The 243,793-nt window shown below is 39.4% G+C and overlaps 4 protein-coding genes across 11 annotated transcripts; all 4 read left to right on the top strand.

Moving 5' to 3' along the window:
• The first annotated feature begins 19,757 nt into the window (after positions 1–19,757).
• Positions 19,758–31,294, top strand: SELE (selectin E). Its single transcript, XM_019026450.4, has 14 exons — positions 19,758–19,910; positions 20,217–20,301; positions 20,880–21,263; positions 21,946–22,053; positions 23,274–23,459; positions 24,252–24,437; positions 24,551–24,739; positions 25,685–25,873; positions 26,004–26,192; positions 26,405–26,581; positions 27,124–27,231; positions 28,002–28,023; positions 28,129–28,201; positions 29,423–31,294. The coding sequence occupies exons 2-13, from the start codon at positions 20,265–20,267 to the stop codon at positions 28,184–28,186; spliced, it is 1,833 nt and encodes a 610-aa protein (XP_018881995.3). The 5' UTR covers positions 19,758–19,910; positions 20,217–20,264; the 3' UTR covers positions 28,187–28,201; positions 29,423–31,294.
• A 10,456-nt stretch (positions 31,295–41,750) lies between these two features.
• SELL (selectin L) lies at positions 41,751–63,446 on the top strand. 3 transcript variants are annotated; one of them, XM_063710975.1, is made up of 9 exons: positions 41,751–42,072; positions 43,437–43,518; positions 45,154–45,540; positions 46,508–46,615; positions 49,203–49,388; positions 50,521–50,706; positions 52,271–52,399; positions 57,406–57,424; positions 62,162–63,278. In XM_063710975.1, exons 2-9 carry the CDS (start codon positions 43,506–43,508, stop codon positions 62,178–62,180), a joined length of 1,047 nt encoding a protein of 348 aa, XP_063567045.1. In that variant the 5' UTR covers positions 41,751–42,072; positions 43,437–43,505; the 3' UTR covers positions 62,181–63,278. The 3 variants fall into 3 exon arrangements, with proteins under 3 accessions (XP_063567045.1, XP_004027917.1, XP_055221729.1); XM_004027868.5 differs by lacking the exon at positions 41,751–42,072 and adding an exon at positions 42,235–42,440 and having other exon boundaries at positions 62,162–63,446; XM_055365754.2 differs by lacking the exons at positions 41,751–42,072; positions 52,271–52,399 and adding an exon at positions 42,250–42,440 and having other exon boundaries at positions 62,162–63,294.
• A 58,874-nt stretch (positions 63,447–122,320) lies between these two features.
• Positions 122,321–164,687, top strand: SELP (selectin P). 6 transcript variants are annotated; one of them, XM_055365690.2, is made up of 17 exons: positions 122,321–122,549; positions 134,020–134,110; positions 135,823–136,209; positions 139,538–139,645; positions 140,119–140,304; positions 140,831–141,016; positions 141,558–141,743; positions 143,542–143,727; positions 146,093–146,278; positions 150,003–150,188; positions 156,036–156,221; positions 156,992–157,201; positions 158,250–158,435; positions 159,403–159,522; positions 161,651–161,681; positions 162,793–162,961; positions 163,543–164,687. In XM_055365690.2, the coding sequence occupies exons 1-16, from the start codon at positions 122,547–122,549 to the stop codon at positions 162,911–162,913; spliced, it is 2,559 nt and encodes an 852-aa protein (XP_055221665.2). In that variant the 5' UTR covers positions 122,321–122,546; the 3' UTR covers positions 162,914–162,961; positions 163,543–164,687. The 6 variants fall into 6 exon arrangements, with proteins under 6 accessions (XP_055221665.2, XP_055221676.2, XP_055221682.2 ...); XM_055365701.2 differs by having other exon boundaries at positions 162,796–162,961; XM_055365707.2 differs by having other exon boundaries at positions 162,796–162,961; positions 163,647–164,687.
• A 1,964-nt stretch (positions 164,688–166,651) lies between these two features.
• Positions 166,652–240,087, top strand: F5 (coagulation factor V). The gene is made up of 25 exons (XM_004027865.5): positions 166,652–166,904; positions 170,612–170,703; positions 180,737–180,859; positions 192,147–192,359; positions 193,615–193,758; positions 196,038–196,259; positions 197,577–197,742; positions 200,290–200,467; positions 202,316–202,415; positions 203,025–203,239; positions 206,426–206,576; positions 208,526–208,738; positions 209,920–212,551; positions 216,162–216,336; positions 221,836–222,072; positions 223,039–223,249; positions 224,751–224,930; positions 226,827–226,943; positions 227,945–228,016; positions 228,949–229,052; positions 229,500–229,655; positions 232,181–232,325; positions 234,278–234,429; positions 237,217–237,399; positions 238,404–240,087. The coding sequence occupies exons 1-25, from the start codon at positions 166,747–166,749 to the stop codon at positions 238,548–238,550; spliced, it is 6,486 nt and encodes a 2,161-aa protein (XP_004027914.5). The 5' UTR covers positions 166,652–166,746; the 3' UTR covers positions 238,551–240,087.
• Positions 240,088–243,793: the final 3,706 nt, after the last annotated feature.

Raw genomic sequence — 243,793 nt, forward strand, 5'->3', positions numbered from 1 at the left:
AAAGGTGTTAGCAAGAAGTTGTTTCTTTCTTACTTTTCTGCTCTTGAATTCTCAGCTAACTGTCTGCTCAGGAATTATCATCCCCAAGATCTTCTCCCCTAGGGATTGGTGCTGCCACCTCTACACTGGGCCTCTAGGGGAGCACTGATTCCTCCCTACTTGGGTATGAGAAAAAAAGTCCATAATGATTTATTAATTACATTCCATGTACCAGTTACTGGGCTAGATTCTTTAATTTTATATTGTCTCATAGATACTGAAATTATTAATAGTATTCTCTTTTTACATGTGAGGAAATTGCCAAAACTATACTAAGAACAGAATAATCGAACACATTTCTTTTTTCCTTGAAGTGGCAAAGATGAGTGGCAAATTCTTTTGAATTTTAAAATTAAAATTAAAATAATGTATCAAAATGTAAAAGGAAAAATTAAAACAGCAAAAGGAGCCATAATTCTACCAATCTAACGCAACTATTTTTTTGTTTGTACTGTTCTATCCTTATATGCACATATTTTTTATAAGTTACAATTGGAGTATATGTAAGTTCTGTGTTCAGGTTTTCAAATTTACTCTCATAACTGTCTTCTATGTTCTCATAATCTTCACAATAAATATTTTAGTGTTTGCTTCATAAATGATTCCTGTAATGGACATTTAGGTTGTTTCCAGTGTTTGGGTTGCCCAAATCAAATTGCTATGCTTTGTGTTAATAGTGTTTTGTTACTATTCAATTATTTCCTTAGAATAAACTCTCAAGAGTCATATTAAATAAAAGATTGTAAACATTTTTATAGCCTTGCCACATGATAACACATTACTAGGCAAAAAAGCTATGTGAATCTGAGTGACACACACAAGTAACTTTAAAGTTAGACATTTTCAAAAGAAACCATGCTGTTTTCTATTTCTGGCAATACAATGAGTTAGAAACTCTGAATGGTTCTCCAAGCTAAAATATTGAATAAAAGATAAAAACCATCTTAAATAAATACTGAGCTGACAAGAAAGTAAGAAATCTTAAAATCCAAAATGAATTAAAACCAACAATTCTGATTAGTAAGTGAGAAAGCTGCCTTTACCCTGGGTGGTCTGTTGAATACAAAAGAATACAACGTTCATGACGTTGCATCCTTCCTGGTGCATCATATTAGGAGACACATGACTCAGTATGATCCATTATTGGTGATACTAAGTTTGATCACTAGATTAAGATGGTTTCTGCTAGATTTCTTCATTGTAAAGGCACCATTTTCCACTTGTAATAAGTTATCTTTAGGGTGACACCTTCAGACTGTATGAATATCCTGTTCCCCAACTGGTTTTACGCAATAGTAATACATCCATTAATAATACTTGCCTGAATTGATTATTACAGTGTTGTTTTGCAAAATGAAGTTTCTCTAATTCTGTCATTTCTTCTGTCTTTGCTATTTGATATTCATCTGTAAATAAGAGCTCCCCCTCTCTTCCCCTTCTGTGGGCTATGGATTATTTTTTGTTTTAAGTGTTAGAATCCATTATTCTCAACATTTTTTTTTTTTGATGCTCGATTGTCCTAAATACGGCCAGTGAGGATTCAAGTTGCCTCACGTATGTTTGTGACATGTTCCCATGTTTTTGAGCACTTTCTTACTTCTGATTCAGCAAGAAATTCCAGTCTAACGTTGTACTTTACCTAATCCAGACCTAGAATCAGTCTTTTCTCCAAGAAGACCTTGTTCCTTTTAATGGAGAATGGCATTTGGAAACCATGTTCTGAGAAAGGGGTGCCCTCCTGTCTATTAAGATAAGATTGAATGTAGGCCTTTTCAGTAACAGAGCTAGGTCACTTATAATTTTTAAAATAATGAGTTTATATGGTTATCTCTCTGCAGGTCTTTCTTTCATTTGCCAAGTCCATATTTATATTTCTCTACTCCCAGAATGATAATTTTAGTTCCCAATAACATCAACATATTTATTCATTTACTCAATTCTATAATACACGAAAATTAATTTCAGAATTAGTACATTAGTATTGCTACCAATAAAAATCCTACAAGCTAAAGTTCAAGATATTTTTGCAATTTTTCTTGTCCTTAGACTATAACCACTGAATGTATACAGTTAGAATATTGTGTTCCACTGGTATGTTGGATTATGCTTTTTTTTCTGAGTTTACGTTATCACTTTGACATACTGTTAGATTCAATTATTTCTGTTTGAATTTAATTTTAAAGCTTGTGATTTCTTCTTTTTTTGTTATTTCTGTTGATTAATTTATATTTTTGACTATGTAAACATAAACATAATTCAAAAGTCAAAACTATATATAAACATATACTCAAAGAAGCCTAATTCACTTTCATTCTATTTCTACTAACACCAGGAGATAACTAGTTTTACTAGTTTCTTACTTATCCTTTCTGTACTTATTTTCACAAAAATAAACAGATGCACACATATCTTATTTCCCCTTTCTTATACTAAAGACAGCATAACAAATACTCTTTGGCTCTGGATTTTTGGAACAAATTAACAACATAAGTGAATTGCACTTTATTGTACAGATATACCATAGTTTATTCAGTAAGTCTCCTATTTGTTCATGTAGGTTGTTTTAAATATTTTGCTGTTAAAAATTAAACCGTAACTAATAACCTAATGTATATATATATTTTTATTGTTGAGGTGTATCTTCACCACTAATCCTAGAAGCGGGATTACTAGGTCAAAGAATAAATGCATAAGCACTTTTGCTAGATATTGCCAAATTCCTCTCTATAGGGATGTCACTACTTTACATCCGTACCAGCAGTCTATGAAACTGAGTGTTTTCCCTCAGCCTCGCCAAAAGAGTCAAGTGTCAAGCTTTCAAGGATACCCTCCCTTTTGAACAGTTTGTCCTTATATAGTCTTTATTCTTCTTTCAACCCCCTGCTTCCACAATTTGTATAATTTTTTTTTTTTTTGCCTTGTCAGGACTTTCTTTGGGGCTGTTAAGTTTCTAGACATAGCACAGACAAGGAGTTTATTATATTTGCCTTGGAATTTTTGTAATTACAACATTTTGAGAGAAGCTTCTTATTTGTGAATCAGTGTGTTCTAAGACAAGAAGGCTTTCCTTCATATTCTTTCATTTTATAACAACCAACTTAAACCACTGAATGTTTCATATTCTTAAAACAGCTAAACACATCACAACTGTTCTAAAAATCATTAGCCATGAAAAATTCACACAATATCATGCTGAACTTTGCAAAAGCAAAGCCAAATTTCTTTTAGGGACCCATCACTCAGCAAAACAAATGTCAAAACAAGTTTTTCTTAACTTGAACTTTTACATGGTCACGTACAAAAAGGAAAATGAGTGTCTAAGTCAGCACCAAAGATTATAAGATAGATGGAAAAATGATAAGAGAACATCTCATATTTTTGCTTATGTAGGTAAGAGACTGAACCTTCTTGTAAAAAATGTTTTTTCTTTCTTTTTTTTTTTTCTTTGTTTGTTTCTACCAACTGGACTATTTTCTTTGGAGAAGAACAAATGCTTATAGCAACACTTGTATATACAGTGGCCTCTGGGCTTACAAGACTTAACATTTGCAGTTTTGAGTATTAGATGGACATGACATTTGATACTTTGCAATTTTGCTGAGACAGGGATTTGAATTCTGTACACAGCACAAAGAAAGGTAAGCGTATGTTGGTTAGAATGTCTCCGAGCTAGGGAGTGAGCTATTTTCTCTAGGGTTCTGTTGGTCTTGATTATATAAACAGGTATACCTTGTTTTTATAGTACTATGTAGATAACTGAATTTTTTACAGATTGAGTATTTGTGGCAACCCTGCATGAAGTAAGTCTATCAGCGCCACTTTTCCAATGACATGTGCTCACTTTGTGTCTGTGTGTCACATTTTGGTAATTCTCACAATACTTCAAATTTTTCATTATCATTATATCTGTTATGGTGATCTGCAATCAATGATTTTTTATTTTATTATTGTAATTGTTTTGAAGCATCATGACCTATGCCCTGCAAGGTGATAAACTTAATTGATAAATGTTGTGTGTGCTCTGATGACTGGCTGTTTCCCCATCTCCCTCCCTCTACTCAGGCCTCCTTATTCCCTGAGACACCATAATATTAAAATTAGGCAAATTAATTAACCCTACAATGGCCTCTAATGGCAAATTGAGCATTGGCTTCAACTTAAAAGTCGCCAGCTGTGTTAGCCCCTAATAAGAGAGTCTGCCTGTCCTTTCAAGCTTTGAAGCCAGGCATCATCATGTAAGTGTTCAAATGAAAGGAAGGGTCACACATCTTACTTTAAATAAAAAGCTAAAATGATGAAGCTTAGTGAAAAAGGCATGGTGTAAACTGAGATCGGCTAAAATCTAGGCCTCTTGTATCAAACAGTCAAATTGTGAATAGAAAGGAAAAATTCTTGAAGGAAAGGAAAAGTGCTATCACAAAAAATAGTAAGAAAGTGAAACAGTCTTATTGCTGATATGAAGAAAGTTTTAGTGGTCTGGATAGAAAATCAAACCAGCCACAGCATTCCCTTAAACCAAAGTGTAATCCAAGGCCCAACATTCTTCAATTCTGTGAACTCTGAGAGAGGCGAGGAAGCTGTAAAAGAAGAATGTGAGGCTAGTGGAGGTTAGTTTATGAGGTTAGAGGAAAGGAGCCATCCCCATAACATAAAAGTGCAAGGTGAAGCAGAAGTACTGATGTAGACACTGTGGTAAGTTATCCCGCGGATCTAGGTAAGATCAATGATGAAGGTGGCTACACTAAACGACAGATTTTTAGGGTATAAAAAATGACTTCCTATTGGGAGAAGATGCTATCTAAGATTTTCATAGCTAGAGAAGAGAATGATGCCTGGCTTCAAAGCTTGAAAGGACAGGCAGACTCTCTTATTAGAGGCTAACACAGCTGGCGACTTTAAGTTGAAGACAGGCTGGGCGCTGTGGCTCATGCCTGTAATCCCAGCACTTTGGGAGGCCGAGGCGGGTGGATCACGAGGTCAGGAGATCGAGACCATCCTGGCTAACATGGCGAAACCCCGTCTCTACTAAAATACAAAAAATTAGCCGGGCATGGTGGTGGGTGCCTGTAGTCCCAGCTACTCAGGAGGCAGAGGCAGGAGAATGGTGTGAACCTGGGAGGCAGAGCTTGCAGTGAGCCGAGATTGCACGACTGCACTCCAGCCTGGGTGACAGACCAAGACTCTGTCTCAAAAAAAAAAAAATGTTGAAGCCAATGCTCAATTTGCCGTTCCAAAAATCCTAAGGCCCTAGAGAATTATGCCAAATCTACTCTGCTTTTGCCCTATCAGTGGAAAAACAGAGCTTGGATGACAGCACTTCTGTTTACAGCATAGTTTACTGAGTATTTTAAGTCCACTGTGGAGATCTACTGCTCAGAAAAAAAATTTCTTTCAAGATACTACTGTTCATTTGACAATGCGCCTGCTCACCCAGGAGCTCTGAAGGAGATGTATGAGGAGATGAGTATTGTTTTCATGTCTGGTAACCCAGCGTCCGTTCTGTAGCCCATGGATCAAGGAGTCACTTTGACTTTCAAGTCTCATTAGTTATGATATACATTTTGGGCTAGACACAGTGGCTCAAGCTTGTAATCCAGTGTTTTGGGAGGCCAAGGTGGAAGAATCACTTGAGCCCAGGAGTTTGAGTCTTCAGTGAGTTATGATTGTGCCACTGCATTCCAGGTTGGGTGACAGGGTGAGACCCTATGCCCCCACAAAAAAAGAAATACATTTTATAAATCTATAGCTTCCATAGATAGCGATTCATCTGATGGATCCAGGCAAAGCCAATTGAAAACCTTCTGAAAACGTTCACCATTCTAGATGCCATTAAGAATACCCATGAATCATGGGAGCAGGTCAAAATATCAGCATTAACAGGAGTTTGTAAGAAGTTGATTCCAACCCTCATGAGTGACTTCAAGACTTCAGCGGAGAAAGTAAGCACAAATGAGATAGAAACAGCAAGAGAACTAGAATTAGAAGTAGAGCCTGAAGATGTAACTGAATTGTTGCAATCTCAGGATAAAACTTTAGTGGATGAGGAGCTGCTTCTTATAGATGAGCAAAGAAAGTGGTTTCTTGAGGTAGAATATACTCCTGGGGAAGATGGTGTGAACATTGTTGAAATGACAACAAGGGATTTCTAATATTCCATAAACTTAGTTGATAAAACAGCACCAGAGTTTGAAAGGATTGACTCCAATTTTGAAAATTCTACTGTGGGTAAAATACTATCAAAGAGCATTGCAGGCTACAGAGAAAAAAAACATCATTTATGACAGGAAGGGTCAATTGATATGTCAAACTTGATTGTTGTCGTACTTTAAGAAATTGCCAAAGCCACCCAGTCAGCAGAAATCAACACTGAGGCAAGACCTTCCACCAGCAAAAGATTATGACTTGCTGAAGTCTCAGATGATCATTAGCATTTTTAGCTAACAATGTAAACACCTTAAATTGAGATAAGCTAAAATCTAGTCATCTTGTATCAAACAGTCAAATTGTGAATAGAAAGGAAAAATTCTTGAAGGAAAGGAAAAGTGCTATCACAAAAAATAGTAAGAAAGTGAAACAGCTTTATTGCTGATATGAAGAAAGTTTTAGTGGTCTGGATAGAAAATCAAACCAGCCACAGCCTTAAATTAAGGTGTTTACATTGTTTTTTTTAGATATAATGCTATTGTATATACAATAGACTATGGTATAGTAAAAATGTAACTTTGATATACATTGGGAAACCAAAAAATTCATGTGGCTGGTTTTATGGCAGTGGTCATAAAACCGAATGTGGTTTTGGAGATATTGTGGGAACCAAACCCATAGTATCTCCAAGGTATGCCTGTATATAGTTTATGCAGAAAAGGTAAATGCTGTGCATTTATATTTAGATTATTCTCAATATTTTCTATTAAAAAGTATGCCCTAATGAAGAACCTCATGCATATATATTTATTTCATGTCATTGGAAGCATATCAGAGAATGGTGTTGTAGGGAAAAAAGTATCCGTAATCAAGTATATTGGGAAACTGCCGGCTTAGCAGATGTGAAGCACATTTCTGCTCTGCAGGACTTCTCAGACTGTTTAACATGCTAATGTGCATTAGAGTCTTCAAGGAGGTGGCCGCATGATGGAGTGTTTCCAAACTTATTTGACCGTGGCATTCTTTTTTCACTGAGCATCTCTGGGAAGCAGTGTTCCATGGAACATACAGCTATGGTGCCATTTATACAATTGGAGATTCCCGAAGGTCTTTGAATCCATTTCACAAGAAGGTAAAGTGTCTTCCCTACTTCATCTTCTAGAATTCAATTCATCCTCTCCAGAGCCTCTAGAGAGCCTTGCTGCTTTACCATGGGTTTTACTGTTTCTTTTCCTTCACTCAGTCCAGGACCTATTTCTCAAGAAATGGGCTTCTCAATACTAGCCCAGAAATTTCCCACCCATCCAGATGGATGGGTTTTTCTAGGCTTGAGACATCATTGACAGTTATTTATTCATATTCTGAAGGACAGGCAAATTCTCAGTTGCCTCTACACTAGCAGCTTTGGCGGATCATCTCCAAATGGTTAACTGTAAAATTAGCATTTCTAACAGGATCTTTACATGCTGCTATATATTGAGTAACTATATATCCCAGGCTCTTTATTCTGATTATCTCATCCATTTTATTTTTTTTAAAGCTACAGCATTATGATATGAAAATAATTCCCATTTTACAGATATGCTATTTAACTGATGAAGAACCTGAAATTCAGAGAGAGTTAATACCTTGCTTAAGGTCACATAGCTAGTTAGCAGCAATACTCAGACTTTTTTGTTTGTTTTGCAGATTTGCATGACTACAGTGACCAGTTTTTTCTCCCATTCTAGGCTGTTTCCCAGAAATTTAACAAAATAGAGACCCTTAGTCTATTAGACTAAGAAAACCCAGAAGAATGTACTTTTGATTCAGTTTTCTGAATATTCCAGGGAGGCAAGTGACTCATTCCTGACTGCTCCACAACCGCCTTATTTCTTCTGAGTTTTTAGTAGCAGGGGTTACAGCCCACTCATATCGGAGAAAGTGTTTCATTTCCCCAAGCCAGACAAGGCTCTCTTAATGAAGGGAAACATTCCACTTGTTAGAATCACAGATAAAGACTTTCCCATGCCAATTACCTTTAGCCAGACAGACTGGAGGCATCTTTCTATGAGATAAGGCGATAAAGCTGAGCTTCTTAAAAAAGTATTGTTCCTCTCTTCCTTTCTTCCTATCTATTAGAAGCAGAGATGAGGCCTTGCTGGCTTGCTGAAATTATCCTCTGTATTCCGGTAATACTCCCCAGGGAATGACCTGTGGGTTTTTCAACTCTGTTTTCACTCCAAAATCAACATTGTTCAACAACACAAAGGCACCACCTCTGAACATCAAAGGCCAAGTAAGCCAACATCCAGAGAGTGAGGAAATTCTGTTTTGAAATTCAGCCCAAAATCTTCCACAGTTCCCTTTCTGGACAATGCAGCCATAGTACTCATTGTCAGGTTGATCATTTCATCATCTTTGATGCTTTGCTTTACATAAACCTTAGCTTTTCAACCTGCGTAACATTGGCAAACAGGTGAAAGAGATGCAGCTGACTACCTTGACTCCTTTATCACAGCTAGATGGCTATTGTCTGTGGACAAGACACTCTCATCCACTCATACAGGCCGTGCCGGGGTGGCTGGCACAGATGAAGTTTCCAGGACTCACTGGGCCCAATGCCCAGTCTTCCTTCTAGGTGGCCTCATTGGCTTCCTTCTTTTGTGCAAGCATTGTCCAGTTTTGGTATGAAGGTTATAACCTCCTAGAATTAGTTGGGAAGGCTCAATTTACTCTTCTCTTAGAATTTTTAAATATTCTAAGAAGGGTTTGTAAATGCTATGAGTAGAAGTGCTTGGCGAGTGCAGTGGCTCATGCCTGTAATCCCAGCACATTGGGAGGCAGAGGCGGGCAGAACACCTGAGGTCAGGAGTTCGAGACCAGCCTGACCAACATGGTGAAACCGCATCTCTGCTAAAAATACAAAAATTAGCCAGGTGTAATGGCACACACCTGATATCCCAGCTACTCGGGAGGCTGAGGCAGGAGAATCACTTGAATCCAGGAGGCAGAGATTGCAGTGAGCCGAGATAGCACCACTGTACTCCAGGCTGGGAGACAGAGCGAGACTCTGTCTCAAACAAAAAAAAAAAAAAAAAAAAAGAAGTGCTTCCTTATTGTGAAAACCTACTACCTTTACACATAAAAACAGTTGAACTGTGTATATAATATTTATTTAAGTCTCATTATTTCCACTGTGGAAATGTATCCCTCAAAAGACACTTCCTGCTCTCCTCGGGTCTGACCCCCAGGACTTTTGCCATGATGAGGTTAGAGGCATGGCCCATCATCCCTCTCCCTTAGCTTCTCCATATCTGTGCTAAGTTTGATATTAGGAGACACAGCAGCTGGCAGCTTTTTTCAGATGCTTTTCTTTTTTTATACTGTGAGAAATTAATGTAGCAAGAACAGTGTGCATGCTTTCCTTTTAGGATGCTTACTATCCTGAAATCCACGATTAGGACACATGAACAAATGTTTAACATGTTTCAGGTGACTCCATTTATTCATTCAACAGGTATTTTTGATCATTTACTAAAAGCCAGGCTGTGTTGGGGCCTGGAGATACAACAACAAATAAAATACCCTATGAGAAGAAGGCATCACTATGACTTCCAAAATTATCCCCATTTCTCAGTAAAAACTTGGGCATCAGCAACTAATTAATAGTAAAACTGGATTAGAGCAAACATCAGGTATTAGAATGGCTCTGTGTAGTAAGTAGGCCCTTCCTTATTTTGCATTCATGTGTTTTCTGTGCTGTGTGTGCCCTCCTCTAGACAGACTCATGGGAGATGGTAAAGTTAGTAGAGTGTGAATATAGCAGTAAAACCACAGGTCACTTGTAGGAGAGGCAGTGTGGTAGCCAAGAACATAGACTTTGGAGTCAGATGGACCTGTATTTGAGTCCTAGTTTTGTCACTTATAGGCTATGACATCTTAAGCAAGTTATTTAAACTCTAACCCTCAGTGCCTTCTTTGTAAAATTTGGATAGCAATACTTAATTCCTGACCATATTATGATGATCAAATGACATGGTATTCTTAAGTCCTAAGTGCTGTGTCTAATTTGAAGTGGCCAATTAATGATAACTGCTAGATTAATAATCGTAATTATTGTTCAAGAAGACTGGCAAAATGAAATGTCTATTTATGGGACATCAGTTCACAGAGTATAGGAACAAGTGAGATATAAAAACTAATAGAGTTGGGTTATCCAAGAAAGACAAATGCCAAGGGGACATGGATGAGGCGCCCATAATATCTCCTGTACTTTGGATATTTAACTCCCACTTAAAACTCTAGACAAACCCTTGCATTCATGGATTAGTTCCACATCTAAGCTGAGGAGCTATAAGGACCAAGTCAGAAAACACATCACAGTGCTAATTTAGGTTAGCCATTCACCTAATTCCTGGGTTATGTCTCTGTAGGACAGCCTACTATGATGGGCAGAATTCTTTTTTTTGAGACAGTCTTGCTCTGTCTCCCAGGCTGGAGTGCAGCGGCACAATCTTGGCTCACTGCAACCTCCACTTCCCGGGTTCAAGTGATTCTCCTACCTCAGCCTCCTGAGTAGGTGGGACTACAGGTGCTCACCACCACGCCTGGCTAATTTTTCTATTTTTAGTAGAAATGGGGTTTCACCATGGCCAGGGTGGTCTCGATCTCTTGAACTCATGATCCACCCACCTCGGCCTCCCAAAGTGCTGGGATTACAGGTGTGAGCCACCACGCCCAGCCTTGGTGGGCAGAATTCTAAAGATGCCCCCCACTCCTGAAGATTTCTGCTCCCTGGTTGTTTAATCAAACATGAATCTAGGTACTTGATATGGTTTGGCTGTGTCCCCACACAAATCTCATCTTGAATTCCTGCATGTTGTGGGAGGGACCTGGTGGGAGTAATTGAATCATGGGGGCAAGACTTTCCCATGCTGTTCTTGTGATAGTGAATAAGTATTATGAGGTCTGATGGTTTTAAAAAGAGGAGTTCCCTGCACAAGCTCTCTCTCTTTGCCTGCTGCCATCTATGTAAGACATGACTTGCTCTTCCTTGACTTCCGCCATGATTGTGAGGCTTCCCCAGCCATGTGGAACTGTAAATCTAATTAAACCTCTTTCTTTTGTGAATTGCCCAGTCTTGGGTATGTCTTTATCAGTAGCATGAAAATGGACTAATACAGTACTATTGGAAGGGACTTTGTAGATGGAATTAAGATCACTAGTCAGCTAGCCTTAAAATATGGAGATTATCCTGGATTGAATAAATCCAATGTAATCCCATGAGCCCTTACAAGCAGTAGAGGCAGATATGGTACACAGAGGAGAAATGAGGTGAAGGCACAGTTGGAGACATTTGAAGAGAGGGACTTGACTAGCCACTGCTGGTTTGAAAGGTGAAGTGGAGACACGAGTCAGAGAGTACAGGTAGTCTCTAGAAGCTAAGAATGACTCCTGGCCAACAGCCAGCAAGGGAACAGGGACCTTGGTCCTGCAACCACAAGGAACTGGATTCTGCCAACAATCTGAATGAGCTTGAAAGTGGATTCATCCCCAAGCCTCCCAAGAAGAGCCCAACTGGATGACACCTTGATATTGGCAATGTGAAACCTAGAGCAGAGAAACTAGTTGAGCTAACCTGTACTTCTGACCCACACAAACTATGATATAATAAATATGTGTTGTTTGCAGCCATCAGGTTTGTAGTAATCTGTTACAGTAGTGACAGAAAACTAATAACGCCCACCCTGTCCCAACACAGCATTCAGATCATGTCAGATTTAAATACAAGCATCTGGAATTCATTGTAGAGGGCTTTTTCTGACCACAGGAATCCACTTGAAAGTGCAGAGGAATTAACCATGCCCTCCCAGGATCAGCTCTCAGCCAGTGATTGAGTTGGCGGATATATACCCTAGGCAGACTTCTTGCCCCTCCTTGGGGAGACCCTGAGGTTTTCTGTACTAGACAGAGTTTGTTAGTGCAACTGAGCCCCATGGCTGCCCACAGCGGTAACCTGCTTATTAACACACTTTTTGTTGAGTTTCTTCCTTTCCCCATCTCACTTCCTCACTCTCCTACTAGGCTTTCTTGGGATCACCTTTTCAATAAATGACTGGCACCCACATCTTTATTTCAGGGTCTGCTTCTAAAGGAACCCGATCTAAGACACTAAGCTTGCGAAACTGGGGTGGGGGTAAAGGAAGCCAAGAAGGTTGCTATAACATTTTCTCATGTAAAAACTAAGGTTTACTTCCCTGCTGAGATTTAAATCTGAGTAGGCATGGAGTCAATAAAAAGGACACGGACTTTAGAGTAACACAGATTGAATCTCCACTCTACCACTGATTAACTGAAAAAACACTAGCAAGTTATGTAACCTCTCCAGATCTCTGTTTTGTCCTCCGTAAAATGAGATTAATATCTACCTTTCACTTTGTAAAATTTGTAAGAAGCAATGTATGTGAAGTGCTAGGCCCATACATAGTAAACACTCTAAATATGGTATATTCTTATGAGATATTAGCTAAAAACTTCACAGCAAGGAAAAACAAAGAATGCTTTGATATAAATTAGTGCCTTTTCCCATATTTATACCTTTTGTCATATTATGTCACAGCTAGCAGAGACGGTAGTAGAACACTCTTGGTATAAATAAATAAGCTCTCGGGAAATCTGAGACTTAATGAGGCAAAGAAGCTTGCCCCAGTGACAGAGCTCATTAGTGTGAAATAGAAATCTCTTGTGTTAAATCACTGTATTTATTTATTTATTTATTGAGATGGAATTTCGCTCTTGTTGCCCAGGCTGGAGTGCAATGGCGTGATCTTGGCTCACTGCAACCTCTGCCTCCCGGGTTCAAGCAATTCTTCTGCCTCCCGGGTTCAAGCAATTCTCCTGCCTCAGCCTCCCGAGTTGCTGGGATTACAGTCATGCACCACCACGCCTGGCTAATTTTGTATTTTTAGTAGAGATGGGGTTTCACCACGTTGGCCAGGCTGGTCTCGAACTCCCGGCCTTAGGTGATCCACCCGCCTCAGCCTCCCCAAATGCTGGGATTATAGGCATGAGCCACTGCTCCTGGCCAAATCGCTGTATTTAAATATTCATTGTTATCCGGTTAATCCAATCATTTCCAAATATCAAAGACTTACATAATTAACTATATCAGTTGTTGAGCTCTAAAGAGATATAGAAAATGCAGGTTTTTCTCCTACTTCTCCAAAATCACCTATTTTAGATTTGGGGAAGAAAAAAAAGTTACCCATTTTCTTTGCCCTTTGGTGTCCTTTTAGTGCTGCCTGTAATTGTTACATTTTCTAATACAGTAAAATCCAAGTTATATGTTTAAAAGTGGCCAGAGCAGAATTTTTCTGACGTGAGAACAAAGCTAATAATAGTCCTTCAGGAAATTTCTGACTTACAAAACAAGCAGCATAAATGGCCAAGGAAAACAAACAAGGGGCTCTTCTAAAATCCAGGGGTATTTCTTCCCTCATGTTAACAACAGTCGGCAAACAGTCTGGCTACATTCAGGAAAAGTTCTCTTAATTAACCAGCCCGATCCTCACTTGTTTCTTCCGCTTTGGGAATTCACCAGAGTTTGCTCATTTTGAAGAAATTCCCATTAGTTAGTTTTTAGGTCCCCAAGCAGAAAGCGGAAACTTCAAGATAAGATGCTGCCAAATAGGAAGCAAAAAGCACATGAAAAATTCAAGTCTCAGATCATCCTGGAAGCTCAAGAAGAATTAGTGGAATTACAAAGTCCTCTAGAATCAGAGGAGAAAAGAGAATAACTAATATATACATATTTGTGTTAATTCTTTAGCAGCTATTCTCTCTTGCTTTTTTTTTTATTGGTAAGAATTCTTATACATTCACTTTCCATGTGTAAGAATTCAAAATGCTACTCACCCTAAATTTTCCTTGTATTTTCCCAGCACTTTACAAGTGGGGTTCTAGCCTTCCAGTTCCAAAGAGAAGTGTCACAATGATAGTAAATTTTGATCAAAATTCTGGTACCTATAGCTGAGCACCAACCACGGGGTCTTACTAACATTTTCTCCAAGTTAGGTGGCCCTAGGCCAATATATCTAAGTGTGATAGGATCTGGTCATCTTACACATTCTGTATTAGAATCACCTGAGATACTCGTTTAAAGCCCAAATTCCTGGGCTCCACCCAGACCTGTTGAGTCAGAACCTCTGAGTATGAGACCTGAAGATGTGCATTTCAGGTGAGTTGTCCAGGTGATTCCTCTTTATTCTAAAGTCTGAGAACCCTACACTTCCCCCTGGGTGTGGGAGAAAAGAGTGAGGTAGAGCCCGGAGCTCCTACTCGACTCAGATATTATAAGATGTCTATAAATTCCAAGTGAGTAAACATGGATTTCTGGGAAATAAACTTAGAACCAGACACATTTTCATCAAATATATTTAGGTTTTGATCAAACAAAAAATGCCATCCTCTACTGTGGTGATACACATTTTCTTTCACAATTTTGGGAATGCAAGAAATACCATGTTTGTATTTTGCAAATAGAGTGGAATCTTTATTGGGATTTCCTCCGTCTACCTAAGACTCTGCAAAGGTAACTTAGATGTTAGCAGAGTAGAGCTTTTTTATGGGAGAGAGGGAACTAAGGCTTTCAAAACTAAGCACTCAAGGGTAAAATAAGCCTTCGCAGAGGTAAGGGAACAGAGAGCCTCAGGAAGGCAGGAAGACACCACTGCCCCTGCTTTCCGGTCACATTCACCAAATATAACTTCACTCCTCGATAGATGTTTTGCCACGTGTGGTTGTGGCCAGTGCTGCTTTCCACTAAACCCAATAATCTCCTGTCCACAGGGTGGCCTTGGTTAAAATTCTAACATTTGTCTTGGGGTCCCCAATCTCTTCTTTCTGGCTGTCTCTCTGTCTCCCACTCCCTTTGCCATAAAAGTGAGAATGAGTGGGCCTGGGCACACAGCAAAACTGGTTAAAGTCTTTGATGCCTGATTAAAGGGTGTGGAGGAGAGGACAAGAGACTTCCAGGAAGAGACAATAAAGCCAGGAAGGGTGACACCTCAGAGATTAAATAGCACTGGTGGCAGACACTGGGGTGTGCCTGTGTTTGCACCGTCTTCTTTCCTCTTTTCATTCTCATCCATGTAGCGGATGCTTCCCCCATGTGAGAAATTGCCAAGAGGGTCCATGTGAGGCGAGGCTTGAAAACCGGCAATCCGGTAACAGCTAGCTACATCTTCAGAGCTTGGGAGATTCAGTGGAGCCTTGAAGCACCTCTAATCAGCCTGTTTCTTCGGGGTATATTTTGGATTATTTGAAGAGGGAGATAATATTCATAATATTCAACATGCCCAACTATTCAAATCTTACCCAATTTCCTCTTCAACTCCCCCTGATTTGCCCCCACCCTCAAAAAACAAGCAATTGCCTCTTATGAAATCCTGATAGGAAAAAGCAGGTGAAGAAGCTATAGTCTGGTTGTAATCCCACTCCCACCCAGCGCTGGCCCAGGGCCTCTCCATGAGAGGAAAGCTGGGTCTGTCTATGGCCCCTTCAGCAGCCCAGGTAGCCAGAGGAGAGCCCATCAGCTCCCAGTATCCATGTACCTGATTTGCAGTGACAACCTCAGGGGCAGGGACACAGAAAATACTGTGAGAGAATGCAGGTAATTGTAAGGATGAGCAGATTTTGAATAACATACCTCTGGTTAAAACAAGTATATATATTATACACGTATAAATTATATACATACATGTACATATTGTAAACCAAAAAGTAACTGAAGCATATCTCAATAGATTAGAGGTTTATTTTGTCCCAGGTAAAAGAAACACAAATCACTGTAGGATCTGTGACCTGTGCTTTTTCCAAAGAGAGTTTTGGGAACTTCCATCTTTAGAGGGGAAAGAGCAAGCAGGAGGGGAAGAAAATAAACGAAAGATGGGTTGGCAATGAGACAAGTGTTTACATTGTGGCAAGGCTCTGTAACACTCAGTGAGTCTACACTTTACATGTAAAAAGAAGGGACTAGAGGGAAATTATGCATTGATCTCATGCTCAGTACCTCTACATTTTATATAAGATAAAGTAAGCATGTGAAATTACAGGTATTTGGGAACAAAAGGAAGGCAGTTTTTGCATGACTCATTTCCCAAGCTTAACTTTCCCTTTGGCATAGTGAATTTGAGGTCTCAAGATTCTATTCTTCTTTCACAGTATTTTATATATATTTATATATAATATATATATAATATCTATATTTATATATAAAATATATAAATAATATATATATTCTACATATATAATATATTGTAATTATATATATACTCTACATATATTATATATTATATATATTCTACATTTAAGTAGAATATATATAATTACTGTTATATATATGTTCTGTTACTCACCTATTTCTTCCACTGTTACTCACCTATCTCTTCCACTCCTCATTTCTCTTATCCTTCGAATATTGGGTTCTCTCCCTAAAGCTTTCTCAATTTAGAAATAATCAGTTTAGAATTTAGAATAATCAGTTTGCCCTTTGACCTTAGAGAAAATTTGCTTTTGAATCAGGAACTTCTTGGAACTGTGGCTTAGGGATCAACTTTACCTAGGCATGGCTCCACCTGCCTTGCTTGTTTTTTCCTTTGTCCACTTTCTCCCTGCCTATGCACCGGGGATCCAGGGTCTGTTCTCACTGCATCCTCTCTCTACTGCTCACTGTCCCTGGGGTCCCTTCCAGCCCCCATGTCTCAGAACCCAGGACACAGCCATCTCAGTGGAGAGCTGTGATGGTCAAGGAGGTCTCAGGAAGAAGAGGGCAAGGAGAGTACAGGAAACTTGGGTAGAACAAGGAATCTCGGGGCATAACAACAAAAGAAATCATGGTTTGGAGTAGCAGGTAAGGGAGTGGGCTCTGGATATCAACTGCCTGGTTTCAACCCTTAGCTCTGTGCTTTTGAATGAGATAAAATCCCCAGATTCTCAATTTCCTCATCTGTAAAATGGGGATAATAGGAGTACCTATTTCATAGGCTGTTGTACAGATTGAATAATCAATAGGTGAACATACAAAATGCTCAGAATATGGCCTGGCACATAGTAAGCACTCAATAAATGTTAGAGATTATAATTGGGGGTCCAGGACATACATATGTAAGTAAAATAGAAATTTCATCACCACTGGGGCTATTTTTAGATATCTTTGAACTAATTTTAAAAAGGGGAAGAGATAAACTATAAACTTAGTTATGAAAAATTCGCAATAATAAAGTTAGTTATCTAGGGATGTTAATGACTAATTTCTATTAGCAAAATAATTATTAGGTACTTTATTGATATCGAAGATAAATTGTTTTTTAAGATTTGGCTACACTATACATTTGCCCATGCTTTTTAAAAATAGCAGATTATGTATTCATACTTTATTAAAAATAAAATACATATAGATAATGTATTAACCCAGCTTGACATTCTGCCCTAAAATCTAAATAAACATTATATGAGTGATTACTTTTCTGAATTTACTGAAGCAACAACCACATTGAGCTAAGCAAAGTGGGATAAAGAATTGGAATAATGTCAGCATCTGGATCATGTAAGAGAGTGGTAAGGTGGAAGGAATAAATTCTATGCTTTTTGATAGGGGTTGAATTAAATTCGTTAATTAAGTTATTTTTTTCTAATCAGTTGTCTTTTTTGGAATTTTTCTTCCCTTTTCTTGTTTTTTTTTTTTGGGTCTTGACATCTTTATGAACACAGAAAGACCAGTGCTAACAAGTAAAGAGAAAAACGAGGCTTTTGCCACTACTCATTCAGGTCTGCTGACAGTACATTTTTAGATAGACCTCCTATTTTGAAAAGCTGTAGATATAGAATATTAGCTTGACTTAAGCTCTGAAAACCTACAGAATATGGAAATTAAAATGATCCCCATTTACTGTTACCATCATTTAGATAGGGTAAGATGCAGAGATGGGGAATATATACAATCACCCATAAGAAATGTCAAAATGAAGAGCAGGAATATAGGATACCACATACATCTCCTTCTGTTGCATTTGGAAACAAATTTCTTTTCTTTTCTTTTTCTTTTTTTCTTTTTTTTTGAGATGGAGTCTTGCTCTGTCGCCCAGGCTGGAGTGCAATGGTGCGATTTCAGCTCACTGCAACCTCTGCCTCCTGGGTTCAAGCGATTCTCTTGCATCAGGCTCCCCAGTAGCTGGGATTACAGGCATGTGCCACTACACCCCGGCTAATTTTTGTATTTTTAGTAGAGATGGGGTTTCACCATATTGGCAAGGCTGGTCTGGAACTCCTGACCTCAGGTGATCCACCCACCTCAGCCTCCCAAAGTGCTGGGATTACAGGCATGAGCCATCATGCCTGGCCTAGAGACAAGTTTCTTTAAACTGTATTCTTGTTACTATAAAGGTGAAAAAAAGGGAAATTGAAAAAAATTTGAAAATCCTGAAAATAATAATGAAGGATATAAAAATTACCCCAAATCCTGCCATCCAGAGTTAGTCACTGTTAACATTGTGGAAGAATTTTTATTCTTTGCACATTAACATTTCAAAAATTTTAAACAAAATTTTGACCAATTAAATATAGATATACAGTTTTCCGTTTTATTTTTTTCCTTTTTTTTTTTTTTTTTTTAAGACAGAGTTTCACTCATTTCCCAGGCTGGAGTGCACTGGCATGATCTTGGCTCACTGCAACCTCCACTTCCCGGGTTCAAGCGATTCTCCTGCCTCAGCCTCCCAAGTAGCTGGGATTACAGGCATGCGCCACCATACCCAGCTAATTTTGTATTTTTAGTAGAGATGGCGTTTCTCCATGTTGGTCAGGCTGGTCTTGAACTCCCGGCCTCAGGTGATCCGCCTGCCTCGGCCTCCCAAAGTGGTGGGATTACAGGCGTGAGCCACTGTGCCTGGCCTCCTTTTTATTTTTTTCACGAACAAACCATGAAACTTTCCCAGATGTAAATATCTATTTCCCATTTTTCTTATTTTTTTTTAAATAAGGCATTATTTTAACCATTTGAGTGTTAGATATTATTTTTAGATAATATTTTAATTTAGGCATAACTGCTGTGCAAAATCTGAAGATTAATATCTACCTTGTGAGTCATTCCTCTGTGAGACAGTGCATGTTAAATATGTTGAATTGGCAGGTGAAAAAGGAAGAAAAAATGAGTAGTGATTGGTTATCCACAGCTATGAATGAGAAATTGAAGGTAGTAGACTATGGATGACAAACCTATTCTTGGTTTCCTTCTGTTTCTGAAATTCTAATTACTACCACAACTACATGAGAGACACTACTAACAAGCAAAGTTTTACAACTTTTTAAAGACATAGACTTTATGTTATTAGAATTAAAAATCATGCATTTTTGTCATATTAATAAAATTGCATATACGATATAAAGGCATGGACAAAGGTGAAGTAGCTTCAAGAGACAGAGTTTCTGACATCATTGTAATTTTAAGCATTGTGGATATTCCCGGGAAAGTTTTTGGATGCCATTGGGGATTTCCTCTTTACTGGATGTGGACAATATCCTCCTATTATTCACAGGAAGCAATCCCTCCTATAAAAGGGCCTCAGCCGAAGTAGTGTTCAGCTGTTCTTGGCTGACTTCACATCAAAACTCCTATACTGACCTGAGACAGAGGCAGCAGTGATACCCACCTGAGAGATCCTGTGTTTGAACAACTGCTTCCCAAAACGGTAAGTGCAGAATGCTTTATAAGGGCAGCCTCGGGCCATGAAACACAGATATGCAAAAGGCCTTCTAATAAAAACCGCATCTGTACAAGCTCTTATTGTATTGTAGCTAAAACCTGTCTTTTCTCTTTGACCTAAATGATGAAAGTCTTAAAATTTATTTATTTGATTAAACTCTGAAATAAAGATTATTGCACTAGCGTCCTTTACCCAAAATCTTAGGATGCTGCCTTAAACATCATGGTAAAATAATGTAACTAGCTACCCACGATTTCCTTCTTTAATTCATTTTGTGTTTTATCTCCCCAGGAAAGTATTTCAAGCCTAAACCTTTGGGTGAAAAGAACTCTTGAAGTCATGATTGCTTCACAGTTTTTCTCAGCTCTCACTTTGGGTAAGTCAGTGTCATTAGACCAAGATTTCTCATTCTCGCACTATAGATATTTCAGACTGAAATATCCTTGCTTGTCTGGGGCTGTCCTGCACAGGATATCTGGCAGCATGCTTGACCTCTACCTGCAAAGTGTTCTTCCCTGGGCTTGGGGTCATTTCCTTTACCTCTTGGTGTCTCCCTTTCCTTAAGTGTAAAGTGTGGATCATAAATGACCTATTTCCCAGATGCATTGTGAGGATTCAATAGCATGGTTCATGGAAAGTACCTCATATAGTGCTTCTTGGTGCATACTAAGTGCTCGATAAAGCTTAGTTATTCTGATTATTATTCTACTACAAAATGGGTATACTATAGTGTTGTGAGTGAGTGTGGATAAAGCACCTAGTGGGTGGCAGTCACAAAAGAGATAAACAATAAGTCGCTGTTTCTTCATACGTACCTCTTACTTTTGAAAAGATGAGAAAAGTCTGGGCCATGTCACAAACATTGCCAAAAATATGACAATAAAAAGCACAGTTGTCAGAGTTAAACCACAACAGTACCAAACTCTACCATTTCTTTTCTTTTTCTCCCACTAGTGCTTCTCATTAAAGAGAGTGGAGCCTGGTCTTACAACACCTCCACGGAAGCTATGACTTATGATGAGGCCAGTGCTTATTGTCAGCAAAGGTACACGCATCTGGTTGCAATTCAAAACAAAGAAGAGATTGAGTACCTAAACTCCATATTGAGCTATTCACCAAATTATTACTGGATTGGAATCAGAAAAGTCAACAATGTGTGGGTCTGGGTAGGAACCCAGAAACCTCTGACGGAAGAAGCCAAGAACTGGGCTCCAGGTGAACCCAACAATAGGCAAAAAGATGAGGACTGCGTGGAGATCTACATCAAGAGAGAAAAAGATGTGGGCATGTGGAATGATGAGAGGTGCAGCAAGAAGAAGCTTGCCCTATGCTACACAGGTAGGGAGTTTGCGGCAGCAGTGGGAGGTAGTTTCAGTGTGTGGGCATCTTGGCAAATTTACAGCATGCAAAAACTGCTCTCTATTGTGGTCATTTTATGTTCCAAAAGATTCTGTTTAACTGCTAAAGTTTCTGTCTTTTGCTGTTTTGTGTGAATGTGGGCAAGAATATGTGGATATGTATATATATACACACACACACATATATACACACAGACATATATGTGTGTATATATATATATAGCCTATAGTATTTATATACATTTTATATATATACACACACATATATATACACATATATACACATATATGTGTGTGTGTATATATATATAAAATGTATATAAATACTGTAGGCAAATATGTAGTTCTTTACACATAAAAATGCACACACACAATACATATTTTAATTACTTGTTTATTTGTGGTAGGGGAACTGTCTTCAGAGTTTGTGAAGAAGTAAATTTTCTACGGTAGGTGCCAGCCACAGCTATACATTAGCAACAAGGTTTAGTATAGGTGGGCCTGAAACTCAGATTTGGAACTTTGTAAAACACTTCACTTAAAGTCTATGGCACTCTGTAGCACTGCTGATGTCTCTGTTGCACCCTGTTGATTCTAAAATCAAAGGCACTCAGTATAAGCACAGTAATAGTCCTCCTCATCATGCTTTGTATTTTCCGTAGCTGCCTGTACCAATACATCCTGCAGTGGCCACGGTGAATGTGTGGAGACCATCAATAATTACACTTGCAAGTGTGACCCTGGCTTCAGTGGACTCAAGTGTGAGCAAAGTAAGTCTGGTTCTCACCTCTTTCTTCACTTGAGATGGTAGCACCATCTCACGTCCTAGCTGGCATTAGAGTCAGGTCTGCATGCCTTCCCTTCCCTGGTGCAGATGGTGTCATATGGTGATCGTGAGCTGAGACTATGAAGTCAGACCCTGCTGGGTTTGAGTCCTAGATTCACCAGTTATTTATTTTGGCACCTTGACAAGATAGTTTAACTCTCTATGTCAGTTTTCTCATTGTAAAATGAGGATAATAATAGTGTGAACTTCATAGGCTCATGGTTACATGGTGCCTGGCACACAGGACACATTCAATAAACTGTAATTCTGTGTCCCTGCAAGGAACATGTACTCACCTCATCTAGGTGGTAACAAGACGTTGCAGTAGAAATGAGTGAGTTACAGAGTCCAGGGTATCTTGGTTCATGCTCTGGCCTCTGGCTCTGTAATGACTAGCTGTGTAGCATGGAGCAAGCTGCTTGAATGAAATGAGGTCTCAGTTCCTAAATTTGTACATTAAGAGAGTTAGATGAGCTTCTCTCCAAGATTCCTTAGCACAGCGTTGTGCAGTACAGCTTTTGTGATAATGGAAATGTTCCATAGCTGTGTTTTCCAGTGTGTACCTATGAGCCACATGTGGTTATTGAGTACTTGAAATGTGGCTGGTGACACTGAGGAACTGAATTTTAAATGTCATTTGATTTCAATGAATTCAAGTTTAAATTTGAGTAGCCACACAGATAGTGGCTACTACAGTAGACAGTGCAGCATTAGGGTTTTAAAATTTGTAATGTATTCTAGTACTTAAATTTGAAATATAGCTTTGTGAATGGTTCTCACCCTGGTTGGAAGCTTACTGTAGTATTTTTAGCAGTTGTGAGAAAAGTAACAAGAAATTTGTTGTGGTACCTAAGTTTGCTGTGTTTGTTCATATAATTTGAACAGTTTTGAGATAAACACAATTACACTACTCTCCCCATATCACTCAATATTTCTTTTTTATGGTTGTCATCACTGCTTTTTTGTTGTTGTTGTTGTTATGGATCAGTGTTTTCTTGAATAAAAGAAAAGGGGTAGAATTACAGTCAATTTTACATATTCCATTAGAAATTTTATAAATTTTTAAACTAAAAAAAAAAAAGAACAAACTGTAGTTCTAGTTTCCAGTGTTCTTATCTGTTAAAGGTGAGAGATGAGTAGAACTGATTTGGGTTTCTTTTTCAGTTGTGAACTGTACAGCCCTGGAATCCCCTGAGCATGGAAGCCTGGTTTGCAGTCACCCACTGGGAAACTTCAGCTACAATTCTTCCTGCTCTGTCAGCTGTGATAGGGGCTACCTGCCAAGCAGCATGGAGACCATGCAGTGTATGTCCTCTGGAGAATGGAGTGCTCCTATTTCAGCCTGCAATGGTAAATCCCTCTGAGAATGCACAGAACATTCTGTAACTCATCCCTCATTGCTTCTGTTTTTTAACTCAACTTACATTTTCAAAACTTCAGGGAAAGTTTTTTTTTGTTTTTGTTTTTAATACAACTTGTTCTCTCAGCCAATGTATATTGCCAACCCAGTACCTGCTTGGGTTGAGAGAGGTTTTTTTATTCTATGCTTGAAATGGGTGTTTCTGAGGCTCTGGTGATTTGTAAGGGAGACCATAAAACAGTAAAGCTCTAGAAATCTCAATGGATTTCTCATCTTGTTTCCCTGTTTAACTTTTCCAAGCCATGGGACTAACTTAAGACCATGATAGTCAAGCAGTCTTAGTATCTCTTTTTCTCTCTTAATTTTATCTTTCTGAACCAGAGGCCAAAAGAAAAAAAAAAAGAAAAATCAGTTCTTCAGGCTCTGATGGGCTAAAATAAATGAATAGCCTACATATGTCAGTACTAGTCATAACTCCTAATCTGGAATCTATTTTTTTTTAATTTTTACCTCACGTAAATGATAACATAGATTAGAGACCACTCAGCATAGGCAAAGTGAAAATCAGAAAAGATAGAATATCCATGAAAAAGAATAAAAGCTTTTATTCGAGAAAAAGAATAAAAGCTTTTATTCTGGCTGTGCATGTCCCTAAGAATTGACATAGGACTTTGGGATCTACCCTTTGAAGGCAGCTTCCTCACTCTGTTAGGCACCCAGCTCAATAGGAAGTGAAAAGATCGTTCTTCTGTAAAATTCATGGTGCTCTTTCAAATCCCCAGTGGTTGAGTGTGATGCTGTGACAAATCCAGCCAATGGGTTCGTGGAATGTTTCCAAAACCCTGGAAGCTTCCCATGGAACACAACCTGTACATTTGACTGTGAAGAAGGATTTGAACTAATGGGAGCCCAGAGCCTTCAGTGTACCTCATCTGGGAATTGGGACAACGAGAAGCCAACGTGTAAAGGTAGAGTTGTTCCACATGGAGACTTACTGTGAACATTCTTTCTCTCAACCCATACTGGAAATGGGCAAGCTAATTCTAGGCCGTGCTAATATCAATGGGTATATTTGTTACAGCTGTGACATGCAGGGCCATCCGCCAGCCTCAGAATGGCTCTGTGAGTTGCAGCCATTCCCCTGCTGGAGAGTTCAGCTTCAAATCATCCTGCAACTTCACCTGTGAGGAAGGCTTCATGTTGCAGGGACCAGCCCAGGTTGAATGCACCACTCAAGGGCAGTGGACACAGCAAATCCCAGTTTGTGAAGGTAAGCTTGAGATCCTTCGATTTATACTTTCTTAAAGAACAACCATCTTCAAACTTGGAGAGTGAAAAAAAAAAAACCAATACCCACTTTAACTATAGAAATCAGATTTGATGAGCAACCCTCGTATCTTTGAGATTCATTTAAAAGAACTAATGTTTGGCCAGGGAAAGGATCATATGTGTTAAGAATGAATTCTTTGCTGTTTTTTTTTTAACTGTGATGTGCTGATAAAACTGTATAGACATTAGCATGGAATAGACAGAATTCTTAATCTAAAGGAATCATATTAGACAATTTGGAAAGCAGAATAATGAGAACACGATTTGAATGTAAAACTCTCATCACATCTGTCTTCCGAAACAGCTCATAATTAGCAGTGATGAGACTGTTTCAAGCATGGTGTCAGCTACAGAGATAGTATTGATGCGTATATAAGCAGTAAATTTTAATTCACTTTAAAGTGAGAGCAAGGATATTGAAAACAAGCAGTTTTTACTATCAGGCACTGGCCTTCTCCTAGCCAAAGCCAGCACAGAATGATTTCCAGTAGCAAAACATTATAACACAAAAACCAAACGGCAAAACAGACGAATTTTATAGGGGTGCTTTCTTTTCTTTCTTTTTGGCACCATCTATAAACGTCCATGACCCATATGTTGTCCTCAGACTGTGTGAAATCTTTCCTTTGACCATAATTTATTTTGTGTGTTAGAAGAACAGTGCTCAGGAACTAATGTTCTGATTAATTAGTCTTTTAATTAGTGCCATGATCAGTGAGGGGGCTGAAATTCAAAGAAAACACAGCCATCTTCCCATTTGTCCAGGGAATTATAAAGAATCTTCAGTTCTCCAAGTGTTGCTTGAATGAACTGGGTTCACTCAACAAATGCCAAGTACTCTCTAGTTCCACTGCAATATTTTCTGACCATCATTTTGATGTCTCAGCTTTCCAGTGCACAGCCTTGTCCAACCCCGAGCGAGGCTACATGAATTGTCTTCCTAGTGCTTCTGGCAGTTTCCGTTATGGGTCCAGCTGTGAGTTCTCCTGTGAGCAGGGTTTTGTGTTGAAGGGATCCAAAAGGCTCCAATGTGGCCCCACAGGGGAGTGGGACAACGAGAAGCCCACATGTGAAGGTACAGTCTTTGTTTTTATTTTATTTTAAGATAAAAAAAACTATTGAAGAGCTTGGGAACTTGGTTACCTTGGGAAACGTATTGCTGGAGATGCAAACAAACTTCTAAAGTGCTCTCTCGTGTGTTCCAGCTGTGAGATGCGATGCTGTCCACCAGCCCCCGAAGGGTTTGGTGAGGTGTGCTCATTCCCCTATTGGAGAATTCACCTACAAGTCCTCTTGTGCCTTCAGCTGTGAGGAGGGATTTGAATTACATGGATCAACTCAACTTGAGTGCACATCTCAGGGACAATGGACAGAAGAGGTTCCTTCCTGCCAAGGTAGAATTGAGTGCAGACTTTTTTAGGGTACAGGTCAAATACTTCATAAAGTTTCTGAACCTAGATTGCCCCAAGGGGGTTTGGTCCTAATTTCCTACATGCTGAAAACTAAGTAGCGCTTACACATTACATTTATTGTTGACTTTTAAGCAAGTTTTGGAAGTTTTCCAGTAGATTTTCTGAAACTCTGCCTGTGTACCTAACATTTGCAGTGGTAAAATGTTCAAGCCTGGCAGTTCCGGGAAAGATCAACATGAGCTGCAGTGGGGAGCCCGTGTTTGGCACTGAGTGCAAGTTCGCCTGTCCTGAAGGATGGACGCTCAATGGCTCTGCAGCTCTGACATGTGGAGCCACAGGACACTGGTCTGGCCTGCTACCTACCTGTGAAGGTGATGCATTGATTGATGGTGGTTGTCTGGCAATTAAAAAGAAAAAGGGGGAGCTATCTTGTTACAGTAATCAACTATTCATTATATCCAAACCAGAAAGTTTGCCCAGGTTGACAAGTTGTGAATATTAAGTTGTATGGGGATAGAGAAAAAACAGAAGTTGCATGTTGATGGAATGGGTAGAATTCTGACAACTGGAAAAAGGAGACAGAGAGAGGAGAGGAGAAAGGGGAAATGGAAAATAAGAGGGAGTGAGAGCAAGAGAGCAAGCAAGTGCAGTGTTTATTAACCAAGGTGTGGTGTGGTATTGTGAACGAGCTTGGCAAGTTAGAGTTCTGCCTGCCAATGGTGGAAATAGCTTCAAAGGTGTCTTGGAGCAGATCTCAAAGGCCTGTAATGCCACATCTCTGCTTCTTGTATTAAACTAGATAGCTCTTCTGCTCCTAGTAATGAATGTACAGAAAAAAGGCCAAAGGGACAGGACGGAGAGACTTTAACATCAATTCCTCCTCATGACATTTCTTCGTCTCTTATTTCCTTAGCTCCCACTGAGTCCAACATTCCCTTGGTAGCTGGACTTTCTGCTGCTGGACTCTCCCTCCTGACATTAGCACCATTTCTCCTCTGGCTTCGGAAATGCTTACGGAAAGGTGAGGAAGTTTATGAATGTACTTCAAAAATGTTTTTGAAAATACATTTCTTTCTCATTGATAAGCCATGGTCTTGCTTACTGATTTAAACAATAATTAGAATCTGGATAAAATGCAGTATAATTAAGCAGAAGTCTTAAGAAAAGAGTTAGTAGTACAACTCAGTGTGGGAAGTGTTTCAGGAAATAAAAATGTTAGTCGTGCCTAATATTGTACAACTCCAGGGGGTGCTATTAATGTTGAATTATATGATGCCTCCCGGAATTGTGCAATGGAGCTGCCATGATGAACGCTCTAAGGAAAATGGATAAAATTCTTCCTAAGGAGATTTATTTGGAGTACAGGCTTAAATTTGGGAGTCTCTCATAAGGAATATGGAAGCACATCTGACTACACTCATGGTTTGTTTGGCTTACATGTTTAAGAGTACTTAAAACATTTTTGAGTTAAGTTCTGACGTTTACAAAATAGGAAATCTCACATTTAAATTAAGACTTTGGACTTCTCATGAAAAATTGGGAGCTGAATTGGGCAAGATGACCCCGTAGCTATTTGCTGGCATTAGGAAGCTGCTATGCCCTTTGGATGGCTGTGCACTTTGCATTTTACCCTAGATGCCACAGAGCCATGCTTGTGCTCTGATTATTACAGAGGCCCTGAAGCATCGAGTTTGCAACACTTGATGAATTAAGTCATATTGTATCTGGATTTAATATATCCTTAAAAGTCATTTAGTCTGAATTAATGGTTGTTTGTCTTTTCTTTTGCAGCAAAGAAATTTGTTCCTGCCAGGTAAGTTGCATTCTTATACAAAGCATGCCATTGAACATTCCACATATTTTTCTCTCTTCATGTTGGAAGACAGTGCTTTACCTAGTGTTCTCATGTATTCCGCAGCAGCTGCCAAAGCCTTGAATCAGATGGAAGCTACCAAAAGCCTTCTTACATCCTTTAAGTTCAAAAGAATCAGGTAAGACTTGTAAATCACAAATGGTTATGAGAGAGGTATCTTCTCTACATGCTCTGTTTCTCCTTGAACCCTCCAAACTTGCCAATATCTTAGGGAGGGAGCAGCGGAGAAATCATCACCTGGGTATTGTTCTGGAAAGTTGTTTTATTTTTTGGTAGAAGGAGAGGAAAGAAACAGATCTAGCTTTATTGTGTAATTTCATTTATGATAGATAATAATAATGAAGATAGCTGACCCTTACATTGCACTTACTATATTCTGGGAATTTTTCTAAGCTAGGAACTCTGAGATAGGGGCTGTTACTATATTTCTTATCTTTTCTTTTTACTTTTTTTTTTTTTAAATTTTGAGATGGAGTCTCATTCTGTTGCCTAGACTGGAGTGCAGTGGCATGATCTTGGCTCACTGCAACCTCCGCCTCCTGGGTTCAAGCAATTCTCCTGCCTCAGCCTCCTGAGTAGCTGGGATTACAGGTGCCTGCCACCACACCCAGCTAATTTTTGTATTTTTAGTAGAGATTTTGTATATTTTCGTCATGTTGGCCAGGCTGGTCTTGAACTCCTGATCCACCCACCTTGGCCTCTCAAAGTGCTGGGATTACAGGCGTGAGCCACTGGGCCTGGCCTGTTACTTTATTTCTCATCACACAGATGAAGAAAATGAGACAGAGAGAAGTTAAGTAAATTGTCTGAAATCTCAAAGCTAGTAAGTGGTGTAGCCAGGATTCAAACTCTGGCAGTCTGGTTCTAAAATTTGAGTTCTTAACTACTCCAACCTGCTTTGAGAGAATTTGGAAAGGTCAAGTCCCTCTGAATACTTTTTAAAAAATTAAAATAACTTTTTTTGTGTGTGCGGTTTTAAGTTTACAGAAAAATTGAGCAGAAAGCACAAAGAGTTCCAACATATCTCCTCACCACCCCTTCAATTCCCCCTGTTATTAACATCTTATATTAGTGTTACAACTGATGGGCCAATATTGATACATTATTATTCATTAATGTCCACAGGCTACATTAGAATTCACTCTGTGTTGTATATTCTGTAGGTTTTGACAGAGGTATAATATGTAGTAGACATCATCACTGTCCTAACTGAATAGAATTCGATGTTCCTACATGGTCTATCCTAGTGAGAGTGTCTGTGTTAGAAGGTACATTTTGTTGTCGTGATCAGTATGCAGAATATTAAGTGTTCTGATGACATGCATGTTTATATTTACAGAAACAGGTGCATCTGGGGAACTAGAGGGATACACTGAAGTTAACAGAGACAGATAACTCTCCTCGGGTCTCTGGCCCTTCTTGCCTACTATGCCAGATGCCTTTATGGCTGAAACAGCAACACCCATCACCACTTCAATAGATCAAAGTCCAGCAGGCAAGGACGGCCTTCAACTGAAAAGACTCAGTGTTCCCTTTCCTACTCTCAGGATCAAGAGAGTGTTGGCTGATGAAGGGAAAGGATATTTTCTTCCAAGCAAAGGTGAAGAGACCAAGACTCTGAAATCTCAGAATTCCTTTTCTAACTCTCCCTTGCTCGCTGTAAAATCTTGGCACAGAAACACAATATTTTGTGGCTTTCTTTCTTTTGCCCTTCACAGTGTTTCGACAGCTGATTACACAGTTGCTGTCATAAGAATGAATAATAATTATCCAGAGTTTAGAGGAAAAAAATGACTAAAAACATTATAACTTAAAAAAATGACAGATGTTGAATGCCCACAGGCAAATGCATGGAGGGTTGTTAATGGTGCAAATCCTACTGAATGCTCTGTGCGAGGGTTACTATGCACAATTTAATCACTTTCATCCCTATGGGATTCCGTGCTTCTTAAAGAGTTCTTAAGGATTGTGATATTTTTACTTGCATTGAATACATTATAATCTTCCATAATTCTTCATTCAATACAAGTGTGGTAGGGACTTAAAAAACTTGTAAATGCTGTCAACTATGATATGGTAAAAGTTACTTATTCTAGATTACCCCCTCATAGTTTATTAACAAATTATGTTACATCTGTTTTAAATTTATTTCAAAAAGGGAAACTATTGTCCCCTAGCAAGGCATGATGTTAACCAGAATAAAGTTCTGAGTGTTTTTACCACAGTTGTTTTTTGAAAACATGGTAGAATTGGAGAGTAAAAACTGAATGGAAGGTTTGTATATTGTCAGATATTTTTTCAGAAATATGTGGTTTCCACGATGAAAAACTTCCATGAGGCCAAATGTTTTGAACTAATAAAAGCATAAATGCAAACACACGAAGGTATAATTTTATGAATGTCTTTGTTGGAAAAGAATACAGAAAGATGGATGTGCTTTGCATTCCTACAAAGATGTTTGTCAGATGTGATATGTAAACATAATTCTTGTATATTATGGAAGATTTTAAATTCACAATAGAAACTCACCATGTAAAAGAGTCATCTGGTAGATTTTTAATGAATGAAGATGTCTAATAGTTATTCCCTATTTGTTTTCTTCTGTATGTTAGGGTGCTCTGGAAGAGAGGAATGTCTGTGTGAGCAAGCATTTATGTTTATTTATAAGCAGATTTAACAATTCCAAAGGAATCTCCAGTTTTCAGTTGATCACTGGCAATGAGAAATTCTCAGTCAGTAATTGCCAAAGCTGCTCTAGCCTTGAGGAGTGTGAGAATCAAAACTTTCCTACACTTCCATTAACTTAGCATGTGTTGAAAAAAAAAAGTTTCAGAGAAGTTCTGCCTGAACACTGGCAATGACAAAGCCAACAGTCAAAACAGAGATGTGATAAGGATCAGAACAGCAGAGGTTCTTTTAAAGGGGCAGAAAAACTCTGGGAAATAAGAGAGAACAACTACTGTGATCAGGCTATGTATGGAATACAGTGTTATTTTCTTTGAAATTGTTTAAGTGTTGTAAATATTTATGTAAACTGCATTAGAAATTAGCTGTGTGAAATACCAATGTGGTTTGTGTTTGAGTTTTATTGAGAATTTTAAATTATAACTTAAAATATTTTATAATTTTTAAAGTATATATTTATTTAAGCTTATGTCAGACCTATTTGACGTAACACTATAAAGGTTGACAATAAACGTGCTTATGTTTATCTCTGTGTTAAGGTTCTTTCTTAGAAATTTTATTTAGATAAAACTCACTTTCCATAAAATGCACCCTTTAAAAATGTATGTGATTGTACAGCTATCACCATTGTTTAACTCCAGAAGATTTCTATCACCCTGATAAAACATTATTTCTCAGTGTGTCTGTGAGAGTATTTCCAAAGAGATTAGTATTTAATTGGTAGACTAAGAGGATTGCCTTCACCAATGTGGGTGGCCATGATCCAACCCATTGAGGCCCTATGTAGAGCTAAAAGAGTGAATTCACTCTCTTTTTAAGCTGGGATACCCATCTTCTCCTGCCTTCCAACACTGGCACTCTTGGTTCTAGGGCCTTTGGACTTTGAAGTATTCCACTGGCTTTCCTGGTTCTCAGCTCGTAGACAGCAGGCCATGGGACTTCTCAGCTTCCATAATTGTGTGAGACAATTTCTATAAAAAATACCACACCCCCACACGCCAACACACACACACACACATGCACACACACACACACACACACCATTGGTTCTGTTTCTCTGGAGAACTCCAACTAATACATGTCCCTTCATGAGAACTGGCTACTTACACTAGGTCTCCTCTTTGATACCCTCATAATCCATATGTCTCTTCCTTCCTTTAATTGTAATAAATAATTATAGATTATTACTTGCACAATTGTTTGTTTAATGTTTGTCTTCCCCACTAAATTCTAAGTTCCTTAGGGGTAGGGAAAAATTACCTTGTTCATTGCTGTATTCCCAGAACCTAGCACATTCCTGATGCAGAGTGGACATCCAACAAATATTTATTGAATGAATAAATCAATGCATGGGTGAATGAATGCATATTTTGGCTCAAAATAAGAAGTAGAATCACTTTTCACAAATGGAATGAGTGGTCTCAGAAGGCTAGACTTTAAAACCTAGTTATGTATCAACTGCCCCCACTACTGCCAGTTTGCAATTTAATATATCTATCTCTCAAAAGTCCAGCAATTATTTCAATCCCCATTTACAGAAATGGGGCTTGTAGGAATCATTGTGAGGGCTAAAGGTCAATAGAAATAAAAGGGAAAAAAATTTTTAAAAAAGAAGGTGTAAAAATAGCACAAGAGGAAGTAATAAGAGAGAAAAAGGAAAGATACTAAAAGAAAAAATATTGAGGTGCATAGAGTAAACAGTACAGATGCTACAGAAGGGAAAGATCTAGTTTTGTATTCACTCACCTAGGAGCTTAAAACACCCACACAAGTGCTGGGCGTGGTGACTCACGCCTGTAATCCCAGCACTTTGGGAGGTGGAGGCGGGTGGATCACGAGGTCAAGAGATCAAGACCATCCTGGCCAACATGGCGAAACCCCGACTCTACTAAAAATACAAAAATTAGCTGGGCATAGTGGTGCGTGCCTGCAGTCCCAGCTACTCAAGAGGCTGAGGCAGAAGAATCGCTTGAGCCTGGGAGGCGGAGTTCGCAGTGAGCAGAGATCATGCCACTGCACTCCAGCCTGGTGACAGAGCGAGACTCTGTCTCAGAAAAAAAAAAAAAAAATCCACACAAAGGTACATGCTCATGTGCACACACATACACAGAGAGATATATTCCTAAATCCTAACCCACAGGTAATTTGCCCTGAAGATAATGAAAATTTAGCTTCAGGGCCCATTACTTAGATAAACCTTTAAATTACAAGGGCCTGGGTCCTAGGAATGTGTTTACATGGTAATACATCTTTGTAAGATCTATAAAAGCAAGAAGATTTTACGTTCCTTTTCTCAAAGAGAGACCTCAAATTATATAAACCTTGGACCCTGAAAAACTCCTGAATCTGTTCCTGAACCAACCCAAAATATTCTGATTCAGTAGGATTGGGAGCGAATGTTGTGTGTATATTTTTTTGTTTTTTTAATGTTACCAAGTGATTTGGATGCACAACCAGGTTTGGAAATTACTGAAAAAGGACTACAGGCTGATTAGTTTAAAGAGTCCCTGATGTCTATGTGGTATTTCTGGAGCTTTGCCACCGTTGATTGGGTCATATACCATATAACACTATGTAGTTTGGGAAAAGTGGACAATGGGTAACATTCACTTGCACAGTGCAGTGATGGTCACATCCCCCCCATGTTGAGTAATTAGCTATCCATCTGTATGTACTGGCTGTAGCAATATAGTTCTTTTCAACAAGAAATAAAGAGAATTCAGACACAACATTCACAGTTGTAAATATCAAGAAAACAGAATAAATTCATTTAACAAAAATCCAATTTTGGAAGCAAGATATATCTGCCAACAGTGTAACTGTCCAATGGGTTTATTTTGTTTGCTGCACAGATAAAGGTGATTTATCAACATGGGAATTGCAATAGAGAAAGAATTTAATTCATGCAGAGCCGGCCAAATGGGAGACTGGAGTTTTGTTTTTACTGAAATCAGCCTCCCCCAAAATTCTAAGGCTAAGATTTTTCAAGGATAATTTGGCAGGCAGAGGAATGGGTGCTGCTGATTGGTGGGATGCAATCACAGCGGTGTGGAAAATGGTCCTTGTGCATGTTAAGTCTGCTTCTGGGTGGAGCCACAGGACTTGTTGATGGGTCCAGGTAGAGCCACCAGTTGAAATGTAAGAATCTGAAAAGACATCTCAAAAGACCAATCAGATTCTATGATAGCGCTGTTATCTGCAGGAGTAATTGGCGATGTTGCAAATCTTGTGACCTCCGGAATAACAGTTGGTAATTGTTTACATCTACACCTTAGCAGAATTCAGGCTCCTCTCATCCTCCTAACCTTTCATTGGTGGTCTTTTATTAGTTTTACAAAGGCAGTTTAGTTTTGGAGAAGGGCTATTATCATTTAAACTATAAACTAAATTTCTGCCAAAGATAGCTTGGCCCAAGCTCAGGAATTATTAAGGGCAGTCTGGAAGGTAAAGGCAAGATGGGGTTTGATTATATCAGATCTCTTTCACTGTCATAATTTTCTCAGTATTATAATTTTTGTCAAGGCAGTTTTAATAGTGCAGCATAGACTTGAAATAAATAAGGAGAAACCAGGTGGGGCATAGTGGCTCATGCCTATAATCTCAGCACTTTGGGAGGCTGAGGCAGGTGGATCACCTGAGGTTAGGAGTTCGAGACCAGCTTGGCCAACATGGCAAAACCCCTTCTCTAATAAAAATACAAAATCTTAGCCGGACGTAGTGGCATGCACCTGTAGTCCCAGCTACTCAGGAGGCTGAGACATGAGAATCACTTGAACCAGGGAGATGGAGGCTGCAGTGAGCCGAGATCATACCACTGCACTCCAGCCTGGGCAACAGAGTGAGACCCTGTCTCAAAAAAAAAAAAAAAAAAAACAAAGAAACAAATAAACAAACAAACAAGTAAGGAGAAACCTGATGGTTAGAAATAAGGAAATGTTTAATGGCCTGGAGGTTCAATGAGGTAGAAGTAAAAAGCATTGCAATGAGATACTTGAGCAATACCCTTGCAAGAATAGGAGACAGTGGTTAAAGAGTGAAGTGTTTGAACATGTGACTTTAGAGATGGTACAGTCTTAGGTTCTGTCGAGGTTGAGGCTGTGCCTAGGGAAGGAAGTAGCTCAAGTCTAGTGGAGGAAAATGTCATTGGAGAGCTGAGGATCTGGGCTGTGGTATGGGTTGTGCCATGGATGGTGAAGTCCCGTAAGACTATGAGAAGTGCTTACAGGGAAAGGAAGATGAGGAACTAGGTGCCAAAGCCAATCTTGCATGAGGAGTTGGGAGGTCACTACAATGAGGATAGTGAGATGGTTTATCTCAGTGTCACAAGCTTCAAAGAAGCAGAGTTATTTTATTTCTTCTTTGTGTGTGTGTGTGTTTTTTTTTTACAAGAGGGCAGATGAACAAAGATATATAAGAGGCACTCATTATAAAGGAGAAGATTGCCCCTGCCTTCCAACCCTGAAGTACGTGCTGTGTGGAGAATAAATATTGTCATCTTGAGAGATCTGCAGGGGAAGTGATGTCCTAGGGAGGCAGTCAGGCTAATGACAAAGCAAGGAGGTAGGAGAAAAGTTTGAACAGGAAACTGGAAGATTGAGGGGAGTTTGGTGATGGTGAAGACAGGAATCCCAGAGATGGCAAGGAAGCATTTGGGATGAAAATCAAGGTTGGGTCGGGAGAGAACAGTTTAGGTTAACTGTCTAGGAGATAGAGGACAGACAGTAAGAGGGGCTTACATGCCAAATGTAAGGAAATGTGAGCCATGGTGATTTGTCCTGATAGGATTGTGGAGGTAGGTGGGCAGTTAGTTAGTTCTCTACTGCACATTCCTTCTACCCATGATAAACTGATAGCAACTGCAGTGAGTGCAGCCTTGGTTGGCAGCAATGAGCAAATAAATCTTGCGGTCATCTGTAATAGAGGTGTAGGCTAGGGAAGGGTTGGGTAGTGGTCCTTTGACCATCCCTTGGACCCAGGGATGCTGCTTTCAATGGCATTCACTGGTACTTCCCTCATGTCTCATGGCAGGCAAATGGTTCTTCAGCACTGGGTCCTCTCTCCAGGGTTTTGTGATGGTTTTATAATGCTCACCAACTCGATCTAGTTCTACCTTTTGAGGGCCACAAAACAGTCTAATAACCACTCTTTTCCTTACCACCCGTCAAATGGCTGTTAATATATCTCCATGACCTTTCCTATTCCAAATCTTCTTTTGGCTGAATGTACATTAAATATTTTTTTTATTGAGGTGAAGTTCACACAACATAAAACAACCATCTTAAAGTGTACAATCCAGTGACGTTTATCGCATTGTATAACCACCATCTCTGATATGGTTTGGATCCGTGTTCTCACTCAAATCTCATGTCAAATTGTAATCCCCAGTGTTGGAGGTGGGGCCTGGTGGGAGGTGATTTGATCATGAGGGTGGGGTTTCTCATGAATGATTTAGTACCATCCTCTTGGTGCTGTCTTCATGATAGTGAATGAGTTCTCACAAGATCTGGCTGTTTAAAAGTGACTGTCACTTCCCCACATCCCTCTCTTGCTCCTGCTTTTGCTATGTGATATGCCTGCTCCCCTTTCACCTTCTGCCATGATTGTAAGCTTCCTGAGGCCTTACCAGAAGCTGAGCAGATATTGGCACCATGCTTCCTGTAAAGCTTGCAGAAGTGTAAGCCAATTAAACATCTTTTCTTTATAAATTACCAAGTCTCAGGTAATTCTTTATAACAATGCAAGAATGGCCTAACAAAATGTCTATCTAGTTCCAAAATATTTTTATCAGAAGAAAACTCTGTACCCTATAAGCAGTTAGTCCCCATTTCTTCCTCAGCCCCTGGGAACCTCTAATCTACTTTCTGTCTCTATGGATTTACCTCTTCTATATGTTTCATATAAATGGAATCAGACAACATGTAACCTTTTGTATCTGGCTTCTTTTGGAACAGGAATTAAAAGAAATTAAATAATGTGTAAGCGGAAACTCAGTTGTATGTAACAAAACCCAACTCCCCCTGAGAAAGAGAAAGAGCTGGAGCCCTTTAAAAATTAACTGCCTGTTTTTCTGTGGCTAGTGAGACTTACCTCTCCTCCTTTCCCAGGCATTGTGAAGACCCTGTTTCTCTAGCTGTGCAGCTGCAAGGTCACTAGACAGATAAACTCAAGTTGCAAAACATGTTTCTTCTTGAAAAGTAAGAAATGATGTAATGCATGTCTCAATTAATTGAATAACTGTCTTTATTTCTCACTTCTGTAGTATGCTTCCCCCTGCACAGATCCCCCTCTCTCCCACCCCACAAAATGCTTAAAAGGTAACTTAACTCTTTGTTCAGGGCTCAGTCCTTTGGATGTTAATCTGACTTGGCCAGTGCACCTAAATAATAAATATCCTCCTGAACCCCATCGGTCTCTCTGATTTCTTAAAAAATCCCGCAATATTTCCACTACCAAAATTTGTTGACACATTGGATATGACTTGTGAAAAAAAAGAGAAGTGTCTCAGTTAACTCCAAAAGTTTTGGTCTGAGTAACTGGAAGGATGGAGTTATAATCCACTGAGATGGAAAGGCTGTGGGAAGAGCCCTACAGATTGGAGGAGAAATTCAGAAGTTCAGTTTGGGATATGTAAAATATGAGAGGCTTATTGAACAACTAAATTTGTTTGGGGATGGAGATGTTGAGTAGGCATTTGGCTACAGGAGAATGGTTCTGGTTGTACAGAATTTAGAATTCGTTCGCATTTAAATGGTATTCAAAGTCAAGAGTGTGAATTGGACCACCAAGTTAGTGAGGTTAGACACAGAAGAGCAAAGCGGTGATCTCTGGAGTACTCCAAGGGTTTGGAGGTTGGGGAGATGAGGGAGAATCAACACATGATACAGAAGAAATAGCCAGTGAAGTAGGAGGAAAACCAGGAGCTCCCTGGTGAAGTAAGATGAGGATGGAGAATAGGCTGTTTGTGTTAGTGAAGTGTAGGACCTTGGTGAGAGCAGTCTCAGGGAATTGGTGTGGCTGAAAGCCTGATTGGACAAGCTTCAAGACAGAATTACAGCCTGAGCAACATAGTGAGATCCTGTCTCTACAAAAATAAAAAATAAAAAAATTAGTTGAGGGTTGGGGCATGTGCCTGTAGTCCTAGCTACATGGGAGGCTGAGGGAGAAGGGGCACTAGACCCTAGGATTCCTTGAGTGCAATGAGCTATGATTGCACCACTGCACTCTAGCCTGAGTGACAGAGCAGCATTCCCATCTCTTAGAGAAAGAGAGAGAGAGATTGAGAGCATTAGAGGAGAGGACTTAGAAAAAAGTAAGTCTAGATACTTCTTTCAGGATATAGTGGGAGCACTGGCACTTTCACAAGTCTCCCTGGCTCCACGTTTTTCCCCATTTTACCATGTCTTCCAAGTTCCTGCCATAAGTTCAGCTTAATGATCAAGAGCATGGATTTGGAACCGATTGGCCTCTGTTCAAATTCCCAACCATGTCTCTTACTAGTTATGTGACTAAGGCAACTTTCTTTTTTTAAAATTTTTTAAAATTATACTTTAATTTCTGGGATACATGTGCAGAACGTGCAGGTTTGTTACATAGGTATACATGTGCCATGGTGGTTTGCTGCACTCATCAACCTGTCATCTACGTTAGGTATTTCTCCTAATGCTGTTCCTCCCCTAGCCCCACATCCCCTGACAAGCCCCAGTGTGTGATGTTCCCCTCCCTGTGTCCATGTGTTCTCATTGTTCAACTCCCACTTATGAGTGAGAATTGGTAATGTTTGGTTTTCTGTTCCAGTGTTAGTTTGCTGAGAATGACGGTTTCCAGCTTCATCCATGTCCCTGCAAAGGACATGAACTCATCCTTTTTTATGGCTGTATAGTATTCCATGATGTATATGTGCCACATCATCTTTATCCAGTTTATCATTGGTGGGCATTTGGGTTGGTTCCAACTCTTTGCTGTTGTGAATAGTGCCTCAATAAACATAAGTGTGCATGTGTCTTTATCGTAGAATGATTTATAATCCTTTGGGAATATACCCAGTAATGGGATTGCTGGGTCAAATGGTTTTTCTAGTTATAGATCCTTGAGAAATCGCCACATTGTCTTACACAATGATTGAACTAATTTACACTTCCACCAACACTGTAAAAAGCATTCCTATTTCTCCACATCCTCTCCAGCATCTGTTGTTTCCTGACTTTTTAATAATCGCCATTCTAACTGGCATGAGATGGCATCTCATTGTGGTTTTGATTTGCATTTCTCTAATGACCAGTGATGATGAGCTTTTTTTCATATGTTTGTTGACTGCATAAACTTCTTCTTTTGAGAAGCATCTGTTCATATCCTTCACTCACTTTTTGATAGTGTTGTTTGTTTTTTCTTGTAAATTTGTTCAAGTTTCTTGTAGATTTTGGATATTAGCCCTTTGTCAGATGAATAGATTGCAAAAATTTTCTCCCATTCTGTAGGTTGCCTGTTCACTTTGATGATAGTTTTTTTTCTTTCTACTGTGCAGAAGCTCTTTAGTTTAATTAGATCCCATTTGTCAATTTTGGCTTTTGTTGCCGTTGCTTTTGGTGTTTTAGTCATGAAGTCTTTGCCCATACCTACGTCCTGAATGGTATTGCCTAGGTTTTCTCCTAGAATTTTTATGGTTTTAGGTCTTTCGTTTAAGTCTTTAATCCATCTTGAGTTAATTTTTGTATAAGGTGTAAGGAAGGGATCCAGTTTCAGTTTTCTGCATATGGCTAGCCAGTTTTCCCAACATCATTTATTAAATGGGGAATCCTTTCCCAATTGCTTCTTTTTGTCAGCTTTGTCAAAGATCAGATGGTTGTAGATGTGTGGTGTTATTTCTGATGCCTCTGTTCTGTTCCGTTGGTCCATATATCTGTTTTCGTACCAGCACCATGCTGTTTTGGTTACTATAGCCTTGTAGTATAGTTTGAAGTCAGGTAGCATGATGCCTCCAGCTTTGTTCTTTTTGCTTAGGATTGTCTTGGCTATACAAGCTCTTTTTTGGTTCCATATGAAATTTAAAGTAGTTTTTTTCTAATTCTGTGAAAAAAGTCAGTAGTAGCTTGATGGGGATAGCACTGGATCTATAAATTACCTTGGGCAGTATGGTCATTTTCATGATATTGATTCTTCCTACCCATGAGCATGGAATGTTTTTCCATTCATTTGTGTCCTCTCTTATTTCCTTGAGCAGTGGTTTGTAGTTCTCCTTGAAGAGGTCCTTCACATTCCTTGTAAGTTGGATTCCTAGGTATTTTATTCTCTTTGTAGCAATCGTGAATGGGAGTTCACTCATGATTTGGCTCTCTGTTTGTCTATTATTGCTGTATAGGAATTCTTGTGATTTTTTCACATTGATTTTGTAACCTGAGACTTTGCTGAAGTTGCTGATCAGTTTAAGGAGATTTTGGGCTGAGACAACGGGATTTTCTAAACATACAATCATGTCATCTGCAAACAGACACAATTTGACTTCCTCTCTTCTATTTGAATACACTTTATTTCTTTCTCTTGCCTGATTGCCCTGGCCAGAACTTCCAATACTATGTTGAACAGGAGTGGTGAGAGAGGCATACTTGTCTTGTGCCAGTTTTTAAAGGGAACGCTTTCAGTTTTTGCCCATTCAGTATGCTATCGGCTGTGGGTTTGTCATAAATAGCTCTTATTATTTTGAGATACGTTCCATCAATACCTAGTTTATTGAGAGTTTTTAGCATGAAGGGTTGTTGAATTTTATCCAAGGCCTTTTCTGCATCTATTGAGATAATCACGTGGTTTTTGTGATTGGTTCTGTTTACGTAATGGATTCTGTTTATTGATTTGTGTATGTTGAACCAGCCTTGCATTCCAGGGATGAAGCCAACTTGATTGTGGTTGATAAGCTTTTTGATGTGCTGCTGGATTCAGTTTGCCGTATTTTATTGAGTATTTTTGCAATGATGTTCATCAGGGATATTGGCCTGAAATTTTCTTTTTTTGTTGTGTCTCTGCCAGGTTTTAGTATCAGGATGATGCTGGCCTCATAAAATGAGTGAGGGAGGAGTTCCTCTTTTTCTATTCTCTGGAATAGTTTCGGAAGGAATGGTACCAGCTCCTCTTTGTACCTCTGGTAGAATTTGGCTGTGAATCCATCTGGTCCTGGGCTTTTTTTAGTTGGTAGGCTATTAATTGCTGCCTTAATTTCAGAACTTGTTATTAGTCTATTCAGGGATTTGACTTCTTCCTGGTTTAGTCTTGGGAGGGTGTATGTGTCCAGTAATTTATCCATTTCTTCTAGATTTTCTAGTTTATTTGCGTAAAGATGTTTATAGTAATCTCTGATGGTAGTTTGTATTTCTACGGGATCAGTGGTAATATCCCCTTTACCATTTTTTATTGTGTCTATTGATTCTTCTTTCTTATTAGTCTAGCTAGTGGTCCATCTATTTTGTTAATCTTTTCAAAATGCAGCTCCTGGATTTATTGATTTTTTGAAGGCTTTTTCGTGTCTCTACCTCCTATGGTTCTGCTCTGATCTTAGTTATTTCTTGTCTTCCGCTAGTTTTTGAATTTGTTTCTTAACCTCTTTGAGACTCTTTAGAATGGGGATAATAATCATATCTACAGCAGAGAGCTGTTATAAAGATTAAACAATATAATAAATATGGGGCGCTGAGCTTCAGAGTTTTTGTTGTCACTATTATTATTTTCCTAAAAATGCAAATCTGATTTGCATTTGACTCATTGACTCACATCAGTGGGTCTTCCTTTTTATTGTCCTTCATCATATGGGTCCTAATTTCACATGCAGTCTTATAAAACCGTCTCATTTTATAGTCCAAGAATATTAAAGGTACTTGTAGGCTCCCAAACCTACACGGTGAAAAGCTAGAGAGCATGGGCTCTCTTCAGGGGTTAACTTCAGGAAGTGCCACTAACAAGGACGTCCACTAGGTGGTGAGCAAGGAAAGACGGAGGTGAAGGAACCGAAACGAGTCAAGTCCACTGCTTAGCTCTACTGAAGTTTTGCAAACATCATAAATTTGTCTGAAATGCAGTTTCGATTTGTAGTATTTGCAATTTCCAAGGGCCATTTACCACAGGTAGCCAACAGTTAGTTTAGCATTTATGAAAAAGATAGGGGAGGGTGGTGGAAAAGAAGGAGGAGGAGGAGAGAGAGAAGGAGGAAGAGGAGAACAAGAACCAAACAAAAACAAGAACAAGAACAAGTAGAAGAAGAGGAGGAGGAGGAAAAAGAAGAGGAAGAAGAACAGCAACAACAATGAGTGAAGGAGGAGAAGGGTAAGGAAAGATGCATAGGAGAATGGAAGGAAGGATAGAAAGGAGGGAAGGAAGAGAGAATCTAGTCACATTACTTTCTGATCAGCAGTTCATTTTTGTCTCAGTGGGAGGCAATAGAGGCCAGTCTAGGAAAGGGGTGGGGAAAGAGGAAAGAGAAGTGCAGGAGGAAGGGGAGGGAAAAGGGGAGGAGGAGGAGGATGTGAGACTGGGTTAGAGAAATGAAAGAAAGCAAGGCTTTCTGTTGACGTTCAGTGCAGTCTACCTGCAGCACAGCACACTCCCCTTGGGCAAGGACCTGAGACCCTTGTGCTAAGTCAAGAGGCTCAATGGGCTGCAGAAGAACTAGAGAAGGACCAAGCAAAGCCATGGTGAGCCTTTCAGCCTAAAAGACGTTTAGATGCTCAGATAGAAACTCTTGGGGTTGTAGAGGCAGGTGGTAAGGATAGGAATCACCCCATTTCAATTCTGGTTTTAAATAATATAGAAACTAAAAATTTTCTCAGACCCTCAAAAAAAGTGATCCTGAAATCTTTCTTCTCAGATATGCTGATTTCCTCTTCTTGACTTTGTCTCTGGGGAGACTCTTGAATACTATTGAAATCAGATCTTTTGCAATAAACACTGTGTCTACCTGAGAAGTGATACGCTTTGGAAGATAGAATTTTTTTAAAATTATACTTTAAGTTCTAGGGTACATGTGCACAACATGCAGGTTTGTCACACATGTATACATGTGCCATGTTGGTGTGCTGCACCCATTAACTCGTCATTTACATTAAGTATATTTTAAGGTGTGCAGGAAATTTGTGACTTTGTCATTTCAGTTGCTCAAAAAGGTATTTCTTTTTATTAAAAAAAGAAATACTTTTCTTTCCATTAAAAAAAGAAATACTTTTCTTTCCTGGTGTCTGGCTATCTAATTTTTTTTTTAGGTACTTGAGGCATTGACCCATTATGATCAAGAGTGAGGCTATAACATTTAATATAAGCATCAATAGTTAATTAAGCACCAACAATACTTTAAAAATATACATACTAAATATTAAATAGTTTTATCTAATAGCTCAGCAGAAAAGCAGGTATAAAAATTACCAAACCATAGAAAAAATTCAGGGCAGTACCGATTAGCAACTTGAGACTAAAGCGTAAAAATAAAATAGAACAAAACAAAACTGTGCATCAGTTCTGATGTAAATTTGAAGTAATTTTTCATCTATGTCTGAGAAACCTGTTACCTCAGACAGGGTTAGTAGACATGTGTGTTTTATTCTGAATATTAAGAAAGTTGTAAGCACCACCTCAAAAGCTATAAATGTGTGGTTTAAGAGTATAAATCTAAATATAATTTTGTATTTCATTTGCAGATATTTCCATGGAAATGTCAGAGCACCCAGAGGGACTTATGGAACATCTTCAAGTTGTGGGGGTGGACAATGCTCTGTTGTGGTATGTTATGATATTTATATATCGCTAAGTCTATTTTACTTATATTCATTTTTCTTAAATATCCACTAGTTATACATAGTCTAAGGGAAAATTATTTCACAGAGAGCTGTTAATTCTATCCTTTCTTTAAACATCTCTTTTCTTCTTACCTTTATTTCTTCCCCAGAAACTCCTGAACACTATTTTTAACCTATAATAGCCCACGCTGTAGAGTTCAAATCCCAATAACCCCACAAAATCCTTCAATTATAAAGGAATAATGTTAATTAAGAAATCTCTGTTAAGGCACTTACAATCTGTACCAAATATTTAGCACCTCATTTTCTATTTTTTATTCATAGTTCAGTGTACATTAATGTCATTTCTACAATTACAATATGAGCTCATTAAGGGACGGGGCTTTATCATTTTTTGGTCCTTCTCCCGTTGTTGTGACAAATTTTATATCTGATTCTTGAAGACTCTCCAGCAATAGCTTTGAACTTGGTTTTTCATTTCCTGAGTAAACTAATGTCTTCTTACTCCCTAGCCTGGATTTTCAGCTCTAGCCAAGCAAACATGCTAACTCTCCCATTCACACATTCCTTAAGCCATGTCTGCACTGTGTCACATAGAAACTTAGTGCTCTTTTCATACAACAGGTATTTTCTGAGTCCCTACAATGTGTGACATTCATGCTAGGCACTAAGGATACAGCAGTGGACACAACAGTTTTTTCCCTCTTAGAACTTGCATTCTAGTGGAATGCTCATTCAAAACTCTGTTCAAAATGTTTATTTTATGATGCTCTTTACCATCAATTATATCTGTTTCTTTACTGTATTAAATAGTGATTCATGTAGATCATACCATGCTTAGAATGCCATATATTATTATGAAGTCATTGTGTAATTATGTGTTTAATTAGATATCTTCAAAGCCCTCATATTTGATGGGTCCATATGTTTATTAAACATCATCAGTTGAGTCTCTTTATGTATAGAACATGATCTAATGAATTTCATAATCCTATACCATTTGGCTTTGTAAATTGTTCTTTTTAAAAATTATACAGTTAGATATATAAGAGTTGAGTGGTATATTGGGCTTTTCCAGAAGCAGTTCTTCCTATGGTAAAATAAAACGTTTTTTATGTAAAAGAGGTTACTTAAAAGTATGTCACTGTTCTTCCTGTCCTTATTATGCTTCTCCCATAGGTACATATGTGTTGGCCTTCAAGAAATGATTCCAGGATTAAAAAGTATACGTAAATTGTATAGTTATATGATATTACACTGTAATTAGTTGTAAATCATTAACAGCTACAAAGAAAAAGAAATATGAATGTCTAAAATATGTTGGTTAAATTTCACCTGAAATAATTTTGAGAAAAAAAATTAATAAGAAAATAAACCTAGAAAACCACTAAATTTGTTTCAAATAGAACCTTAGATAAAAGCATCTTATATTCAAGCCAGAAGGTCTAGGTTCTACTTCAAATCTGCAAACAACTATTCTGTGATCCTGATATGGTCACATACACTCTTAGGCTCTGTTTCCTCATCTCTAAGTGTCTGGCTCAGCCTGGAGTAGTGCTAGGTTCTTTTTAGCCGTAACATTATGTAAGTCTTCATAGGTCACACTGATGTCTTGCAGATTTCCTGGCACATCATGGAACCGACTGCTGGACTTACCATTATTCTGAAAAACCCTTGAACTGGCAAAGGGCTAGAAGATTCTGCCGAGACAATTACACAGATTTAGTTGCCATACAAAACAAGGCGGAAATTGAGTATCTGGAGAAGACTCTGCCTTTCAGTCGTTCTTACTACTGGATAGGAATCCGGAAGATAGGAGGAATATGGACGTGGGTGGGAACCAACAAATCTCTCACTGAAGAAGCAGAGAACTGGGGAGATGGTGAGCCCAACAACAAGAAGAACAAGGAGGACTGCGTGGAGATCTATATCAAGAGAAACAAAGATGCAGGCAAATGGAACGATGACGCCTGCCACAAACAAAAGGCAGCCCTCTGTTACACAGGTAGGGAGTGACAAGACGGCTATGCTGCCTCAGACTCAGGAAGGGCCACGGTTAAGAGAATACTCAGATTTACCCCATGGAAAGGTGGGGGGATGAGAACAGCTGCTGGTTCATTCTAAAATACATCTAGCCCTCTATATAATCTTGCATCGTGTCACTTCTAAGAATTTTTGGTGTGTAAGATTTGTCCCTGTGCACAAAAGCTATACCCCTAAATCAAGTTACATCAAAATGATAGGTGTACGTAGGAAGTACAGAGGAAGAACTAGACAATCAGTGCCTTTGATAATAAGGCAGGGGAGGAGAAGCTGACAGCTGGGGCCAGTTGGAAACTTAGGCTCACATCACCTCAGTTTTCACACTGTGAAGTAGAGAGTGTGGTGCTGCGTGCTTCCTTCTTGGTCTAACCTTATATAATTTTATATAAAAATTGCACTATCTTTGGTGTATGAATATTTCTGTAAAATCTTTTACAATTCCAAAACAGCCAGCATTTTCCAAGTGATGTTTTAATAGTGAACCATAGTTAATTTGGTCTCTTATAAATTGGACTCTACTGTTTTAGCAAATTTGGACTTTTTAATCTTTGATTTCTATAAAGAAAGGGATTGCCAAGAAATAATTGCATGCAGAAATGATTGAGGTCAGGTCATCATTTAACCTTCTCACTCATTAAAAACAAGTAATTTCAAGAGTTTCAAGGTATGCCACTAAGTTTCCTATAAGTGTCACAGAATATTAGTATTGGTAATTTCATTCCAAAAGCAAATAAATGCCTATGACTATATGCTTAGTGTATTTTATACATAAAAATTTTAGCATATGATTTTTATGCTATGAATTTACAAATAAACCTTTCCTGATTATTTAAATCATCTTAGACAAAAGGTTATCTATGTCTAAAGAAATGACTTTGAGTACTAAAATGTAATCACATTAAAATATTTTTTTTCTGACCTCCTTAAAGCTTCTTGCCAGCCCTGGTCATGCAGTGGCCATGGAGAATGTGTAGAAATCATCAATAATTACACCTGCAACTGTGATGTGGGGTACTATGGGCCCCAGTGTCAGTTTGGTAAGTCTCTTTCCTTTCTTTGCTTCTTCTTAGGTAAAGTCACAGGAATCATCATAGCTTTTCATGAAGCTGGTTGGAACAAAATGATACTAGCCACTATGAGAAATGGGAAGTTTTGATCAGAAAGCTCTGCTTTCACAATATTGTTACCTTTCCGTAAAGATTTCATAAGTCAGCATGAAGTTTCGATTCACCTCTCAACAAGTCTTTTTGAGTACCACAAGAAGCACAGTGTTGGGATAAAAGCTATCAGGGTTATAATAAGGAATTAGCATGGTAGATTCCCACTCTCAAGAAGCTCACAATCTAATGAGCTTGTTAGATTAATTAGAACTCTAAGGTCTGGAAGAAACTATGCCATTTATCATTAGGAGGCTGAGTTACCCAGAAAGTATCTTGCTTTTTCCTTCTAGTCGTTCCTTTCCTTCTTGCAGTTCTCCACACTTAACACATGTGCTCTGTAGCACACTGACTTTGCTGGTGGCCTTCTCTCTCATTTTGCACATGGCCAAAAAACATGTCATCTTTAAGACATTGTTCAAAGACAGTTTCTTCTAGGAAGCTTTCTTAGTTCTGATATCTCCACATATTTCTTCCTCATTTCTCCCACTTATGTTGAAGTCATCTGTTCACTTGTCCGTCTCGTCTGGTACTGAAAACTTCTTGAGATCAGTAAGTGTCCTATTTATCATTGCATCTTTGGGATCCACAAAATGCCTGTATATATGAGGCACTTGCTTGTGAGCCTGAATTGAATTGGACAATTTAATTTTTTTAAAAAGCAATGTTTGTAAAGAATAAAGAATTAAAACCAAAATACATTTAAATGTCAACCAACTGAAATAGATCTATAGATCTAACTCATTTCACTTGATCCCTGGGCCATGACTCCTTCCTAATACTTTACCCTCACCCCATTTTTGAACTCTATTTTTTAACCTTTATGTTATTGGTATGCCTATTTTACTCATTTTTAATTATTGGTATGCCTATTTCACTCATTTTTAACATTTTACTTTTTTTGTCTTGGTTTCTCTCATATCACTCTTTTCTCATTCTTTCTGCCTGTGATCATTTCTCCTGAGATCCTTCATGAGCACTTATCCAGGACCATAAACTACTATAATTTCTCAGCTTTTGTCTTTTGTATATTGCTCTTCTGACTCTAATCTACATGTATCCTTTGGTCAAACTTACTGACTTTTGCGGACTCACAAATCTATGTGATCTTTGGACTGATAAGCCTATCTCCAGCTCTGAACTCAAATATGCTAAGGATGTCCTTTGGGATGTTTAAAAGACTATAAAACCAATTGTTCCCAGTCAGCTTTTCTCTTCATATTTCTTATCTCAGTATGTGGAGTCACCATTTACATGGGCACCCTGGTATGAGACTCTCTTAACTCCCCCAACATTTATGCAGGGTAACATTCTACCAATTTTTACAACTTAGTGTTTTTCTAATTTGTCTTCCACTTGCCAACTCTACTACCATTGCCATCATTATCTTTCTTCTAGATTCTTGCAATAGTTTATTAGATGAGTTCCACAATTTTAAATTAGCTCCCCTCAAATATATTATTCATACTACAGGGAGACTGATCAATTAAAAGCAATTAAAACACATCACACATACATGACAATCCACCCATTAATTTCTACCTACCATTTTGTCCTACAGGGTGAAATCTAAGCTCTTCAAGCCCCAGAGTAATGCTTGATATATAATAGATACTCTTTAAATCAATGAAAAAAGGTAACATTTTCTCTTAGTTCCCATGTTTCTCCCTAATCTCATCTCATATAGTTTCCAAATACAAAAATTCTTCTGATTCCTTGAGTCCATTCTTCCTTGAAGTCTCTAGAGCAAGGTAGCAATAATGGCTTAAATTTGACAGATGAGGAATAAGACATGAAAGTTGTACTGTTTACCAAATGGCATGGCAGGGTCTAAAATGTGAAAACTTTAATTTCCAAGTCTTAAATTTACCTATTGTACCACCAATCAGAACAGGGAAATAGATACAGTTTCTGGAGAGGGTTGTCAAAATCAAAAGAGGTAAAATTCTGGAACTGAGCTAGAATAGAAGACAGAATTGAGGTCAAAATGCTTCCTAGACTTTTATATTCTCTCCTTGCAAAGAAGGCTTATTATGGAGACCCACTCTTTCTCTGAACGTCTTGCTCCCAATACTCTAGTAGACTCAGGGGCTCTGATGTGATAGTTATTTCCCGACTAAGCTGGTCATTCCCAGTTACACCTATTTGGGTTTAAGGATTCTCACTACAGATAATGCTAAAGATAATAATATGAAGACTAGCTAATGTTTAATTAGAATTTCTGATGAGTCAGGCTTTGTTCTAAGGTCCTTGACTTATGCTAATTGAATTACATTTAGTTTCCATATCAATTTGATAAAGATAACACAATTTCATTATTCCTCTTATATAGATGAAGAAACTGAAGTTGGAGGGTTCAAGTAACCTTGTTTAAAGGCACATGGTTATCAAGTGGCAGGGCTAGGATTCAAATCCAGGCATCAGTTCCTCTTAACTCTTCCCCATACTGTTTCTTTCCCTATTGAAGTGATTCAGTGTGAGCCTTTGGAGGCCCCGGAGCTGGGTACCATGGACTGTACTCACCCTTTGGGAAACTTCAGCTTCAGCTCACAGTGTGCCTTCAGCTGCTCTGAGGGAACAAACTTAACTGGGATTGAAGAAACCACTTGTGGACCATTTGGAAACTGGTCATCTCCAGAACCAACCTGTCAAGGTGAGTAACTTCAGACTAGAGGCTTTGTCATGCAATCCTGGGCTTACAGTCAGAACATTCAGTAGAAGTTTGCTGAGAAGTCAAACTTAGGAGCCTAATTTAACCTAACTTTGTTTAACCTACTGTGATGTTTTTCAAAGGACTTATTCTAACTAAATTTTTTTGAAAAACCTCCCAAACAAAAAGTAAAAACCAAATACCCCTGAAGCCATTTCCCAGTGTGTAACATGATTTATAGCAATACAGCATGGTTATACTGTGTTTTTTATTTTTCTCATTGCCATTGCATAAATAATGTCTTGTTGAACCTCAGTTACATTTTGGTTCTTCTCCTCTCAATAACACCTGTTTTATGTGGTGTCCTACTTAACACCAACCAGTTTCCTTCCCAGGGTAGTGGAGGTCTTTCTTGGTTGTTTTATTTGGCTTATTCTTAAAATCACTTTTACTTTTCCTCATGCATAAACTTTTAGGAGAATAACAACCGAAAAACAAAAACACAATCTCTTGATCTTTTCAAGTTTGAAATAAGGTAGTTTTTTTTTTTTTTTTTCGTTTTTAACTGCCAACCTTATCTCCATATGGGAGAAAACCAATGTCATCTGAACTTATGAAGTTTTGGTTAACTTTTCTACAAGTATGCTCCTGATGCATTAGTTTAAGTAGTTTAATTCTTAGAAGTGCTATCAAAATCCCTTATTGAAATTATAAAACTGTCAACCCACCTACTGGAATTTACGGAAGTTGGACTTGCTTCAGTGAATTGGGATGTTTTTCAAAATGCTTGGGTAGATATCAGAACAGATGAAACGGCAGAGATTCTCTGAGAATATCCCATAAGAGCCCTTGATGCAGAGGCCATATGGCATGGTACTTCCAGCAGAAGGGGAGGGTCACCTTAGCTAGGGCAGCAGCCTGGAGTAGCCACTCCTCTCCCCACAGCTTTCAATGCTTCCTTGCCTTCATCGCTCATTCACCACCCACCATCATTCTCAAGAAAATAAAGCCTGGAAGCAATATCACAAGTAATGTAGTCAGGCAGCTTTGGCTAAAAATCCTTTGCTCAAGGGAGGGTCTCTACTCAGAAATACTGTTTTGTCTTTTTTTTTTTTTTTTTTCTTTTTCATTGAAGTGATTCAGTGTGAGCCTCTATCAGCACCAGATTTGGGGATCATGAACTGTAGCCATCCCCTGGCCAGCTTCAGCTTTACCTCTGCATGTACCTTCATCTGCTCAGAAGGAACTGAGTTAATTGGGAAGAAGAAAACCATTTGTGAATCATCTGGAATCTGGTCAAATCCTAGTCCAATATGTCAAAGTGAGTAAGTTTGTCCTGGAAAACTGAAGTCTTAACGATGGAGCTGATGGATGAGCAGATATGAGGAAAGACATACATAAACATTTACATGTTGTTTTGCTAAGAATATGTGGCCTAGAAATAAATTTGTATGCTTAACTCACTGTAAAATCTTTGGCTGGTCTTTCCTCCTCCTTTAATGACAATCATTTCCTTTTTTTGTTCTCACCTCTTGCCATCTTAACTCTTAAAATCTGAACTCACTGATTTACTTTTTACCCATTCTTCTATTCCACTACAATCTAACATCTCTGTTAGCCCATTGAAATGCCTGTAAAAGGTCACTAATGACCACCTACTTTCCCAAATAATGGATACTCCTGAATCATCACTAAGCTAATGCCTCCAAAATCTATCTGTATATGAGAAGAATCATGTCTTGTTCATCTTTGTATACCCTCCACCTGACACAGTGCCTGGCAATAGGTGCTAAAGCAAATGCATGTTAAGCTAGCATGTGAAAGAATAGCTACCTGTGTCTGCTCCTGAGACTATCTGCATGGATGACAAAAGTCTTTAAATGGTAGGATCTACAGAAGCTGTCAGAAATGCTGATCTCTGTATGCTGCGTGCCCAGGGCCAGGGAGTAGAGTGGATGAGCAGAGAGAGGCAGGGAGGCCTTTAGCAGAGGACTGTATATTAGGCCTATCTGAGACATTTCCCTTTAAGGCCTAGCTAGTGTTCATTTCCTCCTCATCTTCATCAAGCCAACAGGTACCTTCTGTCTGGAGCTCCTGGGAACTTGAGCCTTCTCTCCATCATATATTTGGGTGTGGGGATCAAATAACCTTGAAAAGGTTCATCAAAGTAATGGGAAGAACTAAGGATAGAATCAGACCCTCTGCCAATATGTAAAAAAGTAGATTCCTTCAAATGTTCGTATCAGGAGACAGATATTTTTATACCAGTATTTTCAAATAGAGGCTCCCAAATGAACTTAGTTTACACTTACAAGAGTATCTCTAAACATGCCCTTTTACTTATTCGTGAAGGAAGTAGAGGGAAGTGGTAACTACTGCATTGGAAAGAAATTAATGCAGGTCCTTGGCATGTAAAAATCAAGTGCTTATTTTTGCACAACTGCTTTAAAGTAAAAGCATTAATGATTTCCTTTGACTGGTGAATTATCCAGTTCAGATCATTGGCTTTTATTTTTCCTGAAGTTGTATTAGGCTTTTAGCTCTTCCCTGTGTTTCAGAGTTCCAGTCATTGAACAAGTTCATGGAGCTAAATACAATGATGACCATTCTTGCCAACATTTTTAGGTGCATTTTCAGGAACTCCATGAACCACAAATCTGGGCATTGAGATTCTGTAGGCATTAGACTAGCAAGGCTGGTCCAGTCTTTGCCTATGCTGTCGACTCATCAGGGGCCTTCCCATGCCAGTTTCCTCATCTGTCAAATGGCATCAAATGGGCTACTACTGGGAGATGTAAGGAGGAAAAAAGTCAAATATCATGAGATGGACTAAGGAAATAATGCTGGTGGTCTCATGCTATGTGCCTTACTGATTTCTCTTTCAGAATTGGACAAAAGTTTCTCAATGATTAAGGAGGGTGATTATAACCCCCTCTTCATTCCAGTGGCAGTCATGGTTACTGCATTCTCTGGGTTGGCATTTATCATTTGGCTGGCAAGGAGATTAAAAAAAGGTATGTGAGTTTAACTTCACATGAAAAGAACACAACTTTAAAGTGAAAAAGAAAAAAAAAAAGAAACCCACAGGAAATTAAATGTGATAGATTCAACACAAGCAGGATGCCAAGCTTTACATTCTAGAGCCATCAGTCCCTGGAGACATGTAAATCAGCCCAGGACACACCTTCATTAAAACAGGTTGGCTGATTTTCGCTTTTCATCTGATAAACTTTTAAAAATGTCTATTACCTTCAAGGCAGCTTGCTAGGCTGATAACAACTAAGTGAGATATTCTAATGGTTCTTTGCTCTTATGTAATTCTTTAATACTTTTTTTTTTTTTTTGAGACAGAGCCTCACTCTGTCACCAGGCTAGAGTGCAGTGGTGCAATTTCAGCTCACTGCAACCTCCGCCTTCTGGGTTCAAGCTATTCTCCCACCTCAGCCTCCCAAGTAGCTGGGACTACAGGAGCGTGCCACCATGCCCAGCTAATTTTTTGTATTTTTAGTAGACACAGGGTTTCACTGTGTTAGCCAGAGTGGTCTCGATCTCCTGACCTCGTGATCTGCCTGCCTTGGCCTCCCAAAGGGCTTGGATTACAGGTGTGAGCCACCACGCCTGGCCTGCTCTTAATTAATTCTGAAAAAATGACACACAATCTCTGTCCTCTAAAAGCCTACATGCCTTGGATTTCAAATGCTACAATTCCACTAGGAAGTGGGTCTAATGTCCACTAAGGTTTCAAGGCACTGCTCCCAAATACCTGACCTCTTCAAGAGTCACCTGGTTCCCAACACATGGGCATTGCATTAACCCTGGGAGAAATTCCCATGTATTCTCCCAAGTAACTATTCACCAAGGCCACAGCTCTAACCAAATGCACCACATATGCTTTCCAACCATCCGTCACTAGAGAGGAAAAGAGAAGGAGGACTGCCTTGAGAAGTTAACATCTGCTGCCCAGATTATCACTCCCTTTACCTTAAGGCATGAGTGTGTCTCAGCTTTAAAGTGTGAGCAACCCACTAGCCTGCAGCAGGCCTTGGGTGTATGGTGCCACATTTGGCCAAACTCACCTGGAAGAACCATTCAAGGCTGTAACATTCATGGACATTGGGCAGCTTTTAAGATATACCTGTTTTGGCCAGGTGTGGTGGCTCATGCCTGTAATCCTAGCACTTTGGGAGGCCGAGGCGGGCGGATCATGAGGTCAGCAGTTCAAGACCAGCCTGGCCAGCATGGTGAAACCCTGTCTCTACTAAAAATACAAAAATTAGCCAGGTGTGGTGGCGGGCACCTGTAATCCCAGCTACTCGGGAGGCTGAGACAGAAGAATCACTTGAACCCGGGAGGCGGAGGTTGCAGTGAGCTGAGACCGCGCCATTGCACTCCAGCCTGGTGACAGAGTGAGACTCTGTCTCAACAACAACAAAAGAAAGATATACCTGTTTCAAGTTCAGGGATGATCTCAAAACAATTGCTAACCAACTGCTCTGTGTTGCCTTTCTGTGGGCTCAGTTGATTGTCATTTTAATTTTCCTTCCATCAAATTAGTTAGTACGTATTCTGTTCACTGAATATGGTATGTAAAGGTTGCCCCCTGTCCATTTACACTGGCAATTACAAAAATATTATTTATCAGTCCATAATTGCGTGCCACTCTGATCTTATCTTTCATTTAAATTTGAGAATAGTGGGTGCTAGGTAAGTTTTCTAACCAATCCAGAAAGACAAAGTGTGTGTGGGGGGGTGGGGATTGTTGATATGCAAGAACTTCATTAGCTATGTATAACCCGAGAGCACTGAGCAGTTAAAATGTCTCTGCCCTTGCTATTAGAAATTCTGTGCTGATTGAATCTCGCTATCTTATAGTATTATACAGTACTAAGTACTATACAGTACTAAGTATAAGTATCAAGTACTGCATTAAGGCAAAAGAAGAATGACAGTTTTCTCCAACCACCGATTATTTTTTCCATTGAGACTTCAAATCTTGACCCCAGTCATCCTGTCTTTCTTCCTACCTTGGGCGATGATGGCAGAACTGACGGATAGAGAACAGGGTGGGTTATTACACACTGCCCCCCTGGGATAAGGTGGCTATTGTCTAAATAATTTTAAGGACTTTGGGGCTGTAAGTCACCTTAATAAGGAAGCTATTTATTTCCGAATTCTAAAATCTTTTAATAAGTGTTTGTAGAATCAAAAGAATAGAATCAAACTCATTTGTATGTAGTGAGGGGTTAGCTGGCTAAGGCTGTTTTATAAGCAAGGGTAAAAAAATTAGAGGGGTTGTTTTTAAATTTTTTACCTTGGAGTCATTTCTGTACAAGATCTCAAACCGATAACTTGAAAACTGCTGTGGGAATCAGTGTGGGGCAAACAGGAAACAGATAACGGGCAGTTAGGCTAGTTACAGTTATGCCAACAAAGAAAACAGAAGCCCCAAAAGATCACTGGCTTGGTAGGAAGCTTAGGGTATCTTTAAGATAACATTAAATAGTCTTCATTTGTGGGCCAGGCACCATGGCTGTCACCTGTAATCCCAGCACTTTTGGAGGCTGAGGCAGGAGGATTACTTGAGCCCACGAGTTCAAGACCAGCCTGGGCAACATGGCGAAACCACATCTCTACAAAAATACAAAAAATTAGTCAGGCATGGTAGCATGCACATGTAGTCCCAGCTACCCAGGAGACTGAGGTGGGAGGATCACTTGAACCCAGGAGGTCAAGGCTGCAGTAAGCCATGACAGCACCACTGCACTCCACAACAGAGTGAGGCCCTGTCTCAAAAAAAAAAAAAAAAAAAGTCTTCATTTATAAAACATCTTCCATTTTCACCAACTTACAAATGATTCTGCTTTCCAAAGATTTTAGTTGTAGGTTGGTCCTTTAAAACATGAAGAGTATTTTTCCTATAGAGGCAATGGTAGAAATAATGGCTACATTCCCAGGCTAAATCTAAGACAAAATATAGTTCATGGCATTTACAAGGATAAAAGTAAAAAGTCATAAATCTCTATGTGTGTGTTTAGGTGTGTGTGTGTGTGTCTATGTGTGTGTGTATATGTATATATATACACAGAGAGAGAGAGAGAGAGAGAATTTATAGGCTTTTTGGGTTCTAATAGCTAGAAAAAGGGCACAGGTAACTATTTAGAGCATGGTAGCCAATGAAGTGACTAGAGCCTTCACCCCTATTCTTCTGTCCTCAGATGAATCTTCTGACTCTAGCACTTTGTCCCCTGCCCTAGTAGTCTTAGTATGGAGACTTTCGCTCCTTTCTTTTAGGAAAGGAATAAGGAACAGTTCCAGAAACATGTGTCCTTGTGCATGGGCTCATCTAGACACATTCTGTGCTCCAGGCATTATCATTTTCTGATTAGTCACTACCATTGGCCCTGTTTGGTAAATAAGGAAACCAGGGCAATGATGTTTTAGGCCAAATCTCGAAAATCCCATATCAGCAGGACCCAGAGTCAGAGATTAGACTCCAGTCCAGATACATCTTCTAAAATCACTGGTCTTCAGATTTGTGAACTGTTTTTTTCCTCGGTTGGAAGAATTTCCCACCAGAACCAACACACAGGGTTAGACCAGGGCATGAAACTGAACACATGCCCCCTTAGTTCCTTTTTCTTCAAAATGAAACTCTCTCAGTAGGAACAGATTCTTACTCATCTATTGCTGTTAGGTTCATCATCCCTAAAAAAAATATTTATGTGAAGTTAACCAGAATCTGAAATTAATTCAGATTTGATTCTCCCTGCTCAAGTTCACTTGGTCATCAGCAGGCTGAATTTTAGAAGAAAAGATTTCAAATAGTAGTCTTTAATACTTTAAAGGATTAAAACAGTAATGCAACACTGTCTACGTGCTAGGACTGAACTAAATACTTGGAAATATTTTATTTTATCAACCCAATGAGGATGATACAATTATTATGCCTCTTTAACAGATGAAGAAATTGTAGTTTAGAAAAGAAAGTAGCTGTTCAAATGCACACTACACTACAGGTGGCAAAATAGGGCTTTCACCTGGGTGGGATGATTCTAGAATGCCACTTTACAGACACTGAAATATATTGCCTCCCAAATGATTCTTTCCGCTCAAAGAGTTTTTTTTTAAGTTATCTACTTATTTATATTCTGCTTTTTTCAAAAAGAATGTGAGAACAGTACAAAATGTGTTCAGTATAGCAAATTAAAATTAATTAAAAAGTAAGAAAAAGAAGCCAAATTTGGGCAACCCACTCGGGTCCCCTTCCACGCTGTGGAAGCTTTGTTCTTTCGCTCTTCACAATAATAAATGAGCTTGATGTTTTATTGAGTCCAAAAAAAACAAAGAAAGCCAAATTTAAACTTAGGGTACAAAAATCATTTGGAACCAAGGTTGAAGTTATGGCACAAAAATGTATGTCACAAAGTTCTATATACTTGGTAGGAGAGGGTCTCAGATCTAGCTCTGAGTTTCCTTACAGCCAGTCAAAGGAGAACCATGTGATATTCCTTGTGTTTGTAAGATAAAAACACATTAGTTACTCAGATGAGGCTGCACAATTCCTACCAACAACACCAAAGTGAAATTCTCCTGTGGATTCTCATAGAGATGATGCTGTGAGCTGTAATAGCACATAGTTTTACAGTATTAGCAGCTGTCCCTCAAGGGAAGAATCTGCAGGTAGGATGAGATGGCAGATTGGGAAGGGATAAACACTTGAATGGACATATTGGGTCTTGCCACCAGGCAATTTAGCAATTCTGTCTTCTTGAGTAGCACGGAGAATGGAATGGAACCTCAGGAGGCATCTGCATCAACATGTCTGTTATGTATTAGTGTCTACCACTGTTTATTAAGCCAGTTCCTCAAATCTCCTTTGACACAGATAGGGTCCACCTAACAAATACCTAATATACTTCAAAAGACAGTTTTGAGAGTGGGAGTCTTCCTTCTCCCTTACTTGAAAAACTTTAAATTGTCTAATTTTTGCTAATGCCATTTCTCTATTTTCTATTTTCAGGCAAGAAATCCAAGAAAAGGTAAGTTTTATTAGTGGCGAGGAGTTTCCACATCTGCTGATTCGTTCTCTACTTCCTTAAGTTACTTCCTGCTCTAGCTAGACACATTAACCCCATAGTAGTTTATTTACCTGGGATCCTCATCCAAATGACCAGATAAGGTGATAAATCTACTAGCTTCCTTTCAGAGCTGTGCTTTTTTGGTGCTAGTGGAGCTGAATGAATGAATGAATGAACAAGTAATCCCTATTAGAAAAAGGCAGTTTATGTAAAGGGAGATTTTTCTGATTACCTCAGAATTTTTTCTGAGGGTTAAAAACATTGTGGTGTGTTATTCTTCTTCTTAAATATATTATTTAAGAAATATTCAATTGAACAAGCACTTATTGAGAAATGAATAAATGCTTATTCAATTGACTATTTGCATTCAATTGCTCTAACAGGCATTGTCCTTCAGAAATGTGGGAAAGATAGGGAGCATGAATTCTACCTACAGCTTCCCCAAGGAGGCAAGTATTTTTCAGTTTGGTCTTGAAGCTCAAATTTCTTCTACTGGAGAAATAGCACAGTGGGAGGAGATGCAGACATGTGAAAGTTGATGGCCCACCTGGCAGAAATGAAGATGGAAAAATATTTCTCAGTATCTAGGGTTTAGTGACTTGCTCTGGAATTTTAGGAAGGAGAGTTTAAGTAAAATAAACTATGAAAGGAGGACTTTGGTGACGTATTCAGTACCCAGCTGGACAACTGAGCTTCCTTTAAAATGCTAGAAATGAAGTGAGATGATTTCTGAAGGGATTGGATGCTGGTTTGGGCAACCATCCTACCAACCACAAACTTAGTATGGGCCATTGCTTAGAATGCAAAGGAAAAAGTGTGGAAAGATGACGCCCCAGAAGCCAGATCATAAACTAATGTATAAGCCATGTGATATGGGCTTTATCTTGAGGTCTTTTGGGATACCACTAAAGGGGTTTAAACAGTGAGTAGCCTTGCCTCTGGCATCTTATAAGGTCACCCTGCAGAGCAGTATGGCAAGTGTGGGAGACAGGTGAGCCTGGATTCAAAGAGACTTGTTTTGGAGGCATTTGCAGTTATTAGGTTAAAACCGATGGCGCCTGTCTAGGGAACTAGTAGTAAGAATGGGTTCATGAAATAAGAGGAGGTGATGTTAACTGAATGTGTCTGTTAATTGGCTAAAAGTGAGAGAGAAGAATCAAATTATCATCTTTCTCACCTGGAAACTGGCGGATGGTAGTCCTGTTTACTTCTGAGAAGGGAACATAAAAGAATGAGAGGTTTTGGAGGCAAAGATCGTGGGTTCAGTTTTGTACTGAGCTTTGGGTGTATGCACATCATTCACTGTGGCTCACCGGACCTATCCAAAGCACAGAGGCTATGTTGGGGCAGGAGAGGTGGATTTGGGTCCCTCACATTTCAGGAGGTAACTGCCATCTCAGGAGTAGGTACGATCATCCAGGGAGGGTGTGAGTGCTCTAAGAATGGAAGAGGGCCTGGCAGAGAGGATGGGAGCCAGAGGAACATCATTATCTAATAAGTCACCTAAGGGAAAGAGAAATGAAAAGAGGTTGCCAGGCAGGGAGAAGGAAGAGGAGAAAGAGTGTGGGGTAATGAATGCCAAGGAAACAGAAAGGGGAACGGTTTCAAACATTGCCAAGAGAACCAGTAAGTATCCCCTGGATGCAACAAGGGTGTCAGTGGGGAGACTATTTTCAGTGCAGACATCAAGACAGAGGTCAGACGGCCAAGCACTGAGCATCACTGAGGATGAGAAAGTAGAGACAGAACAAGCAGTCATCTCTTTTAAAATGTTTGGCTGTGAAGGAGAAGTAGGGCAGGGGTAACTGGATGAGGATGTACGATCAGTGGAGGTTCTTTTTATTCTTTTTAATTACTCTGTCTTCTCTTTACTAGTGCAAATGGAGTCTAGTGAGGAAAGGCTTCTTTCTCTGGGCTGGTCTCCCTATGTCTGTGGCAGGAAACCCACAGATGTGAAGATTTCTTTCAAACTCGCACCTATTGAGTGAAAGTATTTTCTGGCACAATCTACCCAGAGCTGTTTTCTGGCTACCGGAACCACCTGTTTTAATTGCCACTAGATGGAAGCAGATCAACTAGATTTTTTTTTTTTTTTTTAAGATGTCCTTGAGGCACAGGAAGAGAGACTGGCTGGAAGAATATTAGCAAAAAGCTAATTACCATGCTAAGCAAATTGCAATATTAAGTTTAATGGTTCACTGATTTTTTTATAATCAGTCAATTAATAGTTGTTTATTGAACATTTTTGTGTTGGAAACTGCTAAGCTTTCTTGAGACAGCAAGAGGAGTCAGCCTGGTCCCTGATTTCAGGAAAATTATTACCTAGCTGGGGAGTTAAGACAGGAATATAGAAAAAAAAAAATCAGAAAAATACAAGGCAGAGCATGGTAATGGCCAATGGGTGCTATATTTAAGAAGGAAAAGGTCATTTGGCTTGGTGATTATAGAAAATGTTATAAAGAAGGTTGCTTATGAAGAATAGATAGGATTTAGGTATATGGAGAAAAGCAGGAAAGGAAGGCAGTCTGTAGGAAGGAAACTGTGTAAGCAGTGGTATGGTAGTGAGACTATGAAAGCATTTTTCAGGGGCCACTGAGCAGAACTTTCTTGAGCCCATGGCTTATTGAGGAGTTGTGGAGTTGAAGTTGGAAAGGAAGGCTGGCCCCAGCAACATAAGTCTTGAATGCTTCACCAGATGGTCTAGAAAGGCCTAGCAAAGAAGAATTATTTGCCCAGCTCTCATTTATTGACCAAGGCTGTATTCATTCATAAGAATCACAGAATTCTAGGTCTGGATATGATCTTGGTGGATATCACATTCAAACTCTTTTTGTAGTTGAACTAATTAAGTAAGTTTTCTATAGGCCTTGAGCAAGTGACAGAGTTAGTTACAATAATCATAAACCTTTATCAAATATTAATTCCATGTTGTACACTATTATGAATGGTTTACATGTCTTAAATCATGAAATATGCCTTTAAGTCTGTGGGAGAAGGGTCTATGAACATCTTCATTACTGATAAAGAAACAGGCACAGAGAAATAAAATAGCCTGAGGTCACAATAAATGGCAATGCCGAGATCCATACTCATTTGGATCCAGGAATTATGCTCTTAACGCGTATGCTTTTAAAACTCAAGACCCTTGACTACCAGCTTAGAGTGGCAAGTCCCAGGCACCCTCCTTTTCCAGTAACGTGTTTTTTTTTTCACACTGAAACCATTGTGTGATGGCACTGAGGAAGGGTGGGGTAGAAGTACGGTGTGTTTTTAGAACAAGTCAAAGGTAAAATGAATACTATCACACTAAACACTGTGAGCCTTTTTTTTTTTTTAAGTTCTTGGGCGAATTTTCATAGTAGTTTGTGTTCATTTCTATTAGCTTTTGAATGGTGAATGAATGACTCCTTGGGCATTTGTGGTTTCATTTCTTGCTGGGTTATTTTGACTCTTCTGCAAAATGACTCTGTTTATCACCTCATTTGGTTTCTACTGTCTAAATTCTGGCAGGATAGAAGCTACACCCAAGATACACAGGAAGATATGATGCCAACCTCAGAGGAGGGCATATGTGAAATTTTGTTTTCAGAAACATTTTTTTGTCTCTATTTTGGCAAGCACATTTGCAGCTGCTGAACTGTGGTTTACCCTGACACTTCATCATGAGACCAGCTCCTCAGAATCTGGTTCTCCCTTTGAAAGGTGCTATGAAGACATACCATATTTCATTCTCTCCTTGTCCTTTCCAAGAATAAGACAGTTGTGTCACACAAAAAAAGTGTCACTTATTTCTTTAAACTAAATGTGTTACCATCTCATTAAATTATATCCGAGGATATAATTTATCACGAGTTTATAACTACCACTATCTCATGAGTTTAAATTTTCTCCAATTTCACTTTCCATTTAAGCATGCCTTCTAATTTCTTGACTTTCCACTGCTCAAAATCAATCTACAGCTGGGTGCGGTGGCTCACGCCTGTAATCCCAGCACTTTGGGAGGCCGTGGCGGGAGGATCATGAGGTCAGGAGTTTGAGATTAGCCTGGCCAATATGGTGAAACCCCATCTCTACTAAAAATACAAAAATTAGCTGGGTGTGGTGGCACGTGCCTGTATTCCCAGCTACTCAGGAAGTTGAGGCGGAAGAATCGCTTGAACCCAGGAGGCTGTGGTTGCATGAGCTGCCTCCGTGCCACTGCACTCCAGACTGGGCAACAGAGTGAGACTCCATCTCAAAAAAATAAATAAATAAATAAAATAAAATAAAATAAAAATAAACGTAAATTTAAAAAATCAATCTACACTGTCCTTCAAACTCATTAGATCTGGAGACAAAGACTGTATGCACCACAAAAATTTCTCCAAGTGGGGTCTGTGTGCCAGTGGCATAAGCATCACTAAAGAGCTTGTTAGGGGCGCAGAATCTCAGGCTCCACTCAGACCTACTGAATCAGAGTTTGCATTTTAACATCATCTTTGAGTGGTAAGCACATGAAAGTCTGAGAAGTGCTGCTACTAGGGTTTGCTTACATTTGTTCATCTTCAAAAGTTCCTAAAGCCCGGCCTCTTGTCTGAGATTTCCAGCTGAAAGCATTTCCTTGCTCTTCTTCTCATCTCTAATGAATATTTACCTTTACTACTAACACTCCAAGTTTTGCAATTTTTAAACTCTTATTATCTTTTGTTTTTCTTTCAGTATGGATGACCCATATTAAATCGCCCTCGGTGAAAGAAAATTCTTGGAATACTAAAAATCATGGGATCCTTTAAATCCTTCCATGAAACGTTTTGTGTGGTGGCACCTCCTACGTCAAACATGAAGTGTGTTTCCTTCAGCGCATCTGGAAAGATTTCTACCTGACCAACAGCTCCTTCAGCTTCCATTTCGCCCCTCATTTATCCCTCAACCCCCAGCCCACAGGTGTTTATACAGCTCAGCTTTTTGTCTTTTCTGAGGAGAAACAAATAAGACCATAAAGGGAAAGGATTCATGTGGAATATAAAGATGGCTGACTTTGCTCTTTCTTGACTCTTGTTTTCAGTTTCAATTCAGTGCTGTACTTGATGACAGACACTTCTAAATGAAGTGCAAATTTGATACATATGTGAATATGGACTCAGTTTTCTTGCAGATCAAATTTCACGTCGTCTTCTGTATACTGTGGAGGTACACTCTTATAGAAAGTTCAAAAAGTCTACGCTCTCCTTTCTTTCTAACTCCAGTGAAGTAATGGGGTCCTGCTCAAGTTGAAAGAGTCCTATTTGCACTGTAGCCTCACCATCTGTGAATTGGACCATCCTATTTAACTGGCTTCAGCCTCCCCACCTTCTTCAGCCACCTCTCTTTTTCAGTTGGCTGACTTCCACACCTAGCATCTCATGAGTGCCAAGCAAAAGGAGAGAAGAGAGAAATGGCTGCACTGTTTTTTAGTTTGGGGGTTTTGCTGTTTCTTTTTATAAGACCCATTCCTATTTCTTATAGTCAATGTTTCTTTTATCACGATATTATTAGTAAGAAAACATCACTGAAATGCTAGCTGCAAGTGACATCTCTTTGATGTCATATGGAAGAGTTAAAACAGGTGGAGAAATTCCTTGATTCACGATGAAATGCTCTCCTTTCCCCTGCCCCCAGACCTTTTATCCACTTACCTAGATTCTACATATTCTTTAAATTTCATCTCAGGCCTCCCTCAACCCCACCACTTCTTTTATAACTAGTCCTTAACTAATCCAACCCATGATGAGCTCCTCTTCCTGGCTTCTTACTGAAAGGTTACCCTGTAACATGCAATTTTGCATTTGAATAAAGCCTGCTTTTTAAGTGTTAACTAGTTTGCCTAGTTTGTTATTTTGAAAATTATCATATGTTTTGTTTTCTCCCCAGTGAGATTACATGCTCCTTCAGGGCAGAGTTTGTGTCAGATCCCTGGAGTATCTAGTGCATTACTTGACACTCAATAAATGAATGTTCAAATAAATCAGAAAGAGCATACAGTTTACTGCTGATATAAGTTTCAGCAAACCCTCTTTCTCTATGGCATCTGATGACCTGGGCAGATATCACCTAATGTCAACAGCTGAATTCTTATGAGAGAATAGAGCCCTATCAGAAGCTAGCTGGAAATACCTCCTTGTCCCATGGCCAATATAGATTTCATACAAATTTGCACACATTATGAGAATAATTTTTTGGTAATGATTACACTTTTCTTTCTCAAAGACATCTCAGATTCTGTATTATAGCAAGAGCTGTTGCAAAAGATTCTCACTATAGTACACTGTAAATCTTGGATGTGCAAATCACATTCATGTGGTTTAGGGTACATCCCCTGGAGGTGTACAGTGCACACGTGCACAGACACACATGGCAACCCTGATAAAAATGTTTATTCCACTAACACATCAGGGCCAAGGAACCCAAATGGACACTACTCCTTGTAATCATGATGTATATAGATTTAAAAATAAAGTTCTATATTCAAGCTCTAGGATTCCTATATGATCTTAGGAATTACATAATAGTAATCCCATAAATAAAGATTCATAATATAAATTTCTCCAGAAACCTTGGTCTTAACCTCCCTGAGACTCACTTCCTATGCCCATAAAACAAGAATGAAATTTGCCTTGCTTACCCCACGGGGTTATTGTGATGGTACCTTAAGTATGAAACTGCTTTGTGAACTGAATCTGAAACACAGACTTTTTTTTTTTTTTTCTCACTCAAATCTTACCTTTCATGCTTTCATGGTGTAAGATTCTGGTTCTTATCCTAAGGCTGGAACAGATGGAGCTCTGAGTCCTTACCCTGAGATTAGAAGCCAGGAAGTCTTTCACTTGTGTTCCAATAGGAACTCAGCCCTCAGATTTTCACTGCACAGGGTCAGCTCTGCCCCTGCACTTCTGCTTGGGGGAGGAGGAAGGGCCTGGGACAGGGAGTCAGAGGCATCAGTGGGAGCCCTGCCTCTGTCTCTGTGATGTGACCCTGGCCAGTTGTTACTCTCTCTGAACTTCAGATTTATTTATGAAATGAGGATCCCATTATCTTCATCACATGATTGTGCTCCACATTTCATGAAATAACTCCTCCTATGCTTTACTCAGAGTACCAAGTTCATGAAATTGACAGAGTCCCAGGAACACAGAATTATTCATTCCTTCTGATTTGTTCATCCAAGATCAATGTGCCTGGGCTGTATTGTAGTTTCCTACAGAAATAGTTCACCAAATTAAAATCAAATTTTTAAAAAATTAGCTGGGCATGGTAGCACATACCTGTAGTCCTAGCTAGTCGGGAAGCTGAGGCAGAAGGATTGCTTGAGCTCTAATGATTTAATGAGAATAGAAAGAAGCAAGAAAGAGGCTTCTTGTCCAAATTGCACTGTGGAAAATGAATAAATGTATTCTTTAGACATCTATATTTTTCCCCTTAAACTTCCTCCTATCTGCCAGTTGACTTCTCTCTACAGTTCTTTCTCCAAAGTTCTTTGCATTGCCCTCTTTCGACTTCAGCAATTTGATTTTTCCCTTCTGTTCAAATGTCCTATTATGGACATTTTATGGAAAGAAAATCTGCCATCACCATAACAGCCTACCCACCATTTATGACAAAGGACAGGTAAATTATTAGGAGAAATAATGAGATCTTTACTTCCCTTTGGCCTTTGTGGCCTTGTCTGATCCAGTGGGCCCCAACATTTTGTGAGATATATACAGCCTTCCCTGCGAGACTCTGAAAGGGTTTTAGTTAAAAGTAATATAATAATTCTCACGCATGTCGGTGTGAAGAGACCACCAAACAGGCTTTGTGTGAGCAATAAAGCTTTTTAATCACCTGGGTGCAGGTCGGCTGAGTCCAAAAAGAGAGTCAGCAAAGGGAGATGGGGTGGGGCTGTTTTATAGGATTTGGGTGGGTAGTGGAAAATTACAGTCGAAGGGGGTTTTTCACTTGTGGGCAGGGGTGGGGGTCACAAGGTGCTCAGTGGGGGAGCTTCTGAGCCAGGGGAAGGAATTTCACAAGGTTAATCCCTCAGTCAAGGTGGTGCAGGAACAAATCACAATGGTGGAATGTCATCAGTTAAGGCAGGAACCAGCCATTTTCACTTCTTTTGTGATTCTTCATTTGCTTCAGGCCATGTGGATGTATACGTGCAGGCTTGGGCTCAGAGGCCTGACATTCCTGTCTTCTTATTTTTTTTTTTTTCAAGAATCATTGTTTTGTTTATTGATATTCCAAAGACTATCTGGTTGGTACTCAATAGGTATTTCTTGAATAAATAAATGAACTTATCTTTCCATGGGGTTATTTTTACTTTCAACAGTTTGAAAATGCTAATTAGAATAAAGATTCTTAATTGACGATGAGCAAGATGGATAAATACCAAAGAATTGCTTTCTTAATATTTTCCCATGGCTGTGGTCAATAGCATCTGACTAGCTTAGTTCTTATTAACGAAGACTCACAGCAATGTATTTAATTATTGTTTTTATGAAAATAAGAATGCTTCATTTTTAGACTATTATCCAGGTATACGAGCAAAACACCTTGAGTTGTTGAGTTAATCTTGTCTCAAATGTATAGAAAAATAAACTAAAATAGTCATAAATACTTTTTTTAATGTACAAAAATCACAAGCATTCTTATACACCAACAACAGACAAACAGAGAGCCAAATCATGAGTGAACTCCCATTCACAATTGCTTCAAAGAGAATAAAATACCTAGGAATCCACCTTACAAGGGATGTGAAGGACCTCTTCAAGGAGAACTACAAACCACTGCTCAAGGAAATAAAAGAGGATACAAACAAATGGAAGAATATTCCATGCTCATGGGTAGGAAGAATCAATGTCATGAAAATGGCCATACTGCCCAAGGTAATTTACAGATTCAATGCCATCCCCATCAAGCTACCAATGACTTCCTTCACAGAATTGGAAAAAACTACTTTAAAGTTCATATGGAACCAAAAAAGAGCCCGCATCGCCAAGTCAATCCTAAGCCAAAAGAACAAAGCTGGAGGCATCACACTACCTGACTTCAAACTATACTACAAGGCTACAGTAACCAAAACAGCATGGTACTGGTACCAAAACAGAGATATAGATCAATGGAACAGAACAGAGCCCTCAGAAATAATGCCACATATCTACAACTATCTGATCTTTGACAAACCTGAGAAAAACAAGCAATGGGGAAAGGATTCCCTATTTAATAAATGGTGCTGGGAAAACTGGTTAGCCATATGTAGAAAGCTGAAACTGGATCCCTTCCTTACACCTTATACAAAAATCAATTCAAGATGGATTAAAGACTTAAACGTTAGACCTGTCTTCTAACAGTGTTGGGGCAGTGAAAATTTTTGGGGGTGGTGTGGAGAGATAATGGGCGATGTTTCTCAGGGCTGCTTCGAGCAGGATTAGGGGTGGCGTGAGAACCTAGAGTGGGAGAGATTAAGCTGAAGGAAGATTTTGTGGTAAGGGGTGATATTGTGGGGTTGTTAGATGAAACTGTAGCAGGACAAGCCACAGACAAAACCCCTCAGACACCGAGTTAAAGAAGGAAGGGCTTTATTCGGCTGGGAGCATTGGCAAGACTCATGTCTCAAAAACCGAGCTCTCCAAGTGAACAATTCCTTTTCCTCTTAAGGGCTTACAACTCTAAGGGGGTCTGCGTGAGAGGGTCATGACTGATTGAGCAAGCAGGGGGAGCAAGCAGGGGGTAGGTGATTAGGGGCTGCGTGTACTGGTAATTAGAGGAACAGAACAGGACAGGGATTTTCACAGTCTTTTCCATACAATGTCTGTAATCTATAGATAACATAACTGATTAGGTCAGGGGTTGATCTTAACCACCAGGCCCAGGGTGTGGCACCAGGCTGTCTGCCTGTGGATTTCATTTCTGCCTTTTCATTTTTACTTCTTTCTTTGGAGGCAGAAATTGGGCATAAGACAATATGAGGGGTGGTCTCCTCCCTTAAAACATTTGTCGTATAGAATGATTGGTGATGGCCTGGATACGGTTTTGTATGAATTGAGAAACTAAATGGAAGACACAAGGTCTGCATAAGAGAAGGAGAAAAACAGGTATTAAAGGATTAAGAATTGGGAGAACCCAGGACATCTAATTAGAGTGCCCAAGGGGGTTCAGCATAATTACTTGCTTGGTTGGCAAGGTTTTTGGCTCTATCCTTGAGTTTTTTTTATGTTGTCATATACCAGGCCAGATTGATTTAGGTAAAAACAACACTCATCATTTAAAAATATACAGAGTCCCCTTTTTTAGCAGTGAGTAAATTGAGGCCTCCGTGATTTTGGAGGAAAGAGAAATTGTAAAGCCAGCAATTGTTTGTTAAAGAAGGATTAGAAACGGCTAGGAGAGAGTGAGTGAGATTGATAGTGTGGTGGAGATAGCTGGGGAGAGGTAGAGGGTGGCATAAGAATGGGAACAAGAATAAGAGTGAATGTAAAAGTAAAGAATAGGGCTTCATTAGGGTGAAAGTATTGGAGTGTACCTTGTCACTGAAGATCTTCTATCCACTTTAAGAGAGACTTAAGGGTGGTGGTTTGAGGTAAAACCAGCAGATATCACTTATGATGGTTTGGAGGAAAAGTATAAATCAGCACTGTAAAAAAGGGCAGGACATTTACAAGTAGTTGAGAATGGTGAATAGGAGTATGACTAGACAGAAGATTGTAGGGATGACAAGTTTTTGGGGCACAGTTCAAGTTGGGCTGGTGTCTGAAATGAGACTGGGGCCTAATAAAAAGGAGCGTTCATACAGAAGCTTAAATGGGCTGTACCTTGTAGCATTTCGAGGACAGGCCCGAATTCTGAGAACGGCAAGTGGTAAAAGTACTGTCCATTCCTTTTTAAGTTGGAGGCTGAGCTTGGTGAGGTGTGTTTTTAAAAGACCATTAGTCCGTTCTACCTTTCCTAAAGATTGAGGACGGTAAGGGGTATGAAGGTTTCACTGAATACCAAGAGCCTGAGAAACTGCTTGCATGCTTTGACTAGTAAAGGCTTGTCCATTATCAGACTGTATAGAGGTGGGAAGGCCAAACCAAGGAATTATGTCTGACAGAAGGGAAGAAATGACCGCGGTGGCCTTCTCAGGCCCTGTGGGAAAGGCCTCTGCCTATCCAGTGAAAGTGTCTACCCAGACCAAGAAGTACTTTAGTGTCCTGATTTGGGGCATGTGAGTAAAGTCAATTTGCCAGTCCTGGGGTTTGGGAGATTAGCTGGACATGATCAGCAGGGAGAGCATGTGTAGTTTTCATGAAGAACTATGCCTAGATAGATAATGGATGAGGAAGAAATTTGGGTTGACTGAGGTAATGGGGGCTGTCCATGAAGCCTTGCGGCAGTACAGCCCAGGTAAGTTGCTGAGGCTGATGGGTGTCAGGGTCAGTCCAAGTGAAAGTGAAGAGAGGCTGGAATGAAGGGTGAAAATGAATAGTAAAGAAAGCATGTTTTGAGATCCAGAACAGAATAAGGGTTAAGGAGGGGTTTTGGAGGGAGGTATTGAGGATAGGAGAGTATATGGGTTTGGCACCATGGCGTGGATAGGCAAGACAATTTGGTTGATAAGGCACAGATCCTGAACTAACCTGTAAGGCTTGTCCAGTTTTTGGACAGGTAAAATGGGGGAATTGTAAGGAGAGTTTATAGGCTTTAAAAGGACATGCTGTAACAGGCAAGTGATAACAGGCTGTAATCCCTTTAAAGCCTGTTGTGGGATGGGATACTGGCGTTGAGCCAGGTAAGGGTGATTAGGTTTTAATGGGATAGTAATGAGGGTGTGATTGGTTGCCAGGGAGGGAGTAGAGGTGTCCCATACCTGTGGGTTAAGGTAGGGGGATATGAGAGGAAGTGGCAAAGGAGTTGCCACTTTTGGGTTGGGAAGAAGGGCAGCAATGAGATGTGGCTGTAGTCCAGGAATAGTCAGGGAAGCAAATAATTTGGTTAAAATGTCTCAGCCTAATAAAGGAACTGGGCAGGTGGGGATAACTAAAAAGAAGTGTATTAAAGAATATTGTTTAAATTGGCACCAGAGTTGGGGAGTTTTAAGGGGTTTAGAAGCCTGGCCGTCAATACCCACAACATTTATGGAGACAAGGGAAACAGGCCCTTGAAGAGAAGGTAATGTGGAGTGGGTAGCCTCTGCATTGATTAAGAAGGGGACGGACTTACCCTCCACTGTAAGAGTTACCAAAAGCATCTGTGATGGTCCAGGAGACTTCCGAGGCGATCAGGCAGCATCAGTCTTCAGCCACTAAGCCGAGAAGATCTGGGAAGGAGTCAGTCAGAGAGCCTTGGGCCAGAGTTCCAGGGGCTCTGGGAGTGGCTGCTGGGCAAGTTGGACAGTCTGATTTCCAGTGGGGTCCCACACAGATGGAACATGGCTTAGGAGGAATCCCAGGCTGAGGGCATTCCTTGGCCCAGTGGCCAGATTTCTGGCACTTGAAGCAAGATCCTGATGGAGGAGGTCCTGTAGGAATGCTTGACCACTGCGGCTTAGGCATTTTGAAGTTCTTGTGTACTGGAGATGTGACTGGGGTTTCTCTCACAGTGGAGGCAAGGAATTGCAACTCAGAAATATGTTGCTACTTGGCAGCCTCTACTCTATTATTGTACACCTTGAAGGCAAGGTTAATTAAGTCCTGTTGTGGGGTTTGAGGGCCGGAGTCTAACTTTTGGAGCTTTTTCTAATGTTGGGAGTGGATTGGGTAATAAAATGCATATTGAGAATAAGACGGCCTTCTGGCCTCTCTGGGTCCAAGGCTGTAAAATGTCTAGGAGTTGCTGCCAAATGAACCATGGAGTGGGCTAGGTTTTCATATTTGATGAAAAAAAGCCTAAATACTAACTGAGATGGGAGAGGTTGGATAAAGAAAAAGGAGCATGAACCTTGACTGTGCCTTTAGCTCCAGCCACCTCTTCAAGAGGAAATTGTTGGGCAGGTGGGGGAGGGCTAGTCACAGAATGAAACTGTAAGCTGGACCAGGTGTGAGGAGGGGAGGTGATAGAAGGATTATAGGGTGGAGGAGCGGACGCCGAGGAAGAATTGGAGCCTGATTCAGCCTGGTGGGGAGTGACCTGAGGAGGAGCAGTCTGGGGAGGAGGGGAGAGGTCAGATGGGTCAGTAGAAAAGGAAGATTGGAAAGACTCAGCGACACTTGGGGTTGGGACTGAGGGGACAGGCAGGAGGGAAAGAAGGAGGATTTGGGATGAGTTGCATTGGGAACAGAGACTAGGGAGGGACCGACGTGTAAAAGAATGCCTGGATGTCAGGCCTCTCAGACCATTTGCCCATTTTACGACAAGAATTATTTAGATCTTGTGGGATGGAGAAATTGAAAGTGCCGTTTTCAGGCTATTTGGAACCATTGTTGAGTGTGTATTGGGGTCAAGCGGTATTGCAGAAGAAAATAAGGCATTTAGGTTTTAGGTCAGATGTGAGTTGAAGAGGTTTTAAGTTCTTGAGAACACAGGCTAAGGGAGAAAAGGGAGGAATGGAGGGTGGAAGGTGGCCCATAGTGAAGGAGGCAAGCCCAGAGAAGAGAGGGTGGAGACATGGAGAGAAGGGGTGGGGGGGTACTTGCCCCCGAGGAGAGGTGGTGCTTGCCACCCAGGCAAAGTGGTACTTGCCACTAAGGTGAAGGATCCAGGCAGGCGTCCCCGCGGTGATCAGACACCTCTGAAATGTGGGTGATTAATCAGGCAGGCATCCCTGCAGTGATTAAACATCAAGGGAAGACTGTCTTCCAGAGTCCATGACCAGTGCTGGAGTTTTGGGTTCACAGACAGAACACGTTTCCTCTGTCTCTACCAGAAAAGGAAAGGAACTGAAATTAAGGGAAGGGAGAGATTGAAGGGTGGTGCCAAGATTGAAAGGAGAAAGATGTTGAGGCATAGTGAGAGAGGCTGGAGAAGAGAGTAAAAAGAGGCCGCTTACCCAATTTAAAATTGGTGAGATGTTCCTTGGGCTGGTTGGTCTGAGGACCAGAGGTCATAAGTGGATCCTTCTCATGGAGCAAAGAGCAGGAGGACAGGGGATTGATTTCCCAAGGGAGGTTCCCTGATCCGAGTTACGGCACCAAATGTCACATGGTCTGTGTGAAGAGACCACCAAACAGGCTTTGTGTGAGCAATAAAGCTTTTTAATCACCTAGGTGCAGGTGGGCTGAGTCTGAAAAGAGAGTCAGCAAAGGGAGATGGGGTGAGGCTGTTTTATAGGATTTGGGTGGGTAGTGGAAAATTACAGTCAAAGGGGGTTTTTCACTTGTGGGCAGGGGTGGGGGTCATAAGGTGCTCAGTGGGGGAGCTTCTGAGCCAGGGGAAGGAATTTCACAAGGTTAATCCCTCAGTCAAGGTGGGACAGGAGCAAATCACAATGGTGGAATGTCATCAGTTAAGGCAGGAACCAGCCATTTTCACTTCTTTTGTGATTCTTCACTTGCTTCAGGCCATCTGGGTGTATACATGCAGGCTTGGGCTCAGAGGCCTGACAATAATATTTACTTGACATCTTGGTTTGAAGCTTGATCTGGTAGTGGTGTTTTCAATACCAATTGTTTTAACACTGGTGGTAACCATAATGATGATAACAGTAAGTAATGTGATTTCTTTTAAAAGTTTTTAAATCTTGGTTGAGTGCTGTGGCTCATGCCTGTAACTCCAACAATTAGGAAGGTAAAAGGCAGGAGGATTGCTTGAAATCAGAAGTTTGAGACCAGCCTGGGCAATACAACAAGACCCCATCCCTAATTATTTTTTTAAAATTAGCTGGGCAGAGTAGCATATGCCTGTAGTCCTAGCTACTCAGGGAGCTGAAGCAGGAGGATTGCATGAACTCAGGACTTTGAGGCTGCAGTGAGCTGTGATTGCACCCCTGCACTGCAGTCTGGGTGACAGAATAAGTACCTATCTCTAATAATAATAATAATAATAATAATAAAGTTTGTTAGGTTAAACTTATCTTGGCATCCAGTTATCCTAGTAGGCATCCAAATCCCTTTTTAGGAGAAAGCTATCTTTTTTTGATAAGCCTCTAATATAGCAGGTGTGACCCTACAGACGTAGTGTTGGCAGGAACTCAAACAATAGTAATATGTAATTAAGGCACTCTGTGTTAAGAAAACTTAAAGGGTTAATTTTCTTTGCTCCCATGAGCACATGAAAAGGAAAAAAAAAAAGAGAGAGAAGGTAATGAAAGTAGAGAGAGAAGAACTAGAAATGTGAGAAGCTGAAGAACTCTGTGGCGGGAGGGGTAGGGGTGGCGGGGGCAGCCTGGCCTCTGGGGACTAGTATGGATTTAAACAGCATGACTCCTCCTCTGCATCACACTAACCTCTGTAACATCCCACTAGGAATACAAACCCAGACCTGTATTTAGGTTGCTTTGAAGGAGGAGTTTAAGGTGAAGGGGCTGCTTCTTTAGTCTGGGAAAGTGGATATGAAGAAATAGCCATAAAAGGCAAAATTGGGACAAAATATTTTGGTAGAAACAAAATATTTAGAAGAAAATCAGTGCTATGGTGAGCATGAAAATTAAGCTCTCTGAGAATTTTGAGAACTCTTAGAGAGGGTTTGCGGCCAGTATTTTTAATTCATTTTATCTGGATTTTAGAGAGATGGTACCTGACATCTGGTTTACATTCCTCATAGCATTTAATCCCTGGCCATAGATGGTATTGTCCTTATTTTAAATTTTAAGAAGCTGAAGCTCAGAGATATTAGTTTGTCTAAGTTTATATAGCTAGACAGTGTCTATCGAGTTACTGAATGTCTGTTTAATAGATAACGAAAGGTAGTTTAAAAGAGCTGTGTGTCTAATGCCATAGAGAAAAGGGAATAAAAAATTACTTAGAATAGATTTGGTTTCAAACACTCTTGCTGAAGTGGGTAGCCCAAAAGTATGCAGCCAGTTCTCAATTCACAACAAAATCACTCTTGAAAGCAATTTTGAGAGAATAGGCTATGTCTCTTGATTTCAGCATCCTCAGAACTGACCCCTATGTCAGGAAGAAAATAGATCAAAATAGTTGTTCAATGACAAAGGACACAGGCATGTTTAGCAAAAAGAGAGGCTTAAGGCATGGGACAGTTGTCTTCAATTAACCAATTAAACATTTGCTAAAAATGTACGACTGCAAGACATACTACCAGGGGCTATGGACACATAAGGGCAGAGTTCCTATCCCTGGGGATCCAGCATCTGGAAGGGGAGGGAAGGTAAACACCCTGAACTGCAAGCTAAGGCTGTGTGTGCTATGGCTATGCTAAGTGTGCAAGCTCAGAGATGCTGCGGCTCAGAGGAGGAAGAGATCACTTGGCAAAGGGCAACAGAATTCAGAGGCAAAATTAGATCCTAGATCAGGTTTAATAAGAAACCAGGAGGAGAGTCTAGTATCTAAGACAAAGGTATTGAAGTTAGAGATGTCGGACAGGTTATACTGCCTTGCCAGAGACCTGGGGATGAAAAAGAGATAGAGTGGCTTTCAACTCTAGAGTAAAGCTTATAAAGTTTGTACTCTAGTTTCTGGGAAAACTTGAGCAAGAGTGGAACAGGATCACAATGGTATTCTGGGAAGATTAAGGTGTCAGAGGGTTTAGGAGTGGAGATAAACGGAAGCAGGGGAGACCAGTCAGTGAATGCAATTATTCAGGCGTGATGATGAGGGTGGGGGCAGGAAGGTTCAAGTGTAAACCATTGTGAAGGCTTTGGTCTCTGACTAGTTGGGGTCAGGGAGAGGGGGGCTGGCTGGGAGGAGGTGTAACAAAGTATTCAGAAAGGAAAATATAAAACAACAGTTCTGGCTAAATATGACTTATGCAAATGTTCCATTTTTCAAAGATCTTGTAGGAAAGTCCCTCCTTTGTTATATTTCCTCTGCATGAACTTAGCTGTTTAATTCTTAATATAAGAGAGAGTCAAGGATGTGGCCAATTGCCTGTGGATTCACAAAGACCAATAGCAGAGACTGGGAATAGGAAAAGCCCCACATCTAAGGCTTTTAAAAATGTGGATTTGAATCAGTTCTGACCCCTTAAAAGAAAGCAATCTGAGTTTAGTTTCAGAAATGCAGTTTTGACCAAGACCCTAACGCAGACTGGCCGACCCTGTCTCAATGTACCAGGAAGTCTCCAAAAATGCCTCTCCACTGGGCTCGCCTTTGACTGTATAATCAGTTTCATGTGGATTTGGAGTAAACAGGCAGAATGTATAGTTGATGATGCACAGACTTGCACAATTGTGCTAATTACTTCTGGAGCATCATATGAATATTCTAGAGAAATTACTATCCCTTTAGAAAGTATATACCCATAGCAATGATTTCCCAACTTTTCTATTATGAGGAACACTCATTAAAGTTAAAAAATATTACAGAAGAAAAGTTATATTTTACTACCCAATAATTGAGAAAAATACAGATGTGCATATAGATTAAAACCAAAAAGGATTCCTTGTTCTGAGAAAAGTTAAAGCCTAGAGATTTAAAACCACTCTTCCTATATCCAGCGATATCTTTAAATATCTTTTATCTTCAGTAGAATGTATATTCACCTGCAATTCACATGCAAAAATAGCTACAAGTAACTCAGGGCCATCTTCTCTTGGACTGTAATGGGAGGAGGCTGACTAGATAACATCTAAGATTCCTTCTAGCTCTGATTCTTAAAGACTCTATGACTTAGGTGTCCTTCCCATCCCTTTGAAGTTTGAGAGCAAATTGAGCAACATTGTGGCTTCACTAAGCTCTGTAACTTGGACAAGTTACTTAAACGTTTTATGCCAGTTTTCTCATCGGTAAAATGGTGACAATGAGGGTACATCCCTCATATGGCAGTTATGTGGCAGTTGTATAATACATGTAAAGAATTTAGAACAGTGACTGGCAAATAGTAAGCACTAAATAAATGACAGCTGCTGGTATAATAATGGTAATAGTTATTATTATTATTAATTTCAGAAGACCTGTGCTTGTATCTGGGTTCTGGTACCTAGTAGTAGTGTGCTATTCTAGTACCCTTCTTAGACTTGGGCAAGAGTGGCCCCTACTCAGGACCCATGCTTTAGAAGTCCTCACTCTGACCCTCCTCCAGCACCCTTTCTACAGTGGGAGAAGTTCACAGAATTAAGAAAACCTGTCTTCTGAGGCCTCCCTTATAGACCACACTACCGAAACCGTCCCAAGCTTGCTTCCAGAACTTGTATGGACTTTTCCAGGTTTTCCTGAGGATGGGCTGTGTCTCCGTGTATGCACAAGGGTGTCCCATTTTGTTTAGGGTTTGGACTTGGAGGCTGGGGTGTTCATACATGTATGTGAAAGGTGATTTAGTAAAGAGAAGGTGGGTGGACTGAAGGCTTGGGACCAACTCACCATGTGCCTCCACATTTCAGTGCGGACTCTGAAGCATCAAAGATTTCTAAATTCGAACCCCAGCTCATTAGGAAGGTATGTCTGTCAATATAGAAATTGGAGCACATTTTATTTAGCAGTTTTAAAGCTTGAATTAAAATGCTTAAATATCTAGTTATAGGATATGTGGGCCTTCATTTGTATCTTTGCTTCATTCTTTACAAATAGTAGAGCTAGCTTTTTTTTTTAACCCTCAGGCTCCTCATGTGTAAAGTGGAATTCATTATGGCTGCCTCATACAATTGTGGTGAGGATTAAACATGACAACATATAATAGCACCTAGAACAATATGTTCAGTAAATTTCTCTTTTTCTCTGGATTACACTTGATTTCATAGACATATGTGTACTTTACTCAACTATTAGCCAATTCTACTACAGATGTAACATGAACAAAAGTAGACCGTATAATAGACTATGAAGCAAATGTCAATAAATTTCAATGATGCAGAATCATACAGGTTAATATCTGTTCTACTTGTTATAAGTTAATAATAAAAAGGTAAATTACTTAAAATTCCAATATGCTTAATAATTTAAAAATATTTAAATAACTCATAAGTTCAAAAGTCACATAGCTCTCACCACAAAAAATGATAAGTATGTGAGATAATGCATACCTTAATAAGCTAAATTTAGCCATTCCACAATGTACACATATTTCAAAGCCATATGCTGTGCACAATAAATATACACAATTTTTATTTGTCAATTTAAAAAGTTAGTTTTTAAAAACCAAAAAGAAACTTTAAAGTATTCTAATTGAATAGAAATTAGACAATAGAAATATCAACAATTTGGGATGCAGCAAAAGAATAACAAGGAAAATTTGTAGTTTTAATGCTTATACTAAAAAAGCAAAGCAAGCTAAAAATTAAACACCCAACTTAAGTTAGAGAAAAATTGAAAGAATAAACCATAAGGAAGTGGAAAAAAGAAAATAATAAACTTCAGAAGTTAATAGAAACAAGGAATAAGAGAAGATCAAAGAAGATAAAAAAATAGATGAACATCTATGAGACTCATCGAGGAAAAAAGAAAAGTGGTATAAATAGACAAAATCTGGAGTACATAAAGAATATCTCTAAAGATACAGTAGGTAATTTTTTAAATTAAGAAAACATTAAGAATAACTTAATTTAAATATATTGGGTAATACTCAAAATAGCCAAAACAAATTCCCCAAAAAATTACTTGCCAAGGATTGTTTGCCAAATATTTCATAAGTCTAAAATATCCTTAATTTAAAAACCAGATAAAAATTGGCAAGAAAGAAAAATAGTCCAATTCCATTCACAAATATATGTGAACAAATCTTAAACATAATACTGTATAGCAACCAAATATAGAAGCAAATAAAAAATATAGCCTCATGCTCAGTTTAGGTTTATTTCTGCAATGTAAGAGTGGAATTTACATTAGAAAATTTCTAACCATTAAATCACCATATTAACAGATTAGAGAAGAGAAACCATATAACCACCTCAATATTGCAAAAAGGAATTCACGATTTTTAAAATGGAAAGAAAAAACTTTCAGCAAGCCAGAAGAGGGGATTTCCCTTACTAAAAAGGAGTACCTTCCAAACATTGCAAGAAACATCATATTTAATGGGGAATTGTTTGCAGCTGTGTCTCTATAATCAGGAGTAATTCAATGATGCTGACTGACAATGTTGGCCATGAAAATGCATCACTGGCATCTCCTGTGGGGGAGCAGAGTTGACTGAGTTGACTGACAGGCCAGCCCCAGTTGCTACCCCTCTGGATCTAACATGACTTTTTTTTTTTTTTTTTTTGAGACTGAGTCTCCCTCTGTCGCCCAGGCTGGAATGCAGTGACGCGATCTCGGCTCACTGCAAGCTCCGCCTCCCGGGTTCACACCATTCTCCTGCCTCAGCCTCCCAAGTAGCTGGGACTACAGGCGCCCACCACCACGCCCAGCTTTTTTTTTTTTTAGTACAGACGGGGTTTCACCGTGTTAGCCAGGATGGTCTCCATCTCCTGACCTCGTGATCCACCTGCCTTGGCCTCCTAAAGTGCTGGGATTACAGGCGTGAGCCACCCTGCCAGCCTAAAATTCTGCAGCTCTCTGTGTGATTATAGTAATGATCACAACCTGTCACACAGATCTTACTATTGTGTATGACCCTTCTACCAGATGATTAACTCCTGAAAAATCAGTCATGGCCAGATACCTAACTCCTGAAAACTGCTCACAGCTTGTGCACAATACATGTTAGAATTAAATTAAGATCAAAACCTAACCTATTTATGCCTTGCAAATAAGTGTAAAAACATACTAATACAAAACATTTTTACTTATTCCATCAGCCTTCATTACAGTGATAATAGAACGAGTATCAGTGTGGATCTAAACCCTGCAGTTTCAGTGAGCTGCAAGATCATTTCAGCTCTATATTTTCTTCAGAATTCTTCCCTGAAACCCTACACAATTCTTCCCTGAAAAAATAGTTCCAATATGTAATTAGCCTAGCATTACAGGCTAAAGGAAGTTATTTACATCTAGCTTAAATTTGTCTTGCTGCAACATCAGAGTATTTTTCTTCTTCAGGGGAACTGATGTAAACAAATGTGATTGGCTGATTCTTCCACAGAGGAAGAGTCAATATTCTAGTTATAGTTAATCCAAGATTATTTCTTTCTGCCAATACTTGAGTGTTATTAAAAATTTTAATAAAAGCTGGTGGTGGTCCTGAACTATTACCACTGGCAAAGAGTCTGCTTCTCTGGTTAGGGTTTGCATTTCTCTCACATGTGGTGCTGTTCTAGGCTGTGCCACTTCCTCAGAGCAGGAGAGAGAGAGTGGGGTGGACCATCTGGCAAAATGCCCTGAGGTTACAGGCCACCATTTCCCCTTCCTGCTCTATTGAAATGTAACGACTGAGTCAAGCCCTAGCCATCCCCCAGGTTGGCCCTTTTGTGTACCAAACTATGACTGTTCACCAGACACTTAAAGATGATGGCCATAAGAAAGTTCTGGGAAAACTTGTGGGCTGGAGACCTGATTCATGCACCAGGCATCAACAATAGCAGATGCAAACACAGAGAGCATTTGCACAACAGGGTATGCTAGTATAAGTGATGATAAGTGTAGCTTTTAGCTTTGTAATGCTGATAAAGAACTTGCCAAGAAACTCATTTTTCCTCAAAGGCAACTTGTTATTGCCAAATATCCTGCTCCTCTGATTGGACATTGGTTCCTCTATTGTTCATCAATATGCATACAGTACAACTACTGACATTAACTTGCTTATTCAGAGGCGTTTACTTCCCTTCTCCCTCTCTCACTGGGTATTTGTTGTGTTTTAGAAAATGGTGAACTTGGCATTTAAAATGCTTAAACCCAGGTCCCAAGTTTATAGCTGTCTTCTTTCCCACGGATTTAAAATGAGAATATCACTGCAGATGGTTTCTGCAGCTACTGTTAATCCTAAATTGCTCTTATGGACCTCAAATACATCCAACCTTGAGAGACTCTGATAAAGGGATAATTTGTAATCTATGAACTATAAAGTATACTGTAGGTCCCGTCAGGGTTCCTATACTGCACTGCTCCAGGGACACCGTTTATGTTGTATTCTGCATGAATGGTGCCCCTTTTGGGTTATGCAAAGCAGTGGCCTGGATATTATATGTAGTACTTATACAAAAATAGCTACTATTTATTGATAAACTTACACAATTGTCTCAAATCCATACATTGCAAGAATGAATCACTATCTCTATTTTATAGATGCGAAGCTGGAAATTCAGAAAAGTTCAATAAGTTGTCCCACACACACACCTGCCAAAAAAAAAGTCAATAACTGAGGATGAGGGAATAAGGTTTTAAAACCTGTTTGACTCCAGAGTTTGAGTTTTCCCCATTATGCCATCAATATTAAACACACTTGCAGTAAATGGGTATTTCTTCATTCATTTAACAGATATTTGTTAAATGCCACTAGTAATAATAGTCAACAACTATTGAACGCACACTGTATACTAGGTTGGGGATGCAATGTGGAACAAAACCAACATGGTCCTTGCATGCATGCACCTTAGTGGTACGAAAAACATGAGCCCAATAAGACAACAGCTCATATATTTGTGTTCAGTATGTGAAGGCATTGTTGTTAAGTGGCCTACATACGTATGCTCATTTAATGCTCACACTAATCCTATGAGGTGGATATTATTTTTATCTCTATTTTACAGATGAAGAAACTAAGGAACAAGAGCAATTTACCTAGTATTGCTCAGCTGGTCAATGACAGATCTGGGATTAAAATCCAGGGAGGCTAGCTCCAGAGTTCATGCACTTAGCTATTAGCTTACTAACAATGATCATGTAAATCATTATCTCATGACTGCTGTGATAAATGTTATAAAGTAAAGGCAAGATGTTAAAGCATACACATTGTATTTATTTTCATTCAAAGGGCATTAATCTCCTAGTTTTTATTAAAAACTTTATATACATTTATACAAAGAAGTTTAGGATGATATATATGTATATATGTGTGTGTGTCTATATATCAAATATTTAAGCACTATTATCTCTGGATGGTAGAATTTCAAGTAATATCTGAAAATTTATTTTTAATGATTTTTATATCAAAATTTTAAAAATAATAACATTGATTTTATCATATAAAATGAATACACTGTTTTCATTTGGGAAAAATGTCCCCACTTGATATAAAAACAAGGTTTTTATTTTAAAAATTATCTTTCAGTGGGTCTGAGGAAAAGAAAAAGCTGATGTCCAAATGAGGAAAAAAAATTACAGTGAATCTTTCCATAAGACTTACCTTTGCAGTGGAACTACATAAAAATTGAGAACTACTCCATAAAATTTCTCAACTAAGCATTGAATAAGAGTTATTTGGCTTCAGAAGATCCATACTATACTCAAATTTTTGAGTAAAAATTTAACAGCATATCTTGAATATTTAAATAAATATTTTCTTCACTTAAACCAAACAAGACAAACACCAGAAAGGACCTGTTCTTCATGGCAGGCCATGCTATAATGTGGAAAAAACAAAGCCTACAAAACCATTCAGAACTGAGTTTAAATCCTGATGCTTCCAGTTTCTAGTCAAATGGCATGCCCCATGTATTTAATCTCTCCAAGGCTCAATTTCCACATATGTACATACAATGGACAGTTGTTATGAGATTAAAGATCATTGTGAGATTAAACATCACGTGTGTAAGGTACTTGGCTCTTTGCTTAATAAATGTTAATTACTCTAATGAGGTAAATATTCTATTTTAATATGAATGCTCAGATTTATACCACAAAGTAGCTTAACCCCACCCCCCCACCATTAACTTTTAGGTTCAGGGGTACATGCACAGGTTTTCTATATAGGTAAATTGTGTGTCACAGGGGATTGGTGTGCAAATTATTTCATCACCCAGGTAATAAGCACAGTGTCCTATGGGTACTTTTTGATCCTCACCCTCCTCCCACACTCTATTCTCAAGTAGGTCCCATGTCTATTGTTCCCTTCTTTGTGTCCATGTGTACTCAATATTTAGCTTTCACTTATAAATGAGAACATGTGGTATTTGGCTTTCTGTTCCTGCATTAATTTGCTTAGGATAATGGCCTCCAACTACATCCATGTTGCTGCAAAGGACATGATGATCTTGTTCATTTTTATGGCTGCATACTATTCTGTGGTGTATATGTACCACATTTTTTTTTTTAGCCAGTCTACCACTGATGGGCATTTAGATTGATTCCATGTCTTTGCTATCGTAAATAGTGCTGTAATGAACATATGCATGCATGCGCCTTTACAGTAAAACAATTTCTATTCCTTTGGGTATATATCCAATAATGGGATTGCTGGATTGAAAGGCAGTTTGGTTTTACATTCTTTGAGGAATCACCACACTCTCTTCCACAATGGCTGAACTAGTTTACATTCCCACCAGCAATGCATAAGCATTCCCTTTTCTCCACAACCTTCACCAGCATCTGTTATTGTCTGACTTTTTAATAGTAGTCATTCCTACTGGTATTAGATGGTATCTCATTATGCTTTTGATTTGTATTCCTCTAATGATTAGTGATGTTAAACATTTTTTCATATGGTTGTTGGATGTGTGAATGTCTTATTTTGAAAAGCATCTATTCATGTCCTTTGCCCACTTTTTAATGAGGTCATTTTTTGCTTGTAAATTTGTTTAAATTCCTTATAGATTCTGGATATTAGACCTTTGTCAGATGCATAGTTTGCAAAAATTTTTTCCATTCTGTAGGTTGTTTACTCTGTTGATAGTTTATTTTGTTGTACAGATAAACTGTTGTACAACTAAAGAGTTTCATTAGTTTCATTAGTCAATTTGGTTTTTGTTGCTATTGCTTTTGGTGTCTTGTCATGAAGTCTTTGCCAGGTCCTATGTCCAGAATGGTTCCCAGGCTATCTTCCAGGGTTTTTATAGTGTTTGGTTTTAGATTTAAGTCTTTACTCCACCTTGAGTTATTTTTTGCATATGATGTAAGGAAGGGGCCCAGGTTCAATCTTCTGCATATAGCTAGACAGTTATCCCAGCACCATTATGGAATAGGGAGTCCTTTCTCCATTGCTTGTTTTTGTGGATTTTGTCAAAGATCAGGTGGTTGTCAGTGTTCAGCATTATTTCTGGCCTCTGTATTCTGTTCCATTGTTTAACCCCTCTTTTGAGTGAAATGTATTATACGCAGCAGTCAGTGGTTATTAAGGTGACTTCCATTTATACATCTTTGCAGAGCCTTCTCTGGCTTTGGTCTGCACTTCTCAGGGCTGGCTCTGCAGATGAGGAATGAAGAAACAGTAACAGACAGAAAAGTCTCTAGGGGCTCAAGGAGCAGATCTTGGGGGAAAAAGGAAAGAAGCCTGTAACTTCCATTCTATAGCACCAATTTACTTATTTTCAGACTATTGTCCCCTGGCAAGTTTTAAATACTTTCTACTGTATCTTTAATCCCACCTATTGGTCCCACTTATTGGTGCCTGGTAGGAAATAGGCACCAAATTTCTCCTACAAGAAAAATGTGGTTCTTTTCTGTTTACCAAGTGCTGGTAGATACAATGTATCAGGTGTTAGAAGCACATGCTGTCATCTTGTAAGATACATGAAAAAGACACAATGCTGAGACTTCTTAAGAACTGGAATCAAGAAATAAATGGGCTTTGGAAAATGGAGAGACTCTTACCCAGTAAACCTTCATTCTGGATTTTATACTCTAACTTTCCCTGTGAATTTTCCTACTTGTAAATGACTGATGGCTTAAGGTAAAACAAGATTAAGCCAGAGGCTTGCTGGGGCTAACTGAGCTACTCTACAGCGACATGAAAAATTATTAACTGAACTTCTTTGAAGTATAATATACACATGGAAAAAGGTAGATATAAAATATGCATTTTTACAACCAACACATCCTGTAGCCAGCATCCAGATCATTACCACTCCCCAGAGGATTCCTTATTTACCGCTTCTGGGCATTAAACTGTCCCCTCCCCACAAAGGTAGCCTCTCTTCTGATTTCTAACACCACCATGAATTGGTCCCACCTATTTTTGAACTTTGTATATAGAGAGAATCTTTCAGTATGTGTTCTTTGGTCTGATTTCTTTCACTCAGCATTTTATGAGATTCATCCATATAATTGTATGAAGACTGTTCACCATCATTGCTGTGTCTGTGTGTGCATTTATATACTTATTTATATATCAAATGCATAATAGGTAAAAGTTTTGATCAGATATGCTTTTTCAACACATAGAAGTTAAAAACAGCTATGCACTGATGTGAAGCTTTTCTTTTTCCAACTTTCTAACTTCCCAAAAAGTCTCCTAAATGAGTTAGGCAAGGAAACTTTTCGCTATAGAAAAGAAGATGTTAGATTCCTGTTAATTCTAGTTTGTTTAGATTTTTCCACAGTGGGAGGTGTTAACAGGGGAAGAAGTACAATGCTGCCTGGGAAAGCCTGCCACTGTTTATCATCCAAGTATGTCAGGTCAATCTAACTGATTTCCTGTGCTTGAAGACAGGAAAAGACGTTGCTGCCTGGCTGCTCCTGCCCTCCGTTTCAAACCAAAGCTGGGGTCAGGCCCAGTTGTGAAGTGGTTTAAATTGGTCTCTAGTGCCACCCCATTCTCCTTTCTATACCATCAGATACCCTCCCCTTATTGCTCACTAAGGAGCTTGTGATTATAGCCCTCCTCTTCATCAGTAGATACATACCACCTAAAAGTGATGTTTTTTAAAAAAATTATACTTTAAGTTCTGTGATACATGTGCAGAACGTGTAGGTTTGTTAAATAGGTATACACGTGCCATGGTGGTTTGCTGCACCCATCAACCTATCATCTACATTAGGTGTTTCTCCTAATGCTATCCCTCCCCTAGCTCTCCACCCCGCAACAGGCCCTGGTGTGTGATGTTCCCCTCCCTGTGTCCATGTGTTCTCATTGTTCAACTCCCACTTATGAGTGAGAACATGCGGTGTTTGGTTTTCCATTCCTGTGTTAGTTTGCTGAGAATGATGGTTTCCAGCTTCATCCATGTCCCTGAAAAGGACATGAACTCATCATTTTTTATGGCTGCATAGTATTCCATGGTGTATATGTGCCACATTTTCTTTATCCAGTCTATCATTGATGGGTATTTGGGTTGGTTCCAAGTCCTTGCTATTGTGAACAGTGCTGCAATAAACATATGTGTGCATGTGTCTGTAGTAGAATGATTTATAATCCTTTGGGTACATACTAGTAATGGGATTGCTGGGTCAAATGGTATTTCTGGTTCTAGATCCTTGAGGAATTGCCACATTGTCTTCCACAGTGGTTGAACTAATTTACACTCCCACCAACAGTGTAAAAGCATTCCTCTTTCTCCACATCCTCTCCAGCATCTGTTGCTTCCTGACTTTTTAATGATCACCATTCTAACTGGCATGAGATGGTATCTCATTGTGGTTTTGATTTGCATTTCTCTAATGACCAGTGATGATGAGCTTCTTTTCATACATTTGTTGTCCACATAAATGTCTTCTTTTGAGAATTGTCTGTTCATATCCTTTGTCCACTTTTTGATGGGGTTGATTTTTTCTTGTAAATTTTTTGAAGTTCCTTGTAGATTCTGGATATTAGCCCTATGTCAGATGGATAGATTGCAAAACCTTCTCCCACTCTGTAGGTTTCCTGTTCACTCTGATGATAGTTCCTTTTGCTCTGCAGAAGCTCTTTAGTTTAATTATATCAAATTTGTCAATTTTGGCTTTTGTTGCCACTGAATTTGGTGTTTTAGTCATGAAGTCTGCCCATGCCTATGTCCTGAATGATATTGCCTAGGTTTTCTTCTAGGGTTTTTATAGTTTTAGGTCTCACATTTAAGTCTTTAATCCATCTTGAGTTAATTTTGGATAAGGGGTAAGGAAGGGATCCAGTTTCAGTTTTCTGCATATGGCTAGCCAGTTTTCCCAACACCATTTATTAAACAGGGAATCCTTTCTGCATTTCTTGTTTTTGTCAGGTTTGTCAAAGATCAGATGGTTGTAGATGTGTGGTATTATTTCTGAGGGCTCTGTTCTGTTCCATTAGTCTATATATCTGTCTTGGTACTGTGTCCGGAATTGGTGGGTTCTTGGTCTCACTGACTTCAAGAATGAAGCCGCGGACCCTCGTGGTGAGTGTTACAGTTCTTAAAGGTGGTGTGTCCGGAGTTCGTTCCTTCTGATGTTCGGATGTGTTCGGCCTTCTGGTGGGTTCGTGGTCTCGCTGGCTCAGGAGTGAAGCTGCAGACCTTCTCGGTGAGTGTTACAGCTCTTAAGGTGGCACGTCTGGAGTTGTTCGTTCCTCCCAGTGGGTTCGTGGTCTCGCTGGCTTCAAGAGTGAAGCTGCAGACCTTCGCGGTGAGTGTTACAGATCATAAAAGCAGTGCGGACCCAAAGAGTGAGCAGCAGCAAGATTTATTGCAAACAGTGAAAGAACAAAGCTTCCACAGTGTGGAAGGGGACCCGAGCGGGTTGCCACTGCTGGCTTGGGCAGCCTGCTTTTATTCTCTTATCTGGCCCCACCCACATCCTGCTGATTGGTAGAGCCAAGTGGTCTGTTTTGACAGGGCGCTGATTGGTGCGTTTACAATCCCTGAGCTAGACACAAAAGTTCTCCACGTCCCCACCAGATTAGCTAGATACAGAATGTCGACACAAAGGTTCTCCAAGTCACCACCAGAGTAGCTAGACACAGAGTGTCGATTGGTGCATTCACAAACCCTGAGCTAGACACAGGGTGCTGATTGGTGTGTTTACAAACCTTGAGCTAGATACAGAGTGCCGATTGGTGTATTTACAATCCCTTAGCTAGACATAAATGTTCTCCACATCCCCACCAGACTCAGGAGCCTAGCTGGCTTCACCCAGTGGATCCCACACCGGGGCTGCAGGTGGAGCTGCCTGCCAGTTCCATGCCATGTGCCCGCACTCCTCAGCCCTTGGGTGGTTGATGGGACTGTGTGCCGTGGAGCAGGGGGCAGCGCTTGTCGGGGAGGCTCGGGCTGCACAGGAGCCCATGGAGTTGGGGGAGGTTCAGGCACGGTGGGCTGCAGGTCCCGAGCCCTGCCCCATGGGAAGGCAGCTAAGGCCTGGTGAGAAATTGAGCACAGCAGCTGCTGGCCCAGGTGCTAAGCCCCTCACTGCCCAGGGTCGGTGGGGCTGGCCAGCCGCTCCGAGTGTGGGGTCCACCAAGCCCATGCCACCTGGAACTCGCGCTGGCCCGCAAGCACTGCATGCAGCCCCGGTTCCTGCCTGCACCTCTCCCTCCACCACTCCCCTAGAAAGGGGAAAAGCCATGTTGCCCAACTCCAGAGGCTGGTATAAGAGTTCGAAAGATGTTGTCTGATTTCAGAAGCCTTTTCCTGTAAACACCGGGCAGCATCTCGTACTATCCCTGACTGGTTAGTGTAAAAACAACACTCTTCCCCTAAGAAGGTGCAGAGTCATCCTTTTTCAGCAGTGAGGAGGTCTAGGCCTTGGTGGTTTTGGAGAGTCACTGCTACCAAAGAGTCTATTTGGGATTGTAAAGTAAGGATAGATTTCATTATTTCTTGCAAACTGTCTGAGAGGCAGATATGGGTTGAAGATCCACGTAAGTAGAATATGCCTTGGCTGGGTAGATAGACATTTACCCTGGGTCTTCAAGGAATAGGGTACACTGTTTTTTTTTCTTTACTACTTCCATCTCTCTTTCTCTTTCTCTTTGACTTCTCCTTTGTCTCTCTTTCTCTTTCTCTTTGACTTCTTCCTCTCTGTCTCCTTCTCTGTCTCTTTGACTTCCTGTCTCTTTCTTTCTCTCTGTTTCTTCCTCTCTCTCTTTCTCTTTCTCTTTCTCTCTTTCCTTCTTGCTGATCTTTCCCTGCCTCTGCCAGCCGCTTATGCTGCTGTTCTCCCCTCTTCTTCCCATTTTGATGGCTTTGGCAGTGTAAGAGTGCCACCCCCTTGTGTTTTTGCATTGTGTGCAATAACTCTATAATTTCCTTGTGGTATTTGATGGGGGTTCCCCCAGAGGTTAGGAACTCCCTCTCTTTCCATATTGCAGCATGGGCATGTAGGATTAGATAAGCATACTTGCTATCTGTATACACGTTTATTCTTTTTCCCTTTCCCAGTTCTAAGGCTTGGGTAAGTGCCACTAGTTCTGCTAACTGGGCACTGGTCCCTGGGGGAGGAGGCTTACTCTCAAGTATGGTTACATCACTAACTATCGTGTAACCTGCCCTTCGTATCCCATTCTCCACAGATGAACTTCCATTGGTATATAGGTAAAGGTCAGGATTAGTTAAGGGGACTTCTAAGAGATCATCTCAGGCGGCATAAGTCTGGACTATAATTTGTTGGCAGTCATGCTCTATTGTTTCCCCATCCTCTGGGAGAAAAGTGGCAGGGTTGAGGGCCACACACGTGCGTATTTGAAACACTGGTCCCTCAAGGAGGAGTGCCTGGTATCTAAGTAGGTGGTTGTCTGATAGCCATAAACTTCCTTTGGCACCTCGTATGCCATTTACATCATGAGTAGTCCAGACAGTGAGACCCTTTCCTTGTATTATTTTGATAGCCTCTGACACTAAGACGGCCACTGCTGCAACTATGCTTAAACAGTGAGGATAGCCTTTTGCTACTACATCAATTTCCTTACTTAGGTATGCCACTGGTTGTGGGGTTGTCCCACGAGTCTGAGTAAGGACTCCAAGAGCTATCCCGGCTCTCTCTGTGACATATAAAGAGAAGTTTTGTCCTGTGGGAAGGCTTAAAGCTGGAGCTTGTACTAGGGCCTGCTTTAAGGTTTTGAAGGCTCTTTCTGCCTCTGGTTCCCATTCGACTAGATGAGTATTTGCCCTCTGGGTTTCCTTGATTAGAGTATAGAGGGGCCTGGCTATCTCACTGTATCTGGGGATCCATAGTCGGCAAAAGCTAGTAATTCCAAGGAACCCCCTCAACTGTTTTAATGTCTTAGGGTGAGGATAAGCCAGTATAGGCTGTATTCGTTCCTTGCTGAGGGCCCTGGTCCCTTTGGCTAAGATTAGGCCTAGATATTTAACCTGCTGTAGGCAAAGCTGGGCCTTCGACCTAGACACCTCGTACCCTTGATTAGCTAGAAAGTTCAAGAGATCTAGAGTAGCCTGCTGGCACGAGGCTTCCGAACTGGTAGCCAAAAGTAAATCATCCACATATTGAAGGATCAGAGTGCCTGGACTTGAGAAGTGGCCTAGATCTTGGGCCAGTGCCTGACCAAACAGATGAGGGCTATCCCTAAACCCTTGGGGCAAGACCGTCCACATAAGTTGGGACGTGTGGTCTGTGGGATCCTCAAAAGCAAAGAGGAACTGGGAATCACAGTGCAGGGGAATACAGAAGAAGGCATCCTTGAGGTCCAGAACCATGAACCATTCTGCCTTCTCTGGTATTTCAGAGAGCAGGGTATAGGGGTTGGGTACAACTGGATATAGTGGAATTACTGCCTCATTGATGAGTCTAAGATCTTGCACTAGTCTCCACTGACCATTCAGTTTTTGTACTCCTAGAATTGGGGTGTTGCATGGACTGCTGCATTTCCTTACTAAGCCTTGAGCTTTCAAATGTTTAACAATATTCTGTAATCCGTTATGAGCTTCAGGCCTTAAGGGATATTGCCTTTGATAAGGAAAAGTGGTGGGATCTTTTAACCTGATTTGGACTGGGCGGGCATTTTTTGCCCTTCCAAATTGTCCTTCCAATGCCCAGACTTCAGGGTTGATTCCCTCCTCAAGTAGGGGACAACAAATGGGTAACTTGTTCCCCATATTCATGTAGATAATAGCTCCAGCCTTGGCTAATATATCCCTCACTAATAAGGGTGTGGGACTTTCAGGCATAACAAGAAAGCCATGTGAAAAGAGCAAAGTCTCCCAATTACAACTGAGAAGGTGGGAGAAGTACCTGGTTACAGGCTATCCCAGGATTCCTCGGATGGTAACGGACCTTGAGGACAGTCGTCCAGGACATGAGATTAACACTGAGAAGGCCATGCCAGTGTCCAGGAGGAAGTCAATTTCATGGCCCTCAATGGTGAAACATACCCGGGGCTCAGTGAGGGTGATGACATGAGCTGGCGCTTGCCCTGGGCACCCTCAGTCCTGTTGTTGGATCATCTGGTTGGGGGCTTCTGACCCAGGGAACCTTCATCCTCTGGCACAGTGCACCTTCCAGTGATTGCCTCAGCATAGTGGACATGGACGAGGGGGCAGCTTGTTTCTCATTGGACAATCTTTTTAAGTGTCCTAGTAAATCACGCTGATAGCAAGCCCTACCGGGTGATTGGCCTGCTCCATTTTCTATCCTCTCTGAACCACCAAGGTTTGTTTATCTGAGGGCCATGACTAAGGCTGCAGCCTTTCTCTCATCTCACTTTTCCTTTTGGGCCTCTTTCTCTTGGTCCCTATTACAGAATACCGAGGTTGCCAGGTTTAATAATGCCTCCAGATTTTGTTCAGGGCCCAGGGCTTGCTTTTGGAGCTTTCTCCTGATATCTGCAGCTGATTGGGTAATAAACTTATCTTTTAGAATCAATTGACCCTTGAGTGATTCGGGTGACAGGGGAGTATATTTTCTTAAGGCCTCTCGTAGCCGCTCGAGGAAGGAAGAGGGATTTTTCTTCCTTTCCCTGAGTTATGGTGGACATCATTGAATAATTCATCAGTTTTTTTCTAATTCTCCTTAGTCCTTCTAGAACACAGGTCAACAAATGTTTATGACTCCAGTCCCCATGATCTGAGTCAAGGTCCCAGTGGGGATCGATACTGGGGATGGCTTGCTGACCAGTAGGGAATTTGTCCCTTTCTTCGGTTGTTATTCTATCATTTACTTGACTAAGATACCAGGTATCTCCAAACTCTCGGGCTGCAGCTAAAGCTGCATTCTTTTCATTAGAGGACAGGGTTTGATCTAACAGTAGCATGACATCTCTCCAAGCAAGGTCAAAGTTTTGCCCTAGACCCTGTAGGACATCTACGTACCTATCAGGATCATCTGAAAACTTCCCCAGGTCTACCTTGATCTGCTTTAAATCAGAGAGGGAGAAGGGGACATGTACCCGGGTTGGGCCAAATTCCCCTCCCCCTACAGCTTGAAGGGGACATAACCGATAGCCCAGGGGTTTTTGTGGTCCTTTGGAGATTTCTTTGCTTATTTCCTTCCGGCAGGGGAGATTAGAGGAGGATTATCATTAATAGGAAGGGGAGCTATAGGGAGGCTAGGATATGAGGGTAAGCTGAGAGGTCCTCCTGTGGGATGTAAATTGCAAGCTTTGCATAGTTGTGTATTCTCCCTCAGTGAAAAGAAAGCTTGGACATAAGGTATTTCACTCCATTTGCTTTCCCTCTCACAGAAAAGGTCAAGCTGCAGGATAGTATTGTAATTTGTACTTCCCTCAGGTGGCCATTTTTCCCCATCAGAAAGATAATATTGGGGTCAAGCCATAGTGCAGAAAAAAATGAGCCACCTCTTTTTCAGGGTTTGTGGGTCAAATTGGTCCCAATGGCTTAGGATGCATTTCAAGGGTGAGCCTGTTGATGCCTGAGTGTTTCCCATCTGAAAGACAAAACCGCCACGGTTTTGGTTTATTTTGTTTCTCCCCTGCCCAAGAACCTGCAACAGTCCCTGGACCCTGCTGATCAGAATAGTTGTGCTCACTGACGCAGCAGCAGAAAAAACCCCTGTCCAAGAACCCGCAACAGTCCCTGGACCCTGCTGATCAGAATAGTTGTGCTCACCGACGCAGCAGCATAAACACTAGTTTTCCTCCCAGACCACATGGAGAACTGAGGAAGGTCGGATTTAGTGGCCCTTACCAACGCATTCTTGAAAACCTGCACCCTTACCTGTCCTCCTAGACCACAAGGAGGACCAACCGAGAAAAATCGGATTTAGTGGCCCTTACTGACGCATTCTCAAAAACCTGTTAGAGTCCTAAGCATTCTTCTGTTAGTATTGGGACTTTACCCCTTTCCTATAAAGATGTTATGCCTCAAAAATGAAGTGGAGGGCCATACCCTGAGGGAGGGAAGGGATCTCCAGGGTTGGAAGAGTGACACCTTTTGTCCTCACTTATATGAATAGGAAGGATACAATTTCTGAGGCTCCCCATATCCTAGCTTCAGGAATAGCTTTTGTTATGCCTATTAGTCTGAGGAGGGATCCTAAAATTCCAGGTAGTCCCCACTATGATGGGGCTTTGGGCAAAAATTATGTCTTTCTGATTGGTGAGCCCAGGTGCCTAAAGAAGGTAACAGAGTCCTGGAGTTTATACTAGAAATCATTCTTATAGGAGAAACTAGAAAAGCACCAGAGATAGGTAGCAATTTTTAGAAGCGGGACTAACCTCGGAGAAGAGAGGCAAGAGGAAGTTTGTCTGGCAGACATTAGGACCCAGGGGGCAAGCGTCAGGATAGATAGGATAGATGGGTGAGTCTCGCTTGGGCGACGTGCCTTTGAGAGTTCTGCTCATGGCCGCAGGGTCAACCAACTTGTTGTCAGGACCCCGGAGCTGCATGGCTTTCCTCTCTGTCAACCCTCGGCTCAGCCCAAAAGTACAGGAAGAGTGGAAGCTGGTTCCAGGCAAACCAACGGTCCCAACTTCAAAGAGTCGGGGGTTGTTAGAGAGCCCTTTCCCAGAAAGCCTGACACCCGTGTCTTTAGTCTGGCGGCTGTGCTAGTCGCTTTTAACTGGCCAACAGGTACCCAGTATTTAGCCCCCAAATTTTAAGGAAAAATAAGACAGAATAGCAAGTGAAAAGCGTCCGATGGTACTCACTGCTTGGCGACAAGCAATTGTCTCGCCGCTCAGTGACAGGCAATGGTCTCACCGCTTGGCGATAGCCTCACCGCTTGGCAATAGGTGATAGTCCCTTCGTGGTCACCAAAATGTGTCCAGAATTGGTGGGTTCTTGGTCTCATTGACTTCAGGAATGAAGCCGCGGACCCTCGCGGTGAGTGTTACAGTTCTTAAAGGCGGCGTGTCCGGAGTTTACTCCTTCTGATGTTTGGATGTGTTCGGCCTTCTGGTGGGTTCGTGGTCTCGCTGGCTCAGGAGTGAAGCTGCACAGCTTCTCGGTGAGTGTTACAGCTCTTAACGTGGCACGTCTGGAGTTGTTCGTTCCTCCCAGTGGGTTCATGGTCTCGCTGGCTTCAAGAGTGAAGCTGCAGACCTTCGCGGTGAGTGTTACAGATCATAAAGGCAGTTTGGACCCAAAGAGTGAGCAGCAGCAAGATTTACTGCAAAGAGTGAAAGAACAAAGCTTCCACAGTGTGGAAGGGGACCCGAGCGGGTTGCCACTGCTGGCTTGGGCAGCCTGCTTTTATTCTCTTATCTGGCCCCACCCACATCCTGCTGATTGGTAGAGCCAAGTGGTCTGTTTTGACAGGGCGCTGATTGGTGCATTTACAATCCCTGAGCTAGACACAAAAGTTCTCCACGTCCCCACCAGATTAGCTAGATACAGAATGTCGACACAAAGGTTCTTCAAGTCACCACCAGAGTAGCTAGATACAGAGTGTCTATTGGTGCATTCACAAACCCTGAGCTAGACACAGGGTGCTGATTGGTGTGTTTACAAACCTTGAGCGAGATACAGAGTGCCGATTGGTGTATTTACAATCCGTTAGCTAGACATAAAGGTTCTCCACATCCCCACCAGACTCAGGAGCCCAGCTGGCTTCACCCAGTGGATCCCACACCGGGGCTGCAGGTGGAGCTGCCTGCCAGTACCACGCTGTGTGCCCACACTCCTCAGCCCTTGGGTGGTTGATGGGACTGGGTGCTGTGGAGCAGGGGGCGGTGCTCATTGGGGAGGCTCAGGCTGCACAGGAGCCCATGGAATTGGGGGAGGCTCAGGCATGGCGGGCTGCAGGTCCCAAGCCCTGCCCCGTGGGGAGGCAGCTAACGCCTGGCGAGAAATTGAGCACAGCAGCTGCTGGCCCAGGTGCTAAGCCCCTCACTGCCCGGGGCTGGTGGGGCCGGCTGGCCGCTCCAAGTGTGGGGTCCACCAAGCCCACGCCTACCCGGAACTCGCGCTGGCCCACAAGCACCACGTGCAGCCCCGGTTCCCGCCTATGCCTCTCCCTCCACACCTCTCTGAAGCTGAGGGAGCCAGCTCCAGCCTTGGCCAGCCCAGAAAGTGGCTCCCACAGTGCAGCGGCAGGCTGAAGGGCTCCTCAAGTGCCGCCAAAGTGGGAGCCCAGGTACAGGAGGCGCCAAGAGTAAGCGAGGGCTGTGAGCACTGCCAGCACATTGTCACCTCTCAGTACCAGTACCATGCTGTTTTGGTTACTGTATCCTTGCAGTATAGTTTGAAGTCAGGCAGTGTGATGCCTCCAGCTTTGTTCTTTTTGCTTGGGATTGTCTTGGCTATGTGGGCTCTTTTTTGGTTCCGTATGAATATCCTTGTTAATTTTCTGTCTTGTTGATCTGCCTAATATTGACAGTGGGGTGTTAAAGTCTCACACCATTATTGTGTGGGAGTCTAAGTCTCTTTGTAGGTCTCTAAGTACTTGCCTTATGAATCTGGGTGCTCCTGTTTTGGGTGCATATATTTTTAGGATAATTAGCTCTTGTTGCATTGATCCCCTTGCGTTCATTTAATGCCCTTTTTGTCTTTTGTGATCTTTGTTGGTTTAAAGTCCGTTTTATCAGGGACTAGGATTCCAACCCCTGCTTTTTTTTGCTTTCCATTTGCTTAGTAAATATTCCTTCATCCCTTTATTTTGAGCCTGTGTGTGTCTTTGCATGTGAGATGGGTCTCCTGAATACAGCACACTGATGGGTCTTGACTCTTTATCCAATTTGCCAGTCTGTGTCTTTTAATTGGGGCATTTAGCCCATTTACATTTAAGGTTAATATTATTATGTGCAAATTTAATCCTGTCATTATGATGGTAGCTGGTTATTTTGCCCGTTAGTTGATGCAGTTTCTTCATAGTGTCGATGGTCTTTACAATTTAGTGTGTTTTTGCAGTGGCTGGTATGGGTTTTTCTTTTCCATGTTTAGTGCTTCCTTCAGGAGCTCTTGTAAGGAAAGCCTGGTGGCGACAAAATCTCTCAGCATTTGCTTATCTATAAAGGATTTTATTTCTCCTTTGCTTATGAAGCTTAGTTTGTCTGGATATGAAATTCTGGGTTGAAAATTCTTTTCTTTAAGAATGTTGAATATTGGCACCCACTGTCTTCCGGCTTGTAGGGTTTCTGCAGATAGATCTGCTGTTAGTCTGATGAGCTTCCCTTTGTGGGTAACCCAACCTTTCTCTCTGGCTGCCCTTAACATTTTTTCCTTCTTTTCAACCTTGGTGAATCTGACAATTACGTATATTGGGGTTGCTCTTCTTGAGGAGTATCTTTGTGGTGTCCTCTGTATTTCCTGAATTTTAATGTTGGCTTCTCTCGCAAGGTTGGGGAAGTTCTCCTGGTAATATCCTGAAGAGTGTTTTTCAACTTGGTTCCATTCTTCCTGTCAGTTTCAGTTACACTAATCAAACGTAGGTTTGGTCTTTTCACATAGTACCATGGAGGCTTTGTTTGTTCCTTTACATTCTTTTTTCTCTAATCTTGTCTTCACACTTTATTTTATTAAGTTGATCTTCAATCTCTGATATTCTTTCTTCCACTTGGTCAATTCGGCTATTGATACTTGTGTATGCTTCACAAAATTCTTGTGCTGTGTTTCTCATCTGCATCAGGTCACTTACATTCTTCTCTAAACTGGTTATTCTAGTTAGCAATTCCTCTAACCTTTTTTTCAAGATTCTTAGCTTCCTTGCATTGGATTAGAACATGCTCCTTTAGCTCAGAGGAGTTTGTTATTATGCACCTTCTGAAACCTACTTCTGTCAATTCTTCAAACTCATTCTCTGTTCAGTTTTGTTCCCTTACTGGTGAGGAGTTGTGATCATTTGGAGGAGAAGAGGCATTCTGGTTTTTGTAATTATCAGCCTTTTTGTGCTGGTTTTTCCTCATCTTCATGGATTTATCTACATTTTGTCTTTGATGTTGGTAACCTTCGGATGGCGTTTTTGTGTGGACGTCCTTTTTGTTGATGCTGATGCTATTCCTTTCTGTTTGTTAGTTTTCCATCGAACAGGTCCCTACGCTGCAGGTCTGCTGAGTTTCCTGGAGGTCCACTCCAGACCCTGTTTGCCTGGGCATCATGAGCGGAGGCTTCAGAACAGCAAAGATTACTGCCTGTTCCTCCTCTGGAAGCTTCATCCCAGAGGGGCACCTGCCACATGCCAGCTGGAGCACTCCTGTATGAGGTGTCTGTTGACCCTGCTGGGAAGTGTCTCCCAGTAAGGAGGCACAGGGGTAAGGGACCCACTTGAGGAGGCAGTCTGTCCCTTAGCAGTGCTTGAGCACTGTGCTGGGAGGTCCACTGCTCTCTTCAGAGCTGGCAGGCAGAACATTTAAGTCTGCTGAAGCTACACCCACAGCCATCCCTTCTCCCAGGTGCTCTGTCCCAGGGAGTTGAGAGTTTTATCTACAGGCCCCCGACTGGGGCTGCGGCCTTTCTTTCAGAGATGCCCTGCCCAGAGAGGAGGAATCTAGAGGGCAGTCTGGCTACAGCGGCTTTGTCGTGCTGCGGTGGGCTCTGCCCACTTCGAACTTCTTGGCAACTTTGTTTACACTGTGAGGGGAAAACCACCTACTCAAGCCTCAGTAATTGTGGACACCCCTCCCCCCACCAAGCTTGAGCATCCCAGGCCAACTTCAGACTGCTGTGCTGGCAGTGAGAATTTCAAGCCAGTGGATCTTAGTTTGCTGGGCTCCATGGGGGTGGGATCCACTGAGCTAGACCACTTGGCTCCCTGGCTTCAGCCTCCTTTCCAGGGGAGTGAACACCTCTGTCTCACTGGTGTTTCAGGCGCCACTGGGGTATGAAAAAAAAAACTCCTGTAGCTAGCTCGGTGTCTGTCCAAACAGCCGCCCAGTTTTGTGCTTGAAACTCAGGGCCCTGTTGGCATACGAACTTGAGGGAATCGCCTAGTCTGTGGGTTGTGAAGATCATGGGAAAAGCATAGTATGTAGGCTGAAGTGTACCATTCCCCACAGCACAGTCCCTCACTGCTTCCCTTGGCTAGGGGAGGTAGTTCCCTGACCCCTTGCACTTCCTGGGTGAGGCAATGCCCCACCCTGATTTGGCTCACCCTCCATGAGCTGCACCCACCATCTAATGAGTCCCAATGAGATAAGCCAGGTACCTCAGTTGGAAATGCAGAAATCACCCACCTTCTGCATTGATCTTGCTGGGAGCTGCAGACTGGAGCTGTTCCTATTCAGCCATCTTGTCAGCCACTGGCCCTAAAAGTGGTTTTAACTGTGTGATTTTGATTGCTTCTCCATCACTTATTACCCCTGCTGGCACCATTACAGATGGCGTAAATAAAGTGACTTTCCTAGACACTTGCCATGATGCTTTGTATTTAACTGTGTCTTTATATTACAGACACTTGTAGATTAAGTATCTTCAAAGGAGAGGAATAAGAGTTGGCCAGCCTCTTAAGATATATAGAACCCTAGTGAGAATATTAATCTTCTGTAGGTAATGAAAGCAATTCATAATTTCATACCAAAGACTAGAGTCTGTTAGTATCATCACCATTCTTGGGAATTGTGAAGTGAGTCATGTGCATGGAAGTGGGAGGAGTCAAAAATCTGGAGCTTTCCTCTGGGTCTCTCTCTCTCTTTTTTTTTTTTTCTGAGACAGGGTCTCACTATGTTGCCCCGGCTGGTTTCAAACTCTTGAGCTCAAGCAATGCGCTTGCCTCAGCCTGCCAAGTGCTGGGATTATAGGCATGCACCACACCTGGCATGGTCTCTCTTGATCTCGTGTTTTCATGGTCACATTTGGGAAACTCAGCTCACCTCACTCTTCAAAATACTGGTCATATTTTCCATTTTCTTAGTTTCTTGGTGTCCTATGTTAGGTGGTTGTTTGATAAATTTGCCTCATACAAAGCAGATGCTCAACAATATTGATAATATGGAACGTCTACCACTCTCAGGGACGTTGACATTGGAGCAGAGGATCCTGAGAGCCTCAATCCAAAGAATAATTATTAAGTTTATTGGTTAGAATAAAAATAATAATAGGCATAACTTTATACAGCATTGACTATGTTTCAGGCACTATTTTAACACTATAAATGCATTCTTGTTTCATCTTCTTATCCTCACTTTATGGATGATGCATTTGCTGAAGATCATACAGCTGATAAGTGGCAGAATTGTAATTCACTTGATCTTAGCCAAAAGGCTGAGAAGCAATGCAGAATTGTAATTCAATTCCAGCCAAATCTGTCTGATGCAGGAGCCAGGTTCTCAACCATTATAATATAGGGACTCTGTTTTGTATTGTGGATTTATTTTTCTGCAGTAGTAATTCTGCTTTTTACTGCATATAGCCACTATTTTCTTGCTCTATCATTTATTTCATTGAACCTGTGTTTTCTCCTACTTGTTCCTATTCTGATGCCATATCCTCTTTAATCTCACTGGGCATAGGAAATAGCCAGTTGTGTAGAATATTCTTCTGATTCATAAAGTGAACCTCAGAGGAAAGGCGTTTCTCAGCTCTTGACTTTTTGTTTCTTTCCATTATAAAGCATTTGTTTTCTGCACTATTTAGTCTCCATGATTTTGACTTGTTGATCCTCCTTGCTATTCACAAATCTAAAAAGATGGTTTTAACTACTTGTCTTAAATGTTGGTATTTGAAGCTTCCTAGGACAAGGCTGAAGTAGCAGGCCATATGGGGTGACAGCCCTGACCCATGCCAGGTGGGCTGCCAGGGTTTCATTAACTAGGACTGGGGGTACAGGTCTTGGATCCCATTTCTGAGGTATGGTTGTGCATAGATTTTCCCACCACACACATCTGGCCACTGAGGTTAGGCACGTTAGAGGAGAAAGCCAGACTGTGACAAAGTCTTACTTGGTTGTGAGGCAGGGTAGAGGCTTTATGTTATTATTGTTGTAGTTACTGAAAAATATTTACAGTAATAACATTGGAGACAAGCAGGTTGCTGACATTGCTACTTATTCCACAATATTCCTGAAATCCTACAGTCTGAAACTCCAACTGCGGAATTTTTCACAAACTGTGACAAACTGAGATCTTTTAGAGCAGAAGCATCCCTGAAATCACACCACAGTTGCTGCCAACTTTGCCTAAACACAGAGCCCAGTGGTGCTGGCATCTGTGAACACCCATCATGCATTTCACTGTGACTGTAGCACTTGACTTTTGCAGCTTTATACCCACGTCATATGTATTTTGTGAGGGTTTGAGACATAGTTGTGGCCCTATAGAGGTACACAGAGGAATGCATGCTGGCTGAGCTTTTGGACAAAGAGGGTCTTGGAAATCTGCATGATGATGTGGAAAGAACGTAGGCTTTGAAGTCAGACTTGTCACTCTTGGCTTTAAAAACTGGCTCTAATATTACTAGTTCTGTGATCTTGGGTTTGGCAAATGACATGTTTAGTTTCAATTTTATCATCTGTAATATGCCAATCACACAGCATATAATCAACATGTCAAACTAATAATTACATATTTTAAGTCAGTTTCTCTCACTAGTCCAAGGTTCATGAGAATTGAGAGTTCATGTCTTGCTCATTGCTATATTCTTACTATACCTAGTACAGTGTCTAGCAAGGACTAAGTGTTCAATAAGCATTTATTAAGTTAATAAGGAGCTCTACAATAAAACTGCTTGGGTTTTAATTGGAATTGCATTACATGCATAGGTCAATTTTAGGAATATTTACATTTTTATGAGTACACACTTTAGGATTCATGAACATATCTTTGTATTTAGGTTTTCTATGTTTTCAATAAAATTTTGTATTTTTGCTCTAAAGATATTATACATCTTTTGTTAGATTTATTCCTAGGTATCTGAAATTTTTACTGTACTGTAAAAGTCTTTTTATAAAAAAGCACATTTTCAAATTTTTGTGTTGATACTTAGAACTGCAACTCGAATGTACATATTATTTTTTAAGGAGCCACGTTTTTAATTTTTCTTACTATTCTAGTAATTTTTCTGTAGATTCGTTGAAGTTTTCTACCCAATGATATCATTTGCAAATAAAGACAATTTTATTTCTTACCCCCCAATCCTTATATCTTTTCTTTTTTCTTTTTTTTCCTTATTGCCTTATCTAGGACATCCAGTACAATATTGCATAGAGACAGAAATAGTGAGATCCTGTCTTGTTATTCGTCTTACAGGGAATAGTTATAGTGTTTCACCATTAAGTATAATGCCCGTTACGGGTTTTCTTTGTAGATACCATTTACATATTATAGCAGTTCCCTGTCATTATAATTTTTTAAATAAATAAATGTTAGTTTATTGAACTTCTTTGTATGTTGAAAAGATTACATTTTGAATTATCTTCAATCTGTTAAAATGTAGATAATTGGATAACTGATCATGTTAAATGCATTTTGCATTCCTGGGGTAAATCCAAATTGTTTACGGTGCACTATGCAATCTCTTTATTGTTTACATAGGTCACATAGGGAAAATTAAACTCAGAGAAGTTGAGCTACTTGCACAAGGCCACACAGCCCAAGTATTTGTAAAAAGCAGATGACTGAGGGCCAGACACGGCAACTTATGCCTGTAATCCCAGCAATTTGGGAGGCCGAGGCAGGGGGATAGCTTGAGTCCAGGAGTTTGAGACCAGCCTGGGCAATATGGCAAAACCCCATCTCTACAAAAAATACAAAAATTAGCCAGGCATGGTTGCGCATGCCTGTAGTCCCAGCTAATTGGGAGGCTCAGGCAGGAGGATTGTTTGAGCCCGGGATGCGGAGTTTGCAGTCAGGTGAGATTGTGCCATTGCACTCTAGCCTGGGTGAGAGAGCAAGACCGTGTCTCAAACAAACAAACAAAAAACAAAACAAAAAAAAACCACACACACACACACAAACAAACAAAAAAACTGAAACCTTGAAGTTCTGAGTAATATAGCCTGGATGAAATGGATTAATCATAAAAGGTGTTTAGGTATTGCCAGCAGACCACTTCATTTAGAAAGAACGAACCACTCTGCCCCTTGGATAACATCACTTAAAACTAAACTGTCATGCATTACTGCCCTCTGGGATCCCAAAGTTTCATTTAGGGTCATTGCAGGATCCCCATTATCTCTTAAGTAAATCCTCGGGGAAGCTATTAAACCTCTGGGTAAGACAATTCTCTTTTATTAGAAACCAGGATCATATAATTATTTGAGGATTAAAAAATTGGACTTGATTTGATTTTTCCAGCTAACTGACTTTAGACAGTTGCTATTTTCCATTTATTTATTATATTATAATCTATCGTTTAATATCACAGTTGGAGTATGCATATATTTCAATCAGTGACTCATTTTGGTAACCAAGATATTCGGTTGTCAAAGTATTACTCCAAAATACATATTAAGTTTTTTAAGAATTATATTCAAATTCACGTTTACCAGACCAGAATTCCTTTCTTTGAATTTAGTGTGCTTCTAGCAATGCAGTCTCTGGCACACAGGGTTATGAAAAGACCCTAATTTGCTAAACAAGCCAACTGACCAGTCCTGCAGATAGAAGGTGAGCAAGTACAAAAGCAGCAGCCATGAAACCCAGGGAACAGTCAGTGTTTGTATCTTAGACACCTATATTTTCATTTAATTATTTTTAATAGGCTTTATTTTTAGAGCAGTTTTGGGTTCACAACAAAATTGAGCAGAAGGTACAGAAGTTTTCTGTGTATCCCCTGCCCCCACTCATCCATAGCCTCCCCCATTATCAACATCCGCTACCAGAGTGGTACATTTGTTACAATTGATGAACCTACATTGACACATCATTATCACTCAAAGTCCATAGTTGACATTAGGGTTCACTCTCGGTGTTGTGTATTTTATGTGTTTGGACAAATGTACAATGATGTGTGTCCACCATTATGTTATCATACTGCCCAAGAAATCCTCTGTGCTACACCTGTTCATTCCTCCACTTACCATAACTTGGCAACCATTAGTATATTTACTGTCTCCATAGTTTTGCCTTTCCCAGAATGCCATATAGTTGGAATTGTCTAGTATGCAGTCTCTTCAGACTGGCTTCTTTAACTTCGAGTAATATGAATTTAAGTTTCCACCACATCTTTTCAAAGCTTGATTGCTCATTTCTTTTTAGCACTGAATAACATTCCATTGTCAGGATGTACCAGTTTATCCATTCACCCACTTAAGGAAATCTTGGTTGCATCCAAGTTTTGGCAATTATGAATAAAGCTACTATAAACATTCATACACACGTTTTTGTGTGGACATAAGTTTTCAACTCCTTTGGGTAAAAACCAAGAAGTGTGATTTCTGGAACGAATGATAAGACTATGTTTAGTTTTGTAAGAAACTGCCAAAAGGTCTTCCAAAGTGGCTGTACTATTTTTCATTTCCGCTAGCAGTGAATGAAAGTTCCTATTGTTCTACATCCTTTGTGTTGTCACACAAAGGACGTCAGCATTTGGTGTTGTCAGTGCTCTAGATTTTGGCCATTCTGACAGCTGTATAGTGGTATTTTATTGTTCTTTTAATTTGTATTTCCCTGATAACACATGATGCAGAGCATCTTTTCATGTGATCATTTGTAAGCTGCACACATTCTTTGGTGAGGTGTCTTGTAAGATCTTTGACCAACTTTTTAACTGGGTGGTTTGTTTCTCAATGTTAAGTTTTAAATTTTTTTAATATTTTGGATAACAGTGCTTTCTCACGTGCATCTTCTGCAAATTTTTCTCCCAGCCTGCGGCTTGTCTTTTCATTTCTTTGACATTGTCTTTCACAGAGCAGAAGTTTTTAAAGCTAATGAAGTTCGTCTTAATCAATGATTTATTTCATGTATTGTGCCTTTGGTGGTGTAGCTACAAAGTCATCGCTATATCTAAGGTTATCTAGGTTTTTTCCTGTTATCTTCTAGGAGTTTTATAGTTTTGCATTAAATTTTCCATTTTGAGTTAAAACTTGTGAAGTGGGTAAAGTCTATGTCCAGTTCTTTTATGCGTGTAGATGTTCAGATGTTCCAGCTCCATTTGTGCAAAAGACTATCTTTGCTCCATTGTATTGCCTTTGTTCCTTTATCAAAGATCAGTTGACTTTATGTTGGTCTATTTCTGGGCTCTCTAATCTATTCCATTGATCTATTTGTGCACTTTTTCACCAATACTGCACTTCCTTGAGTACTGTAGCTTTATAGTAACTTTTGAAGTTGGGTAGTATTGGTACTTCAACGTTGTTCTTCTCCTTCAATATTGTGTTGGCAATATTGTGTTAATACACTTGGGCTGCAATAGCAAAATACCTTACACTGAGCGGCTTATAAATTTATTTCTCATGGTTCTTGAGGCTGAGAAATCCAAGATGAAGGCATAAGTAGACTTAGTGTCTGTGCTCTGGTTCATAGGTGGTGACTTCTAGCTGTGTCGTCACATGGTGGAAGGGGTGAGCTCTGTGGGGTCTCTTTTATAAGGGCACTAATTCCCTTATGGTACAATCACCTCTCAATGGCCCCACATTACCCTGGGGGTTTCGAAATATGAATTTGGGGGACATACAAACATTTAGACCTTAGTAGCAAATAAACTTTAGAATCAGTTTGTTGATATCGACAAAATAATTTGTTGGGATTTTGATTGAGGTTGCATTAAATCTAAAGATCAAGTTGGGAGGAATTGATATCTTAATAACATTGAGTCTTCCTACTCGTAAACATGAAATATCTTTCAGTTTATTTAGTTCTTTGGTATCTCTCATCTGAGTTTTGTGGTTTTCCTCATTTTCCTTCTCTCTAAAGAACTTTTAAAGATATTTTTTGCAAGGCAGGTCTACTGACAAGAAATTCTCTCAACTTTGTTTGAGAAAGTATTTCTCCCTCACTTTTGAAGGATTATTTCACAGGGGACAGAATCCTAGCCTGGTTGTTGTTGTTTTTTTTACTTCAATTCTAAATATTTCACTGTATTCTCTTCTTGCTTGAAAGGTTCTTAAGATAAGTAGGATGCAATTCTTATTTTTTTCCTCTATAAGTGCTATGGTTTGGATATGGTTTGTTTGTCCCCATCAAATCCTGTGTTAAAATTTGATCCCCATTGTGGTGGTGATGGGAGGTGAGGCCCAGTGGGAGGTGTTTCAGTCATGAGGGTGGATCTGATACAAATGGTTTGGTGCCATTCTTGTGGTAGTGAGTGGGCTTCACTCTGGTGAGACTGGTTTAGTTCTCACAGGAATGGATTAGTTTCCTCTGAGAGTGAGTTGCTGTAAAGCCAGGATGCCCCTCAGGACTGGTTCCTCTTCACATGTGCCCACTTCCCCTTTGACCTTCTCCACCATGTTTTTTGACACAGCACAAAAGTCTCACCAGAAGAGGAGCAGATGCTGGCATCATGCTTCTTATACAGTCTACAGAATAGTGAGCCAAATAACTCTCCTTTCTTTATAAATTACCCATCCTCAGGTATTCTTTTATAGCAATACAAAATGGACTAAGATACTAAGTAAGGTATTTTTCCCCTCTGGCTTCTTTTGGGATTTTTTTCTTTATCTTTGATTTCCTGTAGTCTGACAGTGATAAACCTAGGGGTATTTTGCGGGGGGATTTATCCTTTTTGATGTTCTCTGAGATTTCTGTATCTGTGGCTTGGTGTCTGGCATTAATTTGGGGGAAATTATTAGTTGTTATTGTTTCAGATAACCTTCTAGTCCTTTGTCTTTTTCTTCTCTTTATGGTATTTCCATCACTCACATATTATATCCTTTGTAGCTGTTCTGGGTTTTTTCAGTCTTTGTACTCTGCTTTTCAGATTTGAAGGTTTCTGTTAAGATAGTCTCAACGTCAGAGATTCTTCCCTGAGTCGTCTCCAGTCTACTAGTAAGCCCATTGAAGGCATTCTTCCTTTCTGTTACATTGATTTTTATCTCTATCATTTCTTTTTGGTTCTTTCTTCCATCTCTCTGCTTACATCATCCATATATTCATGCATGCTCCCTACTTTATCCATGAGAGCCCTTAGCATATAAATCGTAGTTGTTTTAAATCTTTATCTGATAATTCCAACATCCCTGCCATATCTGAGTCTGGTTTTGATGCTGCTCTGTCTCTTACAAATGTGCTTTTGGCTTTTTGGTATGTCTTATAATTTTTTACTGATAGCCAGGCATAATGTATCCTGCACTGTTTCCCATAGAGATTATTACTTCAGTAAGTTGTGATTTTCTCTATTCTCCTGTTAGTCTTTTTAATTTGGCGGTAAGGGGTGGGGGTGGTGGCAGCAGTTTTCCCTGTGACCTTGCCTCTCTTATGGATCTAAGAAAAGCTTCTGATTTTTCAGTTTGTTCAGCTTTTTCCTTATTGTTACACGGAGTGATGATCTTTAATATTCTTACATGCTAGACTGGAAAGCAGAAGTCCTTTATTTATTTTTCACCTTTATTGAGCCTGCCACCTTTCATGACTCACTGCTAGGGACTGCACCAAAGTCTTCAAGCTGTGAAGTGGCAAGAGGTGACATCCAAGGACATCTTTATGCAATGTCCTAAGTTTTTTGTGTTACTCCCCAAACATTATATATTGGGTAAGCTCCATAGTAATTAAAGTTAGAAAAATGAGATTTGTAGTTGTTGTTCTCTACCAGCTTGGCCAGGTTTCTTAAACTGGAAAATGTTGGAACAGGAGTAGGGGAATGGTCACCATCATATACTGTTGGCAAGAGTTCAAATTTATACTTTTATTTGAAGGATAATTAAATAATATCTGTCAATATTTCAAGTGCACACATACTTTGGCCTAGTAAATTCACTTCTAATAATTTTCCAAGAGAAATTATGGGACAAATATAGGCAAAGACACATATTCTAGAATGTTTTGCAGTTTTGTGTATGATAGCAAGAATTTATAAATAGAAAGATTTTCATCCATATGGGATATTTTGAATACATGATGGTGCATTTTACAATGAAATGTTATGCAGCCACCACAAAGAATGATAGAGACATATTTATTAACATGAAAATATGTCCTTAATATATGACTTAACTTAAAAAACTAAAATACAAAAGTAAAGCTTAAACCTATTTTTGTTGAAAATTATCTGTGAATATATGAATTTAAAAATTCTAAAAGCATACCAACATGTTAATAGTGGTTGTTTTGGATGATTGTTTTCTTCTTTATGTCTTTCTGGCATGAGTCTTTTATAAGAGAAACATAACTTTTCTATTTTTATTTTAGAAAAAGACTGTTTTTGTGAAAATTCGTTTTTATGAATTACATTGACAGATGAGTTACAAAATTTAAAAGTTTTATTTTAATAACAAAAAGAAAAACAACAAGCTCTAAAGAACACTTATTAAGCCAAGTTTAAGTACAAACAAGTCTCCTAAATTTAAATCCCCAATGACACCTTTTCCTCCCTCTTCATTGTTCAAAGGAAAGCAAATCCCTAGGAGGCAATTATGCCTTTTGGAAAGACAATTTCCTCTTATCGGGAGCCAGGATCACAGAATTATTTAAGGATTAAAAAAACGGACTTGATTTGATTACTTCCAGCCAAGTGTCTTTATATAGCTGTTATTTTTCCGTTTCTTTATTTTATTATAATCCATTGTTTAATGTCACAGTTGGAGTTTATATATATTTCAGTAAATTACTCGTTTTGATAACCAAGGTATTTGTAAGAAAAGGAAATAACTTTTAAGCAGATGTGTCAATTTTGAAACATTGTTCAAAATTACCTTTTCACTTACAGGACTCATTCAGGGGCACTGTGGCCAGTGGTAGATGCAATTAAAGTTGCATGTATTCTATTCATACCTGGAGAATATGTATTCTCTCTGTAAGAACCCACTGGTTCAACTGTACAGGGAAACTCATCTTAGCCCCAAATTCAGAGCAGAGATACTGCTCAGGAAGCCATTTCCAAAAATACATCTCCAAATTTAACGGAAAGAAATCTACTATTTCTTAAGTTCTATTTTTTTTTGTTATTAAATGAAAAATTATTAATGGATAACATCCATGCCTTGCACGTGATGGGAAGAAAACGTGGGTTTATGGCTCTCGAATGTGAAGACATTTAATGAGCTCTAGGCTAATAGCGTTTGTGGAGAGGATGCCAGTCCCACTAAGACAATGGAGAAGCAGTGGTTTTTTTTTTTTTTTTTTTTTTTGACATGGAGTTTTACTCTAGTTGCCCAAGATGGAGTGCAATGGCATGATCTTGGCTCACTGAAACCTCCACCTCCCAGGTTCAAGCGATTCTCCTGCCTCAGCTTCCCAAGCAGCTGGGATTACAGTCACTCACCACCATGCCCGGCTAATTTTTGTATTTTTAGTAGAGACAGGGTTTCACCATGTTGGTCAGGCTGATCTCGAACTCCTGACCTCGGATGATCCACCTCGGCCTCCTAAAGTGCTGGGATTACAGGCATGAGCGACCGCACCCAGTCAATAGTGGTTGTTATAGGCAGAAAACATCACTGCAGTGATATATTCTATAGAAGGCTTATTGGAAGAGAGAATATTTCAGATACGACTCTGATATAACTTGAATTGACTGTTATTATGAGCCAGAGAAATAAAAATAACACATAGTCACTGCAGTTGATAAACCTGTCAACCATAGAGGGAGACTGCTGTTCAGGCCCAATGTGGAAAAGGCAATTGTGGGCACATGGGGTACTTGTCACTCAGACAAAAGGCCACCAGCCTTGGTGCCTTTACTGAGCATGCAGCTGCCTGCACGGACTTATACCTATGTACCTGTCTCTACTTTGGGCACCACAGAAAATGTAATTCCTCGGAACCTATGATAGGGGCAAATATTGAAGAAAAAAGAAAAAATCCATATTCACAAACTTCATAAGAAACTCATTATACTTTCTTTCTTATATATTCTCTTTCAGATATATATTTTAAAGTGGATGTGTAGTGTATGCGTGTGGTGGGAGAAAGGGTAGAATGCATTCCTCCCCTGCAATTCCTTTATGCCTAATATGAGATTGTTCAATTCCTAAAACCTAATAAATATTAGCATTTTGAGAAATAATAGAATTAAGGCTGGGTGCAGTGGCTCACGCCTGTAATCCCAACACTTTGGGAGGCCAAGGTGTGTGGATCGCTTGAGCCCAGGACTTCAAGACCAGCCTGGGCAACATAATGAGACCTCGTCATTACAAAAAAATACAAAAATTAGCCAGGTGTGGGGGCACATGCCTATAGTCCCAGCTACTCAGGAGGCTGAGGTGGGAGGATCACTAGAGCCTTGGAGGTCAAGGCTGCAGTAAGCTATTATTGCAGTACTGTACCCCAGCCTGGGTAACAGAGTGAGACCCTGCCAAAAAATAAAAAAGGAAGGAAGGAAAGAAGGAAGGAAGGAAGAAAGGAAGAAAGGAGGAGAGGGAAGGAAGAAGAAATAGTACAATTGGCTGTCTAGGAAAATCCACAGCTTTATGGGAGGCAGTGGGAGGCTGACCTCACCTAGACTTGTGGGACTGAAGAAGAAAGCACGAGATGCACTTTGTGTCCTTTATTCTCTGTGCTTGGTTATTTCACTCTTTCTCTGAACTCTGGTGGCTCTCACCTGTGTGGGCATGCATTGTCTCATACAGTTATATCTCCTTTCTTCGTGTTTGGCCCGTATCGCCAACTAGATTAAAATCTCCCAGAGGCAATTTTTAATGCAGACTCAGCAAACTGAGTCTCCTATTTTTGTGAGGTCCCAAGCCCTAGAACAATGGCCTATGGAAAAGACACAATAAATGATTGTTGATGTTGCTGTTAACATTGATGGATGCTGGTTTGAGAGGTCTTATTTCATTAATTGCTTAATCCTTAAACAAAAGTTTCTCTACAAGGATTGGCTTTTGTTCCACACACTTGCTAACATTTGTTGGCTCTTGTCTTTTTGATAATAGCTGTCTGTGATATCTTATAGTGATTTTGCTTTGCATTCCCCTGATGATTAGTGATGTTGAACACCTTTTCATATACCTGTTGGCCTGTTGGCTTTTTTTTTTTTTTTTTGAGACAGATCTCGCTCTGTCATCTAGGCTGGAGTGCAGTGGCATGATCTTGGCTCACTGCAAACTCTGCCTCCCAGTTAAAGTGATTTTCATGCCTCGGCCTCCCCAGTAGCTGGGACTACAGGAGTGCACCACCACACCTGGCTAATTTTTGTATTTTCAGTAAAGACAAGGTTTTGCCATATTGGCCAGGTTATTCTCCAACTCCTGGCCTCAAGTGATCCGCCCACCTCGGCCTCCCAAAGTGTTGGGATTATAGGTATGAGCCATTGCCCTTGGCCCCAATTTTATGTCTTCTTTGGAGAAATCTCTATTCAGTCCTTTGCCCATTTTTAAATTAGGTTATTTCCTTCGCTGCTATTGAGTTGTATTTTGAATATTAACTCCTTATCAGATATATGGTTTTCAAATATTTTCTCCCAATCTATAAGCTATTTTTCCATTTTGTTGATTGCTTCATTTGCTGTCCAGAAACTTTTTAGTTGGATATTACTCCATTTATTCATTTTTGCTTTTGCAGCCTCAACTTTTGGGGTCATATCCAAAAAATCATTGCCAAGACCAACTTTAATGAGCTTTCCTCCTGTGTTTTCTTCTAGGAGCTATGGTTTTGGGTCTTATGTTTAGGTCTTTTATCCATTATGAGTTGATTTTTAAACAAAAAATTAAACTGGAGAAACACTTTCATGAACCATGGGATGTGCCTCTAAATGCTTAATTAGCATTTTTAATTTTTAATAAATGTTTCAATGAAAATTTTTAATGCATGTTTTTATAAATTTGATATCTATTTGTAATTTCAGAGATGTATCTCTAAAGAATGAATGATTGCAGAGACCTGGTATAATCATCATTGGAGGTAACATTCCCCTGAATGCATTAAAGAAAATGAATATTATTAGCTATTTAGTCTTTTATTACCTTTGATCATGGGAAACAGTAGGACAAGTTAATCAGGAACGTTTCAGGAAACTCTTAACCGCATAATTTTTAATTCAATGATTGGGTGGGGACTCAGAAATTAGCCAGTTCTATGTCCCATTCAACCTAGGCTTTTTTTCTTATGAATTGAAGCATGTTCATGTTTGTCCCACATTTCCAGATCAAAAATACTTTCCCCACCTGTAGTCCCAGCTACTTGGGAGGCTGAGGCACAAGAATTGCTTGAACCCAGGAGGCGAAGGTTGCAGTGAGCCGAGATTGAGCCATTGCACACCAGCCTGGGTGACAGAGTGAGACTTTGTCTCAAAAACAAACAAACAAAAAAACAAAAAAATGATTGCCCAGAAAACTGACCAAAGCTTCCCTGTGTAAACAAGGTGATTTTGACTCAAGCAGACTTAATAACAGAAGATCTTGCCCTGAGATGTGATTTCTGTATCCTGACACAGATACAAGAAGTAGCTTGATATAGTCTTACTTTTAATTCATCTTTAATTACCAGAGATTTCTAGCATAGAGCTCACCAGAAAACTAAGGGAAGGGGTTCTGAAGGACCTCTTCTCTTAACAAAAATGAGCACTTTTAAATGAGTTTAATGAAAAATCCCATATTTTAATATAGTATTATTTGGGGTGCACTTAAATTTGAATCCCATTTATTTCACTTATCATCTGTGCCATCTTGAGGAAAACAGTTAACGCTCTAATCTTCAATTTCCTTTTAAATAAAATGGACATCAAAATACTGTCTAAGTAGACTGACCAGTTGTGCAGATGGAACCTACCTCATGATGTTGGGGTGAGTATTAAATGAGATATAGCTTTTTAAATGTGTAGCCAGGGTCTGGCCCAAGAATAATGTCAGCTCATAAATATAACAATATCTCTGCTTCCTTTCCTCAGTGACTTTTAAATAATCTATCATGGTGTTCATTTATAAATAGATCACCCATGTGACTATGTTTCTAGTATTCTAGCATGGGTGATAACCCTTCTGTGGTTATCACAGCCTTTTGGTGATCGGAGCGTGCAGACACAGTATGCTTTGGGAAGGATAGAACTTTTTTTAAGGGGAAAAACCACTTCCTAATTTGTCTGTTGATTTTAGAGCATTTTCCTTGTGTGCAAGTTTAACCACTGAGTTTGCACCAAAGAATCCAACTTATTTCACTCAGCTCAAGGGTTTCTCCTCCACACCCTTTCTGACCATCTCTCCACCGCCACTATCAGACTGTCAGATGGCCTCTTGTGGGTCTCTTGTGAGAGTCCCTCTTGTGGGACTGTGTTTATTGACTCCTTGACATTGTCTATAATTATCTGTTTATATGCTCACTTCTCCACAGGTGTTCGAGCTCCTTCAGGACAGGGACTCTGTCTTATTCATCTTTGTGTGATCAGAGCGTAGCTTAGATAATAGCACAGAGCAGGCCCTCACAAAAATATATAAAATGAAAAAATGAACCATGAAGTGGGGCTAAGTGGGTATAAATATGGAAATGTATAGTGTTTCCTGAGGATCCTATTTCTATTTAAGGTTATATAGGAAGACAGTTTTTTCAAAGTTCATGTTTACTCTTTGGGACTTTTGTTAAGTTGACTTATTTCCTTGCCTTTCCTTCCCTTTCAAAAACTGGAGAGCAAAGATAAAGAAAAGAAATGCTTGAGCATAATACCACAGGCCAATTCAAATGGCATTTCAGCAAGCAGAGTCACGAGTTCATGAAACTTGTATAAGATACCTTTCTAAAGCTGTATGGGGAAAATTGGCATCTTTTTCCATGACAAGGGGAGAGAACATTAGGAAAGGGACAGACACTTCAGGCAAATGGACCAGAAGTGTTCCATCTCCCTGGGAGGTTTTGTTAAGGACATTAAGCTGTGGGGAGGTTGAATTTATCTTCATTCCTCATCATTATGTTGTATCTCTATCTATATGTATATCTATATCTCCATGTGTATAGTTATACTTATATCTACTTATATATTTGGGAGTTTTTTAGTTGTAACTAGAACAGAAATATATTTTAAAACATCAAAAAGGTTTAGGATATATCACTGAATATTAAAAAGCATATTTTAAAACAATGTACAATGTGATTCAGATTCATTGGTGACAGTATTATGAGCAATTTTTCCCGTTCTTTGTGCTTTTCTGAACTTTCAATGTATTTTTTCACAATGAACATATATTAACAGTAAAGAAAAAAAGCTGTAAATTCTTTTTTTTTAAATTGTAACTTGTCTTCCTATAACCTATTATTTACAAAGTTCCCTAATCTTCTGAGTGGAGGAAACAGCTTTGCAGGTGAAATTTTCCTGAAGAAATAACTGTCTCTGATTTGATCCAATGACAGATGGCACATGTGAAAACTCAATTTTAACATAGACCTGGCATAGCCAAGGCCCTCCCTACCTCTCTAGCCTCTGTTCCTGCCCCAAGGCCACCATGGCTGTCTCTAGGCTCCCAGGCTGCTTGCTCCAAACCTTGACTGGCCTAGAAAGTTCTCCCAACCTAGACCTCAGCTCCAAAGTCATTCTCTTTATATATATATATTTTATTATACTTTAAGTTCTAGCGTACATGTGCACAATGTGCAGGTTTGTTACATATGTATACATGTGCCATGTTGGTGTGCTGCACCCATTAACTCGTCATTTATATTAGGTATATGTCCTCATGCTATCCCTCCCCCCTCCCCCACCCCACAACAGGCCCCGGAGTGTGATGTTCCCCTTCCTGTGTCCAAGTGGTCTCATTGTTCAATTCCCACCTATGAGTGAGAACATGCAGTGTTTGGTTTTTTGTCCTTGCGATAGTTTGCTGAGAATGATAGTTTCCAGCTTCATCCATGTCCCTGCAAAGGACATGAACTCATCATTTTTTATGGCTGCATAGTATTCCATGGTGTATATGTGCCACATTTTCTTAATCCAGTCTATCATTGTTGGACATTTGGGTTGGTTCCAAGTCTTTGCTATTGTGAGTAGTGCTGCAATAAACATACGTGTGCATGTGTCTCTATAGCAGCATGATTTATAATCCTTTGGGTATATACCTAGTAATGGGATGGCTGGGTCAAATGGTATTTCTAGTTCTAGATCCCTGAGGAATTGCCACACTGTCTTCCACAATGGTTGAACTAGTTTACAGTCCCACCAACAGTGTAAAACTGTTCCTATTTCTCCACATCCTCTCCAGCACCTGTTGTTTCCTGACTTTTTAATGATCGCCATTCTAACTGGTGTGAGATGGTATCTCATTGTGGTTTTGATTTGCATTTCTCTGATGGCCAGTGATGATGAGCATTTTTTTTCATGTGTCTGTTGGCTGCATAAATGTCTTCTTTTGAGAAGTGTCTGTTCTCTTAAAGGAGTTTTCCAATTCCTATCATGCCCTTTCATTGTACCACATTCTTTTCTTCCTGAATTTATTTGTGTGATTTTTATTTAATATCTGCTCCCCCACCCCCAACAAAACCATGGGCTTCATGCGATATACTCATGACTGAATCCCTATGCTACCACACTCTCAGGAGTCTCAAAGGGACTTAGCTATTTCTTGTGTATTTGAATGCACCAGTGTAATGAGATAAATAGAATTCAGAGAGGAACATGGGAGGGAGCACTTTCATTGTGTCCCCTTGGGGTCCTCAATCTAACCAATGAATCGACAAGTATTTGCTGAGTGTCTCTCTGCCCTCTGCTAGATACTTCAGGTGATGGAATATTGATATAGGAAAGGATCCCTGCCCTCTGGGAATGTATGATATAATCTGAAGAGATAAAAAAATACAAACCAGATATATAACACTACTAATTAAATTATATTGGAATTATATCCCATTTTTAGTGACAACCCAAATTTTCTACACAGATTATATCCATATGAGAAAATGGTATTGAGCCTGAGTAGCTTTTAAACAAATTCAGTTTTTTCTTCTCATTCCTATTCCTAGAGATTCTTCTTTTTCATTTTCTTTTTTCTTTATTTTTGGTGGGTATGTGTATATGTATGTATGTATGTATGTATGAATTTAACTGTAATTGATAAATAAAAATTATATATATTTATGGTGTACAACATAATGTTTTCATATATCTATACTTTTGTGAAATGGCTAAATTAAGCTAATTAACATATCAGTGACCTCACATTATTATTTTTTGTGTGATGAGAACATTTACAAGCTACTCTTTTTGCAATTTTCAAGTACAGATGCCCCACAAGTTACAATGATGTTACATCCTGATAAACCCATCATAAGCTGAAAATATTGAAAGTTGAAAGTGCATTTTCAACTTACGATATTTCCAATTTACAATGGGTTTATCCAAGCATAACCCCATCATAAATCTATACGGAATAAATATGGCTCTTGCCCCATCATATAGTCAAAAATCCTAAGTTGAAACATTTTATGTCAGGAATCATCTGTATATAATACATTGTTATAAACTGTAGTGACCATGTGGTATAATAGATCTCTTGAACTTACTCTTCCTAACTGAGACTCTGTATCCTTTGACCAACATCTTCCGAATTCCCACACCTCACCTCCGGTCCTTAGTAACTACCTTTCTACTTTCTGCTTCTATGAGTTCAGTGTTTTTAGATTCCAAATATAAGTGAGATCACATATTTGTCTTTCTATGCCTAGTTTATTTTATTTAACATAAAGTCCTACAGGTTCATCCATGTTGTCGCAAATGACAGGATTTCCTTCTTCTTTTTTTTGGGTTTTTTTTTTTTTTGAGATGGAGTTTCACTCTTGTTGCACAGGCTAGAGTGCAATGGCGCGATCTTGGCTCACCGCAACCTGCACCTCCCGAGTTCAAGTGATTCTCCTGCCTCAGCCTTCCTGAGTAGCTGGGATTACAGGCATGTGCCACCACGCCTGGAAAATTTTGTATTTTTAGTAGAGATGGGGTTTCTCCATGTTGGTCAGGCTGGTCTCAAACTCCTGACCTCAGATGATCCGCCCGCCTCGGCCTCCCAAAGTGCTGGGATTACAGGCGTGAGCCACCGTGCTGAGCCAAGGATTTCCTTCTTTTTAAAGACTGAGTAGTATTTCATTGTGTATATATACCACTTTTTTTTGAAAGCCGTTTGTCCATTGACAGACACCTAGGTTCATTTCATATTTTGGCTGTTGTGAATAATGCTGCAAAAAACATGGGAGTTTAGCATTTCTTTGACATACTGATTTCATTTTTTTTGGCTACATACCCAGTGGTGGGATTGTGTCATATGGAGGAAACTCCATACCAGTTTCCATAATGGCTCTACCAATTCGCATTCCCAGCAACAGTGTGCAGTGGTCCCTTTTCTTTGCATCCTTACCAACACTTGTTATCTTTCATCTTTTTTTTTTTTTTTGAGACAGAGTCTCGCTCTGTCACCCAGTCTGGAGTACAGTGGCGCAATTTTGACTCACTGCAAGCTGCAAGCTCCGCCTCCCAGGTTCACACCATTCTCCTGCCTCAGCCTCCTGAGTAGCTGGGACTACAGGCGCCCTCCGCCACGCGCAGCTAATTTTTTTGTATTTTTAATAGAGACGTGGTTTCACTGTGTTAGCCAGGATGGTCTCGATCTCCTGACCTCGTGATCCGCCAGCCTCGGCCTCCCAAAGTGCTGGGATTACAGGCGTAAGCCACTGCACCCAGCCTTTCATCTTTTTTATAGTAGTCATTCTAACAGGTATGAGGTAATATCTCATTGTGGTTGTAATTTGCATTTCCCTGATGATTAGTCAAATATTTTAAATATACCTGTTGGCCATTTATATGTCTTATTTGGAGAAATGTCTATTCAGGTTATTTGCCCATTTTTAAATTGAGTTATGTGTGTGTGTGTGTGTGTGTGTGTGTGTGTGTGTGTACGCGAGTGTGTGTGTGCATTCTGCAATTGAGTTTCTTACATATTTTGCATATTAATCTTCTATCAGATACATGGTTTGCAAATATTTTCTTCAGCTCCATAGGTTGTCTCTTCACTCTGTCAATTGTTTCCTTTGCTTTGAAAAAAGCTTTTTAGTTTGAAGTTATCCCATTTGTTTATTTTTGCTTTTGTTGCCTGTGCTTTTGTGGTCATATGCAAAGTCGTTGCCAAGACTAATGTCATGGAGCTTTTTATGTGTGTTTTCTTCTAATCGTTTTATAGTTTCAGGACTTATATTTAAGTCTTTAATCCATTTTCCTTTGCTTTATGTATGTGAGACAAGAATCCAATTTCAAGCTTCTTTATATAGATATCCAGTTTTCCCAATATCATTTATTAAAGAGACCCTCCTTTCACCATTGAACATTCTTGGCATCTTTATCAAAAATCAATTGACTGTAAATGCATGAATCTATTCCTTGTCTTTGTACTATGTTTCATTGGTCTAAGTATCTATTTTTATGCCAGTATGCTGTTTGAATTACTATAGCTTTGTAGTATATTTTGAAATCAGGCAGTATGCTGCTTCTAGCTTTGTTCTTTTTGCTTAAGATTGCTTTGGCTATTCAGGATTTTTTTGTGGTTCTATATGAATTTCAAGATTGTTATTTTTTATTTCTCTGAAAAATGCCATTGAAATTTTGATAGGAATTACATTGAATCTGCAGACTGCTTTGGGTAGTATAGACATTTTAACAATATTAATTTTTCAAATTCATAACTACGGGATATCTTTCAATTCCTTTGTCTTCTTCAATTTGTTTCATGGTTTTCAGTATATAGATCTTTTATCTTTTTGGTTAAATTTATTCCTAAGTGTGCTTTTTTGTAGCTGGTATAATGAGATTATTTTCTTAATTTCTTTTTCAGATAGTTTGTTGTTAGTGTATGAGAAACACTGCTGATTTTTGCATGTTGATTTTGTATCCTGTAACTATACTAAATTCATTTATTAGTTCTAAAAGTTTTTTTAATGAAGTCTTTAGGGTTTTCTACATATAAGATCATGTTTTAGGGTTTTCTATATATAAGATCATGTTGTCTGAAATCATAGACAAGTTCTTGTGATTTGGATGTCTTTTATTTCTTTCTCTTGCCCAATTACTCTGGCTTGGATTTCCAGTACTGTGCTGCATAGAAGTGGCAAAAGTGAATATCCTTGCCTTGCTCCTGATCTTACAGGAAAAGCTTTCAACCTTTCACTATTGACTATAATGTTAGCTGTGGGCTTATGTATATGGCCTTTATTTTGTTGAGGTTACTTTCTTTCCACACCTGAGGGTATTATTCCTTCCTATTGTCTGAGGGCACTGTTCCTTCTTTACCAATTGTTATCATAAAATTATGGTAAAATTTGTCAAATGCTTTTTCTGCATATATTGAGATGATTATATGACTTTTGTCCTTCATTCTGCAAATGTGTGTATCACATTTACAGATTTTCTAATGTTGAACCATCCTTGCATCCCAGGGGTAAATTACACATGATCATGGTGAATAATACTTTTAATGTGATGTTGTTGCTTTGTAGTTACTGTGAGACTTAGATAAAACATATAATAGTTATAACAGGCTATTTTAAGCTGATAAAATTTAACTTCAAGGATAAAAAAACTCCACACTTTTACTCTCCCTCCACATTTTATAGGTTTTTAATATTTTTCAGACTTTATGTTTTTGATGTTATAATTTACATCTTTTATATTGTGTATCTGTTAACTTATTGTGGTTATAATTATTTTTAATAGTTTTGTCTTTTAACCTTCATTCTAAAGATATGAGTGATTTATACAGCACAATTATAATATTGGAAAATTCTGAATTTGACTGTATTTTTATTTTTACCTGTGACTTTTATACTTTCATAGATTTTCATGTTATTAATTAACATCCCTTTCTTTCAGCTTGAAGAATTCCCTTTAACATTTCTTGTAAGGCAGGTCTTGTGTTAATGAACTACCTCAGCTTTTATTTGTCTGGGAAAGTCTTTATCTCTTCTTTATTTCTGAAGGATGGGACTCTTGGTTGGCAGTTTTTTCTCTTTCAACACTTTGAATATATCATCTCACTCTCTCTGGGCCTAGAAGCATTTTGCTGAGAAATCTTGTGATAGCCTATTGCAATTCTTGTCTGTGATATGCTTCTTTTCTCTTGCTGATTTTAGGATCCTGTCTTTGTCTTTGATTTTTGATAGTTTGATTATTATGTCTTGGGGTAGTCTTTTTTGGATTGAACCTGACTGGAGATTTTTAAGCTTCCTGTACCTGAATATTAATATTTTATTTCAGATTTGGGAAATTTTCAGCTAGCAATCTTTAAATATGCTTTCTGAGCCCCCTTTCCTCTATTTTCTCCTTCTTAAACTACTGTAATGTGAACGTTAGCTCTCTTTTTTAATTTTTAACTTAATTTTTGTTTTTATTTTTTGAGATGCAGTCTCACTCTGTCACCCAGGCTGGAGTGCAGTGGCATGATCTCAGCTCACTGCAACCTTTGCCTTCTAGGTTGAAGAGATTCTGCTGCCTCAGTCTCCCCAGTAGCTGGGATTACAGGCATGTGCCACAATCCCTGGCTAATTTTTTTGTATTTTTAGTAGAGACTGGGTTTCACCATGTTGGTCAGGCTGGTCTCAACTCCTGACCTCAGGTGATCCACTCACCTTGGCCTCCCTAAGTGCTGGGATTATAGGCGTGAGCCACTGAGTCTGGCTGAGTGTTAGCTCTCTTGATGCTGTCCCATAAATCCTGTAGGCTTTCATCATTTCTTTTCATTCTTTTTTCTCCTCTCACTGTATATTTTCAAAAACCTGTCTTCAGTTCACAGATTCTTTCTTCTGCTTGATCAAGTCTGCTACTGGTGATTTCTACTTCATTTCTCACTTCATTTATTATATTTTTCAGCTCCAATTTCTTTTATGATTTCAATCTTTCTGTTACATTTCTTATGTTGTGCATTTATTGTTTCTCTGATTTCACCAAATTGTTTCTCTGTGTTTGCTTCAAAGTAACTGAGCTTCTTTAAAAACAATTATCTTGAATCCATTGTCAGGCCATTTGTAGTACTCCATTTCTTTTGGGTCAGCTACCGGGAAATTATTGTGTTTCTTAGGTGGTGATATTTTAATTTGGGTTTTCATGTTTCTTGCTGCCTTACACTGCTGTCTGAGCATCTGGTGTATCTGCCCCAATTTCAGGCTGTATGGGCTGACTTTAGTGGAGAAATACCTTCTTATGTGGGATAATGCGAGGATGCTGGCTGGGTGGGATGCAAAAGTTCTGACTTCAGTAGGGGCAAAGCTGTGTTGTCTCCATGCAGATCTGTCAGCTGAGGTTGGTGTTAGTGAATACTACAGGGATCCTTAGAGGCCAACACTGTGGGTATCTACAGTGGCAATGAGGCTGTTGAGGTTTTCAATTGTGACAAGTCCTCCATATCTCTTTTTTTCCCCACCTGGGAAGTCATGACTGAGGACATCCCTCTTGGAATTAGGTCTAACTTGCAGGCCTGCTCATGGTGGTGGTGACACTGGTGTCTGATGAACAGTGCCCATGGAGTGGCCAAGAGCCAAGGCCTGAAGCATGGGCATGCATGGAGGGACCACAGCACCAGATTCAATTGTAGCAATGGTACCAGTGCCCAAGGCACAGGCATACTTACTATCACATTGATAATGGTGTGTAAAATGCAGGTACTTATAAAGCAGCTAAGAAGCCAGGGACTTTACTGCATGCATACGCAGAGCTACAGTGGCTCCAGGATCCAGGGTGTGGGCTAGCTCTCCTTGGTGGCTGAGCTGGTGACTAGAGCATGGACAGGCACAGAGAAACCTTGACTCTGGGACCCAGGGTGTTCACTAGCTCACTATAGTGGTGGTTCTGGTGTTGGAGTTGTGGGTGTGTGTAGTACAGCCTCAGAGACAGGGTCTGGAGCGCAGGTGTGTACATTACTACAGCAGCTCTGGAGTTGAGAATATGGGTTACCTTTCTACAGTGGCTGAACTAGTGTCTGGAGCAAAGACTTTTACAGAGAGAACTTGGCTCGGGGTCCCAGGGTGAGATCTAGTTCACAACAGCAGTGACTCCAGTGTCTGAGACATGAGGAGGTGCACTGCAGCCACAGAGCCACAGTCCAGAGTGTGAATATCTGTAGAGCAGCCACAACTTTTGGGGATCAGGAACACACATAGACTTGTGAGAGGTGGCAACCCTGGCCCCAGTCCTGGGGCAGTGCAACAATAGCTGCTTCTTGGTGAGGGGGTGTGAGGGGTAGTGCAACTGTGTTTCCCTTTCTAGCATCCTGCTATGGGAATGGCTGTTGGACAAAAGATGCCAGTGTCCTCTGTGGAGCAGGACACTGGGGGCCTCAGTGGCTCTGTGTCACATGACTGACACAGATAGCCTACAAATTTCTTTATTCGTAGCTATCTCCTGGTGTCTCATATATGCCAGTCTCACCGGTGATTCTTCTACATGGATATTCTTTCTTTTCTCCATTGTGTTGTTCCAAATTCTTTAACAGGCTCTTGAGCCCCATCCCCCAACTCCTCACCCTTGTGAGGGCTATTTTGGTTTGTGTATAACTGTCTATATTTGTTTTTTTGTTGGGGCATAAGGCTGACATCTCCTACTCCACCGTCTTGCTAATGTCACCTGCATAGGAATCTTTTTATGCTTTCCTTATATTCACTAAAATTTAACAATATCAAACTTAAGAACATATTATCAATTGAACTTATTAATATCAAACTTATCATAAATAAGAAACTACCAGGCTGGGCATGGTGGCTCATGCCTGTAATCCCAACATTTTGGGAGGCTGAGGTGAAAGGATCACTTGAGCCCAGGAATTCAAGACCAGCCTGGGAAATATAGAGAGACCCTATCTCTAGAGATTTTTTTTTTTTTTAATTAGCCAGTAGTGATGGCACACATCTATAGTCCCAGCTACTCAGGAGGCTGAGGTGGGAGAATTGCTTGAGCCCAGGAGGTCAAGGCTGCAGCAAGCAGTAATCATGCCACTGCACTCCAGCCTCGGCTGCAGAGTGAGACCCTGTCTCAAAAAAAGAACCTACTAGTCTACATACCACACTTCCTCATCCCCATCTGAGACTATATATATTTTTCTAACATGAGGCAATGCCAAAAAGAGGGGCCGGTGAGTGAAAGTAAGAACAGAAAGACATGGAGGCAAGTCTTATAGAATAATAGCCAACACTTAAACTTACACTTAACAGCGTGATAGGTATTGTTCCAAACACATTAAATTCATTTAATGGTCCTTACATGTCTATGTATTTGGTGATTATTATCCTTATTATTCACATTGCTGAGTGTATTATTCTGTTCTCATGATGCTGATAGAGACATACCCGAGACTGGATAACTTATTAAAAAAAAAAAAGGTTTAATGGACTCACAGTTCCACGTGGATGGGGAGTCCTCACAATCATGGTAGAAAGCAAAAGACACGTCTTACATGGCAGCAGGAAAGAGAGAGAAATGAGAACCAAACAAAAGGGGTTTCCCCTTATAAAACCATCAGATCTCATGCGACTTATTCACTACCATGAGAACAGTATGGGGGAAACCACCCCCATGATTCAATGATCTACCAGGTGCCTCCCACAACCTGTGGGAATTATGAGAGCTACAATTCCAGATGAGATTTGGGTGGGGACACAGCCAAACCACATCACTGAGGAAACTGAGTTATAGGGAGATTAGTAACGCCCAACACAGCTGGTAGGTGGTGGAGCCAGGCAGTCTGACTCTAGGGTCTGGACTCTGAACTGCATCATGCTGCCAAGAAGTTCCTCATTTTTTCCTCTCTCTAAGTTTCCCTTATTCCCCTACAGTCATTCCTTCAACAGCATTTCCTTCACCATCTTTTCTACTTCTACTATGTAATTAATTTTTTCTTCTTGGTCCCAAATTCCAAAGTGCAAATGCAGCCTTATATGCCCTAATTCATCTTTACCTTTAGACTTTCTTCCAATGTTTCTACTTCATTCCATTTTAAATTTATCCATGAGATGCCTATTTAGAAGCTGTAACCATCATGAAGTGAATGAAGAATAATACCTACTACTGCACAATAGAATTCCAAGAGTATAAATAGGAGTTATGGCTTTCTGACTTGAAACTAAATACTTGATACTTGATTTTGCTGTCTGAGATCAATCTGAAAAGTAATAATAATAATTAACATTTGTTGAGCATCAATTGTGGGCCAAGTGTCATTTCAATCACTCTGTACATATTAACTCATTTCATCCTACAACAACCCGGTGAGGCAAGTTCTGTTATTCTGTTTTACAGTTGAGGAAACAGAGGCATAGAGAGCTTAAGTAGTTTGCCCAGTAGATAGCTAGAGGTGGAGCCAGGATGGGTCTCGGGCAGTTTAACAGCACAGCTGAAGTCTTAACCACTATGCCAACAGCTTTTTGGTTCTACACATCCCATGGGAAGAGGAAAATAAAAAGGTATCTATTTCTATACCTTTTTATTTCTGATATAAGAAGCAGAATTCCTTTCACATGACCTATGTCTATTTAATACGTCATTTTGAAACTTACCAATAAACTTTCCCAAGTGCCAGAAAACTGTTAGTGGCTTTTTCCATTTCTCTCTATTCTTTTTTTTGTGCTACTATTTTTGCTCCTTTCCCTCAGAAGGCTGCCGGAATAGTAAACATTCACTGACATGTCATAATAACTGGAAAATGGGCACTGGAAAATCACATTGTAATTAATTCAAAGCATGTTTTCCAAATGTACTACTTTAAATTGGAGCTTATATCATAATCCAAGGAAACCTTCGTGTGTGTACTGTTCCCACATTGCTCAGCCTGGGATATCCAGGAGTGATTCACCTTGCGCCTGCCTCCAGACCATCTTCCATGGAAGGGGGTGACCCCTTGCCTCTTGGCAACCACTATTTCTAAGCTGCCAACATTACGCTTGCATTATCAACATTCTAACTTCATGGGAAGGGCTGTGGTGAGTTTCTGGAATGTGAATAGGAAGTTGTTTTTCTAAACAGCCTGACACTGAGGGGAGGCAGTGAGACTGTAAGAAGTCTGGGTTGGGCAGAAGGCAGAAAACCAGCAGAGTCGCAGAGGAGATGGTGAGTTTATTTTTTTCTGCATGGGAAGTGGTTGAAGTGAGTTGGAGTGGTATGGGGTAAAGTCAGGCAGGTAAAGGTTCAGAAAGTGAGGAACAGCGATAGCCATGGAGTTTTATGTTGAATTGCCTATTAGATTTTGTGAGTACTTTTAAACTTGCTGTCCACTTTGACCCTCCCAACACCCTTGTGAGTTGAGGTTGCTATTTCTGTTTTACAAATAAAGCCATCGTGGTTTACAGAGGCTGTGTTTTATCTAAGCTGCACTGTTAGGCTACATGATGTTGGGATCCGGGGCCTGTCCTCTGGCTCCGCAGCTGCTGTTCCTCCTACTAGAATTTATAGGGGCTCTCTGAGAATAGATCATGGTAAACCTGTCACCCCATTTTCCAAGATTGTACTTCTCTCTGGGATAAATGATGGAATAAATGGAAGACTGGGTAGGTGCCCTGGGACAAGCTTAAAATTGAATAGTTTCTCATCCCATCCCTCCCATTTCTTTCTGTGAGCCTATGAATCTTCTGGGACTGATCTGGAATATCCACATAGTTTCCTTTTCTGCCCTAAGACTCAATCTTGTTAATGACTCAGTTTCTTCTTCTATAAAATGGATATAGTAATAATACTCTATAGTTTCATCATGAGGATTAAATAAGATTTTGCTGAAAAGCATCCAGATCTGAGCCTGACACATAGTAAGTGATTAGTAAATGTTAGCCATTATTGTTACAATAAAAAGAAAATTCTTAGGAATAGTGGGGTTTAGGATTCAGGGAAATCCAAGGATAGCTAGGCATTTTGAACTCAGCAATGTTATATGCTCATGGATAAGATGCATGTGGTTTGGCTACTTCTAATTCAGGGAAGATCCAAGGATAGCTAGGCATTTTGAACTCAGCAATGTTATATGCACCTAGATAAAATGCACATGGTCAAGCTACTTCCAATTTTCCCCAGACTTTCCAAGAGTATCCCACATAGTCCCAGGGTCTGATATCCTGCAGTCTGTGGCTATGGAGGAACCAGGCAGGTCTCTGTTTTTGAGCACCTTTCTGTGGGACTCCAGAAAAAAGTACCGCATACACCTGATTCATCCTACTTCTTTGCTTTACTATAGCACACTTTTCAAGTACTTATAATGTGGGTTTCTGTGTTGGGGAAAACAGCAATAAGAGTATGATAAAGAGAAGAGGAAGGAGTTTGAGCCTGTCTTAAGTTTGAACCACAGTGACCTAAGGATATGAATTACTTTTGTCCTTTTTGCATGTCATACTTCTGAATTGGTTAACTTAAATGAGCAGTTATTCCTCTCTTCCTTCTACTCTCCTTGGCATCCTCCTCTATTTCAAAGGTATGAACTTATTGGATCACAGAGTTCTTTGAGATTTTGATGAAAGTTACAACTTGTCTTTCCCAGATGAAAGCAAAAACATCGACATAAACACCAAACTTTAGAGACAACCACAGGAGGTTCCCAGACCTCCATGTGGATCCCAGGGTAAGAACCCTTCTCGATTGCCTCCTGGGCTTTATGTTCAGAAGCCCCTCTCTTGGTACCCTGAAATTAGGTTTGAGCTCTACAATGAAGTGCTAAGGCCCCAGCCCTGGAATGGTTTTTAGTATTTCAAAGACAAGACCTCTTCCTTTTCCTCTGAGCACATTTGGCCCCAAAGATTCAGAAACCTCAAACTGCCTGTGTAAATTTTGCTTCAAGTTCAGAGAGTGGCTTTAATTAACTTTTAGGACCTGAGAAAACGAGGATAAGGTTTTTCTGGTGGGGTGTTTTCAATCAGATAGATCTCAGAGGAGTAGCTCTTAAATTGCACTGATGTTTGTCAAAGTTTTAGTGGGCTATGGCCGGGCTCAGTGGCTCATGCCTGTAATCCCAGCACTTTGGGAGGCCGAGGCGCATAGATCACTTGAAGTCGAGAGTTCAAGAGCAGCCTGGCCAACATGATGAAACACCATATTTACTAAACTTACAAAAACTGGCTGGGCATGTTGGCATGTGCTTGTAATCCCAGCTACTCAGGAGGCTGAGGCAGGACAATCTCTTGAACCCAGGAGGTGGAGGTGGCAGTGAGTTGAGATCACACCACTGAACTCCAGCCTGGGTGACAGAGCAAGACTTGTCTCAAAAACAAAACAAAAAAAAAGTTTTAGTGGGCTAAGGAGCAAGTCTGGATTTTCGTCCATTTATACCTTTTAACCACCTTATGTGGCTTCCAGTCCTTACTCTTCTTTTCATTACCTGTTTTTCAAAATGCAACTAAAATAGTTCAGACTCTCCTGGGCTAGCCACCAGCTCTTAGAATGTGCATCTTCAGAGATCTTTAAGTAGAAGCTTATTAATCAAATCCTCAAAAATCAAAATGACTTACTACATAAAAAACTGTGTTTAGAAAAAACCCTGGACCTAAACCTAGAGAGTAGTCACGCAGTGGTTTTATAAATGACATTCATTATATTGTCTTCAAGGTGTCTAATCTTTTTGATTAAAAAGTAAATCAGAAACTTCATGAAGTCAAATACAGAGCAAATCCTCACTATTTGTAGAGATATAACTCATCTCTGATCCAATAGACTTTTTAAAAAATTTTAAATGTCGTACTTTATTTTTAATGCTAATATTTTACTCAAAATAATGGCAATTGGTAGTCTAAATTAAATATATGCTTGGATTCTAAGTGCTGATGTCCTGGGTCCCTTCTTGTCTATATTCATAATTTGCTCTTTGGCTTAGAGACAACCTCTTTTCTCACTGTATTTCTTTTTCCACCCCTAAGCTGGGCTACTAATATCTCTGCCACACCACTACCACCACCATCGTCCAGAAACATAAGGGAACTAATGTATTAGCTGTAATAGCTTGTAACATCTGGGCTTTGCTACCAACAAGTTGTATAGTTCTGCATCCTCAACAACTCTCATATTCACCTCCCCCATTTGCATTCCCATTGATGCCAGACCAAACCAGTCCCTCTTTAACTCTCACTGGGACCATTGCAATAGCCTCTTCTTTTGCAGTGCAATCTCCCTGATTGTAACTCATTTAAAAAAAAAAAAAAGTATCGCACCACTCTCACCCCTATAATCTCAGCATTTTTGGAGGCCAAAGAAAAAGTATTGCTTGAGCCCAGGGGCTCCAGGCCAGCCTGGGCAATATAGTGAGACCACATCTCTACAAAAAATTAGCCGGGTGTGGTGATGCATGCCTGTAGTCCCAGTTACTCAGGAGGCTGAGATGGGAAGATCACTTGAGGCCAGGAGGTGGAGGTTTCAGTGAACCCAGATCATGCCACTGCACTTCAGCCTGGGCAACAGAGCAAGACCCTGTCCCCCAGCCCCACAAAAAAATCATACCACCATTAAGTGCATGTGCTCATGATACTTCTCTGTTCAGAACCCTGCAATTAGATCCCTTCTGCCAACTGGTATTTGTGACCCACAAGATATGGTCTCAAACTACCTTTTCAATTAACCTCTAGGATCTCCCAATCTTCAGCAGGCTGGACTGCAGTAGTGCCATCTCAGCTCACTGCAACCTCTGTCTCCTGGGTTCAAGCGATTCTCCTGTCTCAGCCTTCTGAGCAGCTGGGATTACAGGCATGCGCCACCATGCCCAGCTAATTTTTGTATTTTTTAGTGGAGTTGGGTTTCGCCATGTTGGCAAGGCTGGTCTTGAACTTCTGACCTCAAGTGATCTGCCTGCCTTGGCCTCACAAAGTGTTGGGATTACAGATGTGAGCCACCATGCCCAGCTTCCATTGGCTTATCACTGCACTTAGAATAAAATCTCATCCCCTTGTTTTGGATCCCAAAGCCCGATGTGATCTATCACTACCCCCGGCTCATATTTTTCTCTCCATTGCTCATTCCATTCTGGCTACACTAATGTCTTCATGTTCTTTGAACACACTGCAGTTTGCTTCCACCTTAAGGCCTTTGAAATAGCTTTTTCTTCTTCCTTTAATGCTCTTCTTCCTGCTTCTCACTGGCTGGTTTCTTGCAGTCATTCTTCTCTCCACTTAAACATTATCTCATTAAAGAGGTCTTCCCTGACGTTCCTGACCAACATAGTGACACAGTCATTCTATCACATAAGTTTCATTTCCTACCTAGCACTTATGGCTATATTCTGTTAATATTTTTCATGTTTACTTGTTTAGTACTGTTGTGTAGTTATTAGTATTTGTTTCATTGTCTTCTCTGCCAATAGAATGTGCATTCTATGAGGACTGGAATTATGTCTGTTTTCACCATTTTATTTGTTCACTTAGCTATTATCACTACTGTAAAAGTAATGCATTCAGTTATAATTATTATGTATTTTTCCAACATTTTCTTATTTAGCATATTTTTGTCTTACTTTCAGTCATTCGTCTGCCATTATTCATTCATATATTTATCCATAAAATGTTTATTAAGTATTGAGTATGTGCCCTACCATGGCTGGGGATTCAGATCTGAGTAAGTAATAGTCTTTGCCCTTGAGAAGCCTCTGTCAGTAGCTTCCTTAGCTGTATGCTCACATGTTTGTTGCGCATTTAAATTGTGGACCTCCCGCTCAAGAGAATATTCGGAAACGGAGATGCTGGTTAGAGGACATTGGAAACAGATGACCATAAGGAGGTCATCTTTACTTCCCAGGAAAGCAGAAGAATGAGAAGAGAATAGGGCCATGGAGGTGGGAACCTAGAGAAACACTTACCTCTGCAAGGGAAGGCAGAGGATTGAGGTAGATTCAGAAGAAGACTCAGAAAAGTTTCTCAAACATTAGAGCAGAAGAACAACAGAAGAGCTAAGGGAAGCATTTTAGGCAAAAGGAAGTAGTGGTATTTACTGCTACAGAAAGGTCAAGGAAGATAAGGGTGGAAAGTCTTCATTTGGTTTGGTAATGAGGATGTCAGCAATGAAGTTTGCAGGGACACTTTGATAGGATGGTGGGGCAGTGGGCTGGAGAGTAAGGGGGAGGCAAGGAAGTTAAGAAAGTTTAGCTATAAGAGGAAGGAGAGAAACAGGCAGATGTGGGCAGGAGGACAAAGGGTCAAGAGAGGGACATTGTTTGATTCCACCTTTCTAAAAGCACAAAGCTGTGGTCTACAATGTAGACAAAAAGAACAAGATCTCCTTTCTGTGGCACTATTCTTGCCAACTTTGTAAGCCACCTGGAACATGGCAAGCCATGGGACACCTACTAGCCTCTGGTACCTCCTTCTGTGAAAAGTTAGGTCAAGGCATTTGCTTCTTCCACTATCTCTCTGCTTTTCTCTTCACCCTGCAATCATTATCAGTTTTTTTGCTTGTTTGTTTGTTTTGTTTTTTGAGAAAGAGTCTCACTCTGTTGCCAAGGCTGGAGTGTCTCGGCTCACTGCCACCTCTGCCTTCTGGGTTCCAGCGATTCTCCTGCCTCAGCCTCCCAAGTAGCTGGGACTACAGACATGTGCCACTATGCCTGGCTAATTTTTGCATTTTTAGTAGAGACGAGGTTTTACCATGTTGCCAGGCTGTTCTCGAACTCCTGACCTCAAGTGATCTGCCCACCTTGGCCTCCCAAAGTGCTGGGATTAGAGGCATGAGCCACTGCACCAGCCCAGTTCTTTATTAAAGTAAAATTAAAGATAATCATGGTGCTTAATGAAGGCTTACACAGGCACAGGATGTTATTCTAATGACCCAGTCTCTGACTCCTTTCCAGCAACTTCCAGTTGAACCAGCCTTCCAGAGAACATTAAAGACTAGCAGAGCATGTGGATGCTTCTAGAGAGGAATTTCCTCTTGTTTTAGTATTTAACTTGCTTAGTAACACAGGACAGAGCAGCATCCTGAAGACTATAATGCAGAGTAGGAGCAGGTATGAGAAGGCCTGCCCACCCCAAGCAGGTTTCAGAGGAAAACTGTTACTCAAAGAAGATTTTTAAACATCATCCATTCTCCATACCTCCACACAAAATCCCTATCAGTTGCCTTACAGTTAACACAGAATCTTGAACTTGGGCCCCATTAAACATGGACAGACTTAGTAGGTCATGAACCATCTGAGATTCTCTAAACTACTGCAAGTGTGCATTTGTTTTGAAGAAATCTGACCATGGCTTTTATCAGATTTTCAAAATTCATAAGCCCTGGAAGAATAAGAATAACTGTGTTAACCCTATGCACATTCACGTGAGCAAGCTTGGGCAAATCATTTATGCTCATTGAGTCTCAGTGGTGGGGAGTGGTGGCTGCCCCATCTTAGGCATTCGAAATCTGAAAGACTTCCTGCAGAACAGCAGATAAATGCTAAGTTGACTTGGAAGTGACCTTTATGGTCTCCCACAGCTCTGAAATAACCTGTAAGAGGTGAATCTTGGTATTTGGTGATGCATAGAAACAGAAAAGTATGTCAGATTAAAGCAGGGGATGCACACTGACTTGCATTTTCCTTTCTTAGGTGTTGTGCCTTCATCAAAAGCACTGTACCAGTCCTCTAAAACCTTCAAATGTTTAAAACAAGTTGTCTTGCTCTCTCTCACTTTGTTTTGTGTTGTGTGGTAGAGAATTTGCTGATGAAATTTTGCTTAAAAAAAAGTTTAAACAAACAAACAAACAGGTTAAAATGGGAAACATCTCTTTTTGGAAATTTTGTTTAAACCAAATCTTATTTAAAAGTTTAAACAAACAAGTCAAAACAGGAAACAGTGGGTAGGGTTGGCCACTGTGATGGGAGACTGGGAGCCTCACCGACTCCTTCACCCTACACACTCTTGTGAGCTGGCCCCAAAGCCAGGGAAATCCCTAGAAATACTCTGTTCAGGGAGAAAACCACTTCCACAGGAAGAGTACCACTAAATTTAAAATCGTTGCACTCCTTCTGCAATCCGTCTGAGTAGAGGCAAAGCCCAGGTTCAAAGGCAAGCACTCAGGTCCCCTTCATGAAGGCTGCAGAGTTGTGCTCTTCAGCAGCAATATTTTTGCTCCTATACCTCCGAAAATATCCTGGAACACTATGTTACCTCTTACACCTTTCTAAGTGGAAAGCTACAATTTTTTATCCCAAATTTTAAAAGCAAAAGAAGACTGGATTTTCCAATGTATTACAAAAATTAGACTGTAAAAATAAAATTGTTACATAATTTCTTAAAGTTTATCCAATGGAATAAAGTACTAGCATGATCTGCAATCCTCATCACTTAAAAGACCACAAGCAGGCTCTTAATAATAAGAAATTTTATATTATTCATTTTTCTCTCCTTGAATAGTTATTTCTATCCCACTTCTACAGTATTCAGCCTAAGATTACACATTTTAAGCTTAAAGTATTTTCTTGATTATTATACTTCTTTGCAAAATAAAAATATAAAATTTCAATTTTCTATGTGTTAAAATGTTTTTCTTTTCTATTGAGTTAGCATGACAACTACTTTCAGTACACAATTAAATAAAGTAAATATACTACAAGTTTTGACAAGTAACTTAAACCTTTATATTTAAATTGCCATTGAAGATTCATCTGTAAGACAGGAGGAGCTTTCCCTCATTAGTTCATATATCCATGAATGAATATTACTTATCAACAAAATTAGACAAGTTTGGCATCAATATTATTCCCATATTTCATTTTCAAGGATTTAAACATTGAGAAACTTCATTCATATGAATAAGTAAATGGAATTAGAAGTTTTATTATAGCAATGTCTCAATTCCTTGAAGTCCTTCCAAGTTATATGCCCCAAATTATATAGTGATTTACTCTCAAAATTTAGTCAAACTTGACAACTTAATCGGGTGCTCCCTCAAAGCTGATGAAAGGAAATAAATGGAAATCACCGGACTTGAAAAACGATTTGCTGCAATATCATTTAAAATACTCAAATTCTTAATACCTATACCAATATTTCGAATCATCTCTGGCATACGAATGTATTTATATCCAAGGGCAAAGCTCTGGAATAAATAAGAAATTAGTAAAAGGTATAATTTTTCTCTTATAAAGTGGGAGAAAGGTGTATTTTAGGCAGATTGTTTTTAAGAAAGCATATATGTGAAAGTTGAGAATCTGAATACAGATTTAATTAACACTCTCTTTGCTTGTGAACCCCTTGGGAAGTCAGTCTTATCCTGGTTTGAAGAATTCCACTTCGGCATTTGGAATGGTGCATTTTGAAATGTGATAGGAAGAACAGCTTGTGACACAACACAATTCAGAGAAAGCAGTGGGGTTAGGTTTGCACCAAAGGATTATCGATCACTCTGCATTTTGTGCAAGTAAACAGCCGTAAATCATAACGTTATGATACTCTCAGTGTTTAATCATAGGTCCTGCAGAGATCAGCAGCTTATAAGAACACAAAATATGCCTACTTACCAAAGTCAAGATTCAGAAGCTCCCAGATGAAAAGTTCTAGGCTTATGAGATAACTCTACTCTCTGGGACACATTAACTGGTTTGAGTTGAGTTCTCCCTGGTATCTGGTCAGGCTGTAGTCAAAAGTGCATGAACACATGCACACACACGACCCCACACTGTCCCATGCACCCTACATCATCCATCACTGGGCGTGACACATACACAACCCCACACTGTCCCATGCACCCTACATAATCCATCACTGGGTGTGACACACACACACACACACAACCTCACACTGTCCCATGCACCCTACATCATCCATCACTGGGTGTGACACACACATACACACAATCCCACGCTGTCCCATGCACCCTACATCATCCATCACCAGGACATGACACATGAACACACACACAACCCCACACAGTCCCATGCACCCCACATCATCCATCACTGGGGCATGACACACGAACACACAACCCCACACAGTCCCATGCACCCTACATCATCCATCACTGGGGTGTGACACACACACACACGCACACACACATACGCAACTCCACACCATCCCATGCACCCTACATCATCCATCACTGTGGCATGACGCACACACACACACACAGAACCCCATACTGTCCCATGCCCCCTACATCATCCATCACTGGGGCATGACGCACACATACATACACAACTCCACACTGTCCCATGCAGCCTACATCATCCATCACTGTGGCATGACACATACACACACACACACACACACACACACACACGACCCCACACTGTCCCATGCACCCTACATCATCCATCACTGGGCGTGACACACACACACACAACCTCACACTGTCCCATGCACCCTACATCATCCATCACTGGGTGTGACACACACATACACACAATCCCACACTGTCCCATGCACCCTACATCATCCATCACCAGGACATGACACATGAACACACACACAACACCACACAGTCCCATGCACCCTACATCATCCATCACTGGGGTGTGACACACACACACACACACAACTCCACACCATCCCATGCACCCTACATCATCCATCACTGGGGCATGACACACGAACACACACACAACCCCACACAGTCCCATGCACCCTACATCTCATCACTGGGGTGTGACACACACACACACACACACAACTCCACACCATCCCATGCACCCTACATCATCCATCACTGTGGCATGACACACACATACACACAGAACCCCACACTGTCCCATCCACCCTACATTATCCATCACTGTGGCATGACACACACACACACACACACACACACACACACACAGAACCCCACACTGTCCCATCCACCCTACATTATCCATCACTGTGGCATCACACACACACACACACACACACACACACACACACACACACACACACACACACAGAACCCCACACTGTCATATGCACCCTACATCATCCATCACTGGGGCATGACACACACATACATACACAACTCCACACAGTCCCATACAGCCTACATCATCCATCACTGTGGCATGACACATACACACACACACATACACACACACACACAACCCCACACCGTCCCATGCACCCTACATCATCCATCACTGGAGCATGACACACGAACATACACACAACCGCACACCGTCCCATGCACGCTACATCATCTATCTCTGGGGCATGACACACGAACACACACATAACCTCGCAGCAAATTGTCACAGACCAAATTGTGGTCTGAGGCAATTTGAGATTTCTTTAAAGGAAAGGTTTTAGGTAGCGGTCTGGCTCGGATAGTGACAAAACTGCAAATGCATAGCAAATGCACTGTTTTTATGTTGATAGTAATGTTGAGTGGCTTTAGAGGGGAACTGATGTAGCAGCTAGGCTTGGTCATGTCGCATGCTTTATCATCCAAAACAGCAATGCAGCATGGGATTTAGAAGCCTGGAGGTTAATGAAGGTAAAAAAAAAAAAAAAAAAAAGTACAGTGGAAAGAGCTCTTTTCTTGTTTCAAAGTCAAGCTCTGCTACTGTCATTCTGAATGTGTTATTTAGATGCTCCAAGCTTCAGTATTTTCAAGTGCAACATGAGGAAGTCGGACAAGATGAGCATCACTAGAACTTAGATGCCCAAAAACATTTTTTGTTTTTTTTTTGAGACGGAGTCTCACAGTGTTGCCCAGGATAGAGTGCAGTGGTGTGATCTCCGCTCACTGCAACCTCCACCTCCCGGGTTCAAGCGATTCTCCTGCCTCAACCTCCCAAGTAGCTGGGATTACAAGCACCCGCCACCACACCTGTCTAATTTTTTTTTAATGTACTTTTAGTAGAGACAAGGTTTCACTATGTTGGCCAGGCTGGTCTTGAATTCCTGACCTCATGATCCGCCCACCTCAGCCTCCCAAAGTGCTGGGATTACAGGCATGAGCCACTGCGCCTGGCCCCAAAAACATTTTAAAAATATTCATAGATTTGATGAAATCCCAACAGAAGAGAGTTCATGAGAAATAATAGTTGCTATAGATCCAAGGGGAACAAGTTTACTGCATATATTAAGAAATATTAAATATATACATACATATGTATATTAAACATTGAATAGTATTGTAGATGTATACAGAAATGAAAAAGCAAGAAGATAAAACAAAGATCCATAGTACAAAATAGATGGCATAGCATAACACAATTAGTTGATGCCCTGCACCTCAAAGTATAGGTTAGACATTATTTGTGTGGGTCAGGAAGTTCTCATGTGACTTTCTATTATTCTTGGGTATGACATACCACTTCTTAAAAAGATTGTTTTATAATAATAATGACAGCCATATTAATGTGTTTAGCTTTCTTCCATACACATTAAAAATGTATCTTAAAATAAAAACATTGGTGGCACAAACTACTCAATAAACATTTGTTGAATGAATGAAGAAATGAACTCTGTCCCCAGCCTTGCTACAGTGTCCATCCAGGGTAGAACTTAGAAGCAGGGCAATGAGAAGCAAGAAGGAAGCAAAGGGCTTGAACCACTCTTCCAGTGGAAATTGGCACAATTATACTTCAACATAATGATTGTTAACTAGAATTATTTTTGGCCATGTTGGTGGTGTATGGATACTAAAAGAAAGTTTTCTCTTCTTGTTTCAGGCCAACTGCCAAAAAGCCATCTTGTACCAGAGATTCCAGAGAGTGGTCTTTGGAATTTCCCAACTCCTTTGCTTCAGTGCCCTGATCTCTGGTAAACTTTATGCTAACTTTTCACTTAGCCCTAAGTAATTAGGGTAGAGCCCAGATCTATGTGTGAGAAATTTAAGGATTGTAGCCAGTTGGTTTGAGGCATGGGAAAACTGTCCAAGTCCAGATTGCTGGAAGACAAATGTACCCAACGCCATCATATTGGTAGAAAGGGCATAGGAAAGAACTTAAAATGATATATCCAGGACCAATGTATCCATTAGGCACAGTAGACACAGACCCACAAAATTTTTAAAGACCCACACACGTCTGAATTTCTTTTATAATTATTTTCTTTGAAGTCAAAGAAAATGTTTTAATATATAGTGATATATTCATCTTTGTACCAGTGCAGTTGCAAAATAGAATTTTTAATATGTTAGCATGGAGGAAGAAGCCTACATAGGCAAAGTTGCCTGAAGTCTATGAAAGTCATAATGCAGCCCTGGCTATATCAGAATAAAGTCTTTAAGGCAAAACAATGCCCTGGAAATGTCAGCAAGGGAGGTACAAGCATGACTAACCCTCATGCAGGCAGCAGAGGAGAGAGTTGGATAGAAACAAGCCTTTAAATAAACAGGAAAGAAACCCATTTCCAGGCCTGATTGCTTGCTTTGTACACCTCTTCATGTGGGAATTGGCCTCTCCTGCCCCGGGTGGACTCCCACAGACTATGATAAGAGTGCTGTAGTACCTTTATACTTTTGAAGTGCACATTCTTTATTTCATTTGGTATCAAAAACACTTGTGAAAAAGGGCTGTTCTGAGCCCTATCTTAATAAGGGAGTATTCAGACATGGAAGAAGTAGAGTAGTTAATGAAAGAGAAACAGCCAAGAAGAATGGAAAGACTATAAGATTGCAGATCAGGATATCTGATTTCCCACCCGGGCTCTGCCACAAACCTACTGTGTTTCACTCATTCAACAAGTATTTATTGAAGGCCTATTAAGTGCTAAACTCTAGGCTCAGTGCTAAGGATCCAAAGCTAAAAAGAAAACACCGTCGGAGATTTACAACCTGGCAGATGTAGACTGTATCATAGAAACAGACATTACTGTACATGGCAATGAGCACAATGGAGGCAGGGATGAGGTGCTGTGGGAGCCTGGAGGAAGGAACACAGAGTCCACCTGGGAAAGCCATGGAGAATAGGTGGAGTAAAGTTTATCAGACATAAGAAGAGAGGACAGCCAGGACTGTGGGGAGAGCATGTGCAAATTCAAGGAAGTAGGAATTCTGTTTTGCTGAGAAAGTACATACAGTGGGCAATGAGGCTGGACCAACTGCTAGGCTCCAGGTCATAAAGCATGTTATTTTCCATGTGAAGAGGTAGAGCCTGCCCTTAAGACATTTTATATGTCATTTAATCTGAGCTTGGGCAAATTACTTATGTCTCTTTCTTTTGTAAAAGGACAGGAGTAAATTAGATGACTTCCAGGGTCCCTCCTAACTTTGATATCTTATGATTCCAAACCTTTAATATCAAGGATCCTCAGAAGATGACATTTTCCTATTCTGACATCATTCACACTTTTTAGTGAAAGGTGGAAACCACTCTTTTTCCTTCAAACAACTACATTAGACATAAACTAGTCGTGTTTTGTGTATTAATGTTCTGGTCGGAAATTCATCTGAGTATGCAGAAGCATACTTGGGATCACGGCCTCCTTTTGGTGAGGGGTACTAACCTGGCACTCACTCTCCTTTACTCTAGAACTAACAAACCAGAAAGAAGTGGCAGCATGGACTTATCATTACAGCACAAAAGCATACTCATGGAATATTTCCCGTAAATACTGCCAGAATCGCTACACAGACTTAGTGGCCATCCAGAATAAAAATGAAATTGATTACCTCAATAAGGTCCTACCCTACTACAGCTCCTACTACTGGATTGGGATCCGAAAGAACAATAAGACATGGACATGGGTGGGAACCAAAAAGGCTCTCACCAACGAGGCTGAGAACTGGGCTGATAATGAACCTAACAACAAAAGGAACAATGAGGACTGCGTGGAGATCTACATCAAGAGTCCGTCAGCCCCTGGCAAATGGAATGATGAGCACTGCTTGAAGAAAAAGCACGCATTGTGTTACACAGGTAGGGCCTTCTCTACTTTGAAACTTTTCTGTTAAAAAAAAAACCCCTGCCTTCTCTGGTTGGCCAATGTAACCACCGAGTCAACACAAAGATACAAAGGCAGGACATGAAATCAAGGGGTAAATTGTTAGTCAATCAGCATTATTGAGCACCTTGAAGAATATAAGATCAGAATTAGAGAAAACTAGCTGCTTAAAACTAGAGGGAAATTTTAATATCACCCAGCTCACCTGTCTCATCTTATAACTGATGAAAAGGACACTCACGAGGTTTTAGTTTCTCAAGGCCATGGAGCAGGACAGAAGCAAAGTGAGGACCAGAAACCAGTCTCCCAAATTTTAGGTCTAGAGCTTTTGTTCACCCCTGTGTCTTGTATAACAGAGAGCGTAAATTGGAAGGAAATTTAGCCCGGCCCCTAGGTGACACAGCTGTAACTAATAGCTACTGAATGTCAGTATGCTCTAGGCATTGTGTTATTAGTTTATTTAGTTCGTGTGTCATTTGCTCATTTAATATTAGTCAAATTTAGTCCTCATGACAACTCCATCAGTCAGGTTTTTCTATTACTCTTACTTTGCTGATGAGGGAAAGGCTCAGAGCTATTAAGTAATCTGCCCAGGGTTCTAAGCTAGTTGATGGTGGAGCCAGTTTCACACTCATGTTGATTCCAAAGTTGGTGTTTTTTAGCCATGTAAACTACCACATTCTTTGCTCTACATTTTTATGAGACAATTTGAGAATATAACCAAGGACTGTAAATGCTTTACAGTTTCTCTTCAACAACAACATATCTTTAGATCCATTGAACTTTGGTGGGAGGGTAGTGGTGGGGAGTGGGCAGGAAAGGAAAGAAGTAATTGAAGGTGAAATACTTCGAGTGTATTTTAATTCTCAACTTTACCAGTGCCAGAGTAAGCAGACATTCCTGAAAGCTTGGTCTTCCTCTAGTCACGAGCCTAGTGTCAGAGCTGATTCCTTCTTTCTGATGTTGCTTCCCTGTCTAGAGGGGCCGGTCCTGTCCTTTGTAGAACATGAACACTGTGCCTAAGGATGGTATGGACTGCCCCGAGGAGGAAGGTTCTAAGTACTCGGAAGCTTCTTTGATAAATCATCTGCCATACATATTCTGAATTCTTTAGATTTAAAACACCTCTCCCTCAGAAGCCCTCAACAGTACATGTATGGAACAGAATACACAGAATAAAGCAAGCCTTCTACATTGTCCCTCTTCTCCCCAAGCCTCCTAGCTGAGGCAAAACATATCCATGAATGCATTATCGTATAATCAGATCTACTTTATAAATAATGCATTTATATATAAATAAATTGATTAATGAGCATATATTCATGGATCAGGATGGACATTACCAGGATATTAGCTCATCCTACTGCTCTCCCAGTCAGCTCTCTACCCCTTTCTGGGCTATGCCTCCCTAGAATTATCTCTTATCAGATAACCTTGACTGCCACTAGCTGTTTCAATATGCCACTACTTCCCCTTCACACCCAACCTTCAAAATCCATTTCTGCAAGACAGTCTTCCTCAATAAAGCTTGCCAAAAAAATTGCAAGACAGAAAAAAGATAAAAAATTACTGGCATAAATGATGACACTCCTCTAACCCACAACAATGGTGGACATCACTAATTAATACAACTTTACCTGAACACAGATGGGTTTTATCTCCACCAACACAGTACTCTAAGCAGCCACTACCATTGATTGTCGTTTTGCCATCTAAGATGTAAAGGATGTAGAGAAGCATCAATTATCCATGAGAGACGAGAAATAGATATATTTACTGTAATATAAAATTAAGTTTGATTGTTGGAATAATTCTCCACATGTCAGGAATTATTAGACCTCAGAGCAGGCTATCGAAAAAAGATTTATTCATTGAATCATCATGAATAAATCATCTTCTCCCTGGAGATCCAAAGGAATAGACAAATTGCTAACCTATCTATTCAGGAAACCCTGAAATGGGATAGAATACAGAACATTGTCTCTTTTTTTCCCCCTAGAGTTCTGGAATCCAAGGAAGCTATAATTGGGGAAACATTTGTATGCTCCAAGAACATAGGGCAGGCAGGGGTTGCTACTGTAAGGCATTAAGACATTGGTGGGGTTAAGGTCAGGGAGCGAAGTGAATAGGATGTGGACCAAACCTGTATCCATTTAGCTGCTACTGCCTCCTACATCTTCTCTTTATTTGAACCCTTCCCAGTGTCTCAGTGCAGCTTCACCAAATTCACTGGCTGCCATAGGAACTTCTTCCTATAGAACCTTGCATGGTTTATAGAATTTTAATATCTCAGAATTGAGAGGAAAGATAGAGATCATGTAGCACAGCATATCCACATATGACATATGGATATCCTTTTGTAATATACTTCCAAGTGAACCAGCATGTGGACAGGGCTTAAGACAGAGGAAATAACCACCAGAAAACAGTTCAGCCACAGAACTTGCCCCCAACTATGACCTCATTAATAAAAACATCCAGTGCTTTGAAAGTATCAATTCTAATACTAATTCTCTTCAAGTGCATATACCCTCAAATACTTTCTTGCAGGAAAGAAACCATGGCCCTTCTCTATTCTGTCACCTGAGTGGCACTGTCTTGGTGAGGAGGACATGGCAGGTCAGCCATAGTCAGTACTATCTTGGCCTGCTGTATTCAGACTCATGAAACATCACCTCATAAGATTGTTTGTCCTTTACCATGACTAGGTCTTAAACATCTCATTTGGCTCCTCTGTTTCTCCACTGTAGGATTCTGGACATAGATTTGAAGCAAATGAAAGGTGAAAGGGTTTGGGCTCTAACACTGTGCAAGATGAGCTCAGAGAAGTAACTTGCCTAAGGTCACATAGCAAGTAGGCAGCAGAGCCAGGATTCATATCACACTTGTGTGACCCCACGCCCCACATCTGGTGCCTAACCTCAATGCAGTAATACGTGACATTGGGCTTCCATAATAAAACAAAGCTTGGTTTGAAAACCACAACCCATTTTGTACCACATAGGGTTTCTCTGTCCACACATCTGTCAGTGGCTCCATTTGTCCCTCTGTGTCCACACAAAACAATACCCTCCTTAGGAAACACTAAATGAAGTATGAAATGGGAGCCATGCAATACTCCAGCAGGCCCCTACAATGCTTTTCACAAGGAACAGGTTGGCTCTCTAGAAGATACTGTGGTTCCCTCTTGTCTGGCTAGCTCAGTCCTATCTGAGAGGGGATGAGTCTGTGGTCAAAACGAGAATTCAGCGTTTCCTCACATCTGTGAATGTCCATGACTCTGACCTTTCCATATCTATGCAGCCTCCTGCCAGGACACGTCCTGCAGCAAACAAGGAGAGTGCCTCGAGACCATCGGGAACTACACCTGCTCCTGTTACCCTGGATTCTATGGGCCAGAATGTGAATACGGTGAGGCTTCTTTTTTGTTGATATTATTTTGGTTTTATGCTAGAGATGATGCCAAGAAGTAAATAAATCATGTTGAAGTCTCTCCAGTGAGAATAGGATGGTACCAGCCCCCCTCTATCATCTGTCTCCTCCACTCAGTGTCCCTAGACACACACTCTAGGTAAAAACATTTTATTCTTGGGAGAAAACGTTGACTCATAAACTTCAAAAAAGAAAAGGGAAAGGGAAAGGAAGCAAAACCAACAGAACATTTTCAGGCTAATTTTACTTGTTTGAAGTAAAAACTTGTGAAAGAATGACTATTTCCTAAGATGCAGCCAATACAAAGAGACCAAATAGAGATGGATAGCTTGGGTTAGAAGTTTAGAAAATTAGAGTTAAGAGGTTTACACAAATAGTTACAGCTTTCAGCAAATCTGACATTGCTGTTAATTCTACATGGAAAATAAAAATCACTATTTTGTCTCCTGCAGTGAGAGAGTGTGGAGAACTTGAGCTCCCTCAACACGTGCTCATGAACTGCAGCCACCCTCTGGGAAACTTCTCTTTTAACTCGCAGTGCAGCTTCCACTGCACTGACGGGTACGAAGTGAATGGGCCCAGCAAGCTGGAATGCTTGGCTTCTGGAATCTGGACAAATAAGCCTCCACAGTGTTTAGGTATGTAGACCTTATTCTTTTCATCCTCACTGACATAGAATTTTTGGGGAGAAGAGGACACAATGAGCTTTCTCCATCAAAAAATGTGAGAAATAATGACCATCTATGTTAGATGGAAAATTCTGGTTATCACTGTTAACTGTCAACCAGAGTAACATTAATTTCAATTTTCATGGTATTTTTTTATGGGTAGAGTGACTTAGTCAGTTTAATTGTTGATTCGCAGGCAAAAACATTACAAAGGGACCCCCCTTTCCCTTTGTTAATTGTAAAGTAAACAGAGTACAATGATGAGGACTTAGGGGTTAAGAATTATTAATTTGATAATTTTACCTAACTTCTCTACATGAAAAACAAGGGTGTTTGATCTTTCCAAACAGCTACTGAAAACACCATTTAACCATTCTAGTGCATCACCCTGCCTGCCACTTTGGGAAGGTGTGACTGCTGCAGAATTTGAAGGCTTCCAAGGTGATGGACAAAATTTGTCCAAGGACTCACACTATTATTCTGTGGTTGGTTTTAGCTGCCCAGTGCCCACCCCTGAAGATTCCTGAACGAGGAAACATGACCTGCCTTCATTCTGCAAAAGCATTCCAGCATCAGTCTAGCTGCAGCTTCAGTTGTGAAGAGGGATTTGCATTAGTTGGACCGGAAGTGGTGCAATGCACAGCCTCGGGGGGATGGACAGCCCCAGCCCCAGTGTGTAAAGGTGAGTTTCAGGTAGTTGGGATGTATAATGTCCATTGCACCCAGTCCTTACTTAGTGCATAGATGAAATTGACCAGCTTATGGAGAAGCTGGCCTGAATTGCCAAAATTTAATTCTCTTCCTACCTGCCAGTCAGCTAGATTGGGTTCATCTGCGATGAGAAAGGAAAAAAATTCCTTTCTTTCCCCAAACACAAATGCAGGCAGTTTCAGAATGGCCTCATTCATAATTTCCACATAAGATTAGAAAGGGTTGCCTCTACATCTATAAGTGGACACTAGAAGACCTACTGAGACAGGTTTATAGAAGTGTAGGGAATAGAGGACATTAAGAATACAGCTTGGAGGAATCTTTGTTTTTAGCAGACTCAGATCACCTTGGGAACTGGTAATCCAAGTCTGGACAAACATCATTAGGGTCTCTTGACCTTTACATCTTGCTAGCTCCACCTGCATTTCAGAGGTGGTTCTGCCATTGCTCTCTATCTGTGGCTTTTCTCCTTTCTCAGTATCTTTCTCTTTATCCTTGGTTATTCTCTCCAGCTGTGCAGTGTCAGCACCTGGAAGCCCCCAACAAAGGAACCATGGACTGTGTTCATCCGCTCACTGCTTTTGCCTATGGCTCCAGCTGTAAATTTGAGTGCCAGCCCGGCTACAGAGTGAGGGGCTTGGACATGCTCCGCTGCATTGACTCTGGACACTGGTCTGCACCCTTGCCAACCTGTGAGGGTAGGATTTTTCATTAGCAACCTCCATTCTGTCCAAGAAGGAATCATGGCATGGTAGAGAGGCCAAGGGCTCTCAGTGTTGGGGTGATCTCTTCTAAGTTCTTGCACTAGAGCAAGCTCTTCAACCTCCAGGAACCATGGTTTTCTCATCTGTGAAATGGAGCTAAGAATTGCAAGGTGCTTGTGAGGATTAAGTACATAAAAAGTATACAATTAAATAGCATGTATAAAGTACCTAGCATAGAGCTTCTGCTCTACTGACATATCCGAGGTATAGGACCATGTCCTATACTTGAGAGGGAGTTGGGAGCAGTGGCTAAGGTGGCTAAAGAGAGTGGTTCACCATGTAGTCTTTGAGGGTAGCCTTTGACAAAGAAGCAAGGAAGGAACACTGCATCGAAAAAGTGTGTGATGCAATCCCAGGCAATTACATAATTCCACCAAAATGAATTCTCTGCAATTGCCTCACACCCTCAGTTTATAAGGCGGACAGTGGTAATGGGAGAATAGGAAATTTACGATGGATTAGTGAATTCCCAGACCTGGATGACAAGCCCAACCCTGCTACTATCTAGCTATGAGACTTTAGAGAAGTCACTTAACACTTCTGAAGCTCACTTTTCTTGCCTAAAACATAAGAGAGAAGAGAGAAACACTAGAGGATTTTGGTGTTTTTGTTTGTTTGTTTGTTTGTTTGTTTGTTTGTTTTGAGACAGAGTCTCACTCTGTTGCCCAGGCTGAAGTGCAGTGGCACGATCTCAGCTCACTGCAACCTCTGCCTCCCAGGTTCAAACGATTCTCCTGCCTCAGCCTCACGAATAGCTAGGATTACAGGCAACTTTTTGTATTTTTAATAGAGACTAGGGTTTCACCATTTTGGCCAGGCTGGTCTCAAACTCCTGATCTCAAGTGATTCACTCACATCAGCCTCTCAAAATGCTGGGATTATAGGTGTGAGCCATTGTGCCCAGCTGGATTTTTGGGTCTTAAATGCTCTGAGTCTGTAAAAACCAGAGGTCAAAGCCCAGAGCAAATAGGTAGTCTTTACACTTCGAAAAGTTTCAGAAATAGCCTGGAAATAAAATGCTTTATCAAGGAAGAGCATGAGGAAACCAATCTTTATCAGAACTGAGGTCACTCAGGGCTTAATTGTGCTCAGGAATTCACTTTGGCTGCACTCGCTTGGCAACTGAAGTCTGATTAGGATGACATCCTGTGTTCTAGAGACAAAGCCCGGTCAGGATCATTTTACGGGACTAGGTAACAGTGTCAACAATAAGCTATGCTAGTCCAGCTTTTTTTTTTTTTCCGTATAAGTCCAGCATTTTCCTGTATGTACTCTTTTCAGATTCAATTTCACAGATAATGTCAATATTTAATGAGCACTTTCAATGTACAAAACACTCTGCTCAGCTCCAGAATAAAACTATAAATGACTGAGCCCAACTTCGAGGAGACCATGGTATAATGGGGAAGAATGACAATCATGTATGAACAGCACAAGAACAGAGGCTGTGGGAGCACATTGCAGGGGCTTCTACCCTTAGTTAAGGTGGGAAGGGAGGGCTTCCTAAGGAAATGGAAGTCTAAGCTGAGACCTGAAGGGCAGGTGAGAGTGAGTCAGGCCAAGAAGGGCATGGGAAGGTGTTCCAGGCAGTCTCTCTTTTGGAAGATGGAGGTTTTAGGGTTCTGAACACACTGAAAATGTGGACAGGAAAGATACAGCATCCAGGATTTTTTTCTGAGGAAGAACCCGGCCCTTCCATTACCCGGCTTTAGAAGATACCTTTTCCACTTAGCTATTTCATGTGAGCCGCTGGAGAGTCCTGTCCACGGAAGCATGGATTGCTCTCCATCCTTGAGAGCGTTTCAGTATGACACCAACTGTAGCTTCCGCTGTGCTGAAGGTTTCATGCTGAGAGGAGCCGATATAGTTCGGTGTGATAACTTGGGACAGTGGACAGCGCCAGCCCCAGTCTGTCAAGGTACTGTAACAGTGGTAATGTTTTTCTGTGTGTCTCAGCTCATTAGAGGCATCAGCATCTGCACTGAGCATTGGCATGCCTTTCTTTATCAGATATTCACTGAGAACCTACTATGTGCCATGTCCTTTGTGCTTGGGACCAGGGATGAGATGAAATGGTGCGCGAAGCCAGTCTTAGGCACATGTCCACTATAGTATAGTCAAGGTGAGGGTTGCACTGATTGACACAATAGGGTGCATTGGAATGAAGAAGATGGGGCTTGGGGGAATAAATCATGCATGAGGAATAGCATGGGATGGGGAAGGGTAATGGACAAGGTGTTTAGTTCAGTCCTGTCACTTCCTGTCCTTAAGCTAGTGGTTTAGACTCTCGGAGGCTCAGTACCTTCTGTAAAATGGGGCTACTATTATCAGCCTTACCTACCTGCCTCACTAGTAGTTGTGAATTAATGTGTGTAAACGGAACTTTAAAACTCTTATACGATTTATAGGGAAAATGATGATGATGATATGTTACCTTATAAATCACATGTCTGTGGTCTGATTTGACAAAATGATCCTCTTTCAATATGTTAGGTTTCTAATCTTTTGCTCTTATACTAAGGCACTCATGGGGGGCGGGTATGGTGGTTCACAAGGATTATTATTTTTTTACGAGGAGTACCTCACACTAAAGTCATGTTCCAGAAGTGTAATATTGACATTTTGTGTTTTCATTTACGGAGACCTCTGAGCAATCTATGTGACTCCCCTGGGTTCCTAAGTATACCTTGATTTTAAAATGAGGCAGTGGTTTGAAAGCAGGTCTTGAAGAGATATTTGTGCACCCATGTTCATAGCACTATTAATCACAACAGTTCAAATGTGGAAGCAACCCAAACACCCATCAATGGATGAAAGGATAAGTAAAAAGTATTCCACATACTTACAGTGGAATATTATTCAACCTTAAAGAGGAAGTAAATTCTGACCTCCGCTACAAACATGAATGAACCTTGAAGACATTATGCTAAGTGAAATAAGCCACTATGAAAGGACAAATACTGTATGATTCCACTCATATGAGGAACTTAGAGTAGTCAAAGTCATAGAGACAGAAAGTAGAATGGAGGTTGCCAAGGGCTCGGTGGGAGAGAGAAATAGGGAGTTATGGTTTAATGGATATGGAGTTTCAGTTTGAGATGATGAAAAGAGTTTTGGAGATGAATAATGGTGATGGTGGCACAATAATATGAATGTACCTAATACCACTGAACTGTACACTTGATATTGGTGACATGGTAAATGGTAAATTAAATTTCATGCTATGTAAATCTCACTATAATAAAAAATTGAACAGCAAAACAAAAAAAGAAAAAACAAGAAGGCAATAGAATAGATGGCTGTACACCATGATGCTGACACCTAGTCTGAGTTATGGAATGTATTGTATATGTTATCTGGGAGAAAAAGACACAATGAGCTCTTTGACACACTTAAAAGGGATCATAAGGGATTATTCAAGCCATTGTTGTCTCCAGGAAGGTAAATGTCTAATCAAGAAAAGATAGTTGGATATTCTCTTAAGTATCCAGAGATGTGGTCTCACTAACCCCCTTCATAGGCCTTCTGAATGTTTCCCACTCCTGAACTCAGTGTCTGCATGTGACGCAAAGCCTTAATGATATTATTACTATCTATTGCTACCACTGCTACTAATATAGCAGCTAATGTTCATTGAGCACTTTCTATGATCTCAGTCTAACTCTATGAGGTAGTTACAATTATTACTACCATTTTAAAGATGAGAAGAGACAACACATGGAATATGTGTGCTCTCTTCATATATGGTTATTTATTTTACACCTTTGAGGTCATGGTGTATATTATAATTTTTATTCTGATTTTTTATTTAACATCATACATTGAGACCTCTCTCCTATCTTTACAAGTTAAAATATATTATTTTTAGTGACCTTTAACATTCTTTTCATGGATCCACCATCATTAATTTCCACCCTCAATTAATGGCATTTGTGTTTGCTTTCAATATTCCGCTCTTACAAATAATGTCTTCACAAAAATCTCTAAATAGATTTTTTGGTATGCATCTTGATTACATACTTAGCATAAATTCTTGGGTCCAAAAGCATGATAACTTAAAAATTATTGATACATGTTGCCAAGATGCTCAACAAAGGTTTAGCATTTCCTAATAAAATCCTTCATGTGCCGTTATAATTAAATGACACTTTTTCTTATCTTCTATGTTAAACAAGCCCAATTCAGGAATCCCTGTTCTTGACATTAGAAAGAGTTAATGGCTCAAAAATCAATGAGTACATGTATATTACTGTTTCTTTATTCCTTACTTCCTCATCCCTTAGCTTTGCAGTGCCAGGATCTCCCAGTTCCAAATGAGGCCCGGGTGAACTGCTCCCACCCCTTCGGTGCCTTTAGGTACCAGTCAGTCTGCAGCTTCACCTGCAATGAAGGCTTGCTCCTGGTGGGAGCAAGTGTGCTACAGTGCTTGGCTACTGGAAACTGGAATTCTGTTCCTCCAGAATGCCAAGGTAAGAGTGTATTCTTTCTAACATCATGGAAATAAATTGTAGGCAGTATTTTTAAAGGCTGGATTTTAGAGGTGACAACTATGTAAGATCCACCTTGAAATGGACTGGAAAATTCATAAATACTCTCACTCATCCTCTTGTCCTATAACGCAAGGATCCCAAATGCAAATGCCTCCAGGGGATAGGCAGATAACACAAGTGTCAGGATGTCTGGCCATAGACAGTAGGGCATGGCCCTTGCTAACTCCTTATCAGGGTCTTTACCCAGACCTGAAGGCTCCTGCCACAAACCAGGTAAACTCTTCTCACCTGGCCAAAAATGGCATCTGGAAAGAAGACCAGGTGGGAAAAAAATTGCTTCAGAGTGGTTGTCCCAAGGCTGGTCTGGCACTTCTAGGAACCACAGGGTATAATGGTAAAATGGGAGGGGCAGAATTTACAAGTACCCAGTTGCAAACACTCCAAGATCTGTATAAAATTGGAGAAATAGACTTAGAATAAGGTGAAGAGTGATAGAAAAAAGAGAAAAACTAATCTGTATACTGGAGGTTACAGGACTCTCAGAAGAAAGAAATGTGTGGATTCAGTATAAACATTCTATCTGCATTGTACTTGATATACATATATTTTTTGAGACGGAGTCTCACTCTGTCACCCAGGCTGGAGTGCAATGGCACAATCTCGGACCACTGCAACCTCTGCCTCCCGGGTTCAAGCAATTCTCCTGTCTCAGCTTCCCGAGTAGCTGGGACTACAGGTGCCCGCCACCGCGCCCAGCTAATTTTTGTATTTTTGGTAGAGAAGAAGTTTCACCATGTTAGCTAGGCTGGTCTCAAACTCCTGACCTCAGGTGATCTGCCTGACTCGGCCTCCCACAGTGCTGGGATTACAGGTGTGAGCCACTGCTCCCGGCCTTGTACTTGATATTTAACAAGCCAGTGTGCTCTGTCAGTATTGCAACATCTTGTATGAACTAGAACGGGTTCTAGTCATCCATGTTTGTGAATTGAAGGATAGACGTATATTTTTTATATTCCCCAAGCTTTTTCCCCCTCAATGTATCCAATTCCTTAACTTTTATAGAAAATGCTGCTTTTTAAATGCAAGATTTTCATTTATAAAAATCTGCAGAAATATAATAAAGAAATGAAAAAATATCCTCTTAAATACTCCTATCCTAAAATAGACACCGTTAGGCTTCTGGTATGAATTCTTCCAATATTTTCTCCGCTTTTCCTCCTATGCAATTAATATTTTTATGATGTATATACAATTTTAACAATAAAGTTGAATGGGTAAAAGACTAGACAGTTCTACATTTTTTGCCATATCTTTCACTTTGTATAGACTTTCAACATTTGAGTGAAAGTGGGCAGATACATATTTTTTACTAAAAGGAAACCACTCACTATTCAGGTCACACAAAAGCATAATCACATACACACACACACACCCACACACACACACCCCATTGTTAAGCTAGGTCAACAGTAAATGAATGAATGAATGAATGAACAAATGGACAAGCAAACAGCAGAATTGAATGTCCTTCATCGCCAGGCACCAGAGAGGATGGCAAGGCCCTGGACTTAGGGTTGGGTGCACCTTCAGAGCTGGGTCTGGAGAGAACAGGGAGGGGCTGTGACCTTGCCCCTTAAGTGCTCATCCTGGCTACGTTGAAGTCTGGACATATCACAAAGTCCACACAACTTTGGGGAAGTTGTGGGAAGAACTGGGAATCCCTGAGGACAGTGATCACAGTGATTGAAACTCTTCCAGGCAAGCCTGAGTGGTGCAGGGCACAGATTACAGTTCATTGCTCCATACTGTCCTGCCTCTGGGTGTTTCACAGCAAGGAGGTTGCCACTCACCACGGCTTCCTGTGACCTTCCAGTTCCCTTCTGCTTTTAGTTCTTTATTTACTCTGAACTTTCTCCTCTTGTTGCCAGGTGCACATCAAGTGAAATACCCAAATGTGGGCTGGGCAGGAAGGTACCATGCAGTGTGCAATCCACTTGCTGTTGTAATACTTCTGAGAGAGTGTTATCAGACAATTTCCCCTTTTAATGTCCTCCCACCCCTCTACATCTACCCCTGCTGTCAGAAGGCAAAGCCACAGAAGAGCTGGAAATGGGCTCTGTGGTACCAACATCCTCACCCACACCCTTTCCCCCATAAGTCCTTGCAGTTTATAGGCTTCTTGAATTGTGTCCTCTCCAGCCCCACATACACACTTACTACAGAAATACTTTTCAGCTAGAAGAAAAGAACCAGATCTTTGGACAAGTTGATCAGATTGAAAGGAATGTAGCTAGAGAGGGGAAGGAATGAAGGGAAGAGAAAGGCATAGAAAGTGTTCTTGAAACCTCATGCTGTTTAAGTCAGTGGCTGAAAAATGACCCTAGGAGCAAGGACTTCATATCTAAAACACCAAAAGCAATGGAAACAAAAGCCAAAATTGACAAATGGGATCTAATTAAACTAAAGAGCTTCTGCACAGCAAAAGAAACTACCACCAGAGTGAACAGGCAACCTACAGAATGGGAGAACATTTTTGCAATCTACTCATCTGACAAAGGGCTAATATCCAGAATCTACAATGAACTCAAACAAATTTACAAGAAAAAAAAAAACAACCCCATCAAAAAGTGGGCAAAGGATATGAACAGACACTTCTCAAAAGAAGACATTTATGCAGCCAAAAGACACATGAAAAAATGCTCATCATCACTGGCCATCATAGAAATGCAAATCAAAACCACAATGAGATAGCATCTTACAGCAGTTAATATGGCGATCATTAAAAAGTCAGGAAACAACAGGTGCTGGAGAGGATGTGGAGAAATAGGAACACTTTTACACTGTTGGTGGGACTGTAAACTAGTTCAACCATGGTGGAAGTCAGTGTGGCAATCCCTCAGGGATCTGGAACTAGAAATGCCATTTGACCTAGCCATCCCATGACTGGGTATATATCCAAAGGATTATAAATCATGTTGCTACCAAGACACATGCACAGGTATGTTTATTGCGGCACTATTCACAATAGCAAAGACTTGGAACCAACCCAAATGTCCAACAATGATGGGCTGGATTAAGAAAATGTGGCACATATGCAAGGATTTTCCTTTTTCCCATTTCGAAGATAAAGCAACTGAGGCTCAGAAAGGTTATTGTCTAGTGATAGATTGCTAGCAAGTAACAGAGCCAAAATTTGGGCGCAGATTCCACCACTTGGTTGGGAAAGGGGGAAGAAAGTATTTTCCTCCATTTCTGTGTTTCCAATCATTTGTCATTGTTTTCTGGTAAGGTCATTGGGGTGTTTCTGAAGAAGGTATCAAGGGAGAAACCAGTTCCACCCCTGTCTAGAAGCAACAAAAATGAGTTGCACCACTATCCTCCCAAACAGAGCACCAGCTTCCTTTAAAAATCACCTCTAAAGCTGTTTGTGATTGAGCACTTCAGGATGTCAATTAACTGTAAGCTGCCACTATTTTACACCTCTACAATCTCTAACTGGTGATAAAGCATCATGAAATTCAAACAATCACTTTTAGCCAAATACCATCATTGTATATTAATCACACACACACACACACACACACACACATACACAGAGTGAGAGAGAGAGAGAGAGAGGGAGAAAGAGAGAGAGAGTTACAGAGTTCAGGTTGCTGAATTATAAAATGATCTCTTCTTTTCTCCTCTGCCATGCCCATGATAGCCATTCCCTGCACACCTTTGCTAAGCCCTCAGAATGGAACAATGACCTGTGTCCAACCTGTTGGAAGTTCCAGTTATAAATCCACCTGTCAATTCATCTGTGATGAGGGATTTTCTTTGTCTGGACCAGAAAGATTGGATTGTACTCGATCGGGACGCTGGACAGACTCCCCACCAATGTGTGAAGGTAGGCTGTGGGTCTGTCCTTTCTTATGGCTTTAAAGATGACATCAGAGAATGGAGAATCATCAGGGATTTATATAAAAGTGTTCTTGAGCTGAAGCAAACAACACTCTCCACAACAATGGTAATCTAGATAAAAAAGTTCTCCCTCTCTTTAAATAATATTTTAATAGCTTTAGTTAAATATTCCACAGTTTCAAGAACATCCTGGCCAACATGGTGAAACCCCGTTTCTATTAAAAATACAAAAAATAGCTGGGCATGGTGGTGCATGCCTGTAGTCCCAGCTACTCGGGAGGCTGAGGCAGGAGAATCGCTTGAACCCAGGAGGTGGAGGTTGCAGTGAGCTGAGATTGCGCCATTGCACTCCAGCCTGGTGATAGAGCAAGACTCTGTCTCAAGAAAAAAATTGCACAGTTTCAGGAAGTGCTTTCATGTCATTATAGCATTCCTGTTTACCACAATTCTAAAATAATAAGGAAAGGCAGTATCATCTCATTTTATAGATAAGGAAGAGACACAAGCTTAAAGAGGTTAAATAACTTGTCCAGGGTCACACTGTTAGTAAGTGAAAAGGCTCAGCTCTCTGTCACTGAAAGTTTTACTTCCTTACAGAGTCTTCTTCAGCTACATTATTCATTTCTTCATTCCTACACTCACCTTCAACTGAGCATTACTAAATCCCAGCCACAGACCTTATTTAGGGATGGGTGAGATTTAACCCTAGCATAACTATGTGTGCACTTCCCTCCTCTCTCCACTTCTATATTGAATATAAGCTTCTTGAAGGCAGGAGCTGTGCCTTCTTCATCTTTATACCCCCTGCAGCAGCTAGACAGAATAAAAATGGGTGTGTGTGACAAATATCTGTTGAATTGAAGGTGATCATTTACCAGTAAAATTTACTCAAACACAAGCTTTGGTAATTTAGTGGAATTCTCAAAGGCAGGGGCCAGATCTTATCTGTCTTTAATTCCCCTGAGACATCTGGCTGGCAAAGTATCTAGTATATTTTATGTTCTAAAATAGAAGTGCACTGAATTAATTAATTCATAGCTCCTGTTTAGTTGCAAAAGGTGCTATTGTTCTAATGTATTGTTCAGTGTAGAGTTAGTAATAATGAGACCAGCGATAATTGGTAATAATTATTGCTTAATGTAGGACTACCTATTTCATAAGCATCATCACATTCAATCCGCACAAATGACCCTTAAGTTGGTTATTACTATGCCCATTTTAAAGGTGAAGAAACTGAGGCTTTGAGAGGTTAAGTAGCTAGCAAAGGTCATATAGCTTGAAGTATGGAGACAGGATGCAAACCCAGGCCTAGTCTGATTATAGGGCTAGTGTTTTGACCACTGAACTACACTATCACCCAGTGGCAGAGCTTCTGAATCTCAGGTAAGTCACTTGTGAATTTACTCTTTTCCACTCCACAGATTGCGGCTATAACTGCTAAATGAACTTTAGAAATGGCAGTGCCTGGTGATCAGATGAGAGAATATGTTGGTAGAAATCTATTCGTGTTACACAAAAACAGCTAAAATATTATTTATTCCTTCCTGTGGAATGAGCACTAGATTAATATCCAAAGACTTGTATTGCTCTCTCTCCAAGTCATGTGCCATTAGGAAAGTCTTGTCACACCCTTAGGCTCCCGTTTTCTCAATTCCAAAAGGAGAAGAGTGGACAAGACCATCTTTGAGGTCGCTTCCCTGGTCAAGAATTCTGTAGGGTGAAAGACATAAAATGCTACCATCTGCTGTCAAAAAGATATACTACAAGTTCCCTGAGAATTCTAGAACATGTATGGAGGAAAGCATTTGGGCTTGTGGTTTTTCACTCATTCATTTATTCCTCACTCTCTTATTCATTTATTCCATTGACATTTGTCATAAGTTCTATTTTCCCACATTTTAAGGCTAAAGAATATTTTTAAAAACCTTTAAAAATCTCATTCACATTTTAAATCATGTAGGCAACCAACATGGCTGCTAAATCTGTAATCTCTAAAGCCCTTGCTTCCCCTCACTACTTTCCAGCCCCCCTTTCTCTGCAGGAGGAGGCATTTGCCTCCCACTTTGCAGGCCTCATCCCCACTCACTGTCAAGACCCAACCCTGACCATGAACAGCAGCTTTAACCCACTATGGCCCTTGGAATTATCAACCTTGACTGATCCTGATCTTGAGCCCTGGTTTTTGCATTTGTGTTTCTTCTTTGTTCTCCAAATTTATGCTCTAAATTTAGGCAAATGGTTCCTCTTATTTTCCCATATGCCTGAACCCATTAATTTTTAACCCTCAGCACTGCCCCCTAGAACCCCAATTTTCACATAGTGTTTTGCAGAGTTCTAGGATACATCAGATGGACTCAGGGGCCTCCAAGTAAGCAGAGGCAGTGTGGCAGGTGGAGTTCTCAAGCTGTCTCTTCAGAGTGCAATGTGAGATTTCATTTTGGGGGATGGCTCTACAGATAGTTCCACTTTAGTTAGAATGCCGGTTCCCTGGGCCCTCTGGGATGTGGCCTCTGCCTAGTTGTTCCTCAGTGTCTGCAGGGGGAATTGGTTCCAGGACTCCCTGCAGATACCAGAATCCCCAGATGCCCAAGTCACTTATATAAAATGGCATAATATTTGCATATAACCTACATACATTCTCCTTTAGACTTTTAAATCATCTTTAGATTACTTATAATACCTAATGCAAAGCCTACACATGACTTCATCTGCATGGATTCAACATACTCAGCACATGGCAAATTCAAGTTTTGCTTTTTGGAACTTTATAGAATTTATTTTTTTTCTGAGTGTTTTTGATCCACAATGAGTTGAATCCATAGATGCAGAACCCTTGGATACAGAGGGTCGGTTATTTTTCAGCCTTGTCTCTGCCTTTGCCCTTCAGGACCTGAAGTCCTTTTCATGAGCCTAAGCAGTGCTTGAGGTTCTTGTACCAAATTTGATGATGCCACCTGCATGATGGATTGCTTGTACACAGTTTCTGTATCCCTCCTGTCCCTGCCTGTTGGACCACTTTCATGATACAGACTGCTGAATTCCTAATCCCTTAACACTGTCTGTCATTGATCCTCTGGTGACCATGTTTGGCTGCTGAACCCAACTCCTAATGTCTATTTTCACTGTGTGGGGAGGGGTCCTGGTTCCAAGTCCCAACCTCAACTCTGCTCTTCTGCCATGTGCCTGCTTACTCACGTCCTAAAATATGGTGAACTGGTGCCCCCTAAAACTCTGGCCCAGCTGACATCTCCATTTTTTTCTTCATTCCCCCAGCATTTCTCTGAATCTGTGGGGCTTCCTAGTTTTATTTCTAAAGTTTGAGTTTACAATATTCAACTCAGTTACATTTATTATTCATACTATATCTTCTTTCCAGAAAATTATTGAGAAAACTCTATCAAACTCAAGTAAAATGATATAATAAAAGGAAACAGATAATTTACTAAATCTATTTGAAATAATATAAATCAATATATTTAAGAATTCAGATGCAATCATGTATACTTTCTTGATGGACTATAGAAGAACACCAATGAATACCCATATGTGATAGAACTGCCTTGGTAGTCAGTGAAAATAGAACACTAAGCATGCAATAAATGCAACCCTTATCTGTTTTCTATTCTTGTAATTATTCAGGAGTTTTTTTTTTGCCAAAGTTTTAGAGTAGGCTCAAGAATATGACCACTTCTCAAAGTTATGCACAAAAGTCATTCCTGGGTATAACTCTTTTCCTGCATCTGCACTGATCTCCATTCCAGCAGCATCCTTGATAACTCCACAAATGTCATTCATCCCATGTTTGCTGAGTGCCCACCATATGCCGGATCTGGGTTAGGCTTCCATGTAACTCATCTAGGCTGCCCCTCAAACAGGTAAACCCGCTTCTTTACATGATCCAGAGCCAAATTCTTAGTATGTAAGGGTCAAGGTTAATTTTTACCTGAGAGAGTTCAGAGACTTTTATAAATATGAAAGTCTGGATATGTAACCTTGGCTGAGCATGACTGATAAGACTGAAACCAAAGCACTATCCCCCAAATGAATTTAATGCTGTAGTAGTTCTTATTTTATACTAGGGCCCCCTTTGGTTAATTTTTAAAAACAGAAATTCCTCTTGTTTCTTTTCAAACCAGGTAGGCATACCTTTTAGAATGCATTTAAATTAAATTGTATTCATTACTGTATTCATTCAATTCATAAGTATTTGTAGAACCCCTCCTATGTGTCAGGCCCTGTTCTCTGGGATACAGTGTTCAAAGAACTGACAAGGTCCCTGCTTTCCTGCAGCTGACATTATACATATTCTTCAGTTTAAAGTTGTAATTCTGGGAGATTATGAAAAAGTTATTTTTGTGAAAATATTCACAGATGACTTCATGTCTAGGACTTACACCAGTAGACATGTTTCAAAAATGTTTAGTAAATTGACTTGATGTGTCAGATATGAAGTTGTTAATTACTCAACAATTTGAGAGTACTGAACTGAAATTCACTGTGTTATTTTGGCTATTTGAATGGATTCATGCAATAAGAATCCATAATCCTTCAATGAATAGCTTGTTACTGAAAAATACATGGGCCAGTATGTAAAAGCCAAATACTGTACATTGGTTTTCCATGAGGGAGCATATAGGTCTTGAAGTGGTTTGTAAAAATCAAACTATCTAAGTAAATGAGACTTATCTGACCAAGGTATTGTTTTCAGAATAGCCTTAGATTTAAAGAAAGAATAGTCACTTCATTTGTCTATAACCCAACATTTATTGATAAATAATAGTCTTACATTAGAGAATTAATGGGGAGGAAGGAATAATGCTAAGAAAATATGTAACTGCAATAATTTGTAAAAATACTTTTGGGGGGAAATTGTGAATTAAAATTTAAATTCATTTATTCATTCACTTGGCAAGTGGTTACTGAGCACTGCCTCTTGAGATCCTGGGATGGGAATTATGGAAGACTCAAGGATGAATCATTCTTGGGTTTTAGACACTTTCCATCCAGTAGAAGAGTGAGGGTATGACATGGAACATGACAGCACATGAGTTCAGACAAAAAGTTGAAGAATTCAGAGGAGAAGAGTTCAGGCTGTGGTGATCAGCAGAATCTTCAGAGAGGTTACGAGTTAAATCCTGGAGGATTAGTGGGATTTTATGCCATGAAAGTGGAAAAATTCTCAGGGGAATGTGAGCCAAGAACCAGAAGCAATAACACACAAAGTCACTTCAGGGAATTCCAAGAAACTAATCTATCTTGACCAGGAGGTTTTGAGTTTTCCTGTGTTATCTGGATGGGTGGTATTAAAATACAACAGCAAAATAAACAAAACAATTAGCGAGGAGATTCAAATGGAAGAAATAGTTTGAGGCAGAAAGCAATCATTGCAGTTTTAGGTGTGTTGAATTTGAGAAGATGGCATGATATTTGGGAGCAAGTAGTCTCAGGCAAGAGGAAGGGCGGAAATGAAATCCTGGATTGCACCCATTCAAGTAAGATAGAGGGAGCTGCGGCAGGCTATGAGGTCTCTGAAGCAGAGGGTGTAGAGAAAATAGGGTGACATTGTAAGTTCTTGAGTATGGCTGCCTAAATCTTTGACTTCTTTGTCTTCGTGACTTGTACCTATACTCTTCTCTGTAAGCTTACCATCCTCCCACTGCCCTTTGCAGCAAATGACCTACATGACATGTTGTGGAATGCTGCTGCCTAGCAAAATACCTGGAATATAGGTGCTTAATAAATATTTTTTGAATATATAAGTGAATGAACTTTGTGTAACACAGAACTTCTGAATAAACTTGGAGATTGTGACACTCTTAATTTGATACTCTAGCCATCAAGTGCCCAGAACTCTTTGCCCCAAAGCAGGGCAGCCTGGATTGTTCTGACACTCGTGGAGAATTCAACGTTGGCTCCACCTGCCATTTCTCTTGTAACAAGGGCTTTAAGCTGGAGGGGCCCAATAATGTGGAATGCACAACTTCTGGAAGATGGTCAGCTACTCCACCAACCTGCAAAGGTAATAATATGTACTTACTAAGACAGTTCTACTTTTGGAAATTTATTCCACAACAACAAACAATTATCTAGTTCTTATATGTGAACTAGATAATTGTATATATTACCATTATTTGGGTTTAGCAAACAGCTGAAGGATTTTAAAATGTCTAAGGAGTGACAGGATATTTTTATGTTTGTGAATAAAAGATATATTGATTCTTAAGCAGGAATTTTGTTTCATGGCTTCTTTTTTTGAAAGAGCTTTGTTGAGTGAACTGAATGGTCTCCATTAATTTATTGCTGAGAGAAACAGAAAATACTGGGGTAGAGTCACTGGTCCAGTTTTTCAAATCTAGGAAATAAGATGCAGAGGGGTCAATCATCATCTTCCTGCCACATGGCAAGTTAATGACAAAGCTGGTGGGATCATTCAAATGGAAGAAATAGTTTGAGACAGCAAGCAATCATTGCAGTAAATTTCAACTTTCACATTGACCTTTAGTCAGAGAACAGTACCACTTCCCAATAAGGCAGGGTTGGGCAGGCAGTTGGCCCATGTATATTTGGCTTTCTGCTGAATTTCTTATATTTCTGTACCATTTTTTGCTTCTTTTTAAAATAGCAATAACAATGACTCCTCTGATTTCTTCTCTTGGCCAGGAGAATCATCTCCTCAAGGACCCTCCCTTGTTATGAAGAGTGAAAAGCAGTTATTCCAGATTAGCCTTAACTCTGTTAACACTTCTTTTAATTGGGAGCTCTCTGAATTGAAACATTTTCTCACAACAGGCATAGCATCACTTCCTACTCCAGGGGTGCAATGTCCAGCCCTCACCACTCCTGGGCAGGGAACCATGTACTGTAGGCATCATCCGGGAACCTTTGGTTTTAATACCACTTGTTACTTTGGCTGCAACGCTGGATTCACACTCATAGGAGACAACACTCTCAGCTGCAGACCTTCAGGACAATGGACAGCAGTAACTCCAGCATGCAGAGGTAAGGTGAAAAGGAGCAGGCAGTTCTGAACCTGCCTTCCTGCAAGTACTCAAGCTAGCCATTGTGCCTGTATGTTGAAGTCTCACCAAACCACAACCACTACTCCAAGTGTCATCTCCCTTATGAAATCCTCACCAATCCCAATTAGAAGTAATGTGTCACAGGCATTTCACTTCTGCCCTTCCTCATGTCACAAGCTAAAGCTAATACACAAGTACTCAGAGACTTAAAGGAAGAAACATTTGCAAATGTCCAAGATGTGTTAGAAAAATAGGCATATTAAATGTAAAACCTGCTATAGAAATTGGTAAACTAGAAGTTGCATATTATGTGACAGTATAAACATTCCATATTTTCATAATAATTTGAACCTAAATAAAAAGTTAAGCCATACATGATATTTCCTGAAGAGCTATCACCCTACACATAAAGCATTGAGACCTACATTTCCTTCATTTTTGTATCCCCCACAAAACATAGCCCAGTGCTTTGCAAATGTCACTACTGATAAATAACATTTATTTGAATTAAATCTAATTTCTTGACCTTTAATTTCATATCCATAAATTAGAAAGAATAACCCTGAAGTTCCCTGAAAATGTAGTTTAAGGAGGATGACAGTCTACTTCTTTCAAACTTCCAGTGTCCAGATATGCTGAACACTTATTAAGTATTTTAATAAACACATACTGACATGCCAGTTGATAACAAATGTAGTAATAACATTTAGACTAATAGTATTTTAAGAACCAAAATTTTGTAAATAGTATATTTGGAGGCAAGATTTATCAATGCATTAGCAGGTATTTGTCGGATGCTACTATGTGTCCATCTTTGCATCTTGGTTCTTTGGCTATCACCCTTCGAGAGAATATTTTCATATATGTGCTGTTAGAAGAGCTACTGTGAATATTGGAAGTGGCTCATATCCTTTCTGACCTTTTACATTCTGCCTCATTTATTGGCAATGTTAGGTTACAAAAGAAACTATAATCTCTTTCACCTCCAATCCACATGTTGTTTCTCTTGCATTCTTTCTTTTCTGCAGCTGTGAAATGCTCAGAACTACATGTTAATAAGCCAATAGCGATGAACTGCTCCAACGTCTGGGGAAACTTCAGTTATGGATCAATCTGCTCTTTCCATTGTCTAGAGGGCCAGTTACTTAATGGCTCTGCACAAACAGCATGCCAGGAGAATGGCCACTGGTCAACTACCGTGCCAACCTGCCAAGGTACAATTTTCATGTGGGTTAAGAAGTCACTTTGATGTGGAAAATAACAAAATCAGTGTTTCTTCCCTGTGTCTTTCTCATAGTGGTCTTGCTTTCCATCCCCGGGTTTCCCCCTGCTTAATAAGTGTTTCACAATGAATCAGGCAGAATCTCCTTGCCTTATACAGTAGTGGAAATTAAACCCAGTGACTGTGTAGGTAATCACCCCTCCTCTTCAGTGTTCAATTTGTGAAATGAAACCTTTTGCTTCGTTATAATCTCTGTTTAACAGACCTTGAAGTTTCAAAATGTTTTAAACTGGGAGTTATTTCATGCAGATTTCTAATATATTATCTCAGAAGACCTTTGCTTACCACCTAACTCTAAAAACCTCCTAGCAGATCTTCCTTAATTAAATTCCATCTGTTTGCAAGGTATATTTCAGCCCCCTATTTTTTCCCCTCATAGCTTGTCCTGACTGCCTTTTGTTACATAACTGAATCTTTGCCAAAAAATTATGCACAGTTTATTTTATTTGCCTAAACTTACATGTATAGGCTTCTTATGTCTACAATTTAATTTCTTTTATTGGGACTTCACCCTAATTCTTTTGGAAATTACAGTTTATATTTAAGTCTTCGGAATAAGTTAAGGCCCCACTTTTATTTTATTTGCCCAAACTTACATGTATAGGCTTCTTGTGTCTACAATTTAATTTCTTTTATTGGGTCCTCACCCTGATTCCTTTGGAAATTACAGTCTATATTTAAGCCTCAGGAATAAAATAAGGCCCCACTTCCCATTCTGTTGCAGTGGATTTATGAATTCCAGATCTTCTTTCATGTTAGCTTGTCAGCATTCCCAGGACCTTTGGTGATCCTACTTGATCGCACATCTTAGAGTTCTTGAAAACTTTCTGGGAGAGAAAGACTAGTCTTTTGCATAATACACTTCTTATGTCTTGCATGTGTGTGTGTTTGTTTTGTAGCAGGACCATTGACTATCCAGGAAGCCCTGACTTACTTTGGTGGAGCGGTGGCTTCTACCATAGGTCTGATAATGGGTGGGACGCTCCTGGCTTTGCTAAGAAAGCGTTTCAGACAAAAAGGTAAATAGGAAAGAGTCTTCTCTTTGCTTTTTTCTTTCATGTAATTAAGGGTGGGGAGGCAAAAACCACAACTTCAGTAGTTCATGTTGGAAAACATTTGCATTAAAAGAAAATAAAGCCAAGATAAGTGATCTTGAGAACTGATTGTCCATTAGAATCACCTAGGGAACTTCCTAAAAATATAGATCCTTCTATGGGGAGACTTGGTAGTGGGTGTGGAAATCTGAATTTTTCAAAAGCCCTCTCCCAAAATTCAAATGAGGCTACTTTGCAGTTTGGCATTTGGGGCCTCTGGTCTAAGTACCCTAGGCTATCACTAAAGCTAATTAGAAAGGTGTTATGCTTCCTGACTTCACTCATTTCTTCATGTAGCAGTCATTTATTCATCAACTCTGTTAGAGTGTGAGACTCATAATGATGGTTTCTGATATTAAGGAAGGAAAAATCCATAGGGGAGACAGGTGAAATCAGTGCTGGTAGTGAAGTGTAGCAAGTGTGTTAGGACACAAATACAACCTAGGTATTATTAGAACATAGACTAGGGATGCCTAAACCAGACTGGCAGGTCAGAAAGCCTTTTTCAAGCTTAGCTTTGAAGAATGAGAGGCATTTAGCCAAGGGGAAAATGGAAATAGAGTTCCATCAGAGAAAATGGCATGTAGAAAGACATGAAAGTGTGAAATCAATGAGAAGATGGTATGTTTCGCAGTTCAGTGCATCTGAATCAAAAGGGGATTATGGAGGAGGCAGGAGATGAAGTTAGGGGCAGAAGAAGCTGCCCCTGTATTGGTGACCTGGTGTGATAAGCTAAGAGATTTGCTTTTTCTCCTGAAAATTTGTAAAGTTGATGCAGGATTTAAACAGAGAAGACCAAATAGATGAAAACTCTCTGTAAGGGAAACTGTGTTCATCAGACTGTTCATCAGAAAAAGAACTTTAGTCTAGGAATTAAAGACGGGAACATCCCATCTCTTAAGGCTTAAAACATCCTTTCTCAATCTTCTCCAGACACTTAGCCTGCCTATAACTTCATAAAGTTTTGTTTATAACCTAATGGGGCTCTTCTTCATCACTCCTCATAGAAAGTAACTGGGGGCATCAGAGAGACCATTAATTGCTCAAATCAAGGTAATTGAAAGTGGCTATGTTAAAATATCTGAAAGAGATCTCATTGAATTTCTCTATTGTTGACATAAGTCTCAACACCTATTCTTAACTGCTCAGAGGCAAAACCACGTGTTCCTTACTCTTATTCTTTCTCCATTTACAATGCTACCAAAACATTGAGGCTGTTTTTCCAAATTTCCTTCATATACTCTCCTGTGAGTGGCTAAGACAATAGACAAAGGTCAATACTCTGCTTCAATACCAAAGAGATGTACTGAGAGCTACAGTGAATCCCTCCATGCAAAATGTGTGCTTGCACAACCAAACCCAGAAGGCAGAGGCAAGAGCTCCTAGACCTTAATCTGTATGATCATGTAGGAATCACTCTAATCTTGATGTTTCCCCCAAGCCCTTTCTTTGACTTTGAGACATTTCCAGGGGACCCTCTAACAGTGGAGAAGGACAAATGGCCACTCATGCCCCAATATTTTTAATAATAAATACATTCATTTGTTGGGGATGGGAGCTTTTTTCCTCAGCTTCTCCCAATTTGATTTTAGGCTTTGAAGTTTTCTCTGGCCAAATAAGAGGAAAATGCTGCAGCCATAGCTGAAAATTCAACTATGAGAGTCTGTTATTTGGATAAAAATATGCTACCAGGGAGGAAAAACATCCACTGTTCTGTTGGTTTGGATTCATGTATGTGATTAGCTTGCTCAGCTAAGGGCTGAGGGCAAGTGACACAAGATGCCCTCAAAAGAAATTGATTTATGTATTTACTGAAAGGAAGGAGGAAGAAAGTGACATGACTCTGGAGTTAAATATTGTCGAATGTTTAATTTAGCCTAAAACACTTTCTACCTTTCAGGGAGAAACTGTTCCCAATATTCCCCTTATAATGAGCCCACCTGAAAATCAGTCTACTGGTTTTCCCCAATAATTTCTATCCTTAATGACCCTCTCTTTCATCTTGTTTTTTTTTTTTTTAAATCATTCATTCTTGTCTTCTTGCTGATTTTAGATGATGGGAAATGCCCCTTGAATCCTCACAGGTAAGGTAGAAATGTTTTACGATTGAGTAAATTTTGCCACCTTAACTTTATAATTCACTGTAATATGTCAGAATGATTACATGCAATGCCTGCCTCCTTTTTACAATGTCTTTTGCAATGTCTTCTTTTCTACTCTGAAGTAAAATACACAGATAACAAATATTCTAATTAAAATATAAAGTAGGAATAAAACAAAAAGTAATTTATAATAAAAACAAGATGCGAAAACTTAGGCGATGTGCCAGTAGATGCAATGAGGTCATCAGAAGCGTGCACCTTCCACAGAATCACTAGGAAAGCAATGGCCACGCAGGTGGACTGGTGGGGGAATGTTGTATTAGTGACTCAAAGAGCATTAGAGCTGTGGCCAACACCAGTCTAATTTTTCAAAATGGTGAACTCCGGTAAAGAGTCTGAAAACCTGTGATAATTGTCCTTTGATTCATATGGCAATTGCACTTTTTAAAGATGCAAAAAATGCTTAATATTTACATGTAAAGTGCTTGAGTTCCAGACTCAGAGATTTTTAACCTGTATGAATATCGAGCAGATATTCCAAAGTTATGTGGGATGTTGGACAATTCTTTTGTATCCTGTACCCCCTGCTATTTATAATCTAGCAATAGTTTTCAAAAAGGGACAGTATGCCCCCAAGGGTATTTTTTGATTTTTGTAATGAACAAGAGTTCTACTGACATTGAGTGGGCAGGAGGCAGGGGTGCTGGATATCTTTTAAAGACATTTCCATCCTGGAGGACATGGAAATCCTTATATGAACTCTATTGTCATAGACATCCAGCACCCTTGCCCCATACCCACTCAATATCAGAAGAACTCCTGATGATTATAAAAATCAAAAAACACCCCTAGGGGGCATATTGCACCCTTTGAAAACTATCGTTAGATTATCAAGTGTTAATGCCAAGAATTTTGTAACTACCTCTTGTCACCTAGAAGAGGTTGCAGCAACTTAGAGGGTATAACAGGTATTCAGTGCATAAAGCATGAACAATAACTTAGTGTGGGTGCAAAATGCAATGCAAATTACCCAGAGCTGTTAAGTGGGATATCGAATATTTCTTTGGCATTTATTTTTCTTTCCTTTCTAAAGCAGAATTCCAAGGGTGGATGGTAATTTGTGGTTTCTGGAAATACCATGTGTTGGACTGTGTTGTCGAGAACTAAGCAGTGTATTGTTGCCATCCTTGTGTTTCTGTTCTTTAGCCACCTAGGAACATATGGAGTTTTTACAAACGCTGCATTTGACCCGAGTCCTTAAGGTAAGGTCCCTATAAAGATATTTTTGAAGGAAATAGAACACTAGGGAAAAATGGAAGACTATAAAGCTTAACTTTTCTTTACATAATCATATATTAAATTTTAAGTATGTATTAAATTTTCAGGCATGAAGGGAATTGTGTTGGCAATAGGACACAGGTATGACAATGGAGTTACAAAAGAGTTCACAAAAGGATTTTCATTTCCTCCAGGACAGAAATGTCCTAACAAGACATAACTTATTTCAGGATGTGTAACATTTCCATTATTAACTGCTAGGTGGTGATGATGTGGCCTTGCCTGCAAAGCAGAAGTCAGGACTGCTGAAAAATATTTACGAACTGTTATGGAGTCAATTCCCTATGCTACCTGCTGGAAAAACAAAAATAATCTGATGCTATCCCTCTCCCAAAAAGTGGGTAGTTGAGTGTCCTACAAAAAGCCTGAATGGCAGAATATTCGAAATCTAGAAAGAAAAGATTATGCTGCACCTCAGGGTGTAGATATGATGAGCAATTTTTTTCTTTCTTTTATTTTTTTAAGGAAATGATAATTATTTAAATTTCTTTGGTCTCATTTCCAGAGACCTGTCCTTTTCCTGGTCACCTCATTCAGCCTCCATATGATCCTGTTGTGAACATCAAGTTTCCTGCTATACTGGACTTAACTATAATGCATTTGCTGCAGGTTTCCATAAACACCCGTGAATCAAAGACATGGAATTACCTTAGATTAGCTCTGGACCAGCCTGTTGGACCAGCTCTGGACCAACCCTGTTTCCTGAGTTTGGGATTGTGGTACAATCTCAAATTCTCAACCTACCACCCCTTCCTGTCCCACCTCTTCTCTTCCTGTAACACAAGCCACAGAAGCCAGGAGCAAATGTTTCTGCAGTAGTCTCTCTGCTTTGACTCACCTGTTACTTGAAATATCAGTGAACCAAAGAGACTGGAGCATCTGACTCACAAGAAGACCAGACTGTGGAGAAATAAAAATACCTCTTTATTTTTTGATTGAAGGAAGGCTTTCTCCACTTTGTTGGAAAGCAGGTGGCATCTCTAATTGGAAGAAATTCCTGTAGCATCTTCTGGAGTCTCCAGTGGTTGCTGTTGATGAGGCCTCTTGGACCTCTGCTCTGAGGCTTCCAGAGAGTCCTCTGGATGGCACCAGAGGCTGCAGAAGGCCAAGAATCAAGCTAGAAGGCCACATGTCACCGTGGACCTTCCTGCCACCAGTCACTGTCCCTCAAATGACCCAAAGACCAATATTCAAATGCATAATTAAAAGAATTTTCCCCAAATGCCATGTTCCTCTATTTTATGGTTTGTTCAGTAAGGTCTGTACACATCACATTGTTTACCATCAGTGTAATAACACACAATTAGGGTTGTCCTATTTACACCTTGACCATTCATTCAGTCAGCAAATATGTATCGCACACCCTACACTGCAAGAGAAAATCAGAGAAATGGAAAAATTCTTCATCACTTTAATATTTTACAGGGAAGAACAAATGTGTTTTACATGTTCTTTAAATCCCATGTTTAATAAATAGGTCATTGAAAGTTATATAGTATTTATCTGGAACTGATGTTAAAAAAAATAGTGAGCCAAAAATTATAGTAGTCATCTTGTCTCTGTAAAATGTAATTCAATAAATATGTCATGTACACTGTATATACATAAGCAAACATGCAAATAAAAAAGCAGCCTACTCAAAGGTTACAATAATGTTGCAACAATTCTGGTAGTAACCTTGGGATTTAGGGACACAGTGCTTTCAAAACGTTTCTCTGATACACTGCCAGTAGCATCTCTGACTGCTTATTTAAATGTCAATCAGTAGGCTAGGTGTTCTAGGACTTTGGTCTCAACCCTGTTTCCTGAGTCAGAATCTACATTGTGTAAAAGTTCCCCTGGGAATTCTGATGGTCTGCCAACTTTGGGAGACACTGATAATATTGTAGATAAAGAAGTGTAAGCAACTGTTCAGTTAGGGAGACAATAGATACCTGCATGGAATAACAAAAGGTAATTAACATGATTATATAATTTGAATAGTGTTGTAATAGTTCATAAAATGGAAAAGCCAATTTGAGCCCAGAATCTGGGAGATAGGCAGAACTCTGGACTGTAAAGAATGACCCAGCAAAGAGGAAGAAAATGGGCATTCTAAGTTGGTGCAATAATATCAGCACAGGAGAAAAGACAGAATATTGGGGGGAGTGGGGAGGGAGGAAGAGGCTGTTGATGAGCCTGATATCATTAACAGAGACCTCATGTGAGGTGCCAGATTACAATTTATTGAATGTACTGAATGCATAAAGCATAAGACAGAAACTTGGAGCCATGCAGATACAGGGAACCCAAGACAAGTCATTATGATGCCTCAGACAATATAATTCTCAGATTCTCTATCAATAGCAAAGTAAGATTTAAGGTGCTGTGAAACAGTCAGATCCTTCAAGAAAAACAAGAATACAAGGGGTCCTGGAGACAGGAAAATATGATCATAGTAATAAATTTGTGATTCCTTCTTTCTCTCTTTTTCTCTTTCTTTCTTTTTCTTTCTTTCTTTCTTTCTTTCTTTTTTTTTTTTTTTTTTTTTTGATGGAGTTTTGCTCTCGTTGCCCAGGCTGGAGTAAAATGGCACGATATCAGCTCACTGCAACCTCCACCTTCCAGGTTCAAGCAATTCTCTTGCCTCAATCTCTCGAGTAGGTGGGATTACAGGTGTCCACCACAACGCCCGGCTAATTTTTTATATTTTTAGTAGAGACAGGGATTCACCATGTTGGCCAGGCTGGTCTTGAACTCCTGACCTCAGGTGATTCACCCGCCTCGACCTCCCAAAGTACTGGGATTACAGGCGTGAGCCACTGCGCCTAGCCTCTGTGTGTTAAGTGCTGGAACTATAGTTTACAGTAGCATTTTATCCTCCCAACACACCCTATCAGGAAAAACTATTATTGTCATCCTTATTTCACAGATGTCAAAACTGAACAGAGAGGTACAGTAACTTGCCCAAGACAACACAGCTAGTAAGTGAAACTGAAATCTGGACAACTGATTTTTTTCAGCCAAGCTCTTCAAGCCCGCTGCTATGCTGCAGCTTAGCTGGCGACAGGCCCTTATCAAGGCAGAACTGTGCCTTGATAGAGGCCAGGAAGGCGATTCAGAGCAGTAGGCCTTGTCCATGTGTTTGTTCCCTGCTTCTTCACCACTTGAAAATAGTGTTTCAGTGCCCAGTAACAGGGCACAATACTCTTTTCCTCAGATTAAAAGGGGAGCCATCTGCTTAAGGTGGTTGGGTGCCACTGCACTGCACAGAAGGTTCTCCAAGTGTGAGCTTGGACCCAGGCAGGCCTCAGGTCAGTGGTAACGGACGACTGCTTCCGTGGTGTTGGCAGGTGGAAATGGAGTGATAGAGCTTTGTCCGGCTCATGAATCCCTGGGCATTGTCCCGCCTGCTAAAGCCTCTGATCTCTCTGCCCCTTCTTCACCTGCAGTAAAACAGTCACTAGTTTGGTTGCTCTCCCTAATACCTCTGGTCACTGGGAGCTGTGATCTCACCAAACCCCTGCCAGGAAAAGCCCCAGAAAAAGCGGAGGGAGTGAGAGCCAGAGGCTGCTGCTGCCGTTTGCAAGAACTGCAGGGGAGGAGGACGCTGCCACCCACAGCCTCCAGAGCTCATTGCAGCTGGGACAGCCGGGAGTGTGGTTAGCAGCTCTGCAAGCGCTGCCCAGGTCCTGGGGTGGTGGCAGCCAGCGGGAGCAGGAAAGGAAGCATGTTCCCAGGCTGCCCACGCCTCTGGGTCCTGGTGGTCTTGGGCACCAGCTGGGTAGGCTGGGGGAGCCAAGGGACAGAAGCGGCACAGCTAAGGCAATTCTACGTGGCTGCTCAGGGCATCAGTTGGAGCTACCGACCTGAGCCCACAAACTCAAGGTAACTCAGGTGTGGAGTCCGGGTGGGCTTCTCTAGAGAGGAAGATCTATTTCTTTTACAGAACATTCCCTTTGCAATGTCATGGCTTTTTTTTTTTTTTTTTTTAACTTCAGGTAACTAAATATAACTAATAGGAGAGTATACTGAATTAAATAAACTGGGCAAATGCTAATTTTGCCTCCAACAATGTAGTTTATCATTCTGAGGGTTTAGAAAGCACCCTATTTGATTGGTTAGATGCTGCCTTCTTTTCAAGTTTATTTTCAATACAGTTTTGTTAGTATGTTTGTGTTGGCTTATATATTGGTTAATTCAAAGGCACCAGGCACTTGCTCCCTCATTAGCCCTTCCTGCAAACTCCTGTTCCAGATTTTTAGTTGTATAGTATTTTTATGAGACTCCTAGTTACATATTATTTATTCCATTGTCTACATAACTTCATCTTCTAAAACTAAAAATGAACACCTTGTGCTTTTTGTCATATAATTTTATTGCTGCCTTATACATGACTTTCAAAATATCATCAGTTCTTGTATGCTTTTGTACTTTCACCTTTTTTCTGCTTCATATTTGACTTATTTATCCTATTGAATGTGACTCTTCATTTTTTTTTCTCTCTGTTCATCATGTCCTGGGATATGGTTTACCCTGGCTACTTAAAGGCATATGTAACTGAGAGGAGGTTTAATTCAGATAAAATACTATCCTTGAGTTGCAAACTATTTTTTCTAATTGAAATGTTAAAAATAAGACTTCTCAGAAATTAACTAAATCATAGAGTCTATTCAATATTTCCAGTTAGTTATTTTTTAAATGGTAAACCTGCTAGTGTGACTCACTTTTTTTCCTTACATCACACTTCATTATGAAAGATGTGTTCCTCTTTTACAATTACAAAACCAAAGTAATCTGCCAAAAAATAATGTAATATTTTGAGATCTTTTAGTGTATAATATTAACCTTTTTAAAACTCTCATTGTAACTGGGTTATTTTGGACGGTATTACATACCATCTTGGTCTTATAATAAGAAGAGATCCCTCCTTCTCAAAAATAATCATTTTAAATACCATACTTCAAAGTGGTAATCTAGGTCACACCCACACCCTTCGGGAACTGCCGTAAGCTAAAACCCCAAGGAAAATAACAGTCCTTCTAACACTAATCTTGCCTGCTCATGAGTAGAATGCAGACTTGGTTGTTGGCTTTCTTGTAGCATGCTGGGTTTATGCTTGGGAGTTTTTTCTCTTGTCTGTAGTTAGCGTTGAAAATAACAAGCAAAATACTGGAGGCAGAACCAGATAGGGCAAAGGTCTGATTCACATGGTGAGTACACAGGGAACCATGACTGGTCATTCTGTCCCCTCATCCTGTGGGTAAGTTTCCAAAGTTCTGGAGATTCGTTCCTCTGGTAGCAATTGTTGAGTCAAAACCATAGAAACACAACCCAGACAAACTGTCATATTGTTTAACCCTAAATCATATCATTTCTGTCTAGCATTTTCTTATGAAAAGTCTAATCCATATATCTGGCTGCTTAAACTAAGAACTTGTTCTAACTTGTCCTGCCCCTAGAGCTATGATACTCACTAGGTGAATATCAACATAGCCAACTCCATCTTTTGGCAAAGTGTATTTTAGCACAAAGCAGACATCTATCTACTTATTTCATATAATATTAGCAGGACAATGCCTTTTAAAGGTAAAATGTATCTATTATTCTTGCTCCAAGTCTAAGGTGAACACTTTCAAAAATTTCCTTAGAAAACTTGTTTAGTCACTCACACGTATACAAAGAGATATTGAAGAAAAGATATACATACATTTTCCTTCTAGGGTTCTAGCTTTATATGATTTTGTGATTATGAACAAATCATCTTTAAACAATCCTTATAAATGAAAAACTCATTGTACACATTGTTTGAATTCATATCATCTGTAACTTTTTAATCAGATAGATTATTTTCCAATAGAAATTGTTCAGATCAAAATAGACATACCTCAGTATGAATACACAGCATACATAGTAAAACATGTTAGGAAACATCTCTCTGTTGAAATTACTCCACGTAAGAGACTGATATTTTTTAGTAAAGATTTTACACCATCATCTACATTTCTGTATTAAAGATCTGGGGCAGGGGAGGACAATACCTTTTCAATTGTACTAAAAATAAATAAAAATGGACTTCCACATTAGGGACATTAGTATATAGAATCCTGGAATTCTTAGGTTAGAAGAATGCTAAGAGTTCATTTAATTCATATTCAACTTCCATGCTTTAACCTTCTACTTTTCCCCTTTCCCTCAGCACCAATGACCTTACCAAGTAGTTGTCTAATTTCTACTTGAATGCTGCCAGTGATGGAGAATCCACCACCTTCTCTATCTAGCTATTCTAAAAGTACTTACATGCCTCCTTTAATTCTGCCCCCACATATTAACACAGTTTCTGTATTCCACATATTACAATTTGTGAGCATTACTGTAACTACAGATTTGTTTTTGCTTTCTGAGAAAACCTGAAGGGTAAAGACTAACTCTTATTACATTTACAAAATAATATTACTAGCTAACATGGATTGAGTATTTCTAGTATGCCAGCTCTATGCCTTTTGCACATATCAACTTATTTAAAATTATACAACAATTCTGTGAAGGAGATTTCAGTATTAATCTCATTTTATAGTTGTAGAAACTGAGGCACAAATGGATGAAGTAAACTTTTCAAAGTAAAACAATAAGAGGTAGATATAGGCTCCAAGTCCAGAGATACGGAATTCACAGCCTGCACCCTAGCCACCGCGCTGTATAGAAGTCATGGCATATGTGGGTGCTGTTATGTCTTGATTATGGCTGGGCCACTGTCCCCACATTAGGAAGCAAAACAAAGCCACTCTGATCAACTGATTTAGACATTTGTAAGGTATTTTCTCCAAATTCTCTTTCCTTTTACCCTCATCTTTGAGTTTAAGACAAGGATAAGACCGATTTGCCTTTAGAGGTACAGAACAATAACAACAACAGCAAAAACAGGAAAGTAACCCACCACTCACAACTCTCCCTGTTGTCTGTCCTCTCTCTAATTTTATTTAAAATCATGAATGCAGTGGTTTCACATTTTTTAATCTTGGTTCTGCCACTTATCAACTGTATCTCTTGGACAAGTTACTGACTCTTTCCAAAACAGTTTTTTCATTTGTTTGTTTCCAATATGAATCCCAGGGCTTTTACCCCATTAGCCATCTCTCACCTCTCAACTAGAAATAAATTCCACCAAATCAATACTTTTTCACAATGTTCCCGAGTAGATTAAAACTATATTTGATTGGTCAGTTGAAAAACAGCTCATATATTTATTCATAAAGGATTTGGTCATATTTTAATCATATAAAATCTAAACCTACGGTTTGGGTTTCTACTGTGATATTGGGTTCTTTTTAGAAAATTGATTCTGAGGAATGATATTAGGGTAGATTAACTTGTGAACAAATAGTTATCACAACAGGATATTTTTGAAGAGACCAATAATTATTTCATTAACTTTACTTATTGATCATATTTATAAAACTGTGGGCTTCTGAAATACAATAAAGATACTGGTATTCTACTAGAAGTCTGAAGATATGAGAGATCTACTTTTTTTGTAATGTGAGAAATAGATATTGAATATGCCTTTCAAATTAGTTTTTGTATTTTATTTCCAGTTTGAATCTTTCTGTAACTTCCTTTAAGAAAATTGTCTACAGAGAGTATGAACCATATTTTAAGAAAGAAAAACCACAATCTACCATTTCAGGTAAGCCTGAAATATACTTTTTTAATTTTAAAGATAAATTTCTATGGGTAATTTGGCATTCACATGCATCTAAAATATCCATTTACTGAAAATTTATAGAAACATGTGGTTTTTTTTTTTTAAGAAGTACTGGCTACATAATATGTGGGGCCCAGTGCAAAATGAAAATGTGGGTCCCCTTGTTCATATTATTGAAAATTTCACAGTGACTGCAAAGCATTAAACCAAGCCAGGGGCCCTTTGGGGCATGGGGCCCTGTGAAACTGCCCAGGTCACATACCCATGAAGCTGGCTCTGTTTTTAACCTTGATTAAAATAACTAAATAAAACTTCTAAGTGTTTGAATTTTTATTCATTCGTCTAAAAAACTGTTATTGAGTACCTGGTATGGGCTGGGCATTGAAATAGGCATTGTGGATGCAATAGCGGACAAGACAGTCTCATACCTGGGTTCATGGAGATTATGGTCTAGTTTAATGAGCATAGATGTGCCTTCGCAGAATGATGTTTTGCTTCCATTTGGCTCCCTAGATTCATTCAAAGGAACTATGTATGGCTGACTCTTTTGCATCTCTTTCCAGTCTATTCTTCTGTTTATTTAGTGTGATATACACAATAGCCATAATTTTTAAAGAAAATCTCTTCTTTTTTCCTCATCTCTTCCTTTATCAAGAAGACTGGGTTGAATAGGGTTCTAATATCTTAACTATGATACCATATTCCACAGGGATGATAGAGACCATCAAGGGAGAACTTCCTCCAGTTGAACCCCCTTGTCAGTAATTCACCTGTCCCTTTCCCCAATCAGATGAAGACCTGCTGTCTTTCCCAGAATCATCCTAGTCTGTCCTGCCTCTTCTGATCTCCTTTAATCTTCAATATTTAGTCAATGGGAGTCTTCCTTTCAGTTAAAAATCAACAACTAAACCAAAACCAAACCAAACCATGTCCAGTTAACTCCTATCTAGAAAAAGAAAAAAAAAATCTCCCCTTGACCCTGCCTGCCTTTTCCTTTTCTCTCCTTTCCTTCACTACCAGTTTTCTGTATGAGAACTCTGTATCATTCTCTACATTTCTTCACCTATATTCCTTCCCTAATCTGCTTTAGTATGAATAAGTCTACTAAAATTACTCTCACAAAAGGGCACCTAGGACTTGAGGTGCCAGAGCCTATGTTCTTTTACTACTAGACATTACTAGGACATTTAACACTCTTCCTTTCTGAAGCTCTCTCTTTACCTGTTTTTTCTAGTGCCACTTCCCCTAGGTTTTCTCAGACTTCTCTTACCACTCCTGCTCAGTATCCCCGCCAAATATTCTTCCCCAGGGTTCCAATCTCACCCAAAACCAAGGCTTTCACTACTACCTACCCAGAAGCCACTTTCCCTCTGAAGCTACATTGACACCCCCTCAATACCAGCAGAATTAAATCTTCCCTCTTCTATACATCCCCAGTATCTTGAATTAATCCCTACCTTCTAAAGATATTAAGAGGATCAATTGAGTTAATAAGTACAAAGTATTTATAATGATGCTGACACGTAATAGGCACTCAGTAGAAGTTAGCTACATTATTGTTATTGTTGCTGCTATTACTAATCATAACTTAGATCATATATATCATAGTATTATGGATATCTATATATCTATATTTCTCCACTCATTTATATAGTCTTCATATGTGTTCATTTATATATTTATTTAATTTTAAACAGATCTGCATTTAAATATTCTTTTATTTTTAAATAATTGTGTATTGAGGCCAGGCATGGTCGCTCATGCACTTTGGGAGACCAATGCAGATGGATCACTTGAGGTCAGGAGTTCCAGACCAGCCTGGCCCACATGGTGAAACCCCGTCTCTACTGAAAATACAAAAATTAGTTGTGCATGGTGGTGCACGCCTGTAGTCCCAGCTACTCAGGAGGCTGAGACATGAGAATCACTTGAACCCAGGAGGTGGAGGCTGCAGCGAGCTGACATCGCATCACTTCACTCCAACCTGGGTGACAGAGCGAAACTCTATCTCAAAAAAAAAAAAAAAAAGTATATTGAGAACCTACTACATTCTAGGCTCTGGGATAAAGTGAATAAGACATGGACCTTGATTTCCAGGAGCCAATCAGCTATTGGGGATAACCTATGGATAGACAAGCAATGACAGTAGAGTAATAAGGAAGAACTATGATGAGGATTCTGTAGTAGGACATAGGAGACCTATCTCCAGTCTGGTGGTCAGGAAAGTATTTCTATTTCTAGATTGATAGCTGAATAAAGAGTAGGATCTTGGAAAGCCAAGTGGGGAGGCAAGGGGTTGGGTGGTAGATGCATTTTAAACCAAGGCACAGAATGTTTAAAAGTTTGGAGGTGAGAGTATGGTATATTTGTGGAACCATAACTGGATCAGCACAGTTGGACCACAAACTTCAGGGAAGGAATTAACAAGAGATGCAACTAGATGGGGATCAGGGATCCGTGCTAGGCTTTATATTGAGAGGAATAGGGAGTCCCTAAAAGGATTTCAGCAGGAGAAATATTTGTCCTTTAGAAAGATTATTTTGTCCAATTATAGAGAATAGATTGGAGAAAGACCAGTCCAGAGCCAGAGAAAGTAGTCATGGGACTGTTGTATCAATCCAGACAGCAGAGAAGCTGAGATGGAGTCCAAAGATATTTAGGAGCTAAAATTGATTAAACTTGGTGACTCATTAGATGTAGATAATGAGGAAGAAAAGGGAATTGTTATGGACTTCAAGGTTTCTGGTTTGAACAGCAGAATGGATAGGGTGCCATTCAGTGAGAAAGAAAATGTAAGAAAAGGAGATAGTTTGTGAGAGAAGGTGATAAGTATAGATTCGGAGTCTGAGGTGTGTATAGAATATCTACCTAGAGATGTTAAGTGAGCGGACGGATGTAGAAGTTTGGCCCTCAAAAGAGAGATCTGAGCTAGCTGTCAACATTTGGGAGACATCAGAACAAAGATGGCAAATGAAGAATTTAGAGGGTGTGAACTCACCCAGGGAGGATGTGATGAGAAGAGAAGGCTGCAGACAGAGCTCAAAGTAGCAGCAAAGTCCAAGGGATGAGCCAAGAAAGAAAAGTTTACCAAGGAGCTTGAGAAAGCCTGTTCGGGGAGAGGAGAAGAAATCTAGAGAATGTGTTATCCTGGAGGCAAAGGGTCAAATGCTATTAATATAAGGGCCAAAATATGGTCCTTTTGTTATGGAATAGTGGGACAAGACCAGATGGCAGGGTGTTGAGGAGTGAATGGAAGGCGAGGAAACTGAAGCACAAGGGTCTTTGAGATAACTCTTCCCTGAAACTTGGTTCCAGATGGGAGGAGAGACAGGGTAGTTCTAGGGGGGGGGGCACTGAGGAGCTTAAGGACATTTGAGAATTTTATAAAAAGGAATACAGAGACTTAAATATTTAAGGGAAGACTCTATAGAAATGCCATGAAGTCCTTTCCAATAGAAAATGTGGGGATAAAACATCTGAGAGAGAATGATTAATGGAGACTTAGAAGAAGCAGGAAGCATTGGGATTCAAACCTTGGGCTGGCTTGGCCTTAGGTAGAATGGCTACCACCTTCATGGGGGGCCAGGAAAGCAGAGGATAACGTTGCAAATGAAATTAAGTCTGTAGTTATGAGCAGGAAGTTGAAGGATGTCCTGTCCTATATCACAGAGTCTATTCATTTTCATAGCTCCAGCTCCAAGCTTAGCACATACAATAGATACTTAAGAACTATTTAATTAAATTAAATTGTAGGTAGAGGAAGGGAATATAAGGTGGGAAACATACTCATTAGGGCCAGGAAAAGAGGAATGGGGCCGGTATTTGAAGGTGTACCTTTTGTGGCTTTTGCCAAGCTAAGCAAATTGTAATCCCTTTGCTGTGTGAGACATTGTGCTAAATGCCATAAGAGACGGAAAGGACTAATTCCAGGCTGAAGACTTGTAAACAATAAAAAGGCAAGGATAGTTTTTGAAGAAAAGGGTTCTGTGATCAAAGTCCTTTCAGATGATTAAATTTTGTAGTGATTTCCTGATTTAACCTTGTCAGAGGTAGACTCTGACAGTTGGTGAGAACAGTCTCCAATTTATGTGTAAGGCCTTTGCACCTTTCTGTCAACCCCTGTGTATCTCGGAATATATTTGTTTCATGTGAACAAAGGCGTTTCGACATCCATTTTAATGTAATCTCTTCCTGAATGTCCAAAGTTGCTTAACTATGAACGTATGAAGTGCAGGAGTGGTATCTTATTCACCTTTGTATCTCTATAGTAGTTGATACAAGGAGGCAAATCTGGCGTGAAGGAAAAGCCTTTTATTTTGACTGAGAAGATCTGGATTTGAACACTGCCATTAACTATGTGGCCTCTCCCATTCCTCAGACAAGTCCTGTGTTATTTGTACCTTTCCCCTATGTCCTGCTCCACTCATCTGCTGGATATGATTCTAGCTGAGCCCTGAAAAAGTCATGAGCCTCACTCCTGCAGCATGAACTATTGTTGTTGTTAGTTCTTGTAATTGTAGGGGGCTGGGCTGTAGGATTGGAGGTGTGAAGATGCCCATCCAATAAGGTTTGTGGACATTTGGGCAGGTGAGGGAGTACAGCTGGGGTCATTTTTAGGAATTCTGTCTTGGGCTTTAAAATGGCTAGTCTTGGCTGGGCATAGTGGCTCACGACTGTAATCCCAGCACTTTGGGAGGCCAAGGTGGGAGGACTGCTTGAGGCCAGGAGTTTTAGACCAGCCTGGGCAATGTAGTGAGACTCTGTTTCTATTTAAAAAAATACATATATATATATATATATATATTTAAATTAGCCAGGCATGGTGGTACATACCTGTCATTTCAGCTACTGGGGAGGCTAAGGCAAGAGGGTCATTTAGGACAAGAGCATCACTTGAGCCCAGGATTTGGAGGCTGCAGTGAGTTATGATCACACCACTGCACTCCAGCCTGGGTGACAAAATAAGACCTCATCTCTAAATAAATAACTAATTAATTAAATTGGCTAGTTTTGAGTCTGCGTATTTTTCAGGGACAAATTATAAAATGTTTGTCCCTGAAGGAGTTTTGAAATAGCTGCAACAATCACTACCTTGTGTTATGTAATGCATTGTTCACCTAAGAGCAGGGGATTGGATGAGTTGACCTTCTGCAGTCCTTTCCAGTTCCACAACTGCACTAAATTGGGTACATGCTGTGCTGGCTTCCCCAAGCCCTGAAGTAGGCCACTCCTTTCCCCAATCCAGCTTTGGGCACTGAGGAGAGGGTTAGAAGGGTTTTAGGCCATCTGGCTGTTGGAGGAGCTAAAGAGCAGCTTGAAAACCATTTAGCCATGTGTTTTCCTACATGCTTGAAAGTATTTGGTATGCATTTATGAAAACATCCTTTTGTTTTGCCTTAATTCTGAAGAAGCAGGAGGGGAGGTTGAATAAATACTCCAAACTGTCCACTGAAGTAATAGGTCTTATTAGGTTAAATAACTTAGGAGACTTTCTCTGGGCATCTGGTATTTGCAGGCATGTGATGCCAACAAACAAATCAACCAAGCAAGAGAACCATGGCAACTAAATGCGGCACACAATTGGCAGCATAGTCAGCACCCTGTTGGGCTCATTGGCAGCTGCGGTAGGTGGGAATAGTCAGTGGAAACTTCCATCAGGAGCCAAGACAGAGGGTAGCAGCTGGAAGAGGGGGGTCAGTCAGTGGAGTCTGACACGTCAGGAGTCAAAAGAGGTGTAGACATCTGGACTATTCTATAAAGATGGGGGCCTGAGCCTGCCCCGTGGAAGGAATAGGGAGAGCTTTGGCTCAGGAGTCCAGAGATCTGAATTCTGATCCCAGCAATGCTACCAGATCACTGACTGACCTTGGGCAAGTCATCTTTGTCCCCCGATTCCTACCTCCCAGGCTTTGTTAACTAAAATAAGGACTGAACTTTGTGACCTCCACAGTCCTGTGTAAAGCTAACATAAAAACAAACAAAAAGCTTCAGGCACAAGATCAGAATAAACTCCAGGAGTAGGAGTTCAAGGAAAGGAATAGGACAACTGTGGGTGGCAAGACAGGGGTAGGGAAAGATAGGACCTCTGTCCCAGAAATCAGAGTTTACCATTGCTTCTGTAACCAGTTACTGCAAACTTAGTGGCTAAAACAACACAAATTTATTCTTTTATGATTATATTTCTGCAGACCAGAAGTCCAAAATGGGTTTTATTGGGCTAAAATCAAGGTGTTGGCAGAGCTGCATTCCTTCTGGAGGCTCTGGGGGAGAATTGTTTCCTTGTCTTTTCCAGTTACTGGAAGCTGCCTACACTCACGGGCTCATGGCCCCTTCCTCCATCTTCAAAACCAGCTGAGTAGCATCTTCCAAGCTCTTCCTAACTCAGATTCTCCTGCATCCCTCTGATAAGGACCTTTGTGATTACATGGGATCCACCTGGACAGCCCAGAAGAATCTCATCTCAAGATTCTTAATCATAGATACACAGTCCCTTTTGCCATATAAAGTAGAATATTTCCAGGTCCCAGAGATTAGGACGTGGACATCTCAGCAGGGGCACATTATTCTGCCTACTACACCCACCAAACAAAGCCCTCCCACGGTGTCCTCCATCTCAGAGAATGGCACCCTCCTCCACCCAGCTCCCCAAACCAGAACCTCATCAGCCATCCACGGCAACTGATGTCCTTTATTCTCTACCCCACATCCAATCCATCTTCAAGTTCCAACTATTTTATCTCCTAAATACATCACTAATATATTCTCTCCTCATCATCTCATCATAATCTCAGTCACCACCGTCTCTCCTGGATTCTTCTATCTGTTCTCTCAATTGTTCTCTGCTCAGTCTCCTCCGAGATCATCCTCCACAAATGCAGCCAGAGATTTTAAAACCAAAATCTGGTCCATGTTGCACCCCTGATGAAAACTCTTTAATGGCTTCCAGATACTCTTAGGCTAAAGGGAAAACTCTGTGAGGTTTACAAAGCCCTGCATGATGGGACTCTGAGGATGCCTTCGGCTTCACTTTCTGCCCCTTCCTTTCACATACTAAGCTCCACCTCCACACTGGATAACTGTCAGTTCTCTAAAAAGGCCACATTTTCTGGCACCTCAGGGCCTTTGCGCACGCTACTCTCACTTTTTAGAATGTCTTTGGCCATCCTTTTCCTCTCTCCCTTTGGACCTCAGTTAAAGGATTAATTCCTCGGGAAAGGATTCCCCAACTCACCTCCAATTGGACTAGATTCCACTGCCAAATACTCTTCAGAGTATTCCATCCTTTTCTGTCATAATATTTACCATAGGTTTAAATTGAATGTTTTTGTGATCATTTGTTTAAAATCTGTCTTTCCTACTATAAAAGCTTATAAAGTTATAGAACTATAAAAATGTTTGACTTTTATAAACTCTATGAAGGCAGGGAGTGGGTGTATCTATTTTACTCTTTTACGCACCATTGCAATTCTGATGCCTAGGATAATATAGGCACTTGATATTCATTGAATAAATAACGGAATGAATAAAGGAATGAATACAAGGTGGAGGTGTAGTATAAAGAAGTGGCTTAAAAGTCACGATCTAGAGACAGACATATTAAACTTTAAATCATGATGCTGTGTGATATTAGGCAAGATATTTAAACTCTCTGAGGCTCAGTTTCCTCACCTATAAAATGAGGATCTTAATATCTACCTTAAAAACTTGTGAGGATTAATGTAGGGACTTAAAGTGCTTGAGTGTATTAAGGGAAACAGTACAGGAAAGCCCTATTATGATTATCATCACCACTGCAAACAAATGCTGGCTGAACTCCATGAGTGCTGTGACTTCCTTCTCCTGCTTCTAGGACGCCTAATGGCAAGAAGCCAATCCCATGACACTTGTGGATGGCTCAGAAATGACAGTAGTTGATTTCTGTCACTTGTCTGGAATGGGGCTTTTGGTCATAGATTCTCAAGATTTCAAAGACATCAAGATCACCAAGGAGCACACGTTAAAGTCCAGATTCCCAAGTTTCACCTCCAGAACTCAGATTCATTGAGGCTGAGGTGATATTTGGAAATCTGCCTCTTATTAAGACCCTAGGTGATTCTGATGCAGAGACTCCAAGGACTACACTTTGGAAATTCTAGTACAGTCATCCCTTGGTATCCACAGGGTATTGGTTCCAGGACTACTCACAGATACCAAAATTTGCAGATGCTCAAGTCCCTTATATAAAATGTCATAGTATTTGCAATAACCTATGCACATCCTCTCATATACTTTAAATCATCTCTAAATTAGTTATAATACTGAATGCAATGTAAATACTATGTAAATTGCTATTATGTTATAGTTTTATTTGTATTGTTTTTATTGTGTTATTTTTTATTGTTGTTTTTTGAATATTTTTGATCCAAAATTGGTTGACTCCATGGATGTGTAACCATGAATATGAACCATGGTCATGGAGGGCTGACTATATATAATTCCTCAAATTCTGACTCAGCCATCAACTTTTTCCCTAACTCCCCAGACAGAATTTGTGCTTCATCCTCTCTTCTTCTGTAATATATTGCCCATATCTCAGCAGTCGCTCCTATCATACATCTATCTCCAAACTAGCTTGTGAGCTCCTTCAGTACAGGGACTGTATTTGATCCAGGTAGCCAGAAACTTTCTAACACAGTGCCTGGCATGTAGAAAGTAAAACCTCATTCTTGATTTCTGCACCCATAACCTCCTGTCTCTGCTGTGTTCTCCCATTGCAGTAACTAATAACATCATTTACCCAGTTGTTCTGATAAAACACCTTGAGGTCATCCTTGACTTCTGTCTCTCACAAGCCACATGCAATCCATCAGCAAGTCTTGTTTGCCTTACCTACAAAAATGTCCAGAATCCAACCACTACTCATCACATTCTGCTACATGTGCTGGCCCAGTACACTGCAGTCTCTTTCCTATACTGCCTAATCTCTCTGCTTCCATTCTTGTCCCTACACAGACTATTCTCTACACAGCAGCTATGATGAACTTTTTGTTTTAGGATGAACTTTTAATATACGTTATACTATGTCTCTGCTGTACAAAGTGGTTTTTCATTTTACTTAGAAATGCTCCATTTCACTTAGACGAGGCGTGGTGGCTCACGCCTGTAATCCCAGCACTTTGGGAGGCTGAGGCGGGTGTATCACCTGAGGTCAGGAGTTTGAGACCAGCCTGGCCAACATGGTGAAAAGTCATCTCTACTAAAAATACAAAAATTAGCTGGGTGTGGTGGTGCATGCCTGCAATCCCAGCTACTTGGGAGGTTGAGGTAGGAGAATTGCTTGAACCCAGGAGGCAGAGGTTGCAGTGGGTCCTGAGATTGCACCACTGCACTCCAGCCTAGGAGACAGAGCGAGACTCCATCTCAAAAAAAAAAATGCTCCAGTAATGTCTCATTTCACTTAGAAGAAAATTCAAGTTCTTACCATAGCCCATAGGGCCTCCCTTGTTCTGCATACCTACCATCCACCTCATCTCTTCTTTCTTCCCATACTGTTTTTCTTACTGTTCCTTAGATACATCAAGACTACTCCTGCCTCAGAGCCAGAGAGCTGTGTGATTTGGTTCCTCAATTCATCTAGGTCTCTGAGCACACCCATGTTAGAGAAATCTAAAGTAACTACCCTCTCGCATCACCCTCTGTAATTGAAATGAACATCTTTCTTAAGCAAAGAAAGTTATTGCTAAGGAATGACAGTGGGTCAAAGTGGGCAAGACTTTGTCAGAACTATTTCTCCTACTCTGTTGACTTCTTTTGGGTCCAGGACAAGTGTTTCTACCATTCTATTGTGATCTGTGTACATGTAATGTTGAGTTAATGAGCTGCTAAAACCTTCTAGATTGAAAATAAGCGAGTCAGCCTCAGGACCAGGAGGAATGGTAGCAATCACTCTTGGTATCATCTGTTTGTTTTTCTTGCTTAGCAACTCTGCCTTTGATGACCCTGAATACAGACATAGTTTAAATATTTGTTTTCACAGGACTTCTTGGGCCTACTTTATATGCTGAAGTCGGAGACATCATAAAAGTTCACTTTAAAAATAAGGCAGATAAGCCCTTGAGCATCCATCCTCAAGGAATTAGGTACAGTAAATTATCAGAAGGTAAGATAAATCTAATATTTTTCTGAAAAGGGAAAATGTCTAAGTCTTTAATACCAGCACCAACATTTAAAACTATACTGTTAACCACGTGTTGTTAGGGAAATCTCTTGCAACTGGTAATTATAAAAATTGTTGCTGTTGTAAGTTTTGAGAGAAGAAAAGGAAAAGGTTTTGGAGTCCTCTAGACCTGCATTTTTCACTGGGTTCTTACTCTTTAATGTTTGGGAGGGCAAGTTATCTAATTTCTCTGAATTCTCATATGTTCATCTTAAAATGGGAATAATAATACATACATTGAAAGATGGTTTAAGGCGGGGGTCAGTAAATTTTTCTGTAAAGGGCCAGATAGTAAGTTTGTTTGGCTTTGCAGGCCATAAGATCTCTGTTGCAAGTACTCAACTCTGCCTTTTAGTACAAAAGCAGCCATAGACGATACTTATTTTTTTGGCTTTGGTTACAGATGCCAGAACTAATTAACTTTATTACCGTATTCTTTCCCTCAAGTCATACACCAGAGTAAGACCGCCTCTGACAATACAATTTTATTTACAAAAACAGGAAATTGGTTGGGTTTGGCCCATGAGCCACTGACATAGTGACATAGAACTAGCCTGATATAGGCTTCCTGGCACATAGATGACACTCAATAAGTGGTATTTGGTGGTGAGACTAGAAGCATTAATAGTATTAGACTTTTGGACAGAGTGAAGTGGTTAAGAAAGTAAGCTTTAAAGGCAGACAAGTTAAAATTCTAGCTTTATCATTTCTGATTCTATGACTTTAGCATCTCTGAGCCTCAGTTTTCTCATCTATAAAATGGAAATGATTATAACCACCCATAAGATTGCCTGAAATTTTAATGAGATCACTTAGGTAGAGTACTAAACATGGTTCCTGGGATCAGATAAGCTCTCTATAAATAATGATGACAATGATGGCAATAATCACAAAGATAATAGTCATGCAAGTTATTGTATCAGCCGCTGAATAGTAAGTACCTGATGTTAATATGGTTCTAATTATCCCATTACGCTGATGTTCAGATCATTGTAAGCATAGTAGAGTTCCATCAGGCACTGGCATAAAAAAATTGTGTCCATATTATAATAATTGTTGGTATGATAACATTTTAAAATAATTTCAGACTTTTCATGGTTCACAAATATCTTTCCTTCTCCTACATGTTCCAGCCATCATACCTTTGAGAGAATAATTGAGTAGGAGGGTGGTTTACGTGCAGGTTTTAGAACTAGACTAATAAGTGCAAATCCTGGCTCAGTGACTTTTATGAAGTTATTTAACCTCTGTGTGCCTCATCTTTCTCATCTGTAAAATGGTAATAATAATCATGTCTCTGTCATACAGGTTTGTTGTTGTGAAATCTTAGAATAATGACTGGCATATAACAGATAATAAATATTAGCCATGATAGTAAAGATAATTCTTCAATTAAAATGTGTTCAAATAATTTAGTATTTATCTTAAAACTTGTTAGTTTCAGAAAAAATCAGAAAGTAATTTTTAAATTTATTATTTTCTATATAAACTGTTGTCAAACTCATACCCACTAAGGTATAAGTGACTGATAATAGGTCAATGAACTACCTTCCTTAGGAGTACTTGCATTAGCACTTAATCTTTGGCTTGAGGAAAAACAATGAAGCATTAACTGTGGCACTGAGATTTCTTCTAAAGTGAATTTGGCAAGACTCTGGGTGAGGTAGTGGGAACAGGAGTTTCTCCTATGTTCTTAAAATCATACAGTGACATAGTGAACAACCACTTCACCTACTTATGAGGCTTCTAGACGACTGCATCAGAAGTTCAGCAATGTAAAGAAGAAGGGGGAGAAACCTCAAAATATCAAAATGTCACATGCAGGTTTCATTTCAAATAAGGGAGGAGGTAAGAATTGTAGACTTTGGACCCTACCTGGGCTGTTTGCACAGTGAATGAACTTTGCAACACTATCCCTCTTCCTTTACTGTTTATTTGTCCCTACATTCCCTACAGCCAGCAATTATTTATGAGAAATTGCTTAAAATGCTCCCACAACTTTCACTAGAGACATGATTATTGGCATATAATATTGCCTCTGGTCGTATGAATCTAAGAAAGGTAAATACATATTGGTAGGGAAAGTAAAATTTTACCTTGGAAATGAGATGCAAATCTAGTAAGCAGATAGTATCTTTTATGGTAAAAGACAAGCCTTCTAAATTGATTTTATTATGCCCTCTGTATTAAAATAAAACATCTCCTCCTCCATGTCTGACACTCACCCTCACCTATAGCCTCCCTCTGTGGTTTGAGCTATTTTTTTAGGAGTGGGGATAAACTAACTGCATGCTGAGCCAGTTACATGAGAATCCAGATTCTTCTATCTCAGAGGTAGATATATGAGAGATAGGTGGTAGGGGGTTAAGGTAGTATTACACCGGCTTGAGAAACCACAACAGAACATAAGACAACTCTGGATAACCCTTTTTGACAGAATGGACAAACGGTGATTTGTAAAAATGCTTGTAAGGACATTTCCTTTAATAATGTATTTAATAAGACTGTCTTAGATCAGGGAATAAAGTATCTGCAACTGTAACTAATCACTTAAAAACTGTCACTAAAGGGTTTCAATTTGAGGTTAAATTTTCAGAAACTCTGTAACTAGCATGCATCAAATTGACTTCAATGCTGCACCTTTGAGCAAAGTTTGTTGTTCAGTAAAATTTTCAAAGTCGTTTTGGTCAATTACCCTTAAAAAGCTTGTTTCATGGAGAATTTAATATTATTCTTTTCTTTTAGTTATATTCTCATATTTTAAATATATGAGTTGCATATGAATGTAATGTCACAAAATTAGTTCTATAATATATAGCCATCTGCTGGTAAGCCAGCTCTCCAAATAAAACACGTTTTCTGCCAGACATTGTTCGTTGTATCTAAGTGTTGCCAAATTCTCTATACAAAAATTTGCTCTTCTAGATTTTTCCAAAACATTCCAATGCTTGACTTAATGTAGGTGATTACATTTTTTCACTTCTCATCTGAATATTTTGGCCTTATGTAGAGACTTCCTTGAGTATATGATAAACACCTGAAACAAACTATAATGGCTATAGTTTGTATATTTAATAAATCACAAAAATGTGGATCCCTTTTCCAAAGAGACTTGCAAGTCCTGTGCAATGAAATCAGCTCTTTATAAAACATCAGCATTGATTCGCCCATTGCCTATATTATAGCTTCTAAAAGAATATTCTGAATCTTTGAATGCACTGAAGCATTCACTAAGTTTATTAACTTAGGAGAGGAAAAGAGTTGTTCACAAAAATAAGTAACAAGGGAAGAGTTACTGAGTGAGCACCCTAATGGGTAACCAAAAAGGCTCTTTATGTAACTTCACTTTCCCAAAGCTTGTATGCACCGTTTTTCATTTTTAAAAAATACTGAGAGCCTTTGGCAAGTAATTAGTACATCATGACAAGAATAAATACAATACAAAGCTGACTATCGACTGAGCAGGAAATGAACAGAACTGAGTAAATATAAATGAAGAGCTACCCTTGTGTAAAGATTTTATTCCAGCAAGCAGCTGAACAAGGACTTCTTGTGCTCTAGCACAATAGTTGTCCCTGTCCATTTCTCTTCTTTTCAGTTTAGAGCTTAATTTTTTTATTTTGATTACAAAGTCAAAATCACATTCACCAAAACTGCATCTTACAAATGCTTCCTCTTAATAGCTGTTTGTATGTTATACTTTATATTAATGTATGTTGCAAAATCAAAGATACAACAAACCTGTTTTATTCTAGACTAAAGGTAAAACAATTTGAAGTGAAAAGAATAAAAGCATTAATAAAATTACACCCCAATTATCTCATTAGCCGTCCTCACTCAGTGTAATTATAGAATATATCCTATGTACAAGTCTATATCATTCACTGTTTCAAGATGCTCATAATTCGACTTTTAGTAGTATACTAAACTTAATTAACATCATTCATTTAATTATTTGAAATTCATCTTATATTTAACTGACAGGCGAATGTGAAATTCTGAGTAATTTAGTTTGATCAATTAGACATTAATTTGTGTGACTAGAGTAACGTTTCATTAGCTATCTCAAAATATCATGTACACAAGTATATACAATAATTTTTTAAGCCCAGTGTGTGTTAAAATAAATCTAGGTGTGAAACATTGATTGTTTACAGATACGTTCAATATTGTTAGAAAATCAGTCACCCTGCTATACCTAGCACAAGTGTTATAGCATCTTAGGCAATTTTTAGATACTTACATTGGTTGGTTCTCATTCCAGATTGACAGTGTGTTCTAATTGTAGCCCTAGAAGAAATCTAGAGGTCAAACCTATCACAATTAAGGCACCAACATGTACCCTAGAGTTAACTAGGCAGAGCCCCTCAGGGGCCCAGGCCCTGTCTTCTTTACATTTGTACTCTGGCATTTAGCGCAGAGCCTGGAACCTAGTGGATGATGATGGTCATGACCATGATGATATTAGTCATTACTGAACTAAACTGAGGGACTGAGGACTGATTAGAAAGTAGGAACTATGCATTATTTTTCCCTTGCTTTAAAATTATTGATTTTGCTGATAATTTTGAGCAGGTACTTTGTCTTACTTATTACCAAAAAAAAAAAAAGTACTTTTACCAAAAAAGTCTTATTTACTTTCATCGCCTTTGGAATAGATACATCACTACAATGGATTGGAAGTTTGTGTCCTCCAAAAATTCACATACTGAAATCTAACCTCCAGTGTGATGGCATTAGTAGGTGGGGCCTTTGGGAGATTTTTAGGTAATGAGGATGGAGCCCTCATGATGAGATTAGTGCCCTTATAAAAGGGACCCTCTCACTCACCCTCTTTCTACCATGTGAGGATACAAGGAGAAGATGGCAGTCTACAACCTGGAAGAGACCCTGCACCAGAACCCAACCATGCTGGCACCCTGATTTTAAACTTCCAGCCTCCAGAACTGTGAGGAAGAAGTGTCCGTTGTTTATAAGCCACTCAGTCCAGGGTACTTTGTTAACAGCAACCCAAACTAAGAAAATCACCAATTTCTATCTTACTCACATGTGTTACCAGAACTCAAGCACACTTAAGATCTATCTTATCTAAAGTAGAACATAAAGGAAAGAGGCTGTATTAATTGCAACATGACTGGGAAAGAAAATACTTAACCAAAATGTGAACATGTATTCCCACAGGCTATCAGAGCATTTGTTAGGAGCCAGAAATTTTACAAATATTTTCCAGTCTTCATAACCCATCAAAAAGGATAAAGTTATCTCTAGAAAAAGGATTATATTATCTTAAATTATAAATGAAAAAACTGAGGTTAAAGGGACTTCAAGAAACCTTCCCAAGTTCCCACAGTTAGCAAATGATACAACCACCAAGATATTTCAACTCTGACCCTGAAGTTCAAGTGCTTTCTCCCACTATCTAGCAGAAAAAAGTATCGTTAACCATATAATCTCACAAATACTGAATTACAAATGGCGATGAGTGCTGTCAAAAACCAACAACAAACAAACAGGTATCACAATCAGAGATCAAGAAGGGTGTAAGATGATATTTGATCTGACATCTGAAGAATGAGCACACATTTACCCAGAAAAAGAAAGGGAGGAAGAACTTCAAAAGTTATCTCCTACCCTGCAAAGAATATAATGTTTTGCCCTTAGGGGAGCTTGTGAAGGCAGTGGAAAGAATATCATTTTCTACTATAGAAACCCCATGTGATGTTTTAACAGTTGAAACAGTGGAAGCTGCCTGTCCAGAAACATCATTTTTCAACTTTATGAGGCCATGTAGCAAGAAGCATTGAAGAAGGGCTGTCATGCTTGATTCAAGATAGATAGTGCAGTTCATCATCTAGCCATGCTAATTTCAGTTAATACACAAGTTCTGACCTGAGAGGGCAACTCTCCTTATCAGTCCTGTTTGTGCTTTGTTACCAAAGCTCTTTTGTAATCTTTCACAGATAATGCTTCCTGCTTATTAGTGGAGACTTTCTCCATAAACTTTTTTTCTTTTATAGACTAGAATTATGTTATAACTTACAGGAAGTGACTTAAGCTTTTATCATTTCTCATCTCTTGACAGTTTTATTATCAAAGTGAAAGTACAGCCTAGAGTAAATATTAGTTATTAGTGTCAAGCTATCCTTTGGGGTGTGTTGGGGGAAGACACAACAAAGTCCACTTTATGCTAGTGCAAAGTTCACAAACTCAGATGCCTATAGTAGCCAGATAAGTATTTCAGTGAACAAAATTGGTCCAGTAAGGACTGATAATCAGAAAGCAGAAAAGGGCAGCTAAGATCCAGATCCAACAAAATTCTGTGCAGGAGTTTGGTCCTGTTGTTAACCAGATCTCCAGGTTTTTGTTTTTTAAAGAGAAACCAGTAATCCAAATTCTTATATAATTTCTCCGGATGTTTAATGTTGGCATTTAATCTATTTTAACATTACGCAATCATAACAGCACACAGCCATGAGCTTTGACTTGTTGACCTAGGCTGTAGCCCATAGGACCTTAAATTTTAGGAGTTTAATAAATATTCACTGAGCATCTTCTTCATGTTCATGTTCCACACTTCTCTAGGTACCTATGGAAGGCACCAGAGACACTAAGACAAATACAATCCAGCACTTTTCCTTGAGGAACTCACACTTGGGTGACCAAAATGTGCAGGACACAAATACTTATGATCTAGTAGAAGAAAATGAATTAGTCATATAATCTCACAGGCATTTAATTACAAATTGTGATGGGTGCTGTAAAAGAAAAAAATGTGTATCAGAATTGGAGATAAAGGTAGAAGTGAATAGATATTCAAAGTGATGTCTGAATGATGAGCACATATTTATCAAAAGGAAGAAGGGAGGAAGAGCACTCTAGGCAGAGGGAATGGCATCTGCAAAGACCCTGAGGTAGGACAGAACTTGGATGTCTGGGGAACTGACAGGGGACCCAAGGGACAAGGAGCCCATAGTAAACAAGAGAAAAGACATATGATAAGACTGAAGAGAGTAGAGATAAATCATACATGGACTTGTGGTCCACGTTAAGGACTTTATGCAAGAAGTAAATCTAGATATACCTACTCAACTTATGGTTTCCATGCTCAGAACCTCATGAGATACATTGCAGGTCACTGTAGTACCTGAATCCTTCATTGCTATTGAATGGATGTGCTTTATTTTCCACTCTCACCTGGAGAATCCAAACGTATGCTGATGCCATGCAAACTCATGCAAAGAGTTTTGAGTGGAATAGATTTTCCACAGTTGGGATGGGGAAAGGTACAATTAAAGAAGGGAAGCTGACATTGCTGTAATGTAAAAAAATATTTTATATGGAAATTTAGCATCTCAGACTTTGGCTTCAGAACATAAGGAACCAGATTTACCCTTTTTCTCAACAACTAGACAGGCAGACAAAACATATAAAACAGAAGTTTTCAGACATCAAATGACAGACAACTCAAGACAGTAAAAGAAGAGTAACAAACCAGGTGTGCCCTATGAGCACCTAAGCTTACTGCTTGAAGAGTGTTTCCAGGGAAAAGCACAAGCAGGGAGAACCCAGACAGAGTCTCTATGGGTTGAGGAAACAGAGTTTGGACTTCAGAGAAGCTCAAGTGGCTAGAATTTGTGATTTTAGGGCAGAGTCCTGCAGAGGACAGTATAATCACAGAGAAAGAGCTCTAGAGAATCTACAGAGAGGTTTTGTCAAGTTGAATACTGATCTGCACATACGTGTGAGGAAAGTACTGAGGGTAAGAAAAATGTCACTTGAAAGGAACAGGTGGAACAGTCCCTGGACCTTACTCAGGGCTGGTAATCGTTTATGTTCCTACCATCAAACATAGAAAGACCTCCTAATAAATGAGCACTGGATAGAATTGTCAGAAGGATTTAGAAACAGTGGGTGGATAAAATTAGACTACAGGCTGCTGAGGAGGCAACAGAATAAAAAATAAGATTTGAAAGAATCAAGTTGATTTCAAGTATCTTAACTGTGAATAAAACTCAATACTAGTTAACAAGAATGCAACAAACAACAATGTAAATTCACAATGTTAATAAAAATAAACAAGCATTAGAAGAAGCAGAAAGAGATGACTCATAACCAAGAAAAAACTCAACAGATTGAGAAGTGAAAGAGAGAATAGAAGCAGCAGGCGGAGACAGTAAGACAGCTATCATAAATCTTCTCAGTATGTTCCAGAAAGCAGAGAAAAGCATGAGCATGATGAAGATAGAGAATATAAATATGCATACACAGAACTTCTGTAGATGAATACAATTGTTGACATGAAAAGTAAAAAATAAAGCATAAAATAAAGGTAAAAAATAAAGGATAAAAAATTATATATTATAAACTGAAGGACACCACTAATACAACAAACACTGGATGAAATTAATAGCACATTAGACACTGTGAAAGGAAATAGTAGAAAATATTAATACATTGCAATAGAAACTGCAAAGTGAAATACAGAGATTAAAAAGGCTGAAGAAAGTGAACAGAGCATCAGTGAACTGTGGGACAATATCAAGTGATCTAACATATGTGTAATTGGATCCCAGAAGTAGCAGGAACAGAAAAAGTATTTGAAGAAATAATGACTGAAAAATTCCCAAATGTAATGTAAACTACAAACCAACAGATTCAAGAGGTTTGACAAAACTAAGAAGAAGGAACATGAAGAAAACCACACCAAGCCACATCACAATCAAGTTGCTGGAAACCAGTGATAAAGAGAAAATATTGGAAGCAGTGAGAGATAAAAACACACACCACATACAGGGGAACAAAACCAAGAAATGATAGCAGACTTATCGTTAGAAACTATGCACACCAGAAGACAATTAGGGACATCTTTAAAGTGTTGGGAGGGTAGAAGATAGGGGAATCTGTCTGTTTAGTATTCTATACCAAGTCAAAAAGTCTTTTTTAAATGAAGGCAAAATAAAGAGTGTTTTAGACATACAAATGCAGAAAGAATTTCTCACTAACAGAGCAGAAAAAAATGTTAAAGGAACTCCTTTAGATAGAAGAAATATTATGTCAGAGAGACATTTAGATTCATAAGAAGGAATGAAAAGTTCCAGAAGTTGATAAATATAGAGAAATTTTTTCCTCATTTTAATCTATTAAAAAGGCAATTGATTATCTAAATGTTAAAGCAAAATAGTAACAATTTATTGTGGGGTATATTATGTATATATAAATAAAATATATGACAATAGCACAAAGGCTGGGAGGGAAGAAATGGAAATATATTATTGCAAGGTTCTTACAAGTGAAATAGTATAATATTATTTGAAGGAAGTTTGTGACAAGTTAAAAATGTACTATATATTGTAAATGGAAGGGCACCACTAAGAAAACAAAGCTAAGAAGGCAACAATGGAGATTAAACATCACTAACTATACTCTCAATCCAAAAGAAAACAGAAAGGAAGGGGAAAAGGAATAAAGACCAGACAGACAAATAGAAAATAAATATAAAGATGGCAGTTTTAAATTCAACCATATCATCAATTACATTAAAAGTAAATGGAAAGAACACTACAATTAAGAAACAAATAAGATTGAATAAAAAGCAATGCTAAACTGTATGCAGAATTTAAGAAATCCACTTTAATGAGAGAGACAAAGATAGGTAAAAAATAAAGGATAGAAAATTATATACCATACCAGCTAACACTAATCCAACACAAAAGGGTGTGTAATGATGATTCCATTGATATGACATTACAGAAAAGCCAAATTATAGTGAAATAAAGCAGATTAGTGGTTGTCTGGGCCCGGAGGGCATTGGCTACAAATGGCATGAGGAAATGTTTTGGAATGATGGAACTCTTCTCTATCTTGATTGGAACTATAGCTATAAGACTGGGTAATTATTTTTATCAAAGCTCAGCAAATATTATACTTAAAAGTGGTAAATGTTATTATATGCAAATTATACCTCAATGAGGATAATGAAAGGAAGAGAGGGAAGGAGGGTGGGGAATAGGGAAGGAAGAAGACAAAGGAAGAAAGGAGAAAAGAAAAGAAACTAGGAAAGGAAAAAGAAAAGAAAAGGAAGAGAAAGGAAGGGGAGGGGAAGGATTAATCATTTCAGTTTTCAAAAAGTGTAGTTGCTTCAGTAAGAGTAGTTTTATTGGCCTTTTACCCCATCATGTAAAACATTTCAGGCTTTTTTTCCCAGATCCTTGTTGTCTGCCTACATCCACACTGATGTTCTCACCTTCTTCTCTTAAAGAATTTATCAAGTTATTGTACCAAACAAAAATAACTGCATCCCAAAGAGAAATTCTGTCACCAGCTGATGATAGGGAATCTTTCACCTAATTAAATGAGGAATTCCTCAGGCAGAGGAAACTGTTCATTCCACTTGGCTATCTATGGCACTCACCTCTCCCCTTCCTGACCTCACTTGCTCCATTTTATTATTGAAAACCTCACCCAACCCTCTACACTTCTTTTAATATTGAGTATCTCAGTTCCTTCTCTTCAATAAGGAAGACCAATTTCTTCATCCTCTCCCTCTCCTATCAGTAGGGAAAGTCCAGTATACATGGAGGTGTTAATGATGTGTCTTTGGGTGCACAAAGTACAAAGTAAGACATCTAAGTTTCAGGGGATGGACACATTTCATATTCATACAGACAACCAGCCTGCATAGGGGAGTTAGAAGCTGTGGCTCTGGGGGAAAAAATTGAGATAATCAGATGGCTAAGATGAAATAAAGAGATAAAACAAAGCTGAGGATCACAGCAGTTGGAAAGAAGATCTGAAATAGCAAAACAAAACAATATATAAACAGCTCTGACTATCCTCCCATCTCATGTTAATAGGCTAAGTATGTCTTATTAAACACCACAAAGAAGATATCACCCATTCTTATATTCTGAGATGGTTTACTAATCAAAGGCAATTTAATTCTCTGATTATATTTAAATAATAATTGTTCAGGTACCCTGGAAAATTAACTTGCTAAACTTTAATTTACAAATAACATTTGTTATTCTTAAGATCACCATGTTATCAAAGCCTTTGTAACTACATGAGCATAGAAATGGGCATATGTGAATCTTTCCAAATAATAAAAGTTCACTATTGAAGGACATATGCATCTCCAGAGAGCTCATCTTAGCTATCCCCAGATTTGAGAGTGGTGAAAACGCAATCCTCAGAAACTGCCCACATGTCTTGATGGCTGTTACTCCTCCAGGTGCTTCTTACCTTGACCACACATTCCCTGCGGAGAAGATGGACGACGCTGTGGCTCCAGGCCGAGAATACACCTATGAATGGAGTATCAGTGAGGACAGTGGACCCACCCATGATGACCCTCCATGCCTCACACACATCTATTACTCCCATGAAAATCTCATCGAGGATTTCAACTCTGGGCTGATTGGGCCCCTGCTTATCTGTAAAAAAGGTAAGAACACCCCCACCAAAAGATTCAACAACTAAATGTTGGAATGGTCAGGAGTTCTGTCATGGGACAAAGCTTGGGAGCATCTTGGTAACTTCTTGTACATCAAGCAGAGGAAGACGGCACACAGACCAGATCATTGTTTGACAAGAGAAAAAAACACCTGCTATTTCAGGGTGTGGATCCACCTCTGTTTCTTCTCATTCCTCCTTCATCTCAGTCCTTAAGGTTCTCCCAGGCAAATTCCTGTTTGAGAGTATGTTCTGATGTCATGCTTGTATGATCTGTAACATTTACCTCAAGGCCAAAGTCTTTTAGAAAGTATACAGTAGCCTATACTCTACTGAAAGAGCTCTTGGAAAGAACTTTGGCTAACATATTTGACATATCTGAGGTTTGGGCTGGTAATTTGTTCTATAAACACATGAAATGCCAGCTTCCTTTCTTACAAACAAGTTGAAAACTTTGGGTGGTAGGTTTCAAACACACTCAAGTGACTTTACAAGAACTTTTATTGGCTGGGCTTCTTAGGAGCAAGCTTGGATTTTCATTTTATCCCATGAGAATCCAGCCCATCTTTCATTAAAACAAACAACCACAGTGAGCTACAGCATGGGAAATAACGTGATGGACTCACCATCTGCCTATACACACACTCAGACCATACCTACATACATGCCCAATGTATTTACTCATTATACAAATACTTTTTTTCCATTTCCTGGTATATATAAGATACTGTGATGGTACTGAAAAAAACCTTAAAACTTACAAAAGACTCTTCTTGCATTTTACCATCAGCAGCATGTTTTTCTCATAGTGAGAATGGATTAATGCTGATACTTCCACCCAATTATCTAATGCCCCCTTTCATATACAAATAAGATGACAGCATTAAACTTGGGGCATGATGCTTTTACCAACTGAGCTAACGTATCTATATACTCTTCTATTGAGACTGGAGGAAATGGATACTTGTACAGAGTCTTGAGAGTCACCAAATGTTTTCTTCCCAAGCTGGATGAAATAAAGCCTGTTCCCCAAAGCAAGAAGGTATCAAAGAAGACAGTGTGGCACCAGATTTTAAATAACCCTAGAACCATTATTACTTGATAAATGTGCTATTTTAAAAAATAAGAATTTCTTCAAGTTGAAATCATTATGGTTGATTGCTTGCCCTAAACTCTTTGCTATCCAGGAAAGCTAATGAGTGTCTTCTATCTGCAGTGCTACTGGAAACATGTCTTTCCTTTCATAGGGACCCTAACTGAGGATGGGACACAGAAGACGTTTGACAAGCAAATCGTGCTACTATTTGCTGTGTTTGATGAAAGCAAGAGCTGGAGCCAGTCATCATCCCTAATGTACACAGTCAATGGATATGTGAATGGGACAATGCCAGGTAACACGAGGGCTGTGTACCATTAAACAACAGTAAAATCATTAGTAATTTTTCGGTCCTGTTTTCTTCAAACTAGAGAAGTTGACCATACTCACTGTTTTGCAACTCCCTATCAAGAAGGAAATATTTTCTCTTTTTTTTTTAAACAGGAAATAGAAGAGACAAATTAGAAGCTAGAGAAGAAATGTGCAGCCTTGTTAGGTATAGTGACCTGAGTAGGTTTCACCTTGGCCTGTACTTTGAATAAGACCTTGAGGTATCAGCTCAGCCACTCTCTCCGAGTTCTGCAGTTCCTTTATATGATGACCATGCCTTCTTCAAGGACAAGCCCTAGCAGGAAGGATCAGCAGGAAGATTGCAGTAAAGATGAACAGATTAGGAGTAATCCTCAACACACACAAAAAAACAGCATTTCAAAAGGCGACAGAAGAGTAATATTCAATGCCATCTATAATATTTTCTCTTTCCATTTGCATTTGGGCACTTATGAGAAGGCAAAATCATAGCAATCGTTAAGAGAAAAAATAACTGATTCCCACTTAGACCACATCTCTTCTATTTCTCTCTGGTAGAACTGACCTACAACTAAAGATCCAGGGTATATGATACTAGCCTGAGGGAAAAACATTAAAAAATTAAAATGCCACTTTACTAAATAAACCATATTTCAAAACACTAAACTTCTTAGAGGTTATTCTCTAATGCCATCTGAAAATCACAAATACCTTCACTTACTAAAACACAAATATTGTTAAGAGTTGAGATCTGGGTAGTGTTTTTAAATTGTATTCTATTTCATTTGACTACATTTTCCACTTGGTTTTCTGAAAATATACTCATATGACTCTCAATGTTGATCCCAAGTTCCAATACTAGGAGCTTGTAAAAACTGGGGCTTAGTTAACTGACCTCGACCTTAGATAATCTGAGTTCAGACTTCACTCATTTCTCTACCTTCTGTGGCCCTGGATAAATTAGTTGTCTCAATGTGCTTACTTACAAAAGTGGACTAACCATTTATCCTAATATCTATTTCCTGGCAGAGTGAACAATCTGTGTAAGTATATGGATGCCAAGAAAAGAAAAACCATATACACAAAAATAAAAATAAATTGATCTGAGCTTAGAGTTTACGAATTTATAGTTCCCAAAAGAATAATTGGGGGTAAATGGGACAAGGTAGGGAAAGACCATCAGTAGAAACTAAGAATAGTAAACATTTGTAAAAACCCTCTGCCTTATAAAGCAGAATAAATTGAATACATATGATAAATGCTAACACAGATATGTTAATTGCTGAACTCAATATAAGCATTTCTTTGGCATGGATAAATGCTTCCACCAAAGCCTCCTAGTGATGCAAGGAATCCTGGCTTTGTTGCAATGGTCTCCTAAAAAAAACAAGCCTTTGTGTGGGTAAGGAACTGATTCTCAGCCCCATTATCTAGTATCTAGTGATTATGTATCTGAGATGTAAAACAGAAACCTAAAAGCCAAGGATGGAGTCTCCTCACAGAGCAAATGAGCATTTTCCCAGTGACTGTAGGACCAAAGAAGGAGCAAAACTAAGTTTTTATATTCAGTTATCACTACTCCTTCCATGAAAAGCTCCCAATGGCTCAGCATAATGAGGACTTGTACACTGCATTTTAAGGAGAGTGTGTAACCCCAAAGTGATTTCGTTGACTTGTCATTAAAACAATCAAAAAGTAAGTAAAAATAACAATTGAAAATCCTCACATCATCTTCACATCTTCTTCCCTTAGGCAGAGCTTCGACCACTAGAGCTAGAGAGCTGAGAGGATTAAGTGCTTGAACTCAGCCCTATTGGCGGTTCTGGTGATTTGACTCCCTCCAGCTGAGATCAGACTGGGGTGACCAAACATTCCATTTTGCCGTGGACTTTTTACCAGTTCTAATAGTTAAAGTCCTGAATCTGGGAAACCCCTCAGACCAGAACAGTCGGTTACCTTCTTGGTTCCCTTCTTGGCCTAATCCTTTAGCAATCCCTGTGTTTCTGAGTTAACATCCACCATCTCTAAGCTCTGTTGTTACCTGTATAATGCCATTTATCACAATGAGTTGTCACTGCTTGTTTGCTGGTCACTCAGATGTCTGCTTTTGCAGGGCACAAACTACAACTGGAGTGTCTGTTCCCTCAAAGCTTTATACAATGCCTGACACACAGCAGGTGCTCAATACACTTGGTGAGTGAATGTTTGATCACAGAGTACTTGACTGAACGCTTATTTTGGCCTGTGTCTCTCCCTCTCTCTCAGATGTAACAGTTTGTGCCCATGACCACATCAGCTGGCATCTGCTGGGAATGAGCTCGGGGCCAGAATTATTCTCCATTCATTTCAACGGCCAGGTCCTGGAGCAGAACCATCATAAGGTCTCAGCCATCACCCTTGTCAGTGCTACATCCACTACCGCAAATATGACTGTGGGCCCAGAGGGAAAGTGGATCATATCTTCTCTCACCCCAAAACATTTGCAAGGCAAGAAACTCTCCTGACAGTCTTGCTTCTGAATGCAGAATCCTTTCTTCCCATGCACTAACTCCCTCTTTCTCCCTTGCCCTTTCAAGCCACCTGCACCCCAGACAAACTTTCCTCAGTTCCTAACAACCAAACTTAGATATTTTGCTCTTAGATTTATAACTTGCTCTTTGGGGATGGAGAAAGCGAAGGAATTGGCAAAGGTTTTTTTTGTGTGTGTTTTTTTTTTTTTAATTAAGCAAAAGCAAAAGAGATCTGTAACTTCCTCGAAAGAAGAAAAGAGGAAGAAAACAAATGCATACATAGAGATATTCTTTCTTCGGGTTACTTCATATGCAGCCAGAGAAAAAGACCTAGATGCTAGCACAAGACAAACTGCAAATTTACAGAAGCACTAAGTTGTAGAAAGTGTAAAAGTTTAACATGAAAACATTAACCTTTGCAGTGGGATGAACACAAAGTCTAGCATAGAGAGGAACTCAATGAATGTGTGTTGAATGGATCATACATGGCATATACTGAGGGGTGAGCTCCAAAGAACACTGGTGAATTCAGGTGGGAAAATAAATCAACCCAGGTTATGTGGTATCGTGTAAACAAAATAACTGATTGTTCTACTACACATTTTTGCTTTAAAACTGTTGAGATGAGAGTTCATATAAACGGAGACTAAAGTCTAAGGAAATGATATCACAATAGGAAATCATTTTGTTACCAAAATAATGTATAAGCAACACATATAAGGAAGAGATACTTCATGAGATCATTTCTGTTTCTTTTCACACGAGTAGTCAAAATTATATTTGAAGTAATAAAACCATCATGATATCCGTGGAAGATAGAGTTCCCAATAATATTAAAACAACAATGTAACTTTTGTTTCTTTGTTGAGGATAAGTGCATTATGTATTGTTATTAATATTTAATTTTTAACAACAATTTTATTAGGTACTGGTGCTACTTCATTTTATAGATTAAGGGACAGATGACAGAAAAATGAGAATTTAACAAGACTTAATTCATAAGGTCTTAAGAAGTTAAAAATTATTAGAAATTTGCCTGCTCAAGAAGAAATAAAGGGAATCTTTCCAAATTTTTTCCCTAACCCCTCCTCCTTTTCCCCCTTTTAAAATTCTTGCCTTTTCTGGATGCCACTTAAAGAGTTCCAAACTAAAATGTTCAAAAATTGCCTGAGCATTACTTTCACTCTTATTATATTAATATAAACCTTCCACAAGTTGATTTAAAGGATATGCATTTCAATCAACCATAATTTCTTCTCTTGAGTTATTTCATTGTCTTTCTGTCCTAACTCAGCTGGGATGCAGGCTTACATTGACATTAAAAACTGCCCAAAGAAAACCAGGAATCTTAAGAAAATAACTCGTGAGCAGAGGCGGCACATGAAGAGGTGGGAATACTTCATTGCTGCAGAGGAAGTCATTTGGGACTATGCACCTGTAATACCAGCGAATATGGACAAGTGAGTTGTTGGGGTTCATGCCACTGGGCAAAGGTTCAAGACACATTCCATAGGGTCCTAGATGTTTGGGGTGAAATGTTGTAAGTTCACAGCTCTCAAGGGGACACATGTATTGGTTTCTATTCAAGTCTTTTTGTAAAAATTAATCTTGAATTACCCCCAAATCACCAAAGAAATTCAGCCTAATAATAATAAAAATGACAACAGCAGCTACCTTTTGTTGAATGTTTGCCATTGCCAAGCACTGTATTATCCCTTTCTGAGAGCTTCACTTCAACTCTACAAACTAGATACTGCTCTTATTTCTTTTTATATATGAGGAAATGGGTCTGAGAGATTAAGAGATTTGGAAATTCAAATAGCTCTTAAACCCTTGAAAAGTTACTCAAATTCACTCATAATAACAGAAATGCAAATTAAACTTCATGGGAATACTACTTTTATCTATCAGATTCACAAGTCCAGATGACATCATCTGTTGACAAGGCTGTGAGAAAAAAGAACTATCATATATTGTTCGTGGAAGATTAAATTGGTAAAAGGATTCTGAAGAATAACTTGGCAATATGTATCAAAATTCTAAATGCATATACCCTTTGACTCAGCTATCTCACTCTGGAAATCTAACTATACAGATACACTTGTTCACAGGTGCAATGATGTATCTACAACATATTCACTGTTGCAATGTTAGTAGTAGTAAGACTGGAAACAACTCAAAATGTCCATCAGTAGAAAACTAGTTTAATAAATTATGATACATTCATACAATGGAATACTAAGCATCAAAAAAAGAGGATGCAAACACTCTATATGTACTAATACAAGAAGTTCTCCAAGATATGTTATTAAATTAAAAAGCTGGGATGTAGTATAGCCTGTGTATATAGCTGCCTTTTGTTAAAGGAGTGAAAGGGATAAGAATATTTATATTTTCTTATTTGTAAGACATAAAGGTATTCTGGAATTACACGCATGAAATTAATATATGGCTACCTAGAAAATTCAGGGAGGGTAGGGAGGTCCATTGAGGGTTATCAGAGAAAAGTGAGAGTTTTCTCTGTAATAAAAATTACGTGAATGTATTTTCTATTAAAAATTCAGGGAGGGCTAGGGAGGTCATTTTGAGAGTCATCAGAGAAAAGTGAGAGTTTTCACTGTAATAAAAATTATGTGAATGTATTTTCTATTAAAAACAATTAAACTAGGAAAAAGAACAAAAAAAAATTTGGCCAAGATTATAGAATTGTTGACAGAACTGAGATAGGAATCCAGGAGTGTTTGGCAACAGTCAGTGCTTTCCACTGGGCAAAATAAATTCATAAAATGATACGCCATCTTAAAAGACTGCTGGGTTAAATGATATTTCTGACTTTAGGTCTTTGAGGAACTGCCATACTGTCTTCCACAATGGCTGAATTAATTTACATTCCACCAAGAGTGTATAAGTGTTCCTTTTTCTCCATGACCTTGCCAGCATCTGTTCTTTCTTGACTTTTCAATCATCGCCATTCTGACTGGCATGAGAGGGCATCTCATTGCGTTTTTCTTTCTTTTTTTGAGACGGAGTCTCGCTCTGTCGCCCAGGCTGGAGTGTAGTGGCGCAATCTCTGCTCACTGCAAGCTCCGCCTCCCAGGCTCACGCCATTCTCCTGCCTCAGCCTCCCGAGTAGCTGGGACTACAGAGGCCCGCCAACACAAATACAAAATACAAAAAATATAATTTTTTGTATTTTTAGTAGAGACGGGGTTTCACTGTGTTAGCCAGGATGGTCTCGATCTCCTGACCTCGTGATTTGCCCGCCTCGGCCTCCCAAAGTGCTGAGATTACAGGCGTGAGCCACTGCGCCCGGCCTCATTGTGGTTTTGATTTGCATTTCTCTCATGATCACTGATGTTGAGCTTTTTAAAATATGCTTTTTGGCCGCATGTAGTTGCTTTTGCAAACTAAGGTAATAAAGAGGGCAGGGGAAAAGTGGTTCATGTTTCTGCTCCCAAAGTATTTATCCCAGTAGCTACAAAAGATGGGTGAAGGAGGTTGCTTTTCAGTCAGCTCAGAGAATTGGCTAGATGGTGGAAGACATAGCCCAATAGCACAGAACTATGATTAACAATGCTAGTAAATGTTTCCTGGGGTTGGAAGTTGCTTTTAGGGATTAAGAAATACCTTTAAAACCAAAAAGGCTATCATAGAATAAGTGATAGGAGAGAGTTTAGAAAAATTCCTAGTATCTATTCAGCCAGTATAGGCCTTTTCCCAGAGGTATCAAATGTCTGCTGTAGCAATAAGAATGACAGGAAGATCTAAGTAGCTGCTTCTAACCAGTTACCTATGACTTTTATCAGTGATGCAGGAGACAAATCAGAAGTTTCCAGTTTTCCAATTAGACAGAAAACATAAGGACTTTGCAAACTACACTAAGAAATTTTTAGAGAACTAGTATGTTAGCTAATCTAAGAGCAGAATGTTTAAGCACAAGGGTTTCCCCATCCTACCGAGATCTCTATTTGAGAAAGTGGTTTAATTTTTTTTTATTTCACTTTAAGAAAATACAGGTCTCAGCATCTGGATAATTTCTCAAACCAAATTGGAAAACATTATAAGAAAGTTATGTACACACAGTACGAAGATGAGTCCTTCACCAAACATACAGTGAATCCCAATATGAAAGAAGATGGGATTTTGGGTCCTATTATCAGAGCCCAGGTCAGAGACACACTCAAAGTAAGTAACACAAATACAGAATCATGGGAGAAATTAAATAGTAAAATATTATGGAGTACCTGGTTATTTTTTAATTTTAAAAGAAAAAGGTGCTCATATAATTTTAAATTCAAATGCAACTTTTAGTTTTTATTTAGTATTTGTATTTATTTACAGCTTACTCAGTAATACAAAGGATCTGAGACAGTTTCTCAAATTATAAAGGCATAAAACAAAGAGTCTATGTAATTGGGATAGAATATGGGGACAAAGAAAATAAAGCCACAGATAAGTAGATACCGTGCGACCCTGTAAGGCTGTCTTCAAATTTTGTCCTAAGCTTTATGGCAGTCAGTGTAAAAAAGGAAATATGTCAGGGTGAAGTCTACATCATCTACAAAAAGAAAACACCATTTATCCTGATGTTAAGATCTAAGAGGAACTTCTTTAATGAGTTCTACAAAAGAGAGTGCTGAGTGATACAGCAGATGGCATCCTTGATAAAATTCTTATAACCAGCATAATGGATTAAAAGTTGCATAAAATAATAGATTAAAAGTTGCATTAAAAATGTTTCTCATTATAGCTAAGATATAACAGTAAACACAACTGAATAGAAACAATTTTTACTCATTTTTTAATGTAGTCTAGGTATGCAGCTCTCTAATGGTTGGACTCTGATGAAGGTAAACTCCATGTATCAAGAGCACGGAGTTTTCCTCAGACAATTCTCCTTAAATGTCATGTCACTTCACCAAGATAGATAAGAATTGGACAGCAGAGAATTAAAGGTTGCAGTCTTTGACAAAATCCTAGAGTATAGATAATCTACAGACAAAGGATGATCCAAAGGCTTTGACAATCAACCAAATAGAAGATAGGATTAAGGTTCTCTTTTGCAGATTAAAGAGCCTAACTAGGACTCCTGTGTGTTTTGTGCACCTGACAAGGTCTATTCTGTTCATTTAAAATAGCCAAAGGACAAAAGCAGTTTTTTTTCTCCATGCCTCTTTCCCTTCTTCCATTTCTGATCCCTTTTATGTGTTCTCAGCGAGTGTAGACATACCTTATTAAAAGTTCAGGATCTGGCTATTTGTCTGTGCCTCTCAAGAAGGTAGCTTCCCCCTCCGCCCCCCCCCGCCCCCCCCCCCCCCCCCCCCCGCCAAGGGTCTTACTTTTCACCCAGGCTGGAGTGCAGTGGTGTGATCATGGCTCACTGCAACCTCCACTTCCTGGGCTCAGGCGATTCTCGCACCTCAGCGTCTCAAGTAGCTGGGACTACAGGCGCACGCCCCAACGCCTGGCTAATTTTTGTATTTTTTTGTAGAGATGAGGTTTCACCATGTTGCCCAGGCTGGTCTTGAACTCCTGAGCTCAAGTGATCCACCTGCTTCAGCCTCCCAAAGTGCTGGGGTTACAGGTTTGAGCCACTGAACCTAGCTGAGAAGATGACTTCAAAGACAGTGTCCTAAAAAATCTACCGGGCAGGGGAAGGGGATCATGGTCTAGAGATGAGAAGCAGATTCAAAATGAGATGTGGCCCAAGCTGAAAAGAGAAGGGCAGGGGGAGGAGGACTTGCTTGGAGAGAGTGATACTGTGAGGAAAACGTCACTTCTCCTAACCTATCCTCTAAAGTCAGACTTCTCTTTCCATTTTTCACCTTAATGTGTGAGTGAAACACTCTCTCCAATGCTCCTGCCAGGTGATGAGGGGAGGTTACTGCTCAGATAAACAGATCTAATTTTCCCACTGTGTGTACACATGTATACACACACACCATCCAAAAGGTGAATATGCAAAGCTAGTATCTTATATTATTTGTCTTGATCAACCTTAAATCCTAGAATAAATTTGATTTAACTTTGTAGATCGTGTTCAAAAATATGGCCAGCCGCCCCTATAGCATTTACCCTCATGGAGTGACCTTCTCGCCTTATGAAGATGAAGTCAACTCTTCTTTCACCTCAGGTTTGAATCTTTCACTTCTACTGAATCCAGCTAGTAACTTCTGAGAGGCCGCCACATTTTTCTGCTATTCTCCTTGCCCGGTGGTGTCACTACTGCAGTCAGGTAGTATACATGTAGGAGTATCCTAAAAATCACAGCCAAACCCTTCTCACTTCAGGAGTTTTGTCTCTTAGTGGTAACAAAATATGGTGTCTTTTATTAGTGTCATAGTGGCCTCTAGTGGAGCATTATCTAATGGCTACATGTTATCCAGGTTCCAAGTAGAATATTTAAAGAATTCAATTGAACAATGAGAACATTTAGACACAGGATGGGGAACATCACACACCGGGGCCTGTCAGGGGGTGGGGGGCGGGGGGAGGGAAAGCATTAGGAGATATACCTAATGTTAATGACAAGTTAATGGGTGCAGCACACCAACATGGCACATGTATACATGTAACAAACCTGCACGTTGTGCACATGTACCCTAGAACTTAAAGTATAATTAAAAAAATAAAAATAATTCCTTTTGCAATATTAATTGGTTCCAACGAAAGCTTATTTATTTATTTATTATCATGAAATAACTTTGCAAATGAAAACAATTTTGAATATATTTTCTTTCAGGCAGGAACAACACCATGATCAGAGCAGTTCAACCAGGGGAAACCTATACTTATAAGTGGAACATCTTAGAGTTTGATGAACCCACAGAAAACGATGCCCAGTGCTTAACAAGACCATACTACAGTGACGTGGACATCGTGAGAGACATCGCCTCTGGGCTAATAGGACTACTTCTAATCTGTAAGAGCAGATCCCTGGACAGGCGAGGAATACAGGTACTTTGTCCTTGAAGTAACCTTTCAGAAATTCTGAGAATTTCTTCTGGCTAGGACATGTTAGGTCTCCTGGCTAAATAATGGGGCTTTTCCTTCAAGAGAACAGTAATTGTCAAGTAGTCCTTTTTAGCACCAGTGTGATAACATTTATTCTTTTTTTTTTTGTCTTGTCTATTTTTATCAGTACCATCACTGCGGAAGGCAAGTCTAGAGTGTGATAACATATTTTGTCTTAGTTTCAAATTCCAGGTCTGTTGGTATTGGATGTGTTGAGCAAGTTGATTAGCCTTTCCTAATTTCTTCCTTTTATCAAATGGGTAATAACCCTCCTAAAAATGTTACAGGTCTGTTTGGGGGTTCAGTGAGATACCATCTGGTAAAAGTATAAAGCTCTTTACCAGTCTTTGCTATCTTTAGAGACCTGCAATAGGGAGACAGAGGAGAGATTCTCTGAAAGCAACCAAATTTACAGACATAGTTCCTAGTGAAATTGGACCCAGATAATGGCCCATCTCTGTTGAGACTAAAGTATATAGAAGAATGTGAACAAAGATACTGAATTTCTGAGTTTGTCTTCATTGAAGAATTGTAGTCTCATATTATTAAACTAAAATTCCCAATTATGCTAAACTGTAACCAAAGAGATCTTATCGCAAGGCATACAAAATAAACATATGCCTAGAAAAAGCAGAAATGAATTTCTGGACATATGGAAGATCCTGATTTATTGAGCTAGGAAAGGAAACAGGTAGTAGAAGCATAAGGCTTTTCCATTGCAACCTTCTCTTTCATCCTTTGCACTTATTCAGAGCATATTCAGTCAATCATTCATGTTGAAAGGTGTGCAATTACAGAGATAGACAGACTTTCAGCTGCCATAGCGAAATTAGATTTTTCTTTTGGGATTTGTTTTTTTTTTCTTTTGAGACAGAGTCTCACTCTGTCACCCAGGCTGGAGAGCAGTGGCACCATTTTAGATCACTGCAACCTCTGCCTCCTGGGTTCAAGTGATTCTCCTGCCTCAGCCTCTTGAGTAGCTGGAATTACAGGCACCCGCCACCACCCCCATGTAATTTTTGTATTTTTTAGTAGAGACAGGGTTTCACCATGTTGGCTAGGCTGGTCTCAAACTCCTGACCTAAGGTGTTCCACCTGCCTCAGCCTCCCAAAGTGCTGGGATTACAGGTGTGAGCCACTGTGCCCGGCTCTTTTGGGATATTTTAATCTCTGAATTTTCTTATCTGTTCTGTTTGCTTTTGCATATTACCTTTAGCTCTAACAAGTGCTGTGTACATGATGGACTCTCATAAATGCCTGAATTATGTGGCTTCAGTAGTTCCAAGAACTATGTCACTTTGGTTTCTGAGAACTCAGTGGTGTAGATAATTTGCTGCGATGTTAATGACTGAATACAGCACTTTTTTTTTTTTTTTTTTTTTTACTTTTAAGTTCAGGGGTACTTATGTGCAGGATGTGCAGGTTTGTTACATAGGTAAACATGTGTCATGGAGGTCTGTTGTACTTACTATTTCATCACCCAGGTATTAAGCCTAGTATCCATTAGTTATTTTTTCTGATCCTCTCCCTCTTTCCACCCTCCATCCTCTGATAGGCCCCAGTGTGTATTGTTCCCTTCTATGTGTCCATGTGTTCTCATCATTTAGCTCTCACTTGTAAGTGAAAACATGCAGTATGTGGTTTTCTGTTCTTGCGTTAACTTGCTTAGAATAATGGCCTCCAGCTCCGTCCATGTCCCTGCAAAGGACATAATCTTGTTCTTTTTGATGGTCACATAGTATTCTATGGTGTATATGTACCATATTTTCTTCATCCAGTCTGTCATTGATGGGCATTTGGGTTGATTTCATGTCTTTGCTATTGTGAAGAGTGCGAAAACGAACATACGCATGCATGTGTCTTTATAACAGAATGATTTATATTCCTTTGGGTACATACCAAGTAATGGAATTGCTGGGTTCAAAGGTATTTCTGACTTTAGGTCTTTGAGGACTCACCATGGTATCTTCCACAATGGTTGAACTAATTTACACTCCCACCAAGAGTGTATAAGTGTTCCTTTTTCTCCACAACCTTGCCAACATCTGTTAGTTTTTGACTTTTTAATAATAGCCATTCTTATTGGTGCGAGATGGTATCTCATTGTGGTTTTGATTTGCATTTCTCTAATGATCAGTGATGTTGAGCGTTGTTTTCATATGCTCTTTGGCCACATGTATGTCTTCTTTTGAAAAGTGTCTGTTCCTGTCCTTTGCCTACTTTTTAATGGGGCTGTTTGTTTTTTTCTTGTAAATTTAAGTTCCTTATAAATGCTTGATATTAGACTTTTGCCAGATGCATAGTTTGCAAAAATTTTCTCCCATTCTGAATGTTGTCTGTTTACTCTCTTGATAGTTTCTTTTGTGGTGCAGGAGCTCTTTATTTCAATTAAATCCCATTTGACAATTTTTGCTTTTGTTGCTATTGCTTTTGGCATGTTCGTCATGAAAGCTTTGCCCATGCCTATGTCCCAAATAATATTGCCTAGGTTGTCTTCTAGGGTTTTTGTAGTTTGGGGTTTTACGTTTAAGTGTTTTGTTGTTGTTTTTTGTTTGTTTGTTTCTGTTATTTTTGAGACGGAGTCTCATTCTGTTGCCCAGGCTGGGGTGCAGTGGTACGATCTCAGCTCACTGCAACCTCTGCCTCCCATGTTCAGGTGATTCTCCTGCCTCGGCCCCTCGGCCTCCCGAGTAGCTGGGATTACAGGCATAAGCCACGACGCCTGGCTAATTTTTTTTTCTTTTCTTTTTTTTTTAGTAGAGATGGGTTTTGCCATGTTGACCAGACTGGTCTTGAATTCCTGACCTCAGGTGATCCACCCGCCTTGGCCTCCCTAAGTGCTGGTATTACAGGTGTGAGCCACCGCGCCAGGCCTACATTTAAGTCTTTAATCCATCTTGAGTTAATTTTTGTATATAATGTAAGAAAGGGGTCCAGTTTCAATTTTCTGCCTACGGCTAGCCAGTTTTCCCAGAACCATTTATGGAATAGAGAATCCTTTCCCCATTGCTTGCTTTTGTCACGGATCAGATAGTTGTAGGTGGGCAGCCTTATTTCTGAGTTCTCTATTCTGTTCCATTGGTCTATGCGTCTGTTCTTGTACCAGTACTATACTGTTTTGTCCTCCAGAGGGCAGCAGACATCGAACAGCAGGCTGTGTTTGCTGTGTTTGATGAGAACAAAAGCTGGTACCTTGAAGACAACATCAACAAGTTTTGTGAAAATCCTGATGAGGTGAAACGTGATGACCCCAAGTTTTATGAATCAAACATCATGAGCAGTAAGTCAGAGTACTATTTTTGTTCATCAGTTTTTCCTTCCTGTGGTTGAAATATGACTGTGCCTAGAGTCAGAGACATGGATTAAAATCTACTCACTAAGGGGCACCTCCAATCCTCACTTCCAGTCCAAAGACTTGGTGATGAAATCCGTGGGTGACATCATAGCAACATTTTTAAGCAAGAGGTCAAAGGCTCACATCCTTAGAAATGCGTTTGATCTTCTATTCCAAGCGTGTGTGTGTGTGTGTGTGTGTGTGTGTGTGTGTGTGTGTGTGTACACAGACATACTCTGCGTGGTGAGGAAAAGGGTGAGGGGGTAGGACTAATGGAAGGTGTTATAGTCCATGTCAATAGTATCCTAGACTGAGTTCAGGGTGAATATATGGCCAGGACAGAAACAAGGCAAGTAATCCAAAGATGGATTGACACATCAAAGTAGAGCAAAATGAGTATAGGGACCCAAGAGTCTTGGAAAGGCATGCAAGAAGACGTTTCAAGTGATCAGTAAGATGTTCAGAACAAAAGGAATTCCCTGAATGAGGGTTCTGGCATTTGCTGCAGTTCTAAAGTTCAGTGGCCAAAAGCACTGCCATGGCAGTCTGAGAGAAATGTCACTGAGCCAGCTGGAAGCAAACTTCTCCACAACAGCCAGGGTCCCCCTACTGATCCTCAGAGTCTAGAGTCATGGTAATCACCTTCTCTAGTAGGTAATCACACATGTGAGGATGATTTCTGCATGTTCTGTTCATATAGCTTCAGATGACTGACAGCTAGGGATTATCAGAGCTGACAGGTGCCAGGTCAAATAATTCAAACAGAAAATTACTCTCAGCTTTCTTTGCATAACTTCCTTTTGGCAGTGAATCTATCATAGTTCTAGACCAGTGCTGTCCAATAGAAACTATGTGTGAGCTACATGCGTAATTTAAAATTTTCTGATAGCAACATTAAAAAGTAAAGAGAAATAGGTGACATTAATTTTAGTAATATGTTTTACTTAACTCAGTATATCCTAAATATTATCATTTCAACATGTAACCAATATAAAAATTAATGAGACTTACTTTATTACTAAGTCTTTGAAATTCAATGTATATTTTATACTCACAGCATATCTCAGCCCAGTCTACCCATATTTCAAGTGCTTGATAGCCACTTGTAGCCAGTGGCTACCATATTGAACAATGCAGTTATAGACCATTTAGAAAAACATCTAGAATGAGGTATAAACTAATAATACATCATGTAAATTATTAAAGTCACTTAAGTGATTTAAGTAGGTATTTAAATATTTGTTAATGCCAGTCATTATACTGGTACTAAGGCTAAGAGTGGTAATCGAGGTAGACATGAGCCCCGCCCTTGTAGAAATCATACCTTTGGTTTTTTACTATGCTTAGTACATAAGTAAATAAAAATATTGCCTACAGCAGTGTCCCTTTTAACAATAATGAAATGTATGAACTGGATACTCAAATGGAAACTGTGAATACTATGTAGATTATAAGACAGCAATAAAAACTATAAAATATGCTAAATGGGCTTTATTTTTAGGGACATTACTTCTTACCCAATGACTAATATATCAAAAAGATGAATTTCTTATATTATGCTTTTCCTCCAAGTGGAATTATTAGAATATCTTTAAAGGCAGAGAATGGAGCACAAAATATTTACTATACATTTGACGAATGACTAAATCAATGTAAATGGAAGGCTTTATCTTTTTCCTGAGATTTCTCCTTTGGCTAATTTAGGAGAATAATCTCTCATTTGAAAATTCTGAGTTTGATCTTCTAGTCACGTGTTAGACTAGATAAAGCTTATCTTGGATAATCACTGCTTTGACACAACCAAATTAACATGGAGACATTTATCTTAGGTATAATTAGACACATGCCCTTTTGTTGGCATAGACTTGGAATTTTAACAGATTTTACACTTTCAGCTATCAATGGCTATGTGCCTGAGAGCATAACTACTCTTGGATTCTGCTTTGATGACACTGTCCAGTGGCACTTCTGTAGTGTGGGGACCCAGAATGAAATTTTGACCATCCACTTCACTGGGCACTCATTCATCTATGGAAAGAGGCATGAGGACACCTTGACCCTCTTCCCCATGCGTGGAGAATCTGTGACGGTCACAATGGATAATGTTGGTGAGTAAGAGTCTGGACACTCACAGAGGAAGCTTGCTTTGAATTTCTGGTCTATAAAGGTCTGCTGCAACTCTCCAGGCTACCAGTGCTCCTCTATTTATCTCCCTGACCCCCTGCAGGCTTTTCTTTCAATGTTTCTCATGATTTCTCTTTGAGAAATTAATGACTTAAATGGATCCAGTTCTTTAGTGTGGGTTATATTTTTCCTTCTCTGGGCAAAGTAGGAAGTAAAAATATACAACAGCAGAAGAATAAGGCATAACTCTGAGGAAGAAGCATAAATATTTTGGCCACAAAAGAGCATTTCTTTTATCAAAATGCCCTATTCGGTTTTTTTCAACAGTCATCTTCAATCATTAGGTACAGTGCCTTAAAGGCTGCTTCGGCAACAGCTTTGGAGTTTGTCAGACTGGAATGCAAGTCCTGATCTGCCAATCGATTGCTGTGTAACCTTACACAAGTTACTTGGCCTCACTGAGCCACAAGTCATTTATCTGGAAAACAGTGTAATCACATCTCACAGAGTTACTTTGACCATTAAAATAGTAATATGTGCCAAGTGCCTAGCACTCAGTAGACACCAACAATGGTAACTATTGGAGACTCACCAAGAAATCTTTAATGTTCCAGCAATGCATGCCATTTCAGAGATTCAAAATTGTCCTCGTGAATTATCACTTAGAAACATCTAAATGTCTCTTATTTGTGGGGATAGAGCTCATCACCATCCCTTTAATTCTAAGACAAGATGTGCTGTTAGGATATTTATGATATTAAAAGTCCATTTTATTCTTGATTCATCCCTTTCTTAATATATTTTAAAATAGTGAGCAACTATCTGTGCTGAAAGACCTTTTTTCCCCTCTAATCTCCACTAAGCAATACTTTTGGTTTTTATTCTGTTAAGTGAGATGAACGCACTGGTCATGTGCTTAGAGTCACAGCAATGTCAAATTGCTTTAGAAAAACAAAAGTTTACTAAACATTTCATTCTCATTTTTCTCTCCTTATGTTATTTTGACCCAGTAATCAATAGTTCACAGACAAGCAGTGGTCCACAGCCCATACTTGAATATTCCTGACGAAAGTTTATTAGAAATTACCTGCCACAATGGATTATTGTGTTTTCATGTCCTTTCCCAGACTTCCAGATCTCTCTTCTGTCTGTCTCTCTTCTGTAGGAACTTGGATGTTAACTTCCATGAATTCTAGTCCAAGAAGCAAAAAGCTGAGGCTGAAATTCAGGGATGTTAAATGTATCCCAGATGATGATGAAGATTCATATGAGATTTTTGAACCTCCAGAATCTACAGTCATGGCTACACGGAAAATGCATGATCGTTTAGAACCTGAAGATGAAGAGAGTGATGCTGACTATGATTACCAGAACAGACTGGCTGCAGCATTAGGAATTAGGTCATTCCGAAACTCATCATTGAATCAGGAAGAAGAAGAGTTCAATCTTACTGCCCTAGCTCTGGAGAATGGCACTGAATTTGTTTCTTCGAACACAGATATAATTGTTGGTTCAAATTATTCTTCCCCAAGTAATATTAGTAAGTTCACTGTCAATAGCCTTGCAGAACCTCAGAAAGCCCCTTCTCACCAACAAGCCACCACAGCTGGTTCTCCACTGAGACACCTCATTGGCAAGAACTCAGTTCTCAATTCTTCCACAGCAGAGCATTCCAGCCCATATTCTGAAGACCCTATAGAGGATCCTCTACAGCCAGATGTCACAGGGATACGTCTACTTTCACTTGGTGCTGGAGAATTCAAAAGTCAAGAACATGCTAAGCATAAGGGACCCAAGGTAGAAAGAGATCAAGCAGCAAAGCACAGGTTCTCCTGGATGAAATTACTAGCACATAAAGTTGGGAGACACCTAAGCCAAGACACTGGTTCTCCTTCCGGAATGAAGCCCTGGGAGGACCTTCCTAGCCAAGACACTGGTTCTCCTTCCAGAATGAGGCCCTGGGAGGACCCTCCTAGTGATCTGTTACTCTTAAAACAAAATAACCCATCTAAGATTTTGGTTGGGAGATGGCATTTGGCTTCTGAGAAAGGTAGCTATGAAATAATCCAAGATACTGATGAAGACACAGCTGTTAACAATTGGCTGATCAGCCCCCAGAATGCCTCACGTGCTTGGGGAGAAAGCACCCCTCTTGCCAACAAGCCTGGAAAGCAGAGTGGCCACCCAAAGTTTCCTAGAGTTAGACATAAATCTCTACAAGTAAGACAGGATGGAGGAAAGAGTAGACTGAAGAAAAGCCAGTTTCTCATTAAGACACGAAAAAAGAAAAAAGAGAAGCACACACACCATGCTCCTTTATCTCCGAGGACCTTTCACCCTCTAAGAAGTGAAGCCTACAACACATTTCCAGAAAGAAGACTTAAGCATTCGTTGGTGCTTCATAAATCCAATGAAACATCTCTTCCCACAGACCTCAATCAGACATTGCCCTGTATGGATTTTGGCTGGATAGCCTCACTTCCTGACCATAATCAGAACTCCTCAAATGACACTGGTCAGACAAGCTGTCCTCCAGGTCTTTATCAGACAGTGCCCCCAGAGGAACACTATCAAACATTCCCCATTCAAGACCCTGATCAAATGCACTCTACTTCAGACCCCAGTCACATATCCTCTTCTCCAGAGCTCAGTGAGATGCTTGAGTATGACCGAAGTCACAAGTCCTTCCCCACTGATATAAGTCAAATGTCCCCTTCCTCAGAACATGAAGTCTGGCAGACAATCACCTCTCCAGACCTCAGCCAGGTGACCCTCTCTCCAGAACTCAGCCAGACAAACCCCTCTCCAGACCTCAGCCACACGACTCTCTCTCCAGAACTCATTCAGACAAACCTTTCCCCAGCCCTCGGTCAGATGCCCATTTCTCCAGACCTCAGCCATACAACCCTTTCTCCAGACCTCAGCCATACAACCCTTTCTCCAGACCTCAGCCATACAACCCTTTCTCCAGACCTCAGCCATACAACCCTTTCTCTAGACTTCAGCCAGACAAACCTCTCTCCAGAACTCAGTCAAACAAACATTTCCCCAGCCCTCGGTCAGATGCCCCTTTCTCCAGACCCCAGCCATACAACCCTTTCTCTAGACCACAGCCAGACAAACCTCTCTCCAGAACTCAGTCAGACAAACCTTTCCCCAGACCTCAGTGAGATGCCCCTCTTTGCAGATCTCAGTCAAATTCCCCTTACCCCAGACCTCGACCAGATGACACTTTCTCCAGACCTTGGTGAGACAGATCTTTCCCCAAACTTTGGTCAGATGTCCCTTTCCCCAGACCTCAGCCAGGTGACTCTCTCTCCAGACATCAGTGACACCACCTTTCTCCCTGATCTCAGCCAGATATCACCTCCTCCAGACCTTGATCAGATATTCTACCCTTCTGAATCTAGTCAGTCATTGCTTCTTCAAGAATTTAATGAGTCTTTTCCTTATCCAGACCTTGGTCAGATGCCATCTCCTTCATCTCCTACTCTCAATGATACTTTTCTATCAAAGGAATTTAATCCACTGGTTATAGTGGGCCTCAGTAAAGATGGTACAGATTACATTGAGATTATTCCAAAGGAAGAGGTCCAGAGCAGTGAAGATGACTATGCTGAAATTGATTATGTGCCCTATGATGACCCCTACAAAACTGACGTTAGGACAAACATCAACTCCTCCAGAGATCCTGACAACATTGCAGCATGGTACCTCCGCAGCAACAATGGAAACAGAAGAAATTATTACATTGCTGCTGAAGAAATATCCTGGGATTATTCAGAATTTGTACAAAGGTTTGGCCAGTTTTCTCCTTTTTTATTCTCATTTTTCCATTACTGCTGAAAAAAGTAGCTACTACAATTCAGGGGGATAATTGTGGGCAAATATACTAAGAACAGTGTGGTTCCCCTATTGCAAGTTGGCCTGTTCTTTTTCCTTTGTCAATTCCAAGATTGCTTCTTTACCTTAGATGACCCCTGGACAATATAAGAACAATCACTGTGAGAACTCTATAATATTCTGTAATTAAGCATTTTTCTGTGTCCTCTTCTCTTACTACCCATGTTTCTACTGACTCTTATTGCTCCAGGCAGAGCCCAACCTATCCATAGCTATATGCTAATCAATATGATTTAATTGAAGTTAGCCTCAAATCCAAACCCAAATATGATGTAGAAATCTCCTTTTTGCATTTACTTGTTTAGATCAGAATTTCTAAGAGATCCAAATCGCTTTTTTAAAAAAATATTTACAATTCAGTTTTGCGTACGGGTAGAAAGCCATGTTGAACTGGGCTCTTTGTTCTGGGATGAAGATACAGAAAGAGAAGAGAGAGGAGGAAAGGAGCAAGGCTTAGTCAACTACAAATTCTCAGGGATATAGCATGATGACTGTGCATCAACTGTCTAGATATGCCCACAGCTTTTACTAAAGCTGTTACACTAATCACTTAAAAAACCAAAGTGTAATTACAGTAGGCAAACACAATGTGTGGTGTGACTTATGCAAATGAGTTCATTAATCTGATGCCTGACATCTCCACATTAGAACTCTGTTTAAAACACCTTTTCCTATGACTTCCTATTTAAATGTTGCACTCAATACCACATGAGAACAACTAGCTACCTGAGTATTTCTAAGCAAGGCCCCGAGGGAGTGAGATGCAGGGCCTGTCCAGAGTGAATAGGGATGGAACCACCTTCAAAATCTTGTATTCCATTCAAGGCTCACAACCCACTTTTATGGCAGTCGGAGTTGCTTTACCCACTCCCTTGTGTTCTGTGAGTTTGCATGTTATGCTCAGAGTCTGGAAAGATGGGATTAGTAGGGGAGGTAGACCAGAAGAAAGGCAGAAGGAGATTCTCTGTTGATGACTCACAGTATATAGCAAATATTATGGGTTTGATGAGTGAGTGTTTGGCTTGTTTCCACAGGCTTGGGAAATGTGAGAGTCAGTGGGAGAATTCGACATGCTTCAGTCCTAGACTGAGCCAATGAACTAGATGGAAATAATGTGCTTTATTTATTTATTTATAATTTTTAATTAAACTTTTTATTTTGGAACAAAAACAAAATAGATTCACATACAGTCAAGAGAAATAATACAGAGAGATCCTTTGGGTATCCTGAGTATTCTTTACCCAGTTTCTCCCAGGGGTAACATTTTGCAAATCTATAATACTATATCACAACCAGCACACTCACGTTGATACTGTCAAGATACAGAATGTTTACCATCACCATAAAAATCCCGCTCATTACCCCTTTATAGTCACATCTGCCTTCCTCCCACCATACCCCTTCCTTATTTCCTGGCAACCAGTAGTCTGATCTCCATTTCTATAATTTTGTCATTTCAAGAATATTACATAAATGGAATCAGGCAACATGTAACCTTTGGGGACTGGTATTTTTTCACTCAGTATAATTCTCTGGAGATTCATCAGGTTATTGCATGTATTCCATTATATGGGTGTACCACAGTTTTTTTTGTTGTTGTTGTTTTATAAACATTTATGGTGTAAACATGATGTTTTAATATATTTATAAATTGTGAATTGGCTAAATCAAGCTAATTAACCTATGCATTACCTCACATACTTTTTTGTGGTTAGAACACTTAAAATGTACTCAGCAATGTTAAAAATTCGGTGTGTTGTTATTAACTACAGTCACCATCTTATACAACAGATCTTCTAAATTTATTTCTTCTAACTGAATTTTATCTTTTGACCATTTTCTCAATGCTCCACCTCTGTATCCCTTTGTTAACCACTGTTCTACCTTCTGCTTCTATGAGCTCAATGTTTTTAGTTTCCACATTATAAGTGAGATCCTGCAGTACTTGTCTTTCTGTGCCTGGCTTATTTTATGTAACATAACGACCTCCTGGTTCAGTCATGTTGTCACAAATGACATTTCTTCGTTTTCTTTTTTTTAAATGCTAAATAGTATTTCATTGTTTATGTAGATCACATTTAAGAAATCCATTCATTTGTTTATAGACATTTGGGTTGCTTCCCTATCTTGGCTAATGTGGCTAATGCTGCAGTGAACGTGGGAGAGCAGATGTCTCTTCAACATACTGATTTCATTTTCTTTGGGTATATACCCAAAAGTGGGATTGATGGATCATGTGGTAATTCTATTTTTAATTTCTAAAGGAACCTCCCATACTGTTTTCCATAATGGCTGTACTAATTTACATTCTCACCAAGAGTATACAAGAGTTCCCTTTTCTTCACATCCTTGCCAACATTTATCTCTTGTCATTTTTATAGTAGCCATCCTAACGGTGTGAGGTGAGCCCTCATTGTGATTTTAAATTGCATTTCTCTGATTATTAGTAATGTTGAGCATCTTTTCATATATTTGTTGGTCATTTGTATGTCTTTTACGAAATGTCTATTCAAGTCTTTTGCTCATTTTTTAATCAGGCTATTTGGGTTTTTTGCTGAACTGAGTTCCTTATATTTTTAATATTAATATTCTTATCAGATATCTGGTTTTCAAGAATATTCTCCCATTCCAAAGGTTGTCTCTTCACTCTGTTATTTCCTTTGCTATGCATAAACTTTTGAGTTTGATGGCAATCCCATTTGTCTATTTCTGCTTTTGTTGCCTGTACTTTCGAGGTCAAATCCAAAAAATCTTTGTCCACACCAATGTCAAGAAGCTTAAGAATAATGGACATTAGCAAAAAACGAATGTGAGAAGAGTGGCTACTTTTAGGGTACAAAACATTCACCCATCCAGTGACTTCCATAAGTGTGACCTTCTAATTAATCTGACCATTGTCACCTGATAGCCCCAAGCTCTGGCACTGTCCCATTACATGGCTTTGTCTGCCTTTGATCTTAAAATTTGGTGTGTTAACATACGATTATATTTGTACATTCATTTATATGTTTGACAAAAATTTATTAAGTTCCTGCTGTGTGTCAGATAATGTGCTTACCACTGGAGAGAGTACTATGAGCAAACTAGGCACAATGGCTGACCTCATGGCACTTATACCCAGTGAGTGACAGATATTAATAGATAATCTCACAAATAAATTATATATAATCTACTATATATACTATAGAGATATTATAAGAATACTACAGGAATTTACTATATATACTATAATAATACTATAGAAATATGAGAAATTGATATAGAGACTTGACCTAGTCTAAAAGGTCATAGGAAGACTTACCTATAAAATAATATTTGAGTTAGGAATTGAAAGATATTTACTGGCTTTTGTTTTTATCCACTTATATATTTACTCATTTATCCACCAAGTATTTATTAAAGACCTTCTCTATGCTAGATGCTATATTCAGAAAGAGACAATTTCCTAAATTCTGGGAACAGTCTTTAATTTCTTCTTTTACACAAATAGTATTATTATTTCAGGGAAACAGATATTGAAGACTCTGATGATATTCCAGAAGACACCACATATAAGAAAGTAGTTTTTCGAAAGTACGTCGACAGCACTTTTACCAAACGTGATCCTCGAGGGGAGTATGAAGAGCATCTCGGAATTCTTGGTCCTATTATCAGAGCTGAAGTGGATGATGTTATCCAAGTAAGTCTTTTGAGCACTGCTAAGACCTTCGGAGGAATTTCCACAAGCACCAGAGGGTTGTGAAGGTGCAGGTGGCAAGAGAGCTATAGGTGATTTGTTTGTTTTCCAGGATTAATGAATAATTACATTTCTTTTCAAAGACTCCTTGCCAAGCAATTTGGCAATCTTCGAGACTAAAAAAAAAAGATCTAATTTTTTAAATGCTGAAAACTACATAATCTGTGGAAAATCTTTCTGTAATTTCTATCTAAAGCTAACCTATCTAAAGTTAACACAGAAAATTAATATATTCAACAGCAATTGAATTGGGTTTCATAGCAGTGGTGGTGGTGGTGGCAGTAGCAGTGCTAGTAGTAATAGTAATTTAGAAATATCTTCTGGTGTTTTCCTAAAAAAATAAATAAAATGAAGTTAAATAAAACGAGTAAGGAAAGTAAAGATGTCTCTGTGCCCTCCAAAAGTGAGCAAGTTTCTTCAGTGTCTTCCTAGTTCTGGTAATTTCTTTCAAAATCTTGTGTCCAGACCCACGATTATAACTTGCTTTTATAACAAAGTTTACTTCCGCCATTTTTGCTAACCACTCATGTTCAAAAACCCAGAAAGAACCCTGATTCTAAAGTAAGCTATTCTAGATTTTAAAATATAATCTACTATACCTGTGTAAGCATTCGCTACATTTTCAGTGACCATTTGCTCTTTTTAAAAACGTAAACAAGTACATAGGGATATAAGAATCTTAATTATTCTAAATTTTCCATGAAGCTATGGGAGGCAATATTCTCTTTTATGATTAGGGGATCCTTTTTCAAGATGAACGATAATTTAACACAATATTTAAAAATCTTATTCTAAGTGAAGTAACTCAGGAATCAAAAACCAGACACTGTATGTTCTCACTTATAAATGGGAGATAAACTGCGGGTATGCAAAGGCAGACAGATTGGTATAATGGACATTGGAGACTCAAAAGGGAACGGGGGATGGATGAAAAGCTACCTATTGGGTACAGGGTACACTACTCAGGTGACAGGTACACTAAAATCCTAGACTTCACCACTATACAATTCATCCATGTAACCAAAAACCACTTGCATTCCTAAAGCAACTGAAGTTTTTAAAAAAATTTAAAAATCAAAATTAACGCACGAAAGCCACAATAAACAAAACCTCACAATTGTGAATAAAGACAGGATCAGTAACAATGTTGCATTGAGACATACTGGAGCCTTAGGCAAAAGGAAAAAAATCAAATACTGAATCTTTGTTTTAGCCCTGGATTTCACTAGATAAAAATGACTTCATTTGTGTATTTTTAAAATAATTTTAACTTTTATTTTAGATTCAGGAGGCATATGTGCAGTTTTGTTATCTGGGTATATTATGTGATGCTGTTGTTTAGGGTATGATTGATCCCATCATCCAAGTAGTGTGCATAGTACCCAATAGTTTTTCAGCCCTTGCTCATCTCCCTCCTTCCTCCTTCTAGTAGTCCCCAGTGTTTATTGCCATCTTTATGTTCATGAGTACCCAATGTTTAGCTCCCACTTATAAGTGAGAACATGTGGTATTTGGCTTTCTGTTTCTGCATTAATTCACTTAGCATAATAGCCTCCAGCTGGCATCCATGTTGTTGCAAAGGACGTGATTTCAGTCTTTGTTATGGCTGCGTAGTATTCCATGGTGCATATGTATCATATTTTCTTTATGTAGTCCACCACTAATGGGCACCTAGATTGATTCCATGTCTTTGCTACTGTGAATAATGCTGTGATGAACATCCTAATACATGTGTCTTTTCAGTAGAACAATGTATTTTCTTTCTTTCTTTCTCTCTTTCTTTTTTTTTTGAGATGGAGTCTCACTCTGTCGCCCAGGCTGGAGTACAGAGATATGATCTCAACTCACTGCAACCTCTGCCTCCCAGGTTCAAGCAATTCTCCTGCCTCAGCCTCCCGAGTAGCTGGGATTACAGGCACCCACCACCATGCGCAGCTAATTTTTGTATTTTTAGTAGAGACAGGGTTTTACCATGTTGGCCAGGCTGGTCTCAAACTCCTGACCTCGGGCAATCTGCCTGCCTCAGCTTCCCAAAGTGCTGGGATTACAGGCATGAGCCATTGCACCCGGCTGAACAATTTATTTTCTTTTTTGGCTATATACCCAGTAATAGAATTGCTAGGTCAAATTGTAGCAGGACAAGCCACAGACAAAAACCCCTCAGACACCAAGTTAAAGAAGGAAGGGCTTTATTCAGCCGGGAGCTTTGGCAAGACTCATGTCTCCAACAACCGAGCTCACCGAGTGAGCAATTCCTGTCCCTTTTAAGGGCTCACAACTCTAAGAGGGTCCACGTGAGTGGGTCGTGATTGATTGAGCAAGGAGGGGGTACGTGACTGGGGGCTGCATGCACCGGTAATTAGAACAGAACAGAACAGGACAAGGATTTTCACAGTGCTTTTCTATACAATGTCTGTAATCTATAGATAACATAACCGATTAGGTCACGGGTCGATCTTTAACTACCAGGCCCAGGGTGTGGCGCCAGGCTGTCTGCTTGTGGACTTCATTTCTGCTTTTTAGTTTTTACTTCTTCTTTCTTTGGAGGCAGAAATTGGGCATAAGACAATATGAGGGGTGGTCTCCTCCCTTAAAATAGTAGTTCTGTTTTAAATTCTTTGAGAAACCCCCAAACTTCTTTCCACAGTGGCTAATTTACATTGTAAGCAGCAGTGTATAAGCATTCCCTTTTCTTCACAGCCTCACCAGCATCTATTTTTTGACTTTGTACTAATAGCCATTCTGACTGGTGTGAGATGGTATTTCACTGTGGTATTGATTTGCATTTCTCTGATGATTAGTGATGTTGAGCATTTTTTTCACATTTGTTGGCTATTTGTATGTCTTCTTTTGAGAAGTATCTGTTCATGTCTTTTGCCCACTTTTTAATGGGGTTATTTGTATTTCACTTGTTCAATTGTTTAACTATCTTATAGTTTCTGGATATTAGACCTTTGTCAGATACATACTTTGTGAATATTTTTTCTATTCTGTGTCTGTTCACTCTGTAGATAGCTTCTTTTGCTGAGCAGAAGCTCTTTAGTTTAATTTGTCAATTTTTGCTTTTGTTGAAATGCTTTTGAGGAATTAGTCATAAATTCTTTCCCAAGGCTGATATCCAGAATGGTGTTTCCTAGGTTTTTCTTCTAGGATTCTTATAGTTTGAGGTCTTACATTTAAATCTTTAATTCATCTTGAGTTAATTTTTGTATATGATGAATCCAGTTTCATTGGATTCATTGGGGTTCAGTTTCATTCTTCCACATACGGGTAGCCGGCTATTCCAGCACCATTTATTAAATATGAGTCCTTTTCCCCTTGTTTTTTTTTGTTGTTGTTGTTGCTGTTGTTGTTGACTTTGTCAAAGTTCAGGTGGTTGTAAGTGTGTGGCTTTATTTCTGGGTTCTTTATTCTGTTTCATTGGCCTATGTGTCTGCTTTTGTATCAGTACCATGCTATTTTGGTTATTGTAACTTTATAGTATAGTTTCAAGTCAGGTACTGTGATACCTCCAGATTTGTTCTTTTTGCTTAGGATTGCTTTGGCTATTCAGGCTCTTTTTTGATTCCATATGAATTTTAGAATAGCTTTGTCTAATCCTGAGGAAAATGATTCCAGTAGTTGTTAAAAAATAGTGTTGAATCTGTAGATTGCTTTGGGCACAATGGCTATTTTAACAATACTGATTCTTCCAATACATAAGCATAGAATGTTTTTCCATTTGTTTGTGTCATCTATGATTTCTTGCATCAGTGTTTTGTAATTCTCCTTATAGAGATCTTTCACCTCTTTGGTTAGATGTTTTCCTAGGTATTTTGTATGTGTGTGTGTGTGGCTATGTTTAATGGGATTTCGTTCTTGATTTCGCTCTCAGTTTGAACATTACTGATGTATAGAAATGCTATTTTGTACATTTGTACCTTGTATTTTGTATAATTGATTTTGTACATTAATCTTGCATCCTGAAACTTTACTGAAGTCATTTATCAGTTCCTGGAGCCTTTTCATAGAGTCTTTAGGGTTTTCTAGGTACAGAATCATATTGCCAATGAAGAGAGATAGTTTAACTTCTTTTCTTCTTTGGTTGCCTTTTATTTCTTTCTCTTGCTTGACTGCTGTGACTAGAATTTCCAGTACTATGTTGAATAAGAGTGATGAGAGTGGGCATCCATGTCTTGTTCCAGTTCTCACAGGGAAGGCTTTCAGCTTTTACTCATTCAGTATGATGTTGGCTGTAGGTCTGTCATAGATGGCTCCTATTAGTTTGAAGTATGTTCCTTCAATGCCTAGTTTGTTGAGGGTTTTTATCATGAAGGGATGTTAGGTTTTATCGAAAGCTTTTTCCACGTTTATTGAGATGATGATACTGTTTTTGTTTTTAATTTGGTTTATGTGGTGAATCACATTTATTGATTTGCATATGATGAGCCACTTTGCATCCTAGGAATGAAGCCTATGTGATTGTGATGAATTAATTTTTAATTTGCTGCTGGATTTGGTTTGCCAATATTTTGTTGAAGATTTTTGTGTCTATGTACATCAGAGATATTGGCCGGTAGTTTTCATTATTCATTGTGTCTTTGCCAGGTTTTGTTATTAGGGTGATGCTGGCTTTGTAGAATAAAATAAGGAACAGACAATTAGGGGATCTTTAATCACTAGAAGTTATAGAAGGGCTGGGAGGAGCTTCATGGGTCTGACTGCTGGGGTGTGAAGACTTCTCATATGGCATTTAAGTCCTTTACCATCTGGCCCCAACCTGGTCCTTTTCTAGCCTCATTTCTCACCAGGTTCCACCTGTCTCTGTGCATTTCACAGCCCAGTTCCACCCAGATCCTTGCTATTCCCCAAACTCTTCCTTTACTCCCCTGCTCACAGGCATCCTTCTGCCCTTCTGAGAGTCTGAAATGTCTTTCTAGCTCCTGTTCATTCTATGATGGCCAATTCCATTTCCTCTAAGAAACTTACCTTAATTCTTCCAACCACTCCTAAATATTCAACCAAATTGTTCCTCCAGGGCATTGTCATCTGAACCCACTTAGACTCTGTGTATAGCACCTGTTGTCTCCAGATTTGTAGTGTGGATGCCCATGTGCATGTCTGTTTCAGCAGTAGCTTAAAAGCTTCTTATGAACAAGAATCAAGCTTCTTTCATCTTCACGTCTCCACTACCTATCACTCTCATTTCATTAGTAGATAATGTCAGTACTTTAGCCTTGAGCCTAAGAAGAAATATCTTTTGGTATTTCTGGAGAAAACTACTTGGGCCATATCTCACAGGATGGTTATGAAAATTAAATGAAATAATATACATAAGTTATTTTGTACCTTATATCTTAGCTCCGATTTTATAACCAGCCATTTTGACCTATAATGCTGACATTTTTGTGGTTTAGATTTTTGTTAAGCTTAAGTACATTTGTGGATCATTCCTTTTCCTAGGTTCGTTTTAAAAATTTAGCATCCAGACCGTATTCTCTACATGCCCATGGACTTTCCTATGAAAAATCATCAGAGGGAAAGACTTATGAAGATGACTCTCCTGAATGGTTTAAGGAAGATAATGCTGTTCAGCCAAATAGCACTTATACCTACGTATGGCATGCCACTGAGCGATCAGGGCCAGAAAGTCCTGGCTCTGCCTGTCGGGCTTGGGCCTACTACTCAGCTGTGAACCCAGTAGGTACTTTCATTGAAAGTTTCTCTCATTCCCCTAACCTCGTAATCTGAGTCCACCAAATGGAAGAGTCGGGGTTATTTCTTGTCAAATGTCTGTCTTGCTTTTCATGAGGAATGCATAAGGGTGTGGTTAACAGTCTGCATTTATCATAACCAGGGACTCTCCATGCAGCTCTTCAGATGACAGAGAGAGAAACATTTATTCAGTGGAGAGGAGGGAAGATTACTTGAATGATTGGCCATGAATTAGAATGCCTACACTTACAGAAGATGGAATTTATTTGAAATTTTCTTGAACAAGTATTAGCTATGTTCTGCTCTTTCTTTATGAAAAGAACTGCAAAGTCAAGACTCCTTTATCTGTCATTCTGCAATGTATATATACTTCAAAACAATATGTCATACACAGTATATGCATACAATTTTATCTGTCAATTAAAAAGAGAAACAACTCCTCCATTTCAGGCATAGTGGAAAGAGCACAGACTCAGATTTAAATTTTTACCCTGTCAATGCATAATCCTAGGAAATTCCTTGACCTCTGTTAGCCTGGTATCAGAAGTTAAAAATGAGATAACAGTACATAGTGCATGGTAAGCAATTGGTAAATATTTGTTCAATGAATGAATTTATATTTACCATATAAGATAGTTGTCAGGATTAAATGGGAGATTGCAGGCAAATCATTTAATATAGTAATAGATTCTCAATAAATAGTATCCCTTATATTATCAATTTATTATTATCATCATTGTTACTGGGATAAAGATCAACCAGAGGAAGGAGGATTATTAATACAACAGAATTAGGTGATAAATATCCAGGCTTATTACGCCATTCATTTATAATCTTCATCTTCAAATTCAGAGCCTATCAGAAAGTTTCCTTTTCTATATGATGAGTGATTATCAGAAGAGCAAGGAAATTCCTGAGAAAGAGGCAATACAATTTACTCTGTTTTTCCAGGAAAAAGATATTCACTCAGGCTTGATAGGTCCCCTTCTAATCTGCCAAAAAGGAATACTACATAAGGACAGCAACATGCCTGTGGACATGAGAGAATTTGTCTTACTATTTATGACCTTTGATGAAAAGAAGAGCTGGTACTATGAAAAGAAGTCCCGAAGTTCCTGGAGACTCACATCCTCAGAAATGAAAAAATCCCATGAGTTTCACGGTATTTTCCTCGGACTTTGATCTAATCTCCTAATTAAATCACACTGGGTCACAGTGATTTCTGCCCTTAGATATTCACAAGATTAGACATGAGATGCTTCTGAGACACCCAGAGCTACAACTAAAACCGGTTCCTTAACATTCCAGAGGGCTAATGTAATCTGGCAGGTGACACTGTGGGTGAGGCAAAAAGAGAAAGTCTGAAAGATAGCACAGAGAAGCTGCTGCAGAACAAACCAACAGAAAACCACAACAACAAAAAGCCAGTGTGCTTCAGCTGGTAACGTACATTGAAAAGGAATTAACATTGTTCTGCAATTTAAAGTTAATAAGCTTGTTTCTGGATCTCTAAAGGCACAAGTGTTTATGTAAAAGAAATGATCACCTGTCTGTCTTTTCTAAAATAAGAATGATTCTAACAGTTTTAGCTCTCAGCAGCTACCAGGTGGCACCCAAAGCATATGAGAACAAAATGAGATAAGAAACTAGGTACCCAGGTAATAGGAGAATAGTGGCAAGAGAGCATTTGGGTGGTCACACTGGGAAAAGTGTGCCTATTTGGAAATTCACTCGGAAATTTGCCCTGTAAGCTAGTAACTGAAACAGAAACTGAGAAGAGAAAGGTACGAGCTTGTGTTATGAATATGTAGATAGGTGTTCTCATGCCTGATATAATTTTAAGGATGCCCAAATGATCTCAACCCGTCCCTCTCCAAAAATTCACTTGCCTGGTTTCTGAAATTTCACAGCAGTTCCTCTAACTTAAGAAGGAGGAAACAAAGCACTTCCCTCACTTTGGTTTCAGTTAAATGTTTGGTAACACTAAACTTTATCTTTACAATTTTGTGTTACATTTTTAAGGTGATCAAGTTTCTCAGGAACTTTTTAAAAAATCCACATATTTTACTGTGGGGAGAGTAGATAAAGCCTGAGAACCCTAGATATCTAATCTGAGAAGTGGGCAGAGGAGTTGTCATACCAATGAGAGAATAAACATGACTTGCTATGGTTGCTGGATACACCAACGATAAACTCCTAATTTTATATACTCCTAGACTTCCTAATTTGCCTGAAACTTTCTCTGAATTTAGAAGGCCTTAAGGTGACATGCTGCATATCTCCTTGCAGACTCTAATCCCTGGAGTTTACTTTGTCTGCCCATATTTGTATTTATCTTTTGTAGTTAAGGAAAATTAAGACTGTTAATGGAAAGTATACACGGGTAAAGCACAGAACTGTAAAAGCTGAGGAAAAGGCTTGGAAAGGGAGTTCCCCCTGCCTTCTGCTGTAGGCTGGTGTGAATGATATGAGAAGGACTAGTGGTTCTGCTTTAGCCTCTCACTAATGCGACATACAAGAGGGCCCTTTCCATGGCTAGGTAGGCCTGGGAATGCAGAATCATGAGGAATATGGGTGTTGAGTGGGTTGCCCCATATTTCCTTACCACTCACCCTCTCTGTGTCAACAGATTTTTAATTGATTTCAACTCTTTGTCCTTTCAGCCATTAATGGGATGATCTACAGTTTGCCTGGCCTGAGAATGTATGAGCAAGAGTGGGTGAGGTTACACCTGCTGAACATAGGCGGCTCCCAAGACATTCACGTGGTTCACTTTCACGGCCAGACCTTACTGGAAAATGGCAATAAACAGCACCAGTTAGGGGTCTGGCCCCTTCTGCCTGGTAAAGATTGGGTAGTGGGAAGAGGTCCCTGCTAAGAAATACAGGCAAAAGGCAATCTGTAACTCCTTCTCATTTCTTCCTTGTGCGTATACTTCCTAAGGGGTCAGAACACAGGGTTCTGGCATAGAGCCTAGGCAAACCCATAGACCCAAAGTATATACGGAGTACAAAAATGTCACCTAATTTATGAACTATTTGCAGCATCACACAGGCTAAATGTGTGACCCAACTCAGTTGCTACATAACATGCAGTTTCTCCCAAGCCACTGTGTGTCATACAGATGAGGTCTTAAGCAGATGAAAAAATGAATCCCATGGGGCTCAGGCAGCTACAGCTATCTCTGCTGGGAGGGTTTCCAGATTCTTCAGTTCTGCTCCTCTTCTAGGCTCTATCACCCTAATATCTTTGGGCAAGTGACTCCAGGAATCATATTTTTAAACTGACTTATAGACTGTTTGAAGAGGAAAACATTTTAAAAAAATAATTATAAAAGTTAAAGAATAACAAAGGTATTTAGAACTTTTCATGTGCAAAATAAAGATAAATGTAGATTTAAACAATCTACAATTATACAGAAGGGATGTTTCTGTGCCAATGAGTTGTTTGTAAGTGTATCTACTTGTGCAGCAGTATAAAAACCTAGGAAGTCAGTTAAAATGCAGATGTGAAGGCAGAGGGATTTTGTTCTCAGAGACGTTAAAGTAGATTTTGGGCAGAATTCCAAGGAGTCTGTATTTTTAACAAGCAGCCTTCCTTCTATTTTGCCTTCTATTAAAAGCAATGGCAAAAACCGCAATTATAGTTTGCACCAACTTAACACATGCTGCCTGAGGAGTTAGTGAAGGCAGCCCCTCGACAGCACTTTGGGTGACGTTGTGTGAATCTGCCTCAGATGCAGGCACAGAAGTCCAAATGGACTGGTTTGATTAAGAGCAGGGAAAAAAAGAGGGTTCTTATTGGTTTTTCACATGCCAGTAACTCACTAATACATCTAGAGAGTATTAATTGTATTATATTAATATCATATTAATTAATTAATATAATAATTAATAGATAATTTATTGTATTAAAATCAGAGACAGAAGAGATTCAGTCAAATTTACTCATCTTTTCATCAAGTATTAGAAGATCAGTCATCCTTCCTATCAGCCTGCAGACACACTGAGAAGCTAGGATTGGCTGGTGTCTCTAAATCTGCAAACCTAAATACCTGCATTGGAGAGAGGAAAACTGGAGATATTTTTCAGTGTGTTTGAGGAAGATAATCATATCTATTCATTTTCACCCACAATCTGGGAAACAGTCATAAATTACAGTCAACAGAATTTAAATATTAACTGCCAGGGGGTAATGTTAAATACCAGAATGGATAGCCAGAGGTTTTAGAAATCTCATTCTTTCAGTGTTTTTTCTGAGCAATTTATGTAAATCTCTATTCAAATATGTAAGCTTTATGGAAAACTTGAAAACATGGAGGAAGAAGGTTTTATTTTTATTTTCTTATATAAAAAAGAGAAAAAAGCAAAATGAAAAGAGGGAAAGGAAACATGTATGATATTTTTGAAGCCCAATGATGTCATTCGAGGTCACTTTGATAATTAGGACTGTGAAGCTGTATTGTATGTGAGTTAATTTGTAACATTATATTTAGATAAGTGAAAGTTTCTTCTAGTGAGGTGTGGTGGTGATTTAAAAATTTTTTTAGTTATCTCTGTGTGTGTGTTGTTATTGTTTTGTTTTTATCTGTTATACTTTTAGTCCTACCTAAAGAAAAATGGTTAAATTCTATTTGAAAGCCTCTTGTGAAGCAGGGATTTTAGGATTCTTAGAGAACTATCAGCCACAATATTTACTTGTTAATTTTTGCAAATGTAATGTTGTTCTTTTTATTTTAGGTTCATTTAAAACTCTTGAAATGAAGGCATCAAAACCTGGCTGGTGGCTCCTAAACACAGAGGTTGGAGAAAACCAGAGAGCAGGGATGCAAACGCCATTTCTTATCATGGACAGAGGTATCACAAGAGCCATGTGATATTTGATTTAGCAGGAGAGTGCCTATTACTAGAATATTACCAACTTTTAGATAGGAAATATTCAACTCTAAGAACTCTGATGTGACAAAGGCATAATTTGTAGCCATAATTGCTTTTATTCCGGCCCATGGTCTGATTGCATTGAAAACACATCAGTCAGATCAAAAGCATTCCTGTCAATTGGGAAACCGGTGTAAAGCATCCTTCTTCATGATTTGTGATCCATGGACAAGTGCATATAAGAAATTTTCCAGCTTCCAAGAGTTGAGGAGGGAAAAGGTCACAGGAATTTAACAATGACTGAGTCACTAAACTTGACATTTCAGCATTTAGGAAACACAGTTTTCATCTGTCCATCTGTTCATCCATTCTTTAAGCCATTACTAAGCACTGTTGAGTATGAAGCACTGTGCCAACATCCAGGTAGCACAGTGGCTGGTATCCCTTCCTTGATCAAGATATAAATAACCTTGTAACTTTGAGGTCAACTTTTGAGAACATAGTCTCATGAGGGCTAGAACTTTTTTTCATATTTTTATATTTTGTATTTTTATTTTTTTTTGTAGAGAAGAGGTTGCCCAAGATGGTGTCAAACTCCTGGCCTCAAGTAATCCTCCCCCCTCGGCCTCCCAGAGTGCTAGGATTACAGGCATGAGCCACTGCACCTGGCCATGGATAGTACCTAATGTTGTAAAATAGCATAATTTAAGATAAAAGCAGAAGAAAATCAGTTTAAAAAATGATTACATTTCAGGATTTCAGTTGCTTTCTTCTAGGATGCCACTGTATCTATTAAAGCACCAGTCTTGTTAGTGCATTTACCATTTTATAATCAGATATATTTAAGTCAGGGCCACACAAGGTAGGCAAAAATATCGAATTACTGACCTGTCAGAAACATAATCCCTAACCATGGAGTTTTACTTTATTATATATATTTTCTAAGCAAAAATTATTCATTTTTTTTCTGTTTTTCATAGACTGTAGGATGCCAATGGGACTAAGCACTGGTATCATATCTGATTTACAGATGAAGGCTTCAGAGTTTCTGGGTAAGTTGTAGCACCATGGTCTGTGAATGGTACCCCCTACAGTTGTGCAGCATGCAGCCTATGAAACCATACATGACAATCCTATCTATGAATCAGTTTTTCTCTTTATGCTTTTCTCTACTACAATGTAGTGAAGCAGCTCCATTTGGGGTACATATATGGTAAAGGAAGGAACACTATGGTAGGAGCTAAAGGCCTGTTAGTGTGCTCTTAACACTGCCACCTCTTCTGGTGTATAATGATCCCAAAGAGTCTTTTCCAGGAAAAACCGATAGCTGGGGGTCATTGATTTCTCTACATAAAAAGCCCAGCCTCTCTGCAGGGATTTGGCAAGGATCAGATAGCTTACTCTTATGACCACGCGCCCATTTCCAAAACTCTCCTCAGTCATCTTTTCTGGGTTTGACCACACATGTAGTATTTCAGCCAGATTCACAGGGTCTTATCAGCCAGGCATTATAGTCCCCATTAATATGGCCCTTTGCCTGTGGCAACCATTCATCTATTCAGAAAACTTTGTTGAACCTCCACTATATGTCAGGAACTCCTCCAAAGTTTTCCCACACTGCCTCAAAGCCCTTCCCAAGATCAAGAGGTCATGATCAAGAGGATGATGAGGCTCCCATATACCCTTCCATGTCTTCCTGTTAGGCAGGCACATTCAGCATTAGGAATATCAACACAACAGAAAAAATCAAACATGACCTGTGTGCAAGAAAGGGGATAGGTGGTGGTTGGCAGTTGACCAAACACAGACCTGAAGCCCAGATTTCATCATCGAGGACTGGCTTAGTAGCTGAGGCCCATGCCTAGACTCCTGACTACGACACAGGTCCTCCAAGGATCTGGTTTTCCACTGGATTAAACTCACTTGAGAAATTGCTGGGTTTTTAAAAAATTCAGAATAAATCTTTTTCTTCCCTTGAGTTTAGGTTACTGGGAGCCCAGATTAGCAAGATTAAACAATGGTGGATCTTATAATGCTTGGAGTGTAGAAAAACTTGCAGCAGAATTTGCCTCTAAACCTTGGATCCAGGTTTGTCTTAATAGACTGATAATATTTACTGCTATTGTAGTAATAAAAATGAAAGTGATTTAGTAATTCCTTGTTATTGTTCTTGCAATGTTGTTAGGGGAAATAGCAAGTACTAAGCGTGAGGCACTGTTCTAAGTACTTTATATCCTTAAAATCAACCCTCTGAGGTTGGTTCTAATAATATCTTGTTTTATAGATTAAAAAACAAAAGGCACAGAGATACTACCTACCTTCCCAAAGTAACACACAGCTAATTAGTCATTGAGTTGGGATTCAAATCTAGGTACTCTGTGCCCAAATATGAATTGCATGTAGTCATTGTATCAGTTTGCTAAGATCTTATGTGCTAGCTCTTTAGTTCTGAAGAAAGCTGATTGTATAATGAATTTAGGCAGTGTGTGACTTGTTGACAAGGACAACTTGTCAACTGGCTTTCCTATATTGCAGGTGGACATGCAAAAGGAAGTCATAATCACAGGGATCCAGACCCAAGGTGCCAAACACTACTTGAAGTCCTGCTATACCACAGAGTTCTATGTAGCTTACAGTTCCAACCAGATCAACTGGCAGATCTTCAAAGGGAACAGCACAAGGAATGTGATGGTTTGTGTGCATATTTCTATCTGAATCTCTAGACTCTAGGCTTGGCCTAGGATTATTATGACTATACCTAATGATTATGTATTTTAAAAAATACCTTTCTGGGTATTAGAAATGTCAATGGCTTTCTAAGGGTCATATGGAGAAAAGCAGTAATATGATAGGTCTGTGTCTTAGAAATTAAAGAGAGAAGCAGGGTTACTGAAACTTCAAAACCCCACAAAACTTTAAAAAATCATTTTATCATCAAACAAAATACCCAGATTTCTCAGACTGGCCAATGGTGTACGGCAGAGTAGAACATCTGGTCTTGCGCCTCAAGGAGCTCATGCTAAAAATTGGCTACCAAGACTTTTGATTTTACTATTGCAGTTTGTTTTGTTCTTTATTTCAGTGTACCTGAAGTAAATAGTAGTGTTAATGCTAGTAAGCCTCTGAGGCAGTGTGATTCTCAGACTTTTTGGGGGGCCATGCCTGAGGAATGACATTCTCCTTCTGGTTCTTCCAGGGGCTCAGCCAGAAGCCCTAACTCTTCTCCTCCTCTCTATTCCCTTCCCCAAAGAAACCTACCTGAATGCAAGGAGTCTGCCTGCCATTATTGTACTGATAACCTTGAGTCTGTTTCTCCTTATATTTTATATAAAATTATTTACTGTTTATTAGTTACCTATTTTTAATAATTATTTATAGTATGTCTCAGAACCATCGAAATCCTAAATTATGGTTCTTACTAATCAGTATTATGAGAGAAAACACAGATTGCAGTTGAGTCCATAGCATAAAGATTTTGTCATCTATGTTCATGAGAGGATATTGGTATACAGTTTTATTTTTTTAATTGTCTTTTTCTGTTTTTCATACCACAGTTATACTAGTTTCATAAAATTGGTAAGCATGCTCTTTTCTACATTCTAGGAGAAAATGTCTGCAATTGGTAATAATTCTTTAAATATTTGGTAGGAATCACTAGTGAAACCATCTGGGCCTGCAGATTTCTTTTTGGGCAGTTTTTAAATTACAAATTCTATGTTCTAAATAGTTACAGGGCTATTCAAATTATCTATGTCATATGGGGTGAATTGAAATACTTTGTATATTTCAATTAACTGGTCAATTCCCTCTACGCTGTTAAGTTTATATGTGTAGAGTTGTTTGTATATTCCCTTATCCTTTTTCATGTTTGTAGTGATTTTGCCTGTTTCATGTCTGATATTGTCATCTGTCCCTCCTTTCTTTTTTGTATGAATCTTGCTAGAGATTTGTTGATTTTAAAAAAATCTTCTTGGCCGGACGCAGTGGCTCACATCTGTAATCCCAGCACTTTGGGAGGCCGAGGTGGGCAGATCACGAGGTCAAGAGATCAAGACCATCCTGACCAACATGGTGAAACCCCCTCTCTACTAAAAATATAAAAAAAAATTAGGCATGGTGGCATGCGCTTGTAATCCCAGCTACTTGGGAGGCTGAGGCAGGAGTATCGCTTGAATCTGGAAGGCAGAGGTTGCAGTGAGCCGAGATCACGCCACTGCACTCCAGCCTGGTGACGGAGTGAGACTCCATCTCAAAAAAAAAAAAAAATCTTTTCACAGAACCAGCCTTGTTTTATTGATTTTTCTCTATTGTTTTTCTGTTTTCAGTATTACCGATACCTGCTCCAATCTTCTGTTTTAAAAAGTTGGCTTTTTCTGACATTGCTGTGTCAGGAAAAGGGGTAGGGCACAGCCTGGTTACTGCTAAGTGGGGGTCAAAGTCCAGGTTCCCCACTCCGTTGCCACCTAAGAAGGGATTGTTACTTGGTGGCTGGGTGGGAAGGGAAGTTCCCCATTTGGCCTCCACTGACACTGCAGGGGCAGGAGCTTCATTAGGGGCTGGAGATGAAAGCCCTAAATCCCTACATGGCCTTTTCTGACACAACCCCAGTGAGGGTGTGGGGTGCCTCTTTAGCCTCATGAGCATAGAAGTCTAGGCTCCCCATTCAGCCTTTGCTGTTGTGGGTTGGGGAGGGGCCTCAGGTTTTTCTGTGGTGTTTGGCTAAAGGAGAGAAGTCAGTGTCCACCAGTTTTCTATCATATCTCGCTATGCTGCCCTTTACTGGTACTTTGGTTAGAGAAAGCAGATTTTATCTGGGTTTTTTCAGTCTGTATCATTGGTGTTTCCAGGTTGCCGGCTTCTTCATCTCTAAGTCTGGGATTTATGAGGCAAAAAGAAAATTCAGGACACTGACCACCATTTTGTTCCTTCCAAGAACCCTAGCCAGTCTGTCTTCTGAGCTCTTTTCAGGGTCTTATGTTTCTCTTAGCTATAATGTCCAAAGTTTTTAGTTGTACTTAGCAGGAGGAATAGGGCAAAGTACATATATACAATCTTCCTGGAACTGGAATTATCCCCAAGTATATTTTATAACCAAATTGATTTAGTTTGGGCCCCATGAAAATGTAGTATTTCAATATTAAATTAGATCAAAATTTTAATATAAAGTCACTTTATAGATCATTGTTACATAACTAAACTTTCCTCTTTTCTTCTAGTATTTTAATGGCAATTCAGATGCCTCTACAATAAAAGAGAATTGGTTTGACCCACCTATCGTGGCTAGATATATTAGGATCTCTCCAACTCGAGCCTATAACAGACCTACCCTTCGATTGGAGCTGCAAGGTTGTGAGGTAAATGGTAAGGTACAAAGATGAATTATTTTCTTACTGCCACTCAAAGAATCAAGATTTGGGAGGTATAGGAGAATGAGTAGAATTTTTAGTTCTTTTCAGTGATTTAGGCTCCTAGGAAAACCTCTGTGAAACAGAGGTTCTACTCAGGTAAACTCTTAGTGTGATCTAGACCAAGAATGGTTCTGCCAATCAGAGGGCCGACAGCATCTCTGTGAAGAAAGTGCCTGGATTATATAGACACATCACAACTCTCCAAGGAAGGGCTCTAATTTGGAATTACCTCCATCAGCCCATTTTCAATAAGACCTACCTGAGATTCAAACTAGGCCTGACTCTTCCAAAGTCCTCAGGTCACTCAAACTTCAATGTCATGACAGTATCTGGCAACATCACTGCCATATATGTGGTGTTCAATGAGTGTTTTTGAAATCTGAATTGGCTTCCCAACTTCCTGAAACCACAATTCTTCTTTATATTTTCTTTCATACCCTAGGTAGGTACTCAAGTCTTTTCTATGTTAGCTGCTATTTCTCAGGGGCTGTAATGTGACCTGTGGTATAAATAAATCCAGGTAATCATAAATGGTCATAATAAAATTCTACTATATATAGCAAGGATGTTTAAGAGTCTTAACTGTTTTTCTTGGACTCTTAAAGCAGTGCTTTCCAATATTTTTTACTTCAAAGCACACAAAGAAAATAATATCTGCCTGGCATTCTGAGGTAAAAGAATGAAGCAATAAACCTAAGGCTTGGCTGATCCAGGCCCCACTTGGCTGCTGAAGGGCTGGAGGTGGGAAGAGGGATCAATAAATAGGCGCACTAGAAACCTGCCGTGGCACACCTGTCAGGAGTTGCAGTACTTCCCTTTGGGTGGAGAGAAGCCGCCATGATTCACAATGGAGAAAGTAGCTGAAACCTGGAATCAGTTTCCTATTGAAGCAGATAATGGCACAGTATACCCTTGGATGGATATGGGTGTTTTGCCAATGTCCAGATAGCAGTAGTCTAAAACATCTCCCAAATAAAACACAAATCTTGTGTCGGCAGGACCACTCCTTGAAACAGTTCCATAAGTCATTGCGTTTTTTTCTTTCCATATGGTATAAATAGATTTGTTCAGATCCTAATAAACTACCCTAAAATGTGACATTCAATTCTGCTAACTTATTTAAAACATCTATTTTTTAATACAAGAAGCATTATTTTCTTCTTATTCATTTTCTTGATACTTAGGTAATTATTAGCAGTGGGTATTATTTTTAGGACCCTTTGTTTTTTTCATGGAGAAAGTAAGGCATCATTTCAAGAAAATTTCTGCATGATTTACCAACAAGAACAAAGTGTCACAGAGATGATGGGTGGTCAGCCAGGTTCACTCACTAGCTGTGTTTCTTACAGTCACAGGTCTGCCTTGCTGCCTATGATATTCAAATTACACCTTGGAAAATTTCCAAAGGGTACATAACTTGAATTACCCTCTAAGGGTTGAAACAGAAAATATTAAATAGTGACTGAGGGTCCATTGTATCTTCTTGGTAGCTTTTGTTAGAAGAAACAGAGTATTTTTATATGTAGATAGTTTAGGATTATTGTCACCTGAAAGCAAAGACCAAAGTTTCCAAGAATCTCAGAAGGAGGAAGTGAGTTTAAATGTTTAGAATATGGTATTTGGTATCAGATTGTCTGAACTCATTTCAGTTTCTGATTCTTGTGGCTGTGTTACCTTAGACAAGTTATTGTGTTTTGGCTGTACTAAAATGGAGATATTTATGAGCATTATATAATACATGTAAAGCCTGAGAACAGTATTTGGCACTTGGACTCAATAAATCTTCATTGTTTTGGTTATTGTTTTTGTCATTTGTTGGTAGTAATATTATTTCTTATCTCCTCTGCAGTGCATGATGCCATGCAGGGAATATTGGTGTGTAATTAATCACATTTCTTTTGATAGGATGTTCCACACCCCTGGGTATGGAAAATGGAAAGATAGAAAACAAGCAAATCACAGCTTCTTCGTTTAAAAAATCTTGGTGGGGAGATTACTGGGAACCCTTCCGTGCCCGTCTGAATGCCCAGGGACGTGTGAATGCCTGGCAAGCCAAGGTCAAGTATACTCTATGCATGGTGTTCTCTTAGGGCTCCAGAAGAAAGCAAAGGCCCTCACTACCACAAACATGGAGGATCTGGGAAGCAGGAGTATTTTAATCTGTTTCTGCAGATTAAAATCCTAGGTCCAAGAGTCCAGGATGTCTGTGGACTTGATAGCTTTGACTATAACTTTGTCTCAGAGAGAAGTCATTTATCATCTCTGTGGTTTTTGGTCTAGTCTTGATTTAAACCAATAATAAGCAAATGAATTTTTCTGCAAAGGGATAGATAGTAAATATTTTAGTCTTTGTGGGCCATACATTCTCTGCCATAACTACTCAACTCTGCCATTGTAGCAGTAAAGTAGCCATAAACAATATGTAAATGAATGAGCTGGCTGTGTTCGAATAAAACTTTGTTTACAAAAAACAGGCAGCGGGCCAAATTTGGCCCATGGATCATAGTTTGCCAACTCCTCATTTAGACAGCTTACATTAGTGATAAACAAATGATTTAGATTTGCAACATCATCTCTTATTTTTTCTTTACAATTTAGCAGTATTTTTTCATTTTCCTAAATGAAATGTCATCTAAACTTTTTTGTTCTCTTCCCCGCCCTCCTTATTTTAAGAGCTTTGTGATACTCCTTGAGGCAACTAGAAGCATAGTAAAATGTTGCAAAACCAGAGTTATAAAATCAGTGATCTAAGTTAAACAAACACCTTCCAGAGAGTTATACTGTCCCTGATATTAGCCCACTGAGTAATTCAGGTGATTTAATTTGGGGGTAACTCTTAATATTTGACTCATTTTTATTAATTCTTTAAATGACCTGAGATATCAGAATGGCATGAATAACTTGATGATCCCTTCAGCCAACTAAATCCAAATTCCCTACTTTCTATCCTCACATCTCCCTCCCTTAAGATACCTACACTCCAATTTCCTGGCTTTCTATAGAATTCCAGGGCCTGTCCTTAAATTAGGCCACTAGAAAGGAAAAAAGAATTGTGGTGTTGGTGGGGTAAACAGAAAAGATTGGATTCCACACAGTCTTGGGAACTGATATCTGTGTCTTGAAACTCATTCTGGCCCAATATGGAATCACAGAATGTTACAGTAGCAAGGAGCAAAGCATCTGGTCTAGATTTTTCCTTTTAATTCTAAATACACAGGAGATTAAATAATTTTAGCTTAGTTTAGTAGCAGAATCAGGACTAGAATCCCATTCTCTCAGTAAACAGGCCATGCTCCTTCCACCATTTGAAGCAGCCCAAATACCTCATTTTGCAATTTTGCAGAGGGCAAAGCTGACACCCAGAGAAGTTAAAATAATAAAAATAGTGTTATATTACATTTATATAATTTACATAGCAATATAAATAATAATTAAAGAGATGTTAGCCAATTCTTTTTCAGATGACTCTTTAGACTTGTTCATGGTATAACCTTGTCACTCCATACTTCATTTTACAATCTTTTAAAAAAATTTGCACTCTCTATAATTTGCTCTTAGTCTTTGTGATATAACAAGGGCCTCAAAGATAAAATGCTAATTTTTAATGGTGTCATTTCAAAGTTAGAATTCGGGATCAGAAATATGTGTTTTACTTAACCCCCTTCCATTCACATGAAATGTCTTTATATGGCCTCTTTAGAGAGGTTGAAAATCAAAGCTGGACATATGCAGTGATGCACATAGATGCTGTTCTCTCCATAACTAAAATGTCTCTACCTCTTTTATGCCTGTGAAAACCTCTAGCTGGTTATACTCTGCATCACTGGTACAACCTCGATATGAAGACACACTAAGATACCACCCAGATGTCACTAGAGGATGTTATAGACTTAAAAGTTTTCTCATATAATCATTCTAATTCAGTTAATTTGCTTTTAAAATACATATAGCATGTGAATTTTTGTGTATACACATATATACACATACACCTATATATACACATACACTTATGTATGTGTGGGTGATGTTGAAGAAACATATCAGTATTATTTCCTTTAGAATTGAATGAGGTTATGGTAGATGATAAATCTCCCAAAGGTAAAAATTTATCTCAGATGACTCTAAAACTCAGTTTAGACCTTCTGATCTTTCTCCAAACACATATCACCAACCATGTGATTAGGCATTTTGTTAGGCCGGAGACAGGACAATAACTGTACTGTGTATCAAGCTCTACTTATGGTTTTATCAGGTCTCTGAAATATTACATTTATTTGAAATATTAGAAGAAATTGAACTATTTCTGCTCTTTGACATTAACAGGGGGAAAGAGAAGTTGTGTTTTGTAGAACAGGTGAAATAGAGAGAGAATGCTATCCAATTATTTCCCAGATAACCCTGCAGCAATATTACCAGAGTATTTAAAGAAATTTGCTTAAGAAAATAATATTCACAGATAATTTAGCAATTTAATAATTTTTCCAAATAAAGCTCATTTATTCATTCATTTACTCAACAACCATTTATTGAACACCAACTGAGTGTCTTAACATTGTGGTGAGTACCAGGAAACAAAATGAAATAAGCCTCTACCCTTAAGCAGTAAGGAATACTAAGAAGGAAACAATTATAGTACAATGTGTGAAATACTTCAATAAAAATTTACACACATATTGTGGCAATGAAGAAGAAAGAGGGAAAGCTTCTAGGAGACTGTGAATCCTAAGGGATAAGATAGAACAAAATCCTTTTGAGCTCTGTGCTTTTTTGCATAACTTGGTCTAAAAAAAAAAAGCAAAGGTTTTAACATCTTCCTTATCTATGTGTTTTTGTCATTTTCATAGGCAAACAACAATAAGCAGTGGCTAGAAATTGATCTACTCAAGATCAAGAAGATAACGGCAATTATAACACAGGGCTGCAAGTCTCTGTCCTCTGAAATGTATGTAAAGAGCTATACCATCCACTACAGTGACCAGGGAGTGGAATGGAAACCATACAGGCTGAAATCCTCCATGGTGGACAAGGTAGAGTGGCATCTGGGCAAAGAGAAAGCAATCTGAAGACTGTGCTATAATGAGAATAGCAGTATTTTGCATTTGACAAATATGCAGTGACATGTACCACCTCTTTAAGTCTTCTAAATCTTAGTTCTTCAGGTGCCTGGTCTCAGACTAACTCCTGGTTGTCTGTTTTGGTTTGTTTTATTTCTCACTACACCAGGTTGCCCTCATAGGAGGATAAATATCATTGTCATAAAAAAAAGAATGATTTTATTTCTGGTGTGTGTAAACCTTGGGGAACTTGCTGATGATGGAGGGGGGAAAGTTATACACTTTAGTTGAGGATATAAGGTACATGCCAACAAGAATAAATAAATTAAAATGCATGGTCACATTTTAAATGTTAGCAATAGTCAACCATTTATTGGTGGCCACTTCCTGGCACTTACTATGCACTTACGTTGACATACATTTTTAAATATTTACAATGACTTCTGTGAGGTAAAATGTTATTATCCTTATTTTGCCAATGAGGAAATGAAGAATCAGAGAATAAGTAACTTATTCAGTCATACAGCTAATACAAAGGGGCTGAAAGCAGAAATGGTTTTGCAGCTGCTCCACAGCACCATGTGAGACTTGTTTATTTTTCACCAATTTAAGTCAGATCACTGGTGAGATGAAATCTATCTGGCATGTGATTTCATAACTGATAGAGGATCATCTCTGTGATAGTGTTCTATGTGTTCTTTGATATGCTCATTTTGAGCTAATAGGATAAAAAATTTTCTGGGTTGGGCATGATGGCTCATGTCTGCAATGCCAGCACTTTGGAAGGCTGAGGCAAGAGGATTACTTGAGCCCAGGAGTTTAAGGCTGCAGTGAGCCATGATTGTGCCACTGGACTCAAGCCTGGGCAACAGAATAAGACCCTGTCTAAAAAAAAAAAAAACAAAAAAAAAAAAAACAAAAAAAAAACCTTAGCCATTTATGTTGTCATTAAAGATTTTCTCTTATTTGGCTTTCAGATTTTTGAAGGAAATACTAATACCAAAGGACATGTGAAGAACTTTTTCAACCCCCCAATCATTTCCAGGTTTATCCGTGTCATTCCTAAAACATGGAATCAAAGTATTGCACTTCGCCTGGAACTCTTTGGCTGTGATATTTACTAGAATTGACTATTCAAAAACCCCTGGAAGAGACTCTTTAAGACCTCAAACCATTTAGAATGGGCAATGTATTTTATGCTGTGTTAAATGTTAACAGTTTTCCACTATTTCTCTTTTTTTTCTATTAGTGAATAAAATTTTATACAAGAAGCTTTTATAATGTAACTCCTTGCTACCAGTAAGTAAGATAATGGCTATTACTTCTGCATTAATTTGAATACAGATAGGAAAATATCAAGAACCAACAAGAAAAGGGCTTATCTTTCTTAATGATTGAAGATGCTATGAAGTAATATTTATGTAGTTAAAATGCTTCATTATAACTCTTTTAAATCCTTTACACACTAGTAAAACAGATATTACTTTAAATAATAATTGATAGACCTGGATAACTTTCACAAACACATGATTTTTTAATGGTTTTTCTTGAGTGAAGAGAAAAACAATATTATCAAATGAAGTAAGTACTTAAAATATCCTGTCTTTCCTATATAACAATGATTTTTCTGACTTTCCATGAGTAAAGAAACAGCCAAGCATCTTTCCAGTAGCCCCATTGAAATTGTGAATCTGTCCTGGTCTCCCTAAGGACTGCACACATTGATATTCAAGGTTGGTGGTCATTAGATATGGAACAGAACTAAAATAACCATGGTAGAACTGAATGTGTAATGTTGGCTTTATTCTAGCTGGTACTACATGGCACATAGTTCCAAAACGTAATTTCATCTACTGGAAAGCTCAGACCTGTAAAACAGAGCATGGGAACTGCTGGTCTAAATGCAGTTGTTCCTGCTCAAAGAGACCTCTGGCCAAACTGGCAAGCAGTTAAAGTTTTCTTTCAGGGCCTTCCTCTCTATGGGCTCAACTTCCTCCTCTCTCTTCTTCCACCAACTTCCCCTTTCATCATTCCTTTCCCTGGGGACTTGGCATTCAGTGATCCTGTAGATATTGCACAACTGGGGAACCTTTAGACATCCTTAAAATCACATGAGATAGACAGTCTTTTGGGGTGTCTGAAATAAACCACCCCAAAACTTAGTGTTAAAACAGCAACCAAAAAAAAATTTACGTGAGATTATGGATATGTTACTTAGCTTGATTTAATCATCCTGTAATGTGTACATATATCAAAATGTTATGTATACCATAAATATATAAAATTTTATCAACGGAATTCATAACAATCTCTCAGACCACAGAGCAATCAAATTAGAACTGAGGACTAAGAAACTCACTCAAAACCACACAACTACATGGAAACTGAACAACCTGCTCCTGAATGACTACTGGGTAAATAATGAAATTAAGGCAGAAATAAATAAGTTCCTTAAAACCAATGAGAACAAAGAGACAACATACCAGAATCTCTAGGAGACAGGGCTTTGCTTTTGCTGCATTCTATTCATTGTGAACACAAATTACAGGCCAGTCTAGATTCATTGTAGAAGGGAACTGCATAAGGACCACATACCAGGAGGCATAATTCACTGGGAGCATCTTTAGAAACTACCAGAGTTACCTATTGCCCATACCAGTGGGGTAAGCCCTATGAATGTATATGAGAGTTTCAAACATCCACAAAACATTGGCTTTCTAATATTTGTATTCCCACTATTCCTTTCTTTTCATGATTCATGTCATTGTCCCATCAACATTTCTAAGATTTCCATTCCGTTAAGAGCAAAAGAGAATGTTGGAAGGTGGGGGAAAACATTTCTTTGTTTTCTACAGGGCCAGCTTCTTGGATGTGTGTGATCTGTTCAATTGCAAAGGGTCCCATGCTCAGAAGGACCACATGCTAAATTTAATGCTTTGCAGTTACCCTCTTGAAATCCTTTATTTTTAAAGAAGGAATTCGACATTTCCATTTTTCAATGAGCCCCACAAATTACACAGCTAGTCTTGGGCTTCTCTACTCTGAAATTGGGCAGGATCTCTCTTGATCTAGAATTTACTAAGGCATAATAGGGGCAAGAAAATCTTATGAAATAATGGGGGGTAGGGAAGAGATGGGAATGGAGCATGAGATCCAGCTTTGTTATTCTCTACTTGAGAAAAATAAGGCCCCAAAGATTAAACAACTTGCCCAAGGATATTGCTTGTTAGTGTCAGAACTGAAACCAGAAACCAAATGATCATATCCCTAGACTTTTAGTCTGGTTTCTCTTCCATAAAATGAAAATTATAATGTTTCTAATCCATTGCTCAGACAGGTAGACATGAATATTAATTGATAATGACTATTAATTGACCTGGAAAATACTTGTTTGGGGATCAATAATATGTTTGGGCTATTATCTAATGCTGTGTTGAAATATTAAAACCCCTCTTATTTTGAAATAAAAAAGATACCCACTTTTTATTTCTCTCTCTGAACTCACTTAGATGAAATTACAAGTTTGACTACATAGTACGTCTCCAGTGACATAATCCACTGTTTGTTATAACTGGGTGCTATGGAAAGAAGTTAAATGACTCACAGTAGAATCATGACTTAAGAAAAACCAACAGATAAAATTCTAAACATTATTAGTCATTCTAATTGCAATTTGGAAAAGAATAGCTGTGAATGTATCAAAAATATGAAAGGACTAGAGGAAACTTGAAATTATTTCTCCAGAATTCTTTCAAGTTATTAAAAGAAATAACAAACTTCATGCCATTTTTATAATCATTTTGAATAAACACCATATTTTGAGTTCAGGGCCATTTTGGCAAACCCAGGGAAAAGCTCTTGCCAAATAGCTTGGATGTTCCCAAGAGCCATGAATATTTCACCATTTACTTCTCTGGACAGACCAGGAAGGAACAATTTACTAGGCAGTGAATTTTGGTTTTACAAAATATTGGCACATGCCCCAGTGCAGTGGGCCTAACACATACTTTAAAATATCTGATAGCTCCATGTTAGCATTTTTCTTGTTTTATATTTCCTAATGGAGAAGTATTTTATGGAAAATTCTGAATGCCTAATTCTCCCAAGTTCGTATATTCTCATAGCCTAGAGATAGGGAAAGCTGTAGACAAAGACAAAATGATTATGTGTGGAATAATATTTACATGGTCAATGCCCAGATAACAAGGTTTTTCATATCCAAGTACTTAAATTGTTGGGAGAGACTACAGAGCTTTAAGATTTTATTATCTCTGGCTTGTATGAACTGTCCCCACCAAAACATATACATGTATTTTGTATTTGGTACATGTAAAGAAAACTTGATATTAACCTCTCTACATGTACCATCATTTTAATTTTTTAAAAAGTATTAAGCTCATTCTATCTACACAACAAACCATTATGACAGGCATTGTAGGGGAGAGTATATAAAGGAAATAAAAGACACTTCTCTGGCTTATTCAAATACATCATCTAGTTGCATAGAGAAGACAAACATAAGAAGCAAATAGACACTATGAGCCTATTAAGCCTAACAGATTACACCCTGAGTAGTAAAGAAAAAGACAATTAGATGAGTAGCCTTGTGGGATGGAATCAGACTGTGAAAACTTTTGGAGATGATTTAACCTAGGTCATCTGATATTAGATGTGTATGAAGGCAACCTGTGCAGAACTCCAAAGAAAAGAGGACTGGGATAAGGATCAATAAAAACCAGGATAAATAAGAGCTTTATGCTCAAATTCAGGGCCCAGTTAAGCTTTCTCTGACATACCTACTCATTTTCCCTACCCTCTCTATACAGTCTAATAATGACTTATCCACCTCCCTCCATCTCCTGTACCATGCCCATAAATCCAGTGTATGTGCAAGGTCAAAACAAATAAGAATTACCTGGGTAGAACTGATGATGTGAGGGTGGGGAAAGACACAAAAACAGATACAATACATATCCCTAATCTCCAAATCGTGAATTACAGATGGTAGTGACCAGATTAAAAGTAGGTCACCTTTGGAAATATTATAGAAGATGCCCATGAGGAACAGGATTCTGACTTGCTTAGGGTGATAGGAGAATGACACCGGAGTGGGGAGAAGACGGGTAAAAGTATGTTGTATGTGAGAAATTGACTAATGGAGAGATGAGACAATCATTGAGGATGTTTGGACAATGACAAGAGTTCAAAGTTCTTATGCGATGGTTTTATTTTTACCACTGGTCCACATCTAAACCACTTCTAACTCATCTGTACTTTCATGTTTTACACTTAGAAGAAGCTTCTCAATGTCTTAGGAATGGTGTGCAGTTAATTTCATACCCCACCTGCTTTTTATTGACAGGAAATTTGGTAATGGCTTTACCGTCTTAGTTATCTCCACCTTGTATTGAAGTTCCTTCCTGCTGATTAAAAAGACTTTCTGAAAGTCTGGAATGTGGCTACCTTGTTTACAGATGTGACAAGTAAAAATGTTTAAAAAGCTTTTCTTTTATGAATAGACTGGGAGAAATAGTGACAAAGGCTATAATTCTATGATTGCAATAGTATTGGTACATAGTAAGCATTGTATCAGTATTTATTATTAGCATTATAATGAAAATATGATATACTATGAATATAATGGTATTAATTACTAATATTAATTTCTACTATTCTCTAATGCTTTTTAATACTGCTCATTACCTCTTTAGAAATTGTAGTAAAATACACATAAAAGTTACTCTTTAAGTGTACAATTCAGCGGCATTAAGTACATTCTCGTTGTACAGCCATCACCACCATCCACTGCTCATTACTTTTTATTGCAGCTCTGTTTTCTACCCATACTTGATGCTCTTCCCAGTAGGTGGCATGTCTGGTTCAACTGTACTTAGCCAGAGTTCTGAAGACATTCACATAGAGGTCAAGCTTTAATTATTCAGGCTAAACAAATAATTGAACAGCTTGCATGGACTTTTTTCAGTGGGTTTAACTGACCTAATTATGTTTTTCTCAGAGGTAGGGACTATTGGCATTAGTTTACATCCTGAGCCCACAGACCTAGTATAGGATTCAGAAATTATCAAACTATCCACAAATTTGAAGATTTAAATAAAATCAAGTAAAAATTTTCTCTACAAAAAAAAAAAATCAATTAGTTGCCAATGAAGGAGTTTAAATGGGAGAGGTAAATAAATTGTGCCAGAAAATAAACTAGAAAGAACAGTCAGCATGCTAGGTTATAGTAGATATTGTGAAAACTGTACTTTTCTGCAATACACAAAGTAGGTTATTAAAAATTATTGGCTGGTGATGATAGTGTGGTTTGATATTTGCCAGCATTATGAAGAATCTTCTCTGCACTCCT

Source organism: Gorilla gorilla, chromosome 1 (assembly GCF_029281585.2).
Source record: "Gorilla gorilla gorilla isolate KB3781 chromosome 1, NHGRI_mGorGor1-v2.1_pri, whole genome shotgun sequence".
NCBI lineage: Eukaryota > Metazoa > Chordata > Mammalia > Primates > Hominidae > Gorilla > Gorilla gorilla.

Bases quoted from the DNA above. Each gene is read 5' to 3' on its own strand.
- SELP (XM_055365690.2), top strand. The intron at 141,017-141,557 runs GTGAGTTTCAGG...TATTCTCTCCAG, and splicing joins CCCAGCCCCAGTGTGTAAAG to CTGTGCAGTGTCAGCACCTG. The intron at 150,189-156,035 runs GTAGGCTGTGGG...TTGATACTCTAG, and splicing joins CTCCCCACCAATGTGTGAAG to CCATCAAGTGCCCAGAACTC.
- F5 (XM_004027865.5), top strand. From the start codon at position 166,747: ATGTTCCCAGGCTGCCCACGCCTCTGGGTCCTGGTGGTCTTGGGCACC. The intron at 166,905-170,611 runs GTAACTCAGGTG...TTTTATTTCCAG, and splicing joins CCTGAGCCCACAAACTCAAG to TTTGAATCTTTCTGTAACTT. The intron at 212,552-216,161 runs GTTTGGCCAGTT...TTATTATTTCAG, and splicing joins TATTCAGAATTTGTACAAAG to GGAAACAGATATTGAAGACT.
- SELE (XM_019026450.4), top strand. From the start codon at position 20,265: ATGATTGCTTCACAGTTTTTCTCAGCTCTCACTTTGG. The intron at 20,302-20,879 runs GTAAGTCAGTGT...TTCTCCCACTAG, and splicing joins TTTCTCAGCTCTCACTTTGG to TGCTTCTCATTAAAGAGAGT. The intron at 23,460-24,251 runs GTAAATCCCTCT...TCAAATCCCCAG, and splicing joins TCCTATTTCAGCCTGCAATG to TGGTTGAGTGTGATGCTGTG.
- SELL (XM_004027868.5), top strand. From the start codon at position 42,399: ATGGGCTGCAGAAGAACTAGAGAAGGACCAAGCAAAGCCATG. The intron at 46,616-49,202 runs GTAAGTCTCTTT...TCCCTATTGAAG, and splicing joins TGGGCCCCAGTGTCAGTTTG to TGATTCAGTGTGAGCCTTTG. The intron at 50,707-52,270 runs GTGAGTAAGTTT...TTTCTCTTTCAG, and splicing joins TCCTAGTCCAATATGTCAAA to AATTGGACAAAAGTTTCTCA.